Source organism: Homalodisca vitripennis, chromosome 2, assembly GCF_021130785.1.
Source record: "Homalodisca vitripennis isolate AUS2020 chromosome 2, UT_GWSS_2.1, whole genome shotgun sequence".
In the NCBI taxonomy this organism is placed as follows: domain Eukaryota; kingdom Metazoa; phylum Arthropoda; class Insecta; order Hemiptera; family Cicadellidae; genus Homalodisca; species Homalodisca vitripennis.
Window position 1 is genome coordinate 140,014,256 of NC_060208.1, and position 288,358 is coordinate 140,302,613.

Consider the following 288,358-nt stretch of genomic DNA (forward strand, 5'->3'; position numbering starts at 1 on the left):
GGTTCTTTGTACAGTTGTGGAAAATCCTCAAACCTCTACGAGACAAATAGCAGACAATATCGGGGTATCACAACGCAAAGCAATAACTACCCTGAAGAAGCACAAATTTCATCCCTACAAAATTATGCTACATCACGCATTAAATGAAGATGACCCGGACAGAAGATTGCAGTTCTGTGAAAATATGGATAGACTAATTATAGCAAATCCAACAACCGTAAATAATATCTGCTTTAGTGATGAGAGTACATTTTACGTAAATGGTTTAGTGAATAGACAAAACTGCCGATACTGGGATAACTCTAATCCCCATGTTCACAGAGAACATCATACCCAGTATCCCCAGAAAGTAAATGTTTGGGCAGGTCTCTTTGGTAACCACGTGATTGGACCACTGTTTATTGACGGAAATTTAAATGGAGAAAGTTATTTGCATATGCTCCAAAATAATATTAATCCATTAATAGAAAATACAATTCGCAATAATGGTGGGGAGTTTAATCGAGAAGAAGTAAGGTTCCAGCAGGACGGTGCTCCTCCACACTACGATGTTAATGTTCGTGGTTACCTTAATGTACATTTTCGTGAGAAGTGGATAGGACGACGCGGGGCAATAGAATGGCCGGCACGGTCCCCTGACTTGAACCCACTGGATTTTTTTTGTGGGGACACTTGAAGTCTGTGATTTATTGTACACCAGTCGCATGTGTGGAAGATATTCGGAACAGAATTACTGAGGCCTGCAGGAAGGTAACAACAGAAATCCTAACCCGTGTAAGGAGTGAATTTGTTAACAGACTATACTACTGTCAGGAAGTAACAGGCAATCAGTTTGAGCATCTAATACAATAAAAGGGCAAGTAACAACCTACTAGTATCGGAATCGTACAATATTAGAACCGGAATCGCTGTTGAAATAAAAATAAATGGGTCTAAAACCTTTGTAAGACAACAATTCTTTAAATAAAATACTTACAAGGCGACACAACACATGATCGACTTCTTATTAAATCCTTTAGTTAACTCCTAGATCTCGGACTTCCAGTGATCCCTTAAAATCCTTAACACCCAGTAATATTCATTAGGATGAACCTTTTGAGGTGCGGTTTGCGGCATTGTATTCTACTTACAGAGACCTTTAATTTGATGTGCATATCAACCTATGTTTACATTTAAGAATCTCGGCTTAGTCCTCGTGGACCGTCCCCCATTGGAGGTGGAGAGTCAATGAACCCATGAAAAACAAGATATTTAGGTCTAACGAATATGTACGGAGTTTAAACCTCCTAACTTATACGGTTTAAAAAAAATAGGGGGGAAGGGACTTAAAAATCACCCTTTATAATAAACTTTTGGATTTCAACATATAAAAAAACACATTTTCCGTCATAGTAATCATTTTTTGTATAAAGCATTGCAGGCGTCCTAGTAGCCTTGTTGTCCACATCAAGAAAGTTTACGTAAGTTGGCCTGAAAAGTCTACTTCCGGCCAAAATCGACTAGCTCATAGTAATCTACTTTCGGTCTTATTTTTGGATTTCCGGCACTTGTGGTTTGTTGAGAGTATAAGGCACAGACATCTATAATGTCATATTCCTAGGATGGATAAAACAAATAATTATTTCTTGCAGGGTTTGCAATCCGTTTCTACTACGATGTTATATTTTATCTTATATTATTTGTCTAATGAGAGCATGAGGCACGAGTAATCAAAATATAAATGTTATAGGTTATCGGGATGATGAAACAAAAGAATTTTTGTCCTAGGTGTTGCAACCCTATTTGAACCCCAAAGAGTAGTTGATCTTCATGGAAATTTATCAGTAGATCAATATTGTATGTCTGGGCATCGTTGGGGGCCAAGACACGTTTTCGCTATTTGACATTTAAACGATAATAGAAACACCTATAAAAACCTTATTTAAGCCCCGGAGTTATGTTCAAACCTCTCCTAGCACAACGGTGTATAAATGGTCGACTTTGTTACCCAAAGTCCTCGGTATGTACGAGTATGGGTTAGATAAAGATACTTTTTTCCAGTATTTTTTTTGCAAATATTAATACTAAAAATAAATTTTTATCCTCTTAATTTTTCAGTTAACAGATCTCCTAGGAACTGTACAAGCTGGTGACTTTTTGTTAATCGTAATTAACATAAATAAAAAGATAATCTGTAAGATAATCGAATTTTTCCTCACTTCCATTCCTTTATTAATCAAAAGCACCAGATTTGCATTACATTTGAAAATTATTATAAACATTTAATAGGAATACTTAAATCTTAATATTTCCATACCGGGTTATCTATGTGTTAAAAGATATAAACCCATAATTTCTATAGAAATAAAAGTCAGACTATAATCCAGATTTCCATTAAATGACAGTGGCTATCTATATTGAAACTGAAACAACTTAAATCTACTCAAAATCCGGGTACAATCCAAAACGTAAACTTGAGCATCTCTTGTAAATGTGGTTAATGGAAATACTTGTAATAAATTAGGTTTTTATTTTTGTTTCGAAGATAATTGATTAGTAAATATAGAAGTTATGAGAATTTAGAAATGAAATTGTAAAAATGCCTAAAATATCAAAAGAAAGTCTAAAAACCAAAACCAGTGCAGGCACTATCTGGAAATATCAATATATATTATAATTAATAATTGATATTGATATACTACTATTTTACTTTCCAATGAGGAATCGAAGGATATCTTATTGCTTACAATGGATTTAAAAATTATTCATTTAAGCATTTTTAGTTTTACCAAGAAATCATAATATTATAAAGTATAATTGGTTTTATAACAAATTCCTAAACACATGTACAAAACATTGTTTTGTTACAATGATATTATAACGCAAAAGGCTGAATAAAAACATTGAAGTGTAACTATTGTTTGTAGTACCGGTAAACGTGTCCATACATCCCAATATTGTCCAGGGCTAGAGTAGGACTATAAAACGGTTTAAGTTACAACTACCATTATGCTGTCCTAACTATCCCCAGAAATGATGTATCGTTATATGTGTCCGTACACAACAATAACGTCCAGGAGTACTGCGAGGCTGTAAAAGTGTTAATGTTACAACCACCAATATATTGTCCAAACTATCACCAGAACGGATGTACCGTTATATGTGTCCGTACACAACAATAACGTCCAGGAGTACTGCGAGGCTGTAAAAGTGTTAATGTTACAACCACAAATATATTGTCCAATCTATCACCAGAACGGATGTACCGTTATATGTGTCCGTACACAACAATAACGTCCAGGAGTACTGCGAGGCTGTAAAAGTGTTAATGTTACAACCACAAATATATTGTCCAAACTATCACCAGAAATGATGTATCGTTATATGTGTCCGTACACAACAATAACGTCCAGGAGTACTGCGAGGCTGTAAAAGTGTTAATGTTACAACCACAAATATATTGTCCAAAATATCACCAGAACGGATGTACCGTTATATATGTCTATACATAACAATAACTTCCGGGAATTCAGTAGGGCTGTAACAATGTTAATGTTACAACCACCAATATATTGTCCAAACTATCACCAGAAATGATGTATCGTTATATGTGTCCGCACACAACAATAACGTCCAGGAGTACTGCGAGGCTGTAAAAGTGTTAATGTTACAACCACAAATATATTGTCCAAACTATCACCAGAACGGATGTACCGTTATATGTGTCCGTACACAACAATAACGTCCAGGAGTACTGCGAGGCTGTAAAAGTGTTAATGTTACAACCACAAATATATTGTCCAAACTATCACCAGAACGGATGTACCGTTATATGTGTCCGTACACAACAATAACGTCCAGGAGTACTGCGAGGCTGTAAAAGTGTTAATGTTACAACCTCCAATATATTGTCCAAACTATCACCAGCACTGATGTACGGTTATATATGTCCGTACACAACAAGTCCAGGAGTACAGAGGCTGTAAAAGTGTTAATGTTACAACCACCAATATATTGTCAAAACTATCACCAGAAATGATGTACCGTTATATGTGTCCGTACACAACAATAACGTACAGGAGTACTGCGAGGCTGTAAAAGTGTTAATGTTACAACCACCAATATATTGTCCAAACTATCACCAGCACTGATGTACGGTTATATATGTCCGTACACAACAATAAAGTCCAGGACTACAGAGGCTGTAAAAGTGTTAATGTTACAACCACCAATATATTGTCCAAACTATCACCAGCACTGATGTACGGTTATATATGTCCGTACACAACAATAACTTCCGGGAATTCAGTAGGGCTGTAAAAGTGTTAATGTTACAACCACCAATATATTTTCCAAACTATCACCAGAACGGATGTACCGTTATATGTGTCCGTACACAACAATAACGTCCAGGAGTACTGCGAGGCTGTAAAAGTGTTAATGTTACAACCACCAATATATTGTCCTAACTATCACCAGAACTGATGTACCGTTATATATGTCTATACATAACAATAACTTCCGGGAATTCAGTAGGGCTGTAAAAGTGTTAATGTTACAACCACCAATATATTGTCCAAACTATCACCAGAAATGATGTACCGTTATATGTGTCCGTACACAACAATAACGTCCAGGAGTACTGCGAGGCTGTAAAAGTGTTAATGTTACAACCACCAATATATTGTCCTAACTATCACTAGAACTGATGTACCGTTATATATGTCTATACATAACAATGACTTCCGGGAATTCAGTAGGGCTGTAAAAATTTTAATGTTACAACCATCATTATATTGTTCTAACTATCCATAGAACTTCAGTAACAACATAACTTTTTCTATTTTTCTTACTGTACGAGCTAGTAACATGGTCGCACTATTATGCGGAGTATTAAATGCCTAATGTATTACATATTGACAGTAACCACCGGGTTTGTACACAAGTAAGTTTTGCACTTGTATGAATACGTCTAGTTCGAGTGAATTGCATTTACGAACCCAATGTTGGGTTTCCTATTTTTAAAATTTGTTACAAAATGTAGAGCTATTATGGACACTGAAATTTAATCCGATCTCAGTATTTTTTTCATAAATGATTTTGGTTTGTCTTCATCAAGAAAATGACTGGAAAATATACATGCACTGTAAACAAATGTATATACACAGCTCTAAGAAGCATACTTAAAAAAAAGGCAACTAACATAACAGTCTTTAAATGTATAATTAAAGGTAACCTACTTTGCCTTTTATATCTGCAGTGCTAGCAGTTACCTGCTGCTTTGGACGCAATATAGTAGGTTTAACACATGTACCACCACTACTGGTCTGAGTGACCAGTGTGTTTTTCTTGTTGGCGCGATCAAGAAAATACTTCAAAATGAATATATATATATATATATATATATATATACAAATATAAACGTAAACATACATTTATTATACCTGCATGTATATATATACAATAAGGAGTCTTAGGAGTCAGACTTGATCATGTTATGTTTTAGGACATTTTACAATGTAGATAAAATCTTATTCAATTCCTGAAATCTGAAATCACATTATCATTATGGATATTCTTCCCAAAATGTAAACAAATTGAAAATAATAAACATTGTTACAGAGAACAGTTGATTACATTTGGCAGGATCATTCAGTAACGAATATACCTTACATGCCAAGATGAGATTTTTTCAACTTTCATGACTGGATTTTCAAAATAAGAATAGGTATATTCATTCCAAGAACCGTAAGAATGTCCATATAGATTTTCAGTACAATCAGTTAAATAGTTTACTCATGAAAGCAAAACAAACAAACTTTTGGATTTATAATACTATTAGGATTATGATATGTATATTATATATATATATATATATATATTGTTCTATATATATATATATATATTGTTCTATATATATATATATATATATATATATATATATATATATATATTGTTCTATATATATATATATAGAACAATCAATAATAATTTTAAAACGTATAGGAAATCTTATAAAATACAAATTTTGCTCATTTTATTAGTAATCATTGATGATTAATCATTAAAAATGTGCTTAGTTTATTTAAAGGATAAATACTTTAATATTTTAAAGATATATATATATATATATATATATATATATATATATATATCTGATTATCTATTGTCTATATATGTATATGAAAACCTAGCTTTGTTAGTGTTGGTGATATTTAATATGATTTACATAAATGAACTGAACAATATTACTTATTTAACCACATCTATATTAATAAAACACAATTAAACTATTATTTCTTCTATTTACTCATCGGTTCAAAAAGAAGTCCTTTTCCATTCAAGGTGTAAAGAAGAAAAACGACACATATCGTTTGGTGTACGTATTTATTACAATATATATCATGCAGGCCAATGTAATGTAAAACATAATATTTTAACATAATATAACATAGCATTTTACTGTGTGATATTCTTTTTTTTGTAATTTAAATTGTACATGATCCATATGTAACATGTTAATAAGTAAAATAAACTGTCTGCGAAGATGTATGGAAGAAAATAAATTTGGAATGTGTGACAATATTTAATAAAATATCAACAACTATTTATGAACAAACACTACTCCTCTTTCTGCAGAACACGTACTTTTTGTTCATTAATATTTATCGCTAATGCCAGTAGTGTTTGGCTGAGGGCTAGGAAAGCTGGGAAAATTAATTTCTGTCTGCCTGACTGTCTCTCCGATATATCGAAAACGAGCTGATCTGTATACTTGAAATTATACTTTATTTCTAAATAGCTTTGTAATGAGTTTAAGGTGCGTCAATTCATGGTGTTTGGCTGAGCATTAGTAAATATATTTACATTGGTCTTATGAGTAACCATGATGACAACGAGAAAATAGCAGAACAAACGAATTTGAAAAGAAGCTGAGTACAATCATTAGAGATTTAACACGTAACATATTAATGTATGTGGCTTATTCGTAAAGTAAAAAGAAAAATCATAATGCAGTCAATGATTATCACACTATTGAGTTATAATACCCACCCTAATTCACCTCAACATTTACGAGTCCATAGATATTCGATGTACAAAAATGTGAATGTATCATGGGGTAAAATATCACGAGATAGATCATGTAGATTTTATATTTTACATAAGACTTCATTTCTACATAGTTAAAAATGAGTTATATGATGGTGCATGTCTAACCATGGAATTTGGCTGAGCGTTATTGAAACCTATAATTTAATTAGGCTAACACAATTTCTTTCTTGTCTGACGAGGAATGTCAAAATGTATTTTCTGTATGCTGTCTGCTGTCTGCCAATTTATCTGTCCACAGATCGTCTTGGATATGAAACAATTTACAGACGAAGTGCTGCATGCACCTCAGCGAAGCCTGTTACACGAGAAGTGGTGTGGTGTTCTCCTACCTTGTATATATATATATATATATATATATATATATATATATATATATATATATATATAAATGTCATAAACATTCTTTTTGTTTGGGTTACAATAGCCTTGTTTGACAACAATAAGGATTATGAACAAAAAATATTCGCTCTGCTATAACTGAAACTCGGGTCTCTTACTGGTCGGGTGTGAATGCCAATTACTAAACCACACAGCCCTCACTTTTTGTCTATAAAATATTTTCTTGCCTCTTCCGCACATGTGATTTTAAAACAAACAAATTAACATATGATTGGAATATCAAATACTCCTCAAACTACTTTCGTTTTATAATCGTATACTTTGCAATAGCGTATTTTGATATCAATAAAGATTTATGAACAAAAGGTACTCCGCCGTGAATCGGATTAGGATTTCTAATACTTTAACGAGAATGTTCACAACAGATATTTCTTTTGAAGTTTTGATGCGTTTTAGAAACAAAAGTTTATATTTTAGGTTGAACATTTATTTTGAACTTTCTGTTTACATTATTTTAAAGGTCAAACAATGGGATAGATAACAGCTTCGTATCCAACTTAATACAGTTGCAAAACTTATGGAAATTTAGAAACCAGGAGGTGACCTTCAGATTATGATAATAAGGAGTGAACCCGACGTAAAATCTCTTACTGAGTGTTTGTTTATCTGAAATAGTACCTGTATAATCAGATTGTTATCAGGAAAGTTCCATTCTTAGTAAATGTGCAACATGTGAGGAATGACTGAAAAGTTGTGTTCAATTATTAAACCTGAATCATAGTACGTAATGATAATTCATGTAAACTTGGTACATAATCTAAATAGTGTTATAGCAAGAAGAACAAGAACAATAATAATAATGTCCCTAAAACCTAATTAATTGAAATGGAAATATTTGTAATAAAACAGTATTTTAAATTTTCTAATCACTTTTTATACGTATAAATAAAAACAAGTAACTCAAGGAACTGACTCTCTGAAAGATCGTAAAGGGTAGCTCTCAGTTATTCTAGTTGATGTTTCTTAACTTTTTCAATACTTTTCTCTGAAGAAGAGCGGGAAAGTTTCTCTTCAACACAAAGAGAAAGATTCACTCTACAAACATTTAAATACGTAATTTATATCTTTTTTTATTTATCAATTATAACAAAAAATATTTATAAATCATAAACGAAATTAAAAGTGTAGGATTAAAACACTGAAAGGGAACAAAGGTAAGTTATCATCTTGTCACATAAATAGAGCGTGTTACATATATAGTTGTATTTATAGATTTAAATTTATTGTGCACCATTAAAATTGTGTATTTTTCATATAAGCTTAACTTTTCGGATTAGGAGGAAACTTCCAAGTAGTTCTGTTTAATTAATACCAAGAGTAGAATCGTAATATGCTATTGCGAAGAGCAGTACTGTAACATGCACATCTACATGGCTTGTATAATGAATGAAAGTATTGTATAACTGTGTCACGAACATGAGATGTTACAGTTGCCATTCCTAACCTTCTACATTGTTCTCTCTCCAACTCTCTCATAGCTAAAAGTATTCCTGAGATTTCTCTCATCTAATAACAGAATTTACTTTTTAGGAAAATGGGAAATTTCAACAGTACAAGTTTGTAACTCTCTAGATCGCCTCACACCTCCTCCCACTGCCTTAAAATAACTATAGTATTAGCAAATAGTTATTGCAGTTGAAGGGCAAGGTAAGTTACCTTTTACACACGTCCTTCCTCACTTTAGAAAAGTATTAAATGTTATCTTAGACACGATACTCTGTGAAAATTGCATTGCATTACACGTCGCTTGGTGTAGTTTCTTTCATTATTATGTTCTTGTGTGCCAATAGCACAGAGTAACGGGTACGACGGCTATCTCAAGATGATAGAATCAAGCAACGTGGAGCGTGGATGCTGCTTAGGTGGGTGGGTTACATCTGAGCGATCTTGTCCTAGCAAGCAGCCCAGCTGCCCGACAGTTGGTGGTGATTAGGAAGTTTTTTTAAGTCTTTTAACCCCAGGTGGTCTTACAGAGCGTTCTTAGCACTAAGTTCTCCTGAGAAAATATTACATTCTTTGACTTTGATTTTTATATCAAATCACTTTAGGATAACATTACTAATAACGAAAATCTGGATTCGATTGGGACAGTGGGTGACTTACAAGGTTACATTTGTGCGTGTATGTGGGTTTGAAACTACCTGGACCCAGCCGAAGACCCTGTTTGCTAATACTATAAGGGTACCCCATATCACATGTAGCCTAACATGCTTTACTGAAAATGCATTCGAAAGTATATTGTTCCTTTATTCTAGAAATGATAACCAGCAAAATTCTATAAATTCACATGGAGCAACATATTCGTCATTATTATAGGCTTCACTACCGCTCAGTAAAAATAAACTGAGATTTTTAAAAATCTGTTAAAGCCTAGAATTCGTAAGGAGCGTCAATGTATTATACAAATTGTCTGTGATTATTATAAAACAAAACTTAGGTTTATAATAAGGTCGTAGGTTGTTGGTAGACGAATGCAGACGTATTTTGACCTTTATTCTGTTGTTCAGTTTTAATGATTAGCGTTATGTATAGTTTTGTATTAAGTGCATGTTTTTAGAGTTAGTGAAGTTAACAAACAACATGGTGGTTGTGATTCCTGACTTAGGTGTGCCACAACGCTTTGGTATGATTTGTTTATTTTAACCTAGTTTGTAATTATGTATTAGGTTAGCTATTACCTGAAAGAGAGATCAGATTGCAGATCTCGAAACTTAGTGTTACTGATTTATTGTTTCACTGAACGATGGCAAATGTCCGGAAAAATCCTGTTTCCTTCATAAACTTAGGTAACGTATGTGATCTAATAAAAGCCGAATATATTGTAATTACTTGTTGCTAGATAATTAATTAATGATAATATGTAGTTAATTAATTGTTGCTAGATGTTACGCTTTACAGCCAGTAACAAGCTCATTACTTAGCGCTTGACAACCAGTCTTAACTTATACTTAACCAATCTGATTCCTCTTGGTTCTACTCGCAGAAGTCTATCGGTTACCGAGTCAACTCAATAACGTAAGGCTCAATAACAACACCTAAAATATTTCGCACGATTATATAACATCAAATATATTATTTAACTGATAGTAAATTATATAATATGTTTTAATACGGGAACTATTAAAATAATTGTAAAAATAATACTATGTAGTATTTTAAAATGGAAAATTAATTAAGCATTAACATTAGCCTTCTTCACATAAATTTTGGTTATGTATTATCTAAAAGTCCTAAGCCATTCATTCCATGTAAAATATTTATTTGGGAACAAGAAAATATTGCATTTTGTATACACCTACTGTTAGATTTTATTTGAATCAAAACACCCAACTTGCGAGCCACGCATACCGTAAGGCTGTCATTAACGACATTAGCTGCCGACTCAAGGATGGGCACGCGAGAGGATTATAATGAAACCTATAAGAATTTTAGGTATGTAGAATTATTGATACATATAAGTTTTATAGAAGTTGGGCGAGTAAATGGGTATCATTATGTAATTGGTCCATTTTAAGAAATCATAGGAATAACAACTTTGTAGCAAACGTCTAGGAATTAATATTTGGAATAGAGAAAACAATCTGGGAAGTCTATGTTTCTACTGAATAAAGTTAATGAACTATTTATTTAGTTTAGCAATGTGAAATGTAGATTGTGAATTTTTTTCCAGATGGCTCATTAATAGTTAAAGGTGTCCCAAGTGAGATACACAGTAAACGGATGAACAATTATTATACTGGCTGTCGCATGAGCGTGGAAACGAGAGACTTGTCTGTTTATTTGATGAATGATAGTAATGATATAGCAAACATAAAATTATTGCACATGAATAACGAAATTGTTCCTTTAAATATCCACCATTATTAGACTAAGGCAGGTTTTCTATATGATGATACGTTATTGGGAATTGATGTTACAGTGTGACTCTTATATACAGTGTTTAATATTTTAATAAGCCAGCAGAGTAGGTTTAGTCTTTAATATTCAGCATAAGACTCCTTGCTATCTTTTAAATTCTTTAGGACAAGATCAATACTAGTGAGCTGACCCTCGAAACTATACTTCAATTTAATGACCGTCTCTCATTGGTGGACATATCGCGTGACATCGTCTGTCTGTTCTCCATCCAGAATCGTCCCTTAGACAGTCGTCACCCGGACTTAGTCGTACCGTAGAAGCACTGGTTGATATGAAGATATGGTTTTGGAGGTACGGTTCGGTTGTGATCACTCAGAAAGTCTCGCACTTTTTTCTCTCGCGAACAAAGAATTAGAATATTAGAATTATTTTTGCAATTATTTATGACATACTGAGGATATTTATTTTCCGTAAAATCCGATTTCATTTTTATAATTTCTTATCTTAACCCATCTTTGTTCGAACACAAGCTATTATGTGTACTAAACAAGGAATTATGCAACTATGACTTGTAGTTGCAGGTTTTTACTGTTGAACATTGGTTAGTTCGGGTGTGATGTGTTGCTTGTAATTTTGACCCCTGTAGAGTAGCGTCATTCTCTCGAGTCTTTATTTCATGCAGTTTTCATCTAATAATTATTATAACTTTGAGTGGGAATCCATTACTGCATTGTTTAGTTTTTTAATTTCTAGGAACCTCGAAAATTAGTGTTATACTTTATGTAACATACAGGTTATAACGATGTCTGAAATCAAATTACTTTCAAATCCTTCATAATCATCAATAACTAATTTTAAGAAAGAAACCATTGAAATATTTTATTGTCTTCACCAATAATTCCTTGTCACATACATATTAGAAGGTAAGATGGATATTTACAAAAAATATACAAACAAAAACAATACAATTCTTTTTTAAGTTTTAACATATAAATTATTTTTTATCAATATGTATATATTTGCATACATATCCTTTGTAAAAAAGTATGTATTATATATTTATATTTTAAAGGATGTCCCTTAAAACTGAACTTTGATTTCATAATTCTAATCACCGGATATTATTCCACCTTAAACTATTATAACCACAAACATGGGAAAATTAGCTCATATAATGTTAAAATTTAGTTCATTAATTGTTGCTACATGTTACGCCTTACAGCCAGTAACAAGCTCATTATTTAGCGCTTGATTTACATAACTTCCTCTGGTGTAAATGAAGGGCATTGAAAGTACTCCAATACGCGTTTAAAAAAAGGAAACTACTTTTATCCTATTGACACTAAGTTGGTTAATATAGACTTACGTTTAAATGGTTTCATACTGAAACAGTATCAAGATAATTATTTCTTTACGATTGATTATTTATCCAAACTCTTATTTAGACAGTTTGGCACGGCTAATATTTTGCATTTTATTCCACCGAATGATCTTAATCTTCGCCCTTTAATAATCCCAGTCATCACTTCCTAAAGCAGACAATAAACTATATATTATCTTAGAACTAAATGTGATTACCGTGATATCCCTTCTTGATACCTTGAGTTCCATAGGGAACTCAATATAATCAAAGGCTCCATTTAACCCATTTAACCATTTAATTTAATATATATATAGTATTTGTAGAAGCAGAAATAAATTAAAACCAAAACGATTTTATGAAAAAAAACTGATAGGTTCATGATTTATAAATGAAAAACTCTACGAGTGTGGTTTATCCAGTAGATACTGATAAAAACTGAAAATATATTGCTGATTAAGCTCTAAGCTTTTGAAAGCAGTTATGAAAATGTTTTTATTGACATATTTACTTCGGATGTAAGGCAATTTGTTTATGGAACAGATTAAACCATAAAACACCTTTATTGTTTTAATTTAGTTTTAAATAAAAATAAAATAATTATACATTATTTATGGTTTAATTTTTTTCGAAGTAACCTTAATGACAATCGTTTATTGTTAAATAATTGAGTTTTTATAGAATACTTTCATAAATTATGTAGGTATACATTTTTTATTGCGTATCAGCTGGAATAAAAACACTACGCCGAATCTATGGTAAATAAGGAAGCTCATGAACACAACCCAAAATATTTTAAACACAAAACAGAATCTAGATATGCAAAGTACAAATTATGCATGCAAATTCCTTCATCTTTGTCGAAGGTAATCTCCATATTCATGTGTAGAATGCGTCATAAAGTTCGTCCTCTAAGATCTTATATAAGTTGTTTTACCTTAAAAAGAATCTTTTCTCAAAAAATCTTTATGTTTTCCCCTAAAATATACAACGTAAATTATATTTTAATGTGTGATACCAAATATGAAATATTAATTTAATATGGAAATAAGCTGGTATATCGTATAATATATTTTAAAATCTTTTTTGCACATGATATTGCAGAAAGGGTAAACCACCTACGTATAATATTCAAAATCTAATGCAAAAGAAATAAATAATCATATTTTTATTCGTGAATGGATTTTAGCTTTACATTTGCATCTTTCGAATCAAACCAAACCAATGACTATCATAGTAAAGGTTAAGTAATTATATCTAAGTTAAAATTGTTTTAGATAATAAATAAAAAAAGGTCAGAACAAAACCTCATTATTTTAGTCGAGCTATAAGCAAAATGTCAAAACAGTTTACAAACTAACACCTTAGTGGTAATGGATGTCACTTTACTCTTTAGGTTTATAGTACGAGAAGGCTTCCTCGTTGCTTCCAGCCATACACGTAACAGTTGCAGCATGTCTTCCTGTCGGGTATGCCCTTCTGTACTCGTAGCCCGTGTCAATATCTTGCATTACAGGTAGGGTTCATCAACCAACCCAGGTAGGGTAACTGCGAAACTCCCATCTGAAAAATCATAATTCGACTATAAAATAGCTACTTACGCAAAATCCTTTGCAGATAGGTACAGAAAACTATTAAGACGGTAACCACCAACTAAATTAACCTCAAAAGAAAACTCCAAAAAGATGCTGAGAATCGATGGTCATAGCTATTTATACCTCCCCTTCCAGTAAATCAGCTAACTAAAAACCAAGCCTTTGATTGGCCTCCAACTATCCAATCACAAGGTTAGAGAGAACAAAGTAATCTTCAAACTACCCGTATTGTTATCACGTTAACAAACTAGAGTACCAGAAAAAACCTGCTATCTCACTGTATCATCTTACATCCGCAGACCCTTTCTTGAGAAATTACATAATTTATTTACCTATACTTTGATATCGTTAATTAAATTCAAAAATATTTTCGCATATATATTCTCCCATAAATATTTTATAAATAAATTTTAAATTGCTTATGAAGCAAATGCTACAGCCGATTAAATGACAAGTATAGAATTTTTTTTATAGTGGAATACGTTTTAAGGCATAATTTATTTGTAACTAAATAAAGGCCACATTTATAAAATGAGAATGATATGCTTACAATTATTATTGCCTTGAAAGTTTTTAAGATTTACGGTGTGTTTAAGTGTTTACAAACGTAACTATTATATTAACATGCTTACATTGAAAATTTTCAATCTGTTGTTAGTATTTAAAACATATAAAATAATAATTCATCTTTAGTTTAAAATTTAGAGATTACAGGCACATGTGAAATCTACCTTCATTCCAACTCAGCCAGAGAGGATATTTTAATTGCAAAACAGAAGTATATTTTCTAATCGTAATTTAGAGGGCTATAAAGAATATTTATCACTTGAAGCCACTTCAAACTTCATAAGTATGCTTAGGAGTTTTTCTAAAAGTTCAATTTGACTTTTTAAATGAACCGAATGAAAGTGGATTTTATTGGAGGTCTTAGTAATCCTTTTTAGTACTCATAATCAATTTATTGTTGTTGTAATACATAGAAGAATATCCTGTCAGAGAGAAATAAATAAACTGTCAGACGCATTAGTTTAGGAGAGAGGGGGCTGAAATGGAAGAATATCGAAAGTGTGAAACGTAGCAAAATATTATATTCACTGGATTTACATTTTTAACAAAACACATTGCAACTGTAAACGTAAGTTTTAAAATGTCATTAACAATATCTTCTGCCTTTCAGTTTCCTATCACACGGACGCTGTTAGATCTCCGTGAATGCAAAAATATGCATCATTTAGTAATCTTACATTGTTGGCCTCACAATCTTCATAAAACCTTACTATGATTCATTTCTTTCTTTAGAGGAACTACCTGTATCGAGGAAATAAGTTCTATTCTTATACTACTGATGTCGGTTTCTGTTTCAAGGACTAGTAAATATGATTTTAATTTTCAAAAATGTATAATATTTTATTACTGTAAACAGTATTTTTACCAAATCCAATTTAGCCTATGTATTTTATTATTTAAATTAATTATCTAAACTGTCGTTTGGTTAACACCAGAACGGGGAAGGGAAATAACGCTGAGCCGAGACCCATTATCATCAAATTTATCAGCCGATTAGACAGAGACGAGTTTTTGAGGTGCAGAAAAGTGAGGCGTCATCTGAAGGCAACTGATCTGGGCTACAGCAGCGAAAACTCGATCTACATCAACGAGTCACTGACGCCTTCTACGAGGGAGCTGCTCAAGCTGACCAAGGCGAGGGCGAAGGAGAGAAACTACAGCCAGGTGTGGACCTTCAATTGTTCCGTCTTCGTTCGAAAGGACAAGGGAAATACAACACCTGTGATCAAGATCCTCTCTGTGAGTGACTTGGACAAGATGTGAAATTGTAAGTAGGCTAGCTGTACGTCTGTATATTGATGCGTTATGATTTATATACTTGTTGCCGATGCATGTTTTGTTTATATATTTATACATTTTATAACCTTAATGGTTTATTTTGTTATAATCTAAATGGTTTATCTTGTTATACTCTTAATAGTATATTTTGTTATAATCTTAATAGTTTATTTTGTTATAAGTATTTGTTGTTTTTGAAATTTATGTCAGTTTATTTATTTATTTTGGAATGGGTCATGTATGTGTATGTGTATGTGGGTACATGTATATATACTCGAATGTATGTGTATGTATGTATATATAATGTATTTAATAATAGATCTAGATTATTAGTAACGTCATATGTCACCTATTTAATATTTATTAACATGACAATATTTACAAATGAGTAATTTAAAGGGAATACATATTTATTATCAGAATGTAAGAGGTCTCAGATCTAAAACAACTTCATTTATGAATAACATTCTTGCTTGTAGTTACGATATATTAACTTTGACAGAAACCAATTTACAGTCTGATATACATACCGGTGAACTGTTCCCCGACACTTACAACGTTTTTAGAAAAGATAGAAATTTGGATGTTACTGGGATGTCAAGTGGAGGGGGTGTTTTAATAGCAGTAAAAGCTAATTTCATTTGTAAAAGAATTTATAGCCTTGAAGTCGACTTACCAGACTGTGAAAATATATGGATAAAGTTGTCAAGTATTGCAGGAAAATCAATATATTTATGTGTTGTTTATATAAGGCCTAGAGCGTCTGTACTAACATACCAAACTTTTTATGATAGATTACAGAATAACAATATCATTAATAATTCGTGTGTAAAAATATTAGGAGATTTTAATTTACCGATATTTGGAAGACACTATAACTTAACAATGGGGGATAGATTATGTAGAGAACTATTAATATTTCTAAATACTCATAATTTACAATTGAAAAATAACATTTTGAACTTTCAAAATAAAACCTTAGATTTAGTTATTTCAAACATAGAGAATACCGAGGTGAGTCGGTGTTTGGACCCGCTGGTGGTGGAGGATCCTTATCATCCTGCGATAGAGGTGGAGTGTGTTATCGCGGTACAACAAACGTGTGGGTCAAGGTCGATTGACGAGCCAGGCTATTGTTATCGCCGGGCAGATTTCCTTGAGTTGTATCGTGGTTTGGCAACAATTGACTGGTCTCAGTTGTATCTGTTATATGATGTTAATGTTGCTCTAGATTATTTTTACAAAGAAGTATATAAGGTTATTAATAACACTTGTCCTCGTAAAAAATCAAAAGTGTGTAAGTTTCCTGTTTGGTTTACTAAGGAAATTATTTTAGATCTAAAATTAAAAGAAAAGTTTCGAAAAAAGTATAAACGCTCTGGTAGGCAGGATTATTATGTTAGATTTTCAAATTTAAGGTCAAAAATTAAAAAAGATATTAAAGTTGCCTACGAAAATTTCGCTATAGAGGCTGAAAATAACATAGTTGCGGACAATAAACAATTTTGGAAGTTTGTAAACAATAAAAAATCGGCAAGAAAAAATTTGCTAGTAATGGAGTATAATGGTTTGCAACTTGATAATGGTAATTTGATATCTAATGGCTTTAAAGATTATTTTAGTTCTGTTTATAATAAATATACAGTAGAGCCTACAGTAGAGTTGGCAATGGAAGGGGCGACCATGGTGGGTGCGGGCCATTTAGCTCTGGACCGGGTTACAGAGCAAGATGTCACTTTAGCTATTGAAAAGTTGAAATCTAAGAGCACTGCGGGTCCTGATCTGTTGCCTCAGTATATATTTAAAGGGTGTGCAGATGTTTTTACTCAACCACTGATTTATTTATACAATTTAGTTTTGAAATCTAATACATTTCCTGATCAATGGAAGTTGACAAAAATAACTCCAATTTTTAAGAGCGGGAAGGAATCACAGATTGTGAACCACCGACCAGTAGCAGTGTTATCGGCACCAGCTAAGATATTTGAAAGTATAGTTCACAAATATTTGTATAACTATTTTAAATCAATATTATCACCTGGTCAACATGGGTTTTTGCCTGGCCGCTCTATTAACACTAACTTATTAAATTTTACAAACTATGTCTCTTCACGGTTGGACTCATCGGTTCAGACTGATGCAATATATCTTGACCTGGCTAAGGCTTTTGATAAGGTGGATTATTTGATTTTATTAAAAAAATTGCATTTTTATGGTTTATCGAATAATCTAATTAAGTTTTTTCATACCTATTTAATAAATCGAAAACAGTTTGTCTATTATAAAGGTTATTTGTCTTCCACTTTTCTAGTACAATCTGGGGTACCACAAGGGTCAAATTTAGGCCCATGTTTATTTACAATAATGATCAATGATCTGTATGACTTTGTAAAATCTGTAAATGCTCTGTTATTTGCGGACGATTTGAAACTGTTTTATCATATATCCTCAGTAAATGATACGGAAATATTACAATCTGACCTAGATAATGTTAATAACTGGAGCGTTCTTAATAAATTGAGATTTAATGTCTCTAAATGTCATGTGATGTCATTTACCAGGTCAAAAAACTGTATAATAAAAAATTATAACTTAAATGGCGAAGTAATTGCAAGAGTTGATTCAATAAAAGATTTAGGTGTTGTAATTAGTAGTAATTTATCATTTTCCAGTCACATAGAAAATTGTGTCAATTCAGCTAGTCGTATGTTGGGGTTTATAATAAGACAGGGGGTCAATTTTAAAAACATCAGGTCTTTTATCACATTGTACACATCTTTAGTCAGGTCAAGACTTGAGAACGCCGTCATTGTATGGAATCCAATGCATTTAATTCACGAAGAACTGATTGAACAAGTTCAAAAAAGATTTTTGAGATATTTATATTATAAATGCTTTAATATATATACATATTTAGTGCCATACATTGAGTTATTAGAAATGTTTGGGCTGGAGAGTCTGAGTCGGAGGAGACGGGTCCTGGCGCAGGTGTATCTCTGGGGCCTGGTCCGGGGTCGGGTGGACGACGCGAACTGTTTGGGAGTCCTCAGTTATCGAGTGCCAAACTTCAACAGCAGGAACAAATGTTTGTTTCATTTGCCCTATTCACGCACTGCGACGCGTGCATTCTTTCCTCTGTTGAGGATGATGAGGTCTTATAATACAATACTCTTGGGTGGGTCCGACATTGACATTCACCATGACAGCTTGAATGTTTTCAAAAAAAAGATTAAGCCATTGTTGTCATGAGATCCGTAGGTCAACGTTCTCCATAGGTTTCTCCCCGGGCTGTTTTGTTCTCTATGTGGGTTGGTGTTTAGTTATTTATTTATTACTATTATATTATATTTATTGCATTGTTATTATATTATATTTATTGCATTGTTATTACATTATATTTATTACATTGTTATTATATTATATTTATTGCACTGTTATTATATTATATTTATTACATTGTTATTATAGTATATTTATGATATTACACTAGTTACTGTAAGAAAAGTAAAGTAAAGCCAAACGTGAAGAATTATGCTATGGACTGAGCTATAAATCAAACCACTGATGTCTGTTTTGTAATTTTTCTTGAACTGCTATAATGTTATTAGGGTAAATCCTGTTTTATAGCATGTAAATAAAATAAAATAAAATAAAATAAAATAAACACATCGGTAAACATACCTAGATGTGGTGATAAGGGAAGACGAGTGTATTTAACAGTAATGTTCGTAGAGTGTTATCAAAATATTAGGAATTAATAAATATGGGCAGAGTGTCATAGACAAAATCACTTTGTATACTGATATTCAAAAATACGTTAAAGGAACTGTATATGTCCCTTTGATGTATTCGCTGTTGGGGGAATAAAATTCTGTTCTAAATAAAAGTCTGGTTTAGTGAAACATTTATGGCCAGGCAATGAAAACTAATCATTTTACAGGTTGGATCGAATGCAATTGAAATATATTTGTGTGTGTTGGTTTTATTTGTAACAAATATCTTATACACCCACCCAATTTCCTTCTTATCATTAAGTCCAAAAATGGCAAAAACGTTTTATTTTCAGCCTTATATTTGGATAAATGAAATTTATTGGTTGAGCATTAGCGAAGCATATGACTCGAGGGGTTGGAAAATTTTAATTTCACTTTGTACTGAAACCGCACATCACCATTCGCACACCCAATGGAGGCCAGTTTTCCGACAGAGCAGGAAAACCCTAGAATCGAATGTGTCTGCGACCACCCATGATGGAAAGGCAGCAGTAAGAAAGAGTTCCTCTCCTGGACCTCGTCAGTGAGAAACGTAGACGCTAGCATGTTGGTGCGAAAACAAAACAGAATTAACAAAAAAATAACATGAAAAGGAAAAATTTCAAGTTCTTCCTCTAACATACAAGAATTTCCGAAGTTCCTTGCCACTCTGAAAAGGACGTGCAGAGCAGTCTGAATCAGTGCTGTCAGTGCCTTCTGTAGCCACAATTACATATATAAAGTAATTGATGATTATGAAGGATTTGAAAGTAATTTGTTATCAAACTAAAAACAATGCTGGTTTACCATACTTTTACAACTGCTAATGAGCTCTTGGAAATTTTCTGTTAAGGAAAGAGAGACAGAGTTATATACGTTCAGACGTTGTGGACTTGTAAAGTCCAGACATTGATCAAGTTTACAGTCCACACTAAATAACAAGTTTCATTAGAAGACAGCTGACCCTAGCAGTACCACTGCGGTACAATCAAACTTCTGAGCTAAGCTTATTCTGTTGAAAGTTTAGCACCAGGTCCAATTTGACAATATTGCTGTTCAAACTGCATTTTTAGAACCGTCTTGATGTTATAATCTTGACAATATATCTGAATCCATGAATTCCTGTAGGCCAGGAGTATGATGTATGTATAACGATATTACCTTTTATAACGGGATAGCAGAATTTAGGATATTTATCATCTGTATGTGTTATATAATGTATAACATTACGTTTTCGAGCATTGAAATCTACCGTTTTCGTCAGGTGTAAACAGATAATCATGGAACTGAAACCTACTACGTACAGCAATGGGCTGCCACTTGGGCAGATTTAGGTAGTAGAAATAGATTTCAATCCGCTAAACCAAGTGTTGCACGTTTTGTAACAAATGACGAATTCAAATGTCTAAAACTTTATTATCTATTCAAACATCGGCAATATAAAATTTTAAGCAATGCATTTAGAATAGGTTTTAAATTATTTTTCAAAGCATACATATTTATCAAGAGATTTCCACGCGACTTGACTCAAACTTTTCTTATCAAGCTAAGATGATTTTGATAATTTGCTAAATCAGACCAATAACACGTTTTGGTAGGATATATTAACAATGTTTAAAGTTTTGTAACATATGGTTTGTTTGAGCTATGCTCTACTTTTTTAAAATAAAATAAGTGTAACCTCGTCCCCTTGAATAAAAATAAACTTGAGACTTTATTTAAGTTTGTGGACAAAAACCTATTACATAAGAATTATTTAAATAGTTGCAGAAAACGGACACCATGTATACAACAATGGTAGTATATAGTGGTGTCTTTTAAAATTGTGAGCGTACTACGTAAGTCACCTCAGTGCCTCAGGAAATGCCCATATTTATTTTTCTTGGGTCTTTCACATTGTCTGTTGTGTGAGTGATTGAAGTGACTGAGTGTGTGTGTGTGTGTGTGTGCCTGTTAATGCGCTAATTCTGTGCAGTACCAACACAATAATAATTAATAGTAATAATAATTCAATAATAAAAATATTATACTTTGTGATTTGGTACGTACTTGCTCAAATCACTCAAAACCCACAGGTATGGTTAAGTAGTTTGCTGTGAAAATTTTTCATAATGTTAACCGTGGTGAGTTTATCCCCACATTTTTATGGTTTTTAAATTGTTTTATTGCTGTAAAACAAAATTAATTCTTCTTCTGGTTTTTTGATAAAATGAAGATTAGGATGGATTCAAGTCCTCTAAATTTGATGTTTTATTTTTGCAACCGGATTGATAGTAAATATAAGGAAACCTGTTATCCTTAATGCTTTAAATTTACATTATACATTTTAGGACATCGTGCTGTAATATAAAGTTACAAATGGTACTAAATAACCTAAGAGATGAGATTCATGTAGACAAATTAACACTCGTAGAAATTGGTTTTATTCTGTATGTTTCAAATACTCAACATATGGCTGTATTAAAAATATACCAGGAAGAAATAAGTTAGTTCGGCAATCACAGCAAATGTTTATATCCATATGGCAATGTCAGAGTAAGCGATATTAAAGCCTGGGATATCTAGCTTTGTTGAGTCTGATGTAAGCGAGTATTGATATTTTGGGTTTGGCTTATTCCTTAATTTCACATGGCAATGGCAGAATAAGTGAGATCAAATCCTGAGATTTTTAACGTGTTGAGTCTGATGTAAGCAAGTAATGATATTTCGTGTTTAGATTATTGTATATTAACTACACGCGTTATGGTAACTGTGCTTACATCATATGCCTGTTCTATTATATGTGTAACGAAGTGCAATTGTTTTCTTCGCTAACATTTAACAAATGATTAGAAGAAGTGTATACTAAAATAATATTAAAATTAGAATTGAAACATACGGCAAACTCTACAGTTCAAAAGAACTCCTATGACAAACACGAAAGAAATACGTGACAAGAGGTGGTGTTCAGGTGACTGTACACCCCGGGGTAGTTCCAACAAGGTGAGGGCAATACTGAGCCGTTTCATTCACCACTTAACTGACGGACTTTGTACGGTCGGGTAAAGACATTTTATAGGTGCGCTTTAAATTTCATTTCAATTCTTAAGCTAAACACCAAATAATCTGCAGAAGTATATTTGAACTCGGTATAGTGGTAAAACCTATACAGATTTTTCATATAAATCGGTTGGTATACATTGTTTCATATACAACAATGGTAGTATATAGTGGTGTCTTTTAAAATTGTGAGCGTACTACGTAAGTCACCTCAGTGCCTCAGGAAATGCCCATATTTATTTTTCTTGGGTCTTTCACATTGTCTGTTGTGTGAGTGATTGAGTGACTGTGTGTGTGTGTGTGTGTCCAACACAATAATAATTAATAGTAATAATAATTCAATAATAAAAATATTATACTTTGTGATTTGGTACTTGCTCAAATCACTCAAAACCCACAGGTATGGTTAAGTAGTTTGCTGTGAAAATTTTTCATAATGTTAACCGTGGTGAGTTTATCCCCACATTTTTATGGTTTTTAAATTGTTTTATTGCTGTAAAACAAAATTAATTCTTCTTCTGGTTTTTTGATAAAATGAAGATTAGGATGGATTCAAGTCCTCTAAATTTGATGTTTTATTTTTGCAACCGGATTGATAGTAAATATAAGGAAACCTGTTATCCTTAATGCTTTAAATTTACATTATACATTTTAGGACATCGTGCTGTAATATAAAGTTACAAATGGTACTAAATAACCTAAGAGATGAGATTCATGTAGACAAATTAACACTCGTAGAAATTGGTTTTATTCTGTATGTTTCAAATACTCAACATATGGCTGTATTAAAAATATACCAGGAAGAAATAAGTTAGTTCGGCAATCACAGCAAATGTTTATATCCATATGGCAATGTCAGAGTAAGCGATATTAAAGCCTGGGATATCTAGCTTTGTTGAGTCTGATGTAAGCGAGTATTGATATTTTGGGTTTGGCTTATTCCTTAATTTCACATGGCAATGGCAGAATAAGTGAGATCAAATCCTGAGATTTTTAACGTGTTGAGTCTGATGTAAGCAAGTAATGATATTTCGTGTTTAGATTATTGTATATTAACTACACGCGTTATGGTAACTGTGCTTACATCATGTGCCTGTTCTATTATATGTGTAACGAAGTGCAATTGTTTTCTTCGCTAACATTTAACAAATGATTAGAAGAAGTGTATACTAAAATAATATTAAAATTAGAATTGACACATACGGCAAACTCTACAGTTCAAAAGAACTCCTATGACAAACACGAAAGAAATACGTGACAAGAGGTGGTGTTCAGGTGACTGTACACCCCGGGGTAGTTCCAACAAGGTGAGGGCAATACTGAGCCGTTTCATTCACCACTTAACTGACGGACTTTGTACGGTCGGGTAAAGACATTTTATAGGTGCGCTTTAAATTTCATTTCAATTCTTAAGCTAAACACCAAATAATCTGCAGAAGTATATTTGAACTCGGTATAGTGGTAAAACCTATACAGATTTTTCATATAACAGATATTTTCATGATATTGGACAGTCAAATACAATTTGCTCTTAAAATCAAAATGCAGTCAATGATTTCAACAATGCTACTGCTTAATAATAGTCATATAATCTTAAAGATAATGATCATAAACTCATATTTAAGTTATGTAACTTCAAGCCTTTCTGTGAAGAACGTCAGTCAGTTACTGAATTTCTCTGCAAGGTAAAACCATAAGTTGATTGAAATATCTTATACTCATCACATACAGTTTATTGACTTATTTTTATATTTGTAAGTTGTATAAATAAACAAATTAATAAATTACGTATGTTTTAAGCATTCTAGAGAGTTTTTTGATAGGAGGTCAATTTTACTTTCCTTCTTCACATGTAATACGCATGAATTGTTTCAAGGAGTGAGAAATATAAACAAGTTTAAAATCATTAGTAATGAAATTGAAAGGTAGAAATTGGATTATTGATTTTAGATGATTTAAAGTTTAGTTGTAATTCCAGCACGATAGCTTATACAAAACTTGTAGACTATAATATTGACAGAAAAGCTGGAGAGAGTAAAGTAATGAAAATCCAAGTTTCATATTACGGTTGATAGATTGCCGACATCTCCGTCTGTCTATGTACATATTTCAGTTTCTCTTTTTAGCCAGTCTTACTGTCATTAATACATAGACCATACATCAGAATAACAAGATCTAGCATGAGGAAACCAGCCCCTTCAACCCTACCTACACAAATTTGTTCTAGTATTAGTATGGTCTAGGTATATAAAACCCTATTCGTTAAGTAAGCAAATCATAATGTATGTTTCTTAGAGTAACTGGAAGTAGAATCTAACAACACTCAGGACATTTTTTAATATTCAATATAAAGTAAAGTACCATCACAGCGTACAGTACTATAAAAAATTCTGTAAAATTAGGTGTTGCAATACGTAAGTATCTTAATGTTAAGAAGAATATATCGTATCATATAACACGTATACAAATTCAAATTCAAAACAGTAGGGAAGTCAGCATTTTTAGTTTTGTTATAATAATATTTTATAAGAGTTTACTGGAAAACGAAATTTCATAGTGACGTGAACAGCTCCTCGTTTTATATTGCAGTCAATAATATTAACGCTTCAACAGCTATTTAAATTGAAAAACTTCTATTAAACACTTGGATAAACAAACACCAAACATGTGTAAAGAGTAAAGCTTTTTTGAATAGAAACTAAAGCGTCTTGATAATATGAACAGACAGATTATTCTTATAGCTAATTACCCCTTCGAATAGTTTTTTAGTATTTTATGGGAACAGTAATAAAGAAAAATGCTGCATTAGTTTTTGTGCGAAAGAGAAATTTTTTATAACCTCTAAAAATAATCGAGAAAATTATATTCTTACAGTAAAATAAACCATATGTATAATGCTGAGCTGTGTTATTGAAAGATTAATTTGCTTTCCAAGTTAACTACAGTAGTGTTGTGCTGTGTATCTCTTGACAGCTGATGAAGCCATTCTGTGGCTACTATACCTGTCAATAACTAACCAGATCCGAGCGGTGACATTTAGTAGTTTACCTCAGTGGCTGGACTCCATATAGTTAGTGGTTTAGTGGCATTTGGCTGATCAGTATAGTTAGCAGTTTAAATAATAATAATATAATATAAAACTAATGATTTATTATATAAATAATACACGACGTTTGTCCGTATTTATATGTAAAAGTTTCACCCAAAATTTAAAAAAGATCAATATTGATAAGTACGTTAACAAATATAGTTTCACTTTAAATATATTACAAGCAAATTTAGTTATTTCTTATAAAAAGTCTTTTTACTTGAATCCATCATGAAATCCATACGTTTACCTTTTATGTACATAAATAAAAATGTCCAAACCCAACGACCTCAGCCATTTATTGTCTTATATTCGATGTTTTATTATGATATACTCACTAAATTTCGGATACTATATATTCAATAAATATAACTTAAATTTTGCCATGAAACAAGTAATATCAAGTAAGAAATGTAAATAAAACTGCTTACAGAAATTATTTACAATAGTTTATGCTTGTAGAAAGTTACTTATAAATATATTAGGTGAGCAAAAAGTTTAGATATAATAACAAAATTAAACTTTAACAACATTATTTGGGATATACAAGATTGTAAGTATATAAAGCTGCAGAATCATAAAAAAATTCTACATTCTGATAGCGTAAATATGTAACAGTCAACTGCAATCACCAGGGCTTTGTTAACAGAGATTGATAAAAATTTATGACTCATCTGTACAGGTGGATAATTATAGTTAGCTGGCCAAAAGATTTGAAGAATTTAGTCATGACTATAGAATTAATTCATATTTTGAACTAAAGTACCGTATCTAATTTTTGTTAATACACACAATGGTATACAAACGATAGTTGTCCGCTCTACCCCTTTATAGTTTTTTTTTACCTGATAAATTACTTTTAAAATAAAAAAAAATAGTCTATATTGCAAGCGCAGTTGTTTCTGCTAAGAAATTGAAATTTATGTAATATTACCTAATATAACATAACTATAACAGTTATAAGTAGATTTTCCTTATTTCTATATCATATTTTTTAACATTTTTTAATCTTATACTGTGAAAAATATAACCCTTAAACGATTATTACTCTAAATGTGAAAGTTTTTTGTATTAATTCAACAGAAAATGTTTTCTCGAGGTAAGAATGTTTTAAAATTACATTGAATTCTAAATTACGTACCCTTATTAATATAATAATAATGATATAAACAAGAGATTATAGTTAGAGTAAGTAAGTAATTATTAGCATTATTTTATAACCCATAGGTTATATAATGCCTTAGAATAAATATATTTCCTAATCAATACTAAATGTACAACGTAAACTTTATTTTTCTCTTTGTTGTCAACATTAAAATGCATTTTGTTAAATACTACATTAAGTAAACAATATACTAACTACAATATTAATAAGTAATAAATGTAAAAAAATTTACAGATTAAATTAAATTAAAATAAACCCTTTTTATGTAAGTTGTATTATCATAGTTACCTGTTTATGGTTAATTTATTAATTGGTATATCCAATTGTGCATTAAACATTAGCAATATTACATTAGTTTTATATATAAATAGTGGCAAATTAACCTAAACAAATCCAACAGCAAACATCAATGGAGTATAATAGCTATATGCGTATCATAACTGTCATGATTACGGAGCTAACCGTGAATGTGGTAATAAGGTTACAAATGGGACAAGTGTTACTTATCTTCGCATATGCATATATTTCGAACGTAATTGTAGTACTAAATCTGTTTAATTTACCTTTTCCTCAATAGTTTTAAGATATACCTAAATATACAGTATTTTATTTTAGCGGGTCTTGATTGAACTGTATTCTGCAAATGTCAATACAATTTAATATATATTGTATATTCCATTGAATAGGAATGACTGCTTCTGCTTATGTGAAACTTCAATATATATGTTACGAGAGAATATGTTATAAGTTTACCCTTATGCCACCAGCTGAATTTGAAATCTACAGGAAATCTATTTATCCTTTCACATCTAGGTGTAAAGGATAAATAGAGAAATCTTTTTACCTGTAGGCATCAATACCCTTAAGAAGGCGTGTGATAAATAATTGTGTAAGTAAATGAAAGATGATAGTTTCAACGATAATGATCGATCGAAAAACATGACTTGAGCAAGAATTCTCCCGAAAATTCAATTATGAGAGTGATTGCAATAAACAAATTTCTATGAAATACAGTCCCGAGTGTATAAGGGTGGGAACCTTTTTTGAAATGCTGAAGTACTTTATTAACTGAAATTATTTGACTTGCACTGCTAAAGATTTAATAATTAGTTTCCTAACTCAAAGCGTTTGGATATCCTGAGAACGTAAAAAAATTAAATCTGGAAGATATTTATGGAGATGGAGACAAATGATTCAGTAAAGGCTAAGAGAAGACAGATCATCTTTAAGAGGTGACGTTCCATCAGTTATTGCGAGGCTTCTGTGGTAACACAACACCGCAGCAGAGGTTTAGATGGTGGTATGTTATTGTTAGTTTAGTTTCAAACACACATCTCCGAGTACGAGTTGCGTTATTAGGTAAAGTTGACCAGAAACTACTTATATGTTTACTACACATTTACAAAGTAAATGCTACTGAATAGTAAACGGAATGAAATACCTTTTAGCAGTGCATTCGTTTATCTCTAATTATTTTGTAAAGAGTACGTTCAATTATATTGTACTTTATAAGTAAATGGTTGGAAAATGTATATGTGTTAAAGTGTATTCAAAATTTAATACATGTATAAAGCTATATTATATTTTCTTTTTTGCTCAACGGTCTCACAACTATAGCTATAGCTTTCAAATTATTAACATTGATAAGCAACCACCTTCTTTGACTCAATCAGTAACCCACGGCTACTATATAAAGATTATCTATTGAAAGGAAGTAAGTGTTTTGTATAAAAGTACAATTTATTGTAGTTTTGTGTTTTTATATATTTTATATAAGATATATTATAAAAAATATTTTACGAACCGATATTAAAACTATAATGCCTAACTAAGAATAATAAAAGTTCAATATTACTTGTTACACCGGTTACCCCATAGCTAAACAACAATAATGTCAAAGGCAATAGCAGAACTGTAAAACGGTTTATGTTACAACCACCATTATTGTCTTAACTATCCCCAGTACTCAAGTATCACCATACCTTTCTCTATTGTTCCAATTGTATAAGTTGGTAACACACCACATTGTGTTTGTACAGTTATGTTCCTTATAATATTGTTCATAATGAAAGTATACTGAACAAATTAAAAGGACAAAGAAATAAATACGGGAATTGCGGTTAAAATACAATGATTTAAGGATGTACACATATTTACGTGAGTAGATTTCTTATTTTATACATGTAAAAAGTAATGTTATGTTAGGGTGTTTTTATGATTGATATTTAATCAAACAAAAATTAATGGGCAGATAAAGACGAAATTTAGCATGCATATTGCTTAAATACTAAGTTAAGACATACATACATATTTCTTGCTACGACTTATTATAAAATATTTATTCAATACTTCTGTATTTTCATGAACAAAATATCATTCGACACAATATGCTACAGTTATTTATGACAGTAGAATAACTTAACGTTCACTAAAGATGAAAGCAGTCACGATTTGAAACCAATAGTTCATTTTAGATACTTTGATAATTTAATACAGCATATTTACAGTACATGAAGAAACAAAAATGGGAGGACCTGACACTGATATGTTTCAACGAACCAGTCAAACTGTGACACAAACGAGCGCTATGAGACCGTAAACATTGTGAATGTTATAATGCAATTTACCAGACACAAAGTGCAATTTGTTGTGGTTGATTACCAACGAGGGGGAGGTGGATCCGCATTTCACTGAAGAAACATTTGATATTTAGTTGATATATATATATATATATATGATATATATATATATATATATATATATATATATATATATATATATATATATATATATATATATGTTTCTGTCACAGTTTGACTGGTTCGTTGAAACATATCAGTGTCTGGTCCTCCCATTTTTGTTTCTTCATGTACTGTAAATATGCTGTATTAAATTATCAAAGTATCTAAATTGGTTTCAAATCGTGACTGCTTTCATCTTTAGTGAACGTTAAGTTATAAACATTGAATCACAAAAAGTACTTGCTCCGCAAGGACTCGAACCCGGATCTCTCACTTGCCGGATGAATATGCTACCATTACTCTACAGAGCCCCCACTTTTTCCGATTCAATTATTTTGTATTTGGCCGTATCTGTGACATATGCGTTTAAATAACCAATCTAACATATGATCGGAGGACCAAATACCTGTCAAATGACTTTTATTTACGCATTTGACAGGTATTTAGTCTTCCGATCATATGTTAGTTTGGTTATTTAAACACATATGTGAAAGAAACAGCCAAATACAAAGTAATTGAATTGTAAAAAGTGGGGAGGTTTGAAAGGTTCCTTTTATTTCATGGCTAAGAACTATAAGAGACTTGTCTACAGGTCTGAGACCACAAAATCTAAGGTTACCACAAATCTTATTCGTGATCAATAACAAACAGACCAAATCAACTGATTAATGTATGTCATTTTGCTATAATTTTTACCCCACATTTCTAATTTTATTATACCGTATATTCCGTTATGTCTATGAGAGCGGAATTTGTACGACAGTAATACCAAGTATATTTAATATCAATTTGGTAAATATAGTTTCCGTGTTAAATCGACGTTTATAATTCCTGATATTATTTATTTATTGATAATTAATTGTCTCCACGTGATATGTATGATGGACTTGGGCAGAGCTAATGAAAAAGCAGGTAATTATTGCAATAATCTGTACTCATGCATAATCATATCATTTAAGTTGCGTCAGATCAAATCCAATGTTACAAAATTATTGCGAGTTGTGATATTTGCTAATTATATTTTGATCTGATTATTGATATTTCATATTAAATTACTGAATACATGTGGCAACATTGTTTCAACCCTCATATCATACTTAATTAAATAGACCGACATGCATATTTATGTAGAAATGCATTATTTTCCTTACATTTAATTTTCATATATATTATGGGTATTATAACATTAAATTACAATACTGGGATATGGGAAAGTAAACGAAACAAATTAAAATATCCCTTTCGCTTCAGTCGAAAGACAGCTATATTTTAAATGTGATCACCAGCCATATCGAAATGTCAAATTTAAGATGCTTTTTTAATTTCAATGTTTAAATTGCCAAAAAACTTTTGGGACAATAACATTCAATATTAGCATTTTAATATAATCATAACACTTTCAAACACTTTTAAATAGTATAATTTTGAAACTTTACAAGACTTAATATTGTTATAAGCATATAAAAGTCTTTGTAAAAACTTGGATTTTGTTTACTTACAGTTAATCGGAAATTATCGCCGTCTTCGTTATCTTCATTATGTAACATTAAGAGATATTTAAAAAGTATATAAGAATAAAATGTTGTCACAAGTCACATATGTTTTTATTTATAAACCAATCCACTCTTACTTATATCGAAATATCTGGTACCAAAGAGCGCGTTTATATAAATATTATTTTACATTTGTTCACCACTGTTTCCTGTCTTTTTTTAAAAAATTATATGTTTTTTAATAATGCACACGTGTAAAAACCAATAGAACTCACAACTTTTCTAACTAGTAGAACACTTAGGAAATCTTTGAGGTATATGCGATAAAGTCTTAGATACTTATAAAGGCACACATCTTCTTCCACGTAAAGAATATACTGAATATTTCCGATTTTTTAAACAAGAGTCTTGTAATAGTTTCATATATTAACTAAATTACTGAATTAAATTTATCTCATATTTTGTAATGAATAGTTCTGAAGTATCAGAACACGAATAATTTCCTAAAATTTCTCTAGGAATTTCATTACAAACCTCTCCCACATTGTTAGTCGGCAATCAAGCTCATGTTACTAATTACACCCTTATGGTATGCGTAACTCGACAATTAAGTATTTGATTAAAAAATCACGTTTACAGATTTGTGTTTGCTCTAAAAACTTTACTGGTTTATTTGAATCACATGAAAAACTTTCAGAAATATTGCAACAGTATTACTAACACATAAAACCAAAATTTAAAACTTTTGTTGGGTTGCGTTTGTTTGTTAAAATGTTAGTGATAAAATCAGTATAGTACGTGTTAATAAATTAGAATATGGTCTGAGCTTATGCTAAGGTATCTATTAGAAAACAATGAAACCTAAAATACTGCCCCAATAGGATATCAATTGCACAAATTCAGGGAAAGCAAAAATAGATCAATCAGCACAATTCTTTAAACAATTATTTATTCTACCAATAAAGGACTTATATTTATACACAGTCTTCAGAAGTTCTTTGATATAAGAACTAATAGACAAAGCACGAATAAAAAAAATCTCAAAAAATCTCTATAAAAGTAAGCGTACGTAAAGCAAAGAAAAATTTATTTATGAAATTTTATTCTTATTTAGTCCCTAAGTTTGATAATGTTTTGTCTTTAGAAATACAAAAATTTAAAAATTTAAAGGGCGACCGAGATGTATAAAGAATCTAAAAAAATTTTCTGCTAGAAATAATGATGTGGATACGTGCCTCATAATACTGAGAAAAAATATACTATATGAAATCATATGAAAGAGAGTAAATAGTAACAACAATCACTCAAAGTAACTAACATACTATTGTCATCACTACTTCAAAGCCGTATCAGATGTTGTTCTTAATTGTTCAACATTGCAATTTCTAATGATATTTATGATCGTCCTCAAATCTCTTTACCGCTGAGCGTTAGCTCGTACAACCTAAAAGTCACCATCTCAAACTGATTTTATAGTTTAAGATGGACAGTTACTTCCTAGGACTTCAATATGTTGAAGTTAAATCAAAATCTTATTGTTGTAAACTAATCATAGTTAGAGCTATATAACAGCATTGTGTCAAATTTGTATATGTATATCGCATTCAAAATAAAATATCTATTTTTGTCAATTAAATACCTAGATATGCCGTGTTATTTATATACTAAGAAGTATTTAAGTGAAAGAAACGATAAATTTCATTTAATTTATAGCGCTGATTAAGTAATAAGAAAATTCCACAAGATGGAATTGTATGTGTTGGAAGAGTTAGACTGCATGAGGTATAGAGAATATTAAAGGTAAAGAATATCTTATTTTACCGAGTAAGATAGTGTAAGTTTACTATGTAACATGTAAGCTATATGATTGAACTCAGTTAGTTTACAAATTATTTATTCGCAATTTTCTCGTTGCCATTATGGTTACCTATAAGACCGATGGAAAAAGATTTGCTAAATCTCAGCCAATTCCGTGTAGTGAAATGCACCATTATCGACTGATTGTTGCTTATATAAAAAAGAAGCTTCATCCAAACTTTAAAGTCTCATTCCATTTTACAGATTTCATATATAGATAGGTGGACAGACAGACAGACATAGGCTACCTAAAACTAAGCCAATTATGCAATTGAGCTACTATGATTGCTTTTTATGAAAATGTACATTTCTTTTGCAATGTAAGATTTTATTTAAATATATCTGTACATAGTTATAAAATATTTTTACTAAATACACATGCTACTTACGCAGTATATAAACATTTAAAATAATTTCTTTTGATTATTGGTTTTACTATCCGGACACAAGTTATTATTTTTGATAACGTAGTCTCAACTGCGCCAATTCCGGATATAAAACATCCCCAGCAATTCCTTCGGTCCATGCCGTGCCATGAAGTGGAATGGTGGAAATAGAAGTAATAATGTACCTGTATGGTGCGAAGTGAAGTGACTTGTAATTGTGTGAATAGAAGTAATAATAGTATGGATTGAAGTAAATGGCCTTGAAGTGGTGGGAAATAGAAATAATACTGTTTGGAGTGAAGTAAAGTAACTTGACTTTATCAACGATAGATTTAAAAACCACAAATCACGTTATATATTTTAAACAACTTAAACGGATTACTCATTAAACTTATTGTTAGTTATTAGAGAGTAAGTTAATATAAAGGTATATTAACAATTTTGACCATGGATATTGGCTTAAATTGTAAATTAATAGTAAATTACACAATTATACGTGATGAGAGCTCTAATATAAAGTAATATTTAGTGTAAACATGTTAAGGTCTGAGAACAATTTAAGGCACAGGTATATCTACAAACACTGACGTGTCCAAGAGAGTTACAGTTCTCGCCGGTACCGTTGTGTGGATGTAAATGGCTCAACTTTTCCCGGTTCCTGTTGTAAATTTGTTGGAACAGGAGACAGCAGAGGCGAGATTACAGCCTCAGTATCGAACTTTCGCTGCCATTGTCGCTCACAGTGAGATAGTGCTAATTTTACTTTCTGTTATGAGTTACGAGCCATCAGGAAGTAGATGAAGTTTTAAGTCAGACACATGCTTACATTTAAAGTATTGTAAATACTTTTTTAGTCTAAAAGAAGTTTAGGACAACTAGTCTCTGGCAGTTAAATGGTTTCTTCAGAGGGTTTCTCCAGAAGTTTCCTCTTCTACGTTGACGCTAAAGAATAAGTATAATGTCGTAGGTTTCCAAAACCGCAAGGTTGAAACGTGTAAATCCAAAACATTTTTATCATAAAAAATATTTTATAACTCTTACTTTTAAAATTTTTAACTCTTAAAATGTACGCCTCACAGAAATAGTATTAAGAAACATTTTCTTCAAATATATTATAAAATAAATATCAGAACTTGTATGCACTAAAACGATTAGGTCACAATGCCTTTAACATAATGTAAGAAATAATAAGTGCTTATATTAGAAAATTTTTGAGACCTTCTTATTGAATTCTATGTCTGGGAAAGATTCAGAAGGAATAATGTTTATATCAAGTCTCCTTAACGAGACATTTAGCCAAAATTAATAAATTTAAAAATTTGTTATATAACATAGTTATAATTGTTTTCTTTAGAATAAAGATTAAATTTAGTTTTATGAATAAGTGTTATACATATTAATGGAATGTATTATTAATTAAAAAAGAAGTAATTTCGGATGTATAGTTAGTTAAATAAATAACCTCACAGATATATATTTTCATTACTTGTAGGAGACTATTACATTGATATCAATATCATGTTCTTAATTTATCTTAAGAGCGATGTAGATTCATTCTTTGAAGTAATATGGGTGAGAATAATTTCTAATTCTATTTACATTAATTAAGAACCTTATAAGCTGCGAATTTATGTAGAGACAGATGGTTTCCTAACTTTTAGCTTATTGACGAGGCCTAGACATGTATAGGTTTAGATAGGAGGTGGAAACCATTATATACAGATTGTGGAGTATAACTGTTATCAATTATTTTTATAAATTATTATTTTAGCTTTACAAATTCGAAATTCGATTGGATGGATTGTGCGGTCTGTGGGCGTTAATCAGCTCCCGTAGACCAGACAACGCTTCCTGCCTCATTTTCATGTTATGGTGACTGAGTTAAAGTACTTTCAAAAATTATGAAAGTACTTTGAAGCTCACGCAGAACTTCTGTATGGGTCAAAACCGCAAGAACAGTAACAGTGGGAACCACAAAAGCAGTAATTTTATTGCTTTGTACAAGCTGGTAGTTGTAAAGTTTTATTTCATTTCATAAACTTTATTACACTGGATATACTAATTAAATGGTTAAACTAGACTTCTTTAACGACAAAAATAATTTATATTATTCAGTATTGTATTTTATAGCGGCGATTATTATCTTTAGCTTTCAAAGAAAATTTGCATATTGAAATTAGCTGTAGCTTTCCATATACAACATTTATTTACTTATGAATATTGTCTTTATATTTATTTCCCTTTTTTCGCATACTTTTATGGATTATATAATAAGAGTATGGAGTATGGATTTTATATAAAAAAAGATATCTTCATCGATTCTGGATGAAGATTGCACTTATACACATAGGAAAATACGGGAAATTTTTGTTTGACATACATTGTGTGTGATGGTTAGAGTTACAATATTATTTTTAAAATAGGTACTATATTATTTATAACTGAATTAAGTTAAACATACTGCACTATAATTAGTAATATTATATTACTCTAAAGTAAATATGGGTTATAATTAATCAGATTTAACTTTTATCTAGTGTATACCCCTTCTTTATGAAAATGAAATATGATGTGGATTTATTATAATAACAAAAATTATTTTTGCAAGCAAGCTCTGGTAAAGTATCAATTGCCAATCTAAAATAATTTAGTGTATCTCTCAGTACACATAAATTATAATAACAAGATCCCATTTTGACGTTATTTGCTTATGGGCCACTGAAATCAAATGGAGTAGAAGCAAGAATATCTCCTTGTCTTTATCACTATCCTCAGCTTGACTTCTCACCGACCTTGTAATATAGTATTTAATTTTTCATTTTAATATATTGTAAGTTTTAGTCTGCCATAAGTATTTCGAAAAGGGCATTACAGGGATATCCATAAATCCTGTTAAAAGTATAGTGAAATCTTGAGCAATAAGTAAGCTATTGTCCATCGACTCAAGGCCAGTTTTTTTTTAACAAGACATATTTTGGTTCTTGTAGGATACAGTGGGAATCTTGCATTTAAATTTCTTGAATGAATTATTTAGTAACACCCACCACTCTAAAGTAAAGTTAAATGCATTAAATGGGGATGGATTTGAAATTTTGACTGTCATAAAATCAGATGTGGTAGCGTTAAGAATATCCCACCTATATATATATATATATATATTATATATATATTGAATTGATTCAATGTTTATTGAAATTAAATAAGCTTTTGCCATTTATACAATTGGAATGTAAATAAAAGTCGTTTGACAGGTATTTGGTCTTCCGATCATATGTTAGTTTGCTTTTTTAAACGCATATGTGACAGATACGGCGAAATACAAAATAATTGAATCGGAAAAAAAGTAAGCACTCTGTGGTGTAATGGTAGCACATTCACCCGGCGAGTGAGAGATCCGGGTTCGACTCCCGGCGGAGCAAGTACTTTTTGTGATTCAATGTTTATTGAAATTAAATAAGGCTTTTGCTATTTATACAATTGAATGTAAATAAAAGTCGTTTGACAGGTATTTGGTCTTCCGATCATATGTTAGTTTGCTTATTTAAACGCATATGTGACAGATACGGCGAAATACAAAATAATTTAATCGGAAAAAGTAAGCGCTCTGTGGTGTAATGGTAGCATACATTCACCCGGCAAGTGAGAGATCCGGGTTCGACTCCCGGCGGAACAAGTACTTTTTGTGATTCAATGTTTATTGAAATTATATATATATATATATATATATATATATATATATATATATATATATATATACACATACATTAGCCAATTTAGTAATAAATGAGTATTCATTTTAAATATAAATTATAATATATCTTCGTACCTTACGTACTAATAATTTGTATTGTTCGCATAATGCACCAAAAAAGATAAATTTTTTACAATTAAAGTATTCCAGATATTTATTGTTTCATTTAAAATTGACAATTTATCTTCTAACAGTCTATTCTAAAGAATATTCATCCGTGAGATATAAAGTGTCATAAAGTTTAACTGATAAATTGTCAGTAGAAATATTTCGCAGGATAAGTTTAGAAGTGCTTTAATAAAATTAAGATTGATGTAACTGTGAAAGATTCCCGAAGAAGTGTAGCTGTCTCAGATTCCTTTTGTTGGATAGAAAGTCCACATCAATGTTTGTTAAATTCATTCAACATTGAATTCTAGAGAATTAGTTTAAGAATCTGTTTTACAATTCAATTGCAAACTTAAACTTGTTATGTACTAATAGAATGTTCATGCCAATTCCCATTAAGATCCAAAGTTGACTTGGGATTATTAAGCGCTCCCTATAAAATTTTATTTAGGATTATATGTACTCCTATAACTGTTTATACGACAACAGTGTATATCAGATAGATTAAATCAAATCAAATTAGTGTTGTCAAGGTATTGCTTTTACGAAAGTATATTTATGAGTGATACCTCGATATGTGGCGTAGTTTATAAAAGAAACATTCAGAAATGTTGTGAAGGTAACAGGATTTTTCCGGACATTTGCCATCGTTCAGGGAAACAAAAATCAGTAACACTACGTTTCGAGATCTGAAATCTGATCTCTTCTTCAGGTAAATAACTAACCTAATACATAGTTACAAACTAGGTTAAAATAAACAAATCATACCAAAGCATTGTGGCACGCATAAGTCAGGAATCACAACCAGATTTTCCTGGCGTAAATAAAATTGTCAGTGAACGAAAGAAAAATATTAATGGTTCGTTTTTAAACCTAAAGTTAAATCTTTATATGGTTTCATGACGCTGTCTAAACTATGTCTACTATCTTCATGTCCTTTCATCATGCTGTTTAAATTAAGTTTGGTTAGTATGTCAAGCTAATAAAACATAATATGAGAAAAATGTTTGCTATTTTGATCATTACAATCAACGATCATTACAATACATTTCTTTGTTAGAAGGAATTTTCTTATCAACATAATTAAATTAGCTCACGGTTCCAGAGTCTTAATGATGATGCAGCAAATAACCGAAAATAAAAATAAAATTTTGAAAATAGTAAATTCATAAGTGAGTAATGAAATGAGAGCAATAAATCAGAGTTGGAATAATAAGAATTATAACATTTATGGGAAAAATATATAAAAAATAGAATATTATTATTAATAAAGTTGGATTAATCCAAGTATACTTGTCCAACCAGATAATATTGAAAATAACAAGTGAGTGAAAAAAATGCAACAGTGCTTTTAGACATAATTTTAAAATAATAAGCTAGGAGTCCATAACAAGGAATACTATAAAACATTTTGCACAACAGTGAGAAAGAGAAATCTATTTCATAACACCTTTTCAAACTAAAAATCCGATATATTATTTTATAGAAATTCATAGGTATTATAATTGTTAATAAATAAAGGTAATAAGATATAAGATAAATTCAAAGCAATGTTTTAGTTACATGAATCTGAAAAGGCGTGTGAACTCTTTGCCTTATTTTATTGGCGTTAGTATATAAATTGAAAAATATTTCATTTAAATCCTAGAGAAAACTACACAAACATGTTTCTGGCGTTAACTTCTTTTAGAGTAAAAGGGTGTATAGGGTGTACCCTTTGATTTCAAAGCCGATTGGTTTTTATTTCTTTTTTAGTTAAAAATTATAAACTCCATATTTCATCACAAAAGTACTAAAATAATAGTTTCAATCATGTTTTAAATATGGAGTGGAGGTGGAATATAAATTATAAAAGACCTCGTGAAGTCAGAAAATTGATGCTTTTATTTCAGTTTTGTATCAAAACTAAAGTAATGCAGATGTTTAATCTACACCTAAGCTAAGCATACTACATATGCTTTAAAAATGAAATGAATAGATAAATAATAACAACTCACACGGTTTAGAAGCAGTAAGCAATTACAGTCATGATATGGCGTGTAATTCCTGACAGTTGGTGAGACCAATCTGTGGCTATTATACCTGTCAATACCTAATCAGATCCGAGCGGTGACATTTAGTGGCTGTTCACTTACCACAGTGCCTGGGGTCCGTATGTAGTTAGTGGTATCAGGGCAATTAGTTGACCAAAACAGTCACCAGCATATTATATAAGCTTTGAAATATATTTAAAATAATACCAGACCTTTGTAAGTTTTATATCATCTTTTAACTTTCAAAATAGAATACATAATACTAATTACAAAATATGTATTTGTATAGTAAAATCATGAGACCAATACCTAGTTTTATAGTTATAAGGAGAGCTGTCTTATAGTTGATAGCTAAAAAAAAGATTTCAAATTTGTATCTTAGTTCATTCTCAAAATATAAGCCCGAGTTATAGGCGTGAGGGCAAACCTTGGAGTAGTGACGTAGGAACAGGCGAGGAGATTTCAACCTCTGAGGAGCCACAACGATGGGGTAGAGCAATAATGGGGGGATGGCGATGGGTAGGAGGTCCATCAACTTACAATCGGTTGTGGCCCGAGACCTGGAAATGTTTATTAAAGTTGATTTTTATCTTCTTGTCAAAGAAATTGATTAAAATCTTAGTTTAGAAACTTTTAACGGTACCCATGTACACCAATAAAGAAATTTGAGACAATATGAAATAAACTAAACCAGAAGTCTCTCTAATGATTGTACTCTTCTAAACACTATAAACATTAAAAAATGACGTTAAATATTTTTTTATAATAAAATAATTGTAGTTCAAAACAAAAACTAGTTCAGATGTAAAACTAAAATAAAATAAGAAAGGGATTTCTCTGAAAATTAAGTAAATCTCCCTAGAACTGTACAGATTCAAATTTTATTAAACTATACAGACTTTATACGAAAATACGAAGTTTTATTTATCTTCTGAATAAATCTTATCTTAAAATTGCCAGTATATACTAGTTTGAATATACAACAATATAGCATGTAAGGGTACTTAGTAAAATTGTGCTCTAAATTTAGAAACTTATTTGAAAATTAATTTTAAATTTAATAAGGTATATGTTAATTGTGTTATTGCACAAGGTTTCTCTGAATTTATCAATTTAAATTCAAACTCTTAAACTTCCCTTTTTCTTAAACATCAAATCGGGCTTTCTTAACCCTCCGTCTGTACTCCTTAGTCCAAGGGACCCAGTCGACTTTTATTCTTGTTTGCGCATGCGCTTTGTTATTTGCAGACGACTCTAAGTTACATTTAAATTCATTCCCAGTCTGCCTGTAGTGAGTGATGTTAGTCACAAACATTTTGAGGTTATGTTTGCCATTGTTTGTAATAAATGTGTTGCGTGGGCCTCCGGGACCCAGGTGTACAGTGTGCGTGACTTTTTCTAGCGGAGACTAGTTTTAGTTGCTTTTATGTTTCACGTCTTATGTATAAAATGACATCTACTTATAATATTGGATGTTTAAATGACAATGATATTAACCATTTATTATTAGAAAGATCAGATTTCTCGATGCAAATTTAGACCTTTTTCATGGCGAACCAGTTCAGTATGAAAATTTATCACATGAAAGTGAAGTAGAAATTGACATTTTAGAAGAAAATTATGAAGCAAGTGACACATAAATGTCTGCGGCAAGTGACCCTGTGGCAAACATGGGCAACGATGGAACTGCCACCCCCCCCCCACCACCAAGGCAGGAGAGGATGTCGAAGTACCGATAACATCGTCTCTCATTTCGCTTGTGTTAAAGGTGAGGCTAAATAAGTACAACTACTATATCAGTCATGGAAATTACTGATCAATGAACAGATGATTTCTGAAATTACCCTTTGGACAAATTACGAAATGTCAAGAAGGAAAATGTATGATGTGAAATGTAGCTTTTCTAACAAAACTGATGAGTATGAACTAATAACTTTAATTGGTTTATACTATGCTACAGGGATGTTAAAAGATAGTAAACTCAATGTCGATGATTTATGGTCAGATGAATTTGGCATAGATATATTTAGAGCTACAATGAGCACGAGACGTTTCCAATACCTGTCACCTTGTCTAAGGTTTGACGATAAATCACCAAGAGCAGAAAGGCAAGACATTGATAAGCTTGCACCTATACGAAACATAAACTGACTTTGCCCTGCCTCTATATCCTGGAAGTTGCCCTGTATTGTAGATACAAATGCGAATTGACATATGGTAGTGACGTCCACGGATATAATACGAGGGAAAGGGACAACCTGAGAGTTCAGTCTCACAGAACGATGGCTTATGAACATCTTCCATCGCAGGTTGGTGTTAAAGTGATGAACAGACTCCCGGAGTGCATCAAAGAATTGGCAACAAAGAAACGTTTCAAAGCTCGATTACGAGATATTTTAGTGTCGAATTCGTTTTATTCCGTTGATGAGTTCATGACAAATCGCTGGGAATGATAAAATTACTTTGTTAACTCTGTTGCCGAAATGAATAACATTTTTGTGCTGACGATTGTAAAAGAATGTTTAATTAATATAACATTGTTAAGATTAACTTTTTTAACACAACTGTTATTAGAATAAGTTAGACGCGTGCAATATAATTGTAAAAAATTGTCTATTGCAATAAAGAAAATTTGAATTTGAATAAGGAAGCAGTTTATTGAAAACTGCCAAAAATACTACAGCCCAAACGAATATCTCACGATTGATGAACAACTTTCAAGTTTCAGGGGTCAATGTCCCTTTAAAGTATATCTGCCCAATAAACCAGCCAAATATGGTATTAAAATTGTAATGTTTAATGATTCTAAGCTAAGAAATTTTACATGTTAAACGCCAAGCCTTATGCTGGAACTGTAAACAAACAAGCCAATGAGCTAGTGTCAGAATATTATGTAAGTACTTTGCCCCAACCAATCTATGGTAGTGGCAGAAATGTCACCTACGACAACTGGTTTACAAAGATTCCTCTGGCAGACAGAATGTTGACAGGTTACAATGTACAACAATTGGGACCTTAAAAAAAAAACAAAAGGGAAATCCCACCTGCATGTTTGGAAAAACGTGAAGGAACATCACTTTTCCTTTTTGAGGGTAAAAAAACATTAGTACCTTACACCCCAAAAAAGAATAAAATAGTATTGTTATTGTCTTCTGTGCATAGGGATGACAGAGTAGATCTGGAATAAAGTAAACCTAACATAATGCTTACTTATAACATGACCAAAGGTGGAACTGATACATTTGATAAACATTGCAATACTTATACAGTAGCTGGAATAAATGCTTTGATTTTGTTGACAGTGGTCAATTCCACATGGAAACAAAATCCCAAAAACACCAGGAGTGGATTTTTGAAGACCCTTGCCAAACAACTTTGTGAAAACCACCAAGAGAGAAGACTGACATCACCTGGAATGAAAGTCAGTGTAAAGAATCAAAATCTTCAAGTTCTTGGGAAAACGATATCTTTTGTAATTTCACAACAGAGCAGCTGCGTGCCTCTTGAACGCTCAAAGCGCAAACGTTGTTCCTTGTGCAGACCAATAGACGGGAAAACTAAATTATTGTGTAAAAAATTTTCTTTGGCGTTTTGTGAAGAACACGGAGCTGTCCTCTGTGTGAGTTGTGAGACGACATCTGAAAACAAAGACTAGAAAGTGATTAGTCCTCACTTCCATTTTTTTATACAAAATATTTACATATGTTTTCTGTACTCATTTTTATTAATTTAATTATTTTTAATTCGTAAAAATTTCATAAAACAAGTTTTATTTTAATAATAACTATTTTGGTTAATAGTTTGAAGTGTGTAAAAGACTATTTTATTTGTAAACAATAAATACTTATATATCTGCATACATAACACTTTTCTGGTAATAAAGTTTTATTTTCATTGTGTAACTGTAAGGTATAAAATAATTTCATGTATTGTATTATTTTCAGAAAGAAAACATCATAGGCTAAAAATATTTGAGGATATGATTTTTTATATAAAAAAAGTAGTTGGGTCCGTGGGAACCAAGTGTACAGTGCGAGTGTCACTGACAGTGGTGTACAGGCGGAGGGTTAAAATCGTGACGTTGTCCGTTTGTAAGTGCGACAAATCTAGATAGAAAAGTCCTAGAGACTTCAAAACCTGGCACATAGATTCCTCTTGGTACAAGAAAGAACACTATTGATTTTTGGGTAAAAATTATAAAAGGGCACTTAATATGTTCCGTTTGATAATTCTTTTTTACCGTTATGCCTGGTACATTGATACTTCTTGTATCGGTTCATTAAAAACCCTTAGCAAGGATAAAATACACGCAAGGACAATCATAATAAGAATATTTTATGCTTTACGTCTCCAAACAGTTTGAGAAAAACTACAACTACACTCACTATCCTTGTTATATTGTTATGTTAAGTCTAGGGACGAATTTCAATGGTATATGAAAATATATCGCATAGAATGTGACTTTCCTAATTTGAACTAATCAACTACCTTCTCAGGTGAGCTAAGTGTGCAGAATCATTGTTAACAAGATCGGACCTGTCACTACAATGAGTAATAGCCACTGAATATCACCGTCCTGATTGCGAATTGACAGGTTTACTAGCCACTGATTGGTGGGATCGACTGCAACGATTATTACCGTGAATGTGTTAATTTGGTTCTACATGGGGCAAGTGTTACTTATATGCACGTATGAATATATTTAGAAAATCGTAGTATTAAACATGTCTAATAGCCCATTTTAATGTATTTCCACAATAGTTTAATTAGCTCCCTGAATACACAGTACTTATTTAATCTATTTCGTTTCTCTGTCAAATTCAATGGATGGACATGCAACATTATAGAACTTATTTTTGTCTACATAGAAATGAAGTTACATGAAAAATTTAAGCCAACAGATTAAATATTTCACAAATTATCTTACGCATAGATAGGCACAATGTCACAAGTTTAAATGCCATAAATTGTGATTGAACTCATTTTGATTGGTTACCTATAAGAACCATGTAAACATTTTCTCTAACGCTTAGGCAAGCCTAAAGGCGTGTCATGTACCACCGTCAAACTCTTTTGAGAAAAAATAAAACGCAGTTAATAAAGTAACATAGTAAATGGTTTTAACCATCTCAAAACAAGCCATAGAAAATTAATAAATTTTAACAGTACAGAACAATAAAATAAGTTAAAAAAAAACATTTGTGATGTAACCATATGATAGTATTTATTAATGAATTATTCACCACATCTACCCCTCCTTGATAGGGAGTAGTCTTCCAGGTATTTTAGAAGATATATATTTCTTATAGTTCATCTTAAAGGCGGATAGTCAGAATTATGAATTTGTTTAGTTTGTTCAGGAGAGTCGATATTTTGTGGCGGAGTCAACATATTTGGTTTAAATAAGTAAGGATGTGGTACAAGATAAACAGGATCCAGCGGAGAGCTACTTGTCACATCTATTATTGATATATTCTGATTTTATATGTGTAGTTCTTCAGAGATATTACTGTCCGGTTGGCCCACTATTAAAACTGGTTGATTTCGGTTATCTTTTGAGACTACAATGGCATTCTCTCCTTTCGGAGCTAGCTGTTTCAGGGAAACTGTCTTCTTATATCCGTTATTTTGACGTATAGTTGCATAATTGGGACTTACATATATTATTTTGACCTCGTCAACCAGCGGATCGTACTTGCTCTGTCTTGCATTTTTCTTCAAGAACACCTTTTCAGATTCAAGTAGCCAGGTTGGTAAAGATTGGCCGTATGATGATTTTCCGTTCAATACCCACTTAAGTAATGCGATAGCGTACCAATAATTTTTCTTAACGAGTCTGTGTTATAGGCAGTGGTAGATTTTCTAGTAGTTTAAATATGTCTTGATCGTCAGTGCTGTTATTTATATCAAAGACTAATAGTTTTATTGACTGGAGAGAATAGCTTCTTTTCTTGACAGTCAAAGAAGTCGAAAGTTCTTTACAGCCGCAAGGAACGTATTTAGGTTAATATAATGTTCATGTTGATTCTTGCCTCACACTGTATTGTCATCAAAATATGCAAAGGTTCCATCTAGATTTTCAGATTGTATAATGCCATCGAAAAGGCTCTGGAAACTAGCAGCACAATATCTTACTCCAAATTTAATTCTGGTAAATTGATAAAGCCCAGCTTCAAAATCAGTGCAGACAAATCGATGCTACTGAAACAGAGTATTTCGATACTAGAGAAACAAATTTCTATTTGCTAGGTAAAGGGATAAGCATCTGAGAGAGTAAAGATGTTGATAATTTGAGAATAGTCTATCACCACTCGCCTTTTATGATTGTCATTAGTAGCAACAAGAGTTTCAGCACGCCATGTTGACGTTCTTCTACTATTCCATCTGCTAAAAAGTTTCTATCTTCATTCCGAATGAATATTTTATCATTTACTAAATGAAGAATAAGAATAAGAAAAAGAAGAAGAAGAAAAAGAAGAAGAAGAAAAAGAAGAAGAAGAAAAAGAAGAAGAAGAAAAGAAGAAGAAGAAAAAGAAGAAGAAGAAAAAGTGCTTTATTTAAAACGATTACAAATAAGGTAACATGATAATCATCTGATAATATTTGCACTATAAAACAATAGTATTAAACCGTCTGTTTGGTTGGTCGCTACATTTAAATAAATAAATATATATATATATATATGTACACTTTCCACATTTATTCCGCTTTAGAAACAAACACATCTAACAAAAGCACAAAAAAGAAAAAATCATCAGCTTCAAAATTTTATATTTTTTAAACTTAAAAAGAAATAAAAATAACAGCAATGTAATTTGTTGCTATAATTAGTTCAGTTGTTATATTTGTATCTAAATAAAAAACATAATTTGGCGTATTAGTAGGGAGAGAGAATAATTTTTTAATGTATTTTTTTTGAACCGACTCAACCTTCTCGTTTTCAAAGCATCCCCACACCTGAGCGCCATAACACAAAATAGACCGTATTATTGTATTGTAACACGTGTATTTACCACTCAATGGAACTTTGTTATTTTTTAATAATTCCCCCCAAATTGAACTGATTGCAAATTTTGCCGATTTAGATTTTTCTTCGAAATGTAATTTCCAGGATAAAGTTGTATTAAGACTAATTCCCAAATATTTATACTCATTCACCACCTCCACCCTTTTACCTTTGTATAACCTTTTGTCATTGGCTCCCAGTTTACCCCCTTTCCTAAAAACAACAACTTTTGATTTATTCAAATTTACCTGTAAATTCCAATTTTCGCAATAAGTTTCCAATCTGCTGATCATGTGCTGGAGGCCCGCGGCTGTAAGCGCTATCAGTACAATATCGTCCGCGAACATCAACACATTAACTCGCTTGCCTCCAAAGCTGCATCCTTCTCCCAAAACATCCGGTAAATCGTAAATAAAAAGAGAAAATAATAACGGACTCAAAATGCAGTCCTGTCTGAGGCCCATCTGTGTGGCAAAACTACGGGTCAGCCCCTCCCTGCACCACACACTAGCAGACGTGCCATTGTTCAGGTGTTTTATAGTCTGTAACATCCCCGTCGATACTCCCAAACACGATAACTTGTATATTAACGATTTTCTGTCGATAAAATCGAACGCAGAGATGAAGTCCACAAAAAAACAATAACATTTTCCTGAATCCATCGATAAACTTAAACTTATCATACATGTTAAATTAAATATGTTGTCAATTGTGGAATAATCCTTTCTAAAACCAGCTTGAAATTCGGTAATAATCTTTTTTTCCTCAATCCAATTATATAACCTGTTATTCAACATGTGGACTCAGATACGAATTCACAGATTGGTTGTGAAACTTAGTTGATGAGGAGATTCAGTTTATCCTCAGATGAAATGCTTTTTGCTTCCAGGTTCCAAATGTTCTTAACCAGTATTTCCAAAGTTTAGAGCAAGAGGGTGAACTTAGGTCAGTATCAAATTTGCCAGGTCTAAAGAAATGGCTCATCTCAGTTTGAATTAGAATAAAACAGGAAACATACTATTTACCATTTACATTACATGAGATGATTAAATTGTAATGAAAAATATAACTATGTTAATACAGTAACAGATTAAAGGGGTTTAATCATTTAAAAATAAACCAAAGAAAATAAATACAGTTGAACAATACAGAATAATAAAATAAATTTTACAAAACACATGTGATGTAAACATACAATACAATAGTTTGTATTGATAAATACTTTTAGTATAGTACTCTCCTTCACATAGAAATGAAACTTTATGCTTTATAACTTCCATGACCAGGTTAGTTAGTTCGAAGATATTATATGGGCAGATATGGATAGATAAACATATATAAGGATAGATTTCTATTAAAATCTCTAGATATTAAAATCTATAGAACAGTTTGTTCTTCAGATACCTCAAATACCGTGCGGACATACAGGTAAGCATACGGATATACAGAAGTAAAGTATTTCCAGCATCTCAAGTGATAGGTTTTGCTAAGTCTCATTTGAAATCTACACAACGTTTCCAAATACTAGTATGAACATATTTGTTTATGAGCTGAAGTATATTCTCATTAATGACCTTTATACAACCAAAATATCATTCTGCTTATGGTGCAATATATTTTTCTATACTTCTGATGTTCTCTGATTTTATAGGGGGGTGGGGGTTATTTAATACATATATTTAGAATATGCATAAATTTAAATTCAAGCCAGAAAACAAAATTAAAATAAAACTTTTACTATAATGATGAATTAAAAGGCGAATTAATTGATATAAATATACTTTATTGTCCTAATGATTATAATGCCAGAAACACAATTTAGTGCAATAACTTTATGTTACTTCACTGAGCTGAGAATCCTTGCCTTTAGAAGTGAAGATTTCTTGATATGGTGAGGTTGAAGTATTTAGATCCAAGAGTGATCGTGTAATAATGTAGTAACTTTATACACAGGTACTTTTAATAATAAAAATTCTTATCAACAGTTAATATAGTCAGTTCTTTAGACACAAGCTTGACACATAGTGGCCATTAGTGCCATTTTCAGCAAATGTTTGGAAGTGGAGAGCTGTTTAATTTTGCTGCTCTAACTGTAAAATGTAAAATTTATTGTAAATAAAAAATAAGGTTATTGTGTGATAGAAAATATTTCTTTTATCTTTTGGGTCAAAACGAGCTATAATATACCAGTCTGTAGTTTTTATACTACACTGCTCTATTAGGGGATCCATCGTTTGTTGTGAACCAATAAAACTTTAGTTGAAGTAGATTTCTCGTTATTATATACAGTCACTAGCCCAGTTATGACCATTAGAACGGATCGTGGCTGTCACAATTGGGTGGAGATCACAATAACGTCTGTTATCTTCTGAGTTAAAAACATTACTTTTACCCCTTTTCTATCCTAACTAGGAAATAATTAAGTTACGAACAAGTTTAAAAAGGATATTTTGAGTTTTAGTTTAAAATAAATCTATATCTATTTAAACAGGATCTGTATAGATAAATAATAGTTTTAGAATTTCCTTTAGTAACGTCATGAATAAATGAAACATCAGAAGTAAATCCGTCTTGTTCTTACAAAATTACAGAATATTTGAACTATGTGATTATGATTGCGAAACATGCAAAATAACAATAGAGATTAAATTAGCTTTATTTGCATACTAGCATTTAAAGATTATGTAACTTTGGGTACCTTCAAAAAAATGCTATACCTAATCATAAGAGTATTTACTTACAAAGTAACATAGCCTGCATTGCTAATGGCTGACTAAATAGCTTCCAAACAAAAAGTCTTTAGAAATTTAAATATAGGTTATTCCACGAAGTGAAAAAACACGCAAAAGGCTTGCATGCTTTACCCCAAGCTTCAAAGTCAATAAAATTAAAATTTTATACGAATCATTTGGTTTAATTTCAAATGGAATGTGGTTGAAATTTGAAATTATGTAACATTAAATATTTCAAATTTGAAGTGTTTTTCAATCTTTTCTCAAGTGTTCTACCCTCAGTGTTAACGTTATAAGTGTCAAATTTATCGAGAGAAAACGTTACAATATATATATATAATGTTATACTGCAAGAGACAATGTTGTATTAAGACTTCATAGACTAAGCTCCTTAAAATATCAAAGTTGATAAACGCAAAAGCTGCCTAGAGTTCTTCAATTCTCATACTTTAGTACGCGTTTAATTATTAATGGACATCATGTAGTTATAATGTCTTAAGTAAAGACATATACAGTATATGAATTTGCGAAGCAAATGCTATCGGATGTCATTTTTTCAGTTTTGTTTCTAAAGTATTTATAATACGATATTGCCGGAAAGACACGTATTGAAATGTATACAAAGATTCAGTCAAGATCAAGAGAAGACGGCACTGAAAGACATTATGTTCCACCAAAGTTACTGCGAGGCTTATGTAGTAACATAACACCGCAACAGAGGGTTTAGATGGTGGTATGTTATGGTTAGTTCAGTTTCAAACATCTCCAAGAAGAAGTTGCTTTACTACTTTACTGAGTCAAGTTTACGCGGAACTGCATAATTGTTTTATGATATATTCTAATGATATAGTCTTCAAGGTATACATTTTGTAAAAAAATTTTATTGCACTGTAGGAATAAAATAGTGTGAAAAAGGTTTCAATAATGTGTTTTGTTCCCTTTCAATGTTGCATACTAGTCTCAGAAAGGTGTCAACATTTTTATGTCATAGTTTCACTTTAATCAAGAGCTATGATATGGAATAAGCTTTAGTGCTGATTACGTTTAAGTTTTATTCCGACTCCTCTAGGAACCGCATTTCTGTGGTGGTAAAAAGTGTCTAATGGTAAAAAAGAAGTTTCTATTCCCTTTATTGTCGTGCAAAGTGTAGAATTTTAAAAATAAAATAAAAATGTCATTTTACTCATTGTAATTAAGTGAACTATTTTTTTTGAGTACAGTTTTTTTTTTCGAATTGCGTTCTAATAAAATCTTCTGATGTACATCTCGACCTGTGCTCTCATTTTTTATTTTATGTAGTGTCTTTATCACTCTCTGTACACACACACACACACACACACACACACACACACACACACACACACACACACACACACACACACACACACACACACACACACACACACATTCAATAAAGATTTAATCACAAAAGTACTTGTCCCGCCTGGACTCGAACACGGATCTCTCACTTACCTATTGAGTGCGCTACCACTACACCACGGTGTAAAAAGAGTCCCGTTGGAGCTTGATAATTTCCGAACGATAACAGATAAAGCAATAACACTTGGTACCATTACTGAACCTATAAATCTACTTTCGGAAGTATCTACCGTTTTTGTCATGTCAGTGGGATTGCCCGCAATGAGTCAGAAGGAAATCTTAAATTAGAACCTAGATCGAGTAGTACATGAAATTAAAGGTCTCTATTAGTAGAGTTGTCACAAATCTTACCTGAAAAGGTTCACTATTTAAAAAACATATGCTGGTTTAATTTTGAAACATTGAAAATGTAGGTTCTGTTGTAGGTGGTTTAATACTCTTTTCTTGGCTTAAGTAGTAAAAGATAAACTTATTCAATTAATACTGGACATAACAAAGATAATAAGGTAGCTACTGCCTCTTCACATAAAATGGAGTATGGTCTCGAAGGAGGTCAGCAAAAATCTTTCACATAAGCATAGTCCAAGATGTACATGAATTTTAAATTACAATATTGAAAAAAATGTTTTGCCTTATAAAAATTGGATAAAACCAGTAATTTATTGGATAATTCATGAAAAAAATAAAAAATAAAATAATTAAATGACCGCTATGATGAAAATATAAAGACTAATAAAAAAATACCCTATATATATATATATATATATATATATATATATATATATATATATATATATATATATATATATATATATATATATACACATATTTAAAACTTTGAGTTCGGCTTATTCACGTCACTTATGCTAGTGTTGCAGCTTGAGATAAAATTTAATAATTTACACATTTTTGTATACTGTTCAATATGACCAAAATAGTATAGGCCTAGCTTTAAAGTTGATATAACACTATTAATAACAAAAATATTACTAGCTACTAATTTATCGTTGGTTGCGGTGAAATAAGAATAAATGCGGTATTAGTGTTTTTTATAATTTTCATTAATTAGTTCTTATATTGGTTGGCAGTTAACGGTCTTCTCTGGCAGTGTTTACTTGCCCACGTTTTATTGAAAATATTTATAAATAGAAGCAGTTCTCTGTATGTTATAATCCCACAGGTAAATAATTTAAATACAAATGTACTATTTGCACGTTGCTATAATTTCTCTTCTTAAAAAATGCATATTTATAAATTGCTAGAGTATTTCTCTTTAATTGGACTTCGTCATTTTTGAATGTTCACCAAACTTGGGAAAGTTAATTTTTCACCCTCTTCTGAGGATTATAATAAATCGGGTTAGCAAGAAATAATACATTGTAAGTGGAACATTCTATTATCAAATGAAAGAGCTAATTTAATGTTGAACACTCTTGGGGCAATTTTAAAATAGTAGTAAAAAAATTTAAATAGTAGTAACTGTAAATAGAACAGTTCTTTTCCAATATTGTTCATTTTTTTGGACGAGGGCTTTCCAAACCAAAGGTTTCGTCATTAGACGACGTTTGTCTATTTTACTGTGCAATCCTTGCTTTTATACACTACAAAGTTGTGAAATATATTATTATGATTTATATTTATTGAAATTGTATTAAGTCAAAGTTTTAAATATGAGAATGTAAAAATACACATTTACAGATTTTATAGTCTTAAAGCATTAGTTTGTACCTTTTTAAATGTTTTTATTTAAAACAATAAATTAGTAAGATTTTATCAATTTTATTTTTATTCCCGTAACATACACACATTACCTGATGAATTTTCATCAAATATATATAGCAATGTTTTAATTTACTGAAATTACCCTATCGACGCTATAGAAGCGTTCACATTAAAAATCTTTTACACTACCAATTTCAGCAATATACACCACTATATTCACGCCTCACAAACCCGTAAATGAAATTATTTAGTCTTGTGTAAAAATATGAGGTATGACAAATGTCATTCCATACGACACGTGTATGGCTCCAAACACTATTCCTCTACCCTTCCACGCCAACCTCTCACCCCTTCAACCATTTCTTTTACTACACTATTTCCTCTTATAGTTATACTTATTTGTACTCAAGACTCTAAAAAGCATATTTTACTTTAGATAAATTTGTCAAAAGTTCTCTGAATTAAGGACCAGATTATCATTGAAACGTACTAGAATTAGAGCAATATACAAAAAAAAAAAAATAAAATATTGATGTGCTAATTTTCTACAAAACAACAACTTGCAACTTATTCAGACAATAAGTAGTACTTCAAATCCCTTGGAATTGTGGCATTTTACTTGAAAGTAATATAACTTGCTATAATTCATAAATGTTCCTTATAAACGTTTAATTAAAATTAAACTAGTTAGTAAAAGTATCAACGCTAGGTTTGAATTTAAGAAGCAGAATATACAGGGTGAAAAATTAGAAAGCACCTTATTTTATTTTTTTCTAAATTTAAGTCCAATTCACGTACAGTATATTTTATCGTTTGACGAAGTGCAGTCGACTAAAATATACACTTGGATGCACCAGAGGAGTTCAGGGTTTTATTGGGAAGTCAAAGGGTAGCATTTAGAGTGGGAATCTGTTTGCACATATGGCACACTGTACAGGCAGACGACATTGGTCTATTTTACTGCACAATCCTCGATTGTATATAATATAAAAGTTTATATTTATTTTGTATTTATTACTACTATGTAATTTTATAGTGGGTTTAAGATTTTGTAAAATGTAAGATTATTGCTTTCAGTCTACAATATGTGTAAATATATATTTTTACACTCACATGGTTAAAATTTTTACTTATACAATTTCAATAAATATAAATCTTGTATTGAAAATAATAAAACAACGTTATAGGGTAACGTTTATAGATGTTTTAGTACATAATTTATTTAACAAAACAATGAGTAAGCATTAGTTTTAGTAAACTTATAATTTTTTCACTGAGGTGAAGGCTACGGGTAAAATTCTAATTTAATTGTCTCATGAATAATTAATTCCAGTAATGTGCTCAAATACTAAACACATTTATTTATAAAATAATTTTAAGAACTGTAAAGCTAAACAATCCCATAACGTCGTATTTTATTAAATAACTTAAAACCCCAATATACTTAGTCTGATCATTCTTATACAAGAATTATTTAAAATAACTAGAAAGTATGGTTATTGAATATTATTTATGTCATTGAAAGTAAGCTTTCGAGAAGTAAAATGAGTTTTACTGAGTTTTAATTATCGTAAATTGGTTATACTATGCATCATCACGCTTATACTTTCAACAAAAACTCAATTACCCAGAAATTTGTAGTAGTTGATTATGTAAATGAATAGTAGATTAAGAAGGAAGAACTTCTTACTTATTCCATCAGATGATAACACAACACTGCCGGCTCTCCCTTGTGATTTTAGGAGAAGGGATATTTTCTTGTAATCTTAGCCTCTAAGGTAAAGAAGCTTCTTATAATGTACAGTTTAACATTTTCAATTCGGTTCGTACATACAAAATCCTCTTCAGATCTCTACTTCTGTTGCCTAACATCATATTGAAACAAAATGTCTCAGGCAAAAGCATTAGTAATCTGTTAAAAGCGTTGGTTGTATTGGTTACAATGAGTTGATAGCATGGATAATGATAATAAGTGAAAGATTATAGAGAAGATAAGATGATATAAAATATTTAAAAAACAAAATGTTAGAAACAGAACTCGATCAATTATTTTCTGCGAACGACTTTGTAAAATCAATTTGACTTTTAACTTAAAAACTACTGATAGTAATAAAAAATCACTGAGGTTAACTTTGACGTAGTCAATAAGTAAAAATATTGATCTCATTAATGTAAAAATTTCGGTTCACTTGTAATCTCAATTTTTGTTTTTACTTGCACATTAATTTTTCTTTTAGTCAATTATATAAAGTGTGAAAGGCATTTTTAGATTCTAAAACATTGTACAGCTCTATAAAAATACCTAATAGCAGTATGACATATTTATAACAATTAATGTAAAGATACAACCAGATATATACGCATATATGAACGTTGCAGAAATAAAAAAGGGAATAGAATGAGTCAGAACTAACATGCATGGGTGCCCTCCGTTAAGCCCTGTAACCAAAAGAAATCGTGCTACTTCTGAATTCGGAAATCGTCATTAATCATTTTAGTCATGTTTATTTTAGTTCTAAAATTCATATTATCAAGGCACATTATTATCGCTCAACCATTATGTTTCCTATAGAAATTTATTTAAAGCTTTGGAAAAATAGTAATAACCAGTTTATAATGGCAACAAAGTAGAGTACTAGTTTTAATACCACATTAAATCGTACTATGTATTTAAAAATTACTAATATTGTGTTTTAACTTTAGTTTAATAAATAATGTTTCAGATTATTAACGTTTTTTTATTAAAATAATTATATAGATGGAAAAACCATCACTCCATTAAGAGTGAGAATGACCAATCATCGATTTGATGTTGTTCATCAAAATTATGAGAGACCATTGTCTGCTCATGCGATTCAACACAATCAAAATAAATTAGAAAATTGCTTCAGCCTAAAAGGAATTTACCATTTAGAGCCAAACCCCAATCAAAATACCAATCTGATAAATTTAAGAAATGTTGAAATCGCACATCAATTAATTTTAAAATCAAGGCAACCAGATGGGTTGAACCTAAGATGATTCTCTTTTCCTTTTTATAACAACAAAATTTTTAGTTCTATGTAAACATTTACACATATTCTACACACAGCTGATTGGGATCTTGTTGTTTATGGTATTTATTTGTTAAAATTTTATTTTGGTTTTGTCTTTTGTTTTTGGTTTGAGTTCTGTTTATATGTTTTAATTCAGTGTGTTCTGATGAAGGGTTGCGTCAACTCGAAAATTAAACATGAGCACTAAATTTTTGTTTCTGTTTCTGTGTACACTTTAAAGTACTTCGAAGAGTATATGTATAATTATATATATATATATATATATATAAACTATACAATTGACATAAAGATGTTTACAAATAAATTAGGTTCTCAACTGCTTCTATGTTTGAATAATTGTAAAATGTTTTTATTAAATTACTTTCTAGGACTAAAGCAAGTTCTATTATACATATATTATTATATTTTTTATTATTGTTTTTGCGAAAGAAAAAAGGAATAAATATATACTATGTTCCTTGAGGTTTTGAGCTTTATTGTGTTTTGATGAAATTAGTAAAATTAGAGGTCTTAGTTATGGATAGAAAACAATAGAAAATATCCCATTTACGTAGTATTAGATTAATATATGTTGTTTATGTGCAGTAAAATGCTACTGTTGCAATAAACAGTAAAATAATGCAATGCAGGTTAAAAAATGTTGTTGCATACAAAATACACTTAAGTTTGCCCTAAAAATTAATTTAAATTCATATAAACCCTTTTCGAAATTTACGAATTAGTTTCTGTCTATTTGAATAATTCTTAATCCAAAATACAATACTTAGCAGAAATATTCAGATAAAACTATTATGCCCAAACAAATAAAAATCAAACAGGATCGTTTGATAAAACGTGTCTGCCGGAATTTGCTATGAATTTTAATGATCTTAATGTTTCTGGCTTTAGTATTCACAACCACTTCCACTACAGTTTTTATTAGCCGGATTTGAAATAAGTCAAGAAAATTTAAAATAAACAAGTTATAACACAGCTGCAGACTTTTTGGAAGTCCGCCGATTACAAATTTACTTAATGAACTAGAATAGTTTTACACTTTTTTAAAAACATCAAAAATTAAACTAATAGGTGGAAGTAATGACAAAAGTGTACTTATTAAGGGTCGAGATTGCAAATACAATTTAGGTTCATAAATCGGTGTTAGGTTCTTTGGTGTCTCATAACAGTGAACACCAACACAATGTCACAAAAGCAAAGTTAGGATTTTATACCTAAAGATATGTCTCAACGTCTCACATAAATATACCAAAATGTGCTATAAAATTCTCCTAAATAAATAACGATAACAAAAGAAATCTTTTGAATCTAATTTCAGAGTGGATGAATCTAAAAATAAAATAAATAATCCAAAGTAAAACGTACGTATTAAAAGTATGTGATACCATCTATAGGTTGTATTAAGATCACACACAGGTACATTCACTCACGAGTCATCTGTTCCAACCATGGGACGGTAATGTGTTTCCAATATGCAAATTAAATTTAAGCATTTATATAACGGTGTTAGCCAGGATTTTCCAGGTTTGGACAGTGGTAACTGTACAAAGGGAACTTCATTCAATATGCAACGTAATTTCATGCCGAGGTATGTAGAACCGTAATGAACCGCAGCAAATGTTCAAGACTGCAGCCTGACAAATACAAAAAATACTCATTGAAATTAAGTTATTTAAAATTATTATCTCTTTTACCTATTGATTTATTTTAAGCCTAAACAAATGCAAATATTGAAACAAAAGTTTCACATTTATTTGCTGTAAAAATGATTTTCAGTATTGTTCTATAATTTTAGAATACACTTATAGAAAAGAATTCAAACGTAATATGTAAACTGTTAATGGAAAATTAATTATGATACCTGTTTTGGTTTGTTGATATACGTTAAAACAGTACTTAGCGATTAAAGCCTGATAAAAAAAACCTTTTATTTTTTAAGCAAATCTTCACTATTTGTTTCACACTCTGCCATTTATCAAATTACATTGTGTTGTAATGTTACTGTATTATACACAAAAAATTACAAACGTTTTATTATGCCATAGCTGTTAAATATTAACTACGAGACTTGCGCATATGATATTTGATTATCTAGAACTAAAACTTGAAGTAGGCTGTAGAACCTAAATGTGTTTGTAAAAAAGAAAATGATCAAGAATATCAACTTTTTGCAATGTGTTTAATATAAAAAAGAGCTGGAAAATACAGAGGTTTTAAATTAAATTTGAAAGTAGCCTGCCGTCTTGGAAAATGATAGCCAACATTTTGAAATTCTTAAATCTTATTTTTATCTCAAACTAAAAATAAGTGAAACCCTTAATGTAAATTTTCCTGTAAATATAGTCTTTTTGAGGGAACAATTTTAACACACTTAAAATAAACACCTTGCACTTCAATCTCGCTGGAGATTAAACAATATGATGCTGAAAGAAATTTTTATTTCCTAAAAATATTTGTTAACAATCATATGAATTTTGGTTGAAAACATTGATTGTAAAACATTGTCTTGGTTTTGTTTATTTAAAGGAACTGTATACAATTTTGAAAGTTTTAGGTGTTTTCATTCTATAAAAATAAATAAACATTGTATAACCTCCTATAAATTTAATTTAATTTTGATTTCATGTCTTTTTATAGAAATTTGCTAAGCGTTGACTAAGCTTATCGCTAGACGGCTTGGACAAATTTAGTATATGTCTACCGATTTCTCGGAAACATATTGACCTATACAATAGACTTGAAATCCTTCACGAAGCTACATTTTTCTCGATGGAAATGTTAGGTTCTTGTATAGGTAGTACTGATTTGGTTGAGCGTCCATAAATATGTTTACATCAATATTATAAGTAATCGTGATGACGAGAAAATAGGACGTGAATAACTAAATTTGTAAACGTAATGAGTACGATCATATGATATTCTATTATGTAACATATTAAGATACGTGAATCACCCGGTTACCTGATAATCTATTGTTTACCTTAAATGTAGAATTTTATTCGTAAATTAAAATAACAAATAATAGAGTAAAAAGTCAATGTAGGTGACAAGATTTAATTTCAGCGCACTATTGAGTTGTAGTGCCCTTCCCAGTTCAACGGAACTACTCGTATTATTATTTGAACAATATTGTATGAAACTAATAAACAAAAACGTGAATATGAGACAATATATCTCGAGTTATATTTCCTCTGTAACTCTTAATTTTGCCTCACACTTAATTTTTAAATACGCAATAATGAGTTCTAAATATAGCGCATGACCAACCATGAGATTTGGATGAGCGCCATTGAAGCTAACCCAGTAGGCTAACACAATTGTTCGTTTCTGCCATAGTGATGTAGAAATGTCTCTTCTGTATGGTTGTCTGTCTTTCTGTTCGCAGGACATCTCAAAAACAAAATGAGCTCTAGATTTGAAACTTGAATTTGAACGAAACACTGATAAGACATCCGTGGTGTGGCGTACTCCTACCTTGTTTATTATTTTGAGAATTAAATTTTGACCCGATAATAATATAAATAATCTCTAAAATGCCAAGAAATGTAACGCTACTCCGCGGTAGTAACCAATCTTGCCATCTCATTTCCACTTTCAGTGATGAATTTTCCGCCCCAGATACTTTTAACGCCATCCGGTATTCCCGCTCTCCATCTTCTAAACAATATTGTCAGTGTCTGTTAGGCTTAATCTTTCCACACTATAGATTTTTTTTAAACTTGTCGTATCAAACAAAATAGTTATAATACGAAATAAAAAAAAATTCTGAGTAGCCTTGTCACAATGTAACGTACTTCGTATGTTTTGTATTTCAGTCTATCATAAACGTATTTAGTACGCTCAGTATTTTATGTATGGTAATATATCATGCCAAAAATTATATATTCTTCCGATTTTTTAAGTAGAAAACTCAAATTGATTTAAATATTTCAAGATGTTTTATACTGATTTTAGTGCGAAGAGTATATTTTACTCACGTTGAACCTCCTTTAAGGAATAAGTACAAAGGCAAAGTTTGAAAGTAGCAGGAATAAACTCTGTGTGTAATGGACCTTTGTTTGAGGAGCTCAGAATGCTTATACTATTGGTACTCGTAGTTTAAGTTTATATTATGAACGTAGTTTGATAAATTATACTCTGTTTTTCTTTAATGCTATATGATGAGTAAGCAAGTACGTCAATGCGAACAAATAAAAACACAAAGTTGAAGAAATAGCGTACCAATTTTATATTTTATTGCATTGTCTCAGCATATCCTTGAGAAAATAAGAGTGGTACCTTATTAACTAAATAAACCGACACGTCGGAGTATTGAGGGAGCAGACAGAACGTCAAGAAAGTATTTTTCCGGACAGACGTATTTTTTTCCTTAATTATTGCAATTTTTCTGCCCATTAGCATTTATATCCCAAAAAAGGTTTACTCCTTAAGAGAAGAACCTATTTACCGAGGTAATTTTTAAATTACAATATTTCGTACATATAGTGTGCTTATAACGTCTAACTGATAACGTCTAACTGAATGGCAGTACACAAAAATGCTTGTACATACGTCTCGAGAGACAAGTGAATGTAGCTAGTTTATTTAATTTATGCATTGTGATTTAAAAAATGTGACACGTGTGGCATACAGGTATGTTGTTTTTTATGTGTAATAATGCAAAATTTCGAATATTTAAAATAATTAATATCACGGGAAGTAATTATTGGATATTTCTGGAATAATATCTTGTTAAATTTGGATTCAGTGTTATGTATTACGGAAAGGATTAAATCTAGTATTGACACCAGTGTGAGCAGTGCATATTAATCTTTGATATATGTATACTTTTTTAATGTACTAATACATTTGATTTATGTTCATATGATTTATGAAAAATAAAAAAAACGTGCTTTGCTTCAATCCTATTCAGTCAATTTGTGTCGGTAAGTATAAACGATGTTATTGGTGATTCAATAACTGAAATAAAGAGTAAGCTCTGGTCAATGACAATTGCTACAAAATCAGTACCTCTTTGAGTAAAGTTCCCACAATCAGATTGTGGTTCGTACCAACAAACCGTCCACAACGTAATATGATTTTGATTATAATTCCCTGTGTTCGAAGAAAGACTTAGTATTGTACATATAAATATAATTAATAATTAATTATTACTGTAAAATTTAAATTGTTAAGGTAGCAATGAATACACAACAGACGATAATTAGTGAAAAAAAACGGACACATGTTGATTAAAAGGGGAAACGCTAATCAACGGCATAAATGGCATTAATCTATGGCAGCATAAATGACTGCGACTGGAGTAAATTAAAATGGCCACGAGTTAAACACTTTTTTGAAATATGTCTTTCATCGCAGATACAAGGCAACCTAAACCCGGGCGTCGGAAATAAATATAATTAATTCGAATCAAAAGGGCTCAAACACGCGAAAATCCTAAAATAAGAGTAATTGGCAATTTCGATTAACATCTGAAGCTGTTACCCAGAAACTCTGACACAATATGTACGTAAAATATGTCTCCATAATAACACTCCTGTATCTAAACTACATAAATTATTATCATTTATTACATCTTAAGTGTGTTACCCAGAAACACTGACACAATATGTACGTAAAATATGTCTCCATAATAACACTTCTGTATCTAAACTACATAAATTATTATCATTTATTACATCTTAAGTGTATTACCCAGAAACACTGACACAATATGTACGTAAAATATGTCTCCATAATAACACTCCTGTATCTAAACTACATAAATTATTATCATTTATTACATCTTAAGTGTGTTACCCAGAAACACTGACACAATATGTACGTAAAATATGTCTCCATAATAACACTCCTGTATCTAAACTACATAAATTATTATCATTTATTACATCTTAAGTGTGTTAACCGAAACGCTAGTAACTCTGACTCTAGGTTTTCTCCACATTGACCTAAAAAGTTACAGTGCTACTGAAAGCTTAGGAGCTATTCAATATAATGTAATGGAATGCTGGAAAAAAATTCGACTTATTTAATGGATACTTACAAAAACTGTTTTACACTTCTACTTGAGTCCAAAAACACTGTTATTTAATCTTACATATAAACTGGATTAGGAGATTGAAATATCTTTCAGTTGCTGTCACTTATCTCAGGAGTATTTAGAATGCTATTTAAAAAGAATGCATGTGTTCTTTAGAACTGCGTTTTTAAAACTATTCTGGCATTAAAATCCTGTAAAAATAATTTAAATGGTTAGATGGGCTATTTTCAAGTATCTGGGCTAATTTAGGAAACTTAGAGTAGGAGTGTGCATATGTATAGCTATTAGCGTATTAGAACAGGTTTTGAAATTATTAGGTTACCAAGTTATATACATTCATAAAATTATTTTAATGAGCCCCTATTCAAACTTTCCTATTTAAATCTTGGACGGTTTTGATAATTGCTAAATACGTGTAAGGAAAAGTTGTTGGTATTATTAACAATTTAAGTTTATTGATATATTTTTTTGTTGAATTATGAGTTTAAAACAAAATAATTTAAATTGCGTCGTCTTAAATCAAGGTAAAATGGGTACTTTAATCTGCTTGGTGACCTAAATATAGAACTTAAGAATTATGTACGTTGTTAAAAATGAGGGACAAACGTATTACACTCATGGGAGACTCGAATGTTACCATTTGTAATATCTGTCAACGATAACAGTTAGCATTTTACTTAGATTTTATTTAACTTGGCTACACTACATTATCTCTGTAAATCTTACAATATGCTAGAGAAGTATTCAGATAAACTAATGTGCCATAGTGCCTTCGGGGTTTCACTTTGTCTGGTTTTTTGTGGATGTGTTGTAACATGATAATTACTTGCTTTAATCACTCAGAATGTACAGATACATGCTTGAAAACTTATTATTAACCATTTATAGGTGACTCATCGCCACTTTTGATTTGTATTTTGCTGTGTGGATTATTGGAATGGGGGTTTTTGAGACCAGAACTAAAGAAGAAATTCCAATCCTCTAAACTTCATATTCTATTTTTGTATCATAAACTACTATGTTAAATATCCGAAAACCTAATATTTTATCTAAATTTCACATCATAAATTTTATAATGTATTATTGTAATATAAAGGTACACATGCGACTAAATCAATTAACACACGAGTTTAGATAGACGTAGGCGTTGAATATCATGGAAATAATTTTAAATACACCTTTCTTTAAAATATTAAAAATATGCATGTATTACAAATTTACCGAGAATACATAAGGAAACAATATAACTTGATAATCTCAGCAGACCTCTATTTCCATATGACAATTTCAGAGTAAGCGAGATCAAAGCCTGAGGTATATAGCTCTGTGGAGTATGATGTAAGCGATTATTGACAGTTTCTGTCTGGCTATTCTTTGTTAACTACACACGTTATGGTTTCAGTGATAAAATATAGCTTGTTCCCATGTATATATATAAATAGGCTAATGCCATTTATACAATTTAATGTAAATAAAAGTCGTTTGACAGGGATTTGGTCTTCCGATCATACGTTAGTTTGCTTATTTAAACGCATATGTGACAGATAGGGCCAAATAAAAAAAAATGAATCGGAAAAAGTAAGCGCTCTGTGGTGTAATGGTAGCACATTCACCCGGCAAGTGAGAGATCCGGGTTCGACTCCCGGCGGAGCAAGTACTTTTTGTGATTCAATGTTTATTGAAATTAAATAAGGCTATTGCCATTTATACAATTTAATGTAAATAAAAGTCGTTTGACAGGCATTTGGTCTTCCGATCATACGTTAGTTTGCTTATTTAAACGCATATGTGACAAATAGGGCCAGATAAAAAATAATTCAATCGGAAAAAGTAAGCGCTCTGTGGTGTAATGGTAGCACATTCACCCGGCAAGTGAGAGATCCGGGTTCGACTCCCGGCGGAGCAAGTACTTTTTGTGATTCAATGTTTATTGAAATTTTATATATATATATATATAAATATATATATATATATATACACGAGTTTGTAGAGTAATGTATGTCTGGCTTCTTCATTGCTGTAATAAATTAATATTTTAGAAGAGAAAGTATGGCAGAAAATTACATGATAAATCATAGTTATACTTTGGCAAACTCAACTGAATCGCTGGAAGTGTACGCCTTTTACCGAAGTAGCCTTCTCAGTCCAAACTAGGCAAATACATTTCCTTCGTTGAGACAACGAATATATTAGACCGGAAGTAATCACAAGAGCTAAAAATAAGCGGCATTTTAACCAAATTAGTTTTTTGAGACCTATATATCTATTTTCTTGATGAGGGCAACGAGCCAAACTCAGTTGTGGCATCTGATATATAATTAATTAACTAGAAATGCTATAAACTTGCTATAAGAATTAGTTCCTCAACCTCTGATCTTTGCGAAATCTGAACAACCATGAAAACTTAAATAATAAGAAGCTGATTATATGACTGTTTACGTTAAAAAAATAACATAGATGACCATCATATTTCATCACAAGTGATTTGGCAAAGTAGACTAAGGGCTCTGAGTTAAAAATGGTATCTGTAGCCCTGAAATAAATCGAAAATACTAAAATGATATTACAAATTATAACCAAGTGGTAAGACGACATCAACTGCCCCTGATCATCAATAGGATTGCCTACATGCAGGTGACACAACGGTTATTGCTGTAGACAGAGTAGGCTCTACAGGCCATGTTTAAGTTTATATTAATAATATTGTAATATATTATTGTAATATCATATACCTAGTTAACTGTATATTATTTAAAAATCCTTTACCAGCTTCTATCATTTAAACATATCCAACGGATCACGCATTGGACTTATCAAGAAGTAAGAAATTACTATTTAGGAATCGTTAGTGTTTTTGATTTTTACCTATTCACTGTGAAGTATTGCGCAGTGGCACAAGAGATATGTTTTAATTGTAAAACAATCCTTAGCCGAATATTATTAATATAGAACAACTGGAGTAACAGGTACAAACAGTAACGGGTAGTTTCCAATGAGTTACAGTTCTCCCCAGTATAGTTGTGTACCGTAAATGGCTCAACTTTTTACATTTGTGTAAATTTGTGGTAACAGGAGACACATATGTTGTCAATGTGGGTTATAAAAACATTCTCAAAGCATATAGTAAAGCCACTTACCAATTTAGTTTTCAAACGAAACTTTCCCTCTCTCCTAAAAAAGAGTCTGGGATTACAGGCCTTCGTCGACGTTAACAATTGTGTCCAACATTTTAGTATCCTCAATTTTCAAATAAGCTCATCTAAACAGAATTTCCTGAACTTTACAATGCTCTCTAGAAAAATTGAAAGGGGTCCTTATTTTAAGGTGACAGATAAAAAATTTAAGCAGTTCTATTACAAGGAGCCTGGAAAAACATCCGGTTTATAACTTTTCAAATAAAAAAAGTAATTCGCATTATTGGTAATTTGAGCCTCACAGAAGTTGTACAGAACATGGTAAAAAATGTCCAACTATTGACATCGCCATGTCTCTACTATCTTAGAAACAACGTTATTTTGTCTGTCTAAAGGTGGCTTAACCAGAGGAATATGATACAAGTGATCGAGATAATTACCCTTTGGGTATGCACATAACGGTAATTTCTGAACAGTTATCTTCACAGGCAGTTGTTAATTTTATAAACTGATTGCCGAATTCAATACAAAATACCCCAACGCCTAAAGCGTTTAAAACTCGTATCAAACTCTGGAGGGCGTCAAACGCTAAAGAAACACTGTAACGTTGATAAGTTTTTGGCATTAAACTGGGAGACCATGAGATGAGGAAAATGACTACAGCACTGGTAGTAGAAAAGTTTGAAACAAGAAGTATTTTTACTATCAATGTTACTTTATGATTTCAAGACTATAAATATAAAAACTGTTTTACTCTCCTAAATAATTACTTTTTAAACTTAGAGGCCAATAATTTTGAAAGATGAAGAGGTTGGAATATCTTCCATTGTGCATTACTTTTTTCAGGAGTGTTTATTATGTCTAAAAGTAACTGCCTGTAACGTGCCTGTCATTCTATACATCGCTTGTAAAACCACGGGTAACTTGTACAATTATCAGAAAGGCAGAGGAGCTGGAAAGAGTGGATATCCAAGCTTGATATTTCGGTTAAGAGATCACTGAATTCACCTACAAACACGGATAATCACACACCAAACACGTTCCAAGCGTAAAGCTGTAGGAATTGAAACGAAAGCATCTTTATGATGTGATATTTATTTTATAAGCAGATTTCTCCTTTAAGTGTAACCCTTTGAACCACATATTTTATAAGAAAAGTACTGAAGAAATTGGATGCAGTCATGTTTTTGATCGGCGCTGAGGTGGAACAAAAATTTTATATACACATCAGAAACCGAGTGTGAAAAAATTGTTATTCTTAAAATAAAGTAAACCTTATATTTAATCCTGAACTGTGTTCTTAAAAAGGCTGATATGCTTTCCAGATAGAATGGATACCTAAATAAAGCTCAAACCTTTTATAAACAACCACAGACATAATGTGCTATATGATTCCCGAGAGCCGGTGAGGCCAATTTGGCTATTATACCTGTCAATACCTAATCAGATCCGAGTGGTGACATTTAGTGGCAGAAAGGATACCTAAATAAAGATCAAACCTTTTATAAACAACCACAGACATAATGTGCTATATGGTTCCCGAGAGCCGGTGAGGCCAATTTGGCTATTATACCTGTCAATACCTAATCAGATCCGAGCGGTGACATTTAGTGGCAGAATGGATACCTAAATAAAGCTCAAACCTTTTATAAACAACCACAGACATAATGTGTTATATGGTTCCCGAGAGCCGGTGAGGCCAATTTGGCTATTATACCTGTCAATACCTAATCAGATCCGAGCGGTGACATTTAGTGGCAGAATGGATACCTAAATAAAGCTCAAACCTTTTATAAACAACCACAGACATAATGTGTTATATGGTTCCCGACAGCCGGTGAGGCTAATTTGGCTATTATACCTGTCAATACCTAATCAGATCCGAGCGGTGACATTTAGTGGCAGAATGGATACCTAAATAAAGCTCAAACCTTTTATAAACAACCACAGACATAATGTGTTATATGGTTCCCGAGAGCCGGTGAGGCTAATTTGGCTATTATACCTGTCAATACCTAATCAGATCCGAGCGGTGACATTTAGTGGCAGAATGGATACCTAAATAAAGCTCAAACCTTTTATAAACAACCACAGACATAATGTGCTATATGGTTCCCGACAGCCGGTGAGGCTAATTTGGCTATTATACCTGTCAATACCTAATCAGATCCGAGCGGTGACATTTAGTGGCAGAATGGATACCTAAATAAAGCTCAAACCTTTTATAAACAACCACAGACATAATGTGTTATATGGTTCCCGAGAGCCGGTGAGGCTAATTTGGCTATTATACCTGTCAATACCTAATCAGATCCGAGCGGTGACATTTAGTGGCAGAATGGATACCTAAATAAAGCTCAAACCTTTTATAAACAACCACAGACATAATGTGCTATATGGTTCCCGACAGCCGGTGAGGCCAATTTGGCTATTATACCTGTCAATACCTAATCAGATCCGAGCGGTGACATTTAGTGGCTGTTCAATTATCTCAGTGGCAGGAGTCTGTATGTAGTATGTAGTTAGCGGTATCATTGGAATATTGGCTGATCAGGGTTGTTAAAAGTTCAATGGAAAATTATATATCAAAATATATCTCATTGAAAAGTTGTATTAAACTTAGCATTAGTAAATGTCGTTTGATATTTTATATTAAAAAAGGATTCAATACCAATTTTGGTAATACACCAGAAGTATTTAAAAAATATAAAATTAAAATTAAATACATAATTTGAAATAAATACATAAATTATTGAAAATTCAATGTTGATAAGTATTACAATATGTTAACAAATGTAATACTCTTAATACAACAGAAAAAAAGTATTTACTAACATTTTACTAAAAGTGACGTTGCGAATCCTTCAAAAATGATAATTGTATGTTTAAAGTACTGAAATAAAAGTTTCTAGCCCAACAATGGCTACGTGTTTATCGTGTTATTTTGAATACGTCTTTAACAATGTAAATAATATATTTTGGTTAATACACAGTGTGTTCCAAATACTATGCACACTGAATGCATTTTTAAAACTAGAAGATACAGCAAAGGTTAAATGGACTTGGTTGAGCTTAGTAACAAGACCTAAAATATCAATGAATCAAATTAATTATTGGTTGCGTCGTTAATTCGCTTAGCTCAAAAACAGTTTTTGGTCAAAATGTTCAAACTGTCACAGTTTATTTTTACAGTTACTTTTTTTATTGCATCGACCCATTTTTATCTCATTAAAAAAATATTTTTTTTACTGATTTAAAAAACGACATATACATTTATCCTTGTGGATGTCGTCAAATAATTCATGAAAGTTCTTTATGGTTGTTTCAAGGGAATTTTTATTATACTATTCGGATGGTTGGTAAGGCTGACTTATTTTTGCACTTGGTGTTGGGATCAGCTGTTTATGGAGACATGAACACTGAAAAAGTCAATATAAAACTGACTGTTACTGGTTTTGTATCAGATTAGTACAGCAGTATGTTTGTTTCAAACTGTATCATATTTTACAATAAGATACACCAAATAAAAATCATCATATAACAATATTTTAAAACCTACCTTATTAACAGTTAATTTTGTCACTTTTTTGCACTCTAAATAACTCAAGATTTTTTTATCTGTCAGTAATCTCATATGACACGCATCTCGCATGAAATAAAAATTCCAAATGAACCTCCGGATATAAATATTTACTGTAAAACAAATACGGTAAAACCTAAAGACTTTTAAAAGTAAAGAATATTCAGATATTTTGTGACTGAAATACCAAAATTACTGCAAAAACATTATACTCTTATAACTGTGTGTTTTAAATAACAAGCGCTAAATGAGATATAAAGCTAAAAATGTATTATATATAATTGCGTTGATGATAGCGTGCTTTCCATTGAGGCAGTATAACCTAAAGTAATTAAACACGAACATTTTTAAAAGATAGTGTGATATTGTAAAAGTTTAATAAAATTTAATACTCAGGTTTAGCATCTCTAGTAAATGTTGAAATATGAACTAAAATATAACATTTCAAATAAGAAGAATACTCAGGAAAGAAAATTATATTCTCGCAGAATAAATAATTGATAATTGGTAGGCCCATATATATATATAATAATATATATATATATATATATATATATATATATATATTTATTTATTTATTTATTCCAATAGAAGGAGTCAGTCATAAACAAGGGGTGATGTAGAATCTCTAAGATGTGATTTTTACGGGAAGACAGAAGACTCGTATTGAAATGTATACAAAGATTCAGTGAAGATCAAAAGAAGACAGCTAAACTGAAAGACATTATGTACCACCAAAGTTACTGCAAGGCTTCTGTGGTAACACAACACCGCAACAGAGGTGTATATGGTGGTATGTTATTGTTACTTTAGTTTGAAACACACATTTCCATGTAGGAGTTTCTTTACTAGGTCAAGTTCACCCGAAGTTACATATTTGTTTTGTGATACTTTCCAATCACTCAACTTCCAATGCTTCAATTTATTAAAACGATGTTAATTAATAGCGTACTTATAGTTAATATGCGTTTTTACGTAGTGAATGTGTGTATCTCACGCCGTGGAGTATATGTTTAATGCAAAAAATAACTTATTTAGTGATCGTACTGGTAGGGTTGATATTCATTTTGCCACACATCTAGGAGTTATTAAAAATCAATGAAGACAAATCTTTAGTTGATTTGAAAAGAGTACACTTAGTAATAATGAATTTTTAAAGTAATTGGCTGGAATATAAATTATCTTTGTCTTTTAGGTCTAATTCATAGGTGTAAATATCATGTCCTCAACGTTGTTTAAACTTTTGTTTAGTTTAATTTTGCACAGAGAAATAAAATCAATGACCTAGTTCCGTATCATACAAAATATACAAATATATATAAGTGTGTGTTTAATATATTTAATCATATTCAAACCTTTCATAATCAATAAAAAGGAACGATTTAAAAAATCTTCAACTTTTTGCCTTGTCCGCGAGTTTCAGACCAAGTTCTTTAAGATCAAGTACTTTGAGGTAATCATCGAGTTCCTTACTTCTAGATTGATTCTTCTTTGAATATTATTTTAATTCCTTCTACCTTTTCGTGCCTACAGCTGTAATGTTTAGCCAAGGTGCTGATACCGCGGTGTGTAAATCGACGTTAATTTTAAAGTTTTATTAACTTGAAGAACCAAAAATACCAAGGAACATTATAATTACCAGGCCCACCCCCCAAGATATAATTTTAGCATAATAATACTCTATTTTGGCAGCAATGTTGCAAGTAATACTTTTATTTTAGTATCTAAAAGAGGCGTTAATAAGTTTTATTTGCCATAATTAAACTTCATCCATTCGGTACATAATGTTGAGTTTAAAAGATTTTCATTGAGGTAGAGACAATATTTTAAATATCTTAAATGTTTTGGCCTAGAAAAAGAACATTTTTAAACTATTAAAAGCATGTTTTAGTTTTCCTTATACCTTATATTCAGGGGTTTCCCAGAGAGGTTGGCACATATTCACGAATCAGGAATAGACACACAAAAATTAACGTGACCATATGTCTTATCTCCAATTACTCAACGTCTGTCTATCTATATGGGCTCCTTACTATTTTAAACTGTATCTCAATATGCTAAATGCAAATTACCCTAAGCTTATGCAGTTATGTTAAGCTAATCAAATACTTAAAATTTTGTAGACAGTTTATAAAATTTAATTTCTAAATAGAAGAGAATAAGTTTGGTAATGTTTAATGTTTTATCCGTTTTATTTGTCTTTGCGCCAATAAAACTCATAACTCATTAGGCTGGAAACTATTCTTCTTCGGCCTGGTGTGAATTATAAATTTATAACTAATTTTCTTCTTGTCTGTGTATGAAATTATCAAAATGAATGTACTCGAACTTTTGAATGCAACTTAAGTGAGGCTTCTTACACTACATTAAACAACACTACATTTCGTGTAGCCCACTCCTATCCTGTATATTATGAATATTAGAAAGCTATGTGGAAAACTTTATAAAATACCGTTAAATTTATATTTATAAACCGCAGTAAATGTGAAAGTTTTCTTTGATATAAGAAACAGTTTTCTTTTAAAAGATAATAAAATAAAACTTTTGGATATTTTGGCTCAAAATTTAAGTACTCAGATTTATGGAATCACTATTTATGCATTTTACTAGCTTTTAGTAAATCTTATGTTCAGATTAAGACAACGCGATAACTGTTTATATTTTGATTTCGATCACTTATAGACTAATGGTGATTGTTTTCACAACTTAAGTTAAACTTAAGATCCTTTTTATTTATTTATAAATAAAAGAAACGCGCTCAAAAAAATCTAAATCATACTTTTTTGTAAAATAATACAATTTAAATTGTGAGAATGTTTTACAGTATATGAATGATATAATTGAAGAAAATTGTAAAATATCTCTATATCCAAATAGAACAAGGATGAGAAGGATTGGAATGTAGCAGTCCAGTAGTGAAATGTGTGAGCGTGGAATTCCAGGAATGTGTGATGTCGTAGCCCGTATTCACAAAACTGTCAACCCATTGTTCCACGCCCTTTCAAATGGGCGTTTACATAATAGGAAATAATGCATCTATTTCTCTGATAATTATGTGTTTCATATGTATACCAATATTAAACTATGCAGTTTCTTAAGTATCGTGTTAGTACTAAGGGAGCCTAGTACAATTATTGGTCATCTACAATATTAATTTGACCCTTGTCCAATATTCTACCGGTTACTCAATTGGGCTCCTATCCATTAGCGCAATATTAACATTCGTACGTATACTTTTTTCTGAAAAAATTACTGTAGGGATATTTTTAATTATTATAATACATTTTCGAAAACTTCTAAATTTGTTGAACATTGATGCAACTTACTAAAATGCTAACCTTGTTGTTAAAAACGTATGTAATATTTATCTCTCAAAGAAATAGTCTCAAATTGTTTTAAAACTTATAAAATTTACAATATGAAGTTAAATTTTTCAATATGCAATTTTGTGCAAAGTGTTAATCCATAAACAATTAACTTTTTTCTTCAATCGCTCCAGGAAGTAACACCAGAATCGTAATATATTTCATTATTTCCTTTTTAAATAACTTCAATTTCTCCCTGACAGCTTGTGGCTGTTTGCTTTCAAGCCTGGCCTGTTCAGTCATCGCTTCCTATCTCCAAGGGCGTCACAAATTAAACCGGTTATCGTTTGTTAGGGTGTCACAGTCATACAGTGGCTTGTACAGTAGCCGCCACGATTAATTGTTAGTATACACTTTTACTACAGCTCGAATTTCTTGTTTTATGTCAGAAAATAAAACTTATTTATATTATTTCAGTCGTTATAATTTACACTCTAATGGTTGTGTAACACGGAAAACTTTTACTGAATAAAAGATATTTCGTCATAAAATTGCAATGAAAAAGTATAAATGTGCATATAAAAATTTGTTGAACACGCTGGCTAACAAACAAATCATCGTAGGAACTACTGTATGCTCAAACGTATTTAATGGAAGCTAAAAAAAAAATTGTTGTCACAATGCTCCAAAATAAGAATTTATAAAACAATCATTCAACCAATCCTAATGTATGGAAGTGAAACATGGACATTAACGAAGAAAAATGAGGGGCGGTTGATTGTTTTTGAGAATAAAGTTCTCCGAAAAATATTTGGACCAATATGTGATGAAGGGGTGTGGCGAATAAGAAAAAATAGAGAATTACGCAGTGTATACCAAGATCCTGATATTGTGGCTTTGGTGAAGGCAAAGAGAATTAGCTGGCTAGGACATGTACATCGGAGACAGGAGGGCACAAGGTTAAAAGAGGTCTACCAGGCGGTACCGGCAGGAAGGCGCCCTTTGGGTAGGCCAAAGATAAGATGGTGCGATCAAGTGGTCGAAGATGTGACCCGGTGTGGAGGGCCTGTGGATCTGGCGGAAGACAGGGTGGCGTGGAAGAGGCTCATAGAGGCAAAGAATCGACTGAGATTTGTTGCGCCCCGGCAGTAAGTAAGTAAGTAAAAAAAAATTGGCTAAGAATAAAAAAAAATTACATATAAAAGAATTAAAATATCAATGTGATTCCTCATGGCCTATTTCCTTCATAGTAGCCTATTTCCTTATATTCAAATTTAGTTTCTTTATTTTATTTCCGGATGTTCTCTTCCTCGTACGTATACACAATCCTTCAATAGAAAGGAGAACCGTCAGAATTTCTTGAAAATCATGGCAGTTATAAGAATTACATAAAACACACAAACATATTACAAGATATTACAAACTAAATAATGGGGAATAAAAAACAATAGGTTACAATAATTCCCTAACCTATAATTTTATACGGTTTATAATTAATTACACAAATTTGGACATGCCTTATTAATTGTTTAAGACATATAAAGTTACAGTATGTCAACTAAATAAAATTAATTAAAAAAAGTAGTCTCTGAAACTTTCAATAAACAAAACTTATATACACCTTATTGTATTTTCAACTGCCATGATCTATTTACCCAAGCTTTCAAATAAGTATAAATGTTTATTCTGAAGTTGTTTAATATGATTTTATATAGTAAAAGAAGGAATTGAAAATTATTATTTATTAGTGATGCTATTTAAATATATACTCATTATATTCATTACGGTAAACAATTTAGATATTATATGTAACAGTAGATCTTTTTTTACTAACTCTAAATTTTATTTTTAAGATATGTCTGGTCAGCTTTTCTTAACTAGATAAACCAAATGTAGATAAGCGGTCTGTTTCAGTAATTTATTGAACAACTATAAACTGCCAAGTCGGGTCTCGAGGGGATGTTTCCCGGCGCCGTTTATGGCAGTCATTGCTGGCAACTTGCCAATGTTAATCTGGGATATCCCTGTTTACCTATCCTTAAATTCCAGGAGTTAATGTATATAGTAACAGCTTAGCTCAGCACACTTCATTCAAATGAGCAATTCATAAACTAATATTAAAATATTTCAGTTAAAAGTTTTTCCATTTTTAAGAAGTTGTTGTCGATAAGCACATGCCAACTTTATGGGGTTTAATAAATAATTTTAGAAAAATAATGAACTGTTTATCGTCATACAATTGATCTATTTCATAAAAAATTACGTGTCAAACTATAAAACACAATAAATTATTTGTCGAAAAACTTTGTAATCTACAATTAATAACATGTAATCTACAATTTAACAATGTAGACTGCACCAAACCTTTCTCTGAATTGACGATTAGTAAAACTTATAATACATGTTTAATCTTATTCATAAACTCTCATTATAATAAAAAATGATTTTTGAAGTTATTCAACGTTTGATTTGTTCTGTGTTTTAGGATTGTTAGAAACTTATTTTTTAAATACTTTAATTTAAAGTTACTATTTTAAATCTAATATAATTAAAAGTTTGTCGATGTTCAAAATATAAAATAAATTAATTTTTCTACTCATTTCCGTTATATTTTATTTTAAATGTTTCCAAAAATAAACGTATTGAATGTTATTTTTAATAATAATTTTTTATATATTTATTATAAGATTTATTAATTTTCGACTATATTAAAGTAAACAAAATTTACAGTCTCATATAATGTGGAAGAAAAAACACTCCTTAAATTCAAGACTATATACACATCTGTAGTTTGAATAAATTACTTTGCTCCAAGTTACATGCGGCCGAATGTTTAATTTATTTATCCATACAAGTTTCTATTCTACTAAGTATTTATATATTTAACAGTAATTGCTAGACATACTCAGTATAAAGCAAGACAAACTTAGGTATCATGTATGACCTAGGTGGTATAATGTAAAGATGTGTTCCCAATTTGTTGCATTACATTATTTCAACTAACACATTTGTATTAAAGAGAGATTTGACAAGGCTACCGTTGTTTTTCTTTGTAAAAAATAAACACTTTTTAAGAAATGTTTGTGTATATATTATCCATCTATGGCAGTGGTTCTCAACCTTTTCAACGCTGCGACCCCCTTTTTAGGTTGAGAATTTTGGCGACCCCCTTCTTGTAACATCGTAAAGTAAGCCTTTGTATGCAAAAAGACAGCAATAATTAGTTTTAAAAAACATAAAAAAACACTATTCAAAACTATATAAAAACGTTAGTGAGCACTAATTTCTTAATAATTAATAAACGATCCGGTAATAAATGTAACGAAAGTAATTTTAATCATTTTCAATTCTTCAATATCAAAGCAGGCAAAGACTGTGCGCAGTGTATTTACAGAACTGACGCGTGGTGTATTTAAAGCCGCGGAGACAGCCTGACATGGAGCTGCGCGCGCAGCCATCGCACGGCGCAATTCGTCCTCCGACAAGCCACTGTGCCAGTGTGCCAGTCGACTGCCTGACGTCTTGAGAAATAGTGCGTACTTTGATCTTCAAATTGAACACTCAAGTTTTAGTATTAATAATTGATAAGTTTTTAAAAAGAGAAGCTTCATGTAGCAAAAGTAGTTCCGAAGTCTCAAAACCAAAATGCCGAAAGTATGATAATGCATATCTACAGTTTGGTTTTACTGAACTTGAAAACAAACCTCAGTGTGTTATTTGTAGTGAAGTTTTATCAGTTGAAAGCATGAAACCTTCAAAAATGAAGCGTCATCTTGAAACTAAGCATTCTGCGCTGAAAAACAAACCAGTCGAGTTTTTCCAGAGAAAACTGCTGTCCCTTCGCAGCAGTTTTCTAAAAAAATCCCACTATCAAATGACACTGTGTCACGAAGAATATCAGACATGGTGAAAGATGTTCAGAACCAGCTAAAGATGCAAATAAAAGAAAGCACGTTTTTTCGATTCAATGCGACGAATCAACTGACATTGCTAACTGTGCTCAGTTTTTGTGTTTTATTAGGTATGATTGCGGTCACTCTATTAAGGAAAATGTATTTATTTGCAAATCTTTGCCAGACCATGCCACAGGTGAAAGTCTTTTTAAAGTGTTCATTGAGGCAACTGAACCATTTGAAATTGATTGGAACAAATGTGTTTCAATTTGTAGTGATGGTGCAAGAGCCCTTTCGGGTAAAAACAGCGGATTGATTGCCAGGTTGAAAACGTTAATGCCAAATGCAAACTGGGTGCATTGTTTTTTACATAGACAAGCTTTGGCAGCTAAAGGAATGCCGGATGACTTGCGTCAAGTTTTGGCTGAGGCTATCAAAGTTGTTAACTACGTCAAGAGTCGACCATTGCAGAGTAAATTACTTGAAAACTTGTGTGAAGAGGTAGGAGCCCTGCACAAACATTTGCTATTCCACACCGAAGTGAGATGGCTGTCCCGGGGTAACGTGTTGAGTAGGCTGTTTTCATTGAGATCAGAAATGTTGCTTTTTTTAATGGACAGTAAACATGAACTTTCCCATTTTTCAGCAATGAAAAATGGTTAATAAAGCTTGCTTACTTAGCTGATATTTTTTCTCATCTCAACATTTTGAACTCATCCCTACAAGGACCAGAAACAACTATTTTGTATGCTCAAGACCGAGTAAATGCATTTGTAAGAAAACTTACTCTTTGGAATACAAGAATAAAAGATGAAGACTTTGAAAATTTCCAACTTACACAAGAATTCAAGGAGTATGTCTCAAGTATTGGTGACACATCCATTGACACATCATCTCTCTCATTACTCATATCATCACACCTTGAAGCCTTGATAAAGCAGTTGAATGATTATATTCCTGTTAAAGATACAAGTGGATCTGTGTGGATAACAAAACCATTTTCCGAAAAAGCTGTTCAAAAAGCTGAATTGAATGCTGGCCTCCACGATGAACTGATAGATATATCAAGTGATCAGTCATTGAAACTAACTTTTGACGATGTTTGTCCCGACAAGTTTTGGCTAAGTATAAAGAAGGAACACCCAGAATTGACCAAAGTAGCATTGAAGATTTTGATACCTTTTTCTACTTCTTACAATTGTGAAAAAGGATTTTCCACAATGGTGAATTTAAAAACCAAATCAAGAAATCGTTTGGCACTGGAAAATGATATTATTTGGTGTTTGACAAAAATCAACCCAGACATTCTACAGTTAGTTAATTCAAAGTAAGCTCAAGTTTCTCATTAAGTCATTCTGCTGGACTTAAAAAAAATGTATTTTTTGCAATGTATTTTGTGTAATGTGCCTTTTTTAGAATAAACAAATTTTGTCTCACAACAATAAGGCCTACGTTACGATACAAGCGGCGCGGCAGGCACCATCATTTTTAGCAGCGATGTTGAGTCATTTAGAGCTCCATTTGTTCCTTTTTGTTAATTATAGTTGTATTTTAAAATAGTATTGATTAATTGTAAATTGATTAAGTATACTTATTGTATTTAACAAGCGGACTCAACTCAGTTTCTAAATAAGTACATGGTCGCTTCATTTGATATTCGCCGCTCATATGGTATATATGGCCTGAGTTTTTTAAGTTTTTTTCATTTATCACCTATCTCGCGACCCCCCCCCCCCAGACCCGTCCCGCGACCCCCCTGGGGGTCGCGACCCACCGGTTGAGAACCCCTGATCTATGGCATCGAACTTATTTTAGCAAGAGCGTTAGAATAAATAAATAGACTTGTCGTGTCACGAGATTAAAATTTCCATTTTCAGATGATAAATAAATCCTAGAACAATAACATCTCTTTACCATCTTCCGTTAGAGAAATATGCTGCCAGAGAGAATCAGTAAGCAGAGATCAGAGTGTAATTACACTGGTTTGCCGACGAGAGATTGGAGTTCGCAGCTGCTACTCATATCCGTACGTATTGTGTAGTGATGAACTGTGCTCGTACCACTATTATTAATGTTCGACTATATTAAAACTATTTTATTTTCTTATATACTTTGCATCCCAAAGAAAGTTTAATATACAATACATTTAAAATATTTTAATTCAGGTGATTGTAAAAACTTTTAGTAAAGTTTGAAAGGAAAATATATGATACATTCAAAGAGACAAGATGTAATGTAATGAATATGGTGTTAATTTGCAGCGGAACTGTTGGCAGGATCCGCTCCACGGCTATCCTGAACATTATAAACGGATATACGCATATTTTAAAGGTTTCGAAATTTCTCATAATTAGGCTACATGTTTACTATAGTACACATTAAAGTGCTTTATGATTATATTCTGTGTGTATACAACTTTATTTATTTGAGATTTTCTTGTTTCACAATATCTACCCTAACAATTTAAATGTTTACTAACGCTCAGACTAATCCCATGGGGTGACATACAACATTATGTGTGTCACTATTACGTGATCAAAATGTGCATTGTATAGAAATGGAACTTCATTCACAATTTCAAGCCTACAAATTTGTTTGAGTAATAGATATTTTGCGGACAGACAGACAAACAATCTTTCCTCTTCATTCATTTATTATTATTTATTTTATAAATTATATTAAGAGTTATATGTTATATCTATAATAATCAAAATAATTAAAACAACCCATCCATCATTAACTGTCTCAGAGTTATTGAAGTTCCATTACCACTACAGGAACTGGAAACATTTAATTTCTTATGTCCATCTGTTTGTCCGCCCAATATCACAAGATCAAACAAATTGTTGGTATTGATATAATTCCTTCTTGCTATAGCAATACTTACAGGATAAATTAGAATTTAGGTGAGCTCGTCGGACTGAGGGTTCATTGACAACTAACAGCAATGTCGTCGTTGACAGTCCAGTTAGCATGTTTTTTAAGTTATTATATAATTTTTCTCCCATTGATAGTAATGTAGACATATATCTTGGCAAAAATCTCCCACATATTTTCACCGCCCTCAGCCTACCTTTAAAAGACCAGATTGCAAAAAAATTCGATGTAGCAGTAAACTAATTCAATATATCTTTGAACTCATGTTTCTTGTTTATACAAATTTTCTTGACTGTCAATTAGAAGGTCTCAGTTTTTATGAAAATTACCAATCTTAAGCACTGTAATATAAAGCGCTGGTGTGAAATATCTATTTATAGTCTTCAGATGTTTTATATATGTATATAACTAAGAGGTATAGCTAGCCAATCAAACAGCTGTAGTAGAGTTACAAGGTAGAGTACCAAATTTGGCATAATTATATTAAATATTGAACTTCTATTAAATACTTTCTGAGATAAATAACAACTATTTTACAAAACGGAGCGTAATCTAAATTATTTCTTTGAAATCATAAGATTGCTCGATTGATTTTAATTGTATGATAAATGTTTTGTACTCGTATGTGTAATTTTGTACGTATAGTGCCTTTCTACGTACTATTATATAAATCTATTAATTCTTGTTTGTTTTTTTTGTTTAAACTATATATTTAATGAATGTGATATAGTAAGTTGTACTTAAACTTAAATGGAAAATTTATTGTGAATATGCCGGATCAATTTATTAGTATATTTAACTCACTGAAATTATAGAGTTACATATTTTATAGGCTTCTAGTAAAGTTTAGACAGTTTTCTTATAGCATAATACTAGTATTATTATTATGTAACGTTAGTGTGTGAAGGTACATTTAAACAAAATCCAATGTTAAATGTTACAGGATTATTTGTGTGGATTAAAACCCTATTAGTTCTCCTCCATGAGCTACACAAGCAGATATTCCAAGCTGATGAACATATTTCCGCTGGAGATCACTCAACCCACTTACAGCGAGCCACGTCTGCAGAGGGCAATTTGGCTTCCTACTCCAGTTTTATGTCACATAACTTAACTAACTATATATATATATATATATATATATATATATATATATATGGATGTTCCAGTAGTCCCGTCTACAATATACTTTTTACGTGAGAATAATTATAAGTATGCTTGTGTTAGTGTATTTTTTTCGCTTTTATCTTTGAATGAATAAATACCAGGTGATTACATTCATTAATAAGAAAGAAATAAGCCATTTTCATAAGTAAGGTATTGAAGCCACCTTAGATTCTTGTTTTGTGGCCAATAAAAATAAACATTTTATTTACATTTATTACAAAATTTACACCTAGTTTAGTAATATTTAGTAATTCTAACTTATTGAAGAGCTTAAAATACTCTATTTTATAATTATATAGTTTGTAACAGGTTGTAGAAATGACGTTAATATTTCAACTAGTTCGTGATATATACAGCAGAAACCAGACAAAGACATACAGATAGACAGACAAACATGACAAACAGGAGAGGAATTTTCTAGAATCCTTAATTATAGCCAAGAAGAAAACCTTTTTAAAATTTACAGCTTAATTTACTCTCAAGTTTTCTACGTCGGTTATTGGCATTGCTAACGCTTATGAAATTCCATGTAAGAAAAATGGAAATGGAAATGGAAATTCGTTTATTTAAACAGGCAAAGTTAGGGCCTCATGGCCCTTTCTTACACTTAACCTGTCTGATCAATAATTATTAACAAATATTAACCAAATTAATATTAACACTAATCTACCTTACTAAATACATTAAATTAAACATTAAACTAAACACTAAAAAATTATAAATATGATACTTCTAAATAAAAACAAATAAAAATATAATTATACAATCATAACACAAAATAATATTACAACTTCCATTTTTAATAAGAACCAAAAACTATAATTAATACCTAATAACAATAATTTATAAATATATATATATATATATATATATATATATATAATAAGAATAACAAGGAAATAATAATAATATATATATATATATATATAATAAATATATTATTATTATTTCCTTGTTATTCTTATTATATATTTATAAATTATTGTTATTAGGTATTAATTATAGTTTTTGGTTCTTATTAAAAACGGAAGTTGTAATATTGTTTTGTGTTATGATTGTATAATTATATTTTTATTTAGAAGTATCATATTTATAATTTTTATATATACATATATATATACATATATATATATATATATATATATATATATATATATATGTATATATATATAGTAAGGACATGTGTTATCACTGAATTTTACATACAGATAAACTGATACAATGAAGTATCTAAGAATCTGATATAATGTAACGAAAGTCTTACCAACAAAATAAGCAACTGTTAAAATGTCAAATCATAAATTTCTATGATTTTTCGTTGCCATCATGGTGACTCATAAGACCAATATAAACATTTTTGGATCAACCTTTATCATTAAACTAATTATTTCTTGTTTAGAAATTAAATTTGGTGCGAAATTAAAATACTATAGGTACAGGTATCTTCATTTTCGAGATATCGAGCTAAAGGACAAATAGACAGATATTAAACTTGTGATGTCTACAGATATTAAACTTGTCACATGGTATTCCTTGTTCACTGCTCTCGAGTAATAGACCTCACTAATGCTCAACCTATGACGATTAAATATCCGACTCATATAATTAATCATGTTTACATCAAATCATGAATATCAAATTATTTTCCATTCAGTACGGCAAGTAAATGTGTTTGATTTCTGTTATTGCCTGAAAGAATTGATGTAGCCTGACTGATGGAGAAGATAAGCGCCCCAGCAGACGTTCTTACGTTAATTAAGTCACAGATATCAGCCATCCTGATATAAATTACACAATTAACAATTAGTTAAAACAACCAAAAAAGGGTAAATTTCATAACTGCATACGTAAACTTAGATTCTTAAACACATGGGAAAATATAAGTTCAGATTGATGTACTAAGTGCACACTTATATTAGTATTACTATGTAATTAAAATAACTAATGGTATAAAACTAAGAAAACATTGTATAAGTAAAGATTTTACACAATGATATTCCTGCGTACTGTAAAAAGAGCTCTTTTGTAGTCTAGGTGTCTCTAATGTCGAAACGATGCACACAACAGTAACTCCTTGGCTTGCTGAGAGAACTTATTGAATACTGTAATCATGGCAATTACTAAGTACTATTGCCAGGGTACTCTATTGTTTTGGTCTTACTAGATCCTTTCAGACTGGCTCTAATTTGAAATGGAGATAAGGTCAACATTTACACAGTTAGAGACTTAAAATAAAAAGTAAATGCTTCTTTTTGCATTTTAAATGCCTTGGAAATTATTAAAATTTTTATAAATCACAAAGTTTGTAATTACTTCCGTTCAAATAATAATAACTGTAACCCAATCTAAAAACTAACTAAAAACTTCCATCATGCCGAAGCCATTAATTTGTAATAAATAATTACACACACAAGAAGTAATATATAGTAGTAGTAGTTTATTGTGTTTTATATATATATATATATATATATATATATATATATATATATATATATATATATATATACGTATTTAAACGTTTTTAAATAGTCTTAATGCATTTATAAAATCGTTATAAGACGCACTTGACTTGTATAAATTATCCTTGACAGATTCTACCTAGGTCTTAAAGCAGACCGCTTTGAGAAAAAGATGCAGGCCTTCGTAAATAAATTAGTGTATAACGGCGCTTAGTGTGACCAACTTGGTGGGAATTCGAAATCAAAATAAAATACTGCATAAAAGTAATATTATCTGTCTATATAACCAGTGGAAAATATCAATTCAACATATTTCTCAAAAATGAATATAATAAAAAGTGTTATTACAAGTGACAATTATTGTTCACAGTAGTAAATTTAATAACTTTACCATATCATCTGATTTTTGTACTTTGACGACACTAAATATGTTAAGTTATCAATAACCTTTGTACAACACTTTTAAGCGGTAACATTCGCGATAATATTTCATTGCTATAAATAATATTTCCGAGTTTTCAGCTTTCACCTAATTTTAATAGACTTTAACACAAAACTGAAAATCCACGAATTAAGTAAAACGTTGGAAGGTAATAATGCTTACGATTTCTCAAAATTGAAAACACCTAAAGTTCATTCCGTTTCGTCATTCAACATGTTTAAAAGCTTAGTTGTTTGGGTTTAGATAAAGTGAGTTGACGTGGATAATGACTTTGGTAATGCGGCTTTTATTGAACTTCTTTGTGAAACCAGCTTTGTGAAACCAGAAATGCCTGGTTATTGAGGCTTTCAGACCTTTTCAGCTAGTAAAGCTTTATCTAACACATTTGAGGTAACATTTGTTATTGAGTTTAATTGTTAAAAATTGCATAATTGTAGTAATGAATTGAATTGCTGGAGTTGTGGCAAATGTAATATTTTGGAAAACTTTTTAGGTGGGATGAAACCTAATCCAAAACATATTGCTACTGGCGGATTCTAAACAATTCTGCCCAATCAAACATGTGTACTATATATAACAAATACGCAATGACATATATTAAATATACGTAATTTAATTCAATTGGATGTCTTTTGAAAGCCGAAAGCTACTACTAAGAATCGTATAGTAACAAAGAAAATGTTAAGAAACAGGTTACAAGCTAAGATTAACATAAAAAAGTTAGCTGAGGGAAAGTAAATGATTATTAAATAATGAGCAATATTAACAATGCCTTACACTTATAACACACGTAAACATACATTTATACAGAATTCACAAAAACAATAACTGTCCTGTAGTGGATTAATAATAAAATACAGACACTCATAGATTAAAAACAAAACATTGAAAAACATATGTATTTCTATAAAGATCAGTATTCTTTGTTTACGTGCGAATGAAAATTTTCCCTAGATAATTCCTTGTATACAAAGAAGTGTTTTTAAACATTATAATAATGCTAAAATATTTCTTGTTTCTGCAAAAATATAGAAGATAGGGTTTTCTGATAATTTTTATTTATCAGCAGTTTACAAAATAAAAGTATGTAACAAATCATAAAGAATAACACCATTTTGTACAATGCACGATAGTGAAATAGCTTACTAAACTAAATATAATCGTATATTTGCGAATATTTTAATATTTGTTTAAATAACTGTTCGAGATATAATCTATAAGAAATAAACAGAGAACATGTGGAATGTTCATATGTACAAATGGTCTTCCTATGTAGAGGATATTGCTGGCCGATATTGAAACATACTGATATTGCTGGCGCGATATTGACAGACAGCTCTGTTTCAAGGAGAGCACATGTTTGAAACGAATAGACATGCAGGCAATAATTTTAGATTCATGCTTGATTGAGGTATAGCTTTATTACACTATGAAAACAGCACCCACACTTTAATTTAATATACAATTGGAATACAATATTTCTGAGTAATAAACAGAAAGCTCTTCTTAAAAAAGATTTTTTTACAGTTGTTTTCATAACTTACTTTACAAAAATAGATTTAACTTTCAACTACTATTATTATAAATTTATAGAACTACTTAGAAGCTTAGACTTACTGCAAACTTACTGCAAACATTTCAATTTTCATTTCAGAAGTCTATACGGTATCTACTCTTGTATAAAAAATTATATTTCTTCACATAACAGAATGCTTGCAAAAGGATTTCATTTATATGACTCAATACTTCAAGTTTAAATAACCACTCCTAATTTTGCGTATTACATTGTGAACGTCTTTTAAAAATGAATACATTAACTTTGAAGTTATTAGTAAAAGGATAAGATATTACAACTATTAAAGTAATTATAATTAATTAAAAAAATTTACCGGCTGGGCTGCTTCACTATACATTTAAACATACATTTTTAAAGCTGACCCCTTACAAATTTTATATTTCACAAAAACTGCTTGTTATATTGCTAGTGTTTGACTACTCTAATTCCAAGATATAATATGATCATGCATCATTGAACGGATTCTAGAATTTAAAGATATATTCATTATTTTGTTTCATGTAAAATTGTAAACTGCCTGTAGTAGTCATTACAGATAATCTTAAAAGCATGCAATGTATTACAGCTACATACACCGTGTTAAAAAAAACCTACACTACCTCAAAATATAAGCGATACCTCCGCCTTTGAAAATAAAGTCCCTTTGATAAAGCGCAGCGCAATATAAGATATTGCAGGGGCAGTTCACTGACACGAGAATTCTATTCAGAACTTTTTTTCCTCTTGCAGGGACATTTGTTCCCTGTGCCAGACGCTGTGTATAAAGAATGAAAGAACTATTTTAGAGCTCTCTTTTATTATCGGATACATAGGATATTATTGAAAAGCTTTACAATGGCGTAATTCATAGGACACTATAATACTTAAATCATTCCATTCTATTTAATCAGGTAAATGGTTGTGCAACAAAACTCTGTTTTAACAGTTTTCGTAACAATTAAAATCAAAGTTATTTAAATACCGTTACTTTTATGCTCTGATGTAACGATTATATATAATTAATTCACTTATATTAAACTATATTAACCTATTTACGTAACAATGTCATTTGGTACTGTCAGCTCAACCAACTTATGACATATGGCAAGCTTTTGTCTATAGGATTTTTGGCATTGGGAAGCTTCCAAACTTTTGTAGCCAATGGTTTCTGGAAGACCAAAGGATCTGGACAGAATTAGAAATAAGAATGTCTCGGTTTATGAATGACAGTTATCCTTTCGAAACTTCGAATCTATGTCACTTTTACTTCCATTGAAATTTATGGCTCCGAAAATATGCCAAGGTACCTGTAAATTTCCAATTAACGGAAATGTTAATTTCAATAATCTTTTATACAGAAGGTTTTTGAGATCACCGAGATTTATTTAAATGCTTGAAGACTCAACTTGCAAACTTTTTGATTTCTGAGAGCTCTTAGGTCATAGAAGCTTACAGTCTGTAGGAATGATTGGATTTTAGAGTATTGACACCCTAAGAACCACACATAATCAGAGCCTCCATTCTCTCAAAACTTTTGACTTATGAGAACTTCCACCCATTGGGATTTCTTCGTATCCAAGATTTTTCGTTATCAAGGATATCTATTATATAAGTTTCCAGTAGGCCAAACTACCAACCTATAGGAGCTCGAGGTATGAAAAAGATCTAAACGACTAGAACTTCTTGATTTATACAATATAATTTATGATATACAATATTTTCAGACTTATCTCGATCCGTTCTATGAGCGTTTAGATTGTGCATTGAAGGGGTATAAAATTTGTGAGTCTCTAAACTTCACAAGCCATGAAAGTGTTAAGATCGTTTGCTCTCTTAGGGGCCATGGAAAATAATATCTTAATCCACATTTACTTTGTCTATTGAAATTTTGTCCAGGGAATACAGTATATCATATCAATCTTTTATAATACATGTACTATAATCCTTTTCTTTATATACACGTAATTTCATCAATAGAATCTTATGACATTTGTGATTTAACCAAATCAATCGAAAACCTTTTAGGGCACAATAAGTTTATCCAGACTGAAACTGTACATGCTAAATACAAAAGAGTGTATTAAATAATGTTCCTGATAGAAACATTGTCCATAAATTGGTTTAATAGTTTATATCAAATTTCGCGAACTCACAACATGTTCATTGTGGATGTGTCGATTTGCCACGGGTGGAATAACCCTGCGGCCTCTGGTCCATTACCTGCAAAACCACTCTAAAACTTGCACTTTTAGTATTTGTTTTGCTGGGAGTTCATAAGGAATTTTGTTAAAGATCTGTCACGATAAAAGCTTTTCTGGAATCATAAGGTTTAGCTTTAATTTTTCCACGCAGTTTCGTCTAATTCTATCAAACGTCAAACTTTAATTAGTCATCTAGGCTACTTTAAAATGTCCATACCAATTTTTGTAAAATTCCGTTAAATGTTTGAACCATTTTTTCAGCACGGTATTTGATTGCTACGTTAGATGCCCAGTACTGTAATCCTGGCTGGAACAGAACTAAAACGTCGCTAGAACTTTCCAGAGAAGACTCGACAGTAAGAATGTAAATTTACTTCTTTACTTTGGGAGATCTATTTCACGTGCAGAAATTAACGATCTTCACATTTCTTTGGTTCTAGTTACTCACATTCAGTTTTCAACAAATGTTGTTATCGGTCAGTTGTATCCGTATCAAATACTTGTGCATCAATTTACACAATTATAAGTACAAATACGTTATAAGTTTATGTAAACATTAAATCATCAAAATTCCCTTACAATGTTGGTTTAAAAAGTTGTATTGTAGGTTTTAATTGAAAAAATAGGTAAGAGTTTGAAATTTTATGTCCTCTCTCTATCTATGCATTTAAACAGAAAATGTATATATAAGTATTCCAAGTAGTAGTATTTTTATATATTTAGTGAAATCGACGGAGCTTAACAGATATTGACTATTATAGGATCTTTAAATATAAATTCTTTTGGTATAGAGAAGTGTACTTAGAAAAAATACGTGAAATTCTTTTGGTTTATTCGTATAGTGGTAATGTATTTTATTGTTTAAACCTAAAAAAAGTATTTCAAATTAATTTCAATTTTAATCTTACACCTTTTACGGGTTGTATTCAGATTTTATGAAACTATTATATACAATATTACAGACTATGCTATAGGCACAATAGTAGATCATGTTTAAATGCGTATAATATTACATTTTAAAGCCAAAAATCTCTAAATTGTTAATATAACAGCATTATAATGGTGTTACAATTCTTAAAAGGAAGAAACATGAATTTAATTGAATGTAGAATAATATATATTGTGATGCTACTAAGATAGTACTAACTTAAATAAGTACTAAAATAAATATACAGAATGTAAATAGATTTTCAGTAAATAACATTGTTTTCATCATAGCAACAGCAACGTTAATTCTTTTTGAAAAATCTACTGAATAAGAAACTTGCAATTACAATTACTTATCTTTCCACATTGAAAAGCTATTATTATCTTTTTCTTTTTTAGTTTTTTAATACTTAGTACAGCATAGTACTTTCACTAAACAGACTTAAATAATCCGAAATATTACAAATAATGAAAAACGTATTTGGGATATACCTGAATATGATATTTTTACAAAAAAGCACAGGAACAAAAATCTTGGTCTTATTTGTTGAAATGCCCTGAAAATCTCAAATAAGTCCTGTTGCCCTGTTGAAAGTCAAATAATCAATCCAACAGATGAGTTTTAAGACAGAAAAAGGAAGTAAGGCATCTCGATAACTAATAGTGCTGTTTTATAGCCTATAGACGATTCTCAGTCCCGACATCGAACTCTCCGGAGAGTTGACCCGAGTTAAGCCGTGTACCGGTACAGACACGATCACAATCGATTTGCGGTTCCTCTTGTACTGAGCAGGATTAATATTGCAATATATGAGCAAGGTAACTTGAGAAATACGTTTTATGTTGGCTTTAAATTTTCCATGTAACTTAATTTCTAGGCTATTTAGTCCAGAATTAGTTATATATAATGGATATGCATGTCCATCGAATGAATTTAACAGAGCTTTATTGAAGCACTGGCACAATTTCTGTTTTGACTACTGGGGGATGTAATAACTTATTTTCAATATGATTGTCTGTCCGTCTGCTGGACAACTCATGAATGTGAAGCTATGGATTTAAAACTGTCCATACAACAGCAACTAAGCCTGTTATGTGGTGTACTCCTTGTTTAAGTTATGAGCCTCTAAAGGAAAAGGAATGGATTAAATAAGTACGTATATAAAAATACGTATATATTAAGCGTGTATTTAGGTATCTAATAACATTATTATGGAAGAGGTCAATTGTAGAATAAAACATTTTTATTCGTCCATCAGCACCACGTCTAATTACAAACATGTGTGCAGATAAGTAACACTGCACACTTTCTCCATTTGTAACCAAATTACCACATTCACGGTGAGCTCTGTAATCGTGGTAGATGATGTCCCCAATCAATGGCTGTTAAACCTGTCAATATGCAATCAGGACGGTGATATTCAGTGGCCATTACTCATTGTAGAGCCAGGTCCGATCTCGTTAACAATGCCACCGCACAGTTAGCTCACAAGAGCAGTTAGTTGAGTGGTTCAAATTGGGAATGTTACATTAGGTCGGTTGTATTTTCAAATATTATCGCCCCATCTCAATACTTCCCACGTTGAGCAAAATATTTGAACGATTAATTCACAATAGACTGATTAATTTTCTTAACGAAAATTCCTTACTATCTCCTTCACAATTCGGGTTTCTTAAAGATAAATCAACCACTCACGCGATAAATGATTTTCCTTAATGCAGCCTTCTCTTCTGTTGACTCTGGCAGAGAGACTGCGGGCATTTTTTTGTGATTTTTCCCGTGTCTTTGACACCGTCAACCACCAACGTCTCCTGGACAAGATATAAATGTACGGTGTTAGAGGCATCCCTCTAGAGTGGTTTCGTTCCTATCTTTCTGGTCGCTCTCAGTTTGTTGAGATCACCAACAAAGGGGGTAGGGGTAGGTTCTGCTCTCTTACCGGTCAAGGTTGGTGTGCCGCAATTATTGGCCCTCTTTTATTTAATATATACGTGAATGACCTTAACTCATCTGTGAGGGGCCACTTGGTGCAATATGCAGACGACACCAGTATACTTATTCAAGCTGACACAGCTCAATCTCTTTCCACCGAGCTGGCTTTTTCACTCAAGAGTCTTAGCTCTTGGTTTTCTGTTAATTATTTATTTCTCAATCCTGAAAAAAACCTCAATAGTCCACTTTAGACCCCACAAGAATGAGAGTGCGTTAGTTACTCTCCTTGACAATATACCTATCGAGCATTCTTCAACGGTCTGCTTCCTGGGACTCCACATTGATTCCAGATTTGACTGGTCAAATCACATCAGTCATGTCTGTCAAAGACTTGGTGCCAGCATTTACTCTTTAAGGTACCTAACAAGTTTTATGTCTAGAGATATCGTTAGGCTGGTGTACTTTGGTTACTTTGTGCCATTTTAACATATGGATTGATTTTCTGGGGGACGGCTTCAGGTAGGTTGATCAGTAGGGTTTTTAAACTGCAGAAGAAGGCTGTTCGACTGATGTGTGGTCTGGGTCATCGTGAGAGCTGTCGGGAGCTGTTTTCGGGAAAGCCTAATGACATTGCCATCACTTTATGTATATTCGGTTGCCACATTTACATTTAAGAACCTTCAATCCTTCCCATCATTTAAACACGTGTATTCTACAAGAAACAGAGATGCTCTAATCATTCCGCAACACCATAATAACACATTTAAAAAATCAATGTCATATATGGGCCCTAAAATCTTTAATGCTTTGCCTTCTAGTATCACAGCGTGCGAGACTGAGGACGTCTTTTAAAAACAACTTAAAAAAATACCTAATAAGACAAGCATTGTACTCCATTAACGAACTGGTGAGCAGTGCTCCAGCATAGTGAACGATATAGATAAGATTGTTTGTAGTTTAAGTTGTACTATTTTAATTTTAAACTGTTTTAAACTGTTATTTAAATGTGTGATGTTGTATTCTTCTGTTTAGTATTAATCGGTTCTATAATATCTGACCATGTTCTATGCATGTCTCATGTCAATGAACAATAAAGAATTTGATTTGATTTGATTACTGGAATTTGTCGTTATGACTGTGTTTATAATAGTACAATACCAGGAAACCGAGCTTCGCTTTTCTGGTAATTCGTGTTTCGGGTAATAATTATATGATATTATTGGTCCGCAAACGATAAAACTATAAATGTCATGGTTATTTATTGTTCTTGCATCTTCTGCATTAAAGGATGCCAGAGCAAAAGATGCGTTTATGTTTCTTATTTTTTATGAAACTCTTCCAAATATGGGTGATGGTTAAAAAAATACATATTAATTCATTTGACAATTTTGATTGCTCCATTAAAATTTGTCCATGCAAACACCAGTTCCCAAAAGAAATTCTATTTATGCGATTAGAAACCCGCTCCTCAGGAAAATGCAATGCACAGCAATGGATACACAAAATTTTCAAATGGTCCTAAGGCGTGATATTGCACAGCTACAGTAACGCCACATTTATATGTCGGTAAATAATTATTAAGTTCTAAAGCCCTACGAAATGTTCCGTCTCGGCGTCTTTGCTTTTCAAATCGGTATTCTCGTTGCTCGTCATTTTCGGTAGCTACACGCTGTGCCACACGCTGCTGCAAATTTTGCAGACGTCGCTCTTGTTGCTCGTCACTTTTAGTAGCTACACGCTGTGGCGTGCCGCAAATCTTGTAAACGTAGAAACATCTAATTCATAAGACTTTTGTTAGTCTCGTATAATGTTAGTTAAGGTTTGCAGGCATTTGACATTTGACTTTAGCAATACGTGTGGGACGAAGTAAAGGGTGATTTAAAAGGAGCGCCGGTATTGATATATCAAATTAACAGATTTATTTTAGTGAAAATCTGAAATCAAATACATAAATATGTTCATCTAACCTTCCGATTTCATGTATGAAAAATAATGTCATGCATGTGTCCTTCTCTGCTACGCTGGCACGAAACAACTCTGTCCATGAAATTAGCCATGACTGCACGACAAGTTTCCACTTCAATTTGGCCGACAACCCGTCGAATTTCCTCCTTCAACTCATTGATGGTTCGGGGTTTATTGGCATAAACTAATGACTTTAGATAACCCCAAAGATGAAAGTCACAAGGTGTTAAGTCACACGACCTTGGTGGCCATTGATGGTCGGAATTACGAGAAATGACGCGATCCTGAAAGCGGTCACGGAGCAACACAATTGTTTCACGGGCAGCGTAGCAGGTGGCACCATCCTACTGAAACCACAACTGGTCAATGTCTATGTTATCCAAATGAGGCCACAAAAACTCCCTAATCATCGTACGGTATCGGTCTCCATTCACTGTTACAGCTTGCCCTTCCTGATCTTCAAAAAAATAAGGGGCGATGACGCCGCCCGACCAAAAGCCGCACCAAACTGTCACTCGTTGTGGATACATTTCCCTTTCGTTAATCATGCGAGGGTTTCTGAACCCCAGATACGGCAGGTCTTTTTATTAACATCCATTCAATTGGAAGTGCGCTTCATCACTGAAGGTGATATTCATTGCGAAGTTTTCTTCCTCCTGCGAATTTCTCAATACCCAATCAACAAACTGTCGTCTCTTCTGGTGATCTGCCATTTTCAATTGTTGCACTAGCTAAATTTTATAGGGGTGATATTTGAGATCGTACCGAAGAGTTCTCCATACAGAAGAACATCTTAAACCCAACTGTTGAGAACGGCGACGTATTGATTTCGCTGGGCTAACTGTCACGAACCACCTCAATATTCTGTTCAGTTCGGGCAAAACGACGACGTCCAGAACTTTTCAGATCGACTGTTGAACCCGTTTCTTGAAACTTTTTCATGAGTCTGCGAACTGTTGATTCATTCGGTGCTTCATTACGTTCTAGAGTACCACGAAGTCGCCTAACAGTAGCCACATAACTCTCTCCACTCTGATAAAACGTTTTCACTATTAAAACACGTTGCGCACAAGTAAACTTCTCCATGGTTAGACACACAATGAAGAATGCAATGGTTAGAATGCACTAATGAGAGAAATATCAGCTGCATCAACAATCGAAATGTAGTCAGAAATAGAATCAAGGTCAAACATTGTTGCCAACCGATAAAATAAAATTTTCCGGTCTTTTCAAAACCGGCGCTCTTTTTGAATCACCTATACATGAAATAAAGAGACGATATATATAAGTCGTTTGACAGGTATTTGGTCTTCCGATCATATGTTAGTTTAATTATTTAAACGCATATGTGACGTCAAGCTAGAACGTCAAGCTATGACATTAGTAATATATCTGTAACCAAGAACTCTCCCTGGTTCTTTCTGTGTCTCCTATTATAAGTCTCACATTATCCTGTAGTTTTAGTTTTTTAATTTACTAAAATTTTTGTGGGCGTACACAATATGCCTTTAATATAATTATAACATTTTTACATCGAGATTAATAGCCCTATACGCAGAGATGACACAGCTGGTGCCTCTCAACTGTGACATGTTTGTTGTTCCCATCTTGTGCAAGTATACCTTTAAAGTGGTAGTACTACCTTATGTAGTTATATGTTATATAGATTTCGTTGAAAAAGTACCGTTAAATAGCTATAACATTTTAAAACTAGTCAGTATCTTGTAAATATTTTGTAACTGGAGCAAAACAGCCTTTCACATGACAAAATGTTTGTTGCTCTCAGCTTGTGTAAGCATACCTCTAGAGTGATTGTGCTTGCTCATGCGTTGACGGCTTTCGTTAAAAAATTACCTTAGAAATTTTTATGGAAATTGAAAAATATCTGGTACCTAGTAAATATTTTATAACTATACAGGTTCTTTGTTATTGACATTACAAATTTTCAACATTCGCCATTTTATTAATAATAAAGCAAATCACACAATTAAATTTTCATCTTATCTGTCTTAACCTGTATACTTAGTAGTTATAGAAATAATTAATTGTTTTATAAAAAATACGAAATGGCGACTATCGACTAAATTAAAAATGTTTTCGAACTATGTTTACAGAAAGTTTTCGTTTAGAATCATGGGTTCTACCAGCCACAGAAGATTGTGACACCCTTTATGAATACCTTAATAGAGTACGATGATGGTATTATCTCTCTATGGAATTTTGACCGAGTGACAGTAAAGCTTAGAGCTCAAGGTGATATCTCGAGGATGAACTAAGCTATGAATTTGAAATCTCGTATATTCTGTTTAGCTATCAGGTATAAGAAAAGTTTTCATATAACTGTAGAACTAACTGTCAAGTTTTTGTTACAAAAATTAATATTATGTAATTAGCATTATATATTTTATTTTGTAAGTTAAAAAATTTAATAAAACTTCCAAACATCCGAGATTTCAAAGCTTATGTAGGCCTATCACACAGTTAACTATTCTAGCCATGACACACCTAATTACATACGGGCCCAGCTAATAAATGTCACTATTCGGATCTGATTAGATATTGACAGGTGTAATAACCACAGATTGGCCTCAACAGCTGTCACAAATTGAAATTCTTTATTTATCTCATATAATATTATAAAATTGCTATAAAGGCCATCATGATCTTAAGATGAAGATCCCACATGAGCTTAAGCCTGTAAGTGGGCCGAGAACACAGATAATCATTGGGTTGGTAAAATTTTTTAAAGCTATACATTTTAAAATATATACATTTTATAAATACTTTTTGTAATAAAACTATTGAATTGTAAATAATATAAATTGTACTAAAACTATACTCTGGTATACGTAAAGATGATAAATCAAAAAGTGTTGAAAATTATACAAGTAAAGCCAAATATAGAATGAACCTGTAGAAATATACTAAAACAAAGTTGAGCTATGACGTAATTCATATGAGCATCAAATTATTAAATATCGAAAAACAGTATTATTCTATTGCAAAGATAGCATGCAGCGCACGCACTCTCGCATTCACACACACACACACACACACACACACACACACACACACACACACACACACACACACACACACACACACACACACACACACACACACACACACTATAATATCTACACGCATAAACGCACGCACGCACGCACACACACACTATATATATATCTATATATATATATATATATATATATGTATGTATGTCAGCCGGGCCCGTTTGGAACTTTTATTGTGGCTCTCTTGATAATGGTAATACAATTTTATTTACACTGTACTTAACAGTGTATTGGTTTTATACATACTAAAACTAACTAGGTTTTAAAACTAAAAAGTTTATAAACAACTTTTACTACTTCACTTATGAGAACGATCCAAATTGTTAATAAGAAAATATTCATCTCTTTTGATATAGCCTGCAGGCTGAAGAAAACATTGATTTGTACATAACTTAGCGTTTAGTTTTCCACAAAAATGCATATTATAAACACTGCACAGATAGACCAAGCTATGCACGTGAAAACAGGGTTGAATCAGAGCAAAGTCATGCGCCCTAGTACAATGTCTACACAAACCATACTCTACAAATCGATGGTAAACTGAAATAACTTAAAGGGAGAGTAGGACTTTATTAAGTTTGTTATATCTTTTCCTATTGTTAACATTCAAGGTAGATGTTAACGTATATGTTAAACTACGTAGTTCAATATATGTAAGCAAATCATAATTATTTAAAGGATGTTTCCCATATAACAAAATGAGTCTAATGACAGTGCTACATTTTCAGACATATTTTAAAGTTACAAAAACTTTCAAAATCAGAAAGGCATATCAAAACTTATTCAATTTTCCAGTATAAAATTCGCCAAAATTAAATAACATGTGCTATAAAAATCATTAATGTATCACACTAAATTCATATTTCATGATTTAGAAAATTAGATTCTACTCCATCCACACTTCTGATATATTTATTCCTGACAGGTGTTAAATACTTCGTTTAAAAGCTGTAATTTATCGAATAATATTCTCCTATAATAGAATACTGAAGGTGGCATGTACATTGTAAAATACAAACTCTTACTACTGACTCTTATGAGTGTGAAAATTTCAATTTCATCCCCTTTTTACACATTTTCACTCCAACGCCTGCTAAATAAGACGAGTGATCTTTAATAATGAACTAAGGAAGTTTAAACGTATTAAAATTTTTGACGATAACCTTCAAAAACTAATATTTTTCTCATAAACAACTCAACTAGGACTAATGCATAAGAACACCCGTAACTCAAGATATCACCATACTTTAAAAAGCCTTTATACATGTATCTCTTATACCGTTTTCGAAATTATAATGGCGTACTAAAACAAGCATGAAGTTAAACATGAAAAACTTGGTACTATCTTACATGTTAGGTGAGCTATCCAGCTGAGTTTAGTGATACAGATAAGGCTATATCATCATTTTTTTTCAAGGCTATATTGCCTTGACATCATTTAATCTCAGTAGCCCATACAAAAATAACGTTAGATAGGGATATGTTACTCTTCATGTACTGAAAATACGCTAAATTCCCTTAGATCGGCAACGGTATTTTACCAGATTTGACTTGCATCACTAATCGCGATTACATTAAATTCACATCCTGCTGCATTTTCATAAAGAAGAGGCCTCTAGAAGCCAATATATAAAAGGTGAAAGGTGAAGCCAAAAGGTGAAATCTATAACTCATAAAAAATATAGTCTAGTTTATAATAATGGAATGTTACTAATTAGATAGGTTACACTGTAACATTTTTCTTGTGTTGTAGATACTCATGGCATGTTTGAAGCCGGTACTTATACAATTTTATTTCCCTTTCACAATTTCATTTCATTTACTTATTTAACTGGATATACTTAATAATAAGTTTATTTGTAATGAATTATAAATACCAGTTATAAAACATTTAATAGTAAACCCAACTTTAACCCGTAGAAAAAATATAGCCGTTTTATATAACAAATTTCTAAATTTACTAATATTGTTTATTAATAACATTTTAACAAAATCTACCCCAGACAAAGGATCAATGATTAAATCTAGAAAATTCTCAGATATAAGCACTTGTTACTTTACACATGATTTTAAAGGCCTTGCAACCTCACTGTTTTAGTGAAAGAATTTTGATTATATTTATTTTGCAATGCATACATATTTGGAGGTGTTGTTTGTTAATACTATTTTTGTGATGCGAATCTACACCTGTAACATTGTTTAGATGACAAAATTTCAAAGTTAATATAAATAAGATATACCATTAAAACTAAAACAACATTATCTTTGTTTACAATTATTTGTTTACAATACAATTGTTTACATGTTCGGGGTTCGAATGCTAAACCTTGCGTTTTTGTAAACCTTTAATATTACTTATTATTTACCTATTATTTAGGGTCGACGTAGATGAGGGAAAATTTCAAATTAAGCATTCGCATAAATCATTTTACCGCTAAAGAGTGAGAGTATGTTTTTTCTTGTCTAAAGTATGTGAAATGTATAGTAGTGAAGAAAACTTGTTTCTCGGCAAAAACAATATTTACAATGAGACTTTGAGTATAAGCATGTATCTGAATTATAGATTCGACTACTTCTTGGTGGCACATAACTCATATCAGAAAGTAAAATTAGCACTATCTCGCTCTGAGCGACAATGGCAGCGAAAGTTCGATACTGAGGCTGTAATCTCGCCTCTGCTGTCTCCTGTTCCAACAAATTTACAATAGGAACCGGGAAAAGTTGAGCCATTTACCTCCACACAACGGCACCGGGGAGAACTGTAACTCTCTTGGACACGTCAGTGTTTGTAGATATACCTGTGCCTTAAATTGTTCTCAGACCTTAATATGTTTACACTAAATACTATTTTCTATTAGAGCTTACACCATGTATAATTGTGTAATAATCGACTGTTTACAGTTTAAGGTAATATATATATATATATATATATATATATATAATATATATATATATATATATATGGTGAGATGTTACACAATTGTTAATATATCTCTATGTTAATAATATTAAATTTTAATCTTTAATAACTAACAATAAATTTAATGAGTGACCCGTTCAAGTAGTTTAAGAGGTATAAACCGATCTATGGTTTTCAAATCTTCGGTTTTCTATGTCATGTCACTTTACTTCACTCCACATTTTATTACTTCTCTCACCAATGCAAGTTATTTCATATTACTCCACACGTTATTACTTGTATTCACACCCCTGCAAGTTACTTCACTTTACTTCATACGTTATTACTTATATTTATGCCACTTAAAGTTACTTTACTTAGTTCCATATGTTTGTACCTTTATTTCCACCATCCCACTTCATGTCTCGACAAGAACAGCAGGGATTCCTGGGGATGTTGAATATCAGAATCACAACAGCTGTGACTACGCGATAAAAGGAATTTTGTTGTGTTGAGAATTCTAATATACTTGTCGAGACGTAAAGTGGAATGGTGGAAATAGTGTTGTATGGAAGTATACGTGATTACTTAAAGAGAGGTGCAGAGTGGCCTTTTGGAGCAGTATGAGAGGTTTCACGATTTTTGAGTAGTGGCTTGACCATACTCTAAATTACAATTTATTAACTCATTCTATACTGATTTATCATTTAACATTTAACAAACAAATAAAATCTAACAAAAGTTTCAAATTTTAGTTTCAACTGATGGAATTACTTTTGCAGTATTTATTACATACTGTGCGATGTGATTCAAATAAATAAGTAAAAGTTCCCAGAACAAAAAGGGATTTTTACACGTGATTTCGTACTTACTTACTTACTTCGTACTTCCAATTCCGCAGGAGTTGGCCCTAACTGGGCTTCTGCAGGTCAAACTGCCCCAGGAAAGGGTCAGGATGGGTTGGGTAAAGTGCCCGCACAAAATTCAAAAAATTCTTCTACACTGTAGAAACAATTTAAGGCTAAAAAGTTCTTTAGCTCACGCTTGAATTTTTTTATAGAATTTAAATCTTTTACACTAGAAGGCAGAACTTGAAAAATTTGTTTCCAGAATAATAAGGGTTTTTTCAAAAATAGTAAGCCTATGGTATACAGCAAAATTGTTTCTATGCCTAGTGTTATACGAGAGTGAACATCATTTTGGTATTCAAGGTTTTGTGTTTTAATATACACTGCACACTCATAGACATACAAACATGGTACTGTTAGGATATTAAAATCAATCAAAAGATTTCTACAGTGAGTCAGAGGCGGTAAACCCAGCATAGCTCTGACTGCTCTTTTTTGCAAGGAAAAAATCTGTTTGATATTTGTTGTTTTGCCACCCCAGAGGATGATTGAATAGGATATGTGTGACTCAAGCAGGCAGTGGTATACGCTTTTGACTAGGTCTAAGTTATTGAGTCCAGAGAGACACCTAAGAACAAAGGTGCCCTTGGATAATTTTCCAGCGACTTTTCCCAACTGCCTGCCCCAGTCCATAACATCGTCCAACACCACTCCTAGCAGCTCAGATGACTCTGAGATATCCACTTCAGTGTCATTAATGAACAAGGATGGAGCCCAACAGTTTTTTGAAATTTTCATTGGTTTGGTTTGGATGCAAATGCATTTTGTTTTTTCGGGGTTCATTTTAAGACTGTTTTTGAAAAAAATTGGGCTAGTACATTTGTTTTATGAAATAATTCTAATTCAAGAATTTCACAATCCCTACTTTTGGTGACAAGAGTAGTATCATCTGCAAACATGTAAAGGTTTTCTTTTGGAATTTGATTTGTGATGTCATTTATGTAGATCAAAAAAAGAAGGGGACCTAGAATTGACCCCTGCGGAACTCCATTTAGAATCAATTCTGGCTTAGACTGAAAGGTTTTGATTTTGGATTTTGTTTTGTGCATAATTTCAACTACCTGATACCTGTTTTACAGGTATGAGGCAAGCCAATCTCTGGCATAATTTGAACGCCCAGGGCCGAAAGTTTGTCAATATGAATTTCAGCATTGACACAATCAAAGGCCTTCGAGAGATCTGCAAAACAAGCCATTACAGTCTCACCAGCCTCCATTGCCCTAATGACACAATTCACAAAGTCAATAAGAGCCAATTTGGTTGATTTTGATTTTCTGAAACCATACTGTCTCTCCACAAGAAGCTTATTTGTCTAAAGGTAGTCAATCAGCTGGTTACAGATGGCGTTTTCAATGAATTTTGAGACCACTGGTAGGAGCGATATTGGACGATAATTACACACATCCATAACATCCCCCTTCTTAAAAAGAGGCTTGACCTTGGCAATCTTGCAGGCGTTTGGGAAGGTGCAGCTACTAATTGATGTGTTTACAAGATCCACCAGTGGTCGAATAATTTCTTCCTGACAGAATTTGAGTGCCTTCATACAGAGGCCATCAACTCCAGAGGAAGTTTGGAAACAAAGACTTAATTGTTAAGTTACGCTTACCAATAGGGTGGAATTAATAAATAACACAAGCTTGATTGAAGACTAACTATGTGTGAGAGGATTGTAATGGAAGTTCAAGAGGAACCGTAGGAAATTATGCGTGTTCTGATCCGTTGGTTTCAGTTGTTGTGTAAAATGTAGTCCATCAATAACGCTTGGTCAGAACTATTAATTATAACGATTTGACAATTTTTTTTTGTTCCAGAATTAAAGATAAGTTATAAAACTATAGTAGGAATAGTGTATATGAATTCTGAAATATTCAGTGGTCTTTGATTGAGAGAATATATGTTCCATAATATGCAACTGAAACCTAACCTGAACGTTCTTGGTATTTATCTCAATGATTTATTGTGTTTTGTATGATTTAGAAAAGTTGTGACATATTTTGATTTCTCACATACGGCATAATTAAAATTCTGATAGTAAAAAGAAAAGAAAAACGGGACAAAGTAGTGAAAAATGTCAAATAATACTTTATACAAACGCGCTCATTGGTAATTGCTATTTCCAGTGACTGCAAACTAGTCTTTGTTTAGAAATAGTTTTCATAGTTTTAGTTTTGTTATGAACATCTTTGTATAATAAATAGCAAAAAGCAAAATTTACATAACAAAATTTATAATACTCCACTGTAAATCTAGACGTATCAGAATAGTACAAAATTACAATGATATACTTAACGGGTATTTCTAAGACATATAAATTACAATTAAATTAAATTAATTCCTGTTTATAATACAATTTAATTGCTTCTATTTACAGTTAATCTCCAGAATAACAGCTCCAGAAGTGACTCGACGCGACTAAATGAAAACACTCAGAGGTTATTTTCGCAGATATTTTTCTCGGAAAAAGTTATGTTCTGTGGAAAATTTAGTAGCTGATTTTAAAATTTACATCTTAATTTAAATACAGCAAGACACTTAGCCTTGTGCACACAATCATCCTATGAGGTTAACCTTCATAATTCCAGCTTCCGAATAGTAACTAGTGTTACATACATTTTGTCAATCGTGCATAAATTGCCGTCAAGATACGAGATCTAAGACACAATTTCTGTTTCACTAAGAGTTATTTAACTAAGACGGAGTTTTGAGTACCAAATGTATAATTGTTTCCCTCTAACGCAATAAAATCTGCTCGGAATTGTATAAAATTGTAAATTTTGCATTAAATGTTATTATTGGAGATATGGGTGTTCCATAGAATTCTGTATATTGCAATTGGTCTCATGACAGAATTTCATGCAGATTTTTGAATTTTCTTCGATCATGATTCCCAGAAATCTAAACCACCATAATCAGAATATTTATAAGCGCACAAATATACAAGCAAGCACACAAATATACAAGCACGCACTCACTCACACACACACACACACACACACACACACACACACACACACACACACACACACACACACACACACACACACACACACACACACACACACACACACACACACACACACACACACACACACACACACACACACACACACACACACACACACACACACACACACACACACACACACACACACACACACACACACACCACAACACACACACACACACACACACACACACACACACACACACACACACACACACACACACACACACACACACACACACACACACACACACACACACACACACACACACACACACACACACACACACACACACACACACACACACACACACACACACACACACACACACACACACACACAACACACACACACACACACACACACACACACACACACACACACACACACACACACACACACACACACACACACACACACGTATATATATATATATATCAAATTTATATAAATGGCATATAGCCTAATTTAATTTTTCAATAAACATTGAATTACAAAAAGTACTCCACCGGGACTTGAACCCGGATCTCTCACTTGCCGGTGAGTGTACTACCACTACACCACAGAGCTTTTACTTTTTACGATTCAATTATTGTGTATTTAGCCGCATCTATCACATATGCGTTTAAATAACCAAACTAACATATGATCAGAAGACCAAATACCTGTCAAACGACTTTTGTTGACATTAATAAGATTTGTATAAATGGCAATAGCCTAATTTAATTTTTGATAAACATTGAATCACAAAAATTACTTGCTCAAACGGGGACTCAAACCCATTCATATATATATATATATATATATATATATATATATATATATATATATATATACATGAGAGTATGTTAACACGGTAACTGTTGTACTCAAAAAAATAACCAGACTAAACTTAATGCAGGCTTTGGTGTGATATTTAGTTGGTCTTAACCAATAAAAGGTTTTTAAGATGGTGGCCACGCTCTTTCCACTAATTTTTACTTAATTCGCAACATAGACCCAAAATGATAAATATGTAAAATTATACTAGGAACTATGTTATTTTCTTGTATACTTGGTTAATAAATGTTACTCTTCCACCTTTTCAATATCTTTTAAGTTTTTATAATGACAGCCATTCAACGTTTGCAAAAGGAATGGTTATATTTCATTATTACGAATTATTGTGCAAAGCAGGCTAGTGTTATCTTACATAATTTACAATCATGTTTTAGCTCCCTTTCTTTGCTATATTAAGATTTCCAGATAGTAGGAGTACAAAATTGTAAATCGCAATCATCATTTTGCAAATAATTTTGATCACGATAAAAGCTCTAGTTCTTAATATATACAACTAAACGTGGTAAAGGCAATATTAACACGTAACTTATTTCAGTTCGTTAGGTAGTCCTTACCTTACTATTTTAACCTTAACCCTTAATATTTTAAGATGGTTGTAATGGTAATTCACATTTGGGTAATAACATATAATCTCGAGTATTACATAATATTAATCAAAATTGAAACTTTCTCAAAAATTACCAATCAATTTCAAGGTTCAAATATGGTGCTCGTTTAAACTGTTTATATATGAACTGTTGATCATTGAAATATTATCCTGGAATGTATAGTTATTTCCAGTACAGGAGGATTCTATTATGTTGATAGTTAGAATATTATCTTGGTGTGTATAGTTATTCCCAGTAAGGGAGGACCGTGTCTGTACACAGGTGTAGTAAACGTGAGTAAAAGAAGCAATCACGAGCAGCACCGCTCTGTTAATGGCTTAATAACGATAACGTATCGGCCACATCTGGTTGGGCCTATTACTTTTGAAATAGGTTCTTCTTTTTAATTGGATAATCATTCATTTAAAAAATGTTGCTTGGGGTTTAAGGATCATAAAAACAAAAATTGTGGATTTACCGTCCAACACTGTGCAGCTATGTTTAATAAATTTCTAGTCTTTAACACTTACTAGACAAAAGCTGTTTGAAACTTTACCTTGGAGCATGAAAAACTAAATAAACTCCCTTGAAAGACGTGTTTTTACTCAAAAAGTTTTAACGCTCCTATACATAATATTTTAAAAATTCAGTTTCCTTCTGGATAAATACATAACATATACATTTGAAAAAAACACTCACAGACTTTGTTTGCAAGAAATATGAATGGAAATATATTCATGTTTGTAAAAAATCTAGTTACCTGCGGCTTCGAATGCAATTTCTTAGGCTTAGCACATGTATGAGCACTTCTGGTTTCATTACATTATATTTTCGACGTCAATTTTATGTTTGCCTTATTTCTGCGATCAAGAAAAATATGTGAAATAGTGTATATTTAAGGCCATTGTAAATTAATTAGCTCTTAGCACTTTTTGTACCATAGTTGGTTTTCGTTTGTTTCTCTACTCAATAAAACAGCCTACTTCTGTTTCAAGTCACAAAGTTGGGTTTTATAACAGTCTGTAAATTTATAGTAAAAGTTACTTTGTCTTTATTATATGCATTACATCATTGAACAAGTACTGGATATTTAATATTTGCTAAAATGCTCGTATAGTGTATCTGGTTATTTCTTTACTGTACTCTGTGGTCAAGAATGGTTGCGGAAAATATTTAAATAAGAATTTTTGTCACTACCAAGTATGCTTTTAAGACTATAAATGTAAACAAATTGAAAACAATGATTACATTAATTAAACATATGGTTTTATTTTCATAAAATGTTTAGAAGGAACAGTTGATATCATCTAACTTTATTGTTCTTTATTGTTTATGGTTCTTTATTTTAATAATGTACGTTTAGTTTAATACAACTTTTGATACCAGATTGGAATATATTGGTAATTTCGATCCTGGAGGGATTTTCGAAATGATAATAGACCTATTTGTTAACCAGATACAATGAGAATGTCCATGTAAAATTTCAGTACAAACAATCTAGAAGTTTTACGTGACTGGGTAAAACACATAGACACACACCAAATTAAATGTCATGGCTCCAATAACGAAAACTCGTAGAAGACTTAATTAAAGGTACTACTACATATACATTTAACATGTAGAGAAATATATGCACTTCCTAATCATTATCAAATCATAATCAAATCGATATACGAGTGCATTACATCAAAAGAAAAATTGAATCTATTAAAACATTTTACTACCATATGAAGATACTGATACATACTGCAATCTCAATATAAAAAGGCAAAACCTTACTTACTCATCAATAATCCTCCAACTTCACGATACCTCAGAAAGTTTACATTTAGCACAGGCACGCTAGTAGATTACATCGGAGTATAGCCCAGGTCTCTGATTATTATTTATTATTATTATTATTATTTATTTATTAACTGCAATATACCATTTTACATATAAGGATATTAAGATAACAATATATATTATAGAAAAAATACATAAAGTATAAATAAGGAACAATACAATAACATGTTGCAAAACACGCCAACCAACATATGTAGCTATAAGCCAAATCAATAAGCAAACTTAGTACTGAAAACAGTGGTTCAATAAATAGTGTTAACACTAGGAAAATTCATTTATATAAAAAATAACAGTATTAACAATAATAGCAAACATAACGTAACAAATGAAACAACGCTAACGTACATTAACATAAAGCAACCAGTAAACTCGTGGTAATAAATAACATTAATAGACTATATAAGGTAATCGAATCTAATAATAATAACAAAATATAGAAGATAAGGTATACAACACTATAAACAATAATATAATATAACGACTTAGAAAGTAAAATCTGTTAAGTAAGCTCTCATTCGTCCGTTCATTCTGATAGGTAGTCAACGTACTGTTAAGGAACTTCTTTGCAGCCTCGTGAGATTAGCGTCCATCCCCTTGTTTTGTCAAGAAAGAAGAGAGAAGGCCTACCGGCGAACCTGGTGAAGTCCATCGAAGAACAGGTCACACCCAGACGCAACCTGATTTCCCAGGTGAATAAACCTTGCAAGAGGACTGTTGAAGTCGAAGTTGGTTGAGTGGTATCTTCGACCCAGCAGATCTCGAGATCTTGTGTTTGCCGGAACTCTGAGGTCGATTTCAGCTAGGAGATCTGGACAGTTCATGCGACCATTCACTATCTTCCAGAGAAGGGACAACATCAGCCACGTCACGTCGCAGGGCAAGAGGTGACAAGTTCAGATTGCTGGACAGTTACTCCACAGGCACATCAAGATAGGCAAAACCAGCCCGGAACACCCAATCACAAGCGAAGAAAAACGCCTTTGTAGAGCCTCCAGTCTCGTCTATTGACAACAGTGTAAGGCGACCACACGGGACTTGCATATTCCACAAGCTGTCTCACAAGGGTGGGAACAATACAGAGAGCGAAGAGCAGAAGGGTTGTCGATGCCTCTGGAGAATCTTGCTATGAAACCAAGCATCTTGTTTGCTTTGCTACTGATGTTTCTATGATGTCCGAGTCTATATGTCCAGAAAATCCCATGTCGCTGGCATAAAAATATAACGCCTAGGTCTTTATACACTGGGACCGTGGAATGGATGTACCAGAAATGGAGTATACGTATATGACTACGGGATTTTTGATGGGGATTTGATGCGGTGATAAGTTATACAAGAGCACTTACTGGGATTTACAGGACATGTTATTCCTGACACACACCAATCCTCAATTTCGGAAAGGCTATTCTGAATTATCTTGAGAGTCTTTTGGTGTAGACACAGTGATGAAAATCTTCAGGTCGTCAGCACATTGTAAGGCCTTTACAGTTAATTTGGTCTAGTAGGTCGTTGACAAAGACATTGAAGAGGCAAGGTCCCCAGCAAAGAACCCTGTGGAACTCCTGTGGATTGGACGGATGGTGGGTCACGTGATCCAAGATGGCGACAACCATGTGCACGCGTTGAAAAGAACAGAAGATAACCTTTCACTACTATGGCGGCACCCATGTACGCGCCTTAACGGGAACCTTATACTGGCCGCTGGCAGGAATTGTAAACTAATATAACGCCTCAAGTAAATACTACGCTTCATTTTAAACAGTGAAGAACATTCAGCTGTTCCACTACCTGAAACAAAACACATTATACTAGTAAGTAATATATTAAGGAACATCTTAACCACACATCTTAACTTCGAGGTCTCGTCCTTCCTGAAGTCCATCCGCCCAGTGGTCATCCCATCCGTAAGATACATCCACCAATTGACGCCTCATATGGGAAATATATACGTCAAGTTTGTACTCTGGTATCAATATAGGACCACCGTATCCGTTGACAGAGACTTATAAAAACAGAAATTTTATTTTAGAGTCAGTTGCTGTGCTAGAGGCATTTGCATCACTCTGGTGTTTTAGCTGATAACATAGTATAGTTCTATACAAGTGACAGGGGAGCAGCAAAAGACCAAGGCGGAAGTGCTGGAACTGCAGCGACAAATAAGGGAACTCGAACATTATTCCAGGAAGGACAACTTAGAGAGTACGGGATTACCATGGATAGTGTGTGAGAATATCTACAGCCTGATTGAGAAGATGGTGTGTATAATCGACGTCGAAGTATTAAAAAGAGACTTATACCTGTAGCCAATCGTCTTTCCGTGCCTTAAAAACGACAGAATCCATGCATCATCGTCAAATTCATCGCCAGGTTGTAAAACACAGAATGGGTGAGAGCAGCAATGACAAACTTGCAAACTTGACTGCTTCAAACATTTATGACCACGGACCGTCTATCAGAATCTTCATCAAAGTCCACCTGTCACCACACAAAAAGAATCTCCTCTGGTGAGCTCGACAGTTGGTCAAGGAGACGAAGATCGTGGGAGCGTGGCCGCGAGATGGCAAGGTGTTCGTCAAAATATTTAAAGAGGACAACTCTTCTCTCACAACTGTCTGGACCGTGGACGACCTAGATGAACTCCTAATCAGATAAATATAATTGGATAAATTAAAATTAATTTAATTTCAAACTACTCACTATCTATGAAACCATGTTTAAAATTAACTTTTTTCTATATAGCAAGTATATTACTTACAGTTCTCATCCATTTATACGTAAAATACGAATTACAATTAATCCATAATTAATGATTTGAACTGTTAAATTAAAGTATTTCTTAATAACAATACGGTAAGTTTTTAATTTTGTTCTAGTCTAAAGATCGCAAGCATAAATCACGTTGTGGTAACGCAGTCAATACATGTTGTACCTGCATCGTCATTGGAAGGGTAAACCAGTATATTAGTGAGTAATTTTGGATTCAAAATTTAAATTTGATAGTCACATAATGAAAATTAAGAACAACCTTAGGAAATTAATATATGTTTTTTATCAGCTGTGTCACATGTTCAATTGCGATGCAATAAAGCGTGTTTGTTTTGCTTATGTGCAATCTAACCTGTTGTGCGGAGTATTTGCTTGGGGAGGCGCTCGTCAAAACCTAATATACTCTCTTTACACTTTAGAAAAAACAGTAATAAAAGCCGGGTTTTAAAAACCGAAACGATATCTCCCAATTCAACTTTTTAAGGAGACAAAGATTTTTTTCAGTAAGGCAACAATACGTAAAATCCGTTTTTTTGTCCATACCTTCACCAGACATGCACAAGACGTTGGCATTCAGGTATCCAGGGTGGTAACATCTGCCAATTGCACAAACTATTTCTGTCACGAATTTTCTCCATGGAACAACATCTGTTCAATCAAACGTCACAAGACACGCAAACTATTTCTGCTACTAAAACTGGTATAAAAAACTTATGATTCCGTTTCTCGATATCTATTCTGTTATATATTTTGTTTAAAAAATTCACTAGAATATTAAGCTTTTGTGAAGTTTCAGATTCAGTATGTTTTAAGTATGTAAAACCGGGTTTCCTAAGAAACCAATGTAAAAGAAAAGAAAGCGTAAAGCAGAAAGCATAATTGGTGTTTGATAACTGAATAACTGAAAGTAGAACTATCAGGACACAACCCTGGGAACAACCCTCAGGACACCTTTTTAATATTTTATATAAATAAACAGTATAAAAGAATACGGTAAGAATACTGTATAAAATTTCACAACTAAGAATACTATATAGAATTTGTAAAATTAGGTGTTTGAATGCGTAAGTACATAACGCTAAAAAAGATATATCTAATCGTAAAACATGTATACTTATTAAAATTCAAAAGCGCCGTGGAAAGACAGAATTTTATTACTGGTTATAATAATATTTTATAAGAATTTACTGGGCAAGTAATCTTTAAATGCGTATATAAGTAAAAAAACGCGTTGACAGTTATTTAAATTTAAAAAACCTATTTCAAGCCTGGATAAAAACATAAGACACACATTCCAAGCGTAAAACAGTAGGATTTGAAACGAAAGTGGTCCACAGTGTCTGGGGTCCGTTTGTAGTTCGTAGACCTGTTGAGGCAATCAATCTGTGTATATTATACCTGTCAGCAACTAATCAGACCCGTGAGGTTAATTTTAATGGCTTTTCTTCAGTAAATAATTTATATTTCAACTGCATGTTATAAATGAAGGTAGAATATTACACTGTTGACTTTATTTCTGTATTAAAACTATGACATATTACACCAGTGGACATTCCTAGCTTTGTGCATGACTGCATAACCGTTCTCTCTCACTCCACGAAAGCATTCAGTAGTAACATTTATTGTCATGGAAAATACATTAACATTTATGGAAGTACAAACCTACACGCAGGTAGAAGAATACACATTTATCTGTATTTTCGTATCAAAACTTTGAGATGTTACAGCAGTGGACAATCCTAGACTTTTTGTGCATGACTGTGACACCCACTCCCTCATGAGGTGTTACAATAATGGACACTCGCAAAGTTCTACTTGACTGTATCACTCCGTCTATCTCACACCATCGAATCATTCATGTCATTCCTCTCCTCCATAAACCAGAATTATTGTCATGGGCAATACAATAATACGTAGTAAAGTACACATGCTTTGTCTAATGAATAAGTGTACTGTATCTGTTTATCACATCACCTGTCCCCCTTATACTCACAATAGACTTAATATTTGTATAAATTTAATACATTACTCAATTTTTATTGATTAACACATTAGTGTACTGTCTATGACAGTAAGATTAGTTACTGGACGAGAGGAATGACAGGAATGTTTTAATGGTGTGAGAGAGGAAGGGGGTTGTGCTGACATGCACAAAGCTAGGAATGTCCACTAGTGTAACATCTCATAGTGATATAGAAATACGATATCCTCATATATTGGACAGAAGATCTAGATGTTTACTTCCTCACGTATTAATTTATTGATCATAACAATAAGCTTAGTTACTGGAGGAGAGGAAAGACGAGAATGCTTAAGTGGTGTGAGAGATAGAGGGAGTGATACGGTCATGTAGAACGTTATAGTTGAATTGATTACAAAATAGGACTGGCGCTCGGCATAGGAGGGGGAGCGGCGTTGCCACGTTGACGTCGCTTGGTGTTACAGGGTACAGCAGATCTGCTAGCCACGCGCGTTTCACTGACCGTTTATTGAGTCTTCAATTGATTATATTATTATTCTATCAATTTATTCATTACGGTTAATAATTTTGAGTGACTTTTGGTCATTTACACAAAATTATTATCAAGTTCACTCATGACCTTGTATGAACTTGTTTGCTCATACTTTTTCGTTTTTGGTGTTAATAAATGAAACAAACTCAACGTAAATATTGATTTTAAATAATTACATAAATATTTGGTTGCACATTTTAATTTTAAATATCATTACAATTGGCTAGATAATAATTATGATGTAATTTTAAACCAGTACCTATTCATAAAATTATTTAAAATATGGTTTTTAAGTGTATAGTTTTGTCGTATTTGCATGCGGAAATAGAATTAAAAATATATTCATTTTAGTTTTTTTCGAAACATTGAACGATATATATATATACTAGCAGACCCGACAGACTTTGTCCTGTACACACGTCTTTTAATTCGAAAATTTTAAACTTTGATTAATCTGTAACAATCTGGGCTGTTTTGATAAAAAGGTCTATTAAAAAGTTATTACAATATATAACTTCATCACATGTACATTTAATCACACTTCGACCAACCGATAGTGTGTGAGTATAACATGAGTGATGTGAAAAGTAGAGAATGTTTATATGAAAACTTACTTAATCTGAAGGTAAAAAAGTTGAAACAAACTATTTTATAACAGGTATATTTTTTCAATTTACAACTTAATTTATCGTAATACCATTGAATGTACAGATATTTTTGTTAATCCTTCAGGAGTATACACAAACAAATTAGATGATTTTCCGATAAGGCTGAAGTATAAATAAGTGGCCACCATCACAATCGAATTATAGATATTTCTGAAATATTTCCCGAATTAGCCTATCTAAACTACTAAAATGACGAACTGAATTAGATTATAGTTACTTAAAGGCTGAATTATAATAAGCGGCCAACATCGCAATCAAATTATTGATATTTCTAATTAGCCTATCTAAACTACCGAATTTCATTTTCTTTATATTTATATTTCTTGTGTGCGTGTGTATGGAGCTGAACTCCTCCTAAATGGGTGGACCATCTTGGAATGTTTTACATTGTATCCAGCAGAAAATGCGCTACGATCACAGTTTCAAATGTTTTTCTATTTTAATTCCAGGTTTTCCTGACAGTTTTGTGCTGCTATCAAATATGTGTGAGTGCTAATTGTAATATTACATTAATAGAGATTGAAGATGTTGAAGTACATAAACAACTATAGATATATTTATTGAAGTTATTGAACTAATTTTGAACATTTATTGAACGAAGTGAGTATATTGGTTGCATAACCTAAGTACCATACACATCAAAAGGTTGTGTTTCTATGTGTGAATAACTATTGTTAACAGTTTGGTCACATAAGTTCAAATTAAGTAGCATATAAATCACATGATTGAATAACTATTCGTCCTCTTCCACGAAGACGTGGCATTTTTTCTGTAAAAATAAAATTCTGTATAATAGTACACAATGAATATGAGTAACTTATTGAATATGTAATTTTAATTAAAGTAACTTCTACATAAAAATGTATAACAACGTAGACTACGGTATCTAAAATATTAAATAAGTATTCCCCTATAGGTCTGAAGTACAATAAGCGGCCACCATCTCAATTGAATTATTGATATTTCTGAATAGCCTTGATAGCAGCACAAACTGTCGGGAAAACCTAGAATTAAAATAGAAAAACATTTGAAACTGCGATCGTAGCGCATTCTGCTGGATCCAATTTAAAACATACCAAGATAAAAAACAATTTATTTATAAACAAAAAATTAACTGATCAATCGCTGCACACTTAATATTTAGGAATTTCAGTTAAAAGTGTATTTTACTAAAACTGCCAATTTTATATCTGGATAACCTCTATTGATATTCCTGATTAGCCTATCTAAACTACCGAATTTCATTATAGTTATTTAAAATTACAGTATAGTATCAGAACTGGCCAACAGAATTTAATTTAAAACCAATTCCTACACTATTAACAATAGTTATTCACACATGTGATTTGCATGCTACTTAATTTGAACTTATCTGACCAATTTTGACTGCACATTAAAAATGTAAATTACAACAAATTATTTTAAATCCATTAGTTTAAAACTTGATTATCTAAAATGTTAACAATAGTTATTCACACATAGAAACACGACCTTTTGATTTGTATGCTACTTAGGTTATTTGAGGTAATGCGACCAATAATCTCTATTAATGTAGGCCTACTATTACAATTTTAGCACTCACACAATAATTACACGATGTTTTATTTTTTTATTTTCTTCTTTTTGCCTGTTGGCTTTTATAAACTTATAACGCGGCCACGTAGTACACTTTTTATAACTTCATTCTATTATATTTTAATGTTATTTGCTGTATTTACTTTTGAAACATGAACCTTACAAAACAACACACACACATTGATAGCAGCACAAACTGTCAATTTCAGTTAAAAGCTAAAACTTCCAATTTTATATCTGGATAATCTCTATCCTCCAAAGTGAGTACTGAATATATTGAAATAAGAAGTGGTGTTATTTTTATATGTTTTTGCTTACTCTATGCTTTCAAGACTATTATTGATTAAACGTATGGCTGTGTTGTAATATTATAATGTTTACATAGAACAATTGGTGAAAATTTAACTTTGCAATCTGCATTAGACTACTGATCAAGCACTTTATAATAATGTAATCTAAATGTAAACAAATGTTTCTGCCTCTTTGGTGAACTTCAGCTGAAAATATTCACAGCTGTTAAGTATCAGTTCACTTTGTATTACGTGTCGTAGCGCAGTCTGTCGGATCCAATATAAAACACTCCAACATCAACAACAATTTATAATTAAAAATTTAATTAAATTTGATCGAATAAATAACTATAATGAAATTCAGTATTTTGGATAGGCTATTCAGAAATATCAATAATTCGATTGTGATGGTGGCTGCTTATTATACTTCAGCCATTAAATAACTATAATCCAATTTGGATAGTAGTTTGGATAGGCTTTTCAGAAATATCAATAATTCGATTGTGATGGAGGCCACTTATTATACTTCAGCCCTATCGGAAAACCATCTAATTTGTTTATGTACACTCCTGAAGGATTAACAAAAAATATTGTAGGGCTACATTCAATAGCATTACGATAAATTAAGTTGTAAATTGAAAAATATACTTGTTATAAAATTAGTAATTTAAAATTACAGTATAATATCGGAACTGGCCAACAGAATTTAATTTAAAACCAATTCCTACACTATTAACAATAAGTAGTTATTCACATATGTGATTTGTATGCTACTTAATTTGAACTTAGTGACCAATTCTGACTGCAGATTATAAAATGTAAATTACAACAAATTATTTTAAATCCAATTAGTTTAAAACTTGATTATCTCAACTGTTAACAATATTCACACATAGAAACACAACCTTTTGATTTGTATGCTACTTAGGTTATTTGAGGTATGCGAGTATACGACCCAATATACTCACTTCAATAAATTTTCAAAATGAGTTCAATAACTTTAATAAATAACTATAGTTTTTTTATGCACTTTAAACATCTTCAATCTCTATTTAATGTATATATAACAATTAGCACTCATACATAATTACAGAATGTTACAAAACAACGCACAAATTTGATAGCAGCACAAACTGCCGGAAAACCTGAATTAAAATAGAAAAACATTATGGCTGTGTTGTAATATTATAATGTTTACGTAGAACAATTGGTGAAACTTCATCTTTGCAATCTGCATTACACTACTGATCAAGCACTTTACAAATTTAAAATATGAACTTTCTAAATTTTAAATGTGAACAAATGTTTCTGCCTCTTTGATGAACTTCAGCTGAAAATATTCATAATTGTTAAGTAACAGTTCACTTTGTATTACGTGTCGTGGCGCAGTCTGGCGGATCCAATGTAAAACACTCCACCATCAACAACAATAATTTATTATTACAAAATTAATTAAATAAACTATTAAAATTGGACCGAATTATGAATCTAAACCATTCTCGGATCCAACTGAAGACACACAAAAAGTTTCATTAAAATCGTCCATCCGTTTAGGCGAGGAGTTCAGTACCATACACACGCACACAAGAAATATATATATATATATATATATATATATATATATATATATAAAGATATATATATATATAATATATATATATATATATATATATATATATATATATATATATATATATATATATATTAATATATATATATATTAAGATATATATAAATATAAAATAGTAAATCTATCAAATTAAGCAGGATAAGAAAACAATCAACAAGCATTAAATGTTAAATATTTTTATTTACATACATATTACTGTCATTCAAAACAAATAACGTTTAATTATGTCTAGTTTAGTAGCTGTACTCTGAAATTGTTTATTACGTACACTTATTAAAATTCATCAAATTGTAGTACTCTACCTTCTGGGCATAATTGTTGCACTCCACTTAAGTCACTGTCACTTTCATCTTCACTGTCATGTTGAGATTCATCTGATAGCAGGTGGTCAAAGCGATCTTCTCCCAAATTTTGGTCATCCGAAAAAGCACTGCTGTCGTCGCTGGAGTCATCGTCGCCGTTTAACGTGATGATGAGCTCTTCAATCGCAGTTTCCAGAACACCCTCATTTTCCCACGCATCCTCCTATGGTTTTCCTTGTATGTGATACAATTTTTTTCCACTCATCTCCTGTTACTATGTCTATCCCTTCCTTGGTTTAATGTTACTTGTTACTTCCGTTCAATGTGAACGTTTTATTGATTTTTGCAACGTGTCCTTTGATTTGGGCCCAAATCAACTCTATAGCATTGAAGTGGCAGTGATACGGAGGTAAACGAATTACAGTATGGCCACGTTCCTTGGCTAACTCATCAATAACATATTTTGGAAAGCGAGGCTTGTGTAAATTTATTACTTCCAAAAGTTCTGCTTTCTTCATGTCTGCTTCAAATGGGATATTGAATTTCTGTAGCCATTCCACCATCAAACATTTTTTGAAGCCATTGTTGGGGCCTTGTCCAATACTTTTGAGTGGTACTTAGCATTATCAAATACTATGGTTGAGGGATTCTTCCAAATTTGGAAGAAGATTGCTTACAAACCAGCCTAAAAACTTTTCGTGGTCCATTTCTTCATGGTAATCACTCGTTTTTTTTTCGAAGAAAAAAAGTAGAAGGCTGTTTGGAATAAACCCTTTAGAATTACCGGCGTGAAGCAATATCATTCTTCCCCCTTTACCCAGAGGTACGGACATTGTACCTTGAACAGAGTCGTCTGTCCAAGCGTTGTTCGGGAGTGATTTGTGTTAACCCATGTCTCGTCAATCCAGACTACTTCATCTAAATTTAAGTTCTTCATTTGACGAAGAAACCTACAGCGCCATGCAACTACATCTGGTCTTTTCAAGAAGTACTTTCCGTTTCCCAACTGACTTGTACTTGAAACCAAGTTGTTTTAAAAACAAGTGAAAGTGAAAATTTGCACAACCGTTAAATAAAATCGCATCCTTCAATGATTGAATTAGTTTTCTTAAAGTTGGATATTCCTTTTCGTCTATAGTATGCATACACATGGCGACGGATTGCATCTTTTGGAAATTATCCAGGTTTGTAAACTCGTTTCTGACGTGGAAGTTTCTTTTTGTTTGGGGTATGTACTTGTCCACTTCCTCCCTCAACGATGTTTTTCTTTTTCTCTGAACAAATTTTTACAACGGTATTTTTTTTTATGCTCAGGGGCCGCTGCAGTTCGTTGTATAACTTTGGCAACGGGTGAGAGTGGGCCATTATTTGTTTTTTCCTGTTGGAAATATTCTTTGGCAGTGCAAACAAGTTTTCTGGCTTGAGTGCGCAGAGGTACACCACGTCCTACGTTCTGATAATGTAAACGCTTATGACGAATGCGCGGACGCCCACGACGCTTCACAGTTTGATTTTCTGCATTCGTGATGTAAATATAATCATTAACTTTACTACCAGTACGAAGGTTATGAAAGTACAAAATAGTTTGTTACAATAGGCCTAAGTCACAACTAAGTCCTGAAAAGGACTGTTTAACAACGGTAACACCAGTTACACAGAACACGAGACTATAAAGTGAAACGCACGAATCGGTTGCTGGGCAAAGACTGAGACTGAGGAGTGACGTGCGGATGTGAAAACGGCAACGCTGTGCGGTTTACTCGAAGCTGATTGGTTGCTCTCAGCCGTCGACCGCGCCCCTCCCACCGGTCCCAGTCCTATTTTGTAATCAATTCGACTATAGGAATGTACATTATTGTAACATCTCAAGTTCGCGATAAAGAAACACAATACATTCATTCATTGGACATGTCGTGTGGGTTGGTTCGACATGCATATCACTGTACTACTAATGCAATTGCATGTGTGCTGTAGTGCAATACCATTATAGAAATCAAATTGTAATGTCAGTTGAAATTTATAGATAAAAAGGATATTGTCATTGCTTGATGACAATACGAGGTGTTCTATATTTTAATCTGATTTATTGTGAAATTATTTAATGCAAAGATTTAATACTTTCAAAGTATATTAATTCACGATTTAAAATGTGCGAATACTGTTATAAACGTCATGTGAAATACTAAGAGTAATAACCGTAGAGGAGCTCGTAGCATGAAATAACAACTCTTACCTTATAACTGTTTTTATAGGGATTTGTTAATACCTCAGAGGATATGCCATCTCCGCCCTCAATAAAAATAAATGCAACGAAAGACCAAAACTAAAACCAAGTGAGAACAAGAAAACTAATACCGTTAACATGAGCAAATATCATAAATTTCTTCGAACCAAAGTAAAAATCCACGTCAGATTGAAGTAGTGTCTGAAAAGAAACATTATCCTACCCTAAGAATATATATAGCTAAAATGATGATTTCTAGCATTTTGTTTTATTTAAAGTTTTTTAGTTTAATTATTATTCATTCTAGCCGTAATTGTGAAGAGTATAAGTCCAAGTATGATCAGATAAGTTATTTCTGAATTCATTATATTATAAACATTTAAAAATTATAAATCTTATGTATATATTACTCGTATCTCATTTGAATACTTCATCATATTGTTCCATAAATGTATTCATAAATCATAAATGTATAACGTTATATTTTCAATAAATATGCACATAAATGGGAAACTTTATTGGAAGTTTATCTAATAGAGTTACTCCTAAGCATCTGTGACAACACTGAATTAACTTTAACATTTCCATATAAAGCCCAATAGCCTCTCTTGCGGTGTTGTGTTACCACAAAAGCCTCCGAGTTACTTAGGCGGAATATCATTAAGTAGACATATGCTGCCTTTTATCACTGTTACTGAATAACTGAACGTAATTATTGAGAACTTGCAATATTTTCATCACTAGTATTCAAATTATAACTAAAGAGAATGAAATAAGAATTCTAATTTAATTGCAATTTAAGACAGTTTGTCAATCAATATTTTACAAATATCGCCCCTTGAAAGACATTTAATTCAATCCATACAAATAACAATTGCGTTGTGAATTATATAATTTACCATCAGTTACCCACGTACATCACGATGTTATCCATTAAACAACTGGGTACATCGTATTTAAATCCTTTCAAAAATTGAAAAACTAACACTTCTGTGGTAAGTTATAATTACTGAAAGATATTTCAATCTCCTGATCTATTTTCATGTAATTGGACTTTAAAGAGCAAAATTTTGAAGTACTAAAATTGGTGTATGAATTAATTTCTATAATTACTAATGGGATAAATCGATTTCCCCCTAAAATACTAATATTGTTTCATTCAATAACTTCAAAATTTTTAGTTATAAGCGAACTATTTTAACCCGGCGTGGTGAAATTATTAAGCCAAAAGTCTTTCTAGAGAATATAATGTAATATGAAGAAGCCCTAAGATGGTTTAAAATGAAACAATTAAATATAAATAGGCAGAGTAGATAGGTTTTCAGTGTTTATGGTTGAAAGGATCAGAGGAAATCAAATAACGACTGGCTCTTATTTCAGGTTTTTCGCTTGAAAGAGCTCTTCTCGTTCGAATTAATTTTACTTATGTTCCCCCCAAGTTGATCGAATTGTATGCAGTTTAAAATGTATGCCCTACTTTGCAGAGAAGGGAAATATACTTTTCCCGCGCTATTTGGTATCCAAAAATTGTAGTCACAAAGAGAATGATAATATTAAAATAGTTAGTTTCAATGGATCATCTTTACAAATCTACAAGAGCAATATGTGATCAGTGGAGAGTAGAATAATTATACATATATTTAGTGTATTAATCCGAGTAAATAATATTAAATTTATATTCTAAACTTTACAAATACGGTGAAACTATATTACACTTTCCCTTTTCCTAACCGGTCTCAAAACTATAACGTTGTTTCCACATCTATAACATAGATTAGCAGTCGCCTTCTTCGACTCGATCTATGTATCGTGGAAACGACATTTCCAAGAGAAAAAGTCACATAATTCTCTAAATTTAATCTGGGATCCGTAGTTTTATATTATCTAAGCAAGGTATACCGATCTATACAAGGAAGAAGACACTGCACCTGCTTGATTAAAGTCATGTATTATTATTGTCATAATTTTGCTATATCCGCAAAAGTTCATTCTAGATCACGGCTCATAACACAACAACAATATATAAGCAATACAAAATGGACTATTAATGATTGTCCAGCTCTACACTACAGCGCGTGGGGCAGCGGAGTACTCAATAAACTCGCGGCCTCTCGCCTGTCACAGAAACATTGTCGAAATCCGTTCCAGACTCGTAAAGTCCTTTCGAAATTAAACAACTGAAACATCAGCATAAGATTAGAAGTTACAAAGTGTGTTGTGCCATCTGTGGGCGTATCTGTAAAAAGTATATTACACTTAACCTGAATTCAATTGAATCGTAGGCTAATTGTTTAATAAATACTAAGTACCGAAACAGCATTTGGAATTTAGCTTTTTCTAATTATTTATACTCTAAATAACACACATATTAAAAATCACCAAATTAAACTTCCTTTCGACATTACACCACTACCCAAGAGTATCTCCTGACATAAAACTTAGAACAAAGTAGAGGGGAGTCCTGACTTTGTATTCACCCTGTATAAAAGTCTCTCTCTCTCTCTCCCTCTCACTCTCTCTCTCTCTCTCTCTCTCTCTCTCTCTCCTCTCTCTCACTCTCTCTCTCTCTCTCTCGCTCTCACTCTCTCACTCACTCTCTGTGTGTTTTTGTGTTACTATTGTACCAGTTGTATTGGAATTTTACACACACATTCTTAGAGTTCCTGGTTTATACAGGCCTATTCATATTTATAAATTCCCTAGCTACGTCCCACCAGTTGAACACTAATCATATAAAAATTACTTTATTTAAAAAAATGTTCAAGTGCTTGCTTATTTTTAATGTTTAATTGTAAAACTATACAAAATATAAAGAAAGACATACTGATATATCGATAACTAATGACTTACCAATACATTCTTGAGACGATATAATACTCATACAGATTATATTATTCCTTAGTAGTGTGCGAGCTTTGTATTGAGAGAGGTAAAAGTTTCAACCTCTATCATAAATATTGTAAATAGTGAGTAAGGTACAATATTAGTGAACTATGACTGAATTGAAAAAAATCAGATGGACCAGTTGATTGATAAAATTAAATACTAGTAGAGCATATAGAATTATTACACTAACGATTCAGTTATAATCTCTCTTTTGAGATTGTGTAACGGTTCATCTATTTTTTCAAACATTCTTTACGTAAGCTACAGTAACCAAAATCTGACCGTCTTTTGTGATACTATTTTGAATTAAATACAATGAAATAAAATATTCTATTTTGCCTCAATTTCCAATACTAGAATATATGATTTATGAATGGGTAATAAAAAGACGCAGGACGCACTCTGTTATTTATCAAATGAAAGAAGCCTAGCATACAGTATCATACATATGAAATGATTTCACACTTTATCCACGTCAGCAAAGCGTGAAGCTACCTGTATATTGCAAATTTTAACGGTGGTAGAAGGTCAACTTAAACTTTTTTTCTTGTAGAATAAGAAGAAGTAGTCAATACTATTTAATAGGAAGAGATACAAAATAAAAATATGTTGTCTTTAGAAGAAACAATTTCAATGAAAGACCGCTAAAATAAACACTTTAAAAATTGAGCAGGGTACTGTGTATTTAGGGATCTCAAAATACGATTGTGAAAAGGGCTGTACTGGAAAAATAAACAGGTTTAGAAGTAGAATAATTTTCGAAGGGTGAAGATAAGTAACACTGCACACTTGCTCCATTTGTAACCAAATTACCACATTCACGGTGAGCTCTGTAATCGTGGTAGATGATGTCCCCAATCAATGGCTGTTAAACCTGTCAATATGCAATCAGGACGGTGATATTCAGCGGCCATATACACACTGTAGTGGCAGGTCCGATCACGTTAATAATGCTACTGCACAGTTAGCTCACAAGGGCAGGTAGTTGATTGCATCAAATTGGGAACGTTACTTAGGGCAATGGAGGTGTTAACATATGTATCATAACATTTAGTATGATAGTATTATTAGTATAAGGAAATTAAAGTTAAAAGGGATTGTAAGAATTATAAGTGGGTGGGTGATAGAGTAGGAGGGTTGTAAGAGAAGTCAGTGGGTTGACTTCGTCCTGTGCGGGACACAGCTTGATTTGATTTTGTCCTGACCTTGGTAACTTGGAAACTTTGGCTGTCCTTTGCATAATTTTCAAAACATAATTAATTAGTTTACTGATTTTAACACAGTACACTCAAATGCTTTTCGTTGTACCTTATTGTTCTCCATTTATTATTATATTATTGATAATACATTTACGCAAATAGCATATTTCCGTTTTATCATTCACTATTATAAATAAAATGTTACCATTCACTATTCTTATAATCCATTATTTCTAAATGAAACTTATATTGCTTAGGTTTAATGCATAATTGTATATACCCACTGATAACGTAAACATAAACAGGCAACTGTATTGTGTACTTGCTTAAAATGGGTTAATTTGAATTTTATCTTTCTATTACATATCTTACTAATTTATTAATATACTTATATACTACATTTACTTTATTTATGTACTTAAAAGGTGAAACGTATGGGTCTGAGGATACTTTTTATAAAAAGAGACTTTTGATTTCAAATAACTCATTTGGCTTGTGATATGTTTACAGTATAATATTATTTGTTAACGTAATTATTAATGTAATATTCTTAATGTTTTTGTGAAAATTGTGTCCAATTTCTCTTAAAATCTATAAATTAATTTTGCATTCTAAAAATTAAAATAAGTCAATAAAGCCGACAAATGTCGAATGTTATATATATATTAATATTTCATATTATATGATTATCAACTAGACTTTTACATTGTCTGATCAAGCAAGTGCCACGTTACCCACTAAGTATATACAGACCCCGGCCACTATGGTACGTGAACAGCCACTAAATGTCACCACTCGGTTCTGATTAAATATTGACAGGTATAATATCCACAGATTGGCCGCACTTGATTCCTGGCTTGTCACGAATTATACAGTACATCACAAATGTGGTTAATTTGGTGTACCGTTTTACTGGCACATGAGGGGTTTGATTTGAAATTTAAGTTTTGTGAAGGTTCAGAAAGGAAACGAAAATCTTCTGAAATTAATAAAGTTCAAACTAAAATAAAACTTCTTCTTGAAAATAATCACTGGATTTAAAATTAAAATAAAAACTTCTTGATGACTTTTAAGATCAAACTTGCAATATATTCGTCACTAAAACAATTTACGCTACAAAGTTCTCACAGCTTGTCTTTTATTCAATTTTCAAAATTCAAAACTTTCACACTCTAATCTGATCTGCCAGTTCTTCACTTTAATTTATCTTCAAAATTCAATTTTATTCTGTTAGACTACTAATTTCGTTACTTTACTTTAAATATCAACAATATTTGTATTATATCAATTCTTCTGTGTTAGAGAATATTACATATTCTTCAGTGTTAGGGAATTAAATAGCTGAAAGCATCCGCAGGTTCGATGACGATTAGCAAGAAACAACTCTAAACACTTTCAAAGGCTTTATATCGTTACCACTACTACAGATCAACTGAGACGGGAGGTACGGCACGTCTACCTCACCCCACCTCTCAATTTCGTTATCAAACTCTCCCATCTGCGATGCGCGCCTCGCTGATAGAAGGCTTTTTTGTACTGTCCAGTCCTTATCATTCTTCTGCGCCTACCCCTTTCCACCGGTAATCCAGTTACCCCAAAATTACTATTTAATACAGTCGGTACATTGGAAAGCAAATTAATATTTTGATAAAACAGCTCAGTATTAAACATAAGGTATATTTTATTATAGGAATGTAATATAAATCGTTCCTACTCAGTTTTCGAGATTTTTACGTAGGTAGTTTTACCTCCGCCCGCACGAAAACGACTACAGCAATTTTCTTCAGTACTTTTCTCATAAAATATGTGATTGAAAGGGTAACTAAAACACCCACCCTTTCAATCTGTTCACATCAAAAAGGCGTTGTAGTTATGATTCTGAACAGATTTACGCTTGCAACGTGTTTGGTGTTTCCTTATTCAGGTTTGTAATAGAAGTATTTTTCAATTTAAATAACCGTCGACGCGTTTATAGTATTGACTCCTATATAAAAAGACAAGCAATTCACGCGCGTAAGAAGTTTACTTTCCCAAAAATTCTTCTACAATATTATTATAAGAAAACTAAAAATTCTAACTTGCTATTTCATTAGTATACATGTTATATGTTCCTTAGCCTTGTATTACTTATGTGTTCCTACACCTAATTTTAGAGAATCTCGTATAGCATTCTAAGTTGTGAACATAGTGTGATTATGTCCTTAGGGTTGTTAAATTGCACTTGCAGCTACTCTATAAAATGTAAATTATGATTTGCTTACTTAGAGGTCAAGTTTGATATACTTAGGACAGATTAAAATAACACATAAACTCAATATGCAAGAATTTGCTATAAGATATAAAACATCATAAAATATATTTAAAGAAAAGGGATCTTGAGTTGTTTATACATGTTATGTAAACACGTTTTGTAGCAGAAACAGTTTGCGACTCTTGTGACAGATTTGGGTTTAGCTGAAGGTAGGGTTTAAGGGGGAAGTTTCCACCTGCCAGGTTTTGTTGTCCTCATATACATGTCCTATATCTGTTCATATAAATATATATGTTCTGGTGAAATTAGGACTGGCTAAAAAGGGAACTGAAATATATATATATATATATATATATATATATATATATATATATATATATGTGTGTGTGTGTGTGTGTGTGTGTGTGTGTGTGTGTGTGTGTGTGTGTGTGTGTGTGTGTGTGTGTGTGTGTTATATATGTATAAGCATAAAACGACATTATTAATGAAATTATTAACAAAAACTCTAAAATTTAACTACTTTAGCTAAGCTCACTTCGAACAAAATTAAAACATAACAGTTTTTAAGGGTTTTATTATTGTTTTAAACTATAGGAAAGCAAAGGTGTTTTATGTCTTAATCTGTACCTAAAACAACTTGTATAACATTCACCGTAAAAAAGTTGCAGAAGCTTGCAGTTGAATCAGCAATATATCCTCAGTTTGAAATTAATATTTACTTACCACAGTTTAAATAAAATGTACAAACCACGCTCAAATAGAATTATAAAATCAACTTTGTTCATTTTACAATTTATTAACTTATTAGCTGTTCTTTAAACGATCAAATCGTTTTTGCTTTAATTTGTTTGTGTTGATATAACAACCAACACAATCAAGATTATTATTATCTTGGTAATAATAATGATATTTGTACGAAATTTAGTCGCGTGGTTTGGGCGTTAATATGTGCTGGCGCCGACCGGTCACAGTAAGCTTACAAAGACATGTTTTATTCAATGTGTGTTAAATTTAGATATTACAATATTGGAGAAAATTTAACGTGCAAAACAATTATTTAAAGAGTTCCAGACCAAATTGGGACTTCCTGAACGTTATCATTATGACGTAATGAATAAAGAATAAAAGTAAAAATGGTAATTGAATTTTGATCATATAATTAGAAACTAACCTACTCAAAATAGTACAGCCGTATCCATCTTAAATAAAGATTTGTTTTACTTTGATCAGAAGATTCTGAAGCGTGTGTTTCAATGTTCTAATTTGGTTGAAAGACGCAAAATAAGTTTTCTTTCATTGCTATAGACATAAAAACTGTAAGTTGTAGTTTGTAAATTATTTACCTAATATACATAAACACGGACACACACAAGATAAATTTTAACGTAAGGCCATTACTGTGGGGGCTTTATGATTTTAGATCCGGTTAGGTAAATTACAGGGTAATTGAGAAATGTTTGCTTGACGCAACGAATATGGAGGACTTTGTCTCCATTGATTGATTGAATGTCTCAATTTAGCAGTTCGGGATGTTGGTGGAACAGGAAGCGGGCAAACCGGAGCCACAAGGGTGAATAAGGGAAGACGACTTATGTGTCATTTACATTAAATTGCTGAAGGATACTTTGTTTTTATTTGGTTCCATAGTGATGACTATCAAGACAATGAATTTCTAAGATAGTTTTGTGTCACCATTCTGTGCGGTATTTGACTATCTCAAAACTGTGAATAATGTCCGAAATATAGATCAATTTCACTTGGTGGAAAAAATGAAAAATACGAGCTGCGGTAAACTTTCTAAATCTGAGGTCTGAGACAGAACCAGTCATAACAAATACATATCTTGATAGTGTTTCAGTATGAAACCTTTTAGACCCAAGTTTCCACTTATCAACTTAGTGTCAATAGGAAAAAATCCTTACCCTTTTCAACACGCATCTTGAGGTATTTGTAATCCGCTTCTCTTACACAAGTAGAAGTTTGGTGGATTAAACTGAAATTATTACTTATACTTGCGATCTAACTTGCCCATGTCATGTTTGTAATAGCGTAAAATGGATTAATAAACGGCGTTTAGAATTACTGAATTCGAATTGAATTGTGACAGAAACTTTTTAAAATATACAGCAGGAAAAATATTTTACAGACATTTTACAAAGGATTCGTATACAAATATATTCGTGTTTATGAAAGATTCTTTTATATGTCAAAACGTGGAGAGGCATTGTATTGTTTTGATATTCTAGACTCTTTGTAAATATCCATCCAAACTACTAATATGTATGAGACAAAGAATGAATATGGTGATGAAAATAAAAGCTTTCTGTAGTTGTTTGTTTGAAATTTTTTATTGATGATGGATGATTTGAAAGTAATATGATATCGGAGATTTAAAGTAACACAAATTTTCAAGGATTCAAATACACTCTTCATGAGGTGTGAAAAGTTCTAAGAAATTAAAAGAGCAAAATTGCGGTAATAGACTGCCACCGAAAGTTTTAATTATTGTTACACGATACTTGAAGAATGGCATGAAATCAAGACTGAAGAGAATAAACAAATGGACGTCACTGTACAGGAGTCAAAATTATAAGCAACACGGTACACCAAAACTAACAAATTTTCAAAAATAAAATGTATGTGAGAGTCGTTTTTGCATACTCTTTTTGGACAGAGCAAAGAGCTTGTGTTCAAACAAAGATCGGTTAAAATAATAAATAGGTTGAAAAGAAAATTGAATAAGATGTTACAAAAATGGATATCCTCATACATAAATAATTGCAAAGTAAATAATAGAAATCCCCCTGAATAATAAAATTATAAAAATAAGGATTAACGTACATGTGCCGGAGAATACCGGAGAAATTTAGACAAGTGGGTAGGAAGTACAAAAATAGAACACAGAACATTTTTAGGCAAAGTCTTGTAAAAACATTACCCTAATATGGCACTCAAGTCTCAAAAACTGTGTTTACAGTGTATCATGATATTGTTATAGAGAATACAAAGGCAAAGATGCTTCTAAATGTGAGGATTAAAAATAATATAGAAATAAGAAAAGGTCTTGTGCAAAAGTTTAAAAATACCCGACAGTGCTGGTCTGAAAATTAATACAGGAGATGATATGAAGGCAAACTTACATAAATAAAATTAGTAAACCAACTGCAAATTCATCCTTATGTTGAGATTAGGCCATTAGCAGCCAATAAATATTAAAAAACAATATAACTAGGAAAACTTAAAATATTACAAAATCAAACATACCTCAACCAATAACATCTGTCCACACATCACGAAATTAGGGTGAAGAATAAAAACACAGTAAATGTTTTGTATACTTTCAGAGCAGTCAGAATAGAAATTAAATATCGAAATAACTGTATAGACAGTTAAGTAAAACCTTCCTGTAAAATTATAGGACTGATTCTATAAATACGGTTTTTGTCAAATACACGATAATAAAACAAATGGATGATTTTAGAGTAATATGATATTAGTAAATTATTACAATCTATGTTATTAAATTTTTGATAATAAACGTAGGCTAAGACTCAATAACTAATGAGCTTAACCACTTCTTCTCCATTATAGTCTTGCAATAGAATACAACCTTTCCAACAGTTTTATTCTCGAAATCTTTAATTTTAAAACATCTTCACTTGAGTTGTTAACTCGATGTATTTCATTTCGAAGTTTTTCATTTTATTACAGCAGTGTAATATCGAACTTCAAAATAAACCAGATCAGTCTCGTTACAGTAATTCCCTTCTAACTAATCACTTTATGATTAAAATAAGATCAAAGTTAATTCATCTTACCCAGTAGCAAATTATCCACGCCTTTGAAAATTATTGAGTCATAATCAAAGGTAAATATTTTGAGACCGTTAATTAGATAAATAATTTTGATGACGCTTTCTGTTAATTTCAAAATTATATTCTTAATTTAGCTTAAATTAGTATTTATTAAAGTTAAGAATTAAATTTAAAAAAAACGATTTAATTCAAACTTTTACAGCTATTCTTTTCAAGATCGCTTTAGTTATAGCTACGACTACCGTAGAAAAATATCAGTGTTTCATTCGTTTACAATAGTCTTCCTGCGACAAGTTAAAAGACACAACTAAAATTTCATTTAATCTTAAGCTGTTTATATTCCTAAAACCAGTACATGGTCAAATATAATCGCTGCTGAGTTCTTTATTATTATTTATATAGTTTCAAAAATATTTTTATTCTCTTTGATGTCCTGACTTCTTTACACGCATGATTTAATTGCAATAAGTAGCAATGTGGTAATTATGACTGGAAATATAAAGCTACTGGGCTTTATAAAATCAACTGCAGTAAAATAGACGTTGCCTTTTCTTAAAGTTTTTGTGGCTAAGGGAAAAGAGAAAACTTTGTGTCAGATAGTAAATTATATGAAGGTATGTATAATGCGCAATGTGAGTAAAACGATTCTAGAAGCTCCTAGAGAATTATACTACAATATTCTTGAAGTAAAGAAATTCCAGTAGCTGTGATCTCTCAAAACCTTGTTATAGGAATCCATACGCTTTAATATGCTTAACTCCCGGAACTCCGAAATACAGGGAATTCCTAGTAGACGAAAACTAGATGCAGATGAAAGAAGCTCGTTAACTAGAAATAATATTTAATACAATTATAGTCCACATAGTTCCTTTTGACGTTTCATATAACTTGCATTACAATTATTAATAAACTGGTATTTAATTTTGGAAGACGCAAAAAAATCAGCTAATCTTCAACTTTACATAAAAAATCAGTCCTAATATTAGGTTCTATATATTAAATTTTGAAAATACTGTATAGTCTTTTAATAAACAATGCCAAGGAAAGAAATAAGCCAAAGGGCGCTTAAAGCATAGTACACACAATGTGAAGCGAGTACAGTTAGTGACTACTAATATGCATATATGAGACATACTGTATAACTTTATAATGTTTAATATACACTGTATAATGTGTTTAATTTTATTATTCACGTGCAATAATTTTAGGTTCTCTATCTCATTATTATTCTTTATCAAATAAACAGACACGGCTCTCATTTATACGCTAATACGAAAGCCAGTATAATATTTGTGTATCTGTTATTGTGAATGCCACTAGAGACAGCTTCAAATATTATGATATATCTAGATAAAATAAAATTCACCACCTACACCGCACGTTTTTAACTATTCCAACGAAATAGTTCAATGCCTTAATTCAGCAGCAGAATAGTTTTACTACGTTTATTGTCTTTTCTGTTCAAAATAATAATTCCTAGACATTTGCTTCAAATTTGTTGTGCCTATTATTTCTTAAATTGGGCATATTACATAATGATACCCATTTACTTGTCCAACTTCGATAAAAGGTCGATTTATCAGACACGTCCAGGAAACGTATATGCCTAAAACTTTAAATGGTTTTATAATAACCCTCTTGGCCGCTCCCATCTCCAATTGAAAGGTTTGATTCTAAAACCCCAAACAGTAGGCCTATAGAAATACAGTATTTTCTAATTCGCAAACACATAACTTAAATGAAATGAGCGATATGAGATGTTTTAGATATTATACCAAGAATATTTATCGTAAAATAAGGAGAGTGTTCATCCTTAATTAATTTTCCACTATAAAAACTATCAATCATATACAATTGTTTTAAGTAGACGTTTGAATTTTTATTGATTATCTGGTTTTTCCAGAAGACATGTGATTATCATTAGAAATGAAATATTGATATATTGTTTCGCCTAAGTTATTACAGCGTTCATTAAAATAGTGCCCACACTAGATCAATTTTGATCATTTATTCTCAGGCAAAGAATGTAATTGATACTATGTGATCGTGCAAAATCTATTAGGTTTTGTAGTTAACTCGGTAACCGGTAGAATTCTGCATATGGACCCAAGATGAATCAGATTGGCCAAGTGCAGTAGACAGTGCTACGTAAAGAGCTTGTTACTGAATATAAGACTATATACATTTTCTTCCGCTTTGATTTGATCACGTAGGTTAACTAATTCTAGTGTTATACCGATTAAGTCGACTTTCATAATAAATTTACATTTGATGTTGGAAAAATATGCTACTTATGGAATCTAAGCTTAAACAGTTTTTTTATTCCAGTTTATACCTATTTATTGAGTAGTAGAATGAGTTAGATTATGGTTCATGCGCATTTGTTACGATTTGGCTGGGTGTAATTTTGAGAATAAAGGAACCTCAGGCTTTCGAATGCAACTTCAGTGAAGCCTGTTAGGTGACATGTGATCTGGCATACCTATATAATTAGCAAATGCGTGAATTGTGACTGGGTCAAGGTAGTTTAACACTATACACATGCCCTGTTAGTCACCTAATTCACTTCCCCAAATAAAGATTTTTGTTATTGGTAATGTCATCCTACAATGATTAATTCACGTAGATGGAAAAGTCAAATAATCCCTTTTTTATGAGGCGAAGTTAGTGCTAACAATCGTTCTCAAATACTCAATCCGTGCCAAGTGCCTATTGTGACTTCCGAACCACTACCAACGGCCGGGTAGGCGAGATGCTTTCAAGGACAAGATCGCTAAGAGGTCACTTACCCAAGCAGCAGCCACGCCTCATGTTGCCTAATTCATCTTGAAATAACTGTCGTATCCGCTACGGTGGACCATTGGCACACAAAAATGACATAATAATGAAATAATTTATACTAAAACACAGAAAATTGCCTAATATTGAGTCTAAGATGAAACTAAATATCTTTATAGAGTGAGGAAGGGCGTGTGTGAGAGGTGACTTACATTGCCCTTTACCTGCAATAACTATTTGCCAATACTATAGTTATAATAAGACAGTGGGAGGAGGTGAGAGGCGATATAATGTGTTAGAATCTTACATTGTTGAAACTTCTCATTTTCCTGAGAAGTAAGTTTTGTTATTATATGAGAGAAATCCCAGGAATGCTTTTGGCTGTGAGAGAGTTGGAGAGAGAACAATGTAGAAGGTTAGGAATGTCAATAGTAACATCTCAGGTTCGTGACACAGCGATAGAATATTTTCATTCATTATACAGGACGTGTAGATGTGCATATTACAGTTTTGCTCTTCGCAATAGCATATTCGGATTGTACTCTTTATATATTTTAAAGAGAGATACTAGGAAATTTCTTCCTAAACAAAAAATTCAAACTTATATGCAAAGTAGACAATTTATAGATGCACAAGAAAAATAATGTTGTAGATACAAATAGTTATATAACTCGGTCTGTTTCTATGGCACCTTATCGTTTTAAATCGCTTACAGGGTTTTAATCATATTCTGTTTATTTCGTTTATGATTTGTAAATAAGCATTTAGTGACTAATTATTGTTTTGATTATAATTGATAAATAAACATATAAATCTTATATAAAAATGTTTGTAGAGTAAACCTTTCTGTTTATGGTGGAGTGAAACCTACCCGTTCGCTATCTAATAAAAGTATTGGAAAAGTTAAGAAACGACAACTAGAGTGACTGAGGACTATCCTTTACGATCTTTCAGAGAGCCAGTTTCCCAAGTTACTTGATTTTCTATACACAAACACACATACACACACACACACACACACAAAACTGCGTGCGCACGCAAATTCTATGCTTGGACATGCACCATCGTAGAACTCATTCTTGAATATGTAGAAATAAAGTTTCATATAATATTAGATCTACGTGATCTACATGATATTTCTCGAGAAATGTTTCCAAATGATACATTTAAATGTTTGTTTATCGAGTACCTAATTCATAGTAGTGATTGACTAGTAAGTTTTACGGTAAAGTAGGATGGGTATTGCAACAAAAGATCACGCTGGAATTACCGTATATTGTTTTCTTACGAATAAACGACATATATTAATTTGTATTACATGTTAGAATCTCATATAATTGTAGTCAGCTTGTTTACAAATTTATTTATTCTTCTATATTCTCGTTGGTATATTGGTTATTCATAAGATCAATATAACAATATTTGCTAACGCTCAGCAAAATCTTCTTCCATGTAAATCATTGTAAACGTATATATACTGTTGTAAATTAAGTCCTGATACGCCTGGATATATTCCAAACGGATTGAGCTATTGATATACAATATTCATCATACTTATTAAAACAATTTTTTTGAATGATAACAACATTGACAACAACCCCTGTTTTGTGACATATCATTTTAATGACTATCTAAAAGAAACATAATTACATGAATAAAACATCTTTACAACGTTCCTAGAAAAATGTATAGGCAAATAACTCGTTAATGGCATTGTGTTGCGATTGAATATACCTTTAAAATGACATGTCACAAGATAGGGGTTGCAATTAGAAAATTTAAATTTTCCCCCATACCCCTCGGATATCGCAATCCGTTTGGAATATATCCAGGCGTATCAGAACTTAATTTACACCCTATATATATATATATATATATATATATATATATATATATATATATATATATATATATATTCATTCATTAAATTTGTACAAGTGGCAATAGCCTAATTTAATTTAAATAAACATTGAATCACAAAAAGTACTTGCTCCGCCGGGACTCGAACCCGGATCTCTCACTTGCCGGGTACATGTGCTACCATTACAGCGCAGAGCCCTTACCTTTTACGAGTCAATTATTTTGTATTTGGCTTTTTCTTTCACATATGTGTTAAAATGACCAAACTAACATATGATCGGAAGAACAAATACCTATCAAATGACTTTTTATTTCTATTCATTAAATTTTTATAAGTGGCAATAACCTAAGTTAATTTCAATAAACATTGAATCACCAAAAGTACTTGCTCCGCCGGGACTCGGGAAACATGGATTCAAATCAAATTTGTTGCCACTTATACAAATTTAATGAATATAAATAAAAAGCCAATGATACATATTATTATTATTTATGATGTATTGATATAGATATTTCAGGTGGCACTGGTATGGTTTTTGGAACTATTTTGCTATTTTAAATATTATTCTTACATCAGTTTTATTTATATGTTCTTATGATTTCTATATTTTACTTATCAACCAAAAAAAACTTATAAAATATTTTTTATTAAATGAATCTCCTTTTTATTTAATAATTAACCACATTTACTAGTAATATTATGTTTTTAGACTTAAGACCAAATTAAGTTGTTTTATTTTCAATAGTATAATGAATAGTTACTGTATTCATGGAAATTAACACTTAATTTAAAGGAAATCAATTAATCTGGATTTCAGTAAGGTTTCTTTTATTTAATTCTCTGTTATGAAAATAATAAGATTTAAGTACTTCTATTAAAATGTTATACTTTTAAAATGTAGTGCGAATTTGGTGCTAGTAATGTAAAAGGGGAGAGAAAAGATTCTACTTTCTTACTGTTGTTATTTTTCTTAGTTTTATCTTATTGTTAATTTATCGATTTTAATAGTCATTAATTAAAAATTCGTTAGCTTTTACAGTCTCTGAGACTTCTGGTGACAAAAGTTTTAACTTTCAAAAATGTATTTTTGCATAGAAAGATTTGCGTATTATCAAACAGTAAAATACCTGAAAAATAGATTTAACCTGTCATTTTTATATATACGCAGAAAACTGAAACTCAAGTGAACCGTTTATAATCTGTTATACTAGGGGTGTGTTGAAGCCAACTCCGGGGATTATATGAGGTTTTATAAGTGGTTTATCTTAAGAGAGGAGAGTAACAACAGGGCTGGTGCAGTGAAATAATTAATAATTAAATGCAGTCACGAGGTCGTTAAGCGTATCTCGGCCACATCTTTTCACAGGTGGAGCAAAAAAGTTAAATGGGAAGATGCAATCATAAGGAGCACAGGTCGCTTAAAGACCCTGATAAAATACCGATAGGGGTTGAAATGGGGTTTGCAGCCCCTAGAAGACTCATATTATTATATGTTAATTTTCCCGCTGCCCTATGTATGAAATGAGAGATTTCCTTGCCTTATACTCTCAACAGACTACCAGTGCCGAAAATATCCAACACTGAAAGTAGATTACCACGAAGCTGTCGATTTTAAACGAAAGTAAACTTTTCAGACTAATTTGCGTACACTTTCTTTATCTGGACAACATAGCGAATGCCAATATGATTCTTGAAGTGCCTTATACAGCAAAAGATTACCATGATTTAAAATATGCCCTTCTTGACATAAGAAGACTTTGAGGAATAAATTTTGTATATTTTCTTGTTCAGGACGAGGACTCAAACGTTGTTATGTCATTATTAAATTCTAATGTCGGTATTATATAATTACAATGATCAAAAGTAGTAGCAATTTTTACCAGGGTAGATTTTGCAGACAAACGTATTCAATATATTTCCTTAATCGGAGCAACAATACATACGCTAATACATAACCGAAATTAGATTACAATGACCAGAAGTAGGCGCTTTTTTATTACAGAATACTTTTCATACATATGTATTGCATATATTTCCTTGGTCGGGCAACAATACAAACAATGCCACCAAAAGTAACTTGGACGGGAAAATTATTACAGTTCCCAGAAGTAGTAACATTTTTACAAAAGGAGCCTTTTTATACTATCGTATGTATATATTATTGTGATAGGGGCAATAATACAAAAGCTTCTAGGACACCGGAAGTAATAAGTTCTTAATAAGAGTAAGTACCAGACAAGATTTACAAGAGCCAAAATAGACCCTTATTAATCTAATTGCTTCTCACACCGAGTACGTATACATTTTTTTTATTATAGCAGGAAGGTAAACTTTACTATGGCGTATAAAATATAATTGATTTTGATTATAAATTCGTTACACCCTGAAATAAGAGCCTGTGGAAATTATGTTTAGCTTTTGAACTTCTAAACAATGAAGGCTGAAGTAATACGTACCATACACATGTCTGCTTTCAATTCAAAATTATGATAGGGATACATCATATTATATAGTAAGTGATTTCACTAAGATTAAAGCAATGAACTTAATTTATCCATTCTTCCAAACTGACCTAAATTGTTTTAGGCGATACTGAAATCACTAGAGCTGTTCATCCAAATGTTGTGGAATCTTTTAAGAGAAATTTGTGTATTTAATTGGCAATCACCTCATAAAAACTGCTTTAGTCTCAAATTTCAAGTCCCCAAACATAGCTTTTTTAAACTTGAGTGAAGGTAGGAGAATGAAATATTTTTCAGTTACCTACACTTATTTTCATGGGTGATTATTAAGTCATTAAGGTTACTTGCATATGGCGTACCTGTTATTCACTAGGATGCCACACTCAAATCATCAAACCATTTGTAATTTGTTAGTTAAAACAAATTACAAAATAATTATTAATGTCAAATAAACACCTATAATCTAATTTTTATAATACGTTTCATAAAATTTGTAAAGTAACATCATCAAGTTTTTATTTAAATTCAATAAATTCGAAAATTTGAATGTACACACAATTAACTGCCCAATACTACAATAAGGCTGGCCTAAATTTTATTAAACTGTTCAAGAGATATTATAATATCCCAATTATATAGGACAAATGTTGTTTTATTTAAATAGTAAAGATACGTAGTTATATATTTTATAGATAATGAATAGATATATTGTTTGTACTGAATAAATAAATAAATTTATACAGCTGGAAGTATTACCTATGTAAGGTTAAGTTGCAATTATTTATACACCGTTTGTAAATAGACATAGTTGTATTTCTGTTGTGCTGTCGTAACATTTCTAAAATGGTTTGATATGACTATAATATAAACACTATCACAAATTACAGCAGTGATGTTAAAGTAGTAATACATAAATCAAATCAAGAAGAGAAGAATTTTATGAGTTATTCGTGTTCAATAAATGGAAGGTACGTGATACAGGAGCTGATTGCGTTCATTATATTTTATTGTTATGAAAGCATACGGCAGTCTTTGTGTATTAAAGGAAGTAATTACATCTTCAATAAACAATGTTACTTGCATGTACAAGCAATTATCCTATCTAAACATATCTTCCAATCGGTAAGCTCGTTTAAATACAAGTAAACATTGTATTGCTTCTTTTTGTTACGGAATATATTCAATCTGTCATTATTACCTGATCATGTGAGACATATCTTAGTGCAGAGTGGAACAAAGTTTCATACTAATACAAGATGTGTGTAGAAAAAATTGAAATATTGATAATAGTTTTTACAATTATTTTCAAAGTACTAAATAAAACTAAAGGGATTTTGTGAGTAGTTATTGAATAGAGTAGTTTTATGTCTATAAACATATGAAAATGTAAGTAGCGTTTATAATTCAAACTTTTTCTAATTGTCTTTATCTAATAGGACTATTTGTCCACAGATTTGTTTACTACTGAACAGGTTTTGATATATATATTTATTAGAAGAGATCCTTCAAAAAGTTCAAAATACATTTATAATTTTTAAATTTCACTAGAGAAATGAAATCCAATAAAGCAAATAACTAAAAATATTGAATACAATTGGATATATTCAAGTGATAGTTAATTTAAAAAGTAGATTACCACGAGGCTGTCGATTTTAAACGAAAGTAAACTTTTCAGACTAATTTTACGTACACTTTCTTTATCTGGACAACATAGCGAATGCCAATATGATTCTTGAAGTGCCTTATACAGCAAAAGATTACCATGATTTAAAAATATGCCCTTCTTGACATAAGAAGACCTTGAGGAATAAATTTTGTATATTTTCTTGTTCTGGACTAGGACTCAAACGTTGTTATGTCATTATTAAATCCTAATGTCGGTATTATATAATTACAATGATCAAAAGTAGTAGCAATTTTTACCAGGGTAGAATTTTGCAGACAAACGTATTCAATATATTTCCTTAATCGGAGCAAGCAATACATACGCTAATACATAACCGAAATTAGATTACAATGACCAGAAGTAGGCGCTTTTTTTTATTACAGAATACTTTTCATACATATTTATGTATTGCATATATTTCCTTGGTCGGGCAACAATACAAACAATGGCACCAAAAGTAACTTGGACGGGAAAATTATTACAGTGCCCAGAAGTAGTAACATTTTTACAAAAGGAGCATTTTTTTAACGTATGTATATATTATTGTGATAGGGGCAATAATACAAAAGCTTCTAAGGCACCGGAAGTAATAAGTTCTTAATAAGAGTAAGTACCAGACAAGATTACAAGAGCCAAAACAGACCCTTATTAGTCTAATTGCTTCTCACACCGAGTACGTATATATTTTTTTATTATAGCAGGAAGGTAAACTTTACTATGGCGTATAAAATATAATTGATTTTGATTATAAATTCGTTACACCCTGAAATAAGAGCCTGTGGAAATTATGTTTAGCTTTTGAACTTCAGAAATTATATTTTACACATGTCTGCTTTCAATTCAAAATTATGATAGGGATACATCATATTATATTGTAAGTGATATACGAACAGTGATATGTAACGATAATGTATATAATAAACTGTTCAACAAACTTCTTCCCTGTTCCTAATAAACAAGATGAGAGTACGCCACACCAAGTGTTAAGGTTGCTTGCAAAATTTTAAGTCACAGCTCGTTCATTCTTGACTTGTCCTGTGAACAGATAACAGACAGATATAATACAGTCAAGAAATGTTTACATCCTCCGGCAGACAAAAGAGACATTGTGTCAGCCTACTGAGTGATAGGCTTCAATGACGATCAGCCAAATTTCAGTGTTTGACATGTAAAACTCTTTCTTGTCAATGTAACAATGTACGTTAAATGATCCCCGAGATAACTTGCCTTATGATACATTCATAGTTTTTTTCCTTTAGTTACGTTTTACAACAGTGTTTGAATAATAAAATTTGCGGTATGGTGGGAAGGAGTGTGGTAAAATCAAATCAAATCGCCAAACTAGGCATTTCTGAAATAGAAATAAACCTTCATGCAAAATATGAAGTCTGCATGTTAGTTTGCTTCTAGATATCATGTGGACAGATGGACAGGCAGGAATAACAATTTTGCAGCCCTACGAGTGATAGGCCCCGCTAATTTTCACCCAATAATATCCCTACTGGATCGAAAACAATAATATATGGAATAAAGGTGTTGCTTTGATTATTGTACATTGAATTTATTGTAACCAAAACCTATGCCAAAGACATTAAAAAGGGCTTGTTTTGATATGAAATATTAAAAACGTGGTCTTAAATGTTATGTACGTGATAATGTAAACGATTATATAAAACCGATTGGCATTCAAACTTCCAGGTGGCATGGAAGACTAAACCAATTCTAAATTATATAAAACGTTTATTATTTCAGTAAATGTTTTTAAAAATCGTGAAAGATTTTCATTTCTTGAGCGTAAATGTTTATGGATATAAATAGTCAATCATAATGGCCTATATAATGTGAAATGTGTTCACAAAAGGATTTCTTAATTGTAAAAATGTACACATTCGTTTTACATCAAGAAAATTATATGGAAAATAAGGGTTCAAACGCAATGAACCATGTTAACAGCTGATACACTTGGAACAGTAGAGAAAGGTATGCTGCTATTGGAGTGCTGGGGATAGTTGGGACAATAATGCTGGTTGTGACATAACAGCTTCATAGCCCTACAATTGCCCTGAACGTTATTGTGGGGTTGGGATCGGTATTACAACCAACAATTCCCCCTTTAGGCTTTTAGCTAACTTAGAAATTTAAAAACATATTTAAGAACATAAAATATTAAGAAAACAGTTATGTAACGATAGTATATAGTAAATAGGGGAATTACTTAAAACATGAAAAGGAAAAATCCTATTATAATTATAAGACAATATCTATCCTTTATACTTTAAGTAATATCTTACACTGACATAAATTATTACCCTATGCGATTTCACTAGAACGATCACAGATAATTACAGTAATTAATTATATTTTATACAGATTTTTTTCAAATCCTTCGACAATAGACAGAATAAATTTCATCAAAGATAACAACAGTAATAATAAGCTCAACACCGATCTGTTTGTAACTCAATGACTCATGTGGATATGTAACAGGGTTTCCATGAGAGTAACATACCTTCTCAGCTATGTTGCCAATCTACTTCAACGAAAAGTAGAAAACACAGACTTCCCTAAGTAACCAAAATGGTAGGCATAAACTCATACAACCAAAATAGCGGAGTGCTAATTTTTTTAAGCACCCGAGATGTTCAGTAAAATTAGAGTAAGAGCGAAAATGCTATTGTTGAATTATTTAAGTAGGTATGGTCTTAATTTCAATTAAATTTTGTAAACCCTAATTCTGATTTTCCTAAATAATACAAATGCTAGGCATCATATCATGAAGAACAAAAACCCCTAATGCTGATTTCTTAAGCAACCGAGGTGCTGGGGGAAATCAAACCAGGAACAAAAACCCCTATTGCTGAATTCCCAAATCAGTCGAAATTCTAGGCCACATATAATTAAGAACGATAATGAATCCTTAGCACCGACTTCCCAAAGTAACCAAAATACTTGAATCCTCAGTTTTCATAGCTGGTTATCACGATTCATGAGCACCTTTTTAATCAATAATATTTGGACTTTGTTGAAATACTAATAAGGTTACAAGCATTGAAATATAACACATTGTCTTATTTACTGAAAGTTCAGACACAGCACTCCAAGTTGCTTTAATTAACAACTGGTAAAGTTACTGTATTGTGTTAATGAATATCTAAACGCAGGGTAATACTAATAAAAACACAAAACACTAATTTTTCTAGTCTCTGCTGAGGATTTTATACATTCATCAATTCCCTTGTAATTCCTTAAATGTGTCTTCCAAACAAACATTTATATACAATCAAATAAATTTTGACAGGGCTGAAATATAAGAATTTAACATGACGGAAGATAAAGAAGAATACAAACATCCTAATCATTGACATTAGTAAACATATAGTTTATGGTAATTTACGTCAATGCAGACCAATATCGTACAATTATAAGGGAGTTGTAGCCTCATTTGTATGGGATGGACAGAATAGTTTTGGTTTCAGCAGGTTGGTTGTTACTTCCAGCAAAGTAATTAAGTTAATCAAGAGTAGTTCTTGAGTTGCCTTCTTTCCCTCAATACTGATCGTCAGTGGCCACCGAGATCGTATGACCTAACATGTTTGACTTTTTGCTGTCATTTTAAATCAAGGGTATATCTCAATAAATTTCAAAACACAAGTTTTATGATTTTTATATGAGTTTTATAAAAATTAACTCCTTACTTTGATATATTACCTTTTTTTGTGTCTTAAAAGTAAATGTAAATATATTAAACAATCATTTCAGAACAGCTGTTATAAAAAAAAAAAACTATAAATACATTGCACCTTTTCTGAATACGTACTTCCTATATGTAATTGAATAATTTCATCGACTTACCTAAAAATAAGAAACATACACAGACAAGTTTTGATGGATTTGCAACCGGAGTTCCTAAGATGAATGTGTTACGTAATTTCAAAATATCACTTTAATAATTGTAAAAATTTATCCTGATATCCGAACAATAAACAATGAGAGAGATGGAATGTTCAGAGGGAAACAGACAGGAAGGAACTGTGAAGTTCAGAGTTGGGTGGTCTGTGATTATGTCGGGGGTCGTCATTATCATTTGAAGTCTCGCGTCGTTGCTTTCCCTTTCAGTGTAATTAAAACGTAAATTTTATATGTTGAACTTAAAAGACTATTTCCAAATAAACAAGGATATTTAAACGCAGGTCATTTACATATTTTTGTGTTGTGAGTTTTATTAACCAATCAATAGTATTTACAGCAAAAGTTTATATTTCCTTTTCATACAAATTATGTTTAGTGGCGGAAGGCCACCAGTAAAGAGGCGATAATTTTCGTCACATTACTAAACTTTAACAATTTAATATCTTAGTAAAATAACGAGAAGCGATAAGTGCACATGTTGGTTTAATATTAATCACAACTCCATTTTAGTCAAAGACGAAGAAGCTAAATTGGGTAACATTAGGATATCAGACAAAAGGCCAATAAGCGAGTAAGGTGGATATTGGTTTATAATATTAAAAGTGGGTAAAATACCTTTTTACGCTGAAAGGTAGATAAGCAATAAGAGTAGATGTTGATTTGTATTAATCACAGCTAATATCATATCTGAACCAAAAGGCCAAGAAGTAAAAGAGGGTAGGTAGGATGAAAACATTCAGATACCAAGGTTAATATAATATAATAATGTTTTTACAATTCTTTGAATATAATATTTAGCAATATAAAAAACTTGTATATTGAAAGCCGGGAAGCGATAAGAGTGGACGCTGGTATGATATTAATTACGGCTTATGTTTTATATGTGCCAAAAGGTCTAGAAGTTATAAAATGTACAATTATAGAGTACTAAACATTACACGATAGAACTAATGTAATCAAACCCTAATTAAATACAATTTTTAGGATATATCACATAACAATATAAGCAGTATATATATTGTATTATATATATATATATATATAATATATTAATATATATATATATTTATATATAATATATAATTATATATATATATATATATATATATATATATATATATATGATTTATATTAATAACAGCTAAATTATATTTGTTGAGAATGTGAGAAGCGTAAAGAGTGGACGTTTGTTTGATATTTATCGCAGCTAATATTCTATCTGAGCCAAAAGAACTAAAATCTAAAATGGGTACTATGTTGCAGAAAATCACAAGCCAAGGGTAATATAATAAAATTTTAATAAACTACAATTCTTTGAATAATATAGATAACAATATAAAAACAATAATGTTAGTATACCAGTTAAAAGGGTGAAAAGTATATTAATATTTTGGTTTTAAATCAAATAAAGCTATAATATTATCTTAAACGAAAGGCTTGAAAGGAATTAGATGGGATTTTAATTAGAAATTAATCGCAGATACAACAATATATTAGCTAAGAGTCCGAGAAGCGATAAGTGTGAATATTGGTTTCATATTAACCACTACTTGAGCCAAAAGAACATTGAGCAAGTAAGGTGGATATTGATTTCATATCAATGAATACTTATATTTCACTTGAGCCAAATAACATTGAGCAAGTAAGGTGGATATTGATTTCATATCAATGAATACTTATATTTCACTTGAGCCAAATAACATTGAGCAAGTAAGGTGGATATTGATTTCATATCAATGAATACTTATATTTCACTTGAGCCAAATAACATTGAGCAAGTAAGGTGGATATTGATTTCATATCAATGAATACTTATATTTCACTTGAGCCAAATAACATTGAGCAAGTAAGGTGGATATTGATTTCATATCAATGAATACTTATATTTCACTTGAGCCAAATAACATTGAGCAAGTAAGGTGTATATTGATTTCATATTAATGTATACTTATATTTCACTTGAGCCGAAAGAACATTGAGCAAGTAAGGTGGATATTGATTTCATATCAATAACTACTTATATTTCACATGAGCCAAAAGAACATTGAGCACGTGAGGTGGATACTGATTTAATATTAATAGTTGGTAAAATACATTTCTACGCCGAAAGGTAGAGAAGCAATACAAGTAATATAAGTGGCAATTTGTTTAATATTATTCATAGCTAATATACTATCTTAGCTAAAAGATCGAGAAGCGATAATAGTAGATATTGGTTTTAAATTAATATATTAATCACAACTAATATTCTATCTAACCCAAAAGGATAAGAAGCAAACCGATGGTGTGTACTTTGCTAAAAATCTATTACGAGTGGTATTATAACATAATACTAATTAAAAACTTTTCTTTGGATATAAAAAAATAACAATAAAGTATTATGTATGGATCGAAACTAAAAGGCAGAGAAGTGATAAGAGTGGATGCTGGTTTGATATTAATCACAGCACATGGAGACATGTTCATACCATATGTAACGGTAGTGAGTTCATAGAAGGAGAGGGATCAGAACTCCAAAATATGAGCCGAAAGCGTTTATCGTTAGGATACACCTTAATGGCGCGGAAAATGCGTCTTGTATCACATGGGAATAACACATTATACAGGCTGAACAGGATAATAATACCGCAGATGTTATTATGAAGTTCTGTTCCTGTCATCATGGCATCATTGAGAGAGATGCATGCACTGCTCTTGCAACTGGCATAAAACTCCATACGGGGCTTAGAGGTTCTACTATGAGCTTTAAAACATGCCATAATGGGGAGGGAGGGGTACATAATGAGGAGACGACCAGTCAGGATCAGGACACTCGACCATGTAACCTCGGGCAAGGTACTCATACGAGTATATGAAGTTGAGATAGAGAGTTTTGAAATCTGAATTATTTTGAAATTGGATTTCAAAGCACTGGAATCTACGTTGAGCAACGGATTTATAAACCAAAGAGAGATTTTCGAGCTTAAAGGAGCGACGGACGACATAGCTTTTCTTGAGAGTCTCTAGAGTGGGTAGGGTTGAATAAGTTATTGCAAAGTTATTCTTTGGTTGATATTTTACTCCGGAGATGGGCTCTTCTTGAGACCAGATAAAGAGTGAAGGTCTACCCCAATGATTGCGAATAGAGAAGCAACTGTACTCTATCTACCACTTCTTGCAATTATTATACAGTTGCCCTGTTTATAACCTAGTACTTACAGCTATTTTTAGATAATTTGTATCCATATGTTAATTTGTTGTCCTATGCTGTATTGCTTAATGGTTCATAGTACTTTTTATAACTATTATTATTATTGTTATTGATTATAGATATTGTGAAAGTTATTTTTGTTTGTTGCTTTATGTCTAGCTTTTAAATTATTACTGAAATTTATAATTTGTTAATTTTTGATGTTTGCTTGATGTGTGGTTGTATTTTTTGTTTCTGTTTATAGTTTATGCTATTTATTTTTACTATTTCCCATTAATGCATTTATTCTCAGATAAACGCATGAAATCCTGTACGAAAATCGTTTAAAATAGTTTGACTGTTTAAATAAAAGGAAATAAAGAAAATCTGTTGGCTGGCTAAGGGTCTCCAAAACGAGGCCACAATATTTCCAGAATTCAACTGTGTTGTGACTATTTGACATCGTATGAACTGGAATACTTATATGTTAATAATTGTACACCTGACTTGCAAGTATAAAAAGTAACAATAACAATTTAATATATGTAGCAATTTTACATCGGAGGATAAACTGCAATCATAAAAAAGAATATAATAAATGCAAAAATATTTAAAAGAACTACTTGTGGTGGTAGAGATAGATAGTTATCGTGAATATTAATGAGAGTATTTTTAAACATCTATACCGTTAATTTGGAGTAGCTAAATTGTTTCTATACATTTCAACAAGTTTAAGTTTCGATAAATACAATTTGTTATTTTTATTTTTATTCAAATACTTAAATTTTTTAAATATCCCGGGAATAATATTCAGTATTAGTTATGAAACAGCAATGTTAAAATACAAATGATTGTCACACAAATTATATACGGACGCCTTATGACCATGGCCATACACTACGATATTTCTGTATGGTTTTATACATAAATATATCACAGTCCGTAGTGAACTTCTAACCCATAAATCCATGATAAGTTAGGTGATTATTAGTTTACTTGTACTAAGTTACATAAAACACAGGACAAGAAAATATTATTATGCACTTTATGTTTTTGTATTACGTTTGCACAAATTTATTTGTACAAATGTACTCATGTCTTATAATTAGTGAAATCGACTTGTAAGTAAATAATTTTTCCAGTGCATTACAATACGAGGTACCATTGTCACTCAGTATAAATTTATTTGTACAAATGTACTCATGTCTTATAATTAGTGAAATCGACTTGTAAGTAAATAAATTTTCCAGTGCATTACAATACGAGGTAGCATTGTCACTCAGTAAGGAACCAAAGTTAATGTGTTTATAAGATTTTTTTTCTTTTGTATTTATCTTAGTAGGCTCTTTGTCATTTCTTAGAATAGTTATTAAAAGTTACCAAAAATCCAAGTTTGAGTGTATTTAATAAGTAGTTTAAAACTGCCCTATTCCATTCAATATAAGGCCTGGTTAACTTTGCATAGAGTTGTGATTAGCTTTGGAAGCAAAGTCACTCTAACATGAGCAATTATATAAAGCCGAGCACGTAACTCATTTCCACGTGGCAAATATTAACTTTACCTGAGGGTTTGAACATGGTTGAATAGTAGTTTACTCGGTTAGAAATTAATGTTTCATGAAATTTTATGAACTATATGTACTTATTGTTACTTGCGTTCACTCTTATCAATTCAAACTGAGTATAGTCGTTAGGAAAGATGTAATGTAAGAAACTTAAAAATTGTCTTTAAAAATTTAGGTTATATATTAAAACCTTATGCTAGTAAGGCCTTGCTAGAATATAATTATTTCCTGAAAAATTTTTGTTATAGCACTAATAATTTATGAAGTAAATTTCTGTTAAACGCTGATGTAAGAAATCTAATTTCTGAACTAGTTCACATACAAGGTTGATATTTCATATGAAGCTCTTTACCTCTACTGGCTCTATAGTATACTCTTTTTTAAGCAATAAAATGGATATTAATTAGTTACCAGTGATTATGTCGTCACCAATCTAGTAATTAAGTAACTTAATTTTACGCACTTCAAAATCGCTTAAAAGATATTTATATGGAACTCACATAATCAGTTAAGTAAGAATCGCAGTTTCAACTAAAATGGAAATAAACAGTCATAGAGTAAACAAGTTCTGAACAATTTATTCAGATTTATGCAAATGCTTTGTTTTATATATACAAATATAAGGAACGAGTATTAAATCTTTGGCTTTTGGAGTAAACAACCGTGATGTTATACAATGTGAATCCACCCCAGACAATCAGTGTTATTTTAAGTATAAAATACACTACTGTAAGTTGTTATATATAAACTAAAATAAAACTCTAAAACCCATTAATTTTGTTTACGTTTAACATACAATATAACCCAGATGAAATATAACATTTAAAATTGGTACTTTACACTATTCCCACTGTAACTTAATTTTCCCATGCTTATGCATTTGTGGCGATGAACATAAAATTACAAATCCCGTCTTACCTTTAAGGCATTGCCTAAACATTTACACGATAGATATTTAAACGTGTGATTGTGCGTCTTTAAATTTCGGTAAACATGATGCGTTAGTAAGAGTTCCCGAATTTTCTTTTCGTAAAATCATGTTGATGAAAATAAATGAATTCCTTTACATTTGTAAGCAAGAGATAAAATTCTCAGACAATCGCTTTGCACCTCCAAGTCACACAATGAAATAAAACAACTCAGTTTCTTCTATTCCAACACTGAAAACACTATTTTTCATCTAACCAACGTATTGAGTATATTATTTTAAGAGCTGTTGTTAACATTCAGCTGATAAATTTTCTTTACACATCAAAAATTGTATTAATAAAATTTATATTTTTTGTGAAACATTTTGTTAACAACAAATTAAAATCTAAACACAGAAGTATAAGTAGGTACAAACGTATAGTCCTTTGTTTTAGTTTGTTTTTGACGATTAAAGGATTGTAAAGGAAACATGACTTTTTTCCGGATATTTGCCATCGTTCACTGGTTTAATACAACCAGTAACACTACGTTTAGTGATCTGTAATCTGACTACACTAATGCATGACTAAAATCTAGGTTAAAGCAAATAAAACATACCAGAGCGTTGTGACACGTATAGATCATGAACTACAACAGCCTTGTTGTGTGTCTATTCCATGCATACTAACTTTAACACATGCGCTTGATAAAAACATGCATTAGTTTAGTCATTTACTTAACTTAGTAAAAACCGCAGTTGGGATGGAAATTTTTATTAATGTAACTCAGTTTATATAATTGATTTATTTCGTATACAGTAATATTGTCTTACAATATTAATCAACGGAACCAAAACTATTATGTACATTCCATAAATCCAATATTGTTTTTAGTTAATTGCATGATTTAATAAAAGAAGTAAATCCTCCTGTACATTTAAAATAAAAATTTCTGGCCATTATTCTAATATGTAGGTATTATGCAAATATCTGAAAAGAACAATTGTATACAACACTTGATAGATAGTAAGTGTAAAATGTTTGTTTTTAACTCAACTGATAGGTATGTTACGTCTGCTCTCGTTATATTTTGTGGATTACAAGACGATAATCGTATAATTGGCTCAAACCAAAGGCAGTGCGTGGTAGGATATACACTTTATGTTCAAAAACTATTAAAATAATTAATATTTAATATCTAAACCACAGAAAAATATACTTAAGTTTTACTTTGTTAGTGCGAATCTAAAGGGTGGTCCATCCATAATGCACGATGATAATTGTTAGTCACACCTTAACGTCAAGTATTTTGCCCAACTTAATTTGACATTTTTTGTTCCTGTGTTCAACAAATTCAACCATGGAGAGGTATACCATTGATCAGCGCGTTAAGATTGTTGAAGCATTTTACGAAAATGGACGTTCAAATCAAAATGCATTTCGTGCACTTCGTGATTTTTTTGGTCAGCATAATCGACCAAATGTGTCCACAATCGGTAGAATTGTGCGCTAATTTCAGCAAAGCGAATCTGTGGGAAATGTGAAAACACCTGTGCCTGCTCGCCCAGTTCGTTCTGCGGAAAACATTGGTGTTGTTCGCGATAGTGTGGCAGAAGAGCCGTCAACCTCGACTCGTCGTTGTGCGCAACAATTGAACATCTCACGAACATCACTGATGCGAATATTGCATAAAGATTTGAATTTACACGCTTACAAGGTTCAATTAACTCAAGATCTGAAGCCTACTGACCATTTCAAGCGTCGTCAATATGCCAAATGGTTATTTGAACAGACAGAGGTCAATGGTAATTTTTCAAAGAAAATTATTTTTAGCGACGAGACACACTTTTACCTCAGTGGTTTCGTAAACAAGCAGAATTGCTGCATTAGGGCAAATGAGAATCCCCGAGTGATTGTTGAAAAGCCGATGTATCCAGAAAGAGTGACTGTTTGGTGCGGTTTATGGGCTGGCGGCGTCATCAAGCGTCCTCAAGAAGTGTACGGCGTCATCAAGAAGTGTATGTACTTCTTCGAAAATGAGGTCGGCCAAGCAGTTACCGTGAATGGTCTTCGGTATCATGAGATGATAGCGGACTTCTTGTAGCCAGAAATTGAGGATAGGGACCTGGACGATATGTGGTTCCAACAGGATGGAGCCACTTGCCACACATCCAACGAAACAATGGCTCTTTTGCGCGAGAAATTCAATGGCCGTGTTATCTCACGTCGTGGCGATGTTAATTGGCCGCCACGATCATGTGATTTGACACTGTTGGACTTCTTTCTTTGGGGATATTTAAAAGAAAAAGTGTACGTCAATAAGCCAAGAACAATGCAAGAGCTAAAGGATGAGATAATTTTGCATATTAACGACGTTGAGCCTCAATTATGTCTCAGAGTCATTCAAAATATGGAGCATCGGATACAGGTATGCCACCGAAGCCGGAGCGAACATGTGGCCAATATTTTGTTTCACACATAATTGTCATAGATCCTTATATGATAATAAAATATATTAAGATAATTATCTGAAAACTCTTTGTTTCATTTACAATTTACCTCGTACATTTTGGTTGGACCACCCTTTATTATAAACAAGAGAAGAAAGGAATTTTTAAAACGTTTTAAGTAACATTGGATATATATATATATATATTATATATATATATATATATATATATATATATATATATATATACAGGGTGATTCGGTTAGTGTTACCGGCACTTTCTGAGCTGATTGTACTATAAAAAATAAAGAAAAAAGTTCATATAAACATGGGGTCCGGAAATGCTTCCTTACTGGGGTTATGGCCAATTGAAGATTTCACCAAAGATTGTGTGCAGGAGGTCAAATGATGATTTGCCCGCGTGTGTTTATGAAGAGATATTTATAGGCGGATGCAACTTTTTTCTAACGGATTTTTAGATGAGAAATTGAATAAAGTTCATCTCATAGCTGTATCTCATTTAGTTTTTTTTGTTATACTACAAAAAACAGAAATAAAATAATTTTGAAAAACACTTTTTTAAGGTTTAACGGACAATTATTTTTGTTAAATAGGCATTGAAGACCCACATTTTTACAAAGAAACTTGCAGAAAATTTAATTCTGAATAAAATTATGTGCCACACGGCTATTAACAGCGAAGTATTAGTTTCTGGAATTTAATTTTACAACAAACATTCTACCAAGCAAGAAATACGTATTTAGTAAATAAACACCGTAATGTAATGATATAAGGTACACAAATAATTAATTAGCATACAATTGTAAAATACGATTTTAATAGATTTAATGCTCAACTAAAAAACAATAATACTATTACTTTTTAGGACTATCCAAATGGTTACATCATGTACCTACATATCTTTGTCACGTTAGCTTTACAGAAGGTAAATTATGTTTTTATAAGTTGGTATCACAAATCAGCTGTTCAAAAAATACACTGCAATTTATTGAGGAAATCCAAATTATTTGTTACCAACTCTGTACTAGTTTAATGAGTGCAATTTAATACAATTAATTTACTACTCGTTTGTTAGTGAAGTGTATTTAAAGTAACTTACTATCACAATTGCAATGCCTTTGTTATTTACAACGGAAGAATATGCCGACATGGTATTTGTCTTAGGCGTTTGTGTTTGTGACGGAAATGCAACCGCTGCTACTGCAGAATACCGAAGACGATTTCTAATCGCAGAGTTCCAAACCCAAAAACGATCATTGGATCATTTCGTACCCTAAGAGTAACAGGTAAACTTCCTAGTATTAATAATTATCGGGATCGCCCTGCCCAGAATAATGTAGATATGGAAGAGGCTATAATCATGGCTACTGAACGCAGTCCTGGTGTCAGTTACACGGCGTCTTTCTAGGCGATTCGCCAGTGTCTCAGTCTGAAGTATGGAGAACTTTGCGCAAAAATAGCATGTTCCCTTACCATTAAACAACAAGTTCAAAGTATTCAACCAACAGATCCTCCTCTTCGATTGGAATTTTGCAACTGGTTAATTAGAAAACCGTCAACATCATAGAACCATTTTTATTCACTGATGAAGCTCAATTTACCCGAGATGGCGTCAACAACCTTCACAATGAACACACTTGGGCAGAGGGAAATCCACATAGTACAATCGTGCGCAACTTTCAACACAGATTTAGTGTAAATGTATGGTTGTGGAACTCATTCATGATCGATTAATAGGACCATTCATTCTCCGAGGACATCTAAATTCCCGCATGTACCTAGAATTCCTTACAGAACAACTACCACTATTATTAGAAGATGTTCCATTAGCAGCAAGGTGCAATATTATTTATCAACATGATGGTGCCCCTCCCACTTTTCCCATAATGTAACAATGCACTTAAACGAGCAGTTTCCCGGGCGATGGATTGGTCGCGGTGGACCACACACTTGGCCACCAAGATCACCAGATCTAAACTCCATTAGATTTCTGTATATGGGGTTGGATGAAGAACCTGGTGTACCAGGAAAAAGTAAATACACGCGAAGAGTTAATAAATCGAATTGAAGATGCCGCCGCACAAATCAAAAACAATCGTGCAGCGTTTGCGGAGGATAACTCGATCAATCAGAAAGCGAGCTGCTAAGTGTATTGAAGTACAAGGACTTTGATTTTTAAACACCTGTTATGAAAGTGGTACGTAGTATTATAAGCTTTAGATGAAAAACAATAATTTATTTAAAACTTAATTTAAATTGCATCCTAATAAATCTTATGTGTAGGCTACTCTATGTCATTAAAATGCGGTTTTCCTTTGCTTTGGAATTTCTTTGCTTGGTAGAATGTTTGTTGTAAAATTAAATTCCAGAAACTAATACTTCGCTGTTAATAGCCTTGTGGCACATAATTTTATTCAGAATTAAATTTTCTGCAAGTTTCTTTGTAAAAATGTGGGTCTTCAATGCCTATTTAACAAAATAATTGTCCGTTAAACCTAAAAAAGTGTTTTCAAAGTTATTTTATTTCTGTTTTTTGTAGTATAACAAAAAAACTAAATGAGATACAGCTATGAGATGAACTTTATTTCAATTTTCTCATCTAAAAATCCGTTAGAAAAAGTTGCATTCGCCTATAAATTTCTGTTCATAAACAAGCGGCAAATCATCATTTGGACCTCCTGCACACAATTATTGGTGAAATCTTCAATTGGCCATAACCCAGTAAGGAAGCATTTTTCCGGACCCATGTTTATATGAACTTTTTTCTTTATTTTTTATAGTAAAATCAGCTCAGAAAGTGCCGGTAAACACAACCGAATCACCCTGTATATAGTTTTTCAATGTCAGAAATAAAAACACGGTTAGGTATCACCTCCCTTAGTAAGATGAGTAGATCTTAATACAGAAGACGAAAATAAAATGAATTATTCAAATATTTCACCAAATATCATGTTTCTAGGATACGGATAATTAATTTCAAATGTAAGTAACTTTGAAGTCATATTGATGCTTTAACCAATTTAAAGGTAATTTATAAACGTGCTGAGACAAAGGTAAAGTAATATTGTAGTGTATATCCTTAATTGCGATTAAAATCTTCTGTGTAGCTAATTATTCTGTTCTCATCAAGTTAAACAAATATGTGCTTGAGATTTTATATTGTTCTTCCAAGAACCGCCTTGAGAAAAAGTTACTTGGCCATGCCTCTGTCAAAATCATTTGATATGTTTGACCGTGAAAAATCACAGTCATGGAGCCCCTCATATGTCTCATGTAAATTAACCTTCATGTGCATGACTCTTACTTAGCTACACATTTGATTCTGTAACTAATTTACACAATCTTCTTAGAGATATCTTGCTATCTCCCAGTTATATTTTTAACTTCAATCTACCACAGATTACGTTAAGGGTGAGCCGGTCACATCGATGTGGCCAGAGTCTGCCAGAGAGTGTTCAATAGTGGAAATAATTCAATCTACACTGACTTCATTAAAGAGCAGGTCGGGTGCAATGGGGCTCCTCGAAAGTGTTACATGGGCTAATTAAATTGGATCACTAATTTATATTGACGCCTGAAATGTCATTCAAAATAAAAACATATTAAAACTTAAAATAAATAATAAAATAATTTATATATATATATATATATATATATATATATATATATATATATATATATATATAAAGTTCTATTTGCGATCGAGATATTACAATTTAACTCTACTGTACACTGTGTTTTAGTGCAATGAACATGCTGTAAAGAGTTAAGTATCATACATTTTAGAAACCACTAACCTTATAAAGTTTCCAAACAATCTTAAAGAAATTTACTTGAAATTTGTAATGTGGGGTGTAACTTTATCTAATGTTTAATAATTACATAAAAGTACATCCACTGGAAATTAGTGGTAATTTTGCAGGTGAAGGCAGTAGTATCGCTGAGCCGTAACGGTTATATGAGAAGTTTGAGCTATAAAACTCAATAAAGAAAGTTCAAATTCACATTTATATGCAAATAAGTTGTTTAACAGTTTACCATGTACGAAATCTTATAGTTACCGATAAATTATTCTGATGGCAAAAAGTTACAAAGTTAAGTGTAAAACATAATTTAATATGCATCAATATTTTTATACGCCCAGTTACCAATAGACTATTAAATGTTGGGGGGAAAAGTGTTAGCTCATATTCGTAGTGTCCAAACAAACATAAACTACCATAAGTTCGTGGCTATAAGTTAATTGAGACTGATCTGGTGCGTGTACCATATGTTTCAGATGTTGTGATTTTAATAAAATTTAATATCTTAATTCCATACTGGTTTTCTATTATTATGTTTTGTTGACTTCAGGTGCAACTTTTTGAAGTGACACTAAGTTTTATATTGCATATAACCTAACAAAGGTTAATCTTGTTATTTTTCAAAAGGATCCTATGATTCCAAGGACATTAAAGATTTTACGGAACAAAGAAATTATAAACGTATCCAAATATAAGTTTTACAATTTTGTTTATTGGAACTTATTTTAAATGACTGAAAATGATAGCATAATTAAATTGACGTATAATTACTACTCATTGATATACTATTTCCAGAAAAATAAAAACATCTCTTTAATTCCATTAAATTAGAATTAACCATTATCTGAAAGAATGAAAATTATTCTAAAATACTCCGTCTTTGAACATTTAGAGTAATGAACTCAATGTGCACTAATGTAATGTGGTAATTTGAAATGTTAGCAATCTACCGTAAAGACGAGTAAAAGTCAATGTCTCTTAAATTTTTAGTTTTTGCCAATATTGTCATTAAATAATTTAAGGAAAAGTCAGTATTTTAAACTTTTCCTCAATTAAAAGAATCTTTACGTTCAAGACATGTCATGATGTTTTCGTTGAATTCACAAGTAAGAACTCATGTACAGATTGAACACCTTGGAATTTATCCCTGAAATCTATTAATTTGATTTAACATTATTTACTTCAACTTCTTGACATTATTTGCAGTGGTTACTTTCTAAATAAAATACAAAAATGAAATAAATTAAACTTTATTGGCTAACGTGTTTATGTTTGATTGCCTCTTAACTCTTTAATACAGTTATTATTTAAACTGGATTCAACAAGGTATATTTTTAATGTCATAATTCATAACATTTATACCATGTATATTTACATTTAGGCAATAAAGTAAAATTTAGATAATACAACAGTTATTGAATCGGTAAGGGTTTATAACCTAAAGGTTTTAAAGTGTTATAACCTACATATGCACATAAATACGTATGGAAGCCGCTCGATACATAACTGATAGCTTTCGCAAGCAAGCACCGATTCTCAGGGCTTAGGGACTAATGTTCTGTGAGATAAGATATACATTATTGATAAACTGTTCCTCCTCCAGTAGGTTAGTGTAAAAAGTTTAACAGCTTTATAGCTTGAAGATATACCGAAAAAGTATAACTGCTTAAGTATGTTGCATATTAGCATGGATTTTATGTGATACGTTATGTTGTAATGGATTTATAGGTTCTATTAATGGTTTGAATTCTGGGAATTCTAAATATACTGTCGCGCTGTGAAAGAAATGATTCAAGATATCAGATTATTTAGAAATTTACAACTCAAAACAGATGAAAATTAATTAATTTATAAGTTTTATAATATACACTAGATTTTATTTAATAATAATTTGTAGCAATTTTTAGGTGTAAATTGACGTTTGGTATATTGCAAATGCGCCCATATAGTTTTGTAAACTACCAATATTTTTTTAAGGAAATTTTGGATTAGTGTACTACGAGTTAATCAGTTGCACTACAATAAAATAGTTTATATCCGGTCTTACATTTTGCTATAACCCTGGATGTATTACAAAATCTATGTATTTAATCTAGAGGATTTGCCCTACTTTTGGTTATATGGTTCCAAGGACCCATTTTGTTAGTAATTTTGTATTATGGTCTTCATAGCTAGGCGCAATGGAATAAAAGCCAAATATTTACTAGTATGAGCTTACCAGTTTTTGCACTTAAGGTAGGCCTACGTTTTGCAGCATTTTCCGATCACACCTTAATGTCATCTCCACTAATACCACATCTTAATTGAGCGCTATTTACAATATTATCCTCGGTCTGCTACAGGGTGCTGCCACTGTGGTCTATTACACGTCTTTTCAACTATTTCGTGATTTATAAAACACGATTTTGTTGTAGGTACAAGTGGGTCCACACTGATTTATGGATTGTTCAGACTACGTCACACGATACTTATTCTAATAGTATTCGCTTAAAAAGAATTTCAGGCACCACAGCTAGCCTGCCAAAGGCGCTTGCGGTTCGTAGGCGTTACCATTATGAAATTTAATTTCAAAATTTGATATTTTTCCGTCTGTATTCAAACTGGTCCGTGGTTCTGATTATTTCACAGAAGGACTTGTAAAGGCTTTATTATTGCTAAAATACCAATTCCGTTTATTCAACGGACTTTAGACTCATCGACATAGCTTCAGACATCATAGCACAGCACAGACATCTTAAGTTTTCGGTTCAGTGACTCCTGAAAGCAAATGTAATCGATTTGCGTCAGCGTTGCTTTGATGATTGATATAGCGGGAATGTTTTAGTCCTAAGTGCTGCTTTATCAAAAGAATGGTCTGTCTTATCAAAACTTAATATAAGAATTGTTAAGCTTGAATACAAATCAAATTAATGTCTACAGTTAAAACTGCCAATTTAATATTTACTAATTTTACAATGACTAGTTACAAAAGTGATACTTTCAATATAAGAATGTGCTACATGTTATTTAATTTTAATTAAACATCGATATTTAAATTATTGTTAAATTTACACAACCATGCCGTGCTACCACAGTAAGGTGATTTTACACGTAATTTTGAGTAATAAACTATGAAACCTACTCTTATAACATTTCAATTACAAGATGCGGAAATTTTACAATTCCAATTTTGCTGCAACTACTACAGGATTACACTTATAGTACTACAATAATAATGCTATAATCACATGGATACGATTCTATTAACTGGGATGTCTTTAGCTGTAGTTCATTGTAACCATTCGAGTAGTGTAGCCAACATAATAAAACCATTAGTAAATTACTCCAGTTTGAATATATTTTAGAGGCGTTTTGTTCGTTGTGTTACATATTTTAATTGTAAGAGAAAAGCAGTAAAAAATTTCTCTGTGAGAAATATTTGTACAATATCCTTGTTAGTTTAGGAATTTAGAGAAACTTAAGCTAAGCTAGAGCACTATTATGTGTAGGCCTGCACGGTAAATAATGATGCTATCTCTCACTGTCACCAGACCGTAGTTGGTGTACCTGTGTGACACAGCTACCTCTCCTCAAGTTGTATATGTGACACGCGATAGTTTACTTGTATAGCTAACATGACAATCTGTCATAATCGTAAGCAAACTCCACATACTAATAATAAACAATTATAATTTATTGAATTAATACAGATGACTGTCTAATTAAATTCAGTTAATGATCAGAAATTAACAATGTTCTAAAAAAAATATTATAATAAAAACCTAGGAGTCAGTATAACAACGAATATAAAAATAACTGGAATTAGACAGTAAATAATTTATTGTAGTATGTGTGTGATTTAAAGGAAAAAATTAAAATTAAAATACATCCGGATGATTTAAAAGCACCCGAATTTAAAATTACATTATACAAAGTTCCTGAATAAAATGGACATTACAAAATATTTAATATATTTTTACTAGAGATAAGGTTCTACCAATTATAATTCTTTAGCAAATATCAAGATATTCAGTACTATGGGTATCTATAAAACCATAGATCTTCATGGAGAAGAACTATGCACTTTATTATACGTTTTTCATATAGAAGAAGATGTATAATGCATGAATAAAGCTATCTACTGTACTTCCTATATATAGCTAAACATAAAATGTATCTAATATAATAAAAAGCTATTGGATCCATAAGGAAAGACTATCTTATAACTAGTATACGAACATTTAATTTATCTTATATTTTTACAAATTTGGTGCTCAATTGGGGTACAGCAATCTTTGATAAATATTTGTATATACAACTGGTTATTTAAACACAACAAGATGTGCAATTTAACTCTGCAATGCTTACGGATGAATATAGGATAACATTTCAAATTTTCCTGAAGCAGTGATTGTTTGAAGATTAAAATAATCATTTGAATATGATGGTCATCTGGTGTATGTATGACAAAGTTATATCTGTAATTTACTTACGAAAATCTCATTTTCGTTCAGAAATTTAAGATGTGGAAAATAATATACTTCCAAATGTGTATGTACTTATATTTAATTTTCGTTTATATAAGCATGACCAGTAAAATCATTTGAAAACTTTACCTTGAAAACTTTAAAGAATTTAGGACCCCTTACAGGTTGACATTTGTTATTATATCGGAAAGTAGCACATAATCCTAAAACTTTGTTACTGGGTTGGTATAAACGATCCACTAAATATATTTGAAATAAAATTAAAACGAAAGGTAATGTATTGAAATTAAATATTAAGAAATTAAAAGTATATAATTCTGGTTATTACGTATTAGCGAGTACAGAAAAATGTAGATATAGCATCCAACTAAATTTTAACAGTAAACTATTACGTTACATTAAACAGTAGTCTTATTACATTTCTGTCTATATGGTAATGAAAATACTTGTCATATTGACTCTTAATTTCTGTATACACATAAAACTTATGTATAGTATAATTATAAAGTATATTACTTCGTAATATCAAAAATAAATATTTGTAAATTACCTTGTAAAAAGGTTTTAAATTTTAGACTCAAGTATAATATCAACCATGAGAAAAATTAAATTGCGTTATACTACGGCCATTAAAGATTCATTTACGTCGTCTCAACAGGATCAAGTGAATTTACTTTTTGTAGTTAAATTACAAGCTATTATGGCTGGAATGATTTGTAAGAATTTATGTACTTAAAGATATATAAAATATAAATTACACATACACACCCAAACGCGCGCGCGCGATATATATATATATATATATATATATATATATATATATATATTGTGATATACAGAATGGTAAAAAAAGTCCCGGAACAGTTTAATATATTTTTTACCAATATAGATAAAGTAATGAGACTTGGTATATCAATAATAGCTATAAATTTCTAGTTGTTTAAGGTATTAACACTTTTTTATCCCTTATGGGAGACGGCCCACGAGGAGTCAGACAAAATTCTTAAAAAGCAGCATAGGTCGAGTTTTATATCAAATTAAAGGTCTTAGTTATTAAAACACATTGCCGCAAACCGGACCTCAAAAGGTTGATTCTAACTGAAATGGCGGCGTTTTAAAGTTATTCGTCATTTATCTGTGATGCGATGAATTAGTTCTTCTGTGTTGGCAACATTCATTGCAACAATGGGATTTCCGGGATAGTGTATTGGTCTTGAAAACTCATTAGTGTTTACATCCTTTGTATTCAGTGAAAGTTGTTTTTGACATTCCTGTTGAAAGTCAAACTGCAGGGTCATTAACTGTATCTTATCATTCTGAGGGTAGAATGCGTTTAGACAGGAAACTTAATTTTCCTTATGAGTTGTTACAAAGTCGATCTTAAGTTAAGATTTGTAAAGTGTAGATTGGGTTTAATTTAATTGTTAACAGTGAATAGTTGTGAATCTTGTGATAGGGATGTCTCTGACTGAGACTGAGAGAATAAACCTGCTTATGATGAGGGGGTATCGTGACCGTGTACGATCATATGACGAAGTTGTGCATTTATTTAATGACACATTTCCGGACCGGCCACCAATATCAAAGTCTACCGTCTGTAGAACAGTCCAACGATTTCTAGATACCGGCAATGTTAAAGACCGTCCAAGAAGTTGTAGATCTTCATCTGCTACTGACGAAAATACATCCATAGAAGTATTACAAAGTTTCATCGAAGAGCCACACACATCAACAAGAACTGCAGCAGCTAATCACGGAATAAGCCATGTTTCAGTGTTAAACGTTTTAAAACAAAACCTCTATTATCCGTATGAGGTCAGATTGGTCCAGGAGCTTTCGGAAGACGATTTTGACAGAAGAGTGGAATTTTGTGAGACAATGATGAATAGATATGTACACGATCGAAATTTCTTAGCAAAAGTTGTATTTTCAGACGAAGCTACCTTTACACTTCATGGCGATGTAAGTAGGCATAACTGTCGTTATTGGAGCGACGACAATCCTCACTGGATGAGGGAAAGCCATACCCAGAAACCTGAAAAAGTTAACGTGTAGGCTGGGATTGTTGGCAATCATATTGTTGGACCTTTCATAATCAATGGAAATTTGAATGGGGTGACATATGAATTGATGTTGAGAGAAACCATTATACCGGATTTACGTGCTGTGTTGGGTTGAAGTTATAACACAGTATGGTTTCAACAGGATGGTGCACCACCTCATTATGCTTTACAAGTACGAGCGCTGCTTGACGGAGAGTTTCGCAATCGTTGGATAGGACGTAGGGGAGCAATAGAGTGGCCACCTAGATCACCTGATCTAAATCATCTTGATTTCTTTTTATGGGGTTATTTAAAACAAAGGTGTTTTTTTAACTAAGCCTGCCAACACAGAAGAACTAATTCACCGCATAACAGAGGAAACTCATCAAATACCTCCTGAGATGATTCAAAAAGTTATTGAAGGCTTCTACCACAGATTGGGCTATTGCCAAGAGAAACTTGGACAACATTTTGAACACTTTCTATAACTTAAGTAAGTACTAAATTTTCAATTCTAATTATTAAATTAATGTTATCTTAATGTAAGAGAATGACTGATTTGGATAAATGACGAATAACTTTAAAACGCCGCTTTGAAGTTTTGACTGTGTGCTTATTAATTATGGTTAGGCCTTAAAAAGAAGAAAAATTGAAAATATCATAAAAGTGACGACCGTTTGTGATTCAGAAGTCTACCTGGTATCGCACCGTAGATTATGTTTTAACGCCGATGCAACTCATGATTTGCACATTTATAATGTAATAATTAAATGGGTTTTTGCATTTTTATTCTATTCATATAAGGCATAAACGTCTCAAAATTGTATCTAAATAAATAATGATATCTGTAATACTCTAAAAAAGCTCTAATTGTTACCACTCTAAATAATCTTCAGTGTGTTTATAGCAAAAACTTCACGATGTGCCATTAATCTTACGCATAAAAAACATACAAATAAACTGAAGAAATGTAAGCTTCCTCTGATTTAGTCACCTTCAGTAAAATATTCCTTTTACAAATATACACTATTGAACCAGTCAGGTAGCATAAACATTTTACATATTAATATTACTGTAATATAACACAAAAACTTATGAACCCAATTTCAAATTCTAATCGACTCAAATAAAACATTATGACTCATTTGTTATACCCATAATGAATTATTGACCTAATTTTGTGTTATAAAATTCTTTACATGATATTCTTATAGTATAAAGAGGACTCCTACGTTTCGTGAAATATGATAATCTTACAGTTGATATAATACTAGTATTATACTTTCCATAAAAATAAACTGTTTGAATGTAGGTATTCTAAAAGTTCGATGTAATTTGTTTAAATCATATCTAACGTACCGTTTAATATTCACTTTAACTCAGTAGAAACATCCAATAGTCGTGTTCATTCAGTTTGAAATGTTGAACAGGTAACAAGTTTGAAGGAGGAAGACAGTAATTTAACACTGAATTGCAGTTAAGGCTCTGTATAGCTGGTAAATGAAACATTAACATACAAATGTCAGTTAGAAAGTTCTATATTACTGTTTAATGCTTCAGCTTGCTACATGGTGTGCTCACCAGTAGCAATTACTGCTAAGTTTTCAAACCTACAAATATACTTTAACATATGTCGTCATAAAATTGCAAAAATGTAACTAGTTTTATATTTTGAATTGATTTATTATTATGATTTACAACACTTTGATTTATTTAGTGTGCCAGATTTATTTGTTCCATTAAAAAATAAAAAAATGTATTAGTTGTTGAAAAAATGTTTATATATCAATTTTGCAAACAGAGTAACTCCATGAATATTTTACCAAGTCATGCATAGTATTAAAATATTTAGAATGGTAACATTATTTTTATGTAGAAAGACAGTTATATTTTTAATGCAACAAATATATCATAATAAAAATTGATAAAACCCATATTTTTCTAATCTCTGATACATAATAATTCAGATTGTTTCCTAACACACGAGGGTTTCGTGAAATATTTGCTAATCACAATCTAAGTATGCGTGCATCTCCTTTTTGATTCGTCAATGTTGAATATATAACTTTATATTTTTGTGTGTGCCATTTTATTGACGGCGACCATCAAGAGAGAGTTTAACAATTTTGGAAAAAACTATAAATTTTAAGCGTTTAATTTAGTAATAATAGTTTATACCAGTTTAATAACAGTGAAGGTCATGAACGAAGTGAATCAATAGAAAACTTTTTATAAAGCACATTTTTATCTTATTGTTTAACTTTAGGAAGAAAATACTGCAGCAGATCTAGATAAGATTTCTCTGTTGGAATGAACAACCAACACTAAAATAATTCTAAAAGAAATCACAAGGCAGTCGCTGGACAAAAGTAACTGCTTATTACTAGGTAATTATTAAATAGTTTTTTAATTAAAAATAATATGAGAGGCTCAATTATTTAACATAAAAAAGTACTATATTTTCAAGTAGTTTTACTCATATTCTTGTTGTAATTTTTACATTTCATTAAATTACAAAAAAAATTAAATTATTGGTCTATAATAACTGAAATAAGAAATAACAATTCTTGAATAACATCTTGCCAAATATTTAGAAAATAACTCTTCAATATATTTTTTATCACCTTTTAGATATCTACAGAATGAAACTATTGTGAAATAATATGTATAATCCATTGAGCTTTAAATACTGCTATTAAATGCTGCGGTAAGTAAATAAGTTTTAGTTTGGGTTCATTAATAAATAAATTACTAGTTCGTTGATTTATTGAAACGAGTATTTTACCATATATTTCAGGCATCTTGCAACGATTGTGCGTTGGAACTTTTAGGTCGTACAAGTTAACGTAGCAAATAATATAAGAGTATGAATTAATTTTGTAAATTTTTATATCATTTAATTGGAGCTTAAGTAACCTAAACAGAAAAATCCCATTACACAGGAAATTCTCCAGAAGCAGGGATAGATTGAGACAGTGCGATATTACGGAATTTTACGTCAATAATAATATGAGTACTCTGATCGAACAGTTAGAGAAACAAATATTGTAAAATACTAATAGAATAGAGAATAATTATCATAGGAAAAACGTACATCCATACCCTGCCAAAAGAAGTAACTTCAACAAGGAGCGACAGTAACCTCTAAATAGCACGCCTGGATAGCCAATGAGGGGAGAAACGCTGTTTCTGACATAAAAATAGCCGTGATAGTCCCGCCCATAGCGGCTACAGAAAAACAAGCGTGACGGTTCGTTCCGTGACGCGAAACTAACGTTTTTCCTCATGCAAAACATACATCCATACCCTACCAAAAGAAGTTACTTCAACAAGGAGCGACAATAACCTCTAACTAGCACGCCTGGATAGCCTATGAGGGGAGAAACGCTGTTTCTGACACAAAAATAGCCGTGATAGTCCCGCCCATAGCGGCTACAGACAAACAAGCGTGACGGTTCGTTCAGTGAGCGAAACTAACGTTTTTCCTCATGCAAAACATACATCCATACCCTACCAAAAGAAGTTACTTCAACAAGGAGCGACAATAACCTCTAACTAGCACGCCTGGATAGCCAATGAGAGGAGAAACGCTGCTTCTGACATAAAAATAGCCGTGATAGTCCTGCCCATAGCGGCTACAGACAAACAAGCGTGACGGTTCGTTCCGTGACGCGAAACTAACGTTTTTCTTCATGCAAAATATACATCCATACCCTACCAAAAGAAGTTACTTCAACAAGGAGCGACAATAACCTCTAACTAGCACGCCTGGATAGCCAATGAGGGGAGAAACGCTGTTTCTGACACAAAAATAGCCGTGATAGTCCCGCCCATAGCGGCTAGAGACAAACAAGCGTGACGGTTCGTTCCGTGAGGGAAATTAACGTTTTTCCTCATGCAAAACATACATCCATACCCTACCAAAAGAAGTTACTTCAACAAGGAGCGACAATAACCTCTAACTAGCACGCCTGGATAGCCTATGAGGGGAGAAACGCTGTTTCTGACACAAAAATAGCCGTGATAGTCCCCATAAAGGCTACAGACAAACAAGCGTGACGGTTCGTTCCGTGAGGGAAATTAACGTTTTTCCTCATGCAAAACATACATCCATAGCCCGCCAAAAGAAGTAGTCACTTCAATTATGTAGAGTTGTACTGCGCAGGAATTTACGAGCCTATTAGGCTACTGAAAATATCAGTATTTATTGAAATCACAAAATGTTTTCTGTAGCATACATAATTAATTTGTTATGGAGATTGTTGTATTTTTTAATAACTGTAAATATTCATATAAAAATAAATATATATATATAGTAACTGAATTAAATGAGTGGCTTTATATTCGATCTGTTTCTATGTCCATTGTTGTCTAACAGTAATAAAATAGATACTTAAATATCATTTGTATTACATGTTAAAAAAAATTGAATAAGACGTTTAAATAAACAAGTATTATGTTAAATCCACTAAAACATTATATTAAAAATTGGTTAAATAGAATAATTGTTTATATATCCGTCTTATGACATCTTCATTCCTCTGTTTTTAGAATTATGCTCTACTTTAGAACTTGTGTAGTGTTAAATGAAATATTGCTTATATGTTTTTCCATTGATAATAATTTAATTTTATGGAACATTCCATTTTATGGTAATGTTCCACCCGAATGATGTCCTATTGGATACAATAGGGACTTTATCCTAAAGCTGTGAAATGATGTAAAGTGGAAAGTGTGGGATTTATTTCAATCCATTTACCTCAAAAATATTTTGTCGTTTACATCGTATTCATACAGACAGGTAGAAAATGTTCTGTAAGATCTCAGTAAAACTTTTAGAAGACTTCTGCATGTGAAATTGTACAAAGGATTTACAGGCCTAATAAATATCACGATGACAAGTAATAAAAGTGCATACTTCCTGTGGTCTGGAAGTTTTTGCTGCTAAATTTAGATAAATTTGCAGAAATTATTGTGTGAGAAAGAGTATGTTTCGTAAAATAATAATAAATATTAAAGATAAATGAAGTTGATAATTTAGCCGAACGAAATACTAATCCAACCTAATGCGTTCAGCAACAAAATGAATATAGTTTCTTTATGTATGTTTAAAATAATTCAAAGCAGGTTCAGCATGATGAATTGAGAAAATGTGATGGCGTGGATTGAAATATAAAATGAACTGTATAAAAATGTAACATATACAAGCAAACAAGAAATTAATGTTGATATACGGCTAGTTGTTTTCCCTATGTATTTCTAGAGTTAAGTTTCATTGCTGTATGTCAATAAGGATAATAATTTACCAGACTGTATTCCAGACCGATAGCCTACGGTTAGGCTACGAGGAAAAAATCAGCTGAAGACTGTAGCGTACAAAAAATTACCTGCGGGATAATCTCAAATTGGAGAATAGATAGAATGTGAGTAAATTCATGCAAAAAGTTCATTTTTACAGAATTTGATGTATAACACGAAGGAAAATATTCTTTTCAATCACATTGTACTATGTACAGAAATTTACTTATACACATACAGATCAGAACGTAACACATGATGTAAAATTAACAGAGTGTTTCGAGATATTATTCTTAATAACTACGAGATTTAATTAAGTATTCCATGAAACAGTAAGTTTGGACCTTTATGTTGGTTGAATACGAATTTAGTAAATACAGAATGTATCGGAGTGTGAAAAAGACATTATTTAATTTTTATTATCATTACTTTTGAACAAATATAAATGATTAACGTACGGTAAAGTTGGCTTGAGTAACCTTTATTGAAAATAATGATATAAATAGCTGATAATGTAAAATACACCCCATTGTGTAAACCCATGTAGTACAAGAGTAATAATTTGTTTTTTAAGTTAGGTTTCATATAATTGTCATGTATAATTCATATTATATGTACTCACCATTTAAATACAAAAATTCAAAATAAATAATACGTGTTTTAGAATTTAATTGTAATGTAAACAACTCCACCAGATATTTAAGAGAAAGTGGTGATTCCTGTAATTAGTTAAAACTGTGTTCCTTGGCGTGCAAATAATAAAGTCATTAAGGGTCACAGTGACTAAAACAACCTCTGGCAAATGACAAGACCTAGGCCTCCCTCCAGATCATTAGGTCACACTTCACTCTGTATTGTGATAATTTATCTCACACACTTGACGTAAATATCACCACGAATACCTGAAAACACAGGAGTTTATGCACTTGTCTGTATCGATTATTTTTATGTACGTATGATTTTGTTAACGATTTAAATTCATGTTTAATAACAGTATAATAAATATGAAAATAAGTAATATGGGGAGTGATAAAAGTTGTAGTTTTGTTTAAAATATTGTACTTTTAAGTGTATTTAAAAGTGCTTGAAATTATATTAACATCCTGAAAATATAAATGCAATCATTCAGTAACAAGTAAAAAATCTTATAAAAGTAAATAAGTTTGGATCTTTATTTTAAATAATGATGAAATACTACTGTTTTTATTCGAAAATCTGATGTAATGACTGGCTGAGTATTTTTGTAAACTTATTATTGTGTAAAGCATACGTATGGGTATTGATTGTTATTTATGGCATTAAAAAACCGACAGGGCATTAGATTCGTGATATTGTCCGCCCACCTTTGTGTGTGTGCAATAATTATTAATAAAATTACATTAGCTTGAAGCTTGCTGCATAGGTTAATTTTGAGGTTATCGTGTCGCTTGTAATTGTCTTAAGACTTATTTACGTCTTATCGTGTATTACATAATATTCAATACACCGTTTTATCGTTTATGTTAATATTTTCTATGGCCAAAAAATACTTGTTAACACATCATTAAAATATAACATATACAAATGACATATTATTACTATTAAAAAATGTAAAAAGGTTCTGTAAGACTACTTTGGGTGACTACTACTTATCTAGCAAGTGTATTTAAAACTATTAAAAGTTACGTGTTTAACAAGCCTGAAGACTTATGTGTCACTTCAGGAATTTGGGACAGTACTCGGTGAAAAGAAAAACAATTTACTGGAAATTCTGCTATAAGAGTTAACCAATAGGCAGATTTCCTATTATATATTTTAAATGTAAATTGGTGAATATTTTTAAGTCTTTAAAACAAAAAACGTAATACCAAAAACCACGATTGAAATAGGCTAATCTTATATATATAAAAATCTTGAGTCACGATGTATATTGCCAATAAACTCCAAAACGACTGAACCAATTTCAATCAAATTTCACATGTATCCGTAATTTAGTCTAACTTAGAAGATAGGATAGTTATTATCTGAATTATTCGCTTATGTCGTGAATATAAACGAATAAAATGAAGAAAAGTTTTCAAAGCGCCTGCACATTATAACCTGCAATTACGAGATAGATACGTATATTAAACAGTGAAACACTATTTGAAGGCGCTAAGTTATGATGTATAATTGTCTAAACTAAATTTTTGGTTGAACTTAAAGGTTGAGTGGTAGACCACTTTGTAATAAAATACATTATGCATGTACAATACATTTTTGACATATTTTCTTGATCGTGACATCAAGGTAAAATCTACATCGGGGTTGGAAATATAATTTTCTTCAACCAGAAATGCTCATACGCGGGCAAAACTTACGAAAAGCGTGCGAAGCCGCGGGAAACAGCTTTATATATATATATATATATATATATATATATATATATATATATATATATATATAAATGCAAATGTTTGTTTGTATGTTCCGTTATAACTCTGGAACCAATGCACGAAACATCGTGAAATTTTGTACAGTGATTCTACACGTTCCTGGAAGTAACATAGGCATACTTTTACAGAGGTGGTTTGGTCCACTGGAAAATGTTTTAATTAATTTCTAAGTAGTTGATTTTATAATTTTTACCTTTCCGGCAGACTGCGCTGCGACACGTAATACAAAATGAACTGATACTTAAGATGAAGTTCATCAAAGAGGCAGAAACATTTGTTTACATTTAAAATTTAGAAAATTATTATTGTTAAGTGCTTAATTAGTAGTGTAACGCAGATTGCAAAGACGAAGTTATTACCTAATTTTAAATTTAGATTGCACCAATGGTCAATAAACTATCTAATGCAAAGAAAATACTATTGAACGCTGTTATAAAAAACCACCTCATTGTTGAAAGCCGTGAAAGTTTGTACATAAGGTAATCGAATTTGGTTAGACTGAAGGTAAATGAAAAGAGCCGAAAGAAGACGCTTTATGATCGAAATTGGTTTTCGTTGATACATTTTCTTGATCGGAGCACAAGGCAAACTCCACAACAATACTGGAAATATCTTAGACAGAAAATTAATTTTAACAAACCGAATTTGATTCTTTATAAACAAAATAGTTTATCGACATTCATCTATACATAGTAATTGTACTGAATAACTTATCAACACCTAGCAAAAACCATGAAAGACAGATCAGGAAATATTGTTTATACCTTCATAATGCGCTCAAGAGGCTCACGAAGGAACGACTATCAATTATATCAGGAGTGTTTAAGAATGTGACAGAAAAAGAATAAGTGAATATAGTGTATTGTTTTTCAACAGGAAATTGCGTGCGAAGCCGCGGGAAACTGCTAGTTTCCTAATATATTTTGTAAAAGTATATTTGTAAAGATTTCTTAGTATTTTAAATGAAAATACATAACTTTTACGGTTAAAATAATATATGGACTTTTCTTATAATACAATCATTGTTATAATATACATTGAGAAAGAAGTAAGACACTATCCTTTCTTATTATTCATGAAATGTGCCCGATTTCATAAAGTGACGAATTAACAAACACCCCGGACTGAACTGATTACATTCCTTTGCTAGACGCACGTTTCTTTCTTTTCGCGTAGTGATATTTTTAAAATTTATTTTTAATTTGTGCCTACATTAAATGTCAAATTTTATTTATAGGTTTCTACATACCAGGAAATAAGAATCCTTAGAACGCAAGTGAGGTAATATTTGATTAGCTAGCCGGTAAGACAATTAATAAAGAAGTAGAAAGTTAGCTTTAACCCGACGGTGTTTGCCGCATATATACGAGGAGGTGCCGTACCTGTTTATGCATATATACGCATAAAGTTACCATATGATTCTCTTGGCTGTGGCAATTTCTTGTTGGCCAATTTAAGTCTACAAAGAGTGGGGAGTAAAATTCTGAACTGGTCAATGTTTTTGTAGTTAGTTCCGTGTCAATGTGTATTGGCTTAACGCTAAAAGGAGAAAATTTTTTTCAAATCCAGTAGCAAATTATAAACTCTTGTGTAAAGACAACTTTTAAATGGTTCCAGGTCATCATAGTTTAAAATATTGCTTTCTTTGCTTTGAGTTATTGTTTTAACTAGTTACAAGAACGTTTTTGGAATAATTGTATTGAAAAATACAAGCTTTAATGTTTAGACTGGTATTATATGGTACGCATGTTTAAACTTAAATGATTTAAATATTGTTTTAAAATTAATACAGTAGATTTTTGTCAATGTTAAGCTTATTTTTTTATTGATTTGATAAAATTTACTAACAGTTAAAAAAGTGTTGAGTAACAGAGAAAAATTGGAATTTTTATTGTGAATAGTTTACTGAATATAATCATTATAGTTTATTCTTAAGGATTATTGATTATATTTTTCTAATGTCAAATTATTATACTAATTAGAAATGTAATTCCAAGTTTACGTTATTAAGTGTTTGCTCGTAATTGACATAAGCAGCTTAAATAACGTTTGGATATTGACCTTAGGAACAATATTCACCGAATATAATAATAATATTAAGTGCTCGTGATATAAACCAAATCCTCTTGGGGTATATATATATATATATATATATATATATATATATATATATATATATATATATATAACGCCAAATCCCATAATTTATTTATTTCAAACATACAAACCAAGCACCAATTTTATACAAACGCATGAAACGAAAATATATTTCGAAGAGTACGTGTAAGTATATGAAACACTGGATTATTGTAAAAAGTATTAGGAATAAATGGATACTGAGAATAGAAAGCGTAATATTTACTTCCAGCACCACCATCTCGTAAGCTTGACCAATGACGTCATTATTCACCCCACTCTCCACATGGTACGTGATGTGTCGGTTATAAACTGGCATCTTTGCCAAAGAATAATGCTTGATTCACAAATCTTTTAGATACCCGAGAAAGAGTGGATAAAAGAGAATATAATTGGATATAAATTCATTATACATGAATTATTTTAATTTTCATAGAATATTTATGTTTATCATCACATAGTAATGGTATATATTGTAGGGAATCAGTGTTGGTCATAGATGTCATATATATATGCGTTCGTAGTAAACGGGGCATAGATACGTGTTGCTGGAGTTGTCTACTTGTGTTTTACTTATAAAACATCCTTTGAACACTGGGGGAATAACTTTAAATACAGGATTTCACCAATTACTCATGAAAGCCTCGACAATGAAATGATATATACACTTGGGATTTAAATATGGTTTGGCGTAAATTTTATGAAATAAAGAGTATGTCAATAATAATCTAGTTTTATTATTTGAATATGTCAATTTATGTTTTTCATCCAGGCATGCGTCAACACTATACATAGTTTCATACATTGTTTTAAACACTATTCATTACTAACCGTTGACTCAAATTTATCTCAATAAATTTGGCTATCAATTGTATTTATCTAATTATTTACGACAAATATTACTGTTGTAATTAACTAAAATGATTATGATGTAGAGGTGAGTAGTAATAGTAATACTAAAAGATCCGGATAACTTGCACCGCCTCTAAACAATGCGAACTACCCAAACTTAGACAGATATAGTGGAACCTTGGCCTGTTGTATTAGAGCTAAGTACGAACTTGAATATTTAAGCACAGAAAAAAATATAATAAACATTGCAGGATACAAGAAATAATTGGAAAACGATATTGAGTATTTTTTTAAAAAAACTGTAGTACACTTGTAAAGTGTTAAAAAGAAAACTTTTCTACCTTATCATTTTTCAGATAGCTAACAGAAAAAACATTTTTTTAACTAAAGGAAACAGTCCATTCTGACAATAAACAGATTTTATTATCAATGAATATAGGTACATAAAATATTTTTCATAAATAACATAATTTAATAGATAGTAAACTAAGAATAAAGTACATAAATAAAAGTAGTAATCAAAAATTACCACTGATACTAAATCAAACGAAGAATAGTTTACCGGCAACCGGGAGTAACAGTACAGTAACGGATTACACGGGACTGAAGGCATGACGGTCCTAAGTGCTGGATTATGCAGGATTATACATCAGGCATACCACATGCTTTACTGTAATGATGCAGGGCAGGAAAATATTATCTACACCATGTCACCACTGTATATCGTTGTGATTGTATAGGTACTTTCTTTCTTATCATATTGTTAGAGACATCTTGAGATATAAAAAATACTCTATTCTATTTTATTTATTAAGCAAAGTTTTAAATTGCGGTATAGGTCTTGTCTGCTTAATAACTCGTTTAATAATAAATATTTTAGATTCTACGAATCCCCGACGAAACTACTAACCTAGTTTCCAATATCGAAAACTTTATGGTAATGTTTGAACGGATTTATATATTGATTACTAAGCAATGGAAATCTTTGTTTCAGTTTATGAAAGCATTACTTAACGAGATTCACGACTGTATTAGTTATACACATACACCTCATTATTGAGTTTATTACTGTAAGCTGCATTGGAACATTTTAATTTCGAAAAGGACGTTAGTGAAGCTAAGCAGCAAACAGAAAGTGCAACTTAATATTGTATATCTATCAAGGGGGTTGATTTATATGAAATCCGTAAATGATTGCTACATCACATACTGTCTTCTTGTCAGCATTTACTGTGAGGTATTATACTGAGAAATAATTTACAGTTAAGTTGTGTTATTGTTATTGACTAGAATTTCAAATTAATGAAGGTAATTAAGTAGTAGTATATAAATACAAACGAAATGTAAGTCGATCATATTTTTGAAAATGTTTACCTTGGTGAGTTCACAATCTTTCATATAAACTATTTAATTTTTCAAACTTGAAACTTGATTTTTTTAACTTGAATAAGGCATGTAACAGTTCTCGAAATAGCGTACTTCCGTAACTTTGACACATAAATATGTCAAATTTCTCTAATATTTTGATCTTCTGAAATAGAAGGACTTTCTAAACCACTTGGTCACTTTACACAAAGCAACAAGACTCTCGAAACAACTTGCTATTTGAGTATTAATACGTATTTGGTTTCTAGGAAGGTACTCAGGATTTGGGTAATTAGCAATATAAATCGTAATGTTTCCTTCTTCATACGTATACAATTTAGTTTACTTATAGACCGTGTTTTTGTTGTCATATATTATTTTGCATGGGTTTTGTTTATTTAATTCTAATACATCTTTATTGATTGCTGTTTAGTTCACTACACAACAAGCGTAAACTTCCCTCCAAAAACTTTTATTCTTTATTTGAGAAGCAATATGGAGCTTAATGATCTTTGAAGATAAAGCAGGGTTACATCCCATTTTCCGCAATTTGTATTCATTATATTCTGTACTGATACCTTAAAAAATACGCATATCTTTCAAATATTTCTGAGAATAATAGTGTTTACTTTTCAAAGATAATTCTTTTAAAAGCATTATTCTTACCGTATTCTATCACGCACAGAATAAATGTAAGAGAATAATTGAAAACCTGATGATGGGAAATGACCCTGATATTTAGTATGTTTCTCAGTAATAGTCAATATTAATATGTATATAAGTGTTAAAAAAATAGTTACTTTGATATACGGGTTTCCATGCAATTGTTCAATGCTATGCCGGAGTAGATTTTAAACAACCCATACTTAAATTGTTTAGTATACGCGCGCGCGCGTATGTGTGTGTGTGTTTATATATGTTACTAAATCACGTAAAACAACTGGACCAATTGTATTGAAACTTTGCATGGAAATTCTTAGGATCCCGTTTAAGGGGTCTTAGGTTTGGTTTTTTCCTATTTCAAAAATCTCTCTTGGCAATCCTCCCTCCCCTGGTCAGGAAAATTCTCTTTTTTGGCTTGATCAACAGGTAGTAAATATGCTTTTGTAACCAAATTTTCTTTGTAAACATTATATAGTAACAACACAATTATATGTGTAGTTCATTTAAGTACCATTTTAAATGTCGTTACGCATAGGGTAAGCCTTAAAGGTGACCAGATTTCTTATGTTAACCTTCTCTGAAATGACTGATGATCACAGAGATTATCCATTTAATAGAAAGGAAGTTTTAGTGTAAATGTACCTTTAATAGCAACTTTTGACGTGTATTAATTATGTAGTAAAAATTAGCTGAATTCTTACCGAAATAATTAGAAATATTGGAGAGAAATATGAGTTATTTCATGGTACTTATAAAACTGTACTATTCTCAGACTTATTGGCCTCAAAACAATGCTCTAAAAACTAAAATATTTAAGCAGATTAGAATGTATTTTGTAATCAAAAACTATCTCAGGATTGTTTAGAATATCCACAATATCCCAGTTTTCAGTATAAAAATGCATGAAAATCCAAGGGCAACTGCTCGTATTTCATATTATGGTACACTGTAGTATTTTTTTATAGCCTTCTATATCTTCAAAAAGGGTAATTGCTGACCTTGTTACATTAATATTGAATTGTCACAGCAACTCTGGTCAGTGAAGGAATAAGAAACCTCCACATCCGTACAGTTTTCTAGTCTACTTACAACGTATCCGAAATCTGTAGGCCTCTACACAGAAAAGATTGGATGCAATGTAAGGTGGAGCGGTATCGTATTCATAGCTTTAATTTTTTAAATGTACATTTCGATATTACTTAAAGATGGACTTTTCGACTCTGAAATTTACATTGTAAACTAAAAATTTTAAAAGTATTAAAGGGTGGATTAATTTGACCTATTTGTGTTTCTCAGTACTTTTAGGGAAAACCCTAATCTCGAGACACATTCAGTCTCCTAGGACGATAACATGCTCGTATATAGTAAGAGAGACATCATTGGCAACCATAAATGGTAGATCTGATTTTATTATAAGTGAAAAGTATTTATCATGATTAAATCTAGCCCGAGTATACCCAGATAGCGAGAACATATCGGGAAATTGCAGTTATTGGAACTAAAAGCTCTCAATATCAGGATTTTATCTTAGTAGTTACATTGTTACTAGATACATAGAAGTCATAATAGAATAATTTTAGAGACGAAACGCTAATAATTTATTTTTTACAAATCCCACACAAATAATTAAAAAACAACCCCACCTGCAGCTACAGTTCAGGTAACCTAAGTTACTTCATATTGGAATATTTGAAATCCCTACAATAACAAAGGCTGCATTAAGTAATCACTCAATCTTGTTTTCAAAAAAAGGTCTCACCCATACTTGGTATTTTTTAAGATTTCAAGTATCTGGAATATACAATTTATTCCTGGCTCCAAGAACTGGAATATCCTAAAGGATTGATAATCTCTTTATTCGTATTGTTACACTTTAAATAACGATAAGATTCTCAAATATAATTTTTTTAGATACTAGTAGACATTACGAAATTTAACTCTGCAGACGATAGATAATCTGAAAAGTCGATTTCACCCTAATAAAAGATTTTAAGAATGTGTATATTTACGTATCTCTATCGTGTTAATATGAACATTCCGTTGAAGCTTGGTTTAATATTTTTTGCCACACATTCAACGTTTGGCAAAAGAAAAAAGTTAACTTTGACTTTATATTCCAATTCTGTATTAATATCCCTTAATGAGCAGATGAAACGCTTAAAAAGTTTACAACACGAACCGATCTTAAAATATCGAGTTAATGTTAAAACTGTTGAGAAGATGATCAATAGCAAGTATAAATAAAGACATCTCTTAATGCAGGTAGTTCAAAATAATTCACTAATTCTAACTAAAGCAATTTAGCTTATTAACGCTTGAACTAAAAGCTGAGTATCAAAGGCTCTCATGAGTGTTTAATTGAATTTACGTATAAAAGAAAGGAGAAGATTCGTGAATCGTTTATAAAATTATCCTTTTCATAATTTATCACATTAATGTTACTTTAGATGTAAAACACTTCTATCTTCTTTATAGGTGTAGTCCAATGTGTGTGGTTCCTTTTTTCAATAAATATTTAAGAAGTTATAAAAACACTATTAAGACACTTTATTAAGTGGTTCTTTTCTTCCAACTTTCACTAAATTCATATTATCACTAAAACGTTGAATAAATGATTCTCACTTTAGAAAAAGAACACCTCTTAATTAAAATTAATTGTATAACTATCTAGGCTTGATACAAAGGCGGTACTTCCAAATAGCTTGGATGAATTTGTAGGTCAGTCATAACCAGTAACGTATATTTTTCTCTTATTGAAAGACTAAGACTTTAATGGTACTAAACTAAAACAATGGTGTAGTATTACACTTATCTATAGTGTAATCACTCTTACCGTGTAACCAATAAATTAAAGTAAATTGCTTTACATATATTATTTCCTGATTTTCAAAATGTCGTGGATTGAAAATAGAACCTGCACGTCGGTTGTAGAGAAGAGTTTGATGTTAGGATGAACTAGAGTGTCAGGTAACTCTGTTACCGTAGTAGAAGCAGGTAGGAAAAGTTTGATATGTTACAGGCAAAACTTGTGTCAATTTAATATGAAGAGGGTCACTTCACTCTAATTTGCTCAGGAAATGTCTCTGGTAGTTTTAGTTTAATGCTCCGTTATGGAACGGGTTTTCTTTGTTTCTTTGTTTGGAACTTTCATTTATACAAACCTGCAAAGGTAACGATGAACTCGACTATATTTATTTTATCTAGTTACAAAATATTTGAACTTGACTATATTTGTCTCTACGTTTACCGTGTATTGAGAAAAGTTAAAAAACCATGATATCCAAATAACAATTCAGCAATACTAGCAATTCTGAGAACATAATCTTACCGTGAATAATTATGAATTTAATAATTTAATTAATGACTTAAATTTTAATAATATTTAATCCGTGTTAAATACTAATTGGATTATTTTTATTTTTTAGTATTTTTAAATTTAATGCTGTTTGAATTAATTGATAAATTGTTTCCTATTACACTCTTACTTTAAATGAGATTTAATTGCGGTTTTATTACACATTCGAAACAAGTAGATTTTAATTTACATTACCTTTGTATTCAACGTATACAAAAACACATCCATATGTGTATTAAAATGGTATTACTAACTATGGCATGTACCTAGTAAAATCTACATCAGTGTTTTTAAGAGAGTTACAGGGCAGTTGACCCCACATGACACTTAAAGTTTGTTAATTATAAAGGTAGCTATTATTAAGCCTATATCACACCTTTACTGCGTGGAGAGCGTGGAAACATGTAATATGTTTTAGGTTACTAGCTTTACATAGAATAGTATAGACTATAAGGTACAGTAGGTAGCTTTCAGTAACATACTATTACTGAAACGTTAAATAATTCAAGCCCTAAAATATTTGGTGAATAACCTATCAATAAAGTTTAAAAATAGATATATTACCAATATTTATGATTATATAGAAATACATATTTCCGTTATTACGTGTATAATACTATAAATTCCAATGAACCATTAATATGAAGCAAAATATATCTTTTGTGCGTTATTAGATTAACAACTTAAGTTATTCTGGAACCCTCCGCTTATTGGCCTCGCTGTGGTTTTCAAACTATAATTTTTACTAATGGCTATCATTATTAATGGAAAGGTTACTGCATGAGTGAATTCCGGATAAAAGAACCCATGTTATATACTTAATTTTTTTAACGAACGAATGGGTTTCCTTATAAGACGCCGTTTTTAGATATAACGAACACTTTTACTCGTATTTCGTAGATTACGAGATGATCAGTTACTATAGAGAGATATTAAAGAGAGGATATGGTACCCTTACATATGCACAATTCTAAGGAATATACAGATCTTTCTGAAAGTAAATAATGTAAGTAAATTATTTTTATGGTTCTTACATAACATATAGAAATAAAATTCGTGTGTACTTATATGTAATAGGTATGTATATAATAATATAATAGGTATGTATTGTATGTTTATGTATCCACAAGAAGTACTTTAACACCTATTAAGGAGGTTGTGTTACTTAGACGTTGATTTAAAATTTATATATTACTTTTTCTGGTATTGAATAGATACTATGACTATATGCGTTTCATATCTTAATTATCAGCTACCAGCTATAATGTTTAACATCGTCATAATTGGATGGAACATAACTTTGTGTTAGGGTGATAATGACTGTGTTAATGGTGTAACAATATTCCGTGGGTTGTAATTATTACTCTAACCATAACCTTCATTTCTTGGTACAATATAATCATATCTCTTCAATATTTCAACTATAGGGTCGAATCACTAAACTAAACAGTCTCTTTTAGATTTTTATTGTATATTACGACTAGTTAATTCTATTTTACTGTGAACTTTTGTAAATTGCGTGGTTAAGCTTTAGTATCTCCCCATAATGTTACTGATATTAATTTAAAAATCAATAACTTAGACTACTTAATTTTGAAAATAAATAATCTGCATATAACTTCAAGATTCAGTATTTGTTTCCACCATTTTTAATCTACAAAACAAAATAAAATAAAAACTAACATACGAATGGTTATTAGATAAAAGAAAGTGACATTAGCATGCGCGTCATAATTTAAAAAGATTATTTTCCGATCGAATTCTATGAAGGTTTGTACATTTATAGAAAAATACATAAGACTTGCAGTAACCGGTGTGTTGGCACCGCAATTATGTATATCAAAATTGGTGTTGGGAATTAGTTGAGTTACAGGTTTTGCTCGAATGGGAATAGTCGCCAACTTAAAAATTTGTGAACTCAAGACTGACCAATCAAAGCTATGTGCAAGTATTGCCTTTGAACCAAATATAATCTGAATAGTTAAAAAGTTACACCAGTTAACACTTTATATATACATAAAGTGTGTGTGTGTGTTTATATGGAGCGCGCGCGCGTAGGTGGGTGTGGGCTTATGTCATATAATCCAAAGTCTTGCACACGTTAACTGGTGTAACTTTGTAAATATATATATATATATATATATATATATATATATATATATATATATAATTTCAATAAACATTTAATCACCAAAAGTACTTGCTCCGCCGGGACTCGAACCCGGATCTCTCACTTGCCGGGTGAATGTGCTACCATTACACCACAGAGCCCTAACTTTTCAATTATTCGATTAAATTATTTTGTATTTGGCCGTTTCTTTCACGTTAGTGTTTAAATAACCAAAGTGACATATGATCGGAAGATTAAATGCCTGTCAAATGACTTTTATTTAATCATTAAATTTATATATATATATATATATATATATATATATATATATATATATATATATATTTCTTGTGTGCGTGTGTATGGGGCTGAACTCCTCCTAAACGGGTGGACCGATTTTAATGAAACTTTTTGTGTGTCTTCAGATGGATTCGAGAATGGTTTAGATTCACAATTCGGTCCAATTTAAATAGTTTATTTAATTAATTTTTTAATAATAAATTGTTGATGTTGGAGTGTTTTACATTGGACCCGCCAGACTGCGCTACGACACGTAATACAAAGTGAACTGTTACTTAAAAGCTGTTAATACTTTCAGGCTTACCTTGTGCAGTATAGTCGCACTAAAGAAAGATTTTTAAGACTGACATCGGGAACCCCCCCCCACTGGTACCACCTGAAGATGCGAAAGCTCCCATAGGAAATGCACTTGTGCAAACATACTGATATTAATAATTGAAAGAGCCTCATAGCAATCAACTGATATTTTTGTAAACATTGTAATATGAAAACACTTTTATGGAATATAGTATCATATGTTTAATACTTTTAACTATCATTATAAGTACATTTTCACAGGCGAACTCATCATCACGGAATTTCCTAGACTTTTTGAACATTTCCTCCAATCATGCTCCAAGCATCCAAAACTACTATAATATAAATATATTTATAAATATAAATATACTATATTTATAAATATATATACTAGCAGACCCGACAGACGTTGTCCTGTACACACGTCTTTAATTCGAAAATGTTAAACTTTGATTAATCTGTAACAATCTGGGCTGTTTTGATAAAAATGTCTATTAAAAAGTTATTACAATATCTAACTTCATTACATGTACATTTAATCACACTTCGACCAACCGATAGTGTGTGAGTATAACATGAGTGATGTGAAATGTAGAAGATGTTTTAAATGAAAACTTACTTAATCTGAAGGTAAAAAAGTTGAAACAAACTATTTTATAACAAATATATTTTTTCAATTTGCAACTTAATTGATTGTAATGCTATTGAATGTACAATATTTTTTGCTAATCCTTCAGGAGTATACACAAACAAATTAGATGGTATTCCGATAGGGCTGAAGTATAATAAGTGGCCTCCATCACAATCGAATTATTGATATTTCTGATTGATTCGGATTGTCATTTTAGTAGTTTAGACAAGCTATTGATATTTCTGAATACAAAATATCAATGTAATGGTAATGGAGCTTGACTATTGCTTCTGTGAGGAAGACTAAATCTTAAATGTTACCTTTAACGGAGATCGATCTTCCCGATTAATTTGATTTTGTTTTATTATATGCCACTAATGCATCTCAAAGGTACTCAAATTTAAGGTTATCACAGAGTTGTTTATTTTGAGAAAAACAAGATTTAAGATTCAACTTTTGATTTAAAGATTAAATGAAACTTCACGGTACAAGATAGAAATTTAATAAGTAATTTTGCTTCATGAAGTTACCATCTAGATTAATAACAATTGTGTTATGAGGACTTTGTATCCTTCGATAGGTTTTGTTGACAATTTGTTGATGTATGTTCAGTCAAAGAGAGGTTTTAAGAATAATCTGGGGTCTTACAAACTAACAAAAACTAACACAGCTTCTTAAATATGAAATATTAATACTTATTTTGAAAGTATCGTGTTTGCTGAATAATAGTTAGGTCTTAGAACAAATTAGAATTAATATTAGACAACATTCTCTGTATAGATTTGTCTCCTGAGTAGGGGAAGAAAGTTATACGGGTCAAATTTGTGTACAAATGCTAATATCATTTCTACACTCATATATTGAAAATGTCAGTTTCTTCCAATTTTCTTATCTTGTACTATTAACTATTGGTGTTAACTAGGTATTGACTTAAAAATGTACCTTCAACTGCAGTAGATAAATGTACTTGAACCTTGATTTGATGATACAGCCAATTCCTTGATAATCCATCAGTCTCTGAGCCTTTTCCTCTCATTCGTGCATTGAAATCAAAGAGACAAGGTCACTCTGATGGCTTAAGTCCTGAAGGTGCCAATTCCCTTTCAGTGTGATAAGTACTACTTTCCGAAAGCTTTAAAATGCTTTGATTTTAACTTACAAAGTACAGGAGCTTCCGATGTTCAGGAACATTCATAGGGTAGGACCTCTTAGAATCTGAAATTTTAAATTAATAGGGAGTTCCTCTAAACCAGAAACTCCCGTATGATTGAATCCTCCAGAGATCAAGAATTCTTAAAAATTAGATTTTCTTTCAGCTCCTACGAGTTCATGCATACTAGTAGCTCCCGTAGTTGGGAAGGAGTCGCTGGTGGTTTGAGAGCATCCCTTAGCCCAAAAGTATACTGGTGGGTTGAGATCTCATGAGACCAAGTGCCTTAAATACAATAGACACAAGTGAATATCATAACCTCAAAGAATATCCAGAGCTTCCAGAAACTGCAATCTTAAACAGTAGGTAACTACCTACTCATCGATAACGGGAACCCATAAGTGCTGATTAATACGTTTAAGGCTTCACGCTTTTAGAGGTAGGTTGGACCAAATTCAGATATTTCGGTCCGCATTGCCAAAAATTAAAAAAGACAATTTTAGTTTGATGGGCCAGAGTACACCTAGAAACTAGTCCCGAACTACAAGTTATACATGTGTTAAAGACCAGATGTTACCTGTAAATACAAGCCCCATAATGCTAGGTTCCAGTTCTAATTGGCTATATTCTATTCTATATACTAACTGGCATAATCCCATTAAGGAAATATAGATGTGTGTAAAAAGAAAGTTACCCAAATATGACCTAAATTTACGTATCACATATTTCCAGCAGTAATGTATTCAGTGCAATGTATTTCTTAAGTATAAAATTCTGTCAAAATTTTTTTACGAAAACAATAGAAAATCTGCTTTAATTTAGTTATAAGTTATCTAGATAGCTTACGATTTTATATTAGGGACTATCTCGTAAAATGTATAACGATGTTGGTAGATTAACCAATAATTTTCTATTACTTTTAGTACAGTGATCTGTAACATAACAAACAAAACTTACACCTTTTTTATATGGTTGTAGTGTTTAAGTTTATTTAATTTAGTCTCTAACTGGAGATATCTCAAGAAGCTGATTGCTAAGTTTAAAGCTTAATTAATTAGCTGTCAACACAGTACCTCGAGCCCACAGCGCAAGTTTGTGTTTTTGACCCTGGGCAGTAAAGTTAGGTCTGTATTACAAAGGAAATTACGTGAATGAAACAACTTATAATATTAAATAAAGTAGTATAGAACTAGGTTGTCTAACACAATCTAACGTTTCAGTCGTCATAGCTTTATTGGCAAAATGTAAAAGAGCGATTGCTCATATAGTAACGTTACTTTGAATTTTAACCGCAGACATTTAATATATGAAACATTTTTTAGTAATTTTATCCATAATATGCGACGTAAGTAAATGTATAGTACACCATTTTTTTGTTTACTATAAAATTATTTTTGTAGACTTTTCACAAAGTCTGATATTTGAGAAATTTTATACTCTGATGATTTGGGCTGTAATGGTAATTATCTTTGTTTTAAATCTCTTGACTTTTTTTCCTTGTGTTTTTTTATATTTTATACCACTTATATCATGTGTAGTTTATTATTATTACAAATACCAGAATTACAAAATTATAGATATAAAATTTCATGAAGTCTTATCGTATACAATAACTAATGTGTAGCAATGATTAAACCAGTTTTTTTCTGTGAATGGTATAAAGTGAACTATTATTAGTATATTTGAGAAATTACTTGTAAAGCATAAAATTATTTAAGATTGATACAGATTTTCCACGATGCTTCGTTTTTATACAGCCAACATCAAGTTTCTAAGATGGTGCATGTCACTACATTGGATTTTGCTGAGAACAGCTTTACATTGATCATATGTGTTAACATACTGGCAACGAGGAAATCAAAGAATGAACAATCTTATAAACAATTATTATAATTTTTATCATATAACGCACTATCTCGTCTAATATGGTTGGTAAGACCTGTGTTAATTGTCCTAAAATAATGTCCTTTAATACTTATATGCATTGGTTTATTTATACATATAAAACAGAGTGTTTGGTGATGGTTCATGTTCCTCCATAGATATTTTTTGAGTGTTAGCAATGTCAGTTTCATTCCCTGAGCTATAAACTTTAATTTGGTATATTTAACTTATTATAACTAAGGGTTCTTATAAAAGTACACTCCGGTCTGTTAATCTATTTATCTGCCTGAATGTCTGTTTTCACTGGATATCAAAAAGAATTGAGCTTTGGAAACTTTGTGGGTAACTTTTTTTTAAATCGGTCATATAGTGTTTTGATAATGGACATGCCTCTGTATCGGATTTGGCTGAGGGTTTCTGTAGCCTAAGTGCAAAATATCTTGAGAAAGGGTTTATCCAAAAATGTAAAACTTTACACGAAATTTCATTTCTGCATTATTATATATCAGAATGAGTAGTCGCAGAGTTTATGAACAAAAAGATTGTATGTCCATCTACCTGAAATCTGCACACAACTACAGCAAAACCTGTTACGCGACATGTGGTAAAGGCGTACTCCTCTAACCTTGTTATATAAATATTGCTAATCATCATTGCTGTAGATTATTTGTGTTCTTTCATAATTTTGACTTACAGCAATACTCTCGCTATTTAGGATAAGTAAAACCTATTTATTCCCTCTGAATATTGCGATGAATTTTGTTTGTTCACAAGAGGTAGAATGAAACCCCTCAACGCACTTATATCGTACTTAAAGGACCTTTCCGGAGTGACAGATATTTAGGATTGATAAGGATGGAAGTATTTTAAAGCCGCCTCCTGTTGAGTCCTCATGAAGAGGAATAATGGACACTACGAGTACATCAGTTGTTTGTATTGGAATATTATAAGCTATCGAGAATTAAACTCTCCTGGTTTATGGAAAACGTTATTTAGTATCTAAATATCTGTTGAAACAAGATACTATAATTAGGTTGTTCCATATATATTGGTGGAACCGTACTATTTACACTGCTAAATATAGTTGAGTATTTAAATATTACTATACGTATATTACCCACACGGTGTCACGCACAGTGCTGATATAAAGATACTCTAAGCTTCACAGGCTAAATTAATACTTTTCAGTCAAAAGTGATCTTATATTTCGATCGCAACCTCTCTTCTGAAGTTGAAATAGATGTAAAATGGTTACTGTGAAATTTGGTGAATTACTTTCAAGAACGAAATTTACCTAGTATGTTTTAGCACTAATGTGATTTAAATTTTTGATATTTTTTGGGTGGGCCTTCTTTAACTTAAAAATATTGTAAAAAAATGCATGTTCCTTGTAACTGGGATTACCAAAATCTATCACTGTAATATTTATTATATAGATACATTCGTGAAGAAAATCCGTACTTTATAACTAAAACATTGAATTGGTATGTAGGGGCGAAATTATCGTATATTTATGAATAATAAATATCTCCTTCTGTATTTTAGTCAATTAAGCATGAATATATTACTCAATGCAGTAAGACAAACGCATGGGTACTGTCACACACAGACGCTCCGTAGATGTTCAAGAACCAATATTCGGGACAATCCATCTTCCGCACTACTAGTGTAGGCATTATACTAAAATTAAAATTGCATTCAGTTTTTATTTTTAAGGTAGAATACGTTTATAAGGTCTTTAAAAAAAAAAAAACTAGTGAAAAGATTCCTCAGCCTCAATTTTGGGGGAGAGTATACCTTCATAGACCGGAATTTAAATTAGCCCCCTCTCCCCTATTTGTGTTCTTTCATTTTGACTTACAGCAATACTCTCGCTATTTAGGATAAGAAACCTGATTTATCCCTCTGAATATTGCGATGAATTTTGTTTGTTCACAAGAGGAAGAATGAAACCCCTCAACGCACTTATACGTACTTAAAGGACCTTTCCGGAGTGACAGATATTTAGGATTGATAAGGATGGAAGTTTTAAAGCCGCCTCCTGTTGAGTCCTCATGAAGAGGAATAATGGACACTACGAGTACATCAGTTGTTTGTATTGGAATATTATAAGCTATCGAGAATTAAACTCTCCTGGTTTATGGAAAACGTTATTTAGTATCTAAATATCTGTTGAAACAAGATACTATAATTAGGTTGTTCAATATATTGGTGGAACCGTACTATTTACACTGCTAAATATAGTTGAGTATTAAATACTATACGTATATTACCCACACGGTGTCACGCACAGTGCTGAAGTAAAGATACTCTAAGCTTCACAGCCTAAATTATAGTTTTCAGTCGAAAGTGATCTTATATTTCGATCGCACCTCTCTTCTGAAGTTGAAATAGTGTAAAATGTTACTGTGAAATGGTGAATTACTTTCAAGAACGAAATTTTCCTAGTATGTTTTAGCACTAATGTGATTTAAATTTTTGATATGGCCATCTTTAGCTTAAAAATATTGTAAAAAAATGCATGTTCCTTGTAACTGGGATTACCAAAATCTATCACTGTAATATTTATTATATAGATACATTCGTGAAGAAATCCGTCTTTATAACTAAAACATTGAATTGGTATGTAAATTATCGTGTATTTATGAATAATAAATATCTCCTTCTGTATTTTAGTCAATTAAGCATGAATATATTACTCAATGCAGTAAGACACGCATGGGTACTGTCACACACAGACGGCTCCGTAGATGTTCAAGAACCAATATTCGGAACAATCCATCTTCCGCACTACTAGTGTAGGCATTATACTAAAATTAAAATTGCATTCAGTTTTATTTTTAAGGTAGAATACGTTTATAAGGTCTTAAATAAAAAAAAAAAAACTAGTGAAAAGATTCCTCAGCCTCAATTTTGGGGGAGTATACTTCATAGACCGGAATTAAATTAGCTCCCTCTCCCCAGAATACATTTTTAACATACGTCACTGAATATACGTATACGCTTTTTAGACTTATGTATGTATACATTTTCTTAACCAGAGTCACAATGCTAACGCTACTAGGACCATAAAACTCTTTAGACTTGAAGTAAATTTATAATTATCAGAAATGGTTAAATTTTTTACCAGAATAGAATTTTTGGATAAACGTGATATAATTTCTGAATCGGAGCAACAATCTAAACGCTAATAAAATAATATGTTTATTAAAATGATCAGAAATAGGGGTTTTTGAGCAAAAGACTTTTTAGACCTAAGCATGTATATATTTTCTTGATCGGAGCAACAAAGAAAATGCTCTTACCACGTGAGATGTCGCAGATATATCCGGATGTGAGAGGTCACGCGAAGGCAATTTGTTTCAGCTTACTTTTTTTAAATTTTCCTTAATATGAGATCTCTCAGCACATACTGCCTTAAATAATCTATGTATGAAACTCTGTCAATAAAATGCATGTTACAAATACCGCACAGTTTGACGTGAAATTTACTCTTAAGGGACGTCGCGTCGTGCATGAGCAAATTGGCGCACAAACATTTTTATGAACATAAATAACAATTGTCTTTTTACTTCAGAAGAAAATGTGTCTAATAAAAGAAAAGTATATATACTGTATCTTGAATTTTTATAAGTGCATGATTTAATTTCTAGATTTAAGTGTGTCTTTCAGAAAATATTGTTTAATAAGATGCAGACGACTACAAAGATGTAATTATTTTGAAAAAAAGAGTTAAAGATTATATTTCAAGGTCTTTTGAAGAATTATATCAGAACAGATAGAACGAGTTCCTCGGATGCCAATATTGTTAATCATAATACTATAACAAAATTAATAATCTTTATATAAGTGATTGATTATTTAATATTAATATAATGCATTATAACATTAACAACTACATATATATATATATATATATATATATATATATATATATATATATATATCATGTGCAAAACAAGTAGTTACAAAACGTATCTAAAATTAAATTGAGGAGATGTTTGAAATTTAAATGTTACGTTATGAAGTTTTACACTCGTAATTTAAGCTTATCTACATATTGCTTTCAAAGTGAGATAGCGTGCTGCAGTTTCATAAAATGCATTACAGTAGTTGAACATATCTTTGCAGCAATAAATGTTCTGCTATTAACCCAGAAATGCTATATATTTACAACTATACATTGTGGATTTTTTACATTTTGACTTATGACTTTTCCTATATTAAGATATGTTGTAATATTAAGCGATTACAGTATATTTAATTTTAGCACCATTATCTACATAAAAAATGCATAATACATTTAATTAATTACTTAATGTCGATGAAATATGAGCGAAGGTTTAAAAAGTGTATAATATCAATACACAAGTGTATAACCAAAATGTATGTTACAAGTATATAAAACATAACCCATTCTTTACCCATGGTCATTACCACTGTTCTTAATATACTTTCTCTTTGAGTAGAAAATACTTCAATGACTCTAATAAATTATTTTAAAATTTAACCCTAGTTCATTCATTGTTATAGGGAATAAATAAATTGCTATTGGATTACAGTTTAACTAAATTAGATTGCAAAGATAGTTTGTGTTTATTTTGATAAATAATATAAGTTCAATTTTACAATTGTATAATATGCTAAAATTGTGTGATTCCGTTACAGACTAAATTACACCTGAATAATAATATCCTGGATTATGTAATTATATATTTTTATTAGCCATATCTTGTAGTACAGTATAACTATAGTCAACACCATTTCGTCTCTTTAAAATATGTTTTAACGTTCCTTCAGAAGATACATTTATTTTATCTCAAAAAAGATACTGAGAAGTAAATGATATTATTCATCTGTTGCTGTGCCCCAAAGCAAGGAGCTGAATTGCATTTCCTTTATGCACGTCTAAATGAAATTGTATATCAAGATGTCATATCCTGTGTCAAAGACACATTTAACAGAAGACTTACACAAGGTAAATGCACTGGAGGAAGGGAATGTATTTTGAACATGTTAAATTAAAGATAATCGGTCTATCTTTAGGCATTCTTGAGGCAATATAACATTATAAACCGGTGAAACTACTTTCTCATTACGTTTTCCTTAGTTTCCCCGAGACAGCAAGTTTCTCTTTTGCCAAAGTAACTTTTAGAAAAGCTGTAGAGCAAGCACATATTTGCTGAATAGAGTGTCTAATTATTTTCGCTGTTTACGAATAGAATCCATTATAATATGCGTTTTTAGCGTCAAGAAATCGACGCTACCAGAAGGCTAACACTAAAATCGGTTTTGATTTAATTTTATGATAATTAACTTTAAAGTTTATAAAATTATAATTTTTACCAGCTAGCGCATTAAAATTAAGAATACTTGATAGAATATGTTTTATAGATATTGGTCTAAGCCATTCATGAGATTTTAGATTACAAACAATTTAAATAATTATAACCTTAAGCTTGTAATTATCACAATTTATTTTTAAAATAATCAAACTAGAGGTTATAATTTTAAGTTTTAGCAACTTATTATACAATTAAACAGAAATTTACTTCTCAAAATTATTTTTATAACAAATAAATAATTTAAAACAGGTGTCTCTGCTTGCCTACATACTGCTTCCTCCTACATTTATTCTATCAATAAAAAAGGGAAATATACAAAGACAAAGACTTTTAGTTATATAAATCACGTAAGAATACATAACAGACTAAAATTATTGCCTGTAAATCAAGAAGGTTATAGTAACAACAATGCTAAATGGTTTGAATGAACGGTCACAGACTAAAGTTAACTGGCTGGAAGATCGATTGGCGGCAGAGATAGCGGCCTCTCTAGGGAAGTACACGGATCTCTAGCCAAGTCTACTCAACATAGGGACAGCATTTACTATTCTGTGTACTCAGGTAATGGACAGGGATTACCATGACAGTTATTATTCAATGACATAACGTATAAGGAACTCGTAACCATTACATGGGTTCCATTTAGTAAAAATTATATTAGGAAGTAGCACGATTTTCTACTTAGGAACAAATATCTGTATAACTTTATAGCCTGTGTATACTTTAAGATTTAGGAATATACTGATTGTCCAGACCAATAATGATTAAATAGTAAATTATTTAACTTTTACAATTTGTATTACGTAATTACAATTACGTGTGAGGAAACAATTGAACATTGCAGAATTTTAAATATTTATTTAGGTTTGAAACAATATTCATTAGTGAGGTTCTTATTGGGTTATAAGAAATTAAAGTGATATATATATATATATATATATATTATTGTAAAAATCAATATTTATTAAAATTAAATATATTTCTGTATTACTATATTGGGATTCATAATGAAAAATGGAGGGCTGCAAAATCTTTTATAATATTTTGAAAAGAAGTTCAGATTTGACCCTGCAGACGGTAGTTAAAAACTTTACACAATTATATTTAACTACGTTCAATATGTATTGAAATAAGTTTTTAATTTAAGTCATGACATTCCCTCTTTTTCACTAGAAGAAGTTTAATATTTACAACATTCTTTTTACAAAAACATAACACTCGTATCTACCTTAAAAAAAGACCCTTGAAATGGGCTCCCTTCTAAATTTAGTAAAAAGAGACATTTTCCTATTTCCACCTGTAGCCTTTCTTTAGAAAGTCACGTAAGTAAAATTTGTACTGTGGCTTATTAAGGAAAATGGGGATGGATACAAATATTAATTCTTTCTCATTAAAGTCCATTCTTTTACTCAAAACTAAAGGATTATTTTGAATTGTTAAATAACATTATTTTAAATTATGGTTCTCTCGTACTTTTTTAATGGAGACAGAACACTAGAGACAAAAGTAGATGCTTTATGACAGAAATAATTTCTTTTAATTTACTTCTTTATATATTTTATTGATTGTGGTAAAAATTAAAATCAATTTTACTACCAGAAATATCGGAGACCTAAAGTAGATGCTTTTCGATATAATTTGATTTTAAAGACCTACTTTTGTATGCGATATTTTAGTCGGACCAACAACGCAAACTTAACTGTATAACAGCAAATAAATTAAACCGGAAGTGAATATAAACCTGGGGAATTTTTGTAAGCTCTCATAATAGCTGAGATACACCTGGCAAATAATTCTAAAACAGATTATGTTATGTTTTGACTATTCCTTCGATCTTAAGTTCTTCGATTTAAGAAAATATTTCAGACAAACTGAAACTTAATTTTTTTACATATTTTAATTACTGTGACTGTGTACTTTTATATATTTATCCTTATTGAAGTCCATTTCTCAACTTGGTATTTTACAAATTTTTGTCTCTGTATTAGATGAGCCACGTTTGGTTTAAAATGTGTAGTTACTTTTTAATAAACAATAATATAACCCTAACTAAAATATATAATAAAATGGAAACCAAGGTGGATTGGCAGATAAAATAAAAACTAGTGGGGTAAAAACTAAGAGATATTGTTAACACATAAGTTGAGAAAAACATTTAGAGTAAATAAATTCTATAAAATTTGAAAATTATTACAAAATATAAGATTTTAACTTAAATAAAAAATTTCTTGTTTTTTCCCACTAAAAAAGTGAGTTGTCATGAAAAGCATTTAATATAAACGGCGTAGCAAAAAATAGTACTATTACTATGTTTTTTTCTGAAGATAATATTTAATTGATTAACGGGAACACTAAGAACAATTTGTTTAAACCATAAACATCTCATTGCCAGTGATTACCAGTCGAATAAAAACATGACGTATTATATGACTATAAAAATATGACTTGAGAACTAAATTTAAGAAGGTCAGTTAAATTATTTCTTGTTTTTACATATTTATTTTTACTATAATAGGAAGCTCAAAAAAATAATTATTTTAAAGTGCACACATTTGAAATTTCAGTTGGGTAACGACGTGGAGTCAGTTATATGTTTTAAGGGAGACGTTATTGCAAACGCCAGGTATAATCAACCATGTCTAATGTTCTAGTAACGGTCAATAGAGTTTACTGCCGCCTTTAACAAGTTCACGTTCGCGAACATAAATGTACCATGTAACTGTATATTTATTCTGATACAGCCGTTGTTATTGGAAGACGTAATAATTACGCAGCCAAATATTCATCATGTATAGAGCGTGTGAGAATTATTTGAAAAGTATAAATTAGCGGTAGAATAATTTCAATTGCTTTGCCAAATCAATTACTATTAAAGTATTATTAGATTTTTTCCATATTTAAAACAACATGCCTATTGTAGAGATTAGGGTGAAACTTTATACCTAACAGGTACAAGGATTGTTTTTTTTTTAAAAGTCCGATTTCATTTCAAATTACTGAACTGCTAATTACTAAACAATTTTTTAAGTGATTTGAGAAAGTAATCTCCTGTATATCTACCCTAATAGTTAGTTTTTTAAACTGAATAATTAAATGCAATTAAACTAATCATAAAATTATGTTTAGGAATTAGGTGAAACTTGCCGATCTCTTTAAAAGTACGATAAAATTTACTGATTTTAATTCAATATTAAAATATAAAATTTCACGAACCAAACATTTTAACACATAAATATATTTAAGTACATGCCTTGCCTGAACCCTTTGCTTGCGTTAAACAGATTAACTATATGACACTTTTAGTTACGAAGCACCGTGTAAAACTCTCGTTTCTATGTGCATTACTGGCTTTTGTCGTTCTTAATTTTATTGCAGTTTTTATTTATCCCAACAAAATTAGTTACAAAAGAAATGTATTAACAGACACGCTTAACGATTTTATTTCATTCATTTCAGTCAGGATATTGCATTTTTATGTATAATTCATCAATACATCATTATATGTTACAAAACGTACAATACTACGTTTCGAGATCTCCAATTTAATCTCTACCTCAAGTGAATAACTAACCTGACACATAACTAAAATATAGATCAAAATAAAGAAATCTCACCAGAGCTGCTCGCAGTCCGATATAAGAGATTTCAGTACACATAATGGAGGGTCCCACTGTTGTGACGTGTGATCGTGCTTGACTTCTCGTGCTCGCTACTTTCGTCCTGTGCAGTGACAATGCCTGGACTGGACTGCAAGCAGCTCTGGGATGATTTGTGTATTTTTCCCTAGATTTTAGTAATATGGTTGGTCATTTACCTGAGTAAGAGATCGGATTTTACATCTTAGAACGTAGTGTTATTCGTTTGGTAACATATAACAATGATAAATTTCCGAAATCATATTATACTTTCAAACCTATCTTTGGAAATACCAAACTTAAAACAAAGAAATACAGTGACCTTTAAACTAAAAATAATATTTTAGTTATGTAAATTCTTATCCAAGTTGCTGTTTCAATTTACTGAAAGCACAATACATGGCAGTTGATATGTTATTGACCACAGGATGTATTTTATTCGCAGAATAATGTTTTCACAATATAATATTTTACAAGTTAGAAGGAAACACACAAGTTTCGTATAACAAGCTTCAATGTGGTTATATGCAAAGTTATAGGTCTAAAACCAAATGGATTATTATGTCACCTATTAATAATTTATTAATTTATAGTCTTATTGCACTTTTGCTACATAAAAAACACGCTAAATGATTTCTTGCATTGATTTAAAATTATGCGTATTCTTTAAAACATCGAATATGGCATAGTATTGTGATTAGATTTTTAAATTTTTTAAACAATAAAACTGAAAGTGTTTTTACTATTACTAGTTTCATATTAATTACTCATTGTTAACACAGGGACTAGCTTTATTTTTCTCCTTGTAATTTAAAGCTCCAAATAAGGGATGTATAGGCAAGAAAACATCCCATATTTATGATGATTATCACAATTAAACTAAAATAATTTTAGTATTATTTAAATATGAAGAATATATGTCAAATGTATAGTGTGCCTTCCAGACCAATTAACCACGCAATAACTTTGTGCTAAGAAAAAAGACGTTTTCTAAACTACTCAACGGTTTTTAATACGCTTTTCACTTTATTATGAATTAGACCAGGTTCCAAGGTATAATAAATAAATGTTTTAGTCATATAAAGTAGAGCAAGCTTTGTACAGTGCAAAAATTGATTATGATTTTTCTGTGTAAGAAATGGATTTCATTAAACTAAAATTATTAATTTAAATAGTCTGCTAAATGTAATAAACTTTTCTATGCAAATATTGTGTTATAACAGCACAAAAATGTGTTCAATTAATTCAACTCTCATTTCAAATGTGTTTTAATTTATAATTTTCAAACCATAGAGTAAACTGTAATAACATCTCAGTATTATTTCACCTCAGTATAGAATTTCAAGCACATAGCATAGTGTATTAATTCAGATAATTACAATTATACGTCTTACTGAAAAACATATTTTTAATTGTACATTCTTACACAAACTAAGTATTTAGTACTTAATTATAACTGTAATTCAGATATAAAAATCTAAATTAATATCTAATTTTTACTTTGCATTTAAATATTGTTATAAAACCAATATTAGTTGTATTATGACAAAAGTAGGGTGCTCAGATTTGCTTATATATCTAGGATACTCGTTTTTGGCACCAGAAATATCTTAGACTGGAATTAAATTACAAGTAGACTGTTTATGACCTTTAACGCTGGTGTTGCCCACCAAACAACGTTCCACAACTGGATTTAAATTAAATTTATAATATCTAATACGCTTCTCAGGAAACGTGAAATTTATCAATAACCACACAACATACATATAATAGGGGTTATACGGTTTCTGCTCAAGACGCTTTATAAAACAAGATTCTTATACTTCTGTTAGGAACTTGAAATATCACAGTATGTGAAGTGTTACATCTCACAACTTCCGAAAATGTAAGAGTAATTGGGTACATCTAAGTATCCTGTTTGTATACTTAGATGTACCCTGTTTGTTTTCTAAATGTTTGGAATATTAGAGCCTGGTGCTATAAAACGGTAGATTAATCGTGACGGTGTCATTTTAAAGTGGGTCATGAATATTAGTTGTGCTAATAGGGTTTTCGCTCCAGGAAGTATGCTTTATTTAAAGAATTTCCGCTATCAGGTTACTTGCCTAAGTTTAAAGTATTAAGGTTTTACATAGGCCGCTGTAGACATTTGAATTGAAGTGGCTGTTTGCCAATCCATCCCAAATGGTTGTTGTATGTTTCCATTCGAGCTGTTCTAGAGAAAGAAAATGTAATGAGTAGGAAGCACCTCCATGTATCTGCCTTCCTTAAAAATCTCGCATAACTAATCCTGTTCACGTTTCCACAATTCACGATCCTGATTCCCTGGTCTATGTAAAACTTCCAAAACAATTAATACTACTGTGAGTGATCATAAATCAAAGATAGTTTTGACATGAGGTAAACACAGAATGAACAGATCTGTCTCTCACATAATTCATACCAAAAATGTGCTTAGTGATGTGTTGTGTGCAAATGTCCCTGCTATCCGATGATTGGTACTTCTGCTAAGTTTGTTTGCGCACTAATTTCTTTTTGTATCCAGATAGAAATATATAGAAAAATCATTTAGATAATTACAGTGGCTGACTAGAGAGAATGTTTCCTATTCCAAATTGTATCACGTGAGTTAAGGGTGTATAATAATTTTAGTAATAACTAGGACAAATTGTTAAGTCAACGGGAATATATTCGAGTCGTGAAGTTAATGGAAAATGTATCTATTGATTTGGTTGTGTAACTTAACTTTGCAAAAAAATAGAAAAAAATACTGCAAAAGTTATACATTATACTAGAGTATGACAATTATTCTATAACATAACATTCAAGAAATTTTTTGGATCCTTGCAATTGTGGGCTGCTCTGACTCTAGTTTCAAGAAAGTTGTAAAGACTTTTATTTCTCTGCAACTGGATTTACAAATACATTTATCAATTTGCCATGTTTTCTATTGTGGAGTATTTATTTAGTAAAATTTGTTGCTGAAACATTTAATATAATATATACGGATGTTTACCGTAGGTAACTCGACGCTAAATTAGAAATTGTGCACCTCAGTAATATTTTACTACTTTACGTTTTGCTTAAGCAAAACATTTTACTAAATAAATCCTTTTTGTGATTCAATGTTTATTGAAAAGATTATATATATCCTTTATATTATATTATACTATATAAGCCCTTTAGCCGAAACGATTAAAGTGCTAGGTTAAGAAGTTTGGCTAACAACAGAAGTGGAGTGACGTGGCATTTCCTAGGCATTGTGCACATGACAGCTCTGACGGCTGTGAATAACATATCATTTATGCGGATACATTATCGTTTAGGTGCGTCTTTGTCACTGCAGTGCCAGTACATTTAGTTGTTTATAATTTTTTTGCTGTACTTTATACAAATAATAAAATAAAATAAAATATTTAAAAATCATCCATCAAAATTATTTAAAGGAAAACTGCAACTTATGGATTAAACAATAATGCATTTTACTAATGCTTTTTATTTACACACATACTTATAGTTTTTATTATTATGTATCAGACCGAATAATAAAGTGAGAATACAAAGCTCTATTTTCTAAATTCTTTCCTTGGTGCTTTAAACATTTTATCACTATAGCTATTTGGAGTCATGACAGTGATGAACTCTTGCTCGGTGAACAACTAAAGACCATTATCAGTATTTCCTTTCTTTAGCATAGTGTTAAAGAACCTATTAAAATACCAACTTGAAGTTGCCCAGTTTTTGGCACGTATATAGAGAACTCAAATCAGTAATTTTACGCTTCTGGGGGGCGTTGATAATAATGAAACTAATTAACTATGACAACATACTAACTACAAAGTATTTTAAATCGTTTTAAACAGTAATAAAGTAAATGGATATTTTTTTCAAACGCGTTTATCAAATGTAACGAATATGTATAAATAACAATAAACAATAAGAAAGTATAAAATAACACGTTTTATTTTACAATGAAATTCAAATGTAAAAGTATTAGTAGGATATTACCTCTTGTTTATACATGAGTTAATTATTCAAACTCTTCGTAGCTATTTATTTCTAGTACACTAGAAATAAATAGCTACGAAGAGTTTGAATAATTAACTCCTCCTGAAAAACTGGTGATATTCCATGATCGTGATAAGTTTTTACTGGATAGCATCAAGGAAGTTAATGTGACAAACCCTAAACTTTTAAGATTATAGTATCCGTTATATTTAAGTATGTTAGATTGAAGTTTTGCGTGTTGAAACTTCTAAAAACCCTAATAAGCTGGCAATTCAAGTTTGACAAAGAAGTTTCGTAAAAGCCGCATTATGAAAGTTATTAACCACCTCAAAGTACCGTATAACGATGCCCAAAACTCAAGCTATCAACATGGTACATAATTAAAATATGGTACATTTTTAAGGGCCTTATCAAAATTGAAAGCAAAGTTCAATAAAGATTTATTGATAAATTTCTATAACCATGTCAATTTACCTATAAATTAAACTTATATTAGTCTGTTAATATCATTCAGTGTTTTTAGTATATGAATATTAACCATAAAGTTTCAAATTTGGTTTTGCCTCTGTCCAAACCACAGATGTGCACCAAAGTGCCAAAGTATCCTAATCTAATAAACCTTCCCTTAGCTAATACCTTTCGTGCTACCTGTGAGCCAAAACTTTATTAATACAACAAAGAATAAGTGAAAAATATAAGTTTAAAAGTTAATCTGATTGATTTAAAGTGATTCTAATATTCTCATAGAATCTAATTTGTTTGTACATTTAGAATTTATTTTTTAAATAAAAAGAACCGAGAGTAAGCTAGTTCACAGTCCAGACGTATAAATTAAGCAATTTTCCTTTAAATTTCCTTATGTAGTGACGTTTATAGGGTTACGTTCTATTTTAAGTAGTAATAAATAAATGGACCCATCTACCTTTCAATGCACGTGTTATAAATTATCAAAGAGTGAAGAAAGATTATTTAAATATAACTTTACTTGTTGATATCCTAATAATATTATAAATGCGAAAAAGCCTTTTTTTGTTAGTTTTACTTTCATTTTAAACTAGACATTCTTATGGCTCCTAGGATGAAATAAAATTGAGGGGGTCAAACCGCGAGTTACCGCTAGTGTTACATAAAAATAATACAGAGATGTTTGTTTCCATGGGATAAAGGGGTGTCCAAAACTCCAAAACTCTGTTTACTCTATTAAACTTAACCATTTAATTTGTTTCTGATTAGGTAAAGAAGTGAGAAATCTCATGTGAAGGATTACCAACCTATCTTAATTTATCGTCTATCTGTTTGTAATTTTCGGAACCAATTATACAGTTCAAGTGAATAAAGGTATAAAGTTTAAGCTTTGCAAAATATTTAATCTAATTAAAACCTGTTTTTAAAAAAGCTCAAAGATACAGAAAGATATTATTTGCTATTTCATTATAGTAGACAAGCAAATTGCACAAATGAAGTAAAGTAAATTTAATTCTTAAAAAGTTTATAAAACAGTTTTGTTTTTCTAATTAGTTTTATTTTAGATTTTACCCCTGAACATCCTTAGTTTTTTCCGTCCGTGTCACATTCCCGAATTTCAAAAAAGGACTTACCTGCATAGCGAGAAAACTGAATAGACATTTCAAGAAATATGACCATGCATAAGTTATACCTCCTAGATATTTAAAGTGTGTATGACTCTTGAGTGTAAATAACGTAATGTCTCTACAAATGTCTTACCTTCAGGTAATTTTTAAGCTATTTTATCTGATTAACAGTAATAAAGGCCTCTCATATTTGTCATAAAGTTTTGTAGTCTATTTCATCTGCAAAACTTATATACTTAGATAAGAATATGTAATAGTTAATATTTCTATTAGATAATATACCAATAAAACATTCTAAAGTAGGAAACAACTGATACAGTATTTAATTGAGGATAAAATACGTATTCAATGTGAAGAATCAGATTTATTTCTAGTAAAACGATGCATTTTACTACGTAACGTAATTATTTGTAAACTGCATTAAAAACCTAACTTTATAAGTATCATTGAATTATTGTGGAGTTTTGTGAATTGCAATGTCAATGTAAAAGAGTTAACTTCTGCATAAGATATTTTAAAATCGTAGCAAAATATTCATAAAAAATGTTTTTAAAACAATTTTATAATATTCAGTTTTTGGTTTCTTATTGTATTTTTTAGCTAGACTAGTAATATACAACAAATCAATCTAAAGTTTTCAGTTTTTTTTAATAATCATAGTTCTACAATGTAAACGTGCCACATCCTTTTTAATTTCAGATGCAAACAATTAGTGATTAAGTGACTTATGGACAGTTTGTTGTTTTATAGAACGACTCAGCATGAAAATCAATAACATAATATGTTACTAATTGACTGTATACAAATTTATATCACTTAATTACGTTTCACTTTATAATATTAGCCTTTTAATGAATAGGTTGTCCTTGATATGATTCAAAAATGTAGTGTGAAAATAAAAATCAACATAAAAACTTCAGGTACCAAGTTCTGTGTTTACCTGCCTTCACAGTTACTAAAAACTTACAATGTTTACCTTACCAACTCAGATTTTTAAAAGCCCCAATGCACTATTTTATATTGTAAAAAATATAGGTGAAGAAATAACTGTATACCGTTAACAAGATAATAGTTTTTAACAGTACTAATAGTGTTGAAAAAGAAGAATAAAAATACAGCAGGAGTTTTCTTTGTTATGAACGAACTTATAGATAGAATAACAACCGACCTATAATAAAGTGATTTTTTGAAACTAAATTGCATTATTTAATAAAGACATATATTCGTATAAAATTTTACAGATAATTGTTAGGTAACTATGAGGAACGAAAAATATCGTTATATCAGTTTATTTAAGTCAATCCTGTGTTGCAGATTTAAAAATCGAAGTAGAATATTCCATTTGTGTAACAGTAAAGGGGGATATTAACAGAGGTAATGCTGCCTCTAACCCGGAACAGGATGCACAAATAATGACTTCCTGTTTCATAACTTTCATTTGAATGTAAATAACTAGAAAGCAGAATCAAAGACTTTTGTGGAATCATTTCCTATTTGCCAGGATAAACGTGCATAATAAAAGGTCCTACTGATATATGGATCCCACTAGAAACTGATTTGCTACGTGTTGAGTTTATGCACTAAAAAGGTATTATAATTGTTAACTAATAATAAACACGTAAATGTCTTATTATATGCAATAAAAATCAAATGTCTAAGTATAGATATATGTTTAAAGATAGCTTTAATTATGTTTAATATTTAAATGATGCAATATTTAAAATAATTACTTATATAAATTTACCAATTAACTTCGGTGTAAACATATAAACTTATATAAAAATGAAAAGTATTCTACTGATTACACTTTTAAAATATTTTGCGTACAAATAAAGATAAACTCATGCATGCATCAAAACAATAATTTTACGTAGTATCTATTTCAATAAAAAGAGCTAGTCCTTTAATGAATAGTAATCTAGTCCGGTCCATGATTATGCAATATTTTTTAGTCCCGAAATCTGTTTTAAATACAAACCCTACACTTGTGCTCAAACAGTAACCAGTGTTTACCTAATCATTGTCAAGATAAATGAATATTTCAATGTTTGATTCTACGACAGTTAATCATTGACGAGGTATAGGCTAAACCATTTTTATGTAACTTCTAAATGCAGGAGGAACCTATAAATTAATAATTTAACTGTTTGAGTATTACCAAAGCTGTATATTAAAGTTAATATTAAAGAAAAGTAACTAAATATTAATAGTTAGTCTTCTGTGATTCTGTGCCTTCACATTCAATGTGTATGAAAATAAATGTAATTTTTAAAATAACATGGAGTTCGCCACACCACGTGTCGCATAATAGGCTTCGAAGATGTTGAATCACAAAGCTTATTTCATTATTGAGATAGAACGATTTTTGGTCGTTGAAGGAAAATACAGAAAACATAAAAGTATGGAAAATACATATTTACATCCTCCGGTAAACAAAAACAGTTTTGTCAACCTTAACATTGGGCCATAAAGACGATCTGCCGAGTTAAATGTGTGACTGTGATGAAATAAAGTTTAATAAAAAAATTGAAATATACATAGACTTTAAGGATTTAACTTCATCAGGATTTTTTACTTCATTGACTACTCCTTCAAATACTAATCTTAGCACTATAAAAACAACAGTATGTATTTTTCTGTATGTTATAGTTTATTAATAAAAGTTTGGACTGTAACATCATATATGTTTAACTTTAATACATTTTCACAAAACATGGAATATTTTTTGATTAAACTAAAATGTTTTAGTGCAGAGTACTTATAGATTTTTGCTTACTTTAGTATAAACACGCAATAGATGTTTATTATATTCACATTGATTTGTAATAAACAAGCCGATGTGGTCTGAGTAATGCATTACCAATTTAGTAACAAAAATGTATTTGTAAATCTGCTGTTGAGAGAAGCTGACACAGCGTGTGATTTCGGAGACAAAGAGCCTAATTGGCGAGTCACGCATACCATGGGGGTGTAATTAACAAGAGCTTGACTGTGGACTAACAGGAGGGAGGGGATGAGAGGGTTGGGATGAAACCAAGAGGAATTTCAGGAATGTCGTTTATGTGTGTTCTATTCCCTCAGTTGGAGCTGTTGGACAATCATAGTACATGATTTGCAGCCGTTCCATTTGAATGCTACACACTATACTCGTAGATAAAAATTGACACGTACAAACCATTAATGTATTTTAAAATACATTTGTTTCAACTTTGCAATTAGAAAACAAATGTACTTTCAAAATGTTTTGAATTCTGCTTGTAGTGGGACCTGAGACAAAAACTAATAGTACTACAAATTGAATTAGTATAATATAGTATCCAACACACTAAACTATAATATTAAATACAGAACACAACAAAACTGTACATTGAATAATTAAAATTGTGTATTTTGAAGATAATAAATAACAGATACAATTTCAATACAATTAAACCATCTAAATTAAACCATGCCTGTATTACAAACTAGTTGACATATTGGAAAGTTTAAGAGATATCAGTTTCCACTGCATACCCAGGTAATCCAATCCAATATGCATTGTATAGGATAGTTCGCTTTTGTTCCAGTTATGGATTTTTGGGTTTTGTTGTTTAGGGTCGAATTTATTATATGGGCACAAGTGAAGGCCATTCCAAATCTTGTAAATAAACTTCACCGTAGCGTAGGGTAAGACTACAGCTGTAAATATAACCGAAAGTTTACAGGCACTATTCTCGTGAAGGTCATAAAAGTTTGTAAACGTGTTTAAACGGATTTTCCTTTAAACATTATAGTATCATGAATTAAAACTCCACTGGCTTAGAAAGAACCCCGTTTAAAATACACGTATAGCAAAAATAAAGGATAAAGAGAATACTTTTACAAGATTTTAGAATTTTGAGAGACTTAGTTCTTGTAAACATTACTATACTACACTCCTCTCTAAAGAGAAATAGTTAAAGGTACGTACATATACATAAATAAATATGTCATGTATTTCTGTCTTGCGTTTATGTGTGTATAAATTATAGAATACAACAATTCAATTTCCAGAAACTTTGAAGCTACGCACATGTAAAAGTATACCTTATGATACATACATTTATTTTTTTATCGATAGAAGGTAGGTAGAGTACTTTAAGAGACCTTGAAAATTAACTAACATTTAGGAAATGGCTTTGAACTCTGTATATTGATGCATTGAACTTTAAAATTATTTTAATTGATAAACATAGAAATATATATTAAGGTTTTGATTATAAATAAAGCAAAAAATCACAGATCATGGGCTAATCCCATGAATTATTGAATTAACGACTTTACTAAATTATTGTTTTTATTAAGAAATTTGCAATAAAAAATTACCTTTATGGAGTTTTAAGCTAGCAATTCATTAACAGTTTAATTTAAAGCACAAATTGTGTTTAATAGGCTTGCCAAATCTTATTTTTGTATTGATTTCACTAATTTATTATCTCCTATATATTCATTGTTATCTTGAAATTGAACTTTCACACATCATTTATGCTTTTCACAATAAATGACTGGATAGAATAAAGTAGAGCATGTCGCTTTATATTTCATGAATGAAAATTAATAAACCGTATTGTTATTAAAAATGAGTAGGTATATCACTTGTTAATACCCACAGTTCACACCGGTTTCAATATTAGTCTATCTCAGATTTAAACTTTGCGACATTCATAAAACCGAAGTCATATTTACTAAGTCTTCAGAATAAAAGTTTTAAATGTATTATTCAAAAAACAAACTAATACTTGCCCTCAATAAGAGAAATGATCTTAAAAATTTACAAGTTTGTATTAATAATCATTCAAATAATCAAATACAATATAATTGTATTCCAGGTATATCACAACTTATTTAAATCACAATAAAGTAAAGTAAATTAACTACCTACATTCACTCAACTGTCGAGACTTATGCATAAGCTTTTTCTTGTTTACTTCCTGAAAATTACACGCTCGAAGCAATAGTGACATATCAGAATTATTTTGCCTTACGAATTACTTTAGTAATTATGTTTTTCTCCTAATGAGGATCCTTATTATTTGGATATACAGTTAAAAGTTAGGAAAACTGTAAAAATGTGGCACACAATTTTGTCTGATGAAAACATTCTTGACGTTCTGTCGGACCCCTCGATACTCTTATGTGTCGTTTTATTTTTGTTTTAAGATTATTACTCTGTTTTACTCTAAAATATGATCTGACAATTAATAAATTTAAATGTAGATTTTGTAAGCTTTTTCTTAATCTTTGTGTTGCGTTTTACTTGTGGTGAAGACATACCTTTTTACATATCATAAGATACTTATAATAAAAACCATTACAAGCAAAGAATAATTTATTATATTGCATTCATAATATAAACTGAAACTAATGTATCTTAAGCTACCCAGGTAATGGTTTAAACTCTCAGATCGCATTCCTGATATTTATTTGATAAATAGAAAAAAACTTTCATAGTTTGTATTTTTACTCATTTCATTGGGTTCAACATGAGTAAAGTATAAGGGTACGCATAAATAAGGCCAACATACAAGAATATTTAAATTGATTTGTTTTTCTTCTCAGAACACACTTATGTAAAACTGGAAGCACATTTGAGTTTTATATGATACTTGTTATACATCAAATATTAAGATTATTAAAATGCAATGTAACCCACTCTCTGACATGACTACTAAAGAGAATTACCTTTAATTCGTGTTATAAAAATTTTACTACATACCAGAAGTTCACCTCTAACAACAGGAAATATTAAGTCAAACAAAAATTGAAAATTTTGTTCCGGATATGGAGAGAGGGAATACCGGATGGCGTTAAAAGTACCTGGGGTGGGAAATTCATCACTGAAAGTGGAAATGAGAATGCGATATTTGTTACTAGCGCGAAGTATCATTGTATTTTTTGGAATTTTAGTAATTATTCCTGACATTTCTGGTCTAAATTTAATTCTAAAAATAATAAACAAGTGGTACGCCACTCCACGTGTCTCGTAACAAATTTCGGTTAAGATTTTTAAATATATACCTCATTTTATTTTGAGATATCCCACGGACAGAAATACAAACAAACAATCATACAGAAAGAAATTGTTACGTCATCCCGACAGTAAAAAGAGGAATTGTGTCAACTACTGAGTCACATGCTTCAATGACGTTCACCCGAGTTTCATGTTGGGTAATGCACTATCATAGAACTCATTTTTGTACTCGTATGTCTACAGAGGAAATACCGCTCGAGATACATTCCACATGATATATTAACATTTTTTAAAGGTACGTTTTATACCAGTGATCAAATAACAATCATTCAGTTGAGCTAGTGACAGTACTAAAACTCAAGAGTACTGTGAATCCAATCTTTATAACTTTCACTTTCCACGCTATTATTTTTATTTTTAATCTATGAATAAACTTCTCTACCCAAGGTAACAATCGTATTACGTCATCTAAAGATTAATTAAAAACTAATTTTAAAATATTTATGGACGCTAAACAAAATCAGTACTACATACACAAATTTTCCTACATTAAAATAAAGCTTTATGAACGATTTAATAAAGTCAGTAGGTACATACGTTTTCAAAAGATCAACAACGAAAAATTTGTTTTTTGGCCACTCAAGTGGTATTTCGTCAACGGTCAGCCAATAATATGAAGGAAAAGATCTGAAATAAATATTATATTATTTTTATATCACACGTTTAGGTGCTACAGTCTACTTATTTCTTTAGTCCTAGACAATCAAGTATCACAAGTCGGTTAGTATATAACAATGATAGTATAATATTATGTGTCAATAATTGAGCAAATTTCAGGAAATGTACAAAACACTTTAATTTTATAATTAGTAGCGTGTAAAATAGTTTTAAGCTTGCTTTTCAAAATAAGGGACACCTTTTTAGCAGTCAGGCTTTAATCGCTAAGTATTATTAAACTGACATCACCAAAGCAAAATAGGCATTATATTTTATTTTCCATAAACTTCCTTACATCTTGTTTGAATATTTTTCTATAAGTTTGTTCCAAAAATATCGAACAAAACTGAAAATTAGTTGTGCAACCTTTTACGTAAAGATTATTTCTTTCTTATTAAACTTACACAATACAATAGTTAAGAAACAGAATAACTTTAAATATCTCAAATGTCAGTATTTGGCAGGTTGTAGCGTCGAACACTCGATGTGTTTCATCGTGGTTCCATATACCTCGCCATGAAATTACGTTGCTTACTTAATTAAGTTCCCTTTGTTAAGTAACCAGTGTCCTAACCTGGTAATTGCTCCTTGCCATCTAACGGTAATTTTATTCTGCAGATTGGAAACACAGTACCAAGGTTAGAACAGATCTTAATGTAACAATTTCTTACTCGTATTTTTAACTTGCGATTTTTACTTATTTGATTTATTTTCAAACTCATCCACTTGGAAAACTGTATCAAATTTCTTTTTTTATTATTATTTATTATTTGAAGACCATATTACTTCTTGAATACTTCATTAATAGTACTTCATAAATGTCATAGAAAATACATGTATAAAATCATCTTTGATTTTGTGACCTTCTGTTGAGTTTTACTATCATAAACCCTCTTAATAAATAAATACACTAAACTATTAATTTAATTTTTACATTACATTACAATACATTACGAAGAATGTAACATAGTAAAAAGACTTAAAGCTTAAGTCATCGATTTATAATCTTACATCATATTTTCATTTTCATTCTTATTCTGTATTAGATATACTTTTGTCATGAATTCCATTTATGTATTATGCACAAGTAATAATTTCTTTAAAACAACTATTGCAATATATTTTGTAAACTTTAAAGTAGGTGATGATTTTTTATATTCTTCTAAAAAGTCTCCTAACTTGCTATATCCACTTAATTGTACATTTTTATTTAAGAACATTTGTTTAAATGTTATTAATTTATTCCACTGTTGACTGGACCAGCATTTTACTATATATATAAAATAGATAAGAAAAATCTCACATGCGTAAATAAAAAAATCACTAAGGCACAATAATGTAGTTAATTTAAATAAAACATATTGAAATCTTATATCTAGGAACAGAGGTTATGAGGATATTTTTAATGAATTCTTCTTTGCCAAAACAAATATCAATTTCAGACTTTGAACCTAAAGTTTTTTTCAAGTAAAAAGGATACTGTCTTCTCATAACTGGTTCTTAAAGAGTAAAAAATTGAACGTATAAATGAAATAAAAATAAAAATTTGTTACAAATAATATTATCTTTTCAATTAAATTTAAAAGCTTTTTTGCATTTTGGGTAACAGTTGAACATTATTGATTCTAGTATGTACAATACTGAGCCTTTCTTTGAAAACAGGGGACTATAACCTAAATCAGATTACGATGTGGGCGGTTTGCTGTTATAGACCACAATCTGGTTGTGGGAATTTTGCTCAAAGAGGTTGTGGTATGGGGACTGACGTCATTGACGAAAGCTCGCTCTTTTATTTCGGAGTTATTGAATTATCATCTTACTATTTGAACTGTCGCACACAAAAGCATTGACAATTTTACAGTAGGATATATTGCTTCTATAAAATCATAAAATTAAATATATTGGGTATACCTAGGTAAGTGTTTATGTATAATGCATGACAATAATCATAGTTAGCTGTGTTTATATTATCTTATGTTTTAACTCAGTGATATATACAAAAACTGAAGTCATAGTATTAAACTAAAGTAAATAGAATTTACATATATTAAGATATAATTTAAAACACAAATAAACAACAATCTGCAATAATGGATATGTTTAAAACATTTTGTATACTATTATACGTTCAAATAATATTCCTGTTTTACTGTTAGCTTAATCGGTCACCAGGAGAACCCACCGATTTGAAATTTGAAATGTATGTATAAATTTTTCTTTTTGATCATTGCAACTTCATTTTGATATTGTAAGTCTATATATATATATATATATATATATATATATATATATATATATATATATATATATATATAATATTACTTTGGTAAAAGAATATCTTTGAGAATAGTTCATATTTCATTTATGAAATTTAGCTCTATTCCAGAGCAGTGAAAATGTTATGTTTCACTTTGATTTTTAACCGACCAAAAGGAATGTAACTCGGACTTTTCCTATGTTTGAGTTTTTTGTCCACAAGTTTTTCTGAAACTTTTGAACCGTGTTTCATGAATCTTTTTGAAACAAAAATGGGCTGCCTCGGAATGGTCCTAAATAAACAATAATGATTAAACTAGTATCTGATCACGTAACTTGGAAGTTATAGATATAAAATAAAATGGCTAAGTTAGAAGACTCATATTGTAACAAATATTTTTTCTTAAAAATAGTAGAATTTTCCTCAGAATGTCGTAGAAACATTATTTCTCATGTCTAGCTTCCTAATTTCGTCCCAATTGAACGTAATATATAAGATTAAACCGAGTAATGCGACACTATTCAGTGCGGAGAATACCAAATTAATATCGTTACCTGACAGTTGCTATGGGAGATTTCATAATCTACATCAGGTCACGAATCCTTTGAAATACATCATGGAATAACGAGACGATGAAATTGCATCATTTAGTTTTTTGAATGACCATAACTTACTTCACAGATTATAGGAAGCATATTATTATTCATGATAATGGCCCGAGTGACGTCTATATTGGAGGCAATATCAAATATAATTCTCGGAGGAATAAATAAGAATGAGTTCGGAGATAGGAATTTTCCAAACAATTGTAACCAACCTTAGAGTTGTTAAATTACTCTTTATTCTACGTCAGGGTTCCGTACAATGCTTCTGTAGCAGTATTTTGAAAAATGCCGGGATGTAGGCTTCTTTCCATTGCTAGGAAATCTATCTTAGTTAAGAGTAATTCCGAGTATCGCCTGTTGTAGCCGATGTAAAATACGTATAGAGCAATGCGAGTCTTGAGTGCAGAGATTGATAATGTTCAAATTCCATCTGCTATTTCAGAGTTGCTTATATTGCATCAGGGTTTCAAATTATGCTCATTTTGAATTTTTTGAATGATAAAATGGAAAGACGAGATGGAATAAGTTTCTGAAATGTGTTTTCTAGCCTTTACCATAAATTAAACCTTAGGGCGGCTAAGATATACTTCATTGTTTAAGTTAGCGTTCCGAGCAATTATAACCGATTTGGAAATTAGTGGATGGAGTTACAGTTTAGCTGTTGTGGCTAATTGGAGGTCCAGTCTAAAGTAGCAAGATAGGATAGACTATATATAAGGTGTGATGTATCCAACTTAAATTTTAACCATCAAATTTTCTAGGGGATATTTCGCCGTTCATGCCTCCGTTCAAGGTAATGAATTCTTTGAAAGGATAATTATCTAAAGTTTTTCACATTGTCAGACTTTTTGGCGCCAATTCATTAGAGACTCGGTATAACATAACATAGAAAAAAGTATGGAATAAGTTAATGTTCATAGCCTTGATTAAATGCCCTACTAATGATTGACAAGTTCTCCATCTAATAAATGGAATCAACAAATTTTCTGGTCCCTGCGCATCTTTATTTGTACTCCTGATTATAGGAGACCTGCCGCAGCATCAACCACTAAATGTCATAATAAATAATACATTGTTAAAATAAACTAAATATAATTCAACTTAAAAATGCGTACTTCAAACAGAGAAATAAAAAGTGAAAAATATCTTTTATTGGAGAGAATCAAAGTTACATAAAGACGAAATAATGCAACTTTTTTACGCTGCCCCAAACTTTAATTAGACTAAGAAGCAATGAACACTCAGCTGTGGCGTCGAGAATACCATTCATTCTACCTAGAAGTGTCCTTACACACGTAATACCTAATATAAGAATCAGTCACAAGTTTTAAAACGTGATACACACATTATTTGAAAGTTTACTTATTTATATCTAAGGCAATTAATACACTTTTTTTAAACTTATACTGTAAGTATCATACATTTTTTAATTATCAATATCATTTGAATCTCTTTGTACTGTTTCTGAATATAAGAATCCAAGATATAAATGCAAAATAATTCAATTTGGTTGTTTATATATGTTACAAAGTTTACATCTAACATTCATAATTATCGATATATCACGTGTATTTTCAATATATCAAATACATATTTTACGCAGTTCAGTTAACTCGAATGCCTTTTTAAACTAAAATACATTATTTCGTAGTGGCATTTACTCATAGAAATAAAGTCTACAGATTAAATTAGATTTAGCAGTACATAGTAAGTAGATATAAATAGTTCAGTGTTTAATGTTTGAGTGTATTAATGAGTATACATTATGAGTGTTAAATTCTATGAACAAATTAACTTAATCCTTAAAGATGAATTTTTTTTGTCATATTTACATTAAAACCAAATAAACGTAAAATATGAGATTATTTTAAGCTACTTATTTCAATTTATACAAATTAGTGCCTTATTGAGACGATGAAAGAGTTATTAGAATGATTTTAATAAAGTGGTTACCAATATTAACAGATTTATTTCAATAAAGGTTTGTTTAATATCGAGATCCTTTTTTTACCTTTAAAATTAGATTAGTTTGTTTCAGTTATTTCAGTGGTGTACTTCTGTCAAAGGCTTGCGCTAGTACATATAGATTTATATGGACATTTTAGAACATTTTAGTATCCATGATAGTAAGCTGTTTTATTAGAAAGTAATACTATTGGAATTAAGTATTCGAATCTTTAATTAAATTTTTATCGTTTGAGTGGATCAGAAAATATTATATATATATATATATATATATATATATATATATATATATATATATATATATATATATATAGTCGTTTGACAGGTATTTGGTCTTCCGATCATATGTTAGTTTGCTTATTTAAACGCATATGTGACAGATATGGCCAAATACAAAATAATTGAATCGGAAAAAAAATTTAGCGCTCTGTGGTGTAATGGTAGCACATTCACCCGGCAAGTGAGAGATCCGGGTTCGAACTCCCGGCGGAGCAAGTACTTTTTGCGATTCAATGTTTATTGAAATTAAATAAGGCAATTGCCATTTATACAATTTAATGTATATATATATGATAAACCTTTTAATATTATATATATATATATTTATACTTTCAAAAGTATGTTATATATATATATATATATATATATATATATATATATATATATATACAAAATCCCTATGTCATCATATCTTTAACTATTCAATATTACAAGGATACAATCCAGATTCAGTTATGAAAATAAACGAGGTGAAACAACATACGCATATGTACATTATTTATAATTTAAACAATTTGTAGGACTGAAGACTTAAAAGTTGTAAGGCATATTTCATCAAACAGTTCAAAAGTAGTCATAAACACCACTACAGTTTTGACATCTACAGTAATATGTGATCTTCCAACGTCAAAACGAGCTGTAGAAAACGAGGTGACTATCACGAGAAATGAACCGTTGATTCTCATTTACCATGAATTGGCAAAATAGATTTTCTAATGCTAAAACATTTCGTATTCTATCAGCCTCTTTAGGTTTATGTCTTGCATAACTTTTTGTATGATTTGAAAATTTTCATGTAATCCATTTATTTTGTTGTTGGCATGTATAAAATGGTGATAGATGATGAAAACTGATTTTGGAGTTTTTATTTTGGAGAATGCTCTTTAATCTTTAACATAATCCTATTCCTGTATGTCTGTCAATATCAGTTTTGCGAGGAACACCTGGAGGGAAAATTTAAATTTGCTGAAGCTTTTGGGAGTTATTTGGTGACACATTCCTATGTAGCACACATTTTCCCACCATAATTTCCATGTGGAAACTTATTAGGGGTAAAAAATCTAAAGTTTTCTGAATATATTATTGGTTTATTACCCATAACCCGAAAACTACTCGTCCTCCAGGAACATTTGAACAATTAAAAGTCAAAGAAAATTAAATTTAATGTAACATTAACTCTTCAAAGTTATGTTTGCTTAGTAGGTAGCAACGTAGGCTTTATAATATAAACGTTCACTACAAAACGCACATCACCAGTTCCAAACTTAAGATTTTTCAGGATATCTGTATAAATTATATATACCGACCTCATCCTCACCATTAAATAGTGAAATATACTAATTGATTTGAAAAAGTAGTAATTTCTTCAATTACGGCTCTTAATCCATTTCAAAAGTAAATTTAGTCCGATGACTAGATGATCCACACTGAGTTGCTCTCATGAAACTCGTCTGGTGACTTGTATATTCTCACATTATTTAAAATTAGTGGTAGGTACTTATAAAGTGTGATCCGTAACTCTCAGGGTAACTAAACAGAATTCTTTATCGATGATGTTGGATATTATTGATAATATCTCCTTCGATCCATTCCGATGGCGTCTGACAAGAATGGATGAAAGCCATCAAACCTTAATATCACGTTGAAAGATTCTGGATATGAGGGAACCGAATCGTGGCTCTTCTTTTGGTGATAGACATAGATTACTATAGAAGTATAAATTGTATAGCAATCACCAGAAGATGCATTTATGAAAGGGAGGTGTATGATACATATATATGATTCAGTATTCATATGTTTTCGGTACATACAGTAGTTCCATATAACCATACCACAAAGGAACGGTTGACAATGTTTTAATACGCTGTTGGGAATCTTGAAAGCTTATATAATAAAAAGTCATATTTCCAGCTGTTAATCCTTCTTCTTCTATAGCGTTGTTACTTTTTTCATTTAAATACCATTGTTCATATATAAATCAAATCAAATCAAATCAAATCATCTTTTATTGCATTTTCTTTACAATTCAACATTGCATCGCAATCGTCAAGAAACCCCTTATAATTATAGTTATAAGCAACCCCTTATACATTCACACACACAGTCAAACTTACATCTTCATACATTCTCTCAAACACATTCTCACTGACCTCAGATCCTATGCTCTCATAAATCCCAGCGGCTCATCATGAATTCATCGACAGAGTAAAACGCTCTAGACACCAGTAGGCGTCTTAGACGAGTTTTAAATTGATTTTGATTGTTGGAATTCTTTATACTTTCAGGGAGCCTATTGATCAGTTTGACACCAACTTCTTGAGGTAGATGTTGCGACAACGCCAGTCTGTGATGCTGAGTTCGATAGTTGTCCCTGCCTCTTGTTTCATATTGGTGAACGTCCCTGCCACGAATCAGAGTACACCTTGATCTGCAGTACGTAATCACCTCAAAAATGTAGAGGCAGGGCAAAGTCATAAATCCAAGCTCCCTAAAAGATTCCCTACACGACTCTCTGAAACTCAACTTTTGTATGATTCTGACAGCCTTTTTTTGAAGTCTGAATACTCGTTCCAATCTATTTTTGGCACAGCCTCCCCAAAGTCTTACTCCATACGCAAAGTGTGGATGGATAAGGCCATAGTAGGCCATTTTTAAAACTTTGGGGGAACATAACTTTGCTAGGTTGCGCAAGGCATATATACCTGCGGAAACTCTAGCACATATGTGGTCGATGTGGTCGTCCCAGGTCAGCCCTCTGTCAAGGAACATTCCCAGAAACTTTGTAGAGTATGTTTCCTCTAAAAGGACATTATCTACAAATACAGCTGGCCCATCCGAACGTGTATTCTTCCGAATGCAGAAATGTACAAAATTTGATTTGGTTTGATTTGTTTTCAAGTTCATTTCAGAAAAGAATTGAATACATGAATTCACTTCAACAAACGTTGTGATTTCCAGTTCTTGCAGTGTTTTGCTTTTAAAACAGAGAGTCGTGTCATCAGCATATTGAACTAGTTTCCCATGTTGGATCACCGAGTTCAATCTACTGACATAAATCAGGAATAAAAGAGGCCCAAGGATAGATCCCTGAGGGACACCATGACTAAGTGACTATAAATATATGACTAGTGTTTACGAAGCACACAACACCCTACACACTGCCTGCATCACTCCAAGCTTTCACTGCCATTGTCTCTGCATAGTTTTCACAAATTATTGAACTTATTTCACCTGATATTCTCTGTTTGTACCAGCATTCTCTTAGTCAAGCAGAATTAAAAGTGTTTAGTCTCCCTGAGTTCACAAAAGCTTCTTGGTTTTGTCGTAATTCTATCTTTAAAGGAAGTGTATATATTTTGATTAAAGAAGGCTTAGCGTTCCAGATTATTGATGTAGGAATTCTTTTTTTGAGTGCGTTTGTCAGCTATTAATAAAGTTTTGTAAGGTATTGCATATTTCCTAGTTTTTGGTATATTTTTAGATTTAAGTAAGAATGTATATACAGTCAGCAATAGGCTGCCCTAAAACAAACTTGACATTTTTTAATTACGAGTAAAGCCTTTAATTGGATTTCCACTTCTCTTTTAGGTAGAGCACAAAAAATTTAAATTTATTATGTGGATTCCTTGTCAGGAATCACATGTCATTGTTGTATACTGTCTAGGGTTCCCCATGGATCGGTACTTGAACCGATTCTCTTCTTACTGCATTTTAATAATGATTTTAGAAATGAGACTTGTGTTGATTTATGTTTGCTTGCTTATGACACTTTTTAGATGTACATAATGTATGTTATATTTATTGCACGTATGCATCTAAAATTTAGTGAGTATATCGTAATAAGATATTGAAAATAAGGCAATTAAGGCAATCGATTATAGGAGTATGAACTTTGATTTATGTACTTAAAAAGTAAAACGTATGGTTTTGTTATGGGACAATCAATTTGGTAAGGAATATCTCAATTGGTTGTAATATACTCACTCGTATATTATATACTACCATTTTTATCAATTCTTATCAATTTTATCAAATTTTTAATTTTTGGGTCAAATTGTGTAATATAATTAGCTTTTTTCATTCTATAAACAGATTGAATTCCTAAAAGTAATAAGATTAAACAAAACCGACAAATTTTGAGTGTTATAGGTATAATTTATTAATAAAATATTAAATGGTTTGATAATATATGATCATCTACTAAACAGTTTCTAGTAAGCAAATTATTCTAGTAAGCCAATTTGTTCGATACGGCTCATTACATAGGGAAATCAGCTACCGTAGTGAGTGAACTGCCACTAAATGTCACCGCTAGGATCTGATTAGGTATTGACAGGTATAATAGCCACAGATTAGCTTCACCAGCTGTCAAGAGATACATAATATATCATGATTGTGACCAACTTAGGAAGCAATCTTTTAACTACACGGATCAGGACTAAACATAAGGTTTATTTTATTACTATAATAACATTGGAGTGTTTCTCATTCGGTTTTCGAGGTTTGTAGAGAATTCCTCTTTCACCTCCGCCCCAGACAAAAACGACTGCAACGACTTTCTTCAGTAAGTTTCTCCTAAAACATGCGATTGGTAAAAAGGAGGAATAAGGATCAATCTGTTGACATCATAAAGACGCTTTCAGTTCAATTCCGAATAGCTTTACGCTTGGCACGTTTTTGGCGTTTTATCCAAGTTTGTAATGGAAGTTTTTTTCAATTTAAATAACTGTCGAAGGGTATACAATATTTACTCTAATATAAAACGACAAAGAGTTCAATCACCCACGAAATTCACTTTGACAACATAATCGTTTAAAATATTATTATTATTATTATTGAACTGGAGACTTTCCCCACCTGTTTGCGTTTTAATTGGTATACGTGCTATATAATAGGATGTTATGATATGATATGTTATGATTATATGTTTCTTAGCATTACGATACTAACGTATGTCAACAAACAACTAACGTTACAGAATTTTGTATAGTATTCTACTTTGTAAACATACTATGCTTTATGTGGAATATAAGAAAATCCTTAAAACTGTTTAATTCTACTCCCAAACATAAATTATGCTTTCCTTACTTAGAGGATAAAATTTTAAATACCTAGAACATACTGAAACTAAAACCTCACAAACTTCAAAATATTCATATACATTCGCTAAACACTTTTACTTAGCAGAAACAGTTTGAAACTTTTGTCATAGGTTTGGGTTAAACAGAAGGTACGTTGAAAGGGCTAGTATGCTCCTGCAAGATCTTGTTATTCTGACGTATTGTTTGGGTAATAATGAAGGTAGGACTGGTTCAAAAGAGAAACTGAACTTTATACACGGACAAAGAATAAAGCTATCTCTCAACCGTAATATGAAGCTCGTATAGACATTGCTTTACTTTCTCTAGCTTTTCTACTTTTATGATTGTTCTAAAAGCTTGTATAACCTATAGTGGTTGACTTATGTCCAATCTTTAAATCATCTAAAAGCAATCACCTAAAAATAAAATAGAATACCACATGATAAACTTGTCTATACTGCATCCCTTTCGTATTAAATATTATAAAGGAGAGTAAAAGTTATCTGCAGTATTTTGTAATCTTTATCTTTAAGGCTATACAGCAACTATTGAGTTGTAGTACTCTTGAATTATTAACAATGTACTATATCGTTTTTAAGTAATCGTTGTATGATATTGCAAAAAACTACAAAAATATATGAGATATGATAAAATGTGTATACTTTTCGCTTTTACACTACGCAAAAATTAAATTATAGCCTATTTCTACAGACCATCGTGTCTTGACCATAGACATTGAAACCACAATTAAAGCACACCCATAAAATATCTACACGACTGTGCAAAGTCCGACAGTTAAGTGGTGAATGAAACGGCTCAGTATGGCCCTAACCTTGTTGGAACTACCCCCGGGTGTACAGTCAGCTGAACACCACCTCTTGTCACGTATTCCTCTTTTGTTTGTGTCATAATTTTCTTTTTAATTTTTGGGTTTTACTTAATATCCCAATTTTGATTATAATAATATTTTCAAAAATACTTTCTTAAATCATGAGGTTACAATTTATCAAAGTAAACAAATGTCTGAAATAATTTTAATTTGTGAAAATTGTAAGAAAACACTGAAACGCTATACAGAATAAAAAGGTGTACATACACTCATAGAACCAGCCATGTGATTTAAGCTCCAACACCATACCGCGTGTAGCTACAAGGAATAATCCAAACACAAACTGACAATAATCGCTAACATCAGACTCCACAGCGCTATATATCTCAGGCGTTGATCTCGCTTACTGTGACATTGTCATGTGGAAATAGAAGTTTGCTGTATTTGGCGAATTAGCTTGGCGAAACATCTACATATGAAAACCATTCCTATGAATTATAATTCGTCTTCATAGATCTAATCTGTTGCGTAATTAATAATTGATAGCTTCGTTTTATTACTTAGCTTTTTTTTAGCTTCATTTATGATATTACTTAATTATAAAAATACAAACAGAAACTAACTTTCTTATAGTTTCAATTGTATTAGTGTCAATTCATATGGAATTTAAAATCCAGTTTGGAAAATGTTGTCTAAGACTGTTATTTAAAGCATGATACTAATCTAAATTCGGAAAAAGAAAAATTTGAATCAGTCTCCACAAGTGCACCATCAAAAAACTCATATTTGTATATGCATAAATGGAGTTTAATGAAAATCTAAAGTCAAAATCTAAAGATCTAAAGATCTAAAGATTTGATAATCAAGTTAGGTTTAATAAAAGTGTTTGAATAATAGAACACATCCAATTCATTAAACACATTTTTAAATGCCAATATACTAAGTGACTTAAACATTCTCTCCATATTTGTTAAACAAAATATGTTATGCAATTGGCTCCTGCAGGACTATATTGAGTTATAATCAAACAAATCATTACTAAGGCCTCCTAAAAATCCACTTTAGTTCTGTTCATTTAAAATGTCCAAGTGAACATTTTTTACACCAACTACCAAGCTTACTTAGGAAGTTTGAAGTGGTAGTAAGGAATAAATATGTTTTAGGGCTCTCTGAATTACGATGTGAAGCTGAACTTGAGTTTTTAAATAAAATTATCCCTTCCAGCTCTCTTACAAGAAAGGTAGATTAAACATATGGCAGTCAACTCTAAATGTTGAACTGAAAATGGATTATTATTGTACATGTTTCAAATGCACAATTCAGATTGAACAATAATCTCAATGTTCGCATACTCGTATTAATATAACAGCAAAATTTTCCAACATATAGAAACTCCATAATCTTTAAACCTTACAAAGAACAATATATTCTAAGTATAACATAATTTATATTGGATATATTTGGACTTAATTTACTTCCATTTAATCATAAAATATGTTTGAAAAGGCCACTATTCTGAAACCTGAAGGGTTATCTAAAACAAGTAACAATAAAACGAGTCAATTTGGATTTATGAAATGAAATACTAAAAAAAGTTTGTCTAAATGCGAACCACCTCTAGCATGAAATGTCTTATTGTTTAAGAGTGGCTACAACCCTAACGATGCTCTATGTAAATACTGTCTCTGTGTTACGTTTAGTCTGAGTCTGTTACAAAATACGGTACTTATCAGATTTACAATTAAAATGTTATATTGTAATTCCAGTTTTTGTAAGAATAAATACTATTGTAAACTACCTGACAATTCTAAACGTTTTTCTTTTTTTGTACCACTTAATTAATAATTTATTTATAACCATTTCATATCCAAAATTTTAATGTCTACCATCTTAAAACCTTCTGAGATATTGATAATTGAGAAAAATTAAAATGGCTTATAATGACTTATTGTGTTTAAATTATTTATATTTCTAGTTTAAGCTCTGTTTTGGGAAATAGTCAAGTCAAAAATCTTTGATAAGACTCGAATTGCGACCTTATTGAAACTTTTTATTGCTTAAGACTGGCCAACGAAATCATCTAAGCTGGTACTGCCTCTGTATCAAGTTTTGTTGGAATATTTAAAAAGTTACGTCATTTACGATGTTCACAATGTTGCATTATATTACATAGCCCTACACACAACCACACACATACATACACACATAAATAGATGTACCAATTTTGCAATTATAACAGTTTCTGGATTTTGGAGTCGTGATGTGAGAAAATACAAAATATTTAACGAAAAATCGGCCACGAGGGTGATTACAATAAAATCTCCAGTGTTTGGGTTTCAAGAGCAAAACCATTGTAAATTGCATTAAGTATGTATTCTATAAACTTAGTTACTTGTATAGCTACATAAGTACATTTTCAAAGACAATAACATGTTTTCTTTGTTCAAGTAAAGATTTATTATTTAAATTACCTTACCTCTTAAAATAAATGTCATAGCCTGCACCTAAAGTAAATTTCACCAATCAAAAACATGTTGAGCCTAATAAGAGTTACGATGCAAAACGTTCCAACATACATACTTTTAGTATTAAAATCTGGAATCTTGAAATCATGAGCTGGAACTGTCTTGTAATGCTGTACAGTTGGTATCCTTTGATATGCAAATATCCTCCCTGAGTGAACGGGCTACTGCAAGATAAAATATTTAACCAAAATTGACCTGCTCAGTAAAACGTCTACGTTAAAATGGAAATAGTCTTTGGTTCTATTGTAATTTATTCCTTATACAACTATCATATTGGTGTAAATTGACATTCTAAGTATACAATATAAAATGTACAATATAAATAAATAAACTTTAAATCATTTATATGTTTAACTGTCGCATGTTGGTTTGAAGGAATGTTATGGAATAAAAAAAACAATTGTGTACTAGTAAAAATTTTGATTAAAAACAAAAAATCTATCTAAAAAAATCCTAAAGGATTTCGTATTTCAGGATTTATATATGTCACAGCGTTGACTACAGACCTGCACTGAATGGAAGGTGAAATGGAGCTGATCTTTGCCACTTAATCAATCCTTCCCACCATTTGTTTACGTTATGTGTATACTAGTAACGTAAAACATATTTTATAATAAATTGATAAAATAAATGTATGTACACCTTAAAAGTTTGTGAAACATAAAGACACGGAAATAAGAAAAAAAACTGGAAGGGAAACAGAATAATCTCTATCATTATAGCCATTATTCAGTTTCCACTCCATCGGTAATGTAATATGAATTTAAATATATAATAGACTGAGAACTATCCATAATATATAGCTGTAATAGTTGGATTAAGTAACATTCTGAAAGCTTCTTGATTGGTTTTCTAGTCAGAAGTGATAGTGTTGTACGTTGAAATATATTAACGTACATTCAATAATAATTTACGCTCTTTTTATGTTTGGGAACAGTTAAATTGAGGAAGGTAATAAAACCCTTTCACCTATATAAAATTGTGCAGTGAGATTTGTTTATACGTAAACACATTTCTCACCATATAAAGCGGGACAATAGCTTAAAGTGAGAAATACAGACTGTGACATTGGCATCGAAGACTTTGGAAACTGTTTTTGGTAATCCTCATACGTGTAATGCAAGATGTTGACACGGGCTACGATTTGAGAACACCGTATACGGCAATGCTGCAACTGTTGCGTGTATGGCTGGAATCAAAGAAGAGAGCCTTCCCGTCTTATGAAGCAAAGAATTAAAGTGACATTACACTAATCAATAATGCATTATTTAGTAAACAGTTTTAAAAGTTAATGTATTGCTCGACTGAACTAATTTATTTTTAGTCTAGCCCTTTTAGTGTCTAAGATAATTTTAATTTACTTTTAGTAGTTTTACTTTAATAATTCTAGTTATTAGTTTGAACGTATTCCAGAAACACGGTTATAAAGCTAAAATCACCTTAGGAATAAATAATTATTAATTTATTTTGTATGTGATTCTAAGCTATAAACGTAGGGTGTTTTATTCTTTCAGTATGTGTACAATATGATTTTCTGTACAGATAGATTTAACAATAATAATATAGCAGCTTACTTTCATATTACATGTATTTTTAATATAAACTAACATCGAAGAGACTATATATATAATGGACAATTGATATTGGATATTTTATTGATGCACCTTAATAAAACTGTGAATTCAGATAATAGTAAAATTTTATTAGAAAAGATTCTGTTTAAGATGAAAAAACTTATAGACCATCTTAAAGGTCCAACTTTATGACACATTCTCCACATGAATATGGAAATTACCTTCCACAAAGATGAAGGAATTTGCATGCATAATTTGTATTTTGCATATCTAGATTCTGTTTAGAGCTAAAAATGTTTTGGCTTGGCTTCATGAGCTTATTCGCCATAGATTTAAAGTAACGCTTTCATTCCATCTGCAACACGATTCCATAAGCAAATATGTACATAATTTATGAAAGTACTAACTAAAAATTCAATAATTGAATAATAAATTACTGTAGTTGGAGTCATTACAAATAAAACGAACCCATAAAATGAATTTGAATTATTCAACTTTTGTTTTAAAACTGGACCAAAGCAATAAGGGTGTTTTAAGGCTTAATCCGATCCATCATAAAACTTTATTACATTCAGAGTAAATTTCAATTTACGTTCAACATAAATTTAATCGCCGAATTCAAAAGCTTGTATCTCAATCAGCTATATAAAATGTTCAGTTTCATCAGAATATGCTAAATGAACCACTGTCAAAGAGTATGTAATTGATAAACCTATAACTTTTAACTTAAAAGATCAAATAGTATTCGTTCTAATTTGTTTCAGCTGCTACTGCATATAACAATCAGGTAATGCATGAAGTATCAATTTTTGCATGAAGTATAGTTTGGCAGTTTTCGTATTAAATTTAACAGGCTCACGCCTTTCCCGTTAAATTAACAAAACATATTTAATTAAAATATTGATAAAAATTTAACATAAAATTGGTTTTAAAATTATAAAATTAAAATAATGATTTGTAATAAGACTAAAGGAGAATTTCCCTAAAATTCCGATGAAGATAAAGTTAAGACGGTAATTAAATTACATATCATATTTTCATATAATTTTAAAATTACCCACTCAAAGTAGTTTCCTTTTTACCAAGGTACATGTAATCTTATACACTTGGAAGTCGAGTCAGTTAAACAAAGTATTTCACATGTATACGAACTAATTTTCCCATGTTTGGTCATGTAACAGTTTAATTTAGATTAATATCCATTAAAATTTATACATAGACAAATATTTTACATACATTTTTATAAAGGATTTTATTTATTTATTTATTTTATTTACATGCAACAATACAGGTTACACACCCAATTACATTGTGCATGTTTAAATCAAGATGACATGCAATAATATTCACACATTCAAATAAATTCAATCCAGTCCACTGTTCCACCAAAATAGTTCCATTAAATAGATAATTAAGCCCAAAGATAAATAACAAATACACATATATAGATATAACAACGTAACTATAATAAAATTATAAACAAAATAACAACAATAATAAATAATCATAAATATTAACAAAGTCAAGATAAGCCATAACAAAAAGAACGCGCGCGCGCGCGCGCGCGTGTGTGTGTGTGTGCGCGCGCGTGTGTGCGTTTTTAATCACGTATACACATCTTAATAAAAATATTGGTAGTGTAGTAATTTGTTAAATGTGTGTATGTAAGGTATTAGATAGTCTAGCTCAGTTTATATCCCTCTGACAAAGTCTTTTGTATTGATTAATACTATGTAAAAAATATATCAACCTCCCCAGGCAAAGAATTATGCAATCTCATCATTGTATTCAAAGGTGATGAAAAATGGTTATATATTCATGTTTATAAGGTATAATAACTACGTCCATATAGGCATTGTATTTATTTTGTCTTCTAGACTCTTTGTAAATGTTAACCCTATCTACCAGGATGTGTATATGACAGAGAATCAAAGGTGATTAAAATAAACGTTTCTCCGGTTATTTGTTTAAACGTTGTTATTGATGATGGATAATTTGAAAGAACAGTAGGATTTCGATAATTTACCATCGTTAAATGTTACAAAAAGTATAATTAACACTATAGTTAGAGGAGTGAAAGCTACTCTCTTTCTCTGGTGAAAAATTATCTAAAACATTAAAAAAACTGCAAAATGCAGGAATGGACTGCCACTTAAATTTATAAAAATTTTTAAGAGATATCTGACCAACAACATTAAGTCCAGGCTGGAAAAAAAAAACCGACGTTGTTACCGCACAGGAGCCAAAACCACAAACGTCATACCCAAACTAAGGTGAAGCAATTACGGGGAACCCAATGGTGGCATTTCCTGTGGTATCGTGGTCATCATCAGTGTAGTTTATGATAATTAGTTGTGCTGTATAGAAAAGTGAAACATTCTTTATCTGTAAACATTTTTACCACAAAATATATTGTGTTATATGTAGTTTACTCAAAATTATAATATAAAATAAGTCGCAATAATAGGTTTTTAAACGTGTAATAATATAATTTCAAAAGTAACACCTGTGTAGCTAAGTACATATATATTTTATGTAATGATCTATAAACGATTGTTTGATGTTCAGTAAATCATTTAGAGTCTTTCAGAGAATAAAACTCAAATATCTAAAAAGCTGTATAGGTAGTTAGTTAATACCTACTTGTAAAATTATAGGATTTATACTTGAAATACTATATTTTATTACACATATCCCGTAGAAAAAAACAGTTTCCATGGTGGTAATTGTTTGATATTATTTATGAATTAAAATATAATATTGGATAATGTGATACGTTGCTTCTGTCCTTCTCCATTATAACCTGAAAACCTGGGACCGATTCTCTTCCTTTTATACACCGCAGACTTGAAGGATCAGTTGAGACACTGCTTATTGAATTCTTATGCTGACGATTCGCAGCTGTTGTTGTCTTTCCGCCCATCTGAGATAGCCGAAGCGGTTCAAAAAGTCAATAATGACTTAGACAGAGTTAAGATATGGTCTGATGATCATGGCCTTCTACTGAACTCTGATAAATGTTCTTTTTTGCATCTAAATAGCTCGTCTTTGAATGGTCAGTTGAGAGGTAGTGGTGTAAATAATAGAATATTCGTTAACGGTAGGGTTTTGACTGCATGCAGTACTCTAAGGATTCTTGGTGTCACTTTTGACTCCCAACTCGATTTTTCTTACCATGTAGAATCCATATGCAAAAGTGTTATATTCAAACTGAAGTGTCTGTCTAAGCTGTGTACAATTTTGCCGGTTGCTTCAAAATTAGAAATCGTCAGATCAGTTATTTTCCCTTCAATAAATTATGCTCTTCCAACTTTTGCTAGTTGCTTAAGCAGAGAGAATGTGATGGTTCTTACCCGTCTGCAGAATAGGGCTCTAAGATTTGTCTACGGACTAAAAAAATTTGATCATATCAGCGAACATAGATTAAGTGCTAAGGTACTATCAGTAACAGATTACTATAATCTGCAGACGGTCAAGCTGGTGCACAAAACTATTCAGACGGGAAAACCTGAATATCTAAGAAAAAAACTGGTGTTTAGACATGAAGTCAATAAGCGCAGTACTCGACAGGATGGCCTACTGCACCTGCCAAGGACAAGATTGGAGACGGGGAAAAAAGCGTTTAGATATTTTGGACCTGCTAAGTACAATGCTTTGCCCTCTGAGTTGAAAAATCTCAGCCTTGTTAGGTTTAAAAAAGTGTTTTAAAATGTTTGTCTAGGTAAATTTTAGTTATTTTGATTTGTAAATGTATTAAATTTTCTAATTTTAATATCCTGAATTTGTATATTAAACAGGAGTTGTCATGAAAAGCAAATTTGCAACTTTGATGAACGCTTGCCAAATAAAGACATTATTTATTTATTTATTTAAAATGGAATAAAACAAAAAAGGCTAAAGCTACGACTAGTAACTTTTCTGCATCAAATTATAATACCATACTAGAATGTATTTATAATGTTGTCAACAGAATCTCATCTATACTTTCTAATCTCTTTTAAAATATTTATTATCCAAAAACCACTGAAATGTAAAATATTATTTCTGTTACATTTTTATTATTATTTTTATTGTTTCAATAATATTTGTATTCTCTTGTATAGCTCCGTACTCTTTTGAATGAATGAATAATTTAGGCAGCAATATGATTAATTACCAGATAAATGAAATTTAAAAAAGTATCTTTAGATTTATGTTTTGTGGCTAACAGGATATATGAGGCTACTTGGCTTAGTAAAATCGTTTATAATAAAATATTCGTAGCCTTTTCGCGACTTTTTCCTGGCAAAACGAAATGGGGAACTTTTGCGAGAGGGTCTGGCAAGTCAAGGTATTTAAGGTGCGACAATGTTAGTTGAAAAATACTGGAAATTCTTAAAGGCTTATAGTAGAGTTCTCTCGAAATCAATAAATTATAGTGGCCGTGGTCCTACCCTTGCTATAAGAGACCACAATCTTTAATAGATTGGAGGCTATCAGGTATAAACTCCAGGAAATGTGAGATACAGGGAGTACCTAGAAGACGAAATCTAGATGCCGATGAAAGCACGTTAAATAAAACTAATAGTTAATAAAAGTATGATAAGTATGGTTCGTGTTGACGTTACATACAACATACATAACAATTGTTAATAAACTGTTCACTTTCGGAAGTCGCAAAAAATCATCTAATTTATAAATTTATGTCACGATCACATCCCAGTTTTATGGTAGTGTAACTTGTATTTGAAAAAAAACGCTACACAGACTTTTAATAAATAATGAAAAAAACCAATAGAGCACTCTAAGCAAGGTGCACAATCTGAAGCGAGTAGAGATTCAGTCACAGTTGGTCAATAATAATCTGTATATACGAGACAAACTGTGTAACATATAGTTCCGATATTACTAATAAACAGACTTTATGCAGGATAACCTAATTTGGTTTAACTATGGGAGATGTTTGTGCGAGTAATTTCGTTATTCGAATGCAATAGTTCAAGGTTCGCTGTTTCATTATTATCCTTCTTCAAATACACAGACAAGGCTCTCAATTAAAGCTAGCATGACAACCAGCAGAATAATTCTGTACCTGTTATTTGGACAAATGAAACTCACTACCTATACCCAGTTGATTGTCTTCACAGTCCACAAATGAATTCAAGAATGTTTGCTAGAAAGATGCTATGATTCCTATGATTTCTTAAATTGGACGCGTTACCTAATAATACCAATAAACTTTCACAACTTCCATAACAGCCACATAAACTGAGTTGCCTTTCAGATTTAAAACTATTCGTTTGACGGTTATTAAATAAAAACCTTTTTTTTCAACAAGTAAAATCTAGTAAAGGTAAATTTCACGCGCGGGAGACTGAAATTTTGAATTACCAAATAAAAATTTATTTATAAACTTTTTTTCAATATTGAGTATAACATTAATTATATATAAAATATTTTATCTACTACTTATTTTTGAACAAACATTCCAATAATTTTTACATTTTACTCTAGTGAGGTCTTTCGTGTTCATTGAACATATCATAAGACCAATACAAGCGAAGTAAAATTATATATTGTATCTGTATGAATATAAATTAATAGCATTTTCAAATATATTAAACAACTGAATATAGACCAGAAACTAGTTATTATTGTTGGTAACGAAAACGTATCCTTTAAAGTATTTTTAAATTGTAAATGAAACCCAAATACATTTCTTATTTTGTATATATATTTTTATAACACAGCAGAAATTTTGTAGTAAAACTTATTATTTCTTTATTTTATCCAAGAATACATAATTAAAAAATTTCAAGAGCTCATATTTTCATTACATTTTTTCAATTAACCTATAATCTCATTAGAAAGTAATAAAGCAAGCTGAAGTAAAAGTCTTGATGAATACCAATTTTCAGAAATATTAAAAATTTTCTGTACAACACATTATATTAAATGTCGATATAACAGCCCCATCCAGAAAATGGATGTGGATGAATAATATAATGTTTCGCCTAATAAAAGTTATTGCCACATTAATTAAAATAAAGCCCCCGTTAGATCAAATTTGACAACTTGTTTTGAGATGAAGAATATATAATCTTACTGATTTTGTAATTGAGCCTTACAGTCATTGGGTGGACTCAGTGACGGATAGGCGTACGCGAGTAGACATAATCCATAAAGTTGGCCAAGTGCAGTAGACAGTGCACGGTGATGAGCTTGTTACTGAATTTACGACTACACACTTTACTCCGCTTTGTTTTAATCACATAGGTTAACTAATTCTAGTTTTTATAACGATAATAAACGATATTTATGAAAAATTTACATCCGAAGTTGGAAAAATACACTTCTCTTAGTATTATAAACACTTAAAACAAATTTTAGTTTATAATTATGGACTGAGTGGTAGCGAAGCTAATAAAATTATGCATGTCCATTTCTAGGATTTCGCTGGATGTTAATTCCAGAATAAAGTAACTCAAATGGAATGAAGTATCTATTATTAACTCTGTAATTCTCCTGACAATAAGTTTTATTACTATATAAGTGAAATCCAGACATATCCCAGGAATGCTTTTGGTTCTGAGAAAATTGGGGAGGGGAGGAGTGGGAACAACGTAGGTTAGGAATGTCAATTGAAACATCTCATGTTCGTGACACAATGATGTAATACTTCCATTCATTGTACAGAACGTGTAGTTGTGTTAGAGTTCCGTACATATTACATTACTACTCTTGAGAATAGCGCAGTACGATTCTACTCTTGGCAATTAGTGGAATATACTACGCAACTTCTTTCTAAAGGAAATTGTAATATAATATACAAACTAGATACTTTAATTATACAGAAGAAATTTGATTATGTAAATACAACTAGCTGTGTACTCAGTCTGTTTGTATGGAAAGATTGCACCCAGCAGGGATCGTTTCTGGCTGGTTTATACCTTCCAGTTGAACCTACCACGGGGCAGAGCAAAAATCGATGTGGTACTTAAATCTGGACAAACTTATGGTTGTCCAGGAGCGGTTAAAGCTGCAAATTTCTAGATGCACGGGTGCAAGGATATTTCGATATGCCTAGTCAACTGCGGGAGATGACTGTTGGAGTTGATGAGTTTCATTCCCTAAATATCAGAAGTTCTTGCTAGCCTTAACAAGGTTGTGCCACCCTCTGCCTGCTCTGACTGGAGAGGCTGGATCTGAGTTGGCCTGCACTTCTTCCAGAGGGACAAGACTTTGAGATTAGTGTCCAAATCCTTCCTCATGGATCTCGATAGGAGGCGGCTCCTATCCCCTAAACTTATCCACCCTAAATAACCTGTCACTCAGGAAGCAGCGCTATGGTCCTTGTTGGAATAAGTGCAATTTATAATCATATCGTCTCAATAAAACAACAAGTGCAAGATTACAGCTTTTTAAAATCTATAAAAAAAATGAAATGAAAAATGACTTTATTTACAGAGGCGAAGTTAGGACTTAAAAGTCCTCTCTACCACTTAACCTCCAACGTGGTATTAACGTGTTTTATTCAGTATCATTCATGTATTATTCAGTCCATTCATTTAATAATTGACAAATAAACGCATAAATCATGTATTGGAAAGATTGTAAAGTACACCTTTCTGTTTGTGATTGAAAACAGCCTTCTCGTGCTCTTTCAATTACAGGTATTGCAAAAGTTGAGTAACTACAACTAGAGTTACTGCCAAAAACCCTTTACGATCTTTCAAAGAGTCTGTTCTTCGATTTACTTGCCTTTATAATCGTTACATATTATTGAAAATTACAAATATTATTAAATTAAAATATTGAAAGTAAATGAACTAAAGTTTTAAATTATTATTGTTATAAACTACTTATATAATGTAATATCTTGACATACATTTCTATCACGTAAATATGATAAGGTTTAATAATTGAACATATAGTTTTTAGTCATTCCTCGAATTTTATTAATTTCATAAAAGCTGATATGGTTTGGAATTTTCTGGACACTACGCTTATGCAAATACTATTCCAGATAATCAAATCAAACTCTCAGTAAGAGATCTTACGTCGTATACACTCCGTCTTCAGTATGCTCAATTGAATTGTACCAGTGAGTCCTGGAAATCATATCTATTTTGTAGACAGTGACAAAAACTAACAAATGCAAAATAGTTTATGATAAAAAGTAATGTCTCCATTGTGAAATACTCTCGCCGCAGTGTGGGATATCCAAGATAGAGTCCTGGTGGAGTAATGTTTGTCAATTAAACTTTACCGATATTGAAATCAGGCTATTGCTACGTATACGAATATAAAATAAATATTAAATTTCGATTGGAGGTATTTAATACTTAAATCAAATTTAAATTTGGTTATTTTTAAAATACATTGCTAGGCAAATATAACCGAATAAGAAATATTTCATAGGCTAACATTAGGAGCTGTGTGGTCACACCAGACAATAGACAGACCCGGCTTTCATTCCAGAAGAGCGAATAGTTATTTTTCATAATATGTATTGTTGACAAGCGAGGTTATTTATCGCAATTTAAACAAAATAATGTAATTTTATGACATATATATGTGTAAGATAAGATTACGCCATACCTATTGACACGTAACAAACTTCGCTGACGATGTGTACAATAGTTTAAGTTTATAAATAGCTTCATTATTAAGATGTTTTGAAGACATATATACTGTCAGACATTATACAGAAAATAACTTTTACTTTCTTCCGTCAAACAAAAAATTGCATTTGGCTACTAAATGACGCTCTTAGTCTTTTATGACGCTCAGGCAAATTCTATGATTGGATATGCACCCTCATAGAACTCATGCTTGTCTATGTAGAAATTAAGTTTCATGTAAAACATAAAGTATATATATATATATATATATATATATATATATATATATATAATCTTTTTAGGTATATTCCCACATAGTACATTATAATTTCTGTTCATTGAGTACCGGTACGTACGTTGTAGCAGTGTTTCACTAATAAATATTCCGATTAAGAAATGAGGTCACTTCAACACAAGAATATGTTAAAATCAAATCTTGTCACTGTCTTTTACATTGAATTTTCACCGTATTATATTTTATTTTCACTACACGAATAAGCCACATATATCGATATGTTAAAATCTCATTTTATTGTACTCAGCTTGTTTTCAAATTTGTTTATCCCGCTATTTTCTCGCTGCCATCATGGTTACGCTAAAGACCAATTTTAACGTATTTGCTAACACTAAGGAAAATCGCATACCCCTCTTGGATTTAACTTGAATTTATCTAAATTTTATCTGTCTTTCTGAATGTAAAGAGTAGTAAGTTATTAAGTTAATTTAGTTGTAGTTTCCTAACGTTTCCAATACTTTTATCTAAAAGGGATAGGAGACTGTTTTATGCACCACAAACGTGAAATATACTGGAATGTCTACTGGTCATGATTTCTACATTTACTTACTTGTATACTATAAACTAAAAAAGAACTGTAATATTTTGTTAAACGTATTTTCATTGACCAAATGTACAGGCAACGTTGGATTATTCAATTTAAGATCACCTTGTTGTATATATCAATGAATAAGAGGTAAGTATTTCTATGAAATATTTCCAATACTCTACAAATGTAGTGACAATTTGGTGGACATTTTGGACAACATTGATCAATAAAGAAATGGAACAGAGGGAGGATACCTAATTATACCTATTTGTATCTGACTAAATTTTAATTGCCAATAATAATAAATATGTCATCGGGTTTTGCAGTTCCTGAGAGCTTGCTTTTTAAAATAGTTCAAAATCATGGATAATAATAAAGTTTTGCAAAATAAGCAAAAATAAAATGTTGGAAAATATTAATTTAAGGAATAAATTACTTATACTAAACAAATTTATAACATTGAGTATTTGAAATCACCCTTTTACATACTGTGTGCTAGGATTGGGTAAAAACTTATTCCGAGGCTTATATGGTTTAAACAGGTTTCTTTTAAAGGGAATAGAGTATCCACAGGGCTGCTGTTGTAAGCCAATTAATAAGCATAGACTCACGACCATCATAGGTTGTTTAAGTGACGTAATACAGAAAACGTATACCGGCCACATCTGTTCAAAGATGTGCAAGACACATAGATGAGGACAGCTGATAAAGAGCATTACTTGTTGATTACAACTAAATAACGAAAACATATCTCGGGTAGTTTTGTTCACAGATGAAGGGGAGTCGGATGGCCAAAAACCATATTTTTAACAAAAAGATGTTTTATATAAATTATTATTCTCTATTTTCTGTACTTCCATAAAAATACCACATCTACATAATTACGATATACAGAAGTAGTTTTATGGCAATTTGAAAACCATGTTGTCAAACATTATTACTTTTTCATTGCCTACCACAGTTCAGCGGCGCTCAATTTATTTCATATGGTATAAGTTTTCTATGAAGTTTTTTTTTTGGCTTACTCTATGGATCTACTGCTCTTTCACTGTACCTTGCTATTACATTAACAAAGCTTTGATAAACAGTTGTTTGTGTTTACGTATGTTTTTTTTACTTTTATAACAGTGTTTTGTTCTGAAGTGAGTAAAGAGTTTATAGTGAAGTGTTTAATATTTGATTGGTTTTTTAAAATGCCACGTACTTCGAAAGTGTTTCAGAAGAGACCAAACCAATTTTAGGTCGAGAAAACGTAAGTTATCTGAGAATGAAAGTGTAAATTTAGTGAATGAGCCTGGTCCATCTAGGCCTAGTCCTCTTCCTTCCACTCCAGATTCTGCTAGTCCTAGTGTAACTAAAAAAGAAAGTTCTTCTAAGGAACAGTTAGGACCAAGTCTGAATATTTATTTATGATTCATTTATTGGGCAACCAGGTCAGTTCTATGACATTCTAAATATCAAACATCTTGACGTACTAAAACAAATAGCAGTTTGCTCAAAATGTGGGGAAAGACTGGCTTTCAGATCATCTAATAGGCTAGGCCTAAGTGTAAAGTTATTAATTAAATGTACTGAATGTGGATTTGAAGTATCTAAGCATAATGATAAAAGGAAAAACACTGAACCATCAGAGCTAAACAATAGGCTTTAGATATGGGTTAAGATGTATTGGCAAAGGTGAGGAGGTAGCAAAACATTTTGGGGTGTCATGAATTTGCCTAACCCCCGGGCATTTAAATATTATAGCAAAAGGCTTTGTAAAGCAGCCAAAGAGGTTTGTACACAGAGTTTTAAAAATGCTGTGGAAGAAGCTGTTATTGACAATGAAGGTGATAGGGATACTCTTTTTGTGGCGTTGGATGGTACGTGGCAGAAACGCGGTCACAAATCTCTGAACCGCGTTGTTACGGCAGTAAATATCAACACAGGCAAAGTTCTAGATGTGAAGATATTTACTAATTATTTTAGATGCAGATATTTAAGGGCAGGCTTGAAAGGGAACATGATGAAAATTGAATTGCAAACTATGAGGGAGTTAGTGGTGGGATGGAAATACAAGGAGTAACAGAGATTGTTTCGGAATTACAAGTACGTGCTAAAGTATAAATATTATTTGGGAGATGGCGATAGTGCAGCTTTTTCTGCAGTTGAAAAGCTTATGCCTTATGGCTCTACCCTGAAAAAACAAAAACTAGAATTTGTAGGGCATGTACAAAAGAGAATGGGGGCACGCTTGAAAAAACTAAAATCAACATTGTCAGGCAAAAAGCTTGCGGATGGTAAGACATTTGGAGGTCGTGGTGGTGGTTGCCATAATGGACATCCAGAAATACTATGGGCTGGCCATTCGAAGGAACACCTTTAATGAGGAAGAAATGAGACGTGCTGTATGGGCAGAATTGTTTCACCTGTGTTCAACAAATTTGACCCCTTTGCACAATCTTTGCCCTAAAGGCCATGACAGCTGGTGCAAATACCAGAGGGCGAAAGCCAATAATGGAACTTGGAGTCTATGAATCTGTGGCGTGTTATACAGGAAACATTGTAAGATGTCAAGTTCTAAAACAGTTAGGGTACAAACCTGGCTACAATTTGGTCATGATGGTGAAAATCAAGATGAGCTAAGGATCCAAAAAGGGGAAAAGGCCATCGAAGAATTGGAAAAAAGTGTCGGCAGAAGACCGCAATGGCCAAGCTGAGGTTAGAGGGGCAGTTTGAAGAGGAGGAGAGTGCAGAAAACCCTGCATATTCTTCTGGTCACTACTAAATGTAAGTTAGTACCATTTATTTAGATACTATAATTTAAATGCGTTTTCTGAAACAAATTATTTTTTTGTCTAAATATACCTTTTCTCACGAACTATAATAGACAATGTCACAAAGTAAATTTAAAATTGTTAAGTCGATAACCCCGCACATATTGAATACATATAGCTGAATATGAATGTGTAGATACTTAGTTACAGTAAGTTTTATACTAATCTACAGTATGTATATTTTATTTAAGATTTTACAACAATTTGTCAAGGACTCATTTAAAATAATTTTTGAAAACCATATACTCAACTTGTGTAGTTTTATATAAGGAACAACATAATTTTTATATTGCGGCTCTACGTATTACGGTTCTAGAAATATAGGTACATAAAGTATACTAAATTAACATGGGCAGGTATTGGCCATCCGACTCCCCTGAAGCAAACACAAGAATGAGGGGATTGAATAACGAGTAGCATGATTGGTTAGTGACCAAATAATGATAACATATATCTTAGCTATTTCTGTTCATAGGTGTGGCAAAGACATAAATGAGGAGAAGCAATAGCGAGCATAATTCGTAATTTAACTAACGATTAAGGAAATTAATATCTTGGCTACTTTTTAACATGTGTGGCAAACATATCAATGAGAATATGCAATAATGAGTGGTATTCTTCGTTATTTAGTTACCAATGCAGGTAATTCTTAATATCTTGGATACTTGTGTTTTAACATGTTGTGGCAAACATATCAATGAGAAGATGCAATAGTGAGTGGTATTCGTTATTTAGTTACCAATGCAGGTAATTAATATCTTAGATACTTGTGTTTACAGTTGTGGTAAACATATCAATGAGAAGAGGAAAGAATGAGCAGGATTCGTCATTTAAATGACCAATTATTGAAATTAATATGTTGGGACATTTAATATCTTATTCGATTATTTTAAAATAAATGTAGATATTCCTGTAAATTAGCTGCTAAGATCCGTATTGTCATTGGTAACTTGAAGTATCACAAATTACACTTGATTAATATTAATGACTGAGGTGGCCTGGTCCAGCACTCAATCAGGAATCATTTTATTATTCCATGTTGTAAAGTCATGGAGCAATGTGGCAAAAAGGTTTGCAAAATATATTATTATTCTAATGACCATAACTTATTTTACGAACACTAAGAGATATTTCGTTATTTGTTCTAGTTTTTTGAATATCGTATCTGTTTGTAGAGTCAATGTGGAACTGTCTATAGATAAGCGACACAAGAAAATGTGCAGAGATTGAGGGTTCAAGTAAATTATACTTACTTCTGAAATACCATGAGTAACATCTCATTTAAATCTGTGTTTCATATGTCACTCCTCTATGAGCCCTTTTATATATGACATATAGCAGTTAGACCTATTTCAGGAATACGCTTTTAGAAAGTCCATGAAACAAGTTGAGAAACACGCAGAAAGATTAATATGTTGATAAGTACTTTTCTTACGCAGACTGCGATGTAATAGATCATGGCTAGAAAACATTTTATTTTCATTAATTGTTTTTGGTATGACACTCCATTAGGAGTACTTGTGAAATATAATATGTGATGGAGCATGTGAACTAGATATAATGTTATTATTATATAGACCGCAACCAGTCTTATGGATGTTAGGGAATAGTTTTCACTAATATAAAAATTTAACTATCGTTCCATTGGAACCTGGAGCAAAAGTGTGGATTAGGTCAACGTTTACTGGCTTGATTGAAGTAATGATTCTCTCAAAACTGATACATTTTCAAAAGAAACAGCAATTCGACGTAATATGTAATAGGCAATAAAATGATGTTAAATTTACATTTACGAGCATCAAAATTACTTTTTTAAATGTCATTTATTTTTACATGCACTTATTTTAAAAGGCATTTTCTCAACGCTAAGCTAACTCTATATGGAATCTCAATAATGAGCTCTCATGTCTTTGTTACTAAAGACAATAAAATCATACCAACTGTGACAGTTTCAACATTATTTAATCAATTGAATGAATGGAAATTGAATTTTTGGAAATTGAATGAATTTGATTGATTGAATGATTGGTTTTGTTTATTTAATCAATTAATGAGTAACATAATTTACAGATTGATCTGTAAGAAAAAAATTGACAACTTTCAAAATTTGCGGCAGTTTTAAGTCTGAAAACAAGTCTAAAAGAAATACATGATTCTTCATTTAGTTTACCGTCAGATTTATATTCTCCAAGTTCGCAATGGTGGACCATATAGCAAAGCCATCCAGTATAGTTTTTTTATTGCATAATAATTGTATATTATAATGAAAAAGTACATTCAAAAGCGTAATACTTTTGAAGAACTATTGAAAAATGAAGTAAAGGAGATTATAATAAATGTTTTTTACTTTGTGATAGTTATGAAAAAATTTAAGTTAAAAAATATACGAAAGGACTGTTTTGTAATATAACTAAAAATGGAAATATGAAGGAATGTGAGAATGTTTAGAGGAAGTCATTTGCATATGCATACACCAAGAATTATATTTCTGTTACAGCATTGTTCTCTGGATTCAGTTTACTAACAAGCAGAGCTCTGTAACGAAGCATTCATAAAGCTGTATAAATAAGGAACTTTTTTACAAGTTTTAGGACTACGCTCTCAATTCTTGAATGTTGTAATTATTTGCCAATAAGCTAAACACCTACATTTATTCATAAGATATAAATATGCATAACGTTAAAATAATGTCTCATGTGGTATGAGTGTTCCAAATTGTTGTTTTTCCCTAGTCCCGTAAATGAATATGATATAAAATTTTAATGAATGATACAAAATACTAGTATTACTAGATGATATAAAAACAGTTCTAGTATTTGTACAATGTAGATATATCACACCAAGTGTTGCGCAACAGAATGTGCTGAGATCCAACGCATACTTGCAAGTGTATAGCTTATTTCAGAAATGGAATTATATGTTTACTTGCTCCAACGTATAAAAGATAAATTGTATCAATATACAATCGACACTCAGCCAAATCCATGGTTAGACATAACTTCATATAATAATTCTTTCTAGAGATGATGTTTCATGCAACATGTCAATGCTACAGTTGAAGTCTTTCTCAAGATGAAATTAATTGAATTTGGTTTCAAATCAGTATCTAAACAATAAAAGTCTAAAAAAGTCATCATGAAATGATGTTGATCTATTACATGTTAAAATATTTTACTAGTATCCGTAGTTTGTTTTAAATTTTATTTAATATTCTATTTATCGTTGGAATCATTGCTACCCATTAGACCAATGTAAAAATATTCACTACCACTCAGCTAAATGTCATGGATTGGTATTGCAAGAACATTTAAAGCATTTTTTTCTGATAGAGAGCTATGAACAGTTTATAATGTATAGGCCATTTAGTTTTCGTGATGTTGTGAGTACAAGCAAAGACATAAATGAAAATTGTTAATGACAACAGCCAGTAATTAATGTGAGGGAGAAATATTTAGAGGAAAAGAGACAGAAAAAAATGTGAAGTTTAGTGATCTGTGATTATGTTAATAGTCATAACTACGCTTTGAAATTAAGTCTAAATACAAGGGTAAATTATACATTAGATCCAAGAATAAGATTAAGTTTTTACTTCATCTCCGAAATAACTAGTACCCTTAAAGGCAGGCATGTTATTACATTATGAGTTGTGTTTAAATCTATTACAAAATCAATACAAATTTACAGTAAAATGTGTCTCTTTTTATAAATTATTTTTTGTAATAGAAGGCTACCAATAAAGACACAATTTACCAGCCATATATCAACAATCCATTATGTTGTAAGGAAAACCAACGAAAATTGTTTTGTACACAATCCACAATTCCTATAAAGTCAGGAATATTTTAGTGACAATTCAAGCAGCCAATATAGTTCCCACTTGAATGTTGTGAAATGAGGGTAGAATATGATTGACCATAATGTAAAACCATTAGTTGGAGGAGAGTTGTGTCTTAAATGCTTGTAGAAATATGAGATTGGGATAAGGTGGTAAAGGTAGTTAAATATTTAGGAGATGTTTCATGTTTCATGTTCGTAATATTGTACTGTCCAGTTCAATAGGTTTAAACTTAGGATAGAGAAGTTCCATAAATACTTCTATCCGTATGGTAGGGTTGGTGATCACATATAAATCACACATATAGATCACATATAATCTTAGAACAATAACAGTTGTCAATAAATGTCGAAACACTTCATAGCCGCCATACAGGTATACATTACGTTAATTCATTGGACATAATGTACAAGGAGTGTATATTCATACATATTGTTGCATTGCACATGACAAGTTTATATTTTTAGTAGAGAAGTTACAAGAATTCTTATAGAAGTGAGAAAGATTGCGGGAATATCATTATATGCGGAATATGTTAAGAATGTCCAATGTTTTTGTATGGGTTTTGAAGAATATATTTAGTGGTAGGAGACTGAGGTGAGGTTTAAGGCTGAAGTATATAAATAGGATTATAACATTTTTTAATTTGGGACGAAAAGTACATACACTCATTAGGCTGACCGGTAGGTGGGTGCCTCCGTACATATTGCTGTACACTCGTGGGAATATATTTTAGCTAGTGAAGTAGAGGATGCTTCTAGTGGTATCAGATTAGTAAGACTCAAGTTAATGATTAGGACTTAATGCTCATGAGAATATATTAAGCCAGTTGAGAAAAGGACGATTGTAGTGGTATTTTAGATTGAGAGGTGGAGGTAGAACGTTAAGAATGTGAATGTTCGTGACAAAAAGTCACGGTGGATTCATTAATTGGACGGACCGAGGTGATAGATACTCATATACGTTCATACCAAGTACTGCACGTTATCCAGCAGGGATCACTTCTGGCTGGTTTGTACCTTCCAGTTGAACCCACCACTGGGCACAGAAAACTGGAAGAAACATATGTGTCACTTAAATCTGAGCAACCTTATGGACGTCCAGGAGTGGCACTTAACTAACCGCAAATGTCGAGATTCTGGGGTTTATGGGCAATTCGATAGGTTTAGTCTACTGTGGGAGATGACTGTTGGAGTGGGTGGGCTTTGTCCCTCATCCTCAGAGGCTTTCTTGCTAGCCTCAACAAGGTTGTGCCACTCCCTGCCTACTTTGACTGGAGAGGCTGGTTCAGAGGTGGCCTCCCCTTCTTCTGTGGAGACATGACTTTGAGATGAAGTGCCCTACCTCATGGATCTCGATAGGAGGCGGCCCCCTTTCAAATCCGAAATATCCTGTCACTCCAGAAGCAGCGCAAAGGTTCTTACAGGATTAAGTGCAATTTATAAGCTTCTTGTTCTAAGAGAACAAAAAAGTACGGCACATGATAATGTCAAAGTAAGTTCTGCAGAAATGAGAAAATATATCACTAAATAAAAAACCACCAACGCACCAATGATGTTTGCTGGTATCCACGACATTCTATTAAGTAGAATAATAGTATTCACTTAAAATGCAGAAATAATATACAAGGTTGGTGAAAAGGCCCGGGACGGCTTAATATTTTTTTAACCGTTACAGATGGAGCTGTACGAGTTGGTACAATGTTATGGGGCATAAAACAATATTTTACTTCAATTTCAATGAGCCGCTACCACTTCCAGGGAATGGCCACAAGGAGTCAGAAGAAAATCTTTAATAGAAGCATAGGTTGATATGTACATCAAATTAAAGTAGAATTCTTTAAACGGACAACCGAGCCCGAAATGGCAGCTATTCAAAGATAGCTTAAATTTGAAACTTTGATTTGTTGAATTTTTGAATCGCTTTAGTCATTTATTAGCTAGGACAGTAATTTTTTTTTTTTTTTTTTTTTTTTTTTTTTTTTTTTTTGTATTTTTCGCAAATTTAACAGGTTGCTAAAGATTGTATTTTAATTTTCTGTCCTTAGAGGTTATCCAAAAAATTTCTATTTAAACATTTAAATGTTTAAAGGAAAGATCTCAGGGGTTGTTTGTTTTTCCTTATAAGTTGAACTTTGCCCATTAAATCAACAATAACAACACATTAGTGTTTTACCCTAATCAGGAATTAAATTTGTCGCTAGTTTAGTTTTCTTTAAGAAGTCTTGATGAGTGTAGTAGTTAACTGTAACATTAACATTTAGTCGAATATTTTTTGTCACTACAGTATGTCTCTAAGCGAGAGAAAAAGAATCACATTGTTAATGATGCGTGGTTATAGTGATCGTTCTCGACGTGCGAAATGTATTTAATGATACGTTTCCAGAAAGGAATCCTGTTTCCAAATCTACTGTTAGTAGAACCATAGAGCGTTTTGAAGAGACGGGTAGTATTAAGGATCAACCAAAATGTGGACGACCACAGACAGCAACGAATGAGGAAAAGTCTATGGACATCTTACAAACATTTGTTGATGACCGACATACCTCTATTACGTCAGTAGCATCACAACATGAAATTAGCCACTTTTCAATTAGGAAAGTTTTGAAAAATATAATTTTAGAGGTTATTAAATGCACTTAGTTCAAGAATTAAGTGAAGACGAGTTTTATCGCCGATTGGAGTTTTGTGAACTCATGATGGACAGCATCAATAGAGATCCCAATCTTCCAAAAAAATGTTTTTACTGATGAAGCAACATTCCCGTTACATGGACTGTCAACAGACACAACTACCGGCATTTTAGTGACACAAACCCTCATTGGATAGCTGAAAAACATACTCAACACCCTCATAAATTAAATGTTTGTGCTGGTATTTTTGGAAGCTAGGTGGCAGGACCATCTTTTATTGTAGGTAATTTAAACTCTGTTAAATATTTAGCTCTGCTTCAAAATCAAATAACTCCTGCCTTACAACATATCTCTGGTAATAACTTTGGAACACTCTGGTTTCAACAAGATGAAGCCACGCCACACTTACCCATAAGACAGTATTTAAAAGTACCATGTTTTCCAGGCAAATGGAATGGTAGAAGAGGCCCGATAGAATGGCCAGCCCGATCTCCTGACTTATCCCCACTTGACTATTATTTCTGGGGTTATCTTAAATATTAAGTTTACCGACCCAAACCGCACGATTTGGCAAAGTTGAGACTCCGTATTGAAGAAGAAGCTACACGTATTCCAGTAGATGCAATAAACAATGCCTTGTCAGCGTTTTATCATCAGCTGGGTTATTGCCAAGAAACCGAGAGAAAACAATTTGAACACCTGAAATATGTTTACTAATTGTGACAAATTGGAAGGAAAAGTTAAATGTATTACATTATATTACACAAAACTACTTATCAACATTTCAAATTCAAACCATCTTTGAATAGCTGCCATTTCGGGCTCGGTTGTCTGTAGTCGGATTAGCGGCATTGTATTTTACTAATAAAGACCTTTAATTTGATGTACATATCAACCTATGCTTCTATTTAAGACTTTCTTCCGACTCCTTGTGAGCCGTACCCCTGAAGTGGTATCGGTTCATTGAAATTGTAGTAAAATATTGTTTTATGCCCAATAATACTGTGCCAACTTGTATAGCTCCATCTGTAACGGTAAAACAATATTAAGCCGTCCCGGGACTTTTCACCAACCCTTTATAATAAAATTTAATAAAGTTAAAATGACATTATCTACTAAAGTAACCTCAATCCAGAGACTCATGACAACTCTAAATCAACAACAATACTCTACTAACTAAAGCCTATTAACCTCTGTCACGGTGTTGTGTTTCTACAAAGGCCATCAGTAACTTGGCGAAATAGAACTCTATCTTAAGTTAAGCTGTTTGTTTATCCCCTCTATTGAATACATAAATATATTAAGGATTCAATAATATTTTTATTATTATTTTGTAAATGATTAATAAGTTTAGTACATTTTTAAGATGTTAAATGGATTGACAGAAATGCTAATTGTCACGAGATATAGTGTAGTAAAACTTAAACTTAATTTCAAAGTCCAATTAAATCAATAACGAGCAATATTAAGTGTAACTGTCTGTATTCATGTTTTAAATGATATAATAAGTTTTATGGAAAAAACAATACATAATTAATTGTATTTCAACTTATTCACACAAAATTATTTGTATGATTTTACCACATGTATAAATATTATATTTATTAGAATATTTTTTTTAAATCATGTATAAACCAATTTGAAATATTTTGCAATTTAGTTTTAACAATAAAGCAATATGTTATAGAACTTACTATTTAAATTGTTACTCCTCTCTTGGTGACATAAAACCGTTTGTACAACGTTAAAGTTTCCAAAACCAACTGACTGCGTTAATCAATTACTGAAGTAATCAGTGATTGACTGATTGAGTGGCAATCTTTTGTAATTATTTTGATTGACTTTAGAAACATTACTTACTTACTGTACTGGTTTATTTCCTCATATAAAAATAAAGGCATTTCATAGAAAATATTACTAAAATGTCATAAATTCATTTTTTTATTCATTAAGAATAGCATTTATCTCTAGGAACACTTTAAAAAGTTTTCGCTAACGCTTAGCTAAGACTCATGGAGTGAAATACACCATTATCTACCTAGATGATGTTCATATAAAAATGAAGTCATAGAAAACTTCAAATCTAGAGGCCGTTAATTTTCAAGATATCGAGCAGACAGACATACACAGAGGCAGAAATGATAGTGATAATTACTCTAGCCCATTCAGTAATTATTTGGGTTTATACTGGTATATAGTTAAAAATACCACAATTGATACGAAATGATATCAACTTCTAGTAAAAGCTCATCATGCTTCTTCCTTCTTCATATTAAAGGTAGGAATACGCCACACTCCGTTTCATATAACAGGATTCACTGACGTCGCATGCATCAGTTCAAGTCTATACCTTATTTTATAAAAAAAAAAAATCCTGTGAACGCTTAGAATGTTAATATATATATATATATATATATATATATATATATATATATATATAATATATATGTGTGTGTGTGTGTTTGTGTATGACTACACTTTGTTAACTCTTTTCATCTAAAATTTGTTTCATATAAAATAAGATGAAACACGTTGAACCATGTTACCAGCTGATACACAGTAGAGGAAGGTATGCTGCTAATAGAGTTCTTGGGATAGTTAGGACAATAATGTTAGTTGTAGCACAACAGTTTCATAGTCCTACAATTGGTAGGAATGTGTATATCGCTGGTAAACCAATTATTGTCCTTTAGTCTTTAGTTAACTTACAAATGTTAAAATATGTGTGTATATTAAGAATACAGTTTGGTAACGATAACATATATTGCTTAATCTATGAACAAACCCTCCATTAATTAGTAAATTTTTATTTTCGTGAGGCCTCTCGTGTTCAATGAACACATTATCAGACCCACATAACTGACTCATTTCAGTTGACTTCGTTTTCATGCGTCAGACGCAAAAATAAAAACGGTTGCGTTAATTAGGAACTGGTGGGAGAGGCTTACCTGCAGTCATGTATATTATGCTGAGCCAAATATTTATAAAATATCTCAGCGATAGAATGATGTGAGACACATTGCACTATCAGCAGTGAATGGGTCCTATCAGTACGGATATACGGAGAATATATGCGGTTTGGAATTATAGTCAAAGTAACGGACTACTATACGTTAACATTCCCAATACTATAACGATGAAGTTAATAAGATATGATTTTGATTTGATCATTCTGTTTATGATTTAAACTATTTGTTTAAAATTTTAAATTCATCACTGGTAAGAACGTAGGAAAAGAAATCAGAACGTAAATAAAAAAATTTAAATGCTAATAAATTATGCAACAAAGATCGTCACTCAATGCTAAATTTTTTAGTTCATTGTAATTGAAAATAAAAACCGATAGATATTTAAAACACGAAATAAATTATCAAAATGCGGATTTTGGCGTTTCCTAAGTTCTGGTTAAAATAACCGTAAACAATAGTAAATTAAAATTGTGTATGATCCGTAAACATTAAGTATTAATAAAAAAATTGTTTGAAGTTTGTTTTTATTGACAGTGGATAATTTGAAGGAATTACATGACTGTGAATTGTTTCTTCATGGTTTTTAAAATACAATTTCTTACAGTGTTTAGAGTTATGACTTGTGGGCTATTTATATACTATCACTGCATTCTTTCAAAATTACGGCAAACTCTTTGTTTATTTACTTGTAATCTATTATGACGATGTATTTATTTTAATAGAGATCAGGACACAGACATTGAAAAGTTTATTATTTTTATTGAAAACATTTTGTTTAATAAGAAACTTATTATTTTAATAATACCACTTAGTAAAAACCTAGTTTTAATACGTGTACGAGTTGTTGTGTATTAGTTAAATTAACAGATGGTAGACAGACGTAGCTAGGATAATTTCAGGACGAGGGGAGTTTGATATTCATGCGCAATATATGGATGGTACGTGATGCAGGTGGTGACTCTGTTCTACATCATAGTTTAGTGTTATGAAAGCTTGCAACTGTCTTTGCATACTAAATAGAATAATTACATGTACAACAATCAGATTGTTCCTTGCATACACAAGCAAGTATATAAACATTTGCTTTCACATCACAAAGCCATTACGATATAAGTAACAATTTTATTTATCTGTCATATTGACTATAATCAGCCTGTAACCTGCTCACAAACAAACAGAAACGTAATTGATAAAGCAGACATAAAATAACATTATATCGTATAAAATATTAGGTATGACGTTGATTCTCATAACCAATCAACGTCTCAATCTCAGGGTCTTGGCAACATTATTTGCTTTTAAACACTACGGTAATTTGAGAATTTGCCAGTAAATATATTTTACTTGATTTCCATTGAAGCAGTTTTGAATGTCTGTATTTTTCCCAAAATAATTATAGGATACCTATTTTTTAACTGGCATTCTGAGATGTAAAAAAATAATATGTTAACATTAATATAATAGTGTACTGGAATATGTTTTGGTCACACCTCACTTTTAGTCACGAACGTTATAATACTGTTATTTTGTGGCAGTGAATGTGTTAAAAGTAATTACTTCTAGACATAACAGCATAGCTACTCTATAACTGCGGTGTGACGCAGCTACCAAACAGTATATGTGGTAAATTTCAGATCAGTTTGAACAGTCTACTGATAAAAGGTATGGTAATGGACGTTTAAAAAATAATTCTTTCATCGAAAAAAGTATGTGTACAGTGTAAGTGTAACAAGACCCTGGGTCAGAATATTTGTAGTTATCCGTCACTATAAACTGTATAAAGGACCCAATATGGCTTTCTTGAAATCATGTCGTTGCCACGTGATTATTGCAAGAGAACGGAATCAAGCAAAGTCGACTGTGGCTTCTACTTGGATGAGTGACCACTAAGCGATCCTGTCCTTTGAAACAGTCTCGCTCAGTATTTCAGCAGATATCTTTATGGAATTAGTTCCTAGGTTAAGAGTTAGAGAGAGCTTCCTTAACCCAACTTCACCTTCTAAAATAAGATGTTGTTTACTTTTACTAGTTTGTCCATCCATCTGTGCGATAATTCTCGAAGAAAGGCCCTGGATACTTGAAATTTGGTTCATAGGTTCCTGTTGGTCCAAATAACCTCACTATTTCGACGATTTCGAGATGGAATCGTCAAAGAATAATCCAAGTTGAGATAAATATTGATATAAAAGTCACAGAGACTGAAAAACATAGTTTTTTTTGTCTAAGAAACAAAACTATTTAGTTCACGGTAAGAATGTATGAACGTCTGTTTGTTCATTGGACAATAAGTAATTCGTTACGTTCTGTCGGTTCCTTTCATACTAAGTTACATAGATTTACTAGTCACTAATTTTTAGTACTATTTTATAATATGTGAAATATCAATTTGTGTCTTAAAGTCAACTAGTATTTTAGCAGCATATTAAGGAATGCTGTTTTAATACATACAATTAGGAATAGAAATATATGCATTTGTATACAAGCTACTTTTCGTATATATATGCTATTATTATTCTATAATAGCATATATAATAGCATTATATAATATATGCTATATTAGTATATATATATTATTATTCTTGATATATATACGAGCACATGAATGATAATTTCTGTATTATGGAGTGTTATTTAGGTAAATTTTCTCAAAACTTAATAGTGTATAATGAAGTACTTACAAAAATAAAATATATTTCTTTCAATGCTATTGCTGTGAGATATTTTGTGCTACAGCTTCTGTCGGCCTTAGCTCTAAAAACACACAAGTTTGGAAATATTTACAAATAACTTATTATTATATGCAGGATCATAGAACAGTATGGTTTTAAAAATCAATAATTTATGTTTATAAATTAGCATGCTTTCTATATGTGTAAAAATATAAGCAGGTATATATATATATATATATTAAAAGCATATATATATATATTAAAAATTTTTATATCGATATCTTTAATTTATTACGATTTTTAAATGGTTATGATTTCACCTATCATTGGATATGAGTTCTGAAATGTAGATAGCCAATAAATACGTAAATATAAATTCATCTTAACCAAAACCGTTTTGTAGAACCTAGCCACAGGTTTTTGTAATTTTAATCCTTATCCTTAGTACTCCTTGAAGTAAATATTTACATGGAATATTATACGCCACAATAATTTTTGCAAGCACATCTAATCTAGAGCTACAACAAAGAATGGAAATTTAATTTACCTTTCCCTTAGTAACACAGTCCTTGGCCGTCATGAGATAAGGAATGCAATTTCCACCACTTAGGACTAACAGTTAGGTTAATGTTAATTGTCTCCCTTCCCTGTGACTTTGTTGTGTTTGTGTATCTGGTCTTCTAATCTCATGTCGTTTTGATAATGTTATCTTCAATTTGTGTTTTTTTTTAACTTATTTTATATCTGAATTGTAGTAGCGGATACCGCAAATAAAGTAAGGAATTAGGAAATGTGCTTCGTTTAATTATTGTTTGAAATTATTAATTATTGGTACATGAAAGCTAGAAATGCTCGCAATTTCATGCTATTGCCATATATTTATGATATAAAAATTATGTACAAATTTTTCTATGTTGATCAGAATATATAATTACTTTTTAAGAATGGAATCATACAGATACATGCAGAAAAATGTAGAGACAGATTAACCTGTAGCATAATATCCTTTTGAAATTAATAGATTTAGATGATACTTCTTCACGATGGTTGAATTGAAAGAGATAATGTCAGCATTGGATTTGAGTGGTGAATTATCACTATCATGCATATATTTCTTAAGAATTACTGTTTATTTTCTTTTATTTGGAATTCAGTATACATAAACAAAAGGTTTGATGTTTATGTCAAGCTGCCACTCTTTAAAAAAAATTAAACAAACTTGGATTTAAAATTAACGTAGCTCAGAGAAGAATTACTACCGAATTACCGCTCAAATTTACTGCATAAAAAGAAAGTAATAATTTTTGTCAATAGTATTTGGTCTAAGTGCTTGAATTATTAATACTTGGTCTACAAGTATTACTATCTGGCAGTCAGATATAATACTCGGGAAATAGTACACTGTGAAGATAACTTGTCTTATAATCAACAGTATTTAAATTAAATTAAAACGTGAAAAAATTATATTTAAATTTTACATGTTATCTATAAGAAAATAACACTTTTACCATTAATAAATAATTAAACACGAAAGAATTATCTTCCAGGTTACTGTTTAGGTTTTGTTACATTCATTAATTACTTAAACTTTTAATCCAATCTCAAATTTCTAAAGTATCATATAAATGTTGATATATCTGAAAAATGATAAATTGAACATAACGGAAGATAAAGAAGAATGCAAATTTTTATGGATTGTTATTTTTCTTGATATAGTATCCTGTTAGGGAGCGTATTATGTAATTTTAATGCTTAACTGTAATAGTAAGATTATTTATTCTGGTATCCGAACAATGAACAATGAGAGAGGAAATGTTGAGAGGGAAACAGACAGGAAGGAACTGTGAAGTTCAGAGTTGGGTGGTCTGTGATTATATCGGGGGTTGTCATTATCATTTGAACTCTCGCGTCGTCGCTTTTCAATTAGTCTAATGAAAAGTTCAATTTTATCTCAATAGGCTATTTCAAAATTAGCTAGGACAGTCAATGGCAGATAATTTCACAGTTGTTTTCCTACTTTTTTGAGGATTGAAACTTCTAATATTGTGATTATGTTGTAAAAATACTCCAAACAATGTATTATTACACTCATCGTTATTTATTTAGTTACTGTTATTGGCTGAGCGCTAGTGAAACCTAGAAATTTCCCTTCTCTATTATGTGTATATATCTGTCAAGAACATCACCAATGAATTGAACTTACTTTTTTTGCATGAAGTATAGGTTGGAAATAGAAAAGGTTGAGTTCGTTTACATTGTACCTCCCTTAATGACATTTACCTTAGCGTTAACGAATTATAACTATCTGCAGTATATCTCGAGAACCGATCCAGCTATAGATTTGAATGTTTTGCATGAAACTTCACTTCCATAGATGACAAATTGTTCTATGATTGATAACGTACCTTCATGGTATTAATCTCCAATTCAGTTAAAACGTGAGCTATAGGTTGTCACTTGAAAAACTCTTTTATTGATTTTACACCCTGAAAAACACTAATTTATTCGATACTGACCTAGCTTACATGTGACTATGAACAACCACTGTGTTGTTGAAATAGTTATAAGATTAGTTAAATCGTGTAAAATATGGATGACACTAAATTAATAATCTCCACTTTGTTACAATGAGTTATATGTATGATTTGTATTATACAAGTTATACTTGCTTAAATTTTATTCTATTTAAAAAAAAATATGATTATTGTTGAAAATAAAATTAGGTATTTTAAATGTATTTAAGCTCTCAAACAAGATTTTGATCAGTAATAATTAACAATTTGTGCACGCTGGTATGGATAAAACCAGACCATGCCAGGTTCCAAAGTATAACGCAATAATACCGTATACGTATAATATTAAACGAAAATCACATGTAAACAAGAAAATTATTTATGTATACCTAAAATGTATTTAAAATAATGAATAATTTTCTTAAATATAATCATAATGTATATAAATTTTATAATTCTATTTGAGGAAACTTTAAAGTTTGACAATAATTTTCTAAATATTCAAAAAGAAAATGTTAGTCTAATATTTATACCTATCGCCTTATGCGCAATTATTTTCTTCCAACAGTGTTTATGCTTATTTAATTTTAGTTAAAAGTTTTTGTTCAAAATAAACCGAAATTATGGAATTTAAGGCAAGCATTACGAAAAAGCAGTTAAAGATAGCTGTATTATATAAGTTTCAAACTAAGAATTATGTAAATGGTTTGGTTGGCATTTACAAAAGGCGTAAGTCAGACAGTGACATGCGCCAAAGAGACGCGTAATGTTATGTCACTATTCTTTATCGCAGGCCAGTACAAATTGTACAAATGGGAAAGCAACAGAAGGCATATGGGTTGTTTGATACCGCGGGGTGGTCTTGTGAGACTAGTCAGGGTCATTAAAGTATAGAGTCACTTTTAAAGTGTTAAATACTTGTTTTTGTGCAACTTTGCTTTCGGAAATACTGTCCAGGACGAGATTCGGATTGGTATTAATTTCTTTTGCCACTTAATTGGCTAAGACTGTACACTTAGAGCAAAATGCTTAGTTTATCTCTTTTTCCAGAACTTAAGGCATATACACATAGCCTTTAATGGACAATGAATATTTTTTTCTTCTCAAAAGTTTCTCAAATAATATTTTTAGTAAGGATTTTTTTTAAATTTCAGATTGTTTTTTTGTAGCTGTCTTCACTGTTCTTATTCGACGCGATGAATGTTCTTTCAACATGCTTCCTACATCTTGAAACTGGTTCAACCATCGTTTAAAAGGTTTTTTTTACATTATGTTAATTTACTCTGGATAAGCTTGTTGAAAGTAACACTGTGCCATCTGTTCCAATGTTAACATTGTATGCGGCTTATAACTCGCAACCGTTTCGCGTATTTCATAATCAAAGTATAACTTTACACCATTCAAGAGTGATATTAATTTGTGTTTATTTATCTGTAAACAAAATTTGTAAGTTTTAATTTTATACAAACGCTTGCATTATCTAATTATTCAACTGGAATGATTTTCAGTAATCCTTAATCTTAATTTTAGGATTAATTTAGGAACACCCAGTACTACTATATACTATACTATACTATGTGTATATATACAGGGTGTACATAAAGTCCTGCACTGGTATAATATTTTCTAAACGATAACAGATAAATGAACAAGATTTGGTACATTCAATACTACACCTAAAAATCTACTTTTTGAAGGAACTATCAGTTTTCTGTAATATCATGGGGACGGTCCCCGCAAGGAGTCGGAAGGAAATCTTAAATAGGAGCATAGGTCAATATGCACATCATTTTAAAGGGCTTATCTAGCAGAGTTTAATGCCGCAAAACCGCACTCAAAAAGATTGATCCAGTACAAAATGGCGGCTGTTCAAAGGTTTTACTTGGTTACATTTCATTAGTAGCCATAACCCCGGTAAAGCAAAACTGCAACCAAAACGAATACTGCAGATAAATACTACATTATGATTTTCAGTTGTTCAGAAAGTGAATTATGACGTAGGTTATCCTCAAGGGGTACAAATATGGTCCTAATATATTGATAACGGGGAAAACCTGATAACAGTAACAATTAAAAAGCTCTTATCTTTGGGGTCGCAGTTTGGACTTTCCAATTAGCCAGTCTATTCATAGTAGGCTATTCTAGTTTTTCTTGTTTTAGTAGTGCTGTCCAACCTTTCTATCAGTGCACTTTAGTACAAAAGAGTTTGTCGTATTGCTTGTAGTTCTTCAACTACACTATGTTGCTTGACGAACGTGAACGTATAACACTTCTTATGATGGTTGGTTGGGGAAACAACGGACGATCACACGAGGAAGCATGCCATTTATTTCATGACTACTTTCACGAGAGGCAGCCAATTTCTAGAACAACTGTAGGGAGAACTGTTCAACGCTTTATGGAAACAGGAAGTGTTTCCGATCGTCATAGGACAGGAAGGCCCGCTACTGCGACAACTGAAGGCAACTCTTTAGATGTATTGCACTCATTTATTGAGAATACGCAAGAGTCCCTACGCTCAGCAACACAAACTCATGACATCTCTGTTACGTCTGTTAAAAAAAGATTCTGAAAGGGTCTAATTTTAAGCCTTATAAAGTTCATTTGGTGCACGAACTCAACGAAGTTGATTTCGATCGACGTATAGAATTTTGTGAAACTATGATGGCCAAAATAGATTGCAACGAAATTGATGCAAACAATATTGTGTTTTCAGACGATTGTTCATTTATGCTGAATGGAAGTGTAAACAGGCACAATTGCCGTTACGTACTAGAGTAGCGAAAATCCTCACTGGATGCGGGAAGCAACATACGCAGTATTCACTAAAGTGTGAATGTCTGGCTTGGTGTGATAGGTACCCAGTTGGTAGGTCCCTTTCTTTATTGAAGGAAATTTAAGTGCAATATCATATTAACGTTTGCTAGAAAATAAAATTACACCAGCACTTCGAAACATGTTTGGAGAACATTTACCAGAATATCTGGTTTCAACAGGACGGAGCACCCCCCACACTACGGCATTGACGTAAGAGCCTATTTAAAAACCACTGTTACCAATATATTAGGACCAAATTTGTAACCCTTGAGGGTAACCTACGTCATAATTCACTTCTGTACAACTGACAATCATAATGTAGTATTTATCTGCAGTATTCGTTTGGTTTGCAGTTTTTGCTTTACCGGGGTTATGGCTACTAATGAAATGTAACCAAGTAAAACCTTTGAACAGCCGCCATTTTGTACTGGATCAATCTTTTTGAGTGCGGTTTGCGGCATTAAACTCTGCTAGATAAGCCCTTTAAAATGATGTGCATATTGACCTATGCTCCTATTTAAGATTTCCTTCCGACTCCTTGCGGGACGTCCCCATGATATTACAGAAAAACTGATAGTTCCTTCAAAAAGTAGATTTTTAGGTGTAGTATTGATGTACCAAATCTTGTTCATTTATCTGTTATCGTTTAGAAAATATTATACCAGTGCAGGACTTTATGTACACCCTGTATATTGTGTGTGTATGTTTTTCATGCTAATGAAAGCGCAACAAATTAAGCATAAAATAGTCAGTTCAACCGTAATCAATGCCGTCAAAGTAGTATACTGATCGCGAGAGAAAAGAAGAGACCTGGATTCTGGCCTATCTGAAATTTGCAGGCGCTACTACTAGTATGTTGCCGCGCCTTGTTTCGTAATTCCATTATTGTTTCACGGTTCCATTGCTATGATAAACAATTCGCAGGGTTGGCTGTGGGGCGAAACGCCTGAAATTACCGCGCGGCAACACACTAGTACACAGCTGTGCGCCGGCACGGGCCAGGTCTCTTCTTTTCTCTTGCCATCAGTACTTCCCTGTTTATAAAATATGCACACGATTAAATACGTGAGTTTTATGAGTGTACACGACTTTATTCTTTATTTCAGCTTACAGCTAAACCTTTACAACATTCCAAGAAAGGTCCAGAATACTTAAATGTACAACTATTTCTATAATTTTTGCAAGATGATAATTTTTTTAGTAACAAAAGAAAATAATAACTTCCATTTTAAATGTTAAATTAAATAAAATTTTAGTAGCCTGATATATTTTAAACAAAATTATACTGGTAGGTGTTTTAATATATTAGGATTAAAATGGAAAAGTTATGAAATACGAAAGCGCTACTAATTAAAATAAACAATTTGTAGGAATTTGTAATCATGACGATAGTTCATAAAACCTATCGGAAACTGATTAATCACTGAGTGTTCTAAAGATTTCGATCTTTCAATCTCTTAGACGAATAAAAGCTTTGTTTTTAATACTTTACTATCGTTGTATGTTTTTGTAGTATAATACACTATTACTTGTAGTCTACGACTATTGTACAATTGCAATACAAATAATCTAAATGCAGTCAATACGCTTTTTAGATAACAGTGTTTATTTTCCCTAGGTTGAAAACAATAAAATATGTACGAATTATCATTTTAAATACAGTATTTGTTTTCTCAGGACCCGGCTACTGTATATTTCTTTATAACACAACACTGAGAGGTAGTACGCGCCACTCTACAGCACACACAATGTTTAAAACTTACAGACCAACAAGCAGACTTTAATGAACTGTTTGTTCTCTCCCTCGTAATTGTTCCTCGTGCAATTTTTTTATATATTATATTTAAAAAGACATTTATATTTTTACATATGTATGTAATAAAAACCGAAGGAATCCGTACATTAGCACGCTTGTTTTGATGGAGGTATGTCAAACTTTCTCACACAGTTCCTAGACACGTGATATTTATATAATATTTTAGACAACCGTAAAAGTTATTTTTAATATCTCATCCCATTACAATTATTTAGGTTTTTATATATTATTTTTTAGATATATCATTAACTTGTATTTTCAAATAGAGCCCTATGGCGTTATTGTAAAAATTCCTGATAATATTTTACATCTGTTACCTAGGAACTAAAGGTGTGACTCTGCATCATTTCTAGTATTGGTACATTTCCAATTTATCTGGAAACGCACCAGTCTCCACACTTAAAATCAAAGTTTTACCTCTTTATGATCAAGAGTTTTTATATATATATAACTAGTAGCAGTACTATTAGTAAAATCTTCAGTATTGATATTATGACGGTATTTGAACCAGAATTTTACATTAATTTAGAGAAGTGCTAGCAATAAGCTACATTGTAGTATTATAAACTGTGAAACTAGCATATTTTATTATTTCTTTCATTTTGAACCATACTTTTTCTTAAAGTAAAAAAATACTTAACTAACATTTCTACGATAGTTACAAAAGATAGTAACAAACGGTGTATGATGCCGCTTATAAGTATTAGTTTTATAAAGAAGAACAAAATATAAATCACAAAATGTGAAGAAAAATTGACATTTTAAATTTTTTATGGAGTAAAGCTTTGAGAAAAATGTTTTCTCTTATATGCTTATAGATTGCAATAATGGAATATTATAAAATTCTGAATGTAGTGTATCTAAAATGGAGTTGGTTAAGTAAGTGCAGTCTATGATGTATTACATTGTAGTTCATTTGTTTTAAAAAAGATAAATAATATTGTTTTTATTCAACATTCACAGCATGTAAGTAAAGTAAACATTTATAAGAAGAAGATAAAAAAGTACAAGAGCCGGCTAACTTACAAGACTCCCGGCCATTTCTCAAGTTGGCTCAACTTCGGACTGGTGTACTGAAACCATAAGCTGTTACTACGTAACTTAGCCCCTTGCTACTATTACTAGAGTTTACTACTTAGCAAAAAACGTAGCTTAGAGACCGTTTTGAATATATGCTACGTGATATCTGTATTTTTTTAAATTGTTAATGTGTATTGTAATCATGTTATAATACCAGATTAAAAATTGAACGAGTTAGAAAACGATTAAACTGAAAATTAATAGAATACAAAATTTAAAATAAAGGCAAAAAAACCACCTAATCAAGGGATGAATATTTTATTTGGGGAAAAATATAATAACAAAACATTTTCCTGTATGTTTTATGTTAATTGCGACAATTACAACAGACCATTCAATACGAAATATGGGCAAAGAAGTCGCGTATATAGTGTTAGGTGAGTAATAACACCAATATAATATTATTCTGAACAAGAAAAAGAACTAACGATTTAGTTATAGAAATTACAAATTTAATTTTAAAGTTATTGTAAACACTTTTTCAAGTTTACAGAAATTTACATGTTTGTATTTTTTATGTTATAGTCTCTCAATAATCGAAATGTATATTACAATCCACTGGATTATTGGAATGATTAATATTTTCAAAAACGTAGCCAACACTTATTTGTTGTTGCTAAAAAACGTATATAAAAGATCAAAACCTGATAAAAACCAAGAAAGGGAGTCTTAAAGTTATTAGTATTTGAAGGTAAGAACTCGAGTTTTAAATTGACAAAAGAACAGAGCGTTAACGTGCTGTGATAAAATAAGAGAAACAGCTTTCATAATAACGATCCAAGTCTGGTAAATAATTTACTATACTTGATACTCTGTAGGAGTAATATCCTTAGTTACCAACACTGAATACTTTACTGTCGATATATATGAGATTTGTCGGTGTGTAAAAGACGGAGTTTGAAGTTTGGGAACAAGTACTAAGGTACTTTACAAGCTTATCCGTGTCTTGCAAACTTTCTCACTTCTGTCAAGATCCACGAAAATGTATTCCGAAGTTTTTGTCACCAGACACTCATGTCTCTGAGTGTTCGAGGACTGTAAATGACGACACTCTCACGTTGTGAATGTTTTAGTGCAACATTAATAGTGAGATCTTCAGTATTACGAAAGGCATAATTGGTTTTAAAATAAAATATAATAACGGGACTTAAATTTCACCGCTACATATTATATGTATATGTAGGTTATATGTGTTATGTTATGATGTTATATGTATAGTAATAGATTGTAATCTATTTGTAATATACTTAGTATACAGATAATTGCATGAGCCACCCATTAAACTAAATATACGGCAGCTTTCTCACTCCATGGAATTCGGCAGAATAACGCTGAATATTTTTATATTGGTTTAACATTTAACTATGATGTGAACGAGAAATTGAAGAGTAAATACAAGTGTAGGTAAATTAAGTACACTAATAAGAGATGTGACGTACTAACATGTAGCTTAGTACCGTAATACATAAAACATTTTTGGTGACTTGGCATGTAGACGTTTACCAGTTAAACACTGATATTACACAGAATTTATTAAACACTGTGGGGCACTGATACACATTCGCCTGTTATTGTGTGTTGCGCGTTTTTTTTATCTTGACGTCTCGTGCTTGTGAATTGCATTATATTTCTTTCTTTAGTTTTAGTGGAATCCATTGCCGCACGTTGCAATTTCTTTAGTACACATGTATGTACTAATTGTCTTCCTACCTGACGATGAAGATAAATTTCAATCCTCGAAACGTAGAGTTATACATTGTATGTTATAACATCGGATATACATTGTCAGATATCCTATCATCATTTCTACCCCTAAAGTCTTTAGTAGATAATTTTTCATAATTAAATAGTTGTAAAATATACTTTTAATTTGTCTATATATAATTTGTTAATTGAATATAGTTGTATTCTACAATTATAATTTATTAACAAATAACGGCTACACTAAATCAATCCCGTTTCTTTTAAAATCTTTCCATCGTCAAAAACAAACTTAAAATAAAAACGTTTAACTAGATAAATGGATGATAAGGTGAATATCATTGTGTATTTCTACAGTACAATTTTGATAAATAATCATTACTGTTGTATTTATTGCATAAATACAATTAGTCAATTGCCTTCCCTGGATACTTCACAATGGGTTTAATTATATTTCTAAACAAAAATAGTTTAAACAGAAAGGAATTTTGTGTATTAAACATCTAAGTACCAAAGCACAAAATATATATGTCAGAAAACTTAAATATAGCATTAACTTAAAATTAAGTACAATGTTTTTACAATACACCTACTGACGTGATTAACATTAAAAGAAAAATTTGATATATTTTCTGTTGTTGCTTTTTTCTATGTATCAGGCCTAACACTTGGAAACACGCTCTCAGGGATTTCAAATCATCCATGACCAGTTAAAAAAAGACTTAACTTTGAACATGGATTTTAAAACCCCCAGATGCGATTGCTCTGAGAGGATACTCAAGATTGCATTATGTGTTTTGATGATTTGCAGTCATAACGTGAAGACAATACGTGGATATCTCTCATAATCATTACACATTCACCCGACGCCATCAACTTCCGTTTCCCGATTGTAGGGTGTAGCCTACAAATCACCACAACTGAGCATTTATTTGGACATCATATTTCTTATTAAAATTTCAGAAGACAAACACATCATACAAATTTAAAGCAACATTTAAAGTCAAAATCTAACTGTGTATTCATCGGCTGTATGCAATTCATGCAAGGGAACACGATTTTCCTATCTCAGGAAGCCCTAGGTTACGGTATCTTGAAATTATGTGTTCGATTTCTTAATCATCAAATTATTTAGGTGGTATACGTAAAGCAATAACAAATGTCTCACTTACTGCTGAATTTAAAGCTCTCACTGAAGCATATTCTCAGGTCTTTAAACACGTTAACTACAGCAGATGCGTTTCGGCTCGGAGGCATATAGTACCTAAGACCAATCAGTATAGAATAAAGGTGTCAATTCAAATTTTAAATTTATATTTAACTTGATAGATTCATTGTTTTTACATGATATAGTTATTAAAAGAGATAAAAATTTCCTAGGGCTAAAACAAGTTGGAGTGTAATATGAATTTTAAAACAATAGTTACAAGATTTTCCTATACCAGTACAATTTAGATACATTTGAGTTATTTACCGGTACTTTGTATAAACCAATACCGTTTTATTGCGATAAATTGTACTAAACTCACATTAGAAGGACGTTAACTTAAACTGTTATATTTGAGTTCTATGATCCAAGTTTAACTCAGTTTATAATTGTGATTATGTTCAGAAACAAACTCATCCTAACGTGATAAATTATAAAAACGAGCTCGTAACTAGTTACCACGTTGACAAATATTAACTTTATCTGAGGGTGTGAACATATTAACGGTTGAGTATTAGTTGACTCGGTTAGAAATTGATGTTTCATAGAAAGGTGTAAAGCACTATATTTAAACATTGTCTTTACTATTTATGTTATATTCTTAAACTTACAACCCTGATTCATTATACCAGTATGGTCTTTCTAGAATAGTCTTGTTTCCTAAACATTAATTATAGTACTTAACATTTATAAAGTAAACTACTGGCAATAGTTTTCTGCTTATTAGTTTTACGTGTAAATTTCATGGCAGATAAAATTACCAAATAAATATTCTTAGCTTAGTAATTATTAAACCACTGGCCAAACAACGATCTTAACATTTAAACATACGATTGATTGTTCCCTTTTGAAAGTTCCAATTGGAACAAAATTAAATCGTAGGAATATAGACACTTTTATACACTTTTGTGTATTCAGAGGAGCATAGTATTAAAAACATGTATTGAATACAAATATTTGTGTGCTTAATTAATGTAAAACTGTGGATTTAAATTATTTAAAACTAGCAATTTTTAATTTCTTTCGAGTATGTTTGAGTAAAATATAAATATATGTATTCATAATTTTCATTTTTACGTAAGGCTTGAATATAGTAGCTTGTTTAAAAGTATAAATAATTTTAGCTAATCGAGTGAATCTAGTTGCTGGTGAACAAAATCCGATTTCCGTCTGTCTGTAGGCACAAAAAGTGTCGAACTAGTTGACTTATAACTTTGAAATTTTGTATGAAGCTCATTGCTACTGAACATTTACAAACGCTCACATAAATGTCGTCAAGAATAAAACTCTTATTTAATCAATAAAGTTATTGTTTAATAATAATAACTACCTACTAGACATTGCTATTGCAAATATGCTCGTTTAACTGTTGTTTTAAACTTTAAAATTGCTAAGAGGATTTTTAAATGGATCTTGTGTGTGTTTGAACGTATATAAACAATATAGTTAGTATGTAAGTTTATATACGTATATATGGCTCTCAAAGAGCCATTTATCTAATAAACCTTAAAAAAATACTGTTATCCACTCAATACGTACTAGACTGATTTTTTACTTGGTAAATTAGTTTTGTATATGAGTCATTATTTTAATAAATCCTGTACTTCAATATTGCTACATAGTTTAAAAAGAAAATAGCTACATTATAAATCAAATCACTTTCGCTAAAGAATTTCAAAATTATAACACACGGGTGCAAGGGGTTTCACTATCTATTTAATATTTACGGAATAGTATATACAATGTTTCATGAATCTTTTCTTCACTTCTCTTTCTTCAATTTTTCTAAATACATCAAGAGAAACCCTTGTATGTATTCTTATCAGCCTCTGTGCTCTTGAGATTTATAAATTTTAAGATTACCTATATAATATTTTTATTGAATTTATTTTAACTCTTTTGATCGTAATAAATCAATTTTACAATTAAATTCTAAAGTTATTTTGTTTTACGACAAATTTATTGAGTCCTAAATGTTTTAGTGAGCGTCTATGATATTTATAATTGATTTGAGTTTGTCTGCATACGTGCAAATACCCGTTTGTAAGGGTAGTTATTAAGAGCTATCAAAACGATTGTAGATATTACCATTAATACAGGATTTTTACTACGTGGGCTCGGATGTCTAATATATGCAAATATTTTAATAACAACGATATTGCTTTTCATTGGAAAGAATATATATATATATATATATATATATATATATATATATATATATATATATATATATAAATGAACAATGAAGACCTTATCGAAAGAGATGAGTTGCTTCGAGAATACGCGGTTTTCAACAACACCGTATTTGATATATAAGACTTGTGAATAAGGTAGAATGGACCTTAACCGCAATTCGATAGAAACGTTTTATGAACGTTACTCAGTTTATGAAACAATATAAAGTTATTGGGTGGTCATATCATATTGTTCTGGAATCTTCAACATTAGAACCAAAATGAATATATACATTGCTTAGATTAAATATTCATTTTAAATATCCATAAACTGTACAATTTAATGAAGCAGGTAAATACACTTTTACGCAAGTTTTTAAATATAATATTTGGGCCATATTACTAATGCGTAGACCTTACAATACAAACTTAGTGAAGCCTGTTACCGACAGATAATGTGATGTTCTTTTACCTTGTAGATTTGGTTTAAAAAAGTAAAAAATTGTTCAAGTTCAAACTTTATTTTATTGTTAATAATCCAATTAAAAGTGTTAAAACACACATTATAATAATTCATATGATAATTATGGTCTTATTGATAGCTATTCAGTTCAAGTATAACGTGTTATATATACTAGGTTGAATACTTACACTGACAATTTGTAAAATAAAAAAGTTCTGTGGAACCTAGTGTCAGTAGTTGTATCTAGGCCTTGTTAATATGCAATCATTTATAACATAAATGATTTAGTTTTCAAAGTTGTAGAAATGTAATAGGTATATTAATGTATAAAATATAATATATAAGCCAAATTAGTCTTCAATTGATTTTGACTAGAATTTGTAATAGTTGTTTTAATCCTTTATATATTTTTTAACTCTTCAATCTCACTCTTATAAGGACAATAGATCCTCCATCCTTGTGATATTTTGCAAAATCACTTTATATACGTCCTTATTTTGATGTAATTTTTAAACTCAACTCTTATCTAGTTTGTATTAGCTCTGTAGTTTTACCTTTATTTAGTTTAATATGTATATATATATATATTGTTTTAATTTATCTTTACATACGCAGTGTAGTTTACGAGAAATTAGCACATTACAGCAAAACATTAATGTTCAATAATTAAAAGCCTCTGTTGATGATACTAAAAACAAATGTTAAATCAGTACTTAGAACTAAGGTCTACCCGACCCTGGGTACCAAACATAAATAATAAACCGCTATTATTTACAAACAAACAACAAAAAACAACACAAATACACAATAAATTAGCAGGTAACATGAATAACAGCTGCGGTTCATCAATCACTGTAGAGATTCAGCTGCCGTGAGCACAGAACAAATTATATTAGATATAATAAAATATTCTGAACGAAACGGTACAAAATACACAACTATTCCTTTTCTTCAGTCAATTTAAATGTAAGGCAAATGAGAAATGTATTCCTCAACGTATACACACTCGTGGGATGTAAGCGCTCTCTGTTAGATGAAAATTATGTTGCAAATCTGCATGTACGAATTTAATTGAACTTAAATATAACTCAGAATTAAATCAAAATGTAAAGATATTTTGTTTTATTTCAAATATTTAGTTTATCACCTAGTAATTCAAAACAACACTTGGGAAGTTACTTTATTTTGATAAAAAGTTCTATTTTAATTGAACAGACTTTGTTAAAAGGAGTGTTGAATCAGCAATTAAATAATTTTACTTTGTTAAATTTGCTAAATTTGTTTTGTTTAATTAGTTTTTCATTTCTACGTGTGCTATGATGAAAATTTTTATATCGTGATTGTATACAAATAACTATACGTCATAGTTTTACGAACATGTTTTCATGATGGGTTTTTAAGATAATGGTATGTGGCACTTTTTCCTCGCAATTGTGAAAGTGATTCTATCATATAAGCTAACAGACGGAATGTATGGGATTTGTCGAAAAGAAAGTTAGTACTATATAGACAAACACACGCAGCAAAAAGATTATAAACAAGTTACCGGTCAATGGAGACCAATAGCTTTCGTAACTTTGAATTGGAGTTGTTTGTTAGTTTCCCACAGTAAAGCCCTCTTTGCCTGGTCACCAATACCACTATTGAATCAATAACATTGCTCTTTGTTTTATATGTTTGCAACTAAGTTAGACTTGAGAGATCGGAAATATTTGTTACAAAAACAAATATTTATGCTTATGTTTGTATTTAGTATTTCTCAAAAAAGTTTGATTATTTAAAGATATTGTTTCTATCCATCTACTTAGTATAACGAATTAGTATAATTCGAAAGTAGCAGTCACTCACCGCTGCTTCAAACACAATTTTTAGTTGAAAAACAGGCAAACAATGGGCATATTATTAGGCACTCCAGCCTTGGTTTTTAAGCCATTGTTAAATTTACCTTGGTTTCGCGATAAATAAATAAATAAATATATATATATATATATATATATATATATTCATATTTAGCCTTCCGATCAATACTAAAAAGTAAGGGCTCTGTAGTGTACTTCGGTTATAAAGTATGTCTACTCTCGGTCACTGTAATTTATTTTCAGTTGAAGATATTTCTAGTGCCTTAGTTTAGGTTGCTTTGTTGACCTGATAAAACTATTAGTGTGACAAACGAAAGTATGAGTAACCTATTTAAGTCAAAAAAACCAAGCATAGGTTTTACAAACATTGTGAATTATAGTGAAATTTTGACAGTAACGTTATATCTGATATCTGCATTAATTTTACTGTAGTACTGACCAAGAAATGCCTTCTTAATCTTTTCTAAAATGTACAGTTAAAACTATATCATTACAAAAAAATTCAATTTTATTTTCTGGACACTTTCTCACTGTTTTTACTAGTAAGCTTACTCTATACTTTCAAGACTACAACTGTTAAACATGTTACTACAAAAAACTAACCATGGAATACTTTGTTGTCCGATTCACACTTTTTGTAGAATATCTTGAGTAATATCTCGCCTTTACGCCGAGGACATCGCTGTAATAACAGCAATTTTGGCAAAGTATCGTTCTTCATTACGTGAGATCCATTAGTGATATCCTGGATTTTTCCGGGCGCTTGTTTGTTTCGACGGATACGGAAGATAGATTAAAGTAACTGGAAAATAGTCTTTATTTAATCTATTATTCGAAATTATTTCAGAAATAAAAGATTTGAATGTAAGGATATCCTACTTGTATCCTTACACCATACTTGCTGTGTTACAGTTTGGAATAAAATTGCACACAAACCTGTTAATGTAATTTCGTAGCATTCCTCCGTTTTTGACAACATTTTAAATTAAATTCAGAGTAATAAAATTTAATTTGAATGTGACGAGTCGTAGACTGTTTTATTTTAAGCATACAAAATAAAAGAATGCCACACCACTTATTGTAAAAGGCTTCGCTGAATTTGCATGCAAAATTCCAAATCTATAGCTCATTACTTTTACGAGGTGTTCTACCGACAGATAGAACGTCAGACGATTATATAAAATAGAAGTTGACACGAAAATAACGTTTTATAAAACACGTTCTTGTACAAACAAAGTTCCCTGTAAAATTTAATATCTTCATGTGAAATCCTTCTCAAGAACTACATATCTTACCAGATAATATTAAAATTTACATCATATAATAATTAACATTTTACTACATTAAATTGGGTTACATACCAGTATTTAAATTATAAAAGTCAACAAACCATGTCATATTCCAATGTTTGAATCTCTTATTACATTGATTTATTCTGCTATTTTCACGTTGCCATCATAGTTAACCTTAAGAACAATTAAAAAAAATATTCGCTTAATGTCAGTACAAACCTTGGTATATTGATGAACTAACGAAATTTTCGTGAGACCTAACAGGAAATAACGAAGAATGTGAAAAAATTTGGTAAGCTATTTTGGGTATGTCAACTTCACAGACCTTCCCGTGGTGTGAGATGTACCATAATCGACCTTTCATTGTTCTTATTTAAAAAGGAAACTTCATGCACAATTTTAAGCCAATATTTTTGATTAAAATTCCATGAGTTTCACTTGTTTTAGTTGTTTGACAGTAATTTAAAAGGTTTTCTTTAAATACGTATAGTAAAAATTCTGTCATAATCAGTTTACGAACTAACTAATAAATAACAGAATAGATTTCTTTGCAAAAAATTGTCATATGAAAATAAACTCCATGTACGGAAAGAAAAATCTATGACCGAGTGAAGTTTAGCAATAAGATAGACAGTGGTTAGATATTAAAAACTTGAAACTTTAAGAATATATTCTTATGAGCTGCTCAATTTGCAGAGGAAGTTAGGCGGACAACTAAATAATAAGATCATATTAAAGCAGTGAATATCTTATTTCACGCAACGAGGAAAAGTCCATTTTAAATAATTATAAAACACCACCGACATGTTTTAGAGCTCCATGCAATTTGTAGCAACAGTTAACTGCTACAAGTAAATTTATAATTGTACTACATTTTCAGCGTCTAACTTTAAATGAAACTCCAGGATATGAAGCAATGATAATACTATACTAGATACGTAATAAGGAAAATATATAAATAATTTAAATTATAGAACAAATGTTGTTATAAAGGTGTATATAATTATAGTAATTAAAATATAATATAATTTATTAACTAACCAATTTATACCCATGACTGAGATATATAATAAAAACAAGTAAAAATCGTTAAATAAGCTATATATTACATATAGTTCTATTTTTAATTACATAAACTTATTTTCAAGGAAAATTAATGGTAATTTTTCAGGTAATGGTAGTCTCTGAGCCATATCTATTATGTGGGAAGTTTGAGCTATAAACTCAATAAAGAAAGTTCAAATTTACGTTTATATGCAAATAGGTTGTTTAACAGTTTATGGTACACGAAGTTCTATAGTTGGAAATTAACTGTACGTTAAAAAATTTGTAAAGGCCTAGTTAAATCCTATTGTTAAAAGCCATACCTGGAACAAATATCATTAGCAGATATAGTGTAGGAATAAAAAATAAACTATAAGTTGATGGTTATATGTTAATTTAGCCTGATGTGGTGCGTGCACATATATTAGTTTGTGTTTTTTAATATTATGATTCCTTACTGCGTTTCTGATATATTAAGTTTTATGTTTTTAAATCACAACGTTTTGAAATGACATGACGTTTTTTGTTGTATAAAACACATAAAAATGGTGAATCCTACTATCCTACCAAAGGCAAGTATGAATGCAAGGAATTATTCATAAATTGTTACAAAGATTTAGAAAAACAACCACTTTTTAAATTATCTTTGAGCATCCTAACACCACTAACACAGTTTTGTGACATTTTAGATAATTATAAAACTTGTTTATAATAGGATAACTACATTGATGTTGAAAGGTTTATATTCTGGGACGTCCATAATGACTATAGCTCAATTAAATTAAAGTTAAATATTAACTGAGTGTATAAAACTTCTGAAACACATGCCAATTTAACATGTAAGTTAGCATGTGTAACATATAACCTAATGCATATTCTTATTCATTAATTTAAATTACTTGGTAAAGTCTACCGTAAAGACGAGTGAATTTCAATGGTGCCTCTTGCATAATAGGGATATCCTCAATATTTAGCTGTATGTACATGAAAACAATCAATAAAAAATATTTCGTTAAACATTTTTCTCAATTCATACATAGGTTTGTTGGGGAGTAAGGATTGATTTAGACTAAATTAATTATTTAGTTTATTGTATCCGTATAAGCTGATGTTTTAATCCGAGCAACAGTAAATTTTAATTCCTTCCACTTTCATATGTAGCCAAATAATTATAATTTGACAATTAAGTCGTCACAGTTTTGTTCTACAAAGTATATATCGATAGTACTTAGAATGACTTTTTGCAACTTTTTAAGGTTATTTGTAGCGATTGTTTTCAAAATAATACATGCTAGTTAAATAAATTAAATTTCATTGGCTAACATGGTTCTGGTTTGTCGTCCCTTATCTCTTATGCGTCTTTTTACATCCTCTTATGTTGTTGAAAGCTATGCTTTAATATAGTTATCATTTAAGTTATTTTATAACGTTTTATTGATATGCAGTGTTATAAGTGATATTTCAAGTGTTATATTAAATTGAAATTTAAAGATATTTACATATAGATTATAAGGTAATAATTAAAAAGTACAAAACCATTTGATGCGGTAAGAATTAAGATTTAAAGTGCCATATCCTACGTATCCACATATATACGTCTGGGCGCCGCTCGATACACAGCTGATCGGTTTAGCAAGTAAGAAACGATTCTCAGGGTTCAGGGAGTAATGTTCCGTGAGATAAGATATACATTATTGATAAACTGTACCTCCTGCAGTAGTAGGCTAGTGTAGAAAGGTTTAACAGACTTGTAGCTTGAAGTCACACTAATAAAAGTATATAACACCTTTTATATGCTGCAGGTTAGCGTGGCTTTTATGTATTAGGTTGTGTTTTAATAGAAATTAATTAATATTTCAATCAGAATGACTTCAATTAAGCTCCTATTTATGTTTATATTCTATAAACTCACCCAGCCGTAGGTAGATGTAAGTGTACTGTCGCGCTCTAGAAGAAATCAATCAAAATATCCCATTAAAAAAAATATTTAAAGCTCAAAACACAGATAAATTTAATTCGCTTATAAGTTTTATGATATAAAAATATAATTCATTCAATACTCAGTTCAACCATTATTAACTTGTAGAAACATTTGGCTATAAAATGAAGTTTAATGCATTCCAATGTAAATTTAGAAAATGCGAATGAATCGTGTACCGCTAGGTAATCATTATCTCTACAGAAACAATAAAAATAAATACGAGGTCCAATCAAAAAGTATCCTACCTTTTGGTGCAACGTAAAACTGAAGTTACCTGAAAAAAGCTGGCGTTAATTTTCTTCAAAATAAGCACCCTGAGAAGCAACACAACGATTCCAGCGACGTTTCCACTTCTGGAAGCAGTCTTGAAAATCACTTTTCGGCATCGCCATGAGATCACCATGAGCCGTCGTTTTTTTCATAATTGCTTCTCGACTTTCAAATCTGGTGCCTTTCAATGGTTTTTTGAGGTGGGGGAAGAGCCAAAAATCGCATGGAGCCATATCTGGAGAGTACGGAGGCTGAGGAACTTGCGGAGTGCCGTGTTTCGCCAAAAAAGTTTGAATGAGCTGGGAAGAATGAGCTGGCGCATTGTCGTGGTGTAGCCGCCAATTTTGAGACGCCCACAAGTCAGGTCTTTTGCGGCGAATCGCATCTCGGAGACGACGTTGGACACTTAAATAGTACTGTGCATTCACAGTTTGACCCTCAGGGGCATATTCATGGTGCACAACTCCACGGTGGCCGAAAAAAAAACAGTAAGCATCACTTTGACATTGCTTCGAACTTGCCTTGCTTTTATTGGGCGAGGATCCTGGGGAGACTGCCATTGTGATGACTGAAATTTGGTCTCAGGGTCATATCCATAGACCCAACTTTCGTCTCCAGTTATTATCGATGTCAACAAGTCCGCATCATCCTCACAACATTGCAGCATGTCCTCGGCAACATCCAATCGCCGTTGCTTCTGCTCGTCTGTCAGCAATTTTGGCACAAATTTTGCGGCTACCCGGCGCAATCCCAAGTCATCCGTTAAAATTGCTTCAGCTGATCCGAAACTGACATCTAACTCAGTACTTACTTCCTCCACAGTCATTCGACGATTTTCACAGATCAAAACTTTTGCTTTCTCGATGATTTCCGGAGTTCGACTTGTTTTTGGTCGGCCCGAACGCGCGTCACTTTCTGCCGAGGTTCGACCAATTTTGAAACGGTTATACCACTCTTTAATCTGCGTAACACTCATTGCCTCATTTTCGAATGCTAGCTGAATTTTCCGAATGGTCTCACTTTGTTTATCTCCGAGTTTCACGCAAAATTTAATGCAATAACGTTGTTCTACTTTTTCCGTCATCTTCACAGTTAGAGAAAACAGATACGCGCACTTGACTTGTCAGTACATACTGACCCGTCTCCGGTGAACCAGTCGGGGGATCAAGATAAGACTTTGTACCTTTCCTTATCATAGTAGGAACTATTGTCGCAACAAATCTTATCTCATTATTGGCAGCAGAAGCCGTGATACACGACGAGGTCGGATACTTTAATTGGACCTCGTATTATTAATCCGGTTTTGGATTTAACTATAAGCCGTTATTTATTACAAGATTTTAGTTTTTCATTTTGGGAATTTGCCGTATCTTGGGTTTAATAGTTCTACCGACCCGTTTTGATAATATCTTTGTATTTGTACTCTATAGTTATGAGTAAAAGGATGAAAGTAAATATATACCAGTATGAGCTAGTTTTTGCTCTCAAAGTTCTTTACGTAGTAGCTTCCGATCGTTAGTTTATAATGTCATCTCCGCCAATATCACATCTGAGTTGAGCGCAACGAACAAGGATATTCAGTCTGTTACAGAGTATTTTGGCATACTGTAAAGTATCCATAATTAGATTTTAGTCACGTGTCTTTTTTCAATTAGATTGTGATTTATTAATTAATATTTTGTTGTAGGGACACGTATGTTTATACTGCTTTAAGGTCTGTTCAAAGTATGTAGAGTAAGGGAGCCTTATTGTAAGAGTATTTCATTTAAATAGTATTCCAGGTGATACAGCTAAGGTGCATAAGTGTTTGAAAGTATCCACAGATCGAGTAGTTCTCCCTTTGAATGTTGTGGCTTAATTTTTGGAACCCATTGCCTAATAATAACACCAAATTCAATCAGTGTAGTTCTTCTTTGTTCTGGGATAAAGTACTATGTTAGGAGATTGCAATCACTTATATTCTTGACGTTTCTATTCTAATGTTACGGTTTGATGGCTGACTTTTATAAAATGTAGTTGTACGATTTACTATTTTCGTTCTGTATTAAATCCCTCATGGCTAAGGTAATTTGGCTGAGAGCCTTTGTTAAGTGTTTTAGTATTGCTAAGGGACCTATTCCGTTTATCGAACCGACTTTGGACTCTTCAGCATAACTTAAGTTATATACAGGCCTTAGTTCCTATCTTATAAGAAATATTATAATTCTACGTGCTGCTTTGCTAAAAGCATGGTCTGAGTGTTATTGAAATTTAATGTAGGAATTTATAACCATTAATTCCAATCAAATTAATGTATATAGTAAAAAACATTAAATATTTTACAATAGAGGCTAGTTACAAAAATGGTTTTTTAAAGGTACAAAGGTATTTAAATTTTAATATAAGAATGTAAAGTCACAGATTTTTACTTATTTTACAGTGATAAATTATAAAGGACTATCATATAGGATTTTAATAACAAGACGCGTAGTTTTTGATTTTAATATAAATAAAACTACAGGATTGGAGTTATAGTACTATAATGATAATTACCGGAATTCGTTTCTATAAATCGAGGTGTTTTATAGTTGTATTTGATAGTGAACTATATGCATATTGTAGGTAACATCACACCATTATTAAAAATGTCCATTTACAACAAACCATGAATTTATTTAAGAGGCATATTTTCTGTTTCTAATTTTAGTATTTTAATTGTGTTTGAATTGAAAGGAGAGTAATCAAATGAAAAAACAAAACCATCTATTCAAGAAATATTTAATCTAGGTCAACATCTATGAATTCCAAAAAGGCTAAGCAAGGGCACTGTAAGGGCAAGCCTGTACGGTAAATAACGATGCTATCTCTCACTGCCACCAAGCCGCAATAGTAGTACCAGTGTGTCGCAGATATGTTTCTTACACGCGATAGTGTAGTTATATGACTAACATGATAACCGGTCACTACAAACAAACTCAACATTTAAACAATAAACCATTATCATTAATTTGTAGAATTACAAATACTGTCGAACTACAATTTTAATGGTAAGAGAGCAACGTTAAGTTCCAATAATTAGATTTTTTTAACAAAGATAAGAAAACAAATCTTAAGAGTAATAAGTATTGAAATGTTTTTTAAAAGGTTGCTTTTAGCCATCTGAATAGTACTTAGTGTAAGTCACTTATGAAGAATGTGCGTGAAAGAAAGAAAATAAATTGGAATTTAAATACATCCGTGTGGTCCAAAGGACACTAACATTTATTATTGAACGATGCAAAATTCCTGAAACAAATAGAGATTACAAAATACGTGATATATATGTATTTGCGTGTGTACGTATGCATGTATGTAGCAACAGTAAAAGAGTACCCTCATGATGCCTTTGTTTCCCATTATAAGAAATGAACATTTATTTGTATAGTTTTTAATTAACGTTCTCACCGTGAAACCTGGAATCTTCTTAAATATATCCAACGATAATGTTGTCCTGTATTGTTTATTATGAATAGTATTGTGATACAAACATCTTTTATTTCAATAATATTTATTTGTTTACAATAATAATAATAATATTTTATTTTACTTTTTTGAAATAAACGGGATTGGATATTGTTTTAAATTCCAAACAATATTTAAATAGCGTAATGCCACTCTGTTTGTTTAAAAAATAACAAACCCTAACATATTAAGGAACATATTTATTTTTCTTTCAAAAACAATTTACTGGTTTTTTAATGACTGATATGGACAGTCACTAAATTCTTAAATATACCCAAAGTATACACAAGCTCTCTCTCTCTCTCTCTCTCTCTCTCTCTATATAAATAAAGCTTTATATATGTATATATAATAAAAAATGTATTTTTAGGAAGAGATTTTGCTACAGTTTTCACAAGGTGAAAAAGATTATTACTATTTTTCATGAAAAAAGGAAGATTAGTCACAAATGGTTATCAATAAATGAAAAAAAAAAATATATCGCTTCCTAAACAAATATATTTCTTTAATCTATATCTCATTGAATAGACACTTTCGTGGTTAATACTGCCCATTACTCGAGTACGCAGAGTAGTAAATATTGTCCCCATGTTGAGTAGACTTGGATAGAGATCCGTGTGATTCTCCAGAGAGGCCACCAATCGATCTTCCAGCCAGTTAAATTTTTACTGTGACTGTTTAAACCATGTAGCATTATCTTTAAACCTCCTTGGATTTGAGGCAATCATTTTCATCGTTTATGTATTGTTTTGTTATTTATATAACTAACAGGAACAAGTATTGGACCTTTTACGGATTTCATTGGTAAACGGATTGAATTATTAGACGTGTTATTCATCAGAAATGCTCTTGCAGTACATAATTTCTGAAACTAACTTTCTTTGGAAAAAGAGAAGAGAAGCTTCCTGTTTCGAAGGATTTAAGTAAACACGTAAAGAAAATGTAGTTTCACCGGTTAATAATGTTATACAGCCTCAGGGCAAATATACCGATAATCCACAATTTAACATGTTAAATTTAACAAAATATATCTCTTTCCTCTGTTAGATTTAACACTAATATGTTTTGAATGTTCGTTTCCACCCTTGTGTCAACATTTCAATGTGAAATATTAAACCAGATATTAAAATAAACCATTAATATATTGATTCGTCATACACCGGTAAATAATTATATTCTGATAATTCGTTGCTACATAAAACACACTTAAAACATTTTAATTGCTCAACTTTTGAAATCATCCTTTTGTAACCATTTCACAGCATTTAATCCCATTTTAGTTTTGATAATTAAGATAAAAAATGAGCTATGGATTTCATCATTCAAATTAAACGTTAAAAATATAAGGTAAAAATACCATAAATATTCCGTGAGCTTAATGGACGAAAAGAATATATACTATCTTTTTGATACGTTCAATACATGTTTAATGAATTATAAACAGTTCTAAGGTTTTTTTTATTAATTTTAAATTTACGATTGTTTATGTCAGTGTTTAAGAGGAAAATAATTATTTGTGATAAGATAAAAAATAATCATACATTACAATATTGGTTTTGTTACAAAAACTTTGTATATTGAAAGAACTACTATAATTCTAAGTACTCGTAATGATATTAACGTAATATCTGCCCATTTATTATTTAACATTGTTTATGTCAGTGTTTAAGAGGAAAATAATTATTTGTGATAAGATAAAAAATAATCATACATTACAATATTGGTTTTGTTACAAAAAACTTTGTATATTGAAAGAACTACTATAATTCTAAGTACTCGTAATGATATTAACGTAATATTTGTCCATTTATTATTTGACAATAATATACGTTCTTATCTACTAAGCTCATGGAGTTTAAACTGTTATATTTTGAATTCTTTAATTACAAATGTATCTATTAATTAAATAATACGTACCATTTTCTAGCATATCTTTATGCTTACACTTATAGTATCATTATTCCACAGTATAATAGAACAATTTCATCTCAATGGTCAATATTTTTATATCAGGTCAAATAATTTAACCTAAATGTTGATTAAAATTACATAATGACAAGATGGATTGCTCCATAGAAGCTGTAAACAAACGATTTACCTTGCACAAGTCCTCTCTCAAAAGTGTCTTTGACACAGGAGATGACATCTTGATAGACAATTTCACTTAGACGTACAAAAAAGGAAATGCAGTTTAGCTGCCTGCTTTGTGGGATAGCAGTTCATTGAGAACGGATGAATAATATCCTTTACTTCTGAGTATTTATTTTCTGAAATATGAACGATAAACTATATTTTACAAAGACGAGATACTGTTGACTATAGTTATAACATACTAAGGGTAAGGTCCATAGAAATACAACAACACATAATCCAGGATGGTTATTAAAGTTCAGTTATCCATTCTGTATATAATTTTTAAAATAAAATGTACTTTTGTAATAGAAAATATGAAATATTATTTATATAAATAATAATATAAATATTATTTATGGTAGTAAACTTGTGTTCAAAAACAATTAATGACATAGGCTATTATATAAAGATATGAAATAGGCTAATATGTTTAAATAATGAAAAGTTTCCAATTTTTACAATCTTAGGTTTGTCTTTTAATCGAAGAGTTACACAGGGACAAGGTAATGACATTAAAACTTGACAGCGGTAATGACCCAGAGTAAATAATGATTCATAAATCATTAACTTGGCTCCACTTTTACAGACGGTATTCAAAATGCCATGAGACCGTAACAAATTAGGACTATTACTACCATTATAATATTCCATAATTCAATTTGTATTAAATTAAATTTCATTTTGTTTAGCACTAAATATCGTTATCGAAAAACTGACTACACAGAGATGATCAATTAGCGTATGGAGTAATATAAAAGAAAGGTTGTAAGACGGTATAGTGACAATCTGAAAGTGAGTTGTTGAAACATCGGATCCTTCAACAACAAAATTCTTCCTGAATTATTCTACATAGCTTCCATACTCCTCCAAACCGACTACAATTATGTGCACATTCAAAAGGATTTTATTAATGTTATCGGTGAAAGGCACATCTTGATGATATCAATGCTTTAATTACCGATCGTGGAGATTCGGCAGTAGCCTCTTGAGGAAACACATTAGGAGATTATGGGGTTTACGATCATGTATTCATCAACAAAATATTATGGTTCTTGTAAGTAATGAAAGCTTGCCTGATTGTGGGGTATAATTTTACGAATATCTGACATGCAGATTGAGATAGTAATATCTTTAATAATCCATGAAACTGTTGCACAGAATGCTATCATCAACACTTAAATTAATTGACTTGACCAACGACTCTTATTTTATGTACTAAGCTATGTTTTACTACTATAAAATAATCGGCGGTTACACTTTCATGTAGTTGACATTATAAATGTATTTTGCGATTTCTTTTATAATCATTTTCTATACGGTAGTGGTTCAGTATGGTGTTTACATCTGGAAATTCATAAAGTATTTCACAATCATAGCATTAATAGCATATTTCGCATTCTATATTGAACTATGCTTTACCAAATTAGGAAGCTCTCAAATTTTCACAATCATGCAGAATGCTAGAAGACTTACAGAATAAGCTTTGCTACCATAGAGCAAATCATACATAATTTTAAAGGTCTTTTTAAAAAGAACTCATTGGAAAAAAACAAAATTCACTTATCTCAATCCGTTTCGAAATGCGGCAATTATATTGTTGAATTTTAGGAAACTCTCTGTATTTTTTGTCAGTTTAAGCTGTGTTTATTCTGGTTCCAATTCCTGCTTACGAAAAACTCTGATTCATTCTGATAAGCCACATTACTACTTTTAAGAGTGTTTTGGTTTTGAACCCCAACCTCAAATTTTGAAAAATTGCTGTTGGTGTTTTAAACTTTGACTTTGTTTTTTTCAAAATAGAGTTGGGGGATTAATATATGTATTATAATATTTAATATAATTAATATAATAGTTATGTGGCTTATCACAATAAAACTCAGTTTATTGTAAGCGCGAGATCGGAATCAGAATGAACATAACTGAAACTGATAAAAACAAGACCTTTAAAATTATTTATGGTTTGTCCTATATTCTTAAACTTTAAAAGAATTAGATTCGAACACTCGGCTTTTAACTTTTTAACACCCTGTGCATAGATATGAACTAATTTTCAATGGGCACCCCATCGGCGTTTTATGAGGAAATAACTTTGTTTTATGTTAATTCACCAAATCGTTCTCCCGTTATACATACTGCACGGGAGGTCTGCCTCACTCGGTATATAGGAAAATACGATAAAATTCTAAGTCTTAATTTAAAAATCTGCAGTGTATAGTTGTATATACAGGACATTTCTGGGTTAATAGCACGATGTTTATTACCCGCAAAGATATTTTCAACTACTACAATGGATTTTATAAATTTACAGCCCGCTGTCTCACTTGTAGGGCAATATGGAGATAAACTTAAAATATGAGTGGAAAAGTTCATAATGTGGCAATTAAATTCCAGACATCTTCTTAATGTATGTTAGATATAATTTCTGACTTGTGATATATTTTGTACATGATGTATTTCGTGTTCTAGTTTTTAATGCACTTATGCAGCATATCATATTGAATAATCAACTACTAGTTTAATCATATTAATAGTAATAATATTACTTTCTTTACATTATTTATCTTAACGCTTTTTTCAGATTGTGTCTAATACATTCTATGTTATTTTTTAGCGTAGTAAATGTAAGACAGTTAGTAATAGTAGTAATTATACTATTGACCACGACTCCTAATACACATCGGTATCACAATAAGATTACGTGTCACGTAAGAGTATGATTTAAATATTAGATCGTTATTTTATTGTTGTACTCTTTTTAGAATAGATATGAATCTTATTGCCTGCCATCTTATTTTAATAGACAACCATGAGATAGAAGCCGCGGCAATCTTCAGAAATTCTGTGATATAGTTTTAAATATTAGCATCTTGGGAAAAAGTTTTATCTATTCTTATATACAACTTCACAATATATGGACACGTAGTATTTTAGTAGTTTACTTTAAAATTGACTAAAATTCTGTAGTCAAATGCATCAAATAAAATAACATTCCCTGAGACAAACACTTAAATTTATGAATGCAATCACTTACTTATATTTAATACACGTTGTAGTTATATGTTTTTCTTTGCTTAGATACATTTTCTTCTGAAGTGCAAAAGCAATTTTTGTTTAAATGCTTATGCAATAGCATGTTTTAATATATATATATATATTGTGTCCGTTGTTCCAAAATTATAAATGCGCAATTTATAGATTTTATAGAAAAAAAATGTATTAGAAATTTTATAGAAAGTATTTATCCGGAAGTAAAAAAATTTAATTAGTCAATATTAATATATAATTTGTAGTTAGTGTTTACGTCAGTCTTATACCTGTTGCAGTATGTACAATATAGATTGAATAATAAATTAGTTTTAGGCTTAAGGATCAAATAGGAATTCAACCAACAAAAGTACAGACGTGATTTATTAATCTCCAGAGTAACGGGACACGCCGTTACACTCATCTCTGGACTCGCATCTCCACGATAAATCTTCTTGCTGTTATTACACTGCGAGATTTATAAACTCATAAACGGGAATAAATCTTGGCCCTTATTAAAATATAACAGAGTTATCGTTGTGCTAATGTTCACGTGTATTGTTCATTGCCTACAATGAACCCGTCATTATCATTGATACGAATGCCACAAGTTAATTAGATTGTAGATTTGTTATACTCTACGATGTAAATGGCTCTGAGACCTTTAACTGATAGAAAATTAGAAATAAAAATTCTTCATATAATTCCAAGAATGATTAGTTTTTATATAATTAATCAGGTATTATCAAGAAAATCCTTTTATGAAGTTGGCAGAGTATAATTATGCATAAATAAATATTGTAATATATACGAAATCTTTGTTGCATAATCTTATTTATTCAGAAATATGTATTTAATAAAACTAAACGGCTATTTACTTCCAGGGCGTTTTAATATTATTTCCACGATTTAAAATATAACTACTAAAGATTACATGCTATTATTGGACATGAAGCACTGTTAACAGGTATTTAGTGGACCGCTACACACCAAGCGGATCGCCTGCAAGGACTCAGGGAAAATTTTTTAATGACAGCATAGTCAAAAAGCATATCATGGTAAAGTTTTTTATTATTAAAATACAATGCCAAAAATCCAAATTAAAATGGTTGACCCTGATAAACATCGTGGCATATGGAAGTTTAGTCTTTCGCTTATTTCATAAGGTGCATATCTTTCACAATTTCACATGAAATGTCAGAAATGAGTGGTGTACCGACTTTGTTCAAAACATTATTTAACTTGCAATTTTATGCGTCGTCATCATATGTAACCATTATATCAATGTTTCAAAAACTCTTAGCAAGTTTAGTCATGTTTAAGTTGGTGTATAAGTTGGAATAATTGAAGTAGAGCTTGTCCTTATGAGCGCAAACTTTTTTTAATTATAAATAAGCATATTTTGCCTAAGTATTATTACTGTGTTATCTCTAGGTTACCAAAAATTTCGTCAGGGCATACATGACTAGTAAAACAAGATAATACATTTTCAAAATTAATTTAAGTCTAACTTAATTTCTTGCTTCTTTGTGGATTTTAACAAATTTTGCTCGTTTTTACATATTTTGTTCTTTAAAAGTATGAGTAAGTGATCTGCAAACCTTATTCAAGTCAGAGTAGTTTGACTTACATAAATCCATATGATATATATATATATATATATATATATATATATATATATATATATATATATATATATATATATATATATAATTTAAACGCATATGTGACAGATACGGCCATATACAAAATAATTGAATCGGAAAAAGTAAGCGCTCTGTGGTGTAATGGTAGCACATTCACCCGGCAAGTGAGAGATCCGGGTTCGACTCCCGGCGGAGCAAGTACTTTTTGTTATTCAATGTTTATTGAAATTAAATAAGGCTATTGCTATTTATACAATTTAATGTATATATATATATATATATATATATATATATATATATATATATATATATATATATATATATATATGAGTGAGTGAGTGAGTGAGTGAGTGAGTGAGTGAGTGAGTGAGTGTGTGTGTGTGTGTGTGTGTGTGTGTGTGTGTGTGTGTGTGTGTGTGTGTGTGTGTGTGTGTAATATATTTTAATTGTAACACAGGCGCAAACATACATTTTGAGTTTATTGAATGCTATTTTGTGATTTCGATGTTTTCAATTCTGGCTCTGTTAACTTCGCATAGATCTGCTAGTGATTTAGCGTTAGAGTAAATATAGTGATTTCGCTAGTAGAGATGACAGAAGTACAGCAAATCAATGTTACTAGTGTCTCCAAACTTGACAGGTTTTAACTTAGCAACTTTAATTATCAGGATTAGCAAAGTTTATCAGGGTTCCCAACTGATTCAATATTCTATAGAATAGAGCGTTACATAGAATGAAAACTGATTATATCTTCATATTAAAGCAAATCTACTGGTTATCGGCAGTTTTTACTGCTGAATGGAATATTTTGGAATATTTGGAATATTTTATATACTTTCGGAATAGTTTTATATTTCAAAAAGTATATGTTAGTTGTTGTTATTAATTATTATTAATTGGCATACTGTTATTTCTTGTGGAAATAAATATCAGTCATTCATAACCATTCGTTATCGGGCAAAAAAGAATCTCCATTGAGCAACGTGTTACCAATCATATTCAATCGGTTTGTAGGTTAATTGACAGCTTAGAAATATTACTGCCTCATTTAGTAAAAAATGGTTGCGTTGATAAACATGAAATATATCTCACCATTTGGAAATCTATCACACGCAGTAAATCGTGATGCTATTACTGTGTCTTTAATCCGTGAGAGGTCTCCTTGTTAGATGGCACCTAACAAACTTAGTTGGCCTGATGAAAATTTTTTTAATACATTATCAATACTACCGATACTTCACAAGTGCCTCACTAACTATATGACACATTCTTTACCGCCAAACACGGTATGATTCATCTATATCCGTATCTGTGAACGAATCTGATGCTCGGTCATATCATTTGAAACACAATACGAACACTGAACAGCCTAGTGAAAGTGATGTGGATCCAGAACTTGTGTAGCATTCTTACAACCCAATTGCCCTGTTATGAAAAACAGATTTACGCTGTTAAATTGTTCAGCTTGTTTATGGTGTACAACAAGTCAAGTAAAAATATTGTGAAAACCATGCACTGGTGACATAATTGAGCAACAGAAAAAATTATAACTATTTTTTATTCTCTATTTGTCTTTGTATTTTTTTATGCATTTTCAGATATTTAATTTATAATCTCCAATAAACACTTTTTGCTTAGTGAAAAAATTTAATTTGTTTATTGTCTACTGTACTATAATAAACTAAAATGTGCTATTTACATGACAAATATATTTTTTTATTAAAACATGCATTATTCTAAAAAATGTAATACAATAGTATTATTTATTTACAATAAAATAAGCACAAACTTATTCCAAAACATATAGAACACGTGTAGTAATAAGTGTAAATTAACATTTATAATTAATTATAAAAATAAAGGTAATATACAAAAACACAATGTTAAATAGCAGCTATACACGGAACCTGCTATGTATGTGAATAGAACGAAACCTCTCAACGGGTTAAAAATTTCAGGAGTTTTGAGATCCTAGAGCACCCCTTTTACGCACACCACGCTGACATTTAAAATAGTCTTCATCCCGTCCAAGTTATTTCCGGCGCTGTAGTAGCGTTTGTCGGTCAAGAAATTTTGACCAAAAAAGTCGGTCAAAGAGTTGACAATAATTGTTCATAAAAATGTACTTTAGATTAAAGTTATTGTATTTACCAGTAATCTGTCCAAGACATAATACTCAGGTGTGTAAAAGTACACACCAAGTATGTAAAAAATTTGAGACAAAGATATAGTTTTTAGTTTTCTGTTTCTGTCATGTGCCAAATTGTAATACTCTGAGATAGATACAGATTAGTTCCAGAATGATTGAATGAGGAGTGAGTGAGGGCACTGTAAGTTTTACACAGAGATAATTTATATACCGAAACAACATTTGGCTATGGAAGATCGATGACGTTCTTGAGATAGCTTTGTTTTGATATAAATAATAATGCCAATATTAGTTATACTTTGTAGATAAACTATTAGATATTAAAATAATTTTACTATATAACATTAGTTTATTATATTATATTGGATAATTTTATTATGTATCAGACACATGAGCCCTGCCACACTCGATTTAAAACTGTTCGATAACCAGCTGAAGTTTACATTTTATGAGAGGCAAATATGCATGTGTGTTACAAAGTATACAGTGTTAATTTGTATTAAATAAAAATATATTGTATCCCGCACGCGCCATTGCGCATGGGACAAAGTGTGTAATATTGTGAACAATGTATTTTTTTGAATAAAGCATTTTTGAACTGTGAACTTGTTACAAAGTGCAGTGTGTTTGCATGTGTGTTACAAAGTGCAGTGTGTTTGCATGTGTGTTACAAAGTGCAGTGTGTTTGCATGTGTGTTACAAAGTGCAGTGTGTTTGCATGTGTGTTACAAAGTGCAGTGTGTTTGCATGTGTGTTACAAAGTGCAGTGTGTTTGCATGTGTGAACGTAATGTTGATCCAATTCAGTACGTACAATAACGGTTCAGAGTTTGTATGATGAGATGTGATCCCTTTTGTTTTGCTGATTCTCGCATAATTGCTTCAAAGTAGATAAACAATCATCCAAATTAACGTTTCCTGTAATGTTGAATAAACGATTGTTGTCAATGAGTAGGTATAATTTAATATGTGTACAAAAACGTATATTTCCTGATTCCTATAAAATTTACAAAATGTCACAAACATTTTCTAACACAATACTTGCTGATTTGGTAGTTGCTGATGTTTGTTAGTATAGAAAAATGTAAAGATTTATTTCATTTTCGCCAAATATCGTTCATTTCCAAGAGATTTGTCATTAACGCTTCAAAGTAACTCAGTGATTATTTCCAGGTTATATTTAATCCAAGTAATGTTATGCAAACGTATGCATTGATACTTAAATAAATCGATTGTGCTGAAATGTTTCTTAAACTTGTAGTGACTTCACCTTATTGATTAAATAACACCAAATACATTTTCCCTTTTTATCATGATAAATTATTTTAAAGTTTGCTACGGCCATATCGAATATTCCAGTCAAAAAGCTTTCAGTGCTTAAAACTGTATAATAAATAGCTTTTTCATTAATTAATCAATATATTTTACATTAATTTAATGTCAGATAATAATTACGATTAAAATATATGCTCACATATGATCCAAAACTACAATTTGGTCTGTGAGACCAAATGCCATGTGTGGTTTGTAATACCTGAACTCCATCTCTCTGCGTGACATCAGAGGGGTAATATATAAAATGTTATATGCAATATGTAATGAGCAACATTAATTACGTATATGTGCCTGTCTCTGAATTATATGATTCTTTAATCTGTGAATAATGCAAAGCCTATCAGACTGGCCTAATTTGAGAGTACTTAAAATAGACAAGAGAGACATTTTCTCTGAACTCTTATTATCACTAAGCAATATATACAAAACTAAAGTTCAAAGCTCGAGATATTAAATTCATTCTGCTAAGCTCGAACAATTCCTTTGCTTGGAAAATCAAAAACATCAAACTCTATCACCAAAATTCATACAAATAAACCGATGCAACGGAATATCAAAGGGCATTATTTCAGAAAAAAGAAAGCAATACACACCTTACAAAGCAAAGAAGCCTTATTATACGTGTTACTTCGTCTTATGATAAAAAGTAATTACTTAGTTTGTTCATTGTAAAATTTTCTCATTGCCATTATGTTTACACGTTAGGTCATAACGGATAGAATTGAAGAATCGTGCAAACGTTATTGTTGTCAATATTGAATAATTTTACGTGAGTGTAGAAATCATAACAAATTAGATCTTCTTAACTTTCCTCCCTTCAATAAGAAAAGTACTTATACATAGAATTGCGTTGAATGTTAGTCCAAATTTGTCCGGATACCAAAATTCCATTCAGCAAACAAGATACTTTCACAATATTTATTAATATTCCAAAGAACTATTTAACTGTTTTCAATCTCTATGATCGCAAACCTAGCTTAAAGGCAAGCCGAAACAATCGACGAAATCGAACTTCCTTAAATATAATATTTGACATTGAGCCTTTTGTCCTAGCAATAGTCCTAGAACAAAGCTTTTATTTTAATAATTATAATAAAGCCTTAACCTTTTTTTTAATTTTATAACTTATGCCGCCTGCAATGTGAGATTTTAATATTTTTCTCGAAAAGCATTTACCCTCTTTTTAAGGTCGATGAACCTCTTCGGGTAAACTCGTTTTCTATTTATGCTACTCATTAGCTTTCATTTCTCCATTTAGTTATACCACCCTGTAGTTTTCTAGGCTGACTGACTGACTGACTGACTGATTGATTCATCAACGCACAGCAAAGCTATGAAGTATTTCTATTTAATATTTCTAATTTCGCATTTAAGCAAAAGATTTTAACTTGACTAATTCCCTACAGACTAACAGAAAATTGTTCTTTATGGAATTGTGTGCGATACAGTGAGTTACTAAAAATTTTATTTATTTTTTATAAATACATAAACTGTTACAGGAACGGATACCATACTAATTCTTTTGAATTATGACGCGCATACTAGTACTTTGTTGTTACTAATAACTACGTGTATGCTATTTAAATTTTTTTGTTTTGCAAGCTATACAAATGTAGGAAAAATACTAAATCCTGAAATCCTACACACAGTATACTACAAACAACATTAAGTAGTATAACTTTTAGGTTTTTAAATGGATATAATTAAAATTATGGAATGAAATTAAAGCTTAACCAAATTCACTGTGAAATAAAATTAGCTGGTCCTAATATACTGTAAAATTTTAAGAAAATGTTTTAGTTGATTAAATTTTACCGAGAAGTTAAGATTCTGGTTATAGCGATAATAACGATGAACGGAGTACTGTTACATCATTAACACAGTTATTATCTCAATATCACCCTAAATTATATTCAATTCAATCATAACGTTGTTACACATTACAGCCAGTAGCTGGTTATTAAGTTATGAAACGTATATAGTATTTGTTTAATAACATAGAAATTAATTTGAAGATTTAAATTAATTTCTAAGTAGGTCACTTTCCTCAATAGGTTTTAAGTCTCTCATTGTGAACATATCTAACTAAATGCACACACGAATCTGGCATGTTTTCTTGTTTCTTTATATCATATAGAAAAAAATTATTTTAGTATTAATTTTTTTTCTTTCGGAATAGTTTGTATATTCCGTCAGAACAGTTGGTATGTAAGGGTACCATAGGCTCTCTTTATCGTCACTGTAGAGTTTTTAACTAATAATCTCCATATTGTCTTCGCAGTAATGATCCAGTGGATATAGTCTTGGTAGAACATTTGTTTATAATTAACAAAATGTAAGATTCTCACTGGTTACGTCAACTGCTATCGCGAATTTCGTAAAGGCACTAAAGTAGATTTCAATACATAAACGTTATAGTTGGGAATGTCTTTGTAATACACATGTTCATGTGTTTTTACACACATTATAAAAATGTAATACAAAATAAGTTTCTTTCTAAAGTGTCCAAAACACCACGGAAATTAGGACTCCTTAAATATGTTTTCATATACCCATTAATTCAAACAGCACTAAAAGGCAAATTGCTGGAACGTTAAAATAGGCTGATTGATATTTCGAAATGATTACTTAATATTATACTGTAAATCAACAATTACATTTTTATATTCAGATTTTCGTTTAGATAACATGGTGTATGGCTCTTCCTTAATATATGGTAAACATGGAGTCCAAATATTTTTGCCGAAAAATGAAATTTCTGTTATAAAAACTAAGAGAAACGAAAACATCACGTTCCACAAAAGAGCATTACATTGAAACTACCAGAGACGTTTCCTGAGCGAATTACGGTGAGGTGACCCTCTTCATATTATATTGACACACGTGTTGCCTTCAACATATCCAACTGTGGGAAATGTTGAAAACCTGTTATATATATAATATATGAGCATAATTAATAAACCACATACTATATACACCTAATAATAAAGAGAAATATAGCTGCTCCTTGACATAAAAATATTAATTAACATTGAATCGTATATAATTATGTAATAATTAAATAAAAATATAATTTAATCGTATATAATATCGTATATAACTTTAAATAGCCACCATCTTGAAACTTTAACTCATTCATGCACTGTGTTACAAATTGGTAATTAAAATTTTACGTCTCCTACACGGTGTTACATTTTTGTAATGTTGCATATTTTTTCCAGAAGTTATCACAGTAGGGCTACATGCTTGCATACTAGTGTGCGTAGTTCTATTGCTTTTCATTTGATGGCTCAAACTTTCTCACATTTGGATCGCAACACAAACCCTAGCTTTTTGTAGTTATATGAATTAATGCACATTTTTATTTTATACTACTTAATATTTATTAGTTAACGTAGTAAGTACAGTGATTTAACTAGATTTCCGTATTTAGATATAATATATAGCTAATTTAGTTTTAATTAAGCTTGGTCAACAGGTAAAAAAATTGTACATCAACCTTTATTACAAATATAAGTGTGTTACATATATGGAACACCCTGCAGCAAGTGGGTAAATATGTGACCTTGTGTTCAAATACCAGTTATATAAAACATTTACACTGTTTATTGATAGTTATTTATTCATATACACTACATATTGAACTATGCCTTTATTTCACTTCATAAAAATCAGATATTTGTTTGGTTTTATTTCACTGAGTTGAATTTTATCCAAGTCACATTATCTTTAAAACTTTTATAAATCGAAACTGTGTTAATACTCTGTCGTGTTACTCTCAAAACAATCATGGGGACTAGAGAGCGTATGAACGTGGCAGATTTTACCTTTCTGCAAACCGAACAAATTCATTCAGACGCTGAATCGGTTAACGGGATAGAAGATACGATTCGAATAAATAGACTAAATTCCAATAAGGATACATCAGAAATATTGATTATGAACTTCTTAATATATTCTTAGACCTTCGTTATGATTTATTCAGAGACCTACTAAGAGATGTTAGAGAACATGAAACACATCCTTTGGCCTTCCACTTTCACAATTGTTATCGCAAATCAGGATCATGAGCAGGTTTAAAATCTCCACATCTCAACAAACTATTCTAATGATAATACCTGATACTTTAGTCATGAGGTAACCCTAAAATTTACTCACCCAAGTTAAAGAAGTGGTTTATTAAGGTGCACGTGAAAGACAACCAAATATATTTTGGTCCTAATTACCTATAATCAACGAGGGATTGCGCAAAACAAAATATTCTATTTTTAGTGTTTATGACGATTACCTCGAGCATACATTTACCGTCAAAAACCGCTCACTAAAAAACTTTCTAAACGGTTATTTACTGATGATAGGTTAACCCTTACAGTCAAACTTATATGTCGAACAGTTAGGGTAACGATACACTATAGCTAATAAAATTTAAATGGATGTGTTGTTCGCAGTAAATATATTCATGGGCATAACAGTATTGTTTATTTGTCCAGACAACTTTTCATCAAATCCAGATTATAATAATCTATTAATAGCAAACTGATGGCCGTGAAAAGATTAAGTTGGCTGTGGGCAACATTCACCTCCATGACAATAATTTATTCCTCTAAGATGAAGTCCCGATTACTATGTACTGTACAAGCTAGGTATATTTCTGAATGATTTAGCTAAAACTTTCAAACATAACTGCAGCCCAGCCCATTTTTTTATTTATGGTAAAAGTTAAAGAATACAATTAGAATATAATTACCTGCTTAAGACATTAATTGCCAAATTGTATATTTAGGAAAGCGAAAAGAAACTTCCTTAGAGATTGAAATAATGTAAAATCAAACAAGCCTTCCTGCGTTTTACACTAATAAAAAGTAAAGTTTCTTGAGAGATTTTGTTATAACTATTTTAATTTTATTGGCCAATGATATGCACATAAATGGATTACATCTATAAAGAAGATAATAAAGTTTAATCTACAAAGCAAAATAATTAATATTAATGTGATAAATTATCAAAAAGATAACTTTATAAACGATTCACGAGTCTTGTTCCCTCTTTTACACGCAATTCAATTAAACCCACATCAAAGCCTTTGATAATCAAAGCTTTCAATTTAAGCGTTTATCAGCTAAATTTATTGCTTTAGTTAAAATTTAGGTTTTTATTTTAAACTACGTGCAGTAAGAGATGGCTTTATGTATACTTGCTTTTCTACACCTTCTCAACAGTTTTAAAATAATCCTTGAAATTCTCAAATCAATTTGTATTTTACAATTTTTAATATTTTCTTCCGTTTACTAAAGGAATATCAGTACAATTATGATTAAATGATCAGAGTAAACTATTAATTGCAGCCACACATTTTAGAAGCGGGCATCAACAGAAAATGTGTATTTATGAAATAACTCGAGTTCCTCTGCAACATTTCATATTTATAATGCCAGTAACAATTAAACTATTTTAGGCCAGTGTGGAGATTCCTAGATTTGAACTTCTTTGCTTCTCAAGTAACACATGATGTAATGGGGCTATATGTAATTTTGAAATGAAAATTTATTTTTATTTGATGCTAATATTTAATAATATAAAGTACGAAGGGCTTATTAGACTATATCGGTAAAATTTGAATATCTATGGCCATATTACGATTCTTTAAATAAAAAAAAATAAACAGTAACTCTGTCTTTCATATATGCGTTACAATAATGATTAAATACTGCATAGTTAGTATTTCCAAAAATTTATAGTTATAAGAATATTTGTACTAAAACTTCAAATTTCATTATTTGGATAACTTCTTTGCACATCGGGTAAGGTTAAAATAGGAAGTGGCCTTGAATATATGTTCTTATTTACTAAACTGTATAATAATACTTACTTTGGCAGGTTGTTTGCTATGTCCTTAAAAATTTACACTCGATTTTTGAAAAATGTCAAAAGACGTAGAAAACCAAAATTAGAAATTCCTTCACTTTCAGAAAATCAAAATAATACAGAAACTTAAATCGTTTATCTTTTATAGTTCTTTAAGATTTTTCTAGAACTGTCGTATGCCCCCTTTTAAGTCGTAAAAAAGTTAAAAGTTAAAATTGCAAAAATAAACAGTTTTTTTTTAAATATGTTGAATTTAATAAGTTAAAATTTTCAATAATTAAGCTACAAAAACAGTTTTCTCTGTATTCATCAATTAATTCTGTATTAATTTAAAATTCAATCAATAGCAATATAAGAACTTAACTGTACGTTATTCCCATTTAAGTACCTCACAAAATATGCTGACCAGATGTCACACTACGTGATGTAGCAATCACGGATCTAATCTAAATTAACCAGCTTCAGTGCGCATACAATATGTAATTACAGTTTCTGCTTACTGTTCAACTTCACTAATGTCCTGTTCTTAACGAAAACTTTCTAAGATAGTTTACAGTAATAATTTAAACAATGAAATATATCTTTCTAGGTAATATGGTTATGGCACTCATAAAATAATATTTCATAATATCAAATAAACCTTTTAGGTGCGTAGTAAATATTACAAGAAACCCGCTCCAAAACTACCTAAAAGTTCTGGAATTTTGAAATAGGGTGGGGGTTTTGTCGAGGGTTTCATGTAAAAAACATTTGTTTGGTAAAACTAAATAACCTAAAAGATAGTTATTAAAAAAAATAATCAAGTATGACCTCTGATTTCATTACATTTTTTTTGTTATTGTGGTTTTTCTAGAACAAGATAACAACTGAATAAAAATAAAAAAACCAGAAAAATAAAAATAATAAAACTAAAAAAAATATATATATTGTCTAATAGTATTGTTAGTATAGAGCACCTGTATAATCACTACGATATGCTGTGGTGATATGGTGCAGATAATCTTGCCCTATTCTGCGTCATTACAGTAAAGCATGTGGTATGCCTGATGTATAATCCTGCATAATCCGGCACATAGGACCATCATGCCTTTAGCCCCGTGTAATCCGCTAGTGTACTGTCGCTCCAGGTTACCGGTAAACTATCCTTTGGTTGATTGAGGATCAGTAGGTATTTCTTGTATACTACTCTTATTGAGTATGTTATATCGTTACCATCCTTTATCTATTATCCTTTTATATATTATATCATCGTTTATTTTCTATTAATTCAGATGAAAATTTTAAACTATATTTTAAGTACTTCCGTAAATTGATAGTATATACAGCTTATTGTTAGATTGAACTGTGTATTTAGTTTAATACTTTAAAGATGTATAAATAAAGAAAACATTCACGGTTTTACTGCTTAAACTACAGTGTTATAAAACAATATTATTCAGGACTACTTAAAATAATTATCATATATAACATTCTGTAATGTTTATTACACACTCTATGTGCTGGCATATTCAAGTTCGTACTTCACTTTAATAAAATAGGGGTGGTTGTACCACATATGTCCAAGTTTGGCGAGTTTGCAGTGTCTGTAGGTGATGTAAGCTATGCGGACCACTTATTCTTACTTTTTACTAGTCAAACCTACATCATAAACAGTTTTAGTTCACTAAAAACAGTACTATATACTTTAATGAGATCAATAACGTGTCTATAATCTCTATATCTATCTATCTATAATTAGTAGGCAATTTTAATGTTACATTTTAGTCGACAGTTACTGATGAATAATGTTCACCACTATAATATACGAAACTATGTAACATGAAGACGCATGTCCAAATGAGAAAAATAATAATGTAGATATTGAAATAATACATTTATTATTTTTTTTCATCATTTTTCTTCAACAGTACATTACGCCAGGCCATATTTTAAATTTCAAGTCTGTATCTCATTTTATTTTTGAGATGTGCTGCGAACAGAAATAAAAAGAGGGAAAATAATCAGAAAGACTTTTTAAATTGGTTATCTTCTGTAGTAAAGTTACAAACCCAGAGTGCAAAGTATATATTCTTTAAGTACAAAACGCGTACACAGCACTAGCAACACGTATATCTCTCCAATATACTGCGAATGAATATGGTATCACCAACACTGCTTCCCTTCAATACACCTTTCTATTGCTATGTAATAATTTATAAATGTAAATTTTTCCTATCGGAATAAACTATGAAATTTACTAATTTCAAGCAATATAAAATAAGTTTAGTTCAAAGTTCAATTATTATGCGGGGATCTAAAAAGTGTTTGAACCAAGCATTTTTTTGGCAAAGATGCAAGATTAAAACCGACACATCACGTACAGTGAGAAGAGAGGGTTGACTAATGACGTCATTGGTCAAGCTTACGAGATGGTGGTGCTGGAAGTATATATTACGTTGTTAATCTCAGTAGCTATTTCTCCTATTATTTTTCACATTTATCAAAATGTTTTTTACTTACATACGTACATTTCTAAATATATGTTCGTCTCGTGACTTTGAAAATAAATTGTGGCTTGTTTTGTACGTTCTGAAGCAAACGAATTTTTTATCACTTAATTTTTTACATGGCTAATACTCCTGTGCTTTTTATTGTAAGTCTGATTATATGATTCATAGATTATATTTTAGTATATATTTTAACAAAATAAAACAAAAGTATTATATTTTAAAGTTGTAATAATCAATTAGAAAGAACTAAACAAATTTATAACACTGCAAAATCCATAATGTTACAGCATCAATACAAGACCAGCGGTATCTAGAATTAAACGGGCAGTGAACAGATATGACAAAGATACATTATCGTTATTTGGCCATTACCAGAGCAGTTCTGATATTTCTGTTTCTACTAATACATTCGTTTACTAAACCAGTAAGGAAAGTCTTTATTTTATGTAAGATAAAATCATGTTTAACAATATTATTTTTATTAAAGAGCTATAATTTAATCAGAACTCGGAATCCGCAATCATACAAATTTTCTTGCAATTACATATTTTAATTAAATGATGATTAATTTGATAATCATGTGTCGAGTAAATTATTTGTGGTAATTCTCAAAAATATAATTAATACTCTATATTCTATTTGATAACACTAAGCAACTATTTAATGGAAGTTTTGGTATCCTGAGGGTTTCAGGTATTGGAATTTGGCTCTTACATAGTGTTTAGTGCTAAACACGTTTTATACATACAATAATTTAATTTTTATACAAAAAATATCATACAAGAAACTCCCTTCCAACGTAATGCCATTAAAAGTGTTTATGTTTACAAACAATAGTGCCATATTCCTTTTGAACAGCGGTTTGATGTAAAGGGAGTAGCTGTCAGCATCTTGAAACTTTATATAAAATCACACATTTTAAATAAATAAATGCAAAATCTATACATTATAATCCGCAAATGTTCAAATGATTTTACTAAGCTATAGACATAACATTATTATATCGAATTAAAATTTATATTTAAGTTCATTGAAATTACAGTATTTATACAGCAAAACATGGATTTATAGACAATCTAGGTAACTATAATATTATTATTTATAATGCTTGATTGTAAATACCCTTCTTAGCAAGAGGGGGTAAATCATAGGTACTCTGTGATAACCACCTTGAATTTATAAACCTGAAGAATCCCTTAAATGTTCAAATTGTCTCTAACACTCAAATCGTATCAGAAATTTTTATACTTTAAGACATTTCGATGATACGTCACAATCATTTTGAAAAACGCAGTAGTTAAAATATGAAAGATAGCCTAATGATTACCCCACTCCTTAATATTAGTGCCTGACATCCGAAATATACAGACTATTATATCTTTTTTTTCAGGTTACTCAAGTACGTACTTAAATAAAAGATTTAAAATTAAATTAAATTTGTAGGTAAAAATATAGTTATTACTCGTACACGTAACCACTACTATCCCAGGATTGAGGAAGAAATATTTAAAAAATCCGTATTATGTTGCACTGTATACCCCGTTTGACTGTGTGCTCTTTGAGACCTGACAGCAAGGATATAAAAGGAATAATATATTCTAGATATGGAGTATTTTACCTAATGCCCTATGTATAATTTGAAGTCATCACTTTTGAAATCCACATGTTCAGTGACATACTTGGCTAAGTTTAGAAGAAACTGATTACGTCAATGATTTCATTAATGACCCTGAGTATGCCTGGTGAAAAGTATTTAAAGTAAGAGTAGCACCTCTGATTACTGAGTGTCTTTTGGAATCAATGAATATTTAGACTCTGTATCATATGGAGAAGAAATGCATTGGGAAGTATTCTTAACTATCATCCTTGTTTTAAACTTGGCATAAAACCTATGAAAGTAAAATGCAAGACCTTTTAAAAATAACGCTTTCATTTAATGATGAAATACATTAAAATATCTGGTAGTCGTCATTACTAATGTAAAAACTATTGTTTTTATAGCTAAATTACTAGAATAAAACCTAAATTGTGTTTCACCACTAGACAATTTTACTTGCTACACAAATTTAGCTTTTAATATTAAAAACATTACAATATATATATATATATATATATATATATATATATATATATATATATATAATTGTTATACTACAGAATTAAATTTAAAACTACTGCCATTGTCAACAGTGTAAATATTCCGAATAGTACTGTATCTGATTGGCAATTGACAGGCTCAAAAATCGTTGTCTACTTAAGATTTTGTTAGTTGTTTTTGAGATTTCTCAAGTAATAAACTTGAATTTTAATTTAGAAAATAAAATATGAAACTACTGCGTATATAATCTCTTGTGATTTTAACAAAACGTGTCATTTCAAAACATACTTGTTCCATTTTATTTATTTTTCATAGTATAAACCTTGTTATTTTTATATATTTCATACATCAATTGTAATAATTGTTTCATCAAATAGGACTTAATCATTACGTAACATTTACAACACAGTAAATCTGCTTATTTTGATACACTCCAACTCCCCGAGAGGATTTGGTTTATATTACGAGCACTTTTACACACGGTATTAATATTCCGTGAATATTGTACCGAAGGCCAATATTTTACCGCTGCTGATTTAAGCTGCTTATGTCAATGACGAGCATTTGGTAAACGCTGAATAGTATGTCTAATTAGTAAATTAATGGGACATTACAAAAATAATCAATAAAACCTTCGAATAAGCTAATTAATTACATATATATTCAACGATAAATTACAAAACAGAAATCCAATTTATTCTGTCACTCAGTCCCTTTGTAAACTTAATATTTTAAAAGTCTCTAATGAAATTTATCAAATAAATATAAAATGACGCATAACAATTACACAAATATATTTGCATGCCTATTTCTACATGAATAAAAAGGATGTCGTGTATTTTATTTGGCGTTTATACATATGTATATAACTTTCAAATTTAATTATGCCCACCTTATGATAACAGACTAAACATATAATGTGTATTTTTTTAAAACAAATTAAGGTTTTATTCTTGGAAAATGTAATTGTGTAATGCATTCCATTCTTGCTATGCTGTATACTGATGTGTGGATTAACACCGAGCATCTGAGGACACTGCTTAATAAAAGATAAACCGAATGAAATCTTTAAAAGTTCAAGTGTGTGATGCTATGAAATATTGGAGAAAAAATATTGTACGACCAATGGTTACCAAGAAAATATGGTTTTGTAGCTTTAAGCATAACTACAATTAAATTAAAGTGTAGTGTTTATTTGTTAAAATTTATAAAATATGTGTGTGTGTTTGTATGATGTCATATATACATTTTATTTTCATTGTTATCGTTTCTATATTTCATCAGTAACATTTTCAATACAATTTTTATTTTATAAACCATTCAATTTCATTGTCATCATATTATTAAATGACATTATGGGTCTATAACAGATGAAATAAGAAATGACAATTCTGAAACAAATCTTGTAAACTCAGCATCTGTTATTGTTCCATATCTCGCACTTTTTATTAATTTAACATTTCTTCAGCGACATTTGTAATAAAATAGGACTTTAAGTCATTTATGTTTTAAGTTAATTTAATATAAGACCCAATGTATTTGAGTAAACGTTATAATTGTAATCTACAGAAAGAATAATTTTCTTCCAAGAATAAATTACACTACGGCTTTGGTAGTTATAAAGGAAGTATTCAGTTTATTTTTAATTCTTTTTCTAATCTCGTAAGGAAAAATCTAGTAGTGAACTGAAATATGAATCATTATTAACCCCGCTAAAATTAAATTTATAATTCGATCAGATTAAAAAACTAAAATGAAAATATGTTAATCAGTTTTACGTTATATTATTAAATTTTTAATTCGTAGATTTATTTAAAACAATATTTTACCATATATTTTTGTCTCTCTGTAACGGTTATTTAGCGTTAGAAGTTTTTTAAAGTCAATATACCATCTAATAGGAGAGAATGCGTTGGTTTTGTAAACTTTGTCAGCTTTTAAATTGGTGCCTAAGTAACCAAACATGAAAAACTCCATAGCCCAGAAAAGTCTGCAGAATCAGGGATAGATTCAGGCGATGAGATATTTCGGATAATATTTACGTCAATAGTAATATTGGTAAATTTATGAAATATGCCTTTATTTAAGAGGCGGAGTTAGGGCTATTTAGCCCTCTCTACCACTCAACCTCAATCTCTACCACTCAACCTCAAAAAATTTATCGAATGGTTAATAAACCATCAAAACAAATGATTGCAAAACATTACTAGATTAGTCATTTTTAGACATTAAAATATTTGGTACAGTCGTAGTTTTTTTCATCAAAAAATGTTTGGTAATGTGTTGCATCTTTACCCAAAATACAAACTGTTACACGGTGCTTTCTTGCCCCAATTTCGCAGCACCAAAAATCTTGCACGATGGGAAACCGTGTTGCAATTCCAACGCTCACAATATCCTTGCGCCGTATCGCAACTTTCTATACGTAAGAGAGATAAATTTTTATTGACGAAATGTATATATCAACTAATGAACGTAGTATTTTATTAGTGACATTAAACCTTAGTGGACTAAGTGAGTCCGTATTACATACAATTAGGTTTATTAACATGCAATCTCAGAGAACCGTGTTACGAGACTCGTGGTGTGGAGTACTTACACTTTTTCAATTGAACTACGTTTAATGTTTTAGAACGTTATAAAGATGAGCGTATCTATTATGGAACGATAAGAGGACACAATAATATAAAAAAAGAATAGTGGCTTGTTTTTGAGCATAATACAATATTACACCTGAAAACAACTCTAACTGATTCCAACGGTCTTCATTTCTTGTCTTGTTCACACAATATAAAGCTAATCCCATCATCCTTAATGTAAATATACTACCACTACACATTGATCCTCAATAATGGTATTACCTATATATTGTTTATATATATATATATATATATATATATATATATATATATATATAATAAACTGTTAAAAGAAACACTTTTGTTTCGGTATTATGGTTGTATGTTCTTAGCTTTTTAATTTTGTAAGAGTATATGGTAATGCTAAGAGTTTTTATGCTGATTACATAAGACTAATCTGTGTCAACAAATTTCCCTTTGAAATCCTGTAATAATATATGAGATATAACCTAGTTCATAAGACATTAGCATAGATTAGTGATTTATTGCCAATGCTCCAAGAAGTGTGCAACATAGAGAGCTCTGATGTCTGAAGTCAACATGTCCTACGGTATCCATAATGTCAACGAAATCAGTTCAAAGATATATTAGTAGTTTATATAATATTTGTAAGGGGTCTAAATATTTTGACATTAGAAAACTGTATAGAAGAAATAAGTTGTAATTATTTCTATAAACCACCAAAACATTGCAAATATTACAAAGTTTATCAAAATTCTCTTTGAATTACCAAATAACAGGGAACCAATTTATAATGCAGAATCAGTATGT